Below are 226,179 nucleotides of genomic sequence, written 5' to 3' on the forward strand. Positions count from 1 at the left end.
GTACTCTCCCATGTGCCTAGTACAGTGCTCTGCCCATGGTAAGTGCTCAATAAATATTATTATTAGTATTGTATTTGTTAAGCACTTACTATGTGCGAAGCACTGTTCTAAGCGCTGGGGGAATACAAGGTGATCAGGTTGTCCCACATTGGGCTTACAGTCTTAATCCCCATTTTACAGATGAGGTAGCTGAGGCACAGAGAAGTTAAGTGACTTGCCCAAAGTCACACAGCAGACAAGTGGCGGAGCCGAGATTAGAACCCATGACCTCTGACTCCCAAGCCCGTACTCTTTCCACTGAGCCACGCTGCTTCTCTATTGAGTGACAGATTGATAACCGAAGCAGGCTTGGACATATAGCACGTCAAATAGCCATTCAGCTCTCAACAGTTGTTCTTCTTCTGTACTGCTGAGATGAGAGAGGGATATCATTTTACAGAGCTGGCCCTATTGGCCCGGCCTAAAATCACCACCAAGATCGGGAGCGGTGTAGCCTGAAGAGAGTAATCTGTTTAGTGGTGGTTTTCCTGCCTCTAACTGGCAGGGTGCAATATAAACCATAGAAAATGAACAAACAATTAAGTCCCACTCAACCTAGATTGAGTCCTGGAGGTCAAAGGGGAACTGTGATAAAGGTCAGAGGTTCAGGGAAGAGATGGGAGTTGAGGCTCGTGGTGGAGAAGGGATACAGAGAAACAGTTGAAGTCTGCTTCTAAAACCAATTGCAACATGGGGTTGTTTGCCTGTTTCTCAGTCAGAAAACTCACATATTCTTTGGGAACAAATGGGCAACAAATTTCAATTACCTCTTGATGGCCTCAATGAAAAAATGCTCCCCCCCAAAAAAATTGCCGCATTGACTTTCCGTTCTAATCGCTTCAAAGTGGCGACAGCTCCTGGTAAAATCGGCAGTCAGTCAATAACCTTGCTGAGATCTGCAAAGGCACAATGGGAGAGGCCCCCTCCCCCAGCAGCGCCATTATCTTGGCTTTTATTTCCATCGAAAATGGATCAATTTGCTGCTTTCTCGCAGGAGGTTCAGCAGAGATATGAAAACACACACAAGAAAGACCCCCCAACGTGCAACATGAGCCCACACAAGCCAACTGGGAAGAGGCAGAATACACCGTCAAGCAGAGACATCCCATTGAAGGTACAAGTGGCTACAGGAAGAGAGAGTCCCTGCTAGGTCTCAGGAGCTCTGAGGGTGGGAGCTGGAGACCCCCTCCCAAAAGTTCTGAGGATGGAACTTGAGTAATAGCTATCTATGAGGTCTATTCTTTCATTCAACAAGGACTCAAATGGTGCCAGGCCTTATACATTTACAATACTAGGCACGGCTCCTGGCCTCTTTACAAAACCACTCAAGGCCTCTGCAATCAGCACAGGCATGGCCGATGACCACGTGCAAGATCCCTAGATTTCATTTTGTCCGTGCTCCTCCCCCTGACCTGTGAGGACACCCCATGTGCCCCTAATGTTAAGTATCCATAAGCGTCCCCCCGCACCCTCCAAAACACCACACTTAACCTCAGTTTGGTAGGCAGCCACAGGTCTGGGAAGATGGAAGGAGAATTAAACCCGGCATCGAGCAGGACCCCTCTCCCCCGGCCTGGGCATGAACCGGCGCGGGGTCCCCGGCTATTCTCTTCCCATCGCCTCCATTCCCGCCTTCAGTGTTTCCCTGTCCAGGGTCGCAGTTGTCAGGATGGAGGGTACTGTCCCTGGGAGGCTGGAGACAAGAGCTATCCTGGGCTCTAGCCACAGCCCCCTACTGATTTTGTTTTCAATTTGTGCATTTGGCCTTTGCGATAGGTTTTATTGTTTCATTATTCCTAATCTGTCTCATCTACGGTCCCTTCTCCCCACTTATATTTAGATTGTGAGCCACTAATGACCCCCCTATCTCAGGCTCCTTTCAAAAATGGCAAGATGCTTGCGTGTGGTTTTGGGTTTTTTTTTGAGGTGGGGAGGCAGAGCTGGGGGGAACTGGAGACTTTTTAGGCAGTGACCGAAAACGAAGACTTTTCTTTTATTTCTTCTAGGGTAGAAGCATATACAGCTTTTTTTTTTTAACATCACTTGAATTTTTACAATAAAGCCCATGCATGGTGGTATTTCTTGGCTACAGAGGGAAATGACCAGAAATGTCAGCCACGGCCCCGTGGTCGGCGATGGCACTGCTGGGGGCTTGCCCAAAGGGCCCCCGCTCTGTGATACTCCCCGGGCCAGGAGGGACGGTCACTCTTCAGCCCTACAAATAGAGAGCGTCGTGTTACAGCGGCTCCGTCTTATTGCAGTTCAACATACAGGACAAAGACATGCCAAGATTCCTTGGATCAATACAGCTCACCGAGGGCAGGGAAACGTGTCTACCAGCTCCATTATATTATACTCTCCCAAACGTTAAGTACAGTGCTCAGCACACAGTAGGCACTCAATAAATGCAGTTGATGATGAAGAGGAGGCGCAGCAGCAGCGTGGCCTAGTGGATAGAGCATGGGCCCGGGAATCAGAAGGACCTGGGCTCAAATCCCGGCTTGGCCACTTGTCTGCTGTGTGACCAAGGGCAAGTCACTTCGCTTCTCAATGCCTCAAGTACTTTATCTGTAAAATGGGGATTGAGACTGTGAGCCCCATGTGGGACAGGGACAGTGTCCAACTTGATTTGCTTGTATCCATCCCAGTGCTTAGTACAGTGCCTGGCACATAGTAAGTACTTAACAAACACCATAAAAAATAAAAATAAAAAGGAGGAGGAGGAAGAAGAGGAGGAAGGCCGGGCTAGGTGAAGGGCACTTTGGAATTGAATTCTCTCCTTTTAGAGAGGCTAGAGAAACTGCATTCCAGGAAGGCAAAAGGACTTTTCTGGGGTCAGGCAAGAACATCACTGCCTGAGCTCCACGTGGATACTCTGACCCCCAGATTGGACTGTCAGCAGACCCGTTTCCCTTTGCCCAAATGGGAGGTGACCAGACATGAATTCGTGTCCCAAGTTAATAGAGCGGCGACTCAGTTCAGTGGCATCCCCTTGCCTCCACACTGAACCTAGCTCAACAAGACTTTAATTTTATTCTCTTTACTGTTATAAGGTTAAAAGGAGGCAGAAATTTTACAAAGCAATGGGCTACAAATTTCAAATAAAGCTAAATAGCCATCATCACCCTCTTGGTACTCCTTAGAAGCCTGCAAACAGAAAAACATAATAGTGGGTTCACTCACCTGCTGTTCTGCCATACCCCCCAAATCAGCTTCCAAACTGTAATCTGGCTAAAGAACAACCCCATTTAAGGTGGCTTAGAATTTCGGCCCAGCCTTCGCTAATGGACCCGGCCTACATTACGAGGGCTCAGAAATGTCTCTCCTGAACCCAGGGACTAAATTACAGTCAATTTAAAGACATCAACTAGAAGTCTCTCCCTCTCTCTTTTGTTTCTTGAACAGCCCGTGGGGCGACGGGGTGTTTATCTGTGATTTTAATAAAAAAAGTCACTGGCTAAAATTCCAGTGAGGCCTTTAAACTGTCAGGAAGACAGCCCCTTGAATTCTTACGCCTCTGGTCCTGATGAAACCATCCAGCTATCTGAGCTGGTGGTTATGAGGTTTCAATAAGAGCACCAGAAGCCCTTTTAGCATGCATATATTACTATCCCTATATTTCACGGTTACCTCTTCCCCTGCCCCTACCTCCCTAAAGGCTTCCAGAGGAGTGTTCCTGCCACCTTGCTGTCACCCGCAGCAAATTACTCCTAGCCACACTCACAAACCCAATCCCGAAAGGCTTCCGACGCGTCCGTCGTTAGAAGGAATAAGTGGAGGGGCGGGCGTCGGGGCGCTTCTGGGCAAGGTTCACGGAACTCTTGCAGCCTCTGGATTCAGAGATAGTGCAGCTACTGGGTTTCACACAAACCCTCCCCACGTACACCACCAACTCCAACTCAGTCTTCACTGCCCTCTGCTGTTTCCAGTCACTCGGCCTGCAATTTGCTCTTTAATAATGTCTGGGGTTTGGGGCTGGCAGCCTCCCAACACCTCTCTCGAGCGGGCTCGAGCTGCCGGTCCATGAGCGAGCTGAAGTTTAACGCAATCTCTCTTCCTCTATAATCACATTCTGCCTGTACTGCATGCAATAAAGATGTATTGGTAAATGCATCTGCTAAAGATATACTCTGCTAGGCAACCCCCCCCCCCCCCCCCCCCCAACAAAAACCCCAAACCTACAAGCCGGATTTAGAGGAGGAAGGGAAGAGACTTAGTCTCGCAGACACAAACGGGAGCTGTCCTCAGAGAAGGCCGATTCTCACGGCCGGACAACTGGGCTACGCTAGGCTAGGCGGCCGACAGAACCCTCAGATTCCGTCAGCAACAGGGGCTTGCGATACCCCTTATAGCTGAAAGGGCCTTTCTGCCTCTTTGTGGCAAGCTATACCTGTGCTGGTTTGAAGACAAAACACCGCCTCGGAAAAGGTCGAGGAAGACACATTCTGCAGGGGACGCACGCCACTGGGTCTAGTAGAGCCTGACAGTTTTTCGAGTTTGTCCAAGCTCCTACGGGGAGAGCTGGTAGCTTGTTCCACGATATACTTAAACCAGGCAGGCCGCTTCTATGCGCCTTGTTAATGCAAAAGAGAGGGGTACTACCCGCTTAACCCCCACCCAGCTTCTATCCCTGAGACTCACGATCTCTTGTTCTGGAGCACTGCCTGCCCCACTTTCCCTCCCTCCCAGCAGAGAGTGTGTTAATGATAGGGTGTGGGAAGAAGGGTGGGGAGGAGAAGAAACCATTGGAAACCTCAAGAATCCATTAAGGAAGACCACGGTGAGCACAAAGAAGGCTGGGGTGACCAGCAACTCCCCCTCTAGCGCAGTCTTCTTCAACGGGTGGTACCTGTACCACTGGCGGTACTTCCAAGTCTACCCTGCTCTACAGCTCAGCACATGCCCAGGCAAGGAAAATCCAACCCTCTCCCACCTCACTCCTACTCCTGATCCTAGAGCCCACAAGAGGAGCCCAGTTCACCTTCCTAGATACTACGGGTGGACGGGGACGAGAAGGCAGAACACCCTCCCAATCACACCATCCCTCCCCATCAGAGCTCACCTGTGCAGCAATGCCCGTGTCCTGATGATTGATGGTCCTCTGGAAGAAAAGAAGAAGAAAGGAGAAGTAGAAGGGAGGAGAAAGGAGAAGGGGGAGAAGGGAGAAGAAGAAGGTGCTTTTTTGAAAGAGAGGGGACTCAAAACAAATGACAACTAAATGCAAAGCCCAGTGCTACTCTGGGCCAGCCCTAAATGTGGGGTGGGACTGAGGGCTTCAGCGTGGTTCCTGGAGTCCAGACTTGGCCAAGAACTCCAGCGAAGCTAGCTTGGCTGCAGAGTTGCAAAAGACAGACCCAAGAGTCCCTGATGGCATTTGATAGCATTTGATAACTAGGGATGGGCCCCACACCTGTTCCTGGAGTCAGGCCCTAGGTCATTCATTCATTCAATTGTAGTTATTGAGCGCTTACTGTGTGCAGAGCACTATACTAAGCGCTTGAAAAGTACAACTCGGCAACAAATAGACAACATCACAGCAGTCGCATGTTGACTGACTCAACTTGCATACATGTGCACAACCACTTCATTGACACCAATTGGATAGATACACACTGTTAGAAGAACGTTCCTTAACGGCCCAACAGCGTTCTAGCCAAACCATGATGAAAGCACTGATTATGGCAGAACTGACTAAACTTGATCACTAGAGCACAAACTCAAGGCTGACCTACAGCCAAGTTGGTTTCCAGGGCTGAAGGGACAGGATGCTGTTGATCCCGGTTTGGGCCTCATCACCTTCAGCCAGAACTCAGCTCCATGGGAGCCCTCTGGCTAACAGACACTCAACTCCAAGCAACTTGCTCCAGTATGATCTCTCTGACCTGGTGGTTCCACAGGGGCCCCTAGACAGGGAAGACAGGCCTGCCGCTGGGGGAAAGGAGTAAGTTCTCTGCCACTAACGATGAGCAGCAATAAGAACTCTTTTCATCCACAGTGAGATTTCTCAGAATGGGGTCCCTAGGGCCACAAGATGCTGCTGGTACGGGGAAGAGGGATTAGATCCTGGGATGTCAGGATTATTCTGAGGGGGAAAAATGCTGGGATATGGGGTGGACAGGGACAGTTATTTGAGCTGGAAGAGAGGGAAAGAGCAAGGGATCTCAAGAATCAGAGGAGAGGAAACCTTTCACACAAAAACTGCTATGGGGGCCCGTTAAATAGAGGCGAGGCAAGTTTAGGACCCACTGATCTAAAGGGACATCAGAGCAGTTTCCAGGCTCCTTACTGTCCAGCAGAGCAGCAGTGATTCCTCTGGGCTTGCTAGCAGTGACCCGCCTAACTGCCCGACCACCCCATGGGAGGAGGATTCAGCCCCTGCAGTAGAGAGCATGTGGGTTGCTGGGAAGGGTAAGTTGGAGCCAAAGCTATTGCAGGACAAAACCCTACTCTTAGAGGAAGCTGCTTTTCAAGGAGGCCTTCAACATGGACAGGAAATGGCACCTTCACTCTGTGAATCATTCTTCCCCAGAGACCGGTGAGCCACAACATAAGTTCACTGTACTGGTTAACTACACTGCCCTCAGGGAAAGCAGGACCCCAGGTCCCTCTGCCACTTCCAAGCTCCAGAAAAAAAATTATATATAATTATATATATATATATATCCTTTGTACCACATCCTGGGAGAGACCAATGTGAAAACCCTGAATGTGGGGAATGGGTTGGCCTGAGTTTGGATTTTCCACCCCAAGCAGCATCATTGCTGCTTGGCTCAAAGTCAGCAGGTGTGAGGACTCCCTGGGGGCCCTGGGCCAGAGGAGAAGGGAAAAACACAGGTGCCTAAGTTTTATGAGGTTCCAAGAAGAGGCAGAGTCAGTGAACAGTGACTTTTTTTTTCCTATCAGGGCATTCGAGGGGGAGCCAGAGGCAGGGGCCCCAAGAAGTGGGCCCTGTGCCTCGCACTCTCAGCACAGAAGGAGCACAGATGGTGCTCGCTCAGTGGATCAAATGAAATCCCAGGGGAAACCACGGGAGTTATACTTACCTCTTGAGCTGCAATCACGCATTGCTGGTATGCCTTGGCCAGGCCGGAGCACTTGAGCACCTCCTGCTTATTCTTGCGGTAGCAGCGCAGGATCTCCGACTGCAGACCCCCACACACCGGCTCAATCCTACGGGGCCTAGAGGAAGAACCCCCAGAAATATTTAGAAATGAAAACATACATACACATAAAAGCTCCCTGCTGGCATCAAACTCAACCTAGAGAAAAAGGGAGAGCTAATCCTGCATGAATCGATCAATTAATTCATTAATCAATGGTACTTATTGAATGCTATTGGCCCCAGAGGGGAAAGGAATCAATCAGTCAACGGTATTTATTGTGTGCTGACTGCGTGGGGAGCACTGTACTAAGTGATTGGGAGAGTACAACACGAGTCGGTAGACACATTCCCTGCCCACAACAGGCTTACAGTTTAGAAGGGGAGAAAGACGTTAATATAAATAAATTATGAATATGTACAGAAGTGCTGCGGGGCTGAGGGTGGGGTGAATATCAATTGCTTAAAGGGTAGATATCCAAGTGCATAGGTGAAGTAGAAGGGAGAGGGAGTACAGGAAATGAGGGCTTTTTATTGTTTGTCTCGTGGAAGGCCTTTCAGAGGAGATGTGAAATATTCAAGGGATAAGCAACTCTGACTTCTTGAAAATCTCTCTCTCTCTCTCCTCTGTCGCTCTCTCTATAAATGCTTGTGGTATAAATCAGAATGTTCCCAGCAGGTGTGTAGGATCCATGACTTTGAAGAAAGGGGCAGAAGGAATGGTGTTAGAAAGGAAGAAGGGAAACTGATAAAGAGTCGTCTCTCAGCCATCTGAGAATAATCTGAGGTGATGGTTAATTTCATCATCCTTATATGGCCAAGAAAGTGAGACTAAATGTGTTGCAGAATCATAAGAAAATAGTACATCAGCTGGAGAAAAGAGACAAGCCATGACACCTTCTCATATAGAGGGACTTTATAAAGACAGACTTTCTTACAGGTAGAAATTTTCAGACTTCAACAGAGATTAACTTCTGGTTGCTCTCTGACGGATATTCCTCATCACCACCACAAACAGTATTGAATGAGCTCTGACTGTGCACAGAACACCGCAGTCAGAAGTTGAAATCATACACACTAGAAATAAGAATGCCCCTTTGAGAGGCTTACTATCTAAACACATGCATTTTCCCCTCTGGTCTGTAAACTCCTTGTGGGCAGGGATCGGGTCTACCTATTGTACTCTCCCGTGAGATTACAGTGCTCCACACACAGTCAGCACTCAATAAAACGAATGATTGACTGACTGATCTTTCAAGGTAAGAGTGGACGACCTCCAGGCGGACTTCCCTGCAGGAAACTGAAGACACTGGTGTACTGTATGGGATTTAGAAATCTGGGTCAAATACTTTCGGTGATGGTGGCGTGGCCAGGGAGAAAAGAGGTAAGGCAGAAGGGCAAACAGATGCAAAACATTAAAATATTCACTCGATTGTATTTATTGAGTGCTTACTGTGTGCAGTGCACTGTACTAAGCGCTTGGGAAGTACGAATCGGTAACATATAGAGACGGTCCCTACCCAACAACGACCTCACAGTCTAGAAGCCCCCTCTCTCTGTGTTTTACTACCCTTGTTTTGCTTCCATGCGATGGGCCTTGAAGTGGAGCAGAGTAGCCAAGAGCATGAATTTCACAGTGAAGAGCTCTCAAGTCGGATAGCAATGAACCAGGAGTCAGACCAGTCATTAAACAGCAGAATTCTGTACGTGTACAAACACACACACACACATGGAGGGGAAGGGAGTTTAGGATTAAGCATAGGAAAAGTGGGGGAAGGGCATCCTAAAATTCACACAAATACAAAAAGAAAAAAAACAGTTAACCACCTGTCCCTCTATGATTAGATGATACTCAGCATGTGGAAAATAGGGGTGTATATAGATGTATTCAGGGTGCTTTTTACCTTACGATCCGTTCCTACATCCAAACGTTTTTAGAAATTCATGATCCTGACTGGAAGTTCCTCATATAATAGCACCCTAATTAACCCGATGAGCGCTTGGAAACAACACCAAAGATGCCAATACCGTGCCACAATAATTACAATAATAATAATAACTTTGGTATTTGTTAAGCGCTTATTATGTACCAGGCACTGTACTAAGCGCTGGGGTGGACACAAGCCAGCCATGTTGCACACAGTCCCTGTCCCACGTGGGGCTCACAGTTTCAATCCCCATTCTACAGATGAGGAAACTGAGGCCCAGAGACGTGAAGTGACTTGCCCCATGTCACAAAGCAGACAAGTGGTGCAGCCAGGATTAGAACCATGACCCTGTAACTCTCAGGCCCATGCTCTATCCGCTACACCCTGCTGCTTCTCGCTATGCTGCGAGAAGGGGGTCCCAGACCCCCAAATTCCTCTTGAAAGCAATATCGACGTTTTAAAAAGAATCCCTGGCTGACTAAGGGGTTGAAATGTTCTGGCATCAGAAACCAACAAGGCTGTTGGCGAGTAACTCTTAGCAGAGGGAAGTCTGCTGCTTCCCTTTTTTGTTTCCTCAAATAATGCCCTTTCCTCTCCCTCCCGGTCACTTTTCCAGCAGCAACCAGGAAGCAGACAAGGCAATGAACTGCCCCAAACTCTCCAGGTTCCTTCTCCTCCCTAGCCCCGCCTGACACCCTCCAGGCCCCCAGCTGAGCAGCAGCAGTGGCTATGGCAGCACTTGGGAGAAAGTTTGAGCTTGTCACAACCACATCCACCCCTAAAATCATCTGGGGCACGGCCATCTTCAAGGAAGCGGTGTGGCCTAGTGGACAGGGCAAGTCTGGGAGTCAGAAGGACCCTGGTTCTAATCCCGGCCCTGCCACTTGTCTGCTGTGTGAGCTTGGGCAAGTCGCTTCACTTCTCTATGCCTTGGTGACCTCATCTGTAAAATGGAGATCAAGACCGTGAGACCTATGTGGGACAGGGACTCTGTCCAAACTGATTACCTTGTATCTACCCAGTGCTTAGAACAGTGCTTGACACATAGTAAGTGCTTAACAAATAGCATCATGATTATCATTATTATTATTACTCTTTGTCCTCTCTGCCCCTGCAAAGGGTGGAATGGCAGGGGCTGAGCTGTCTGTTGCCTCCCAGGCCACCTGCCTAGAACTCAGTCCAATTCTACAGCCTCCAGGGATTCTCCAAGACAAGGGGAGGGAAGTGGGGTCGAAGGTCCAGGACACCCCCAGGGTTGGTTTTCGGCTTAGTGGAAAGAGCCCGGGCTTGGAAGTCAGAGGTCATAGGTTCTGATCCTGGCTCTGCCACTTGTCAGCTGTGTGACTTTCGGCAAGCCACTTAACTTCTCTGTGCCTCATTTACCTCATCTGCAAAATGGGGATTAAGACTGTGAGCCCCACGTGGGACAACCTGCTTACCTTGTATCTACCCCAGCGCTTAGAACAGTGCTTGGCACATAGTAAGCGCTTAGCAAATACCATCATCATCATTGTTATTATTATTATTATAAGGGATTGGAGTCCTAGGGCTGACTCCTCTGTCCAAGGCCCCATCCCCAGGCCGCTAAACCAACACAGATCTGTTCTACATCAGAGAGTGCGAGACAACCTTCTTCTGATCCTGCTTCCCCAGTCTGAACCCCACAACGGGTCTTAAGGGGCCTGGGCAGCCCACTCTGGGAAATAACATATTCAACTGGTCAGACTGCCAGCTCCTTACTGTCCTCTCCCAAGCGCTTAGTACAGTGCTCTGCACACAGTAAGCACTTGATAAATACCACTGATTGAGTGACATACATTAAACATCAGAAATCAGCATCCACTGCGACAGGGACATTGGAGAGTGAATTTTAGCCCTGTGCGAATGGAAGTTGGCCGGACCGATGTTTGGTTGGACTTCTCCTTCCCCGGCTGGTCCTTTTGTTATCGCAGCCTGCTGGCAAGCTGCTGAAATCCCGGATGCTGCAGCAGCTGCTGCAAACAGCAGCAGCAGCCACCGCTGCGCTCTAAAAGGCATCCACCTGAAATAGGCAGCAGCTGCATTTTTCTGGATCGGGAAGCATGGCAGCTGTGTTCCAGCCAGGACAGAGCTGGGTAGGGCAGCAGCAGAGTGGCTAAAAACAACTGGAACCCTTAAAGAAGAAAGCTCTTAAGCTCCCAGGCCACCTTCTTTCTCCTCTGAGAGATGGAAGATAAATCAGTGTGAAATGCCAGACGATCACTAGGTAGACAGTCAGATTGCCTGTATCCGCCACGGCTTCACCGCCTGACCTGGTAACGTGCAAGGCAACACAGCAACTGAATTTCAATTAGTCACCATCACCCTGACCACCATATCTCTGTTTCCCGAAGCTTCCTCTGGTTTGCACGCTGTGGGAGAGAGGGCTGGGAAGGGACAGCTACGACCACTCTTTGGGAGCCAGGAGATGGTGTGTTCTTTGTGCTGAGCTACTATTTGGGCCTGGAGAAACCATTACCTCTTCTGCCTCTATGGAACAGGTTCACCAGCTCAAGACTCTTAAAAATAAAAGAGGAACCCACAAAGGATATGGAAGAAAAAACTGCTGTACCCTGAGCTTTTATCTGTCAGTAACCCACCATTCATCGATGCCAAAGGGAGTGGGATCGAAAGGCCCCCGGGGTAAGAGGAATTAGGTAGGGGTGAAGGAAACCATCGGGTACAGAGAGGGGGAAGTGGGAGTTGGTGGGGGGTGGCAAGAGGCTGGGACCCCACAAAGGGGAGGAAGCGGGGCATGTGTACAGCTATCCTCAGGGGAGCCAGGGTGGTGGTGGGGCGGGGGCCTTCGGGGGGCAGGGAGATAACAGGTAGGAAACAGCATAACCGAAGGGATAAAGGAAACCCCAGTTTTATCTGAACAGCCTGGAACAAGTCGACGGGTTGAAGAGACGCTGGAATGAGGGGTGGCTGGACAAAGAAACAAACTGTCACATTAGCTGGAAATGCCCATCCCCTCAAAGCTGGGAAGGGAATCCACGTTTTTCCTTAGCCTGAAGGGAAGCGAGGCTGAGCCCGGGTGCCATCCAGGATTTCCGATTCTCCCCCAGAACGAGATGACTAAATCCGAGGCTGGGCTTTTTTTTTTTTTTTAAAGGGAGAGGCTTTCTTAAATGAGACAAAGAGCATCTTTCTTCCTGCCATCCCTCGAGGTGACTGCATACGCAGGGAGAGTTCATTGCATTTTGACACATGGAGAGTTACCAAATCCTCTCTCTCCTTGCGTATTCCCTTTACTTTATTTAATAAATGAAATCTCATCAACTTATCCTTCTTCTATTATCACTGCTGACATCAATCTGATAATATTGGCTTGGCGTAGAATCGGGCTATTATATGTCCTCCTGATATTTAATTTAAGAGAAACATCGGCAGCAGGGTGAATATGTGAAGCAAGCTTTTTATTACTGGCAGCAGTAAGGACGCTCCAAGTGAATTAGACATTCATCTTAGTCAGGGCCAATCTAGTGGTTCAGGAGAGGTTTCTCTCTTTAACCCCCTTGCTGCCGGACACCGAGCAGCTTCAGTAATGTCCAGGTGCCAAGGGAAGATGTTTCTGAAGGCTGCTGCCCTACGGGTCATCCCAATGGCTCAGCTGGAACAGCATCAGACTTTTAATCTGAGAGTCCAGGACTCAAGTCCCTTGTTGGGGTGAAATTTTTACCCCTCTCTAGACTGTAAGCTCAATGTGGACAGGGAACATGTCTACCAACTCTGTTGTGTTGTACTCTCCCAAGTACCTAGTATGGTGCTCCACACACAGTAAGTGCTCAGTAAATACCATTGATGGATTGATTATTTGAAAAGTGGAAGCCCCAGATCCCCACATTCTTCCCTAGGCTAGTCAGGATTCCTCTCCGATCATCAGGAGGGGCCTCCCCCTGCCCTAACCCCACTCTTCTGTTTACGGAGCCTGGGAGGACCCACAGCAAAAGCAGTCCAGCTGAGCACAGAAAGGGGTCCTACTCTCATAACAATAATTGTGGTATTTGCACTAAACGCTGGGAATCAGGTCGGACACATCTCTGTCCCACATGGGCTCCCGGTTTAAGGAGGTGGGAGAACGGGTATTTCATCTCCATTGTACAGACGAGGAAACCGAGGCCCAAAGCAGCTAAGTGACTTGCCCAAGGTCACCCCAAAATGAGACAACTGGGTCTTTGGCGTCAACCAGTTCAATGAATCCAGGGCTGCTTTGTGATAGGGGCCCCCCTCTTCTTAGGGCCCAAATCCAGCTAGGCCTGCCAGAAATGAACAACTGAGGTAGTGTCCGGTGAAGGTTAATATCTCTTCAGGTAGAGACGTGTTTTTTCGGTTACATAAAAGCCTCCCCTGCTCATACCTAGAATACTCTGTGTGTGGGCACCATATCCCAGAAAGGTCATAGGAGAGTTGAAGAAGGAACAGAGAAGGGGCAATAGAGATGATCAGCTCTGTCAGGAAACAGACCTGAAAAAACGAGGATTCTTCAGTCCGGAAAGATGAAGTCTGAGAGGGGATATGTTTGAAGCATTCGGACGAGGCAAAACACAATCAATGAACAGTATTTACTGAGTGCTTACTGTGGAAAAAGCTGTATCCTAAGCAATTGGGAGAGTACAACACAACAGAGGTGGTAGACACTTCTGGAATTGTTGTTGACCAAATCCCACAGCACCGGCCAGGAGGACACACACTACGGCGTGAAGCAGGGAGATTCATCCAGAGGGATTCACTACCGCAGGAAGTCATGCAGGCCAAAAACAGCCCTAAGTTCAAGAGGGCTTGGGACAGATTCACGGTCGAGGACTCCAAAGAGGGTTACCAGAGGGAAAAGTTAGGGCTGCTCGCTGGTCCGTTCCTAACCATGAGAAAGGATACCCACGAGGGCAGCCATCACGCAGTTCCTGCCATGGAGTCGGCTGGATCGTGGATGTTACCCAGTAAAGGCACCGTGCATGGGCTTACGGAAAAATGCTCTTCGGTTCAACCCAGAAGGCATGATTAGGGGGGCCAGCTGGAACTGTGAGTCCACAATTGGCTAAAGGGATGATGTGTCACAGACTCCACCAGGCAACTCTGCTGTAAGATTAAATTTGAAGATAAGAGTTCTGGGCACAATTCTTCCAGCTAAACAGCAGGGGGAAATCAGGGTCGGGAAGTTTTCATTCCGAGCTCTGCTCCGTAGCATTGTTTGTGTCATGCCTTGCTCCCAGCATGGAAGCCCAATCAAGATTCATTGTTGAGAATGAAACTCCATCCACCATCGCTAAGGACTGAAATAGGCCGGTCACCAGTGAGGGTGTAAGGCTTAAGGCAAGCTGCCTTGCGGGAGATGGATTTAAGGAGTGGGATTACTTGCTGATGCAAGTAACGGCATTTTTTGTAAATGGCAATTGTTAAATGCTTACTATGTGCCAGGCGCTGTAATAAGCACTTGGGTAGATTCAAGCTAATCGGGTTGGACACACTTAAATATAATAATAATAATACTACTACTGCCAATTTACCAGTTGCCTGGACCCTGAGAACACCTGTCCCATTGCTGCAGCCAAGCTCAGTAGAGTAGACTAGAGTTGCAGGGCTGTCTGGTCAGTCAGTTCCATCAATCAATCAGTGGTATTTTTTGAGTACTTACTGTTTGCAGAGCACTATGCTAAGCGCTTGGGAGAGGACAACTCCTCCCACCTGGGCTAGGGAGAGGTTAGACTTTCAGGCTCTTTCAGGAAACTGTGGGAGCTTCTGGGGTCAGGCCAATGCCGGGGCAAGAGGCAGATTGGAGCAGCTCTCTGGACAAGCTACAAGGTCATATAATACCCTCAGGTAACCCAGAAAGTGCTATTCAAATTCAAGAGACAAGATAATTTTTATTAGTTAACTCTAGTTTCTCAAGGGCTTTACACCTGAGATTTGTTACTTTTACAGCTAGGGAAACTAGGCCAGGGATAACAAACTGGATGGAATTCAAATGCAAAGCCCATTCATCAGTACCATGCTCTATCAATCCATTTACCCTTTCACAATTGCTCTTCTGCCTCGAGGCAAAGTGCTAACCCACTGAGATATCACAAGCAAATTGTAAAAACGACATACAGCTTTCCCTCTTGCTCCTGCTTCCTCCCCACCTTCTGATCAGGATCCAGCCCTTGGGAGTTAACTTCATGGCGAAGACACAATAACAGAAAGAGGAGAAACTGAGGGTTGACACAGCACAGACCTGCAAGGGAAACCGTCCATTTGAATTCCATCACCCCTGCTCTTTGCTCTCCCCTCAGGATTTGCCTCTCCCCAAACCAAAAGGGGCAACCAAGGGTAGGAGAAAAGGGAGGAGGTGTGTGGCCCAATGATGACAAGAAGCTGACCTCCTTTCTTCCCCCAGAGACTGGGAAAGAATTTCCATGGTGGGAGGGAAAGAAGGAGAGAGACTTTTCTCTGCCCAAGGGCCAAGCCCTGGCTGCAGCTGCTTGAGTTTCCAGGGTTAGACATCCTCCTTCAAAACTGAACACAAGAAAACACATGGCTAGAGAGACAAAAGGCAGAGTCAAGTGTTAATTACTTCAGTGCTTTTTTTTAAAAAAAGAACATACTTGACACACAGGCTAGCCCCTATATTTACAGACCATTAGAAACAATTATCACCTTGCCCCAGCCACTTGCTATTTTGATAACTGTCTTAAAAGAGATAGGGGAATCTGTGACATTGTTTGGATTTTCTCCTTTATTATCTGACATAATGCTCCATTTTTTTCAGCTTCGTATCACGGAGATGGAGATTTTCAATGTGTCCAATGTCACCAACAGTTCAGATGAGATTGGATTTCCCACCCCTGGCCTAATTGGACACAAGAGCAGCTAATTGGCCTTCATAATCTGCCAACTTCCACTGAGTTCATCTAACTCTGCCTCCCTTGTGAGGAGAATTCAAAATAAAAATAGTAAAAGGCAGTTCACTTGGGTGGCTGGGAGTTCCATCGACTCCCCCAGCTCTCCACCCCTGCACTGAGGTTAACTATCCATCAGACAATTGTAGTGTTTGAGTGCAGAATGTAAAAATGAGCACTGAGGAGGGCAGCTAAGGAAGCGCTCGACAGAGGCCTACCCTGAATAACAATAACAATAATAATAATGGTATTTGTTAAGTGCTTACTATGTGCCAGGCACTGTTCTAAGCGCTGGGGTAGATACAAGTTAATCAGGTTGGACACAGTTCCTGACCTGCAAAGAGCTCACAGTCTTAATCCCCATTCTGCAGATGAGGAAACTGAGGCACAGAGAAGTGACTTGCCCAAGGACACACAGCGGACAAGTGGCAGAGCTGGGATTAGAATACAAGTCCTTCTGACTCTCAGGCCCGTGCTCTATCCACTACGCCACGCTGCTTCCCTCATCTTGAAAGAAGCTTCCAGTCTAACGGTGGCGGCTCCTACATCCTCCCAGCAAACCGACGGGATACGGAATTACTCTTGGTCCCCTTCTGAGGTTTCTGCAGATTATGCCATGCAGAGTCACCTCAGACGGGCTTGAAAAAAGGCAGTCAGGCCACTGTGAAGATAGACTCAGAAAAGAGTCCAGGGAACAACCTTAGCTTTCCCCTCCCCTGAGGGTCCTGGTCAGACCACTGAAATGTACCAAACACCCATGGTGTGCACAGCACTCTGAACTATTAAGGGTCAGCAGGACTCTAAACTTGAAGTTGTCCTTCCTCTGGCAATCACTGATTGAGGAATTATCTCTAGAACCGCATATGTTTACCCACTCTGAAAGGGTGTGGTTTATCAAAGTTCCTCGGCTGCCATAGATAACAAACCTCTGACACCTAAGGGCTACTCATCCCTACTTACTCAGCATCAACCTTTCAGTTCCAAATGGACTAATTTACCAGTACCCCTCAACAGCCCCTCCAATTTTCTCTGGCACCCCAAATCCCCTGCCAACCTCCACTGCTCTTCAGACCTCCAAACTCCCAGGTGCTCACAGTGGAACTGGTGAAGTCAAGCCCTGTCTTTAACAGACTCCTTGGAAACCTGAGTTCAAAGCCAAGGCAACACCTGCTCTACCCCAGCCAATATAGCCACAGAAATGAGCCCAGGGACCCTGGGACAGGCTCTGAGCCAAGTGATCCCGATTCTGCTCATAGGAAGTGTGTGACTGTCAACTGGATCTACCTAGCTCCTGCAACACAGAAATCAACAGCACTGCTTCCTTGGTGATTGGAAAGTACACTCAGAGCCCACCCCCTCACAATCACATCCTCCCTTCTGGAGTCTGTCAAGCTATAGCCTGATCTTCACAGAGGCAGCTCCTCTTTTTGATGGCATTTGTTATGTGCTTACTATGTGCCAGGCGCATCGGCAGAGACACGATAAATGGGTTGGACACAGTTCCTGTCCCACACAGGGCTCACGGTCTTAATCCCCATTTTACAGGTGAGGTAATTGAGGCACAGAGAAGTTAAGTGTCTCGTCACAAACAAGTGGCAGAGCCGGGATTAGAACCCGAGTCTCCAAATTCCCAGGCCCGTAAATGATGTTTCTGGTTGCAGCTGAGTGCCTAGTTGTCACACTACCACACTTCTTTAAATTGCAGCTTTGTGCTTGTTGAGAATAAGAGAGGGCTTAAGTGAGAAGGAACGTAAGACACAATTGGATTTGCTGAGTGCTTACTCTGTACTAAACAGCTGGGAGAGTGCAACAGAGTCAGACATGATCCCTGCCCTCAAGGCGCTTACAATCTACACTACAAGTAAGGGGAAGCAACAGAATTGAAAGATACATACATAAGTGCTACCAGCTTAGGTGGCACAGGATGAGAAACGGTGGAGAGGAAAATGCGGTGGAGAAATGAGAGATTAGTAGTAGTTCTAACAGCAATACCACAGTTGTTTACTGTGTGCTGTTGGAGAAGACTTTTGTGAATCCAATGGACTGCCTGAAAAACAAACAAATGGATTTTGGAGCAAATTAAACCAAAGTGGTCTTTGGAAGGCCAAATGACTTGACATAACATGTTTTGGGCACATAATCAGGAGGATTAATTTTCTGGAGAAGACACTAATGCTAGGAAAAGTCAAGGAAAAACACGGAAGAGGCAGACCAGCAACTAGATGGATAGAGACCATAACAACGATAATGGAAGAACCATTAGAAAGGTTGCGGGTTATGGCAGAGGACAGGACGTTCTGGAGAAAGTATATCCTTGGAGTTGCTATGAATCAGAAACGACTTGATGGCACTTAATAATAATAATAATTACTGCGTTCAGAGTACTGTACTAGGTGGTAGAAAAGTTTTCAGAGGTGGGAATTAGACACAGTCCCAGGCACTCAAGGGACTCACGATTTGAGAATATAAATGGGAGAAGGGACTAGTGACAGACACACAAGGAGTGATGAAACAGTAAAACAGTAAAACAACCTAAAAGACACATGCAAAACTATCTCCAAATCAGCAGGGTGCTGTGGCTACGCAGAACAGAATTTCAGCCTCCTCATGACTCAAAGTCCAAGGCAAAGTAATAATAATAATAATGGTATTTGTTAAGCGCTTACTATGTACCAAGCACTGTTCTAAGCACTGGGGTAGATACAAGGTAATCAGGTTGCCCCACGTGGGGCTCGCGGTCTTAATGCCCATTTTACAGATGAGGAAACTGAGGCAGAGAGAAGTGACTTGCCCAAGGTCACACAGTAGACAAGTGGCAGAGCCAGGATTAGAACCCATGATCTTCTGACTCCCAAGCCTGTGCTCTTTCCACTAAGCCATGCTGCTCAGGGAAAGACCTGATTGAGCATCTTAAAACTGTGGGTCAGGAGTTTCTCCTTGACGAAGAGAGGAATGGGCAACCACTGGAGGTTTTTGAGGAGTGAGGAGACATGAGTAGAACGATGTTTTGGAAAAATGATTTGGGCAGTGGAATGAGGTATATGCTGGAACACCCTCCCTCCTCATATTTGACAGATGATTATTCCCCCCCGCCTCCTTCAAAGCCTTATTGAAAGCACATCACCTCCAAGAGGCCTTCCCTGACTAATCCCTCTTTTCCTTTTCTTCAACTCCCTTCTGCATCCCTTTTCCCACAGCACTTATGTACATACCTGTAATTTATCCATTCATTCATTCAATCGTATTTATTGAGCACTTACTGTGTGCAGAACACTGTACTAAGCGCTTGGAAAGTACAATTCGGCAACAGAGACAATCCCTACCCAGCAACGGGCTCACAGTCTAGAAGGGGGGAGATAGACAACAAAACAAGTAGACAGGCATCAATAGCATCAAAATAAATAAATAGAATTATAGATACATACACATCATTAATAAAATAAATAGAATAATAAATATGTACATATATACACAAGTGCTGTGGGGCGGGGAGGGGGGGTGAAGCAGAGGGAGGGAGTAGGGGTGATGGGGAGGGGAGGAGGAGCAGAGGAAAAGGGGGGCTCAGTTGGGGAAGGCCTCCTGGAGGAGGTGAGCTCTCAGTAGGGCTTTGAAGGGGGTAAGTGAGCTAGTTTGGCGAATGTGAGGAAGGAGGGCATTCCAGGCCAGAGGTAGGACGTGGGCCAGGGGTCGACGGTGGGACAGGCAAGAATGAGGCACAGTGAGAAGCTTAGCACCAGAGGAGTGGAGTGTGCGGTCTGGGCTGTAGAAGGAGAGATGCGGGGTGAGGTAGGAGGGGGCGAGGTGATGGAGAGCTTTGAAGCCAAAAGTGAGGAGTTTTTGCTTCACACAAAGGTTGACAGGCAACCACTGGAGATTTTGGGGGAGGGGGGTGACATGCCCAGAGCGTTTCTGTAGAAAGATAACCTGGGCCGCAGAGTGAAGTCCTTAACGTCCATCTCCCCCTCTAGACTGTAAGCTCATTATGGGCAGAGAATGTGGCCATTATATTGCTATACTGTACTCTCCCAAGCTGTGTGCTCTGCACACAGTAAGCCCTCAAAAAATATGACTGACTGACTGACTTGAGGCAGGGAGGTCTGCAAAGGGGCTGATGATGGAATTGAGCCAGGATATGACAAATGGGAAGGAAAGGGCGGATGCTAGAGATGCTGAAGAGGAAGAACCAACAGGATTTGGTGAAAAACTGATTAGGGGGGTTGAAAGAGAGGGAGGATTCACGGATAACGCCAAGAGTATGAGACTGGAGGTGGGGAGGATGTGAGCCTCCTTGCTACAGCCCCGCTCCAGTGAACACAGTGCTCCTCTTGTTAGCAGCAGTCAGGTGGATGACTAGGGCCTTCAAAAATAACTGTGGTATTTGTTAAGCGCTTACTTTGTGCCAGGCACTGTACTAAGCACTGGGGTGGATACAAGCAAATTGAGTTGGACACAGTCCCTGTCCCGCATGGGGTTCACAGTCTTAATCCCCATTTTACGGATGAGATAATGAGGCACAGAGAAGTAACATGACTTGCCAAGGCCACTCAGCAGACAAGAGGTGGAGTTGGGACTAGAACCCATGACCTTCTGTCTCCTGAGCCCGTGCTCTATCCACCACGCCATGCTGACCCTGAGGGTGAGTCTAGATTGTGCTGGAACAGAGTTCAGGGACGTCTGGGAAGTGGTGAAGAAAAAGGACATTTCTGAATGGAATGATATGGAAGAGAAAAGTAAAACTCCAGTAACTCAAATGGGAATCTTAAATCCAGTGATTCCACATGTTACTTCATCCAAAACCACAGAGCTGCCTCTGGAAATATGGAGGGAATAAATCTATAAATTGGAACTGGTGAACAGAGTGAAGCTAAATTGGAAGCAGGCAGGACGGTAGCTATAAAAAACTGTTTGGAACATGAAAGAGGAGCAGCATGGCCTAGTGAATAGAGAATGGACCTGGGCATCAGAAGGACCTGGGTTTTAATTCCACTTCCGCCACTTGTCTGCTGTGTAACCTTGGGCATGTCACATCACTTCCCTATGCCTCAGTTACCTCATCTGTAAAATGGGGATTAAGACTATGAGCCCCACGCGGGGCACAGACTGTGTCCAACCTGATAAGCTCGCCTCTGCCTGAATACTTAGTACAGTGCCTGGCACACAGTATACACTTAACATATACCATCAAAAACACTAAAACTAAAAACTAAAATAGAACTAAAATAATAGCTGTTGAATCTGTTAAGCGCTGACTTTGGTCAAGCACTGTTCTGAGTGCTGGTGTAGATAAGATATAATCAGGTCAGAACCGGTCCCTGTCCCACATGGGGCTCACAGTCTAAGTAGGAGGGAGACCACGTGTTGAATCCCTCCTTTACAGTTGAGGAAACTGAGGCACAGAGAAGTCAAGTGAATTGCCCAAGGTCACACAGCAGACAAGTGGCAGAGCCAGGATTGGAATCCAGGTCCCCTAACTCCCAAGCCTGTGCTCTTTCCATTAGGCCACATTGTTCCTCAAGAAACTTTTTCACTGGCTAAGCAAGAGGGGGACTGGGGATTGATCTTTGCCCTGGGATACGTCAGCTGGAGAAGGGCTGTTCTGAGGGCTCCTTTCTGATATTTCTAGCACGAAGACTTGCCAATCCATGCTACTTTTACTGATGTGTACAAGGGTTAGTGCACTGTGATAGCTTTAGATGCTGCTAAGTGTGTGGGAACCCCAGGAAAACATCTGCCATTGGTCATTTATCACCAACGCTGCCAATGGCCACAGTTGAAGAGCAGGCAACTAAACTTCATAGAAATACCACTTCGGACAGCCCCAAATTTGATTTGGCTCAAACCAAAAGGGATTGAGTCAGCAACCTTCTGAGAGAAAGAGAGAGTCCTGAGACTACAAGGCACTGACCGGCTAAGTTTGATCACCACAGGAAGTTTATTAGTGAGTTAAAAAGGTCAAATGATTACAAAATGGTTCTGGATCACAAATGTGTCATAGACCCCGGGTGAAACTGAAACTTATGCTCTAGTCAAAAGGATTCTGAAACAAAGAAGTTTCAATCTTCTTTTTCAGTTAGAAATGGTGGCTGGCCTTGAATTCAGGATTCTGTGCTTCTTCAAAGAATGGAAAGAAAATAATACTAATAGTATTCATTAGGGACGTCTTTCGTGTACTAAGTGCTGGCTTGGTACAAGATCAAAAGGGTAGACCCAGTCTCTGTCCCTGTCCCACACGGTTGTTATAATCTTAGGGGGAGAGAGACTAGGCACTGAATCCCCATTTTATTCATTCCTTCATTCATTCAATCATATTTATTGAGTGCTGTCTGTGTGCAGAGCACTGTACTAAGCGCTTGGGAAGTACAAGTTGGCAACATATAGAGACGGTCCCTACCCAACAGGGGGCTCACAGTCAAGAAGGGGGAGACAGAGAACAAAACAAAACATATTAACAAAATAAAATAAATAGAATAAATATGTACAAATAAAATAGAGTAATAAATACGTACAAACATATATACATATATACAGGTGCTGTGGGGAAGGGAAGGAGGTAAGGTGGGGAGAGGAAGGAGGGGGCTCAGTCTGGGAAGGCCTCCAGGAGGAGGTGAGCTCTCATTAGGGCCTTGAAGGGAGGAAGAGAGCTAGCTTGGCGGAAGTGCGGAGGGAGGGCATTCCAGGCCAGGGGGATGACGTGGGCTGGGGGCCGACGGCGGGACAGGCGAGAACGAGGCACGGTGAGGAGATTAGCGGCAGAGGAGCTGAGGGTGCCGGCTGGGCTGTAGAAGGAGAGAAGGGAGGTGAGGTAGGAGGGGGCGAGGTGATGGAGAGCCTTGAAGCCCAGGGTGAGGAGTTTTTGCCTGATTTTACAGATGAGGAAACTGAGGCCCAGAGAAGTGAAGTGACTGGCCTAAGGTCACCCAGCAGGCAAGTGGCAGAGTCAAAATTAGAACTCAGGTCCCCTGACCCCCAGGTCCCTGCTCTTCCCACTAGGCCACATGACTTCTCACTAGGCCTAGCTCTGTTACCTGTCTGCTGGGTGACCTTGGGCCAGTCACTTCACTTCTCTGTGCCTCAGTTCCCCCATCTGTAAAACAGGATTAAGACAGTAAGCCCTGTGTGGGACAGGGACCGTGGCCAACCCGATTATCTTCAGTCTACCCCAGCGCTTAGATCAGTGCCTGGCACATAGTAAGTGCTGAACAAATACCACAATTATCATTATTAAGCCATTTTGCCTTACAACTGATACAGGACCTGACATTTTCTCATCTAACTCTAATAACAATAATAATTGTGGTGTGTGTGTGTTAAGTGCTTACTATGTGCTAATCACTGTACTAAGCACTGGGGTAGATGCAAGATAATTGGGTTGGACATAGTCCCTGTCCCACATTGGGCTCACAGTCTTAAATCCCCATTTTCCAGATGATGGAACTGAGGCCCAGAGCAGACAAGTGGCAGAGCCGGGATGAGAACCCAGGTCCTTCTGACTCCCAGGCGCGGGCTCTATCCACTAAGCCACAATGCTTCGGTAAGTCTCTTTCTCCAGGGAGTATCCCAAAGCCCTTCCCAAGCATGCTTCTAGGGAGGAATTAATTCACACGACCCATAGAGACGGCCCTTAATTAGTCAAGATAGTTGCTGTGCATGCACTGGGTCCCCACCACCCAACTCTGACATTGAGCCCTCCCAGCAGCCATATGCGTTTCATGATCCTCCCCCCGTTCCTTAAAATACAAATATCTCTGCCACAAGTTTTTTTTTGCTAATTATTTTGATTTAGACAGCCGGAGGGGGAGGAGGTAAAATAACGTAGGGTGGATGGCGAAGAGAAGGAATGGGCGGGAGCAGGTGGGCAGCGAGGGACGAGGCAGAGTGGGGAGTCCCCATCCGCCACCCTGCCCACCCTGGCCCGGCCCAAGTTGCTCTTCCAGTCGGGAGCTGGTGGCCCAAGAGGACTCGGCCCTGGGCACTGCAAGTCTGGGACGACCCACCTCGCCAGGGTGAATCCAAGGTGAATTTGGGGCCAAGGGGTGCGGAGCAGAGAGGTGGGGAGCACGACGTGGGGCTAACTACACCGCCAGAGACCGCTCCCTGTCCACAGCTGGGAGGGCGAGGTGGGGTGGACAGGCAGGCAAGAGACTTCCAAGGTGATGACTTCACACAGGGGACCGCATAATGACACTAGGACAGGGACATGGGATGGGTGGGCAATCAATCAATCAATCGTATTTATTGAGTGCTTACTGTGTGCAGAGCACTGTACTAAGCGCTTGGGAAGTACAAGTTGGCAACATATAGAGACAGTCCCTACCCAACAGTGGGCTCACAGTCTAAAAGGGGGAGACAGAGAACAAAACCAAACATACTAACAAAATAAAATAAATAGAATAGATATGTACAAGTAAAATAAATAAATAGAGTAATAAATATGTACAAACATATATACATATATACAGGTGCTGTGGGGAAGGAAGGGGGTAAGATGAGGGGGATGGAGAAGGGGACAAGGGGGATAGGAAGGAAGGGGAGGGCAGCCAAATCTCACAGCCTGAGATCTCTTCCGGTTAGCCCCCGCAAGCATAAGACCCTCTCACTTCCGGACCTCACAACTTCCCAGGCTGGAGGCTTTGAATGGGGTTCTCTGACAAGTGCCAGATTTCAATAATTCCACAGTTCAAACGCCACGCAGAGGGTGTGAAAAATGTGGTGTTTGCCACAGGCACCCAGCCCCTGAGGGGTGCACTCATAACTCCACCGACCCCACAGCCTCATCGTCCTGGCTCCCACCAATAGCCTTCCTTTGTCCCTACGAAGGCTGATGGCAGCAGCGGCGGGGGGGAAACTGGATGTGGTGGAGATGAACGGTGGGGGAGGCTGGCAGGGGGAGATAAGGGAAGAGAAACACCAGTCCCTGCCACTAGCAGCCTGGCCCCTGCACCCTATTCCTGGTCAACAGGAGTGAGATATTAGGAGCGCGCAAATCCCGCCACCTTAGTCCTGGCCCTTTGCCCCTTCGCTCCCCAATTCTACTCCCGGCTCTACCACTCGCCTGCTGTGTGACCTTGGGCAAGGCACTCAACCTCTCTGGGCCTGAGTTCCCTCATCCACTAAGTGGGGATCCAATCCCTGTTCTCCCTCCTCCTTAGACTCTGAGCCCCGTGTGGGCCACAGGGACTGTGTTTGCCCCGACGATCTTGTCTCTACCCCAGTGTTCAGTGCAGTGCTTGGCCCTCAGTAACAGTGCTTCACAAATACCACCATTATGATTACTGTTGTCGGTAACAACATGGCACTTGCACTGCGCTGCTGGAGGAGAGGGGAAATTGCAGAAAAGGCTCAGTCCATCCCTATTTGGGATTTCATTTTCCCCCACCCCAGGACACTCACCATCTCCCTATCCATCCTCACCCTTTGGGGAAAACAAGCAACCCCGTCCCTCTCTTCAAAAGAAACCCCCAAAAAGATCATCCACCTGTGAAAAGCAGCGTGGACTACTGAAAAGAGCCTGGGAGGGGGAGGCAGAGGGACCCACTGCCCCTTGCCCGCTGTGTGACGTGGGGCAAGTCACTTAACTTCTCTGTGCCTCAATTTCCTCAACTGTAAAAGAGGGATTCGAAACGTGTTCTCCTTCCTTCTTAGACTGTGAACCCCATGTGGGACAGAGACGGAGTTCAACCCAATTAACTTGTATCTACCCCAGCTCTCAGAACAGTGCTCGACACATAGTAAGCACTAACAAATACCGTAATTATTATTATTATTAGTGCAGAGCATATAGCTCTGCACGTGGACATACAATTACAGTTCAAAACAGCAAATACAGCTTGGGAAATGAGTTGTTACTGAACTAATGACCAGATTGTTGGGAGTGTCACCTCAGCTTTGCCTCAGGTGGCTAATTAACAACTGGTAACAAGTGGTTTCGCAGGTGCTTTGGCTCTGTGAAGGCTGGTGACTTGTGACCCAAGTCCAGCCTTCTCCCTGGCACATCCAATCTCCCCCCTGGCACGTTTGAGCGAGGCATCCTATCAACCATTGCTGGCCCAGTCTCAGAGCTCCCGAGCAGCTCCGAGGTCTCATCTCCAGGGAGTTCCTCCTCTGGGAGAATCTGTGGAGAGCATGGCTAAGAACCGCAAGGGACTAGAGAAACTCAAGGAACTGAATAAAGGCTGCTGCTGCTTATTGGTAGGTTTGAGCCCATGGGTGAGACAGAACTAAACCGCCCATGTTGGGGAAGGGCTCCAACTTCTTCCAGCCAATCCTGTCCCAAACGAGCCAAATAATGATAATAACAATAATGATGATAACAGTGGTATTTATTAAGCGCTTACTATGGACTAAGCCCTGGTGTAGGCACAAGATAATCAGGTCGCCCCTCAAAGTGAGCAGTTGACCGTCAGATCAAGTCCGCCATGATCACGCGCTTGGTGAGCATGGTCACATCGCAAAAAACGTCCAGAGAAGCAGTGTGGCTTAGTGGAAAGAGCATGGGCTCTGGAGTTAGAGGTCATTTATTCATTCATTCAATCGTATTTATTGAGCACTTACTGTGTGCAGAGCACTGTACTAAGCGCTTGGGAAGTACAAGTTGGGAACATACAGAGACGGTCCCTGCCCAACAGTGGGCTCACAGTCTAGAAGGGGGAGACAGAGAACAAAACAAAACATATTAACGAAATAAAATCAGTAGAATAAAAATGTACAAGTAAAATAAATAGAGTAATAAATACGTACAAACATATATACATATATACAGGTGCTGTGGGGAAGGGAAGGAGGTAAGGCGGGGGGATGGAAAGGGGGAGGAGGGGGAGATGTATATATGTATATATATGTTTGTACGTATTTATTACTCTATTTATTTACTTGTACATATCTATTCTATTTATTTTATTTTGTTAATATGTTTTGTTTTGTTCTGTGTCTCCCCCTTCTAGACTGTGAGCCCAGTGTTGGGTAGGGACCGTCTCTATATGTTTCCAACTTGTACTTCCCAAGCGCTTAGTACAGTGCTCTGCACACAGTAAGCACTCAATAAATACGATTGATTGATTGATTGAGAGGAAGGAGGGGGCTCAGTCTGGGAAGGCCTCCTGGAGGAGGTGAGCTCTCAGTAGGACCCTGAAGGGAGGAAGACAGCTAGCTTGGCGGATGTGGGGAGGGAGGGCATTCCAGGCCGGGGGATGACGTGGGCTGGAGGTCGACGGCGGGACAGGCAAGAACGAGGCACGGTGAGGAGATTAGTCGCAGAGGAGCGGAGGATGTGGGCTGGGCTGTAGAAGGAGAGAAGGGAGGTGAGGTAGGAGGGGGCAAGGTGATGGACAGCCTTGAAGCCGAGGGTGAGGAGTTTCTGCCTGATGCGTAGGTTGATTGGTAGCCACTGGAGATTTTTGAGGAGGGGAGTAACATGCCCAGAGCATTTCTGGACAAAGACGATCCGGGCAGCGGCGTGAAGTATGGATTGGAGTGGGGAGAGACAGGAGGACGGGAGATCGGAGAGGAGGCTGATACAGTAATCCAGACGGGATAGGATGAGAGCTTGAACGAGCAGGGTAGCAGTTTGGATGGAGAGGAAAGGGCGGATCTTGGCAATGTTGCGGAGCTGAGACCAGCAGGTTTTGGTGACGGCTCGGATGTGAGGGGTGAATGAGAGAGCGGACTCGAGGATGACACCAAGTTTGCGGGCTTGCGAGACAGGAAGGACGGTAGTGCCATCAACAGTGATGGGAAAGTCAGAGAGAGGGCAGGGTTTGGGAGGGAAGACAAGGAGTTCAGTCTTGGACATGTTGAGTTTTAGGTGGCAGGCAGACATCCAGATGGAGATGTCCTGAAGGCAGGAGGAGATACAAGCCTGGAGGGAAGGAGGGAGAGAGAACAGGGGCAGAGATGTAGATCTGGGTGTCATCAGTGTAGAGATGATAGTTGAAGTCGTGGGAGCGAATGAGGTCACCAAGGGAGTGCATGTAGATCGAGAACAGAAGGGGACCGAGAACTGAACCTTGAGGAACCCCCACAGTAAGGGGATGGGAGGGGGAGAATGAGCTTGCAAAAGAGACTGAGAATGAACGACCGGAGAGATAAGAGGAGAACCAGGAGAGGACGGAGTCTGTGAAGCCAAGGTTGGATAGCGTGTTGAGGAGAAGGGGCTGGTCCACAGTGTCGAAGGCAGCTGAGCGGTCAAGGAGGACTAGGGTCATGGGTTCGTATCCCGGCTCTGCCACTTGTCAGCTGTGTGACTTTGGGCAAGTCACAACTTCTGTGTGCCTTAGTTACCTCATCTGTAAAATGGGGGCTTAGACTGCGAGCCCCACGTGGGACAACCTGATAACCTTGTATCTACCCCAGCGCTTAGAACAGTGCCTTGCACATAGTAAGCACTTAACAAATCCAAAAAAACCCCAAAAAACAGACCAGAGAACTGAGGCAGTGAATTCACTTACCCAAGTTCATTTGGTGAGTTGGTAGTGAAGCCGGAGTTCTGACGCACAAACCTTCAGGTTTCACGCTGTTGCTTAATGCCCGAGCCTCGCTGCCCATTTAAACAATACAAAGACCAGGCACACTCGGGTGCATAATTATCACTTTTGGCTGCCGAAGAAAGACAAACCTTCCATTTTCTAGGGGAAGGAAATGGGCAGTTTAACAATTCTGGCCAGAAATTCCTCCCCACAACTCGATTTCATCCCTTGGAGAATACATACGCCCGAACCCCGTGGGTAAGACATATAGCAACGGGAAATACATCTTACAAGTTCCGAGCCCGTTCTGAGATCGGCCCTTTCTCCCTGCAAGGCAAGAGCCTGGGGAATATTTACCATTTGTCAGGTTTTGGCTAGGTGTCTCCATTAAATTTACGGAACTCCAGCTCATTAAACTGAATGTTCTTCGATGGAAGTTTCCATATGGGGCAAAGCTCCCTGGGAGAATAACTTCTGGAGAGCGGGCTGGCCACTATTGGGACTAAAGTAGTTGCCAGCCCTTAAACTCTCACCAAGAGTGGCAGTCTCTCTCTGGGGCAGGCGATGCCAAAGCGGTCCTTTCTGAGCAGCCTGAGAGGGCAAACGGGCTTAACAGCTCATAATGAGATCTGAGGGAAATGATTTGGCTCCAGAGCAATTTTATCTTTGAACAACTTCCTAATCCCCCTCTGCAGTGTTACCCTTTTCAAAGGAACAACATGTGCATGCTCAAGCGCGCGCACACAAACGCACACACACTCACACAGAGTCACCAACTGCTCCCCTCCCCGCCATCCCTCCAGAATCCCCAACACCCACCAAGAGGTCACCAGCACAGTCACCAACAACTCTCCCCCTGCTGCCCCTGGAGAAATGGCTTTTCTCCCTCCTAGGAGAGAGATAAATGGACATCCAACAAAATAAATAGGAAAAATACCAAAGAGAGGGCCGTAGGAAGAGGGAAGCACTTTGGAAGATAAATCTGGAGACGTTGGTGTTAAGCTGTAACCTCTTTGCCGATTTAAAAAAAAAGAAAAAAAAAAGATTTCCACGACTGTAATAACATTTAATCCCCAGAAGCTAATCTAAATGTAACACTCAAAAGGAGACAAAGGCGGCACAAAAGGAAAAAAACCACGGCCACTGCCTTTCGGGACTCCTGCTTTATCCCCGGAGCGAACGCATTAATAGAGCTTGGAATGAAATGCTATTTTATTCCCTGTCGTGGGGAGGGGATTAACAAGTTGTCTTCTCTAAACCCAGCCTGAGTCATGGATCTCTGAGCACCAAGAAAAGGATGCAGAGAGGCTGGGGAGTGTTGTCCTTTTCATTTACCTTTGTGGACGGTGACTGCTAGGCAGGGAACGTGGAGAGAGGAAAAAAGGTGCTGGGTCACCATCCCTTCACCCCCAGTGTTAACACAGGGAGGGCAAAGAGCAGTGGAGATATAATAATAATAGTTGCGATATTTGTTAAGTGCTCACTATGCGCCCGGCCCTGTACTAAGCGCTGTTGGTGGCAAGTAGAATAAAAATCTAGGCAGACTACTCTCCAAGCTGGCAGCACTTCCAACTTTCAAAAGGGGGCATGAAGAATGGACCATCTCCAAGTTGAGAGCATCCTAGCAATCAGAGGCTAGCAGAACCGATCAGCAGACCAGAAGCTGGATGCCATCCAGGACAATCAGAGGCAGAGCAGTGAGACGGGAAGGAAAGAAGAGAAAGAGGGAGCCGCGGGTGGGAGGGGGTGGCAAAGATAGGGAGCGAGGGCAAGAGAGAGGGAAAGCAGGAGAAAGGGAAGGGAGGGAAGAGATCTTTGCTGTCTGTGCTTTCATGTGGGAAAGGAGAAATGTGAGGTTGCAGGGAGTTTTTTTAGGGTGTTTGTTAAGTGCTTACTAAGTGTCAAGCGCTGTTCTAAACACTGGGGCAGATACGAGATTATCAGGTTGGACACGGTCCCTGTCCCACATAGGGCTCACAGTCTAAATCGGCGGGGAGAGGATTTAATCCCTGTTTTACGGAGCAGGTAACTGAGGCACAGAGAAGTTAAGTGACTTGCCCAAGGTTACCCAGCAGATAAGTAGATAAGTGCATTGGATTGGACAGGAGCTGCACACCCTTAGTGGATGGGTCTCCTGGTTTTACGTGAGGCCCCCCCTGTTCCACCCAAGGGGAATCTAGAAGTTGCCACAAGTGACATAACCCAAGGGCCCTCAGGGAAAAAGATGAGTGACCTGAGCATCGTGAGGCTAGACAGTCTTTTTTGTGGAGCACAAGAGTGCTCAGTATAGTGCCTGGCACATAGCAAGCACTTAAATAGTAAGCTTCTAGACTGTGAGCCCACTGTTGGGTAGGGACCTCCTCTATATGTTGCCAACTTGTACTTCCCAAGCGCTTAGTACAGTGCTCTGCACACAGCAAGCGCTCAATACGACTGAATGAACGAATTAATTAATTAAATACCACAATTTTTATTATTATTATGTCAAAAATTCAGAAAATTGCCCCAGTGTAAATTATTAAATCTTCATCTGGAGTTTAGCAACGTGGTCTAGTGGAAAAAGCACGGATCTGGCAGTCAGAGGACCTGGGTTCTAATCCCCGCTCTGTCTATGCGTGACCATGGGCAAGTCGCTTAACTTCTCTATGCCTCCATTTCCTCATTTGTAAAATGGGAATGAAATCCTACTCCCTCCTACTTGGACTGTGAGCCCCATGTGGGACAGGGACTGTGTCCCACGTGACTAGTTTGTAGATACAAACCCCAATGCTCAGAACAGTGTTTGGCACATAATAAGCGCTTAACGAGTACCATAATCATCGTCATAATGTTGACATGTCCCACTATCGACTTGTGCTTCCATTGAAGTGCTGTTACTCCTGATTGGTGGTCAGTGGTGATCCCAGAATAGTCTGGGCTCCGAATGTCCAAAGCCCTGCCTTGACTTTCTGCAGTTTGCTTTCCTCTTTAATTAACCCGACCCTTGCCTCTACTGCACTTCACTCTTCAGCCCTGGCTCGATCACTATCAACCTACAAGAGGAGGACTGCCTGCTAAAGTCAAAATTGGCTCTCCATGTGGTTGACTGCCATTCTTTCTCTAGGCCCGTTCTCCCATCTGCAAGAGAGGGGTCATCTCAAAGTTGTGAGAATGAAGATCAGCCCTGAGCTCCTTACCCACGAACAAGTGGTCCCTATGTGCAAAGCAGTGCACTAAGTGCTTGGGAGAGAGCAATACAACGGAATTAGCAGACATGTTCCCTGCCCATAACAGGCTCCCAGTCTTCCCATGGGGACCAGCACCCCCCTCTCTTTGACGAGAAACTCTTGTAGGTTACTGGCCCCAAACAGCTGTTCCTCAAAGAGGTTAAGACAATCCAGATGGGGAGGACTGTGGTTCACCATTTCGTTTGGAGTAGTTAACGTGCTCCAGGGACGGAGACACCTCCCATCCCTAAGTCCTCGGGCCTCTCTAGAAGATTTCCTCCCCGGAGGTTCAGGTGTCTGCCCTGTCTGGGATTTATCAGGCAACAAATCAACCAGTATTTATAGAGAAGCAGCGGAGCTTAGTGGAAATAGCACGGGCTTGGGAGTCAGAGGTTGGGGGTTCTAATCCCTGTTCTTCCATTTATCAGCTGTGTGATGTCGGGCAAGTCACTTAACTTCACTGTGACTCAGTTACCTCAGCTGTAAAATGGGGATTAAAACTGTGAGCCCCACGTGGGACAACCTGATTATCTTGTATCTACCCCAAGGCTTAGAACAGTGCTTGGCATATAGTAAATGCTTAACAAATACCATCATCATTATTATTATTTATCGAGTGCTTACTTGGTGTAGAACATTGTGCTATGTGCTTGGGAGAGTTCGATACAATTATTGGGCAGGGATTGTCTCTGTTGTTGAATTGTACTTTCCAAGTGCTTAGTATAATGCTCTGCACACAGTAAGCACTCAATAAATATGATTGAATGAATGAATGAATGAATGGAGTTGGTAGGCATTGTTCCCCACCCTCAAGGTTCCCCGCACACTTTACTCCTCTAATGCTCAACTTCTCACTGTGCCTCCATCTCATCTGTCTCGCCACCGATCCCTCGCCCACATCCTGCCTCTGGCCTAGCACGCCCTCCCTCCTCAAACCTGACAGACAATTACTCTCCTCCCCGTCAAAGCCTTATTGAAGGCATGTCTCTTCCAAGAGGCCTTCCCTAAGCCCCCCTTTCCTCTTCTCCCACTCCCTTCTCCATCACCCTGACTTGCTCCCATTCATTCATTCATTCAATTGCATTTATTGAGCGCTTACTGTGTGCAGAGCACTGTACTAAGCGCTTGGGAAGTACAAGTCGGCAACATATAGAGACAGTCCCTACCCAACAACGGGCTCACAGTCTAGAAGGGGGAGACAGACAACAAAACAAAACATGTGGACAGGTGTCAAGTCATCAGAATAAATAGAAGTAAAGCTAGATGCACATCATTAACAAAATAAATAGAATAGTAAGTATGTACAAGTAAAATAGAGTAATAAAACTGTACAAACATATATACAGGTGCTGTGGGGAGGGGAAGGAGGTAGGGCGAGGGGATGGAGAGGGGGAGAGGAAGGAGGGGGCTCAGTCTGGGAAGGCCTCCTGGAGGAGGTAAGCTCTCAGTAGGGCTTTGAAGAGAGGAAGAGAGCTAGCTTGGCGGATGTCCGGAGGGAGGGCATTCCAGGCCAGGTGGATGACATGGGCCGGGGGTCGACGGCGGGACAGGCGAGAACGAGGCTCCCAGTCCAACAGCACTTATGTACAAATCTGTAATTTATTAATGTCCGTCTCCCCCGCCCCCAGGACTGTAAGCTCATTGTAGACGAGGAATGTGTCTGTTTATTGTTGTATTGTACTCTCCCGAGTGCCTAGTACAGTGCTCTGCACACCGTAAGCACTCAATAAATACGATCGAATAAATGAAAAAGGACTTTACGGCCTAATGGGGCAGGCAGACACTAAAATAGATGACAGGTAGGGAAGCATCCCTCTCACGGTCGCACCTGGAGAGTTTCCAGTACTCTACCAGTCTCGACTACAGGAGGAAGAGTAAAGCAGAGGCATAACCATTCTATTCCTAGCTTGGCCAGTGGTTAGTGAGTGGAAGGCAATCTGCTACAAGTCAAAACTCACCTGTGCTGGGCAGCAGGGGCATGGGAGAGAGTCGAGGGTGGAGACTCATTTACTGCGTGGAATGGTAAACCACTTCTGTATTTTTCACCAAGAAAACTATGGATACACTACCAGAACAACTGCAGATGGAAGTGGGGCATTCCGGGAGAGATGCGTCCATGGCGCCGCTATGGGTCAGACACGACTCGACAGCACAAGGCAACACCACCACCAAGGGAAGCAACTGAGTATGCGGATAAGGGACATGAATTCTTGGGGGTGGCTGTGGGGGGCAGGGGGCGGCTGGGAGAGTAATGCTTGGCTGAGGCAATAGGGAGAGAAAATAGGAAATGAGAGCTTAGTCAGGGAAGGCTTCCTTTGTTGCTATGTTACACTCATTGATCAGTCAGTGGTATTTATTAAGCACTGACTGGGGGCAGAGAGCTGGACCAAGCCCTCGGGAGAGTACAGTGCAGTAGAGTTGGTAGACACAATCCCTGCCCTCAAAGAGTGTACTATCTTTAGTAAAAAAATTACAAAAAAAAAAAGACTAGCGCTTGAAAGAATCGTGAGGGGTCACCTCCCTTCAAAGCCCTACTGAGAGCTCACCTCCTCCAGGAGGCCATCCCAGACTGAGCCCCCTTTTTCCTCTCCTCCTCGACCATCCCCCCCGCCCTACCTCCTTCCCCTCCCCACAGCACCTGTATATGTTTGTACAGATTTACTACTCTATTTATTTTACTTGTACATATTTACTATTCTATTTATTTTGTTAATGATGTGCATATAGCTTTAATTCTATTTGTTCTGATGATTTTGACACGTGTCTACATGTTTTGTTTTGTTGTCTGTCTCCCTCTTCTAGACTGTGAGCCTGTTGTTGGGTAGGGACCGATTCTATACGTTGCTGGACCGACTCTATATGTTGCTGACTTGTACTTCCCAAGTGCTTAGTACAGTGCTCTGCACACAGTAAGCGCTCAATAGATACGATTGAAGGAATGAATGAATGCTCAGAGTAGCAGTCCCACCAGGTCTCTCAGCTCTCCTCCTAGGGCTCTGAATTTTCCCTCTTCCCAGACTGAAACTCAGGGAGGATTGCTCCTGCTCCCAAGTTTGGGCCAGAGATGTTCGGCAGCCTCACGCCCTTGGCTCCCCTGTGGATCGTCTCGCGGAGGTCTTTCTCTGAGACTTCAATCAATCAATCAATCAATCAATCGTATTTATTGAGCGCTTACTATGTGCAGAGCACTGTACTAAGTGCTTGGGAAGTACAAATTGGCATCACATAGAGACAGTCCCTACCCAACAGTGGGCTCACAGTCTAAAAGGGGGAGACAGAGAACAGAACCAAACATACCAAGAAAATAAAATAAGTAGGATAGAAATGTACAGGTAAAATAAATAAATAAATAAATAAATAGAGTAATAAATATGTACACCCATATATACATATATACAGGTGCTGTGGGGAAGGGAAGGAGGTAAGACGGGGTGATGGAGAGGGGGACGAGGGGGAGAGGAAAGAAGGGGCTCAGTCTGGGAAGGCCTCCTGGAGGAGGTGAGCTCTCAGCAGGGCCTTGAAGGGAGGAAGAGAGCTAGCTTGGCGGATGGGCAGAGGGAGGGCATTCCAGGCCCGGGGGATGACGTGGGCCGGGGGTCGACGGCGGGACAGGCGAGAGCGAGGTACAGTGAGGAGATTAGCGGTGGAGGAGCGGAGGGTGCGGGCTGGGCAGTAGAAAGAGAGAAGGGAGGTGAGGTAGGAGGGGGCGAGGTGATGGACAGCCTTGAAGCCCAGGGTGAGGAGTTTCTGCCTGATGCGCAGATTGATCGGTAGCCATTGGAGGTTTTTGAGGAGGGGAGTAATATGTCCAGAGCGTTTCTGGACAAAGATAATCCGGGCAGCAGCATGAAGTATGGATTGAAGTGGAGAGAGACACGAGGATGGGAGATCAGAGAGAAGGCTAGTGCAGTAGTCCAGACGGGATAGGATGAGAGCTTGAATGAGCAGGGTAGCGGTTTGGATGGAGAGGAAAGGGCGGATCTTGGCAATGTTGCGGAGCTGAGACCGGCAGGTTTTGGTGATGGCTTGGATGTGAGGGGTGAATGACAGAGCGGAGTCGAGGATGACACCAAGGTTGCGGGCTTGTGAGACGGGAAGGATGGTAGTGCCGTCAACAGAGATGGGAAAGTCAGGGAGAGGACAAGGTTTGGGAGGGAAGACAAGGAGCTCAGTCTTCGACATGTTGAGCTTTAGGTGGCGGGCGGACATCCAGATGGAGATGTCCTGAAGGCAGGAGGAGATGCAAGCCTGGAGGGAGGGGGAGAGAGCAGGGGCAGAGATGTAGATCTGGGTGTCATCAGTGTAGAGATGATAGTTGAAGCCGTGGGAGCGAATGAGGTCACCAAGGGAGTGAGTGTAGATTGAGAACAGAAGGGGACCAAGCACTGAACCTTGGGGAACCCCCACAGTAAGAGGATGGGAGGGGGAGGAGGAGCCTGCAAAAGAGACTGAGAAAGAACGACCGGAGAGATAAGAGGAGAACCAGGAGAGGACGGAGTCTGTGAAGCCAAGGTCAGATAACGTGTTGAGGAGAAGGGGGTGGTCCCTTCAGTCCGCACCGTGCCTTGGCTCTCCTGCAAAAGGGCAGGAAATCACTGTCCCCTCTAGAACCGAACCACCTTCCTGGCAGAACTGCTTTTTGGATGAGGGAAGCTGCTGACAGACTGCCAGACTGTGCCTGGGTCTCTGGAAAACTCACTTCAGGGAGGAAATCTTCTAGAGAGGCCCGAGGACATAGAGATGGGAGGTGTCTCTGTCCCTGGAGCACATTAATAATAATAATAATAATAATAATAATAATAATAATAATAATGGTATTTGTTAAGTGCTATGTGCCAGGCACTGTTCTAAACACTGGGGTGGATATAAACAAATCGGGTTGGACACAGTCCCTGTCTCACGTGGGGCTCACAGTCTCAATCCCCATTTTACAGATGCGGTAATTGAGGTCCAGAAAAGTGAAATGACTTGCCCAAGGTTACACAGCAGATAAGTGGCAGAGCCAGGATTAGAACCCATAACCTTCTGACTCCCAGGCCTGTTGTCTATCCATTACTCCATAATCTAAATGAAATGGTGAACCACAGTCCTCCCCATTTAACCTCTTTGAGGATCAGCTGTTTGGAGCCAGTAACTTACAAGAGTTTCTTGACAAAGAGAGATGGATGCTGGTCCCCATGGGAAGACTGGAAACTTTTTACGGGAAGGGAACATGTCTGCTAATTCCGATGAACCGTATTCTCCCGAGCGCTTAGTACAATGCTCTGCATATAGTAAGCACTCAATACCACTGATTGATTAATCGATGGAAAGACATCGATCTTAGGCTGTCATCTAAAATAGGTGGGCTTCCGTAAACAAAAGAAGTCTTCTGGGCTCTAGGTCTTCTCCTTTAGAATCTCCTCAGATTTCTCCTGCTGGGTTACTGCATCTCCTCAACTAGTCGATACAATTTTCTGGGTGAAGATCTCCAAACTCCGTGTCTCCCAGGCTCCAAGACAGTCACTGTGGGCCGGGCTCGGAGTAGGGTCTCTGGCTTTCCCGCATTAGCACTTCATGGGAAGAGAGCCGAGATGAGGGTGAGGTGGGGGAAGAGGTGTAAGTAGGAAGGGGGGCAGGGAGAGGAGAATCGCCAACAGGAAAGGGTGCAAACCCTGGGAAGCTGGGAACTTTACCAATAAACCGCTACCACAGCCAGAGCACAGGATGGTTCTGCTTGCTGATCCCATGGCAACTGTTTCTGGTCAGACCTCTCCATCTCCTCCTTTTCACAACCAACAACCCCCCACTCCCACCCCTCCATCTGTCCCGCCTCACATTTTGGTCATGATCCAGAAGAGCTAGTCCGCGTTTTTCTGGGTGAACGTCTTAGGATCCTGTGCTACTCTGGGAGCAGATCAATAATAAAGAAAGTCAGAGATGTTTGGCCTGGCCCAGTGTGCCTTGGTCAGGACGGTCCAACCTGAAGATGTTTTCTAATAGTGCTCCTTCCAGTCGGCATCACCATTTGACATTCGCGGAGCCCCCATTACGCGCTAGGTTCTTCTCGCTCCAAAGAACATACGGTATAAAGGATTGGTCCATGCCCTCTAGGAGATTACCTCTGGACTCAAAAATGTTTCCAAATGATGTATGTTCCGCTAGCTTGGAAGCAAATCCTACAATATTGCTGCTGCCACCAGTTGGCATTTATACAGCACTTACCGAGCAATTTACAATCATTAGTTAATCCAATAAATCTCCCAGTCAAGGAGTTTTCCCTGATATGTAAATGAAAACATTCCCTCCACTGAGTTCTTCCAGTGCTGTCGGCTTTGAATTCCATTGTAGGATTTCTCTCCCTGCTTGACGCGTACAAGCTTTAGATAGTCCAGGGGGCCCCAAATCTCATGCATTAGAGATGGAACAGCCTCAAGAGGCCTATCTGAGGCTCCCAGAGGCAATGGGGTGTGTGGTTCCCTGCAATCCATAACGAATGGGAGTGTGGGATTGCCTTAGTCGCTGCTTTACTAAGTTGTACAATCTTTTCCCTTTTCCTTCATAAACGACTCTGGGGCTCCTTCCTTTGACTGATACCTCTCTCCATTCCCCAACCACTCACACCCCCCGAAAGCTGTCTCACTTTCAGGTAATGGGGGATATGGGGCCAGTAGAAACTGTGAGCTTGTTGTGGGCAGGGAATATGTCAGTTTGTTGTTGCATCTTACTCTTCCAAGTGCTTAGTACAGTGCTTTGCGCACAGTAAGCGCTCAATAAATAAGACTGAATGAATGAATACAGCATCCAGGTGAGATCCAGGTTTTGTTTTGTTGTCTGCCTCCCCCTTCTAGACTGTGAGCCCGCCGTTGGGGAGGGAGTGTCTCTATATGTTGCCGATTTGTACTTCCCAAGCGCTTAGTATAGTGCTTTGCACACAGTAAGCACTCAATAACAGTGCTTTGCATATAGTAAGTGCTTAATAAATGCCATTATTATTATTATTGTTAATAAATGATTGAATGAATGAATACTGGGATGTGATGCCACTACAGTCTCCACTAACAATAAAGTAGGATTTGGGGTTTGTTTGTTTGTTTGTTTTTCAGAAGCTATCACATCCCATCACAATCTTGTACTTAATTTACTGCCCACTGTCACCCCAAGGTCTCTCTGATGCAACTGCTTTCCAATCTCTCCCTCCTGCCGAATTTGCGATTCAGATTCTTTCTTCCCCTGTGTGCGCTGGCTGAAATTCTTCTAAACCCAAGGCAAATGTGGTGTCCGGACTGGAGTTCTGCAGTCCCTTCGGAACATCGGGGGGATTCTTCTAGGACTAGAGGGGACTTTTAGCCCTGGCATGACAGCCGTTAACCATCACCCTCTGTTTGAGGTCCAGCAGTTAGGCCACAGTCACCATGAGGTCGCTCACTGGGAAATCACAGAGAACTAAATTCTATCGGATGTTGTCACATGCTTCCCCACGTACCACAACAACTGCCTCTATCTACCAATCAAAGCAAAGCAAAACAAAAAAGCCCCCAGGCCTTGGCATTTTCTGGTCTCTGCACCATCAAGCTATTTGGAAATTCTCTTTCATGATGCTGTCCTATTATTTTGCTGCAACAAAGTTAAACTAAGCTGGACAGCTGTCAAGAGAGTTCTTATTCTCCCCCCGACGGCCCCCGCCCACACCTTTACTATATCTAAAACCACAAATGTGCTTCTTTCCCATCAAATCCATTGACACAGCCCAAATATCTGGGAAATGCTTTTCCTTCTCCAAATGATCAGCCATCAAATTGGCCTGGCAACACCCTAGGGCCCCAGGTAATTGATTACATCGGTTCAGAGCCCCTCATGGTTCCCCTCACCTGCTATTCATCAAGAGTTATTTTGACACGGTCTCCATTACCCCAACCCCTTTATGTTATTTTCCCTGTTACACAAAATATAACAACTCCACCACTGTAGAATCACTTCACCTGCATTATCCTTATTGAGAGAGTGACTTTCACCGACTGAGGACTGGGATTCTCTCATGAACTGTATGAGCTATGGGGGATGTCACAGGCCGGCATATACTTTCATTCATTCATTCATTCATTCAATTGTACTTATTGAGTGCTTACTGTGTGCAGAGCACTGTACTAAGCGCTTGGGAAGTACAAGTTGGCAACATATAGAGATGGTCCCTACCCAACAGTGGGCTCACAGTCTAGAAGGGGGAGACAGAGAACAAAACCAAACAAATTAACAAAATAAAATAAATAGAATATGTACAAGTAAAATAAATAGAGTAATAAATACGTACAAACATATATACATGTGCTGTGGGGAAGGGAAGGAGGTAAGGTGGGGGGGATGCAGAGGGCGACGAGGGGGAGAGGAAGGAGGGGGCTCAGTCTGGGAAGGCCTCCTGGAGGAGGTGAGCTCTCAGTAGGGCCTTGAAGGGAGGAAGAGAGCTAGCTTGGCGGATGGGCAGAGGGAGGGCATTCCAGGCCCGGAGGATGACGTGGGCCGGGGGTCGATGGCGGGACAGGCGAGAACGAGGTACGGTGAGGAGATTAGCGGCGGAGGAGCGGAGGGTGCGGGCTGGGCTGTAGGAGGAGAGAAGGGAGGTGAGGTAGGAGGGGGCAAGGTGATGGAGAGCCTTGAAGCCGACGGTGAGGAGTTTCTGCCTGATGCGTAGGTTGATTGGTAGCCACTGGAGATTTTTGAGGAGGGGAGTAACATTTCCAGAGTGTTTCTGGACAAAGACAATCTAGGCAGCAGCGTGAAGTACACATTGAAGTGGGGAGAGACAGGAGGATGGGAGATCGGAGAGGAGGCTGATACAGTAATCCAGACGGGATAGGATGAGAGCTTGAAGGAGCAGGGTAGCGATTTGGATGGAGAGGAAAGGGCGGGTCTTGGCAATGTTGCGGAGCTGAGACCGGCGGGTTTTGGTGACGGCTTGGATGTGAGGGGTGAACGAGAGAGCGGAGTCGAGGATGACACCAAGGTTGCAGGCTGGTGAGATGGGAAGGATGGTAGTGCCGTTAACAGTGATGGGAAAGTCAGGGAGAGGGCAGGGTTTGGGGGGGAAGACAAAGAGTTCAGTCTTGGACATGTTGAGTTTTAGGTGGCAGGCAGACATCCAGATGGAGATGTCCTGAAGGAAGGAGGAGATGTGAGCCTGGAGGGAGGGAGAAAGAGCAGGGGCAGAGATGTAGATTTGGGTGTCATCAGCGTAGAGATGATAGTTGAAGCCATGGGAGCGAATGAGGTCACCAAGGGAGTGAGTGTAGATCGAGAACAGAAGGAGACCAAGAACTGAAATGAACATACCTCACATGCCCTGGATCCCCCAGTCTTTCCATTATCTGTGTCGTGTACAGGTGGGTACTTGATAAGTACTTTTATGATGACGTACCCTGCGCGCCCCACCCCCAGCACCACCACCTCTGTGGCTCGGCTTTAATCCCACTTTCACAATCCATCAATGGGATGATTGTAGGATAACTAAATGACTTGTTTAGTCAACCAGAAGTGGCCACTCGCTGTCTCACTTTCAAAGAGAGCAAACAGCATGACCAAGTGCTTGCCGCATTCTCACAGACAATTGGAACTGAGCAGAAGGAGGTAGTATTACATACCCATGTGGATATGTTCATAGACACGGGCCAAGTTTTACAGAGAATAAAAGGGAATTCCTTACTTAATTGAGCTCTCCGCCTGAGTTGCTGCTTCGTGGAATTGTTGTGACGATAACTTGTAGATCTCGGCATTCTAAAAGGGAACAAACATTACCAGTCAACATCATCATTAGGACCATCACCACCACCAGGATTGGCTGTGTGCCTACTACAGCAGAGACCCAAACGAGGAACTTTGGAGAGAACACAGAAGAAATTCAAAGCATGAGCCCTGTTCTGGTTGGGGGCTTACAATTAGACAGAAAAGACATGCAGACATAAATGGGTTTATATATTGGGGTTAAAAAGAGATAAACACAGGTGGATAAATCAACAGTAAAAACGACAAAATTGGAGTTCTTGGCCTCCTTCCCCACTCCAAGAAACAACTGGCTCCCATACCGCAGATGCTCATTTCTCATCTGGCAATGTGCTGGGTGAAAGTGTACATTCAAACCAGAACCATTGATAAAACTAATTGTTCAAGAGCTCAAACCAAGGGCACCGCAATGGGTACTACCCTAAACCTAGGGACAAAAACGGGGAGGGGCTGAGGCACCAGATGTGGGCTATCACATCACACTTCTTTTCCAACTCTCAGTCATTCAATGGTATGCACTGAACGCTTACTGTGTGCCGAGCACTGTACTTCTAATAATAATTACGGTATTTGTTAATGCGCTTACTATGTGCCAAGCACTCTTCTAGGTGCTGGGGTACATACAAGGTAATCAGGCTGGACAGGGTCCCTGTCCCACACGGGGCTCCCAGTCTTAATCTCCATTTTACATATGAGGGAACTGAGGCACAGGGAAGTGAAGGGACTTGCCCAAGGTCACACAGCAGACAAGCGGCAGAGCTGGGAATTAGGAGGAGGCCTTCCCAGACTGAGCCCCCTCCTTCCTCTCCCCCTCCTCCCCCTTTCCATCTCCCCCCCACCTTACCTCCTTCCCTTCCCCACAGCACCTGTATATATGTATCTTTGTCTGTACTTATTTATTACTCTATTTATTTTACTTGTACATTTTTATTCTACTTATTTTATTTTGTTAATATGTTTTGTTTGGTTCTCTGTCTCTCCCTTCTAGACTGTGAGCCCACTGTTGGGTAGGGACCGTCTCTATATGTTGCCAACTTGTACTTCCCAAGCACTTAGTACAGTGCTCTGCACACAGTAAGCGCTCAGTAAATACGACTGACTGAATGAATGAATGTACCCATGTCCTCTGACTCACAAGCCCGTGCTCTTGCCACTACGCCATGCTGCTTCTCTACTAAGCGCTTGGGGGAGAACAACAGGGCTGGTATTGTATTGGGAAGCAGTGTGGTTTAGAGGATAGTGCATGGGCCTGGGAGCGGCTCTGCCTCTTGTCTGCTTTGTGACCTTGGTCAAGTCACTTAACTTCTCTGGGCCTCAGTTAACTCCTCTGTAAAATGGGAATTAGACTTGGGAGCCCCGTTTGGAACATGGACTCTGTCCAACTTGATTAACTTAATAATGATGGTAAAAATGATGGTATTTGTTAAGCTACTATGTGCCAGGCACTGTAATAGTAATGATGGCATTTGTTAAGTGCTTACTATTTGCCAAACACTGTTCTAAGCATTGTACTAAGCGCTGGGGTGGATACAACCAAATCGAGTTGGACCCAGTCTCTGTACCACGTGGGGCTCACAGTCTCAATCCCCATTTTACAGATGAGGTAGCTGAGGCTCAGGGAAGTAAAGTGACTTGCTCAAGGTCACACAGAAGGCAAGTGGAGGAGCCAGGATTAGAACCCATGACCTTTTGACACCCAGGTCCGTGCTCTATCCACAACGCCATGCTGTTTCTCTTAACTTATACCTACCCCAGTGCTTAGCAGAGTGCCCGGCACATGGTAAGTACTTGACCAATACCATAAAAAAAAAGGCGATAGTCCCATTCCCTGCCCACAATAAGCTCAATATAAGCTTCTGCCTCTGCCTCAAGTGACTTGGAGGTTGTCCCCAAGCTAGAGAAGTAGTATGGTTTAGTGGAAAGTGCACGGGTTTGGGAGTCAGAGGACCTGGGTTCTAATCCCTGCTCCGCTACTTGTCTGCTGTGTGACTTTGGGCAAGCCACTGCACTTCTCTGTGTCTCAGTTACCTCATCTGTAAAATGAGGATTAAGACTGCGAGCCCCACATAGGACACCCTGATTACCTCGTCGAGACGCAGCATAGCTCAGTGGAAAGAGCCCAGGCTTGGGAGTCGGAGGTCATGGGTTCTAATCCCGACTCCACCACTGTGTGACTTTGGGCAAGTCACTGAACTTCTCTGGGCCTCAGTTCCCTCATCTGTAAAATAGGGATTAAGACTGTGAGCCCCACGTGGGACAACCTGATCACCCTGTATCCTCCCCAGCGCTTAGAACAGTGCTCTGCACATAGTAAGCGCTTAACAAATGCCATCATTAGTATTATTATTACCCCAGCACTTAGAACAGTGCCTGGCACATAGTAAGCGCTTAACAAATACCATAATTATTATTATTCTAGACTGTGAGCCCATTGTTGGGTAGGGACCGTCTCTATATGTTGCCAACTTGTACTTCCCAAGCGCTTAGTACAGTGCTCTGCACACAGTAAGCGCTCAATAAATACGACTGAATGAATGAATTAATTAATTAATTATTATTATTATTACTCCATGCCTGACCAGTGGAGCCTCTGGTAGCTGGGGGACTTCCAGAGGCCCACGGGGGTGGGACGGGACGGGGGCACCATCTATATGGATCTGGCAATTCCAAACTCTATTGGGGTACCCTAGCTCCTTCCCCCATAGCGCAGGGCCAGGGCAAGAGCCCTGGGGGGTGGCTACTGGCCTTTCCTACAGGTGCAGTAAATCCTCACAAGATTCCTGCACTTCCAGGGGTCAATACTGCAGAAGCTACAGTTCTCTGATGTGGCCCATGGTGGAGTAGACAGCAATGGCTATTCCTGCAGGCCCGCACCTGTTTCCATGGGATTGGTGAAGCGCTTGCTATGTGTCAAGCCTGTTCTAAGCGTCGGGGCAGATACAAGCTCATCAGGCCAAATACAGTCCATGTCCCACGTAGGCTCTCAGTCCAAAAAGGAGGGAGAACAGGTACTGAATCGCCATTTTACAGTCAAGTAAACTGAGGCACAGAGAACTGCCTTGCCCAAGGTCACACAGCAGGCAAGTGGCAGAACCAGGATTAGAACCCAGGTCCACTGGTTCCCAGGCCCATATTTTATCCACTAGGCCAGGTTGCTTCCTTTCTACATAGGAGGGATAGAATTCCCGCTCAGTCCCTTCCCCTGAACTGGTCCCCCAGATTCTGGATGGCAGGACTGAACGCCCATCTCTCTATCCCTACCTGGAGAGCCAGTTGGAAGAGCAGCTCTGATTTAGGAATATGCTACTGTCAAAATGGACTCATCTTCGATTTGAAATCCAAGGTGAACAGTACGGCTTGATCCACTTTGTCAGTTCAGGCTGACAGAGTCTCCTCTCAGCAGCACAGGGTGGGAGGCTGAAAGGGTTTTCTTTGGGTTCATTTGACTCATGACATGATCTCATGTAAAAGGACCAGAAAACAGTGTGAACTACTGCCACTTTATTTTGTGTGAGCATCTGAGTGAGGGGTACGAGGAGGGAGGCATACATAGATATGTCTATCTTCTCTCTCCCTGCCAGATTCACCACCCAATAAAGATGCACTTTTCAGAGATTTGAAGGAAATACTTTAGCAAGCAAAGGTTCAAACTCCACTACTTACAATTTCAGCAACTTCTGTGGAGAAAGACCGCTTATTTCATTTGTATAATATATATCATACTATTCTATTTCTTTTATTTTGTTAATACGTTTTGTTTTGTTGTCTGTCTCCCCCTTCTAGACTGTGAGCCCGTTGTCGGGTAGGGACCATCTCTATATGTTGCCAACTTGTATTTCCCAAGCGCTTACTACAGTGCTCTGCACACAGTAAGCGCTCAATAAATACGATTGAATGAATGAATAGATGCCTTCCCCAGCAAGGAGGCATCACGGCCTAGTGGAAAGATCATAGAACTGAGAGTCAGGAGCCCTGAGCCTTCATCCTGACTCTGCCACCTGCCTGCTATATTCATTCATTCATTCAATCGTATTTATTGAGCGTGTACTGTGTGCAGAGCACTGTACTAAGCGCTTGGGAAGTACAAGTCGGCAACATATAGAGACGGTCCCTACCCAACAACGGGCTCACAGTCTAGAAGGCCTATATGACCTGCTATATGACGTAGGACAGGTCACAACTTCTCTGTGCCTTGTTTCTTAATCTGTAAAATGAAAGTGAGATACCTGTTCTCCCTTCCTATTAGAATATGAACCCCATGTGGGACAGCCTCTACTACACTTAGCACGGTGCTTGGCACATAGCAAGTGCTTAATACATACAGAATAGCAACAACAATGGTCTTATTTATTCCCTCACATTCTAAGGTGAAACCACTGACAGCGAAGTTTAGTTGAGTCTGGCATTTATTAATATGGGCTAGTGCTATTAATATCTTGGGGGCTTGAGGTATGCACTGCTCTGAGATGCCCCTCCCATCCCCTCAGAGCTTTCGTTCAGACTTGTTTGGGATGCCAATGGGTAGTCCATTTGCCAGGTTTCTGAAAGTACAAGGTCTTATTCTAATTTCAAACTAAAATGTTGTGTGACCCAATTTGCCCCAAGCATTCTTATTATATCATTCCTATGAGCTTCCCTCATTCCTACACATGCCAAAGGTCTCAGGAATGTTGGTTTCTGAGCTTGATCCTGGCTAGGAGGCAAGAGTTGGGTGGAGAAAAGAAGAAAGGGGTAATAGTCAATTCGTTCATTCAATCGTATTTATTGAGCACTTACTGTGTGCAGAGCACTGTACTAAGCAATTGGGAAAGTACATTACGGCAATAAACAGACATTCCCTGCCCACAATGAGCTTACAGTCAATCAACATAGTCCTCAATAAAGTGACTCTGAACAGTGGTTTGGTGGTGACTCTACTTACCTCCTGTCTAGCCTGTTTACCCCTCACCTAAGGTGTCCTGGCACCTCTCAGGGTCGCACCTGGAGAGTTTCCAGTACTCTACTAGTCTCGACTATGGGAGGGAAAGTCAAGCAGAGGCACATCCATTCCATTCCTAGCTTGGGCAGTGGCTAACGAGTGGAAGGCAATCTGCTACAAGTCAAAACTCATGCTGGGAAGCAGCGGCATGGGAGAGAGTTGAGGGCGGAGACTCAGGTTTACTGCGCAGAAGACAGCAATGGTACACTGCTTCCGTATTTTTACCAAGAAAACTCTTTGTATACACTACCAGAACAACTGCTGATGGAGATGGGGCGTTGTGAGAGAGATGTGTCCATGGTGTCGCTATGGGTAGGACACAACTCGACAGCATAAGACAGCAACAAGGTGTCCTGGAGTCCCATATTGTACAGGACTCCTCCAAAATTTGGCCACATGAATTCACACCCCCAAAATGGCCAACAGGACCCCGAGACTCCCACTTTCATCTGTAGGGACAGCAGGGAAGCCAAGGTGGCAAGGAATTCAGGGCAGAGAAAAAGCAGCCAATGTTGCCTCCCTCCTGCCACTGTGCTGTCACCATGCCGCTAGCTCCCTGAGGTCACCTGAAGGGGTTCTGTGCAGGGCAACCTCAGTGGAAATGTCCGGCCTGTTCCCTGTGTTGTTTATTGACCTCCCTATTGGAACATGAATACCATTCCTATAGGGAAAAACACCTTGTACCATCAGCTCACTTCTTCTGCCATCTCTGGGATGATTTGGGTCTTAAAATGAGCCCCTATATTGTGATGTCAGACTCCAGTTCCCTAACTTTACCTCCCCCCAGCCCCCTTAAATGCATCTAACCCCAAGATACTGGTCCCTCACTGGCACTACCTGGAGTCCCTTGATTTTGAACACTTCAAGATGAAGTGGCTAATGGTGAGATTTCACTTCCTCGCAGTACACCCTTAAAGAAAGAAGGGCTCCTTTTCTAGCCCCTTGGCAATCAGGGTAAGCAGCTTATCTACACAAAGTCAAGTTGAAGGGCTCTGTCAAAATTGAGGCGGGAGATACGGGTGGTTGCAGCTGCAGCAGGAGAGGTGGACAGAGACCGTCAGTCTGGGGAAGTTTTATGAAGGGAAGACAAGGAGGTCCCATGAGAAATTCTACCAGAAAGCTCCTACCCCTTCTGCTGACCTCCCTTGGCTCTCCTCAGACAGGTCTTTCCCCTGCCCCTCAGCATCTCTGGTTCCTCCCTGAAGCTCCCTTGGGCCAGCTCTCAGACTGCTAACCCTCACAAGGGGTCAGGGGTGGGAGTAGGGGAGGGCCATAGGATAAATTTTGATTGTCAAAAATTTGACACGTTCGCAGTTGTTCCTGATAAGCCAGCAAGAATGTGATTTAGTTAACAAAGCAGTCATTATATGACAGATTGGGATTAAGTCCTGAGAACCAACCAACATACTCCAGGCCAATGAACAGATCATTTACTATTTGATAACAAACCGTGGAGGTTATTACTATTGCTGTTCCTCAAAGCAGAATTAGCCTGAGATCTACACAGAGAAGATGAATAGACTACAGGGGCCTGATAGAAGACACAAATGTGGAGGTAGAGGTTCACAATTAGGTTAATCATCATCTTGGCAAATGAAGTATTTACACACACACACACATTCATTCTACAGGGCATCCTCGACTTAAAACATTTCAATTGAGGACAAAGGCATTTATGTTGCCAACTTGTACTTCCATGTTGCCAACTTGTACTTCCCAAGCGCTTAGTACAGTGCTCTGCACACAGTAAGCGCTCAATAAATACGATTGATTGACTGATTGATTTATAACATTTGTAAATTTGTACCTGGTTTCAGGTTTACCATACTTCATTTTCAACTCTTCCACAGGCCAAGTGGACAGAGCATGGATCTGGGAGTGAGAAGGGCCTGGGTTCTAATCCTGACTCTGCCACTTGTCTGCTCTGTGAAGTCACTTAACTTCTCTATGCCTCAGTTACCTCATCTGTAAAATGGGGATTAAGACTGTGAGTCCCATATGGAACATGGACTGTGCTTAATCCAGTGACTGGCACATAGTAAACACTTAACAAATACCTACCCCCCCCCCCACCCCCAACTTTACAACACTAGCCTTCTTTATGGCACTAGTTCCAGGGGTATGGAGAAATGGGGAAAACATTTTAAGAGTTGTTGGGGGGGGGGGGGCGGGGGGAGAGAGAAACAGATGGTAAAGTCTCGAGAAGGTGGAGGGGTGGACCTGTAAGTCCACTGTGGGCAGAAAATGAGTCTACCAAGCCTGTTATATTGAACTCTCCCAAGCGCTCAGTACACTACTCTGCACACAGTTAAGCGCTCACTACAATTGACTGAGGTATAGTCACGGGGCACACGTGATGCAGTTCAGCAACACATGGGGTAACCACAAAGCCAGATGTGCACCTGTCAATTTGTCCTTATAAGTCACCATTTTAAGTTTTACAAGTCACAGTAGCCCGAACTGTCAACCACCCAAGAACTTGAGTCCAAGAACTTGAACATGCTGCCATCATCTTTCCCATCCGACTCTAATTGCCGCACTGGGGGCAAAGCTTTTTCCTAGCCTCTGTATACAGACCCAACTCCATTTGGATCACAGCTGCTGCTTACATCTGAAACTGGAAAACTTGGTCTCCATTAATTAAATCTGCCATTAAAAATTAAATAATGTGAATAAGGAGGTGTAAGTGTTATCTCTGCGGGTTTCAAAAGTCACAGTGTTTCTTCAATTACTTCCCAAGCAATTTTCAGATTTCGTACTGTCTGATTTCTCAAAGGAGGTGGATTTGAGAGATCAAAAGACCAGGGGACGGGGAGGGAGACAGTGAGAGGGAATGGAGGAGGAAGAAAATTAAACATCTTACAGGCAATAACAAATTGCTCCAGCAGTTACCATTCACCTGCCCCAATCTGCAGCTTCACAGTAGCAGCAGCGGAAAACACAAATATATCTTTGGCCAAGCCTGGCATTTAACTTACCTGAAAGTGAAGCAAGAGTGGTGGGTCATCCCCTTGGGATTTATTTGCCTGATAGGATTCTTGCAGTGAAGGGGAAAGAGACCTTGCCTAGCTTTAAAAGAAATGGAGGTTCAACTTGGAGTGAGGTTGTCTGCCAACTGGAGGGGGGCCCGTCGCACTCACACGGTGTTGAAGAGACCAGGAGGAAGGCAGTCAGTCACTTTGCAAAGAACAGATCTGCAAGAAACCTCCCTCCCTCCACCACAAAGAATAGAACAGATCTGCAAAAGACTTTCACCCATGTCCCCCACCCCAACCCACCCACCCAAGACCTCTCCCTTCCGATCGTTCGTTCACTTCTGGGCCCCTGTCGGGTGCCGCTGGTCAGGGCCCAGGGGGATTTATTAAAAGCAGGCGGGAGAACTCTTCAAGGTTGTGCCTAGCTTTGCCAAAGCTTTTCAACCAGGGTGCAGATCCACTTGAAGGTATGTCACAAAAGAGTGGAGGAGGTAGGGCCATTACTTCAGGGTAGAGCTGCAAAGCTGCATCTTGCTGAGCTCCCTGAGGAGGTAGGAGCTACAGGGAGCCCAGCGAGCAGCAGGGCAGTGGCAGCCACAGCTGGTGAGAAGAGAAATTCCCTCTGCTGCGTCCGTGGCTCCATAGGAGTCAGTGCCCCTGCCAGGACCACGACGGGGTGGCTTCTCTCCTCACTGCTCCGCCTGCTGCTGCCACTCCGTCTCGACTCCCTTGGCTTCAGAGGGTATTTGGCAGGGGTGGTGGGGGAAGTTTCCCTGCACTTCAGGGAAACAAAGCCCAAAGGGCTAAGTTTCTTAAGCAAAAGCGAAAAAAAAAGCCCAAAAAGTTGAAAACCCTGAGAATTGTTAAGAGAAACTTTTAAGAAGAAAGCACTTGCGCACTCTCTCCTCTCCTTCCCCTCCGTCCAGCCCCAACACACACAGAACGTTAAGCAAATTTGAAGTCAGGAAGAGGGAAGTTTAAATTACCTCCCGGATACTCGGGGTTATTTCCCCAGTCTACTTCAATGCTGTCGAATCGTTTCCGATCCACAGTGACTCCACGGATATACCCTCCAGAACGTCCCATCTTCTGGCATAAAGTCATTCTGGTATGTGTAGCCGTAGAGGTAAAAACATGGAAGTCGTTTACCACTGCCTTCTTCCGAGCAGTAAAAACTTGAATCTCTGCCGTTGTCTGTGATCAATGTTTTGATCACTTGATCGTCTGCTTTTGACTCTTTCCCATGCCGCTTACAGCCCAGGATGGCTGAATCAACTTTGTCCAGTACAGATGTAATAACAATAATAACTGCAGCATTTGTTAAGTGCTTACTACGTGCCATCTACTATGTATCTACTACGGGGTAGATACAAGATATTCAATCCCACATGGAGCTCACAGGATTAGTAGGAGGGAAAACAGGTATTGAATCCCCAGTTTGCAGATGAGGGAACTGAGGCAGAGAAGTGAAATGACTTGCTCAAGGTCACACAGCAGGTATGTGGCAGAGCTTATAACCCAGGTCTTTTGACTCCCAAGACTATGCTCTTTCCACTAGGCCAAACTGCTTCTCTCAGATATGTGCCTGAGAACAGGGAAACTGAGGCTCATGCTCATTCGTATTTTATCTGTACATTCAATAGTTTTTCCAGTTTCATCCTGATGCATTAATATTGCTTCCTGCTTTAGCAGTCCATCAATCAATGCTATTTAACGAGCATTTACTGTGTGGAGAGCACTGTACTAAGCGCTTGGGAGAGTACAACATAGTTGGCACACATGAACTCTGCCCACTGGGAGCTTTATTCTTGTTCTTCCTCTGGCTTTTGCTTTAAATATTTTTTTTCTCATACTCTCCCAAGCATTTAGCACAGTGCCTGTTACTCAACAGGTGCTGAAATGATGTAGGCTTTTCTGGTTTTTTTTTTTTAATGCTATTTGTTAAGGGCTTACTATACCAGGCACTGTACTAAGGACTGGGGTAGATACAAAATAATCAGTGTGGACACAGTCCCTGTCTCAAATAGGGCTCACAGGCTTTAGGGCTCACAAATAATCCCCACTTTACAGATGAAGTAACAGAGGCACAGAAGAGTTAAGAGACTTGCCTGAGGTCACACAGCAGACTTGTGGCGAAAGTGGGATTAGACCCTAGGTCCTTCTGATTCTAGGCCCATGATCCATCCACTAGGCCATGCTGCTTCTCTTGAGTGATCTATGCTCTTACTCCTTTACCTACTGCATATTGGACAAGTTGGATCTGCTTGTCTTCCCCATTACAATGTAGGCTCCAAGGCTACGGGTGGTATCTTTGACTCCTATTGCACGTCCCCTCGAGATTATAAACTTGTTGTGGGCAGGGAACGTGTCTACCAACTCTGTTGAATTGCACTCTCCCAGCGCTTAGTACAGTGCTCTGCATGCAGTAATCGCTCACAATAAATACCATTGATTGATCGATTCCCCAAGTTCCTAGTACAACACTCTGAGACTGCGAGCCCCATGTCGACGGGGATAGCATCCAACCCAATTAACTTGTATCTACTCCAGCGCTTAGAAGAGTGCTCGCCACACTGTTTAAAACACCATTTAAGTGTTTTAAAAATTCATTCATTCATTCAATCACACTTATTGAGTGCTTACTGTGTGCAGAGCACTGTACCAAGCGCTTGGGAAGTACAAGTCGGCAACATATAGAGACGGTCCCTACCCAACAACCGGCTCAGGGTCTAGAAGGGGGAGACAGACAACAAAACAAAACATGTAGACAGGTTGCCATTAAAAATGTTCTGAAAACAGTAGGTTCTCAATAAGTGCTATTGATGATGAGGTTATTGTGAACCTGTTCCCTGCTGATCATGGACAATCCAAACCAGGGTCTCTGCCTAAGTGAAATGAAATGCTTTGCTAATCTTTAAAGTCCAGAAACGCCTGCAAGTATGAAACAGATCAAGCAGGCCAAAAAAAATCACAGGATTAGAAACCAGCTGGTAGGTTGTAAGAATCCAAAGATAACCCACTCCCCTTCCCCCCGCCGCCTCCCCGTGAAAGTCGCAGGGTTTTGCGATCCCTGTGGGTACAGCATCTTACCAGTGATCACGGTGCTTAGAGAAACCAAGCCTTTGAAATGCTCTCACTCGAGATGACAAGTATAGCGGAGGACAGGCGTGGGATTATCAATGAATCAATGGTATTTATTGAGCCTTTACTATGGGCAGAGCACTGTACTAAGCGCTTAGATGGACAGGTCCAGCTAGCCCGACAGAGGCATCGTCTTTCTTCCCCCTCTTCTCTCCCCACTGTTGCTCTCCACCCTACCTTCTCAAGGGAAATTCCCAAATGTGGGATTTTGGATTGATCTGGCTCTTTGGGTTTCCAGAACTGCCACTTGGAAACAGCAGCTGGCACCCACTGGAGAGCAGGTAGGCAGCCTCGTATAGTTTCCGTGCCCACGTTGAAGTAAGTTGGCAGATGGACACAGAGCACTTAGTACAGTGCCTGTCACATAGTGAGTGCTTAACAAATACCACTAAAAAAACTACACAGAGAGAGGAAGAAAGGCTCAATATAACTCAAAAACTTGCTAAAGGCACCTGCTAGGCCCACTGGCCACATCTTCATTCCTTTAAATGACCACACTAACAGCAGATCTGCCGGACTGCAATCTGCTGCTGGTTATTGAAGCTAGGCAGGAGATGGAGAATTTCTTGAGGCAAAACAGTTGCAATACAGAGAAAGGAAAAAGAAATTAGTTGAGAAGAGGTCACAATGAAGACACTTAAATGGGGGAAAAAAATGGTGGGGGGCACTCCAGGAGAGGACTCTGGAGTTGAAGTGTTACATTTTGAGCTCTTTGAAATCTCTCATAGCAAGGGTTCCGCACCTCACAGTTGTTCATATAATCCATTTGGTGTTTTGTGAAGGCTGGCCAATTAGGGTGAATAATGAATGGAAGGACCAGGGCAAAATTCATGGCTGTTGCAGAAATTCTCAAACTGCCATGGAAGGCTCAGACATGAGAATTCTGTTTAGGTGCCGAGAGCAGAAGGAGTGAGGCGGACTAGATCCAACTTCCTACCCTCTACTAATTATACAAGCTGCAAATAAATTAACCCAAACCTTCTTCTGCCCATCCGCCAAGCTAGCTCTCCTCCTCCCTTCAAGGCCCTACTGAGAGCTCACCTTCTCCAGGAGGCCTTCCCAGACTGAGCCCCTTCCTTCCTCTCCCCCTCGTCCCCCTCTCCATCCCCCCCATCTTACCTTCTTCCCTTCCCCACAGCACCTGTACATATGTTTGTACATATTTATTACTCTATTTATTTATTTTACTTGTACATACCTATTCTATTTATTTTATTTTGTTAGTATGTTTGGTTTTGTTCTCTGTCTCCCCCTTTTAGACTGTGAGCCCACTGTTGGGTAGGGACTGTCTCTATATGTTGCCAACTTGTACTTCCCAAGCGCTTAGTACAGTGCTCTGCACACAGTAAGCACTCAATAAATACGATTGATGAGGATGATGATGGGCCTGAGGGCACTTGCTTGGCCTAGACCTGCAGTTGGAAGAAGCCAACTGTACCTTGGAGGGGAAAAGAGAGAGAAGAGGAGAAGTAGGGGGCTGGGGCTAGGGGAAGAAAGGAAGAAGGGATAAGAGCAGAGCTACCCCTCCTCTACTGCATTAAAAAGCCCTGTCCAATTCTCCCATTGGCTGGGCTTCTAAGCGCCTACTGACTGCTCCCATCTCTCAGAGAATTCTGGCAAACGAAGTTACCAATCGTATTTATTGAGTGCTTATTGCGTGCAGAGCACTGTAGTAAGCATTTGGGAGAGTGCAATGTAACAGACACATTCCCTGCCCAGAACGAGCTTACAGTCTAGAGGGGGAGACAGACATAACGAGAGAGGCAGCGTGGCTCAGTGGAAAGAGCACGGGCTTTGGAGTCAGAGGTCATGGGTTCAAATTCCGGCTCTACCAATTGTCAGCTGTGTGACTTTGGGCAAGTCACTTCATTTCTCTGTGCCTCAGTTCCCTTATCTGTAAAATGGGGATTAAGACTGGGGGCCCCCCGTGGTAGGCCCACACCCTGTAGCCTCCCCAGCACTCAGAACAGTGCTTTGTACATTGTAAGTGCTTAATAAATGCCATTAAAAAAATTAAAATAAAATAAATGACAGATATGCACATAAGTGCTGTGGGATTGCTTGTGGGGGGATGAATGAAAGGAGCGGAGGCTACTGAAACACTACAGTTCCCCCTCTAGACTGTAAGCTCGTTGTGGGCAGGGAACATGCTTACCAACTCTGTTATACTGTACCCTCCCAAGCGCTTAGCGCAGTGCTCCGCACACAGTAAGCACTCACTAAATACTATCGACTAATCAGCTCCATCTCTGATAGAGGTTGCACATTTCCCCTGCCAAGTTCTGCCAACCAGGAGGCTCAGCAAGTTAAAAAGCCATCTAGCGAGGCAAAGTCCCTGAGTTCAAAGCCTATGCTGCCCCCAGAAGTACTCTGTGATTTATATGACTTAGAATAAATCCCTTTGCAACTCAGTGCCTGAGTTTCCTCACCTGCTATGAGGGTAACAACTCACCTCCCAGGAAAGCTGAGAAAATAACTAATGAGGGAGTACCACAATTTGGCCGAAAATATGCCCAGGAACAGTTCAGGCTGAGACAAACACAGCATCAGGGAGTAGGTAAACAATGTGGTTTATTAGTGAGGGAAGGGAAGCAACAAGCCCAGTAACTGACAAATTCAGTTGCTTTCATTTCCAGTTTTAAACTAGGAGCCCTCAGCAAGAAAGGGGAAAGCTAAATAAATGCCTTCATCCATTACACCTGACACAAGTAGGTACATAGGTCCTGCTGGCATTGATTAAGCATCAGTGTTTCTCAGCATGGGACTACTCTAGCTGGGGCTGCATTCTGTGACTCTCAAAAGCCCTGTAGGCAAGAGATGCCAAGAGCTGTTAGATGTGGTCGGCCCAGACAGCGTGACCTTAGTGGAAGACGCATTCTACAGAGCGGCACAGGCCATCGGTTTCAGAGGCGAACAAGGCAGCTTCTGCACGGGGCAGATAAATTCCCGAGGATCTGCTGTTGCCCCAATCCTGCCCGGGGGAAACCTAACCTTTGGCACCAGGTGCCATTTGCAGACCCTCTCAGGATCGCACCTGGAGAGTTTCCAGTACTCTACCGGTCTCAGCTCCAGGAGGGAGAGTCAAGCAGAGGCCTACCCTTTCCATTCCTAGCTTGGCCAGTGGCTAGTGAGCGGAAGGCAATCTGCTACAAGTCAAAACTCACCTGGGCCAGGCAGCAGCAGCAGCATGGGAGAGAGTCGAGGGTGGAGACTCAAGTTTACCACACAAGGAAGGAGGCAATGGCAAACCGCTTCTGTATTTTAACCAAGAAAACTCTATGGATTCACTACTGGAACGACTGCAGATGGAGGTGGGGCGTTCTGGGAGAGATGTAGCCATGGAGTCGCGGTGGGGCGGAGGCAACTCGACAGCATAAGAGAAGATCACTTGCAGGGACTGCTCTGGGCAAACAGCGGTTACTACCTCTCCGTACTGAAAGATCCACCTCAGAGTCCAGCCCAAGAACTGGGAAGAAGAAGCATGGCCTAGTGGAAAGAGCATGGATCTAGGAGTTGGGGGACCTGGGTCCTCCACTTGTCTGCTGGGTGACCTTGGGCAAGTCACTTCACTTCTCTGGGGCTCAGTTACCTCATATGTAAGAGGGGGATTAAGAATGTGAGCGCCATGTGGGGACTGTGTCCAACCTGATTAATCTTATATCCACCCCGGCGCTTAGTCCAGTGCCTGGCGCATAGTAAGCACTTAGCAAATGTCATTTTTAAAAAAAAAAAAAACAGAACAAAAAACTGTGAGACAGCATGTCTCCCCAGACTGTATTTCAGAGTTTTCCCACACAAGCCTTTATTTTTCTTCTCCGCACCCCAATCCTAGTATTTTGCCCACAGTGCTGTTTAGGAAGAACAGAAAGCAGAGCAGGAGGGAGAGTGTAAGAGAATTATGGGAAAGCGATTTTTGCTCAGTAGAACAAGGCTTCTCCGGTAGTTTTTTTCCTGTTGAACGAGAGACTAGAAATCTAAATTGCAAATCTTTATGGCTTCTCAGGAGACGTTGGCATTATCCTCGATTAGTCGCTCTCACTCAACACACATAGTCTGTCACCAAATCCCAACATCTCTAGAATTTGCCCCTTCTTTTCCATCAAAACTGTTGCCGCTCTGATCGGAGCACTCTCATATCCCTCCTTGATTACGGCATCAGCCTCCTCACTGACCTCCCTGCCTCCTGTCTCTCCCTACTCCAGTCCATACTTCACTGTTGCCCAGATCATTTTTCTCAAAAAAAAAAATCAGTCTATGTCTCCCCACTTCACAAAAAACTTTCAACAGTTGCCCATCCACCCTCCACATGAAACAGAAACTCTTTACCATCAGCTTTTAATCAATCAATGGTACTTATTCAGCACTTACTCTGTGCAGAGTGCCATACTAAGCGCTGGGGTGAGTACAATATAACAGAACTGGTGGACAGGTTCCCTGCTCATAATGAGATCTCCCCCTTCTACTTTATCTTGCTAATCTTCTACGACACCCCAGCCAGCACACTTTGCTCCCTTAATGCTGACCTACTCATTGTACCTCAACCTTGTCTGCCTCGCCGCTGACTCCTTGCCCATGTCCTCCCTCTGGCCTGGAACTCCCTCCTCATCTTCCAAGTACTACTAAAATCACTTCTCCTCCAAGAGGCCTTCTAAGCCTCTGACTAAGCCCTCATTTCGCCACCCTATTAGCCATTTCCTCTACATCGCCTAGACACTTGGATCTGTTCCCCTTAAACTCCTGTGTCTCGCCCCAGCCCCACAGCACTTATGTACATATCTTTATACTCCTACCTATCTGTAATTTACTTTAATGCCTGTCTCCCCAACGACTGTAAGCTCCTTAAGGGCAGGGATCCTGTCTGCCAACTCTATCGCTTTGTCCTCTCCCAAGTGCTTAATACAGTGCTCTGCACCTAGTGAGCGCTCAATAAATACCATCGATTGATGGCTACTCCTGGGGCAGCAGCTGTCAAGCAGCCTCAAGGACAACCAACAGCCATATCTAAGGCAGCACTCTCAGAGGGAGAGAAAACCTATCTGGGGACCTCAACCAAATATCTGTGTGGTTTTTTTGAATGAGTTGCAACAAAAACCACTAGTGGTAAATTCCCTTATTCTTTTCAGTCTTGTCTTCAACCATTTGTGTCATTAAGCAGCCATGTGAATTCTGCATTCTCTCTTCAAACAGATTCTTCTCTTTGCTCCAGAGAGATTTGGCCACAGTGTGATTTGGGAAGGCATTTTCTAGAGCTCATCTCTTCCTCCTGTAGAGTGGGCAAAGTCATCCAACCTTCCTCGCTGCCCCACTCCCCCAAATCCCACAGTTGCTGCAAAGCACACATGCACTCCCTCCACCCCCTTTCCCTCTCACGGTGAAGTAACAAAGATGAACGGGATGCTGGAACGCGTATTATGTTTTAACCAGAATGCCATTAGGGATGCTGCATCGTGAGGTTTCCTTAATGTGGCAGTCTGCAGGAACACAACTCTAATGATGGAATTTGTTAAGTGCTCGCTATGTGCCAAGCCCCCTCTCAGGGTCGTACCAGGAGAGTTTCCAGTACTCTGCCAGTCTCGGCTAAGGGAAGGAGAGTCAAGCAGAGGCCTGCCCATTCCATTCCTAGCTTGGGCAGTGGCTAGCGAGCGGAAGGCAATCTGCTACAAGTCAAAACTCACCCATGCTGGGCAGCAGCAGCATGGGAGAGAATTGAGGGCAGAGATTCAAGTTTACTGCACGGAAGGAGGCAATGGTAAACCACTTCCGTATTTTTACCAAGAAAACTCTATGGATATACTACCAGAACGATTGCAGGTGGAGAGCGGGGCATTCTGGGAGAGATGTGTCTGTGGTGTCGCTATGGGTCGAAAACCACTCGACGGCATAAGACAGGACCAGATGTGCCAAGCACTTTGCCAGCTGCTAGGTAGATACAAGACAGAGTGCCTGTCCCACATGGGAGAGAGGGAGAGAGAGAACAGATATATTATCCCCATTTTACTGTAAGCCCCTTGCAGGCAGGGGTTCACGGTATTAGTACTCTCCCAAGTGCTTAATACAGTGCTCTGCAGGCAGTAAAGCAATAAATACCACTGATTGATTGACTGAGGAAGAAACTGAGGCACTGAAAAGTTAAATGACTTGCCCAAGCCCACACAGCAAAACTCAACCAATCAATGGTATTTACTGAGTGCTTACTGTGCACAGAGCACTGTACTAAGCACTTGGGAGTGTACGCTGTAACAGAGTGGGTAGACAGGTTCCCCGCCCACAACGAAATTACGGTCTAGAGACAACCTACAGCAGGCAAGTGGATGAGCTGGGACTAGAACCCATGCCTCTTGACGCCCGGTCCCATGCTTCTTCTAGAGAACTACGTTTCGTATATGTTTCCGAACATCTGTCTTGGGTATAAAGGAACTCATCCCGGGGATAGGTTGCTACTGTCATGTCTGTGGACAGTTGGGGGTGCCGCAATGATTAGACTGTAAATTCCTCGAGGGCAGGGATCGTGTCTACCGTTATCTCCCCAGCACTCGGTATGGTAGTCGTTGACTGATTTATTGCAACCCTCAGACCCCTTGACACATCAGGAATCACTTCACTTTCGGCTGCAAATCAGAGACTCTAAGAGGAGCACCTTACCACTGCACTCCTCGGAATGTACTGCCTAAGTTTCTACCAGCTCAGTACCACCTTGACTTTCCAGAAGTGAAGGTATGGGTTGCTGGGGCCTTGGATTTCCTCTGTTCTTCCTTCTCAAACTCAAATGCAACTTCAAATTCAACTGCTTTCTCTCCACATAAAAAGCTGCATCTGACCACACTTGATTTCCACTGCTCACACTTTTGCTCTACGGTACCCAGAGACAGAAGATGATGAGGCTTGGAAGAGACAGGGAGGTTCTGGTTTTTCTTTGGTTATTAGGCCAGAGGCCTCTAAAATGGGACCTCAGGGGAAATCATTAAGAGGAAAGGGCAATGAAACAACCCTAAAATCCTTGAATTTACCCTCCACTAGACCACTCTGCCTTGGAGTCTGTCATGGGGAAAACAGCAAGAACCTAGAACATTATTAATAATAAAAATAATAATAATACTCGTTACGCACTTACTGCGTGCCAAGCATTGGGGCAGGTACAAGCTAATCCAGTCGAACACAGTCCCCGTCCCACTTGGGGCTCGCGGTCCAAGAGGGAGGAAGAACAGGATATTCAATTATCATTTTGCAGATGAGGAAACTGAGGCCCAGAGAAGTAAAGTGACTCGCCCAAGGTCACACAGCAGGCCAGTGGGAGAACTGGGATGAGAACCCAGGTCCTCTAGCTCCCAGGCCCGTGTTCTTTCCACTAGGCCACACTACTTTCCAAGTCTCATTTTCCTCTCTCTGGTCCTCCCGGACCAAACTGAAGACTGACCATAAACCTTTGTGAAATCTCCCTGAGATCCTCAGGGCTGAAGAGCAGCCAGCAAGCAATAGTAATAATAATGGTATTTGTTAAGCGCTTACTACGTGCCAAGCACTGTTCTAAGCACTTGAAGATGAAATCCCTGAAAACACAGGTGAGGTCTCACAGGTTGCATCCAAGACCCCTTGGCCTCCTCCCTCCATGTTCTGGGTCTCACTCCCTCCCCTGCAGCCCACCACCCCGTTCTCCCAGTCCACATTTGAGCTATGCCACTGGGGAGACTGATATTCCAAGGGTTTTTTTGCTCGACAGAGAGCCTGTGGGTTCGGACAGCTTGCCGCACAGACTGTCAGCCTCTGAGTGAGGAGATTTGGCCCCTCTCTCCCCATCCCACCACCCACGTCATTAGCTCAAAAGACACAGGAGAGACACAGGCAGCACCGACTAAGGAAGACTCATGGGCAGCAGCTTGCGTGGTATGATTCTTCAAGGGCTGAATGCAAAAGCCCTTCATGGGGGTTTCTACAGCAACACGGACCTCATAACAAGGGTGCGCAACTGAACGTCTTCTCGACGATGGGAGAAGTGATGGCAGAAGGAGAGAAGTAACAAGGGCAGTAGGCCTTTTTGGGGTCAGGGAGAAGAGAAGAGGGACCAGCAGCTAACCCAAACCATTTCTGAGGACACTTTGCTGGATCCAGGCTCACAAGGGCAGAAGTACCGCCATCTCTGACTGGGTTTTATTTTTTTAATGGTATTTGTTAAGCGCTTACTATGTGCAAAGCACTGTTCTAAGCGCTGGGGGATACAAGGTGATCAGGTTGTCCCACGTGGGGCTCACGGTCTTCATCCCCATTTTACAGATGAGGGAACTGAGGCCCACAGAAGTGAAGTGACTTGCCCAAAGTCACACAGCTGACAATTGGCGGAGCCGGGATTTGAACCCATGACCTCTGACTCCAAAGCCCAGGCTCTTTCCACTGAGCCATGCTGCTTCTCCACTGCTTCATGTTCCCTGAGGGTAACGGGCACACCGAGCTCTGGGTTCTAATCCCGGCTCTGCCACACGTCTACTGTGTGACCTTGGGCGAGTCATTTCACTTCTCTGTGCCTCAGTTACCCCATCTGTAAAATGGGGATGAAGGCTGTGAGTCCCACGTGTGACAGGGACAGTCTCCAACCTGATTAACTTGAATCTACCCCGGGGCTTAGTACAGTGTTTGGCACATAGTAAGCATTTACATACTTTAATAATTATTATTATTATTAAAAAAGAGCCAACCTGGGGGATCGATCAATCAGTGGCATTTATTGAGCACTTCCTGTGGGCGGAGCACTGTACTGTATTGGGAATAGGACAAATGTTTAGACCAAGGTAAACTGACCCAACGAGCAATGTCTAACTGCTTTTGCTACTTCTGGTCACCTGGGCATCAGAGACTGAAGCTCTCCAGCCTTTATTTCAGGCCCGACAATACCAGATGGAAGCCAGTCTGTAGATGTTCCACCTCAAAGTTTGGCTGACAGCAGAAACATGAAAAGAAAGGCAACAGTCACCTGGTGGGATGGAAGGGGAAAGTGAAAAGAGGTTGGGAGGGAGTGTGTGCCCATGCCAGGAGGAGGGGCAGAAGAGCAGAAAATATCCCAACCAAATCACCAACCACTTCAATAATACATTTATTTTCATATTCTAAAGCAGATCCCCTGCTCTCACTTTACATATCAGCTCTCAGCAGCTACTCACCCGATTGTGTATTTCATTCCTTCCCAGTTCACTTAGTCGCACCTCGCTCTGAATTCTCCCTTCCCTCAGTCGCGCTGTTCCCCCAGCCTGGATCTCTGTCTCCTACCATCCAGATCGGCCAGAACACAGTGTTCCCCCCTCCCCCCCAGACCCACCCCCAGCTTCACAACACTCCTAAAATTCCACCTCCTTCATGAAGCCTTCCCTGAATAATTCCCAACACCATAGTCGCAGCAACCAATCAATTGTATTTCTTGAGCACTTACTGTGTGCAGGGCCCCGTACCAAGCGCTCAGGAGAGTGCAAAGCAACGATGTAACACACACATTCCCTGCCCACAATGAGTCTACAGTCTAATGACCCAACAGTCACCCTCAGGGCTTACATCTTTTATTCCTTTCCTCAGCCTTTATGTGCATATGTATATTTTTATTGGGATTTTCATTTGTACACTCAGGTAGAAGCATACCCCCGGTTTTGAACTGGAGATATGATGCTCACTAACTGCTGACCTAGCCCAAGATTCGTAGGCCCCACCCAACATTACATCCAATCGCCGCAGGGAAGTCGATTCCCCACCGCTTCCCAAATACAGACTGGAAGCTGAGCTTCTCCACTTCGGCCAGGGTCTCGGGAAGCAGCACGGAAGGGGCTGGGGGGGATGGGGAGGAGCTCTCCTTCATTCATTCGTTTAATCGTATTTATTGAGTGCTTACTTTGTGCAGAGCATTGAACTAAGCGCTTGGAAAGTACAATTCAGCAATAAAGAGAGATAATCCCTGCCCACACCGGGCTCAGGAGGCATAGGTGTGGCTTAGAAGCAGCGTGGCTCAGTGGAGAAGAGTCCGGGCTTTGGAGTCAGAGGTCATGGGTTCAAACCCCGGCTCCGCTAATTGTCAGCTGTGTGACTTTGGGCAAGTCACTTAACTTCTCTGGGCCTCAGTTACCTCAGCTGTAAAATGGGGATTGAGACTGTGAGCCCCATGTGGGATAACCTGATCACCTTGTAACCTCCCCAGAGCTTAGAACAGTGCTTTGCACATAGTAAGCGCTTAATAAATGCCATTATTATTATTATTATTATTAGGTGACCTCCTCTAGGTGCCTCCCTCCTGAAACCCCAGCCTAAGCGGGGAAGCTGGGCTTCGAGCGGGTAACTCCCCGCTCAGCACCTCCCCTCTCCGGCCTCCTCCCCCATCACTTTCCAAGCCGGACCCAGTGGCTCCCAGCCACCCAAGCCGCCACCGCCATCACCCCGGTCCCCGCCGAAAGCCACCGGCTACTCAATCAATCAATCAATCAATCGTATTTATTGAGCGCTTACTGTGTGCAGAGCACTGTACTAAGCGCTTGGGAAGTACAAGTTGGCAACTTATAGAGACAGTCCCTACCCAACAGTGGGCTCGCAGTCTACAAGGGGGAGACAGAGAACAAAACCAAACATACCAACAAAATAAAATAACAAAATAAAATACATTAATAGAGTAATAAATATGTACAAACATATATACATACTCGCACTCCTCATTAGTAACTTCTGTCTCCTCTCCTAGTAGACTGTAAACTCCTTGAGGACAGGGAACGTGTGTCTTGCTTCTGTTGTACTCGCCCAAGAGCTTAGTACAGTGCTCTCAGTAAGTGCTCAATAAACATCATTAATTCTGCTCCTCCTCCCCTCGCCATTCCCCCAACTACCTTCCTCTGCTCTACCCCCCCTCCGCCCCACAGCACTTGTGTATATATGTACAGATTTATTATTATTCTATTTATTTTATTAATGTGTATATATCTATAATTCCATTTATATTGATGCTATTGATGCCTGTTTACTTGTCCTCATTTTGTTTTGTTGTTTGTCTCCCCCCCTTCTAGTCTATGAGCCCATTGTTGTGTAGGGATTGTCTCTGTTGCTGAATTGTACTTTCCAAGTGCTTAGTACAGTGCTCTGCACACAATAAACGCTCAATAAATACGATTGAATGAATGAATGAATTGAGAGATAGTGGATTGAGCTCTGGACTGGAAGTTAGGAGACCTGGATTCTAGCCCTTGGTTCAAGGCTGTATTCATTCATTCATTCAATCGTATTTATTGAGCGCTTACTGTGTGCAGAGCACTGAACTAAGCACTTGGGAAGTACAAGTCGGCAACATATAGAGACGGTCCCCACCCAACAACGGGCTCACAGTCTAGAAGGGGGAGAAAGACAACAAAACAAAACATGTAGACAGGTGTCAAAATCGTCAGAACAAATAGAATTAAAGCTAGATGCACATCATTAACAAAAGAAATAGAATAGTAAATATGTACAAGTAAAATAGAGTAATAAATCTGTACAAATACACAGAAGTGCTGTGGGGAGGGGAAGGAGGTAGGGTAGGAGGGGATGGGGAGGAGGAGAGGAAAAAGGGGGCTCAGTCTGGGAAGGCCTCCTGGAGGAGGTGAGCTCTCAGTAGGGCTTTGAAGGGAGGAAGAGAGCTAGCTTGGCAGATGTGTGGAGGGAGGGCATTTCAGGCCAGGGGAAGGACGTGGGCCGGGGGTCGACGGCGGGACAGGCGAGAACGAGGCACAGTGAGGAGGTTAGCGGCAGAGGAGCGGAGTTGTGCGGGCTGGGCTGTAGAAGGAGAGAAGGGAGGTGAGGTAGGAGGGGGCGAGGTGATGGACAGCCTTGAAGCTGAGAGTGAGGAGTTTTTGCTTGATTCGCAGGTTGACAGGCAGCCATTGGAGATTTTTGAGGAAGGAAGTAACATGCCCAGAGCATTTCTGTACAAAGATAATCCGGGCAGCAGAGTGAAGTATAGACTGAAGAGGGGAGAGACAGGAGGATGGGAGATCAGAGAGGAGGCTGATGCAGTAATCCAGTCGGGATAGGATGAGAGATTGAACAAGCAAGGTACTGGTTTGGATGGAGAGGAAAGGGCAGATCTTGGCGATGTTGTGGAGGTGAGACCGGCAGGCTGTATGACCTTCCTCATCCTCCTTCCACCTTGGCTACGGGACGGGAGTGTCAAGCAGAGCACCTACAGATCACTTTCCACTGACAGGTGGAAAAGGGGGCTGCACAGATGGACGGTACCACTCCAGCACCATGACTCTCCCACAATGCTTAAATAGTTCCCAGAACCACTCATATTTTCCCACATACTTCTCGAAGGCCCAGTTCCATCATCCGGGCTAGTCCGCTAAGAAATCACACTTCTCAAACACAACATGGTTTCATTTGGAAAAGGGTGGGGTTGTTTTGACATAAATAAAAAATAACATTAATGACCCAAGAGCCCAAACCATTTGGCAAAATAATAACGACTTGTTTAAGCCAAGACCCTCGTGCCCCAAGTTCAACTGTGTTTACCACATTCATCCTGGAAATTCCCTACTGCCATTAGCCATTAGCCTACTGTCATTAACCAATGAACAGCAGCTTCTAGGGTGCGAAGGCACATGATGAAATACAAATCAATTGTATTTACTGAGCACTTACTGTGTGCAGAGCACTGTACTAAGCGCTTGGGAAGTACAAGTTGGCAACACATGGAGACAGTCCCTACCCAACAGTGGGCTCACAGTCTAAAAGGGGGAGACAGAGAACAAAGCCAAACATACTAACAAAATAAAATAGAACAGATATGTACAAGTAAAATAAATAAATAGAGTAATAAATATGTACAAACATATATACATACATACAGGTTCTGTGTGGAAGGGAAGGAGGTAAGATGGGGGGGATGGAGGTGGGACAAGGGGGAGAGGAAGGAAAGGGCTCAGTCTGGGAAGGCCTCCTGGAGGAGATGAGCTCTCAGTAAGGCCTTGAAGGGAGGAAGAGAGCTAGCTTGGCGGATGGGCAGAGGGAGGGCATTCTAGGCCAGGGGGATGATGTGGGCCGGGGGTCGATGGCGGGACAGGCGAGAACGAGGCATGGTGAGGAGATTAGCGGCAGAGGAGCAGAGGGTGCGGGCTGGGCTGGAGAAGGAGAGAACGGAGGTGAGGTAGGAGGGGGCGAGGTGATGGACAGCCTTGAAGCCCAGGGTGAGGAGTTTCTGCCTGATGCGCAGATTGACTGGTAGCCACTGGAGATTTTTGAGGAGGGGAGTAACATGCCCAGAGCGTTTCTGGACAAAGACAATCCGGGCAGCAGCATGAAGTATGGATTGAAGTGGGGAGAGACACGAGGATGGGAGATCAGAGAGAAGGCTGATGCAGTAGTCCAGACGGGATAGGATGAGAGCTTGAACGAGCAGGGTAGCAGTTTGGATGGAGAGGAAAGGGTGGATCTTGGCAATGTTGCGGAGCTGAGACCGGCAGGTTTTGGTGACGGCTTGGATGTGAGGGGTGAATAAGAGACCGGAGTCGAGGATGACACCAAGTTTGCGGGCTTGTGAGACGGGAAGGATGGTAAGTGCCGTCAACAGAGATGGGAAAATCAGGGAGAGGGCAGGGTTTGGGAGGGAAGACAAGGAGTTCAGTCTTGGACATGTTGAGTTTTAGGTGGCGGGCAGACATCCAGATGGAGATGACAAACCCACTCACCTCAGCCTCCTCACACTGAAGAACGTTCCCCTGGACTCTCAGGAAAGTAACGTATGACCTCTTTCCCTTTGGGCCCGAAACCAGCTTGTTTTAGAACCAGAAACCGTGCACTGGCTTTCCCGTCCAGTGGTCCGGATCTCATTGTTGGAAAGGGAAACCTGTAAACCGGCTCTGAGCTATCGGCATCTCCCCAGGGGTGATCCAGCCCATATAGTTGGGATTTTTCAGGAATACGAAGCCTCTGGCTCTTGCTTTGGTTAGGAAAATGAAGCCTCCGGCTTCTGCTTCAGCTAGGAAGAGAAAAAAAAAAACGAAACTAGAAGTTCGAGTCAGCCTCCCTAAATCAGGATTCAAAGGAAAGCAGGGGAAAAATTTCTGATCATGCAACTCCACGTGTCCTAAGGAAAGGAAATAGATCCAGGAAATTTCTCAAGGGAAACAGCGGCCCATGAACTCAATTGGAAAAAGCAACGGAGAACATTCCTAACAAGCCTGCGCTGACTTGAACTAGAGGCAAAAAATGGCCTTCAGATTTTTTTTGCCTCTCTAATTTCAACATTTTTTTGGGATTGACCTTAATCTGCCTCAGCAGGGATACCCGGACAGAGAAACTAGCTCCCTTTTAAGGACTAGATGATCTATTAAGTACTGGGGTGAGGGATAGGGGTTGTGGGGAGGAAAGCAGCCATGATCATAATGCAACTCATTAAGGTTGCAAATTTAAAATAAAGAGAGTGTCAGCTAATGTGAAAAAGAAGGTTCTCACAGGAATGTTCTCCTGGCACACACTGTATATGTGCAAGAGCTTTTAACAGACTAATAATTGCAAATGCACATATGTGTAATGTGGGTGAGTATAGCGTTCCTCCCGAGAACCTTAACTTCAGCATATCTTAACTCTTTTTTCAAATCTGCAACCTTAATGATGCCCTAAAACACAGTCTTTTGCATTGCAGTTTCTGAGGGTGTTTGTATTTTGGTTTGGGTGGGTTTGTTTGTGTTTTTTGTTTTTTTTTTAATGCTTTTCTAAAAAAAGATAAAATGCCAGACACATGTGTTTAGGAAACAGGGCTGGAATACAACAAACTCTGGGCATGCATTCTGCAGGCTTAACGTGGCAAAATCAGAGGCAAAAGAGCAATAGGCAATATGCACAATCTTTAGTGAACAACCTTAACTAGGTTTGCTTCGCTTTCTCCTTGCTTCACTCGGATGTCTTCTCTTCAGATTCCCTATTTATTAGATTGTAAACTCCTCTAAGGGCAGGGATGACATGTTTTACCGCTTTTGGATGTTCACTGCTTTGGTTGTTCTGTAAGCAGTAAGTGCTGTGAACACCGCGGAGGATGGTGAGCACTACCCTTGTGGGTCTTTGAATCTTTGGGAGGAGAGCTGATCTTCAGCTATTTAGACAGCCCCAGAATTTCAGAAGAAAACACTGCCCCCCTCCTAATTAAAAAAAGACTGAAATTAAATCTACCCAAGAATGAGGAAACATGACCCTTCTGCAAGAGCTTGGTCAGTACCAAGGGAGAATTTTTCAATAAGAGTCTAATAAAAAAAAGAAGGATGACAATGGTCTAGGGGAAAGAGCACGGGCCTCGGAGTCACAGGATCTGGGTTCTAATCTAATCCTCATCATCTGCAAAATGGGGGTAAAGAATGTGAGTGTTATGTGGGACAGGGGGCTGTGCCCAACCGAATTATTTTGTACCTACTCCAGCACTTAGTACAGTGCCTGGCACATAGTAAGCACCTTAAAAAAAAAACCTTGCAGATTCCACAATCAACTCGGTTACTTCAAAACAACAACATTCGGCAGAGCAAATCAGTGGGCTCCAGGAAAGTGAAATGAACAAATAATAATAATAATAATAATGATAACAATAACCGTGGTATTTACTAAGTGCTTACTGTGTGCCAGGCACTCTACTAAGCACTAGGGTGGATACAAGCAAATCAGGTTGGACACAGTCCCGGTCCCACATGGGGCTCACAGTCTTCATCCCCATTTCACAGACAGGGTAATCGAGGCACAGAGAAGTTATGTGATTTGCCCAAAGTCACACAGCAGATAAGTGGTGGAGCCGAGATTAGAATCCAGGTCCTTCTGACTCCCAGGCTTGTGCTCTATCCATTAGGCCAGGCTGCTTCCTAAGCAAGGTGTATTTGTGTCCTAGCTGAGCAAGTATAAAGAGGAAATGACAAACGGTGAAAAGGAGTGGATTGCTTTGAATATAAGCTTACGGTGTTTATTTTTTACTTCCCGAAAGGTTCTATATTAACACAAACATAGCTTGACAGATGTAGAATCAGCTAATAAGCTTTACCCCACAAATAAGATTAACAGATTGATTTAGTCAGGAAGACACCATAATTAGAATTTTAAAGTTTTCTGTTGACAGACACCCACACGTGTGCGTGCACGTGTGTTATGCACGCACACACACACACACACACACACACACACACACACACATCCTTACCCCGTGAAGAAGTGTAAGGCCCATAGATCCAATGCTTATAAGTATCCAAATTTTCAAACAGGGAGGGAAGAGCCCATTTTGATACCTGGCCTAACCTTCTCTCAACGTAAACAGTGTCAAGGAAATTCCACAATTCACTGGGTGAATAGGATTTAGGGAGTACCTACTGTGCATAAAACTCATTACAGGGACCCCATCCCTTCACACCTTATAAAAGCACTTGCCCCCTCCTTTCTTTCCTCTCTGACTTCCATCTTCAACTGTTTGCTCACCAATGGCTTTTTCCCCACTGCTTTCAAACCTGTTCATGTCTTCCTTATTCTAAAAAACTTCTCCCTTGACCCCACGGCTGCCTCATCTCCCTCCTACCATTCCTCCCCAAACTCCTTGAGCAAGTTGTCTTCACCCACTGTCTCAAGTTCCTCTTCTCCAATTCTCTCCTTGACCCCCTCCAACCTGGCTTCCATCCCCTTCACTCCACAGAAACCGCCCTCTCAAACATCACCGATGATCTCCTCCTTTCCACATCCAAGGCCTTTGTCCATCCTAATGCTCCTTGACCTCTCAGCTGACTTCCACGCTGTTGACCTCCTCCGTCTCCCGGAAACATTATCCAACCTTGGCTTCAATGACATCGTCCTCTCCTGGTTCTTCTCCTATCTCTCTTTGGCCACTCACTCTCAGTCTCTTTCAAGGGCTCCTCCTCTGCCTCCCACCCCCTAACTGTGGGAGTCCCTCAAGGCCCAGTTCTAGGTCCCCTTCTATCTACCCCCACACCCTTGGAGAACTCATTCGCTCCCATGGCTTCAACTACCACCTCTATGCAGATGATCCCCAAATCTACATCTCCAGCCCTGATCTCTCTCCCTCTCTGCAGTCTCGCATTTCCTCCTGCCTTCAAGGAGGAGAAGCAGCGTGGCTCAGTGGAAAAAGCATGGGCTTTGGAGTCAGAGGTCATGGGTTCAAACCCCGGCTCCGCCAATTGTCAGCTGTGTGACTTTGGGCAAGTCACTTAACTTCTCTGTGCCTCAGTTACCTCATCTGTAAGATGGGGATTAAGACTGTGAGCCCCCCAAGGGATAACCTGATCACCTTGTAACCTCCCCAGCACTTAGAACAGTGCTTTGCACATAGTAAGAGCTTAATACATGCCATTATCATTATTATTATTATTATTATTATTCAAGGCATCTCTGTGTGGATGTCTCACCAACACTTCAACTTAACACGTCCAAAACTAAACTTCACAATTTCCAGCCCTGTCTTCCCCGTGACTTTTCTGTCACTGTAGACAGCACCACCATCCTCCCGATCTCACAAGCCCATAACTCTGGCGTTACCCTCGCCTTATCTCTCTCCTTCAACCCACATAGTCAATCTGTTCAACCTCCACAACATCGCTAAAATCTGCCCTTTCCTTTCCATCCAAACTGCTGCCACGTTAATCCAGGCACTTATCCTATCGTGCCTTGATTATTCTATCAGACCCATTGCTGATCTCCGTGATTCCTTCTCTCCCCACTCCAGTCCATACTTTTCTCTGCTGCCTGGGTCATTTTTCTATAAAAACGATCAGTCCATGCTACTGACAGCCTTCATCATCATTTTAGAGTTGAGGTAGCTGAGGCCAGAGACGTGAAGTGACTGGCCCAGGGTCACGTAGTAGATAAGCAGCAGAGTCGGGAGTAGAACCCAGAACACTCCCAGGCCTGTGCTCTTTCCACACTGCTTCTCCAACCTAGTCTCATTCAATCTAACAGACAGAGCCAGAGGACCATCAAGCGCTGGAATCAAACTGGTACTAAAATAGGCTTCCAGGGAAACTTAACAGGCTATGAATATCAGCTAAAATTCTTAAGACGCAGGCCCTCCGAAGCCTGATGACTAGGCTTTTGAAACCGATCCCCAGAGATAGGCAAAAGGTCACGAGCCACTTTGCACAGTCAACACGGTGCTGCAGATTGACAATGAGATAGAAGGCATCTCAGGTCACGTATCAGCCTGCCCCATGAAAATCCAACACTGAGCAAAAGATTTTTATTGGCGTTGTAGAGCTGAAATCGGTCAATGAATTCTGTCGCTTGGGCAGCACACCCTCTAATGGGATGCTGACTGACAAAGAAGCGGAAACATCAAAGAGGCTGGTGTGTCACCTGGAAGGCTAGCAATCAAAAACCACACGGCATCACCACTGTGGGGTTTTATCACGGTCTAATCGATTGATCAATGGCACTGTATTAAGCACTTGGGAGAGAATAATGATTTGACCACATCTGGAACACTGTGTACAGCTCTGGTCATCACATCTTAAGAATGGCATCAGAGCGCCAGTATGGATACTTGTTTTGTTGCCTGTCTCCCCCTTCTAGACTGTGAGCCCGTTGTTGGGTAAGGATGGTCTCTGTGGTCGAATTGTACTTCCCAAGCGCTTAGTACAGTGCTCTGCACACAGTAAGCGCTCAATAAATGCGATCCAATGAATGAATGAATGAATAATCATCGTAAGTCTGGTCTTTCTTAAACGCTTGCTATGTGCCAAGCGCTGGCTTACTGTGTGCTAAGCACTGGGGTGGGTACAATGAAATCAAATCAGATACGGTCCCTGTCCCACATGGAGCACAGCATCTAAGGGAGAGGGAGGAGAGGTATTGAATCTCCATTTTAAAGATGAGGAAACAGAGACCCAGCAAAGTGAAGTGACTTGTCACACGGCAGTGAAGTGGCAGAACCCAGGTCACTTGACTCCCAGGCCTGTAATCTTTCCATTAAGCCACACTGCTTCTACTAGGCCACACTGTGTCTACTGAGAAGAGCAACCAAGATGGGAAAGTCTCTCTAGGAGGAAAGATTACAACTCATCAGTCTGGAAAGGGAAAAAATAAGCGTGAAGAAGGACATAATTGAAGTTTACAGAAGCCGGAAAGGTGAGGACAGGGTGAGCGCAGAATAGTTGTTCACCGCACTACCAGCCCGAGGGGGCATCCACTGAAGCTTGAAAGTGGTAGATGATGATGATAATAATAGTAATGATAATGGTATTTAAGCCCTGACTATGGGCCAAATGCTAGGGTGGAAACAAGATAAACAGATTGGATACTGTCCCTGTCCTTCAAGGGGCTCACGGTATGAGAAGAAAGGAGAACAGGCACTGTAACCCCATTTTTCAAGATGCGGAAAGTGAGGCACAGAGAAGTGAAGTGACTTGCCTACGCTCTATCTACTAGGCATACTGCCTTAAAGAACAGCTGTAGAATGGGACTGAAGGAAATACTTTTTCATGTAGTAGAACCTATGAATGGGTTCAGGTGGTCCACACAGAAAGTTACAGATAGCAAGGGAATAGATGGAGAGGAAGGCAGTGTTGCCCAGTGGAAAGAGCTTGGGACAGAGTCGGAAGTCCCAGGGTCCTAGTTCCAGCTCTGCCAATGGCCCGCCAGGTGGTCTTGGGCCTCGGTTCCTTCGTCTGAGATACCCAGTATCCCCAACACTACAATCGTGAACCCCATGCGGGACCGTGTCCCATCTGATTACCTTGCATCGACCCCAGCACTTAGACCCACAATGAGTATTTTTAAAATACCATAATAAAAGCTAGGGGACCTAGATGGTCCTCCACCCTTAACCATGCAGATGGATGAACAGGAGGACAACCATCACCTAGTTCCTCCAAGCATCTTATGGCCACTGTCAGAGACCAGCTACTGGACAGACCATTTGTCCAATCCTCGTGATGGCACAGCTTATGCTGTTTAACGCCTTTGGGTCTTGAAGCTGAGGGCCATAGAAGCAGTAGTAGCGTTCCCCTTGAGAGGCTGGAATTTGTCCCCGACGTTTAATCGGCGATGCCTCCGAGCCAAGCAATATCCCGTGGCAAGATAGGAGGGGGTTCAGGAACAGACCAATGCTTGCTACAGACACAAATCCACTGGGCTGGATGTACGCAAGGAAGAGACGACGGCAGGATAGACAGGCGAACGCTGTATAGTGAGCTGAAGAAGAGTGACCAAGGGCAGAGCAGGCAGAAGCAATGCTTTCCAGACCCGGTGAAGCACAACTTGATGATGCGGCAGAGCTGGGGACTGATAGGAAACAACGGCAGCAGACAGTTCAACCTGGCAAGCAGCAATTAGAAATGAAGGGGACACATCTTGGAAAAAGGAATCATCAGGAAGTAGGCTGGGCAAACAGTAAGAGTTCCTGAAAATAACGCCTGCAGCCACAGTCCCAAGGACAGCCTTTACGTGTATACAATGTGGAGAGGACCAGTAGTCAAAAATATCCATCTTCTCATCCACACATACATCCACACAGCAATGTCATCAGAAGACTTCATCATCTTTGAATGCCATGGTCCGCACAAAACGAATGCTTTAGGGAGTTTTTTAGTGGGCCTCATGGGTGGGACAGCATTTTGGGTAGTATTTTGCTGGATGCTTTCAGGAAAGTTCTCAGGTCAGAGTTCAACACTATGAAGCCGCTACATCGTTTATCAGCCATCAAAACTTAGGCATTCGCTCCTTCCTCTCCCCCGGTCCCTGGGCCGGGGATGGATACAGGGACAGACAGACAGACAGACAGACAGACACACACACACACACACACACTGGCCTGAGTGTACTGATTTGGACCTCACAGAGTCCTTTCAGCAAGGTTTTCTATTACAGTGCTACACACATATCTACCAACAAAACGCTCTTGCAGGGAGTAGAAAATGTCAATTGCATGTATTCCTTGTGCATTAGTCCCTGGGTGGGAAAAGGAGGGTGAGGTAGAAGCTGGTAGAGTTTTAGGGTGGTTTAGTGCATTCCATGCTTACTTTTGACCCTGCTTTACAACCATTTTATTACAGGATTAAAGGTCAAAGTGGCTCCAGTCACTTGCCTGGTATCACAGAGCTAGTGACCAAGCTGGGCTGAGAACTCACTCTGTCAGATTTTCCAGAAGAGTCTCCAGGCCGTGGAACTAGATTGCGCCTCCCTGAGTGACCTGTCAACTAAGGGTGGGTCAAAACAAGTGCCCCCCAAAATCCAAGGGGCTCCCCGGGAGTACCTCGGTCCCGATGATTACCCAAGCCCCGGAATCAAAGGGTCCTTAATTATCACTTTGCACCAGAACCCATCACAACTGGAAATAATGCAGTGCACATCCTGGTACCACTTAGCAGCCAACGCATGTGACAAGTGAAGGCAGGAGGCAGCGCCGATATCCAACACACTTCATTTGCCCTAATATAAATGTTCTTGGAATTCATCAAAATACCAATCAATTCTCCAGCTCTTTGCAGGAACGTACGCTTAGGTATTTTAGCATAGAAATGTCGCGGGCTTTCAGGGAACCAGACATTAATGGGCGAATTAAAAGGGGGACCGTGGAATTTGGATTAAATCCCAGCCAATGGAAATGCAAAATGGCACTGGCAGCGAGGCATAGTACCCACAGGTGAAGTGGAGGGAGGGGGAGAGGGAGAGGGAGAGGGAGAGAGGGAGAGAGGGAGAGAGGGAGAGAGGGAGAGAGGGAGAGAGAGAGCGAGAGAGAGAGAGAGAGAGAGAGAGAGAGAGAGAGAGAGAGAGAGAGAGAGAGAGAGAGAGAGAGAGAGAGAGAGAGAGAGAGAGAGAGGTCTCCAAGCCTGACCATGGCAGCCCTTGGGAAGCATGACAGATACCACTGCCTGAACGTCTGCCCTTTGGGGCCCGGCCCCAGAGGTAGTAGCCAGGGAGAGAGTGTGAATCCCTCGGAATAAAACTCCTCTACTGCTGAGACCAGTTCATTCATTCATTCATTCACTCAATCCTATTTATTGAGTACTTAGTACTTAGTACAGTGCTCTGCATGCAGTAAGGGCAGGCTTGGGAGAGTACAATAGAACAATAAACAAACACACCCCCTGCCCACAATGAGCTTACAGTCTACAGAGGAGACAGACATGAATGTAAATCAATAAATTACAGAAATGTCCATAAGTGCTGTGGGACCGGGATGGGGGGGATGAATAAAGGGAGCAAGTCAGGGAGTGGGAGAAGAGGAGAGAAGGGCTTAGTTAGGGAAGGCCTCTTGGAGGAGATATGCCTCAGTGAGGCTTTGAACGTGGGGGGAGAGTAATTATTACTTGCCCAAAGCCAACCGCAAAACCCCGTCACCCCAACAGACTGCAGCCCCAGTCTAGAAGCCCAGCTCTGCGCCTGGCTCCTGAAGCACTGACAGCTGCCTTTCCGCCTGGCACGTGCCAAACAGACTGTTGGCAGCGAGGCCTCCCAGCCACCCCCATCTATGTGTGAGCCCCACCCCCACTGACTGCACCCCCTTCTCGGCATTCTCTTCTTTTTCTCCGGGTTGTCCCCGTGTTTCTGGGGCCCTCGGTCTACCTAACCTTTGCTTTCATTTTATACTGTACTCTCCCAAGTGCTTAGTATGGTGCACTGCATGCAGCAAGCGCTCCATAAATTCGATGCATTGACTGACTGAGTCATTGGGTTGCACTCCACGTGTCCTCTCTGCCCCCCACCAAACTCGGATTTGGGGGCCTGAGAAGTTCAGGTCAAGGGGAGCTCAGGCCTCACGGCTCCGGAAAAACTGGTGTGCTTATAGTCCCGTGCTCTGTTTGGTCTTAAGAAAAGGAACCGTTGAGGATGCTCGATCCAAATTTGCTGATTGACCTCCCCTCTTAAATCCTCCATCTCCCCGTTTGTAACAGAGGGATACTACCACTCGGCTTCTATCAACCTCACCGGGTTGGCTGGGAGGATGAATGAGTTCGGCCTTGTAGAGGGCTTGAGGGCTCTGGAAAAGCACCGCCTAAATATAAAATATCTGTAGGATGCTGCGGGTGATCTGGAGCAGGAGGAGGAGGGGGGAAAATACCAAAGGAGGTTTTCCTCGATTCTCACTGGCCTTGAACCTACCAGGAAAACATGGTTCGAATCCTTAAAGCACAAATCTACCAGTGAAATTCACCTGCCCTTTAAAAGGGGAGGGAAATTACTGCTTGAACTCAATCGGAGGGATCGAGGGGAAAAAGAGGGAGAGAAGCACAACGGCAGCCTGCTGGGAGTTCCCGTTACACCTATGCAAAGACTACTGCGGGGCCAGCATTCTGCGGGCTGGAAAATGGAGAATGGAAGGAACCTTTCTTGTTGAAGCCCACCGCTCAGAGTGGGAGTTAAGTGCTCACAGAGACCACACCAGTCCCTCGACGAAGGGGCTGGTTCAGGAGCTTCCTGTCCCGGAATCAATAAGAGTTCAAAAATAAATTGTTTTTAGAAAAAAAAAAAACGGGTCTTCCCTTCTGGCTTGCTCTCTGCCCATAACTCTTCGCAATTTCTGGGCAGCAGCAAAAGAAAGGGGAGGGATTCAATGGAGCAAGAAATGAAAAACAACTTGTATTTAATGCAGTCAAGCAATCACCGGGCTCTTGTATGAAGTTAAAATAAGCTACACAGGATGGGACTGTGGTCTTTCTTCCATCACTAACTCAATTTCTCATCTAAGAGAGAACGTGGGAGACATTTAGGACCGGAGTATCCCAGCATGCTTTGCAAATTAATGGGAGTCAATACCGGCAGGACGGAGGTAAAGGAGGGAAGGCCGCATCACTGCTCATTCCGGCTGCACTCACGGGACCTTGGCTATTAATAGCTTCACCAGAGGAAATGGTGCCGGTTCACCCAGGGGGATTATACCCTGCTCTTGGTTTAAGAGGTCCCACTTCCCTAATCGTCATCCACAACATTTATTATCTACTGTGAGCAAAGCACTCTACTAGGCACTTGGAGACCTATCGTAAGACTAAGATACCCAATCGCGGCCCTCCAGGAGTCTAACGGAAAAGCAACCACAGTGTTAGTGGGAGAGTGACTTTTTTATTTGAAGTGCCGTCATCATCATCAATGGTACTTACTGAGCACTTACTGTGTGCTTGGGAGAGTACCCTAGAACAGAGTTGGCACACATGTTCCCTGCCCATGACGAGTTTATAGTTTAGAAGGGGAATCTTCCACTTGGGACAGTCACAACCTCCATGCTACTCTTAGCCGCGTTTCAATACGTTTGATGCAACTCAGCCCAATATTAACCCGCACTGCCCTTCCTGGAACACGCTCCTCCCTTGAAACAGCCCGAATGAAGTACACGGTGCGCATTACAACACGAGGGCCTGCGAGACTGCAGCACCCACATTACAGAAGAATTGGGTGTATGATTCTTTGAAGGGAAACTGCAAGGAACCCAAATGTAGCCTGACAAAAAATATATGTTTTGCTTTGGCTTTTCCAGCAGAGACAAGCTGTAATCTGCAGCCTCGATGGGTACGTTCATGTTCCACAATCCATAAGATACTCCGCGTCATGTTCAAACACCCACAGCCCTGATGCCAACGGACTCTCTCCATTTTCCTGTAATGGTTTAAATTCAAATTTCTAATGGAACGGCATTTAGTGCAGCCTGACACAGCTCCACTTATACTCAAAGTCATTCAGCACAGCAGTACCTGCAGATCCTGAGAATACTGATAGCGTCTTAACCCCGCCGGATAGAACGGGCAAAAGATCGGGGATTGAAAATGAATTACAAATCAAAGAAAATGGTGGTGTCCACAGAGGGCTTTGTGGAGAAGTCAGCAAGTCCAGAGAATCTTTCCGTTAAGGTGTTGGTAAATTAAAAAGCCAGGTACCCCAAAGTGAGGAAAATGAAACCTCTGACTCAGTTACTCATTAATGAAGGAAAGGCATTTTTACAATAGACAGGGAGGGCATGTTGAATTTTATAGGGGGGATTTAACCTTGAGAAAGGGAACCAAAATCAACAATCTGAGGTTAATCCCATTGAGAGGGATAATACAGATGGTGAGAAAGAATGGGTTCTAAATTGTCCAGCCTGAAGAAAACCCACTGTGCAGGTGTGGGGGGCATGGTGAGGGGGCCATACTAAGTTTCTATATGGATCATTGGGTAAGGAGAGAACAGCCCAACTCTGAATTCCCAACTTCCACGATCTTAGCACGAGAATTGTCAGTTATGACCAGCTGAGACCTGAAAATAGGCATCACCTCATTGTGGAATTTCAAAGTCCTATATCATGCCAAAACACACTTTCTTTTCTAAATACAGGGGAATTTTCAACCGCTGGTCTTAGGAATGCATCAGATACGGGGATCTGTCAGCTAGCTGTGGCATACCACCATGAAGTTCACCAAACTGGTCGAGTTGGAGGGGTTCAGATGAATGCAAGATCATGGCACAAGGCCATTACAGAGTCAGACCAACAGTCTACCCAGTCCAGGATTCTGCCTCCAAAAGAGGCAACGATCGATCAGTAATATTTATTGATTGCCTACTATGGGCTGAGCACTGTACTCAGTGCTGAGGAATGAGTAGACCTAATTCCTGCCCTCAGGGAGCATACAATCTGGGTGGGGAGACAGACACTGAAGTACATTACAGATAGGAGGAAGTGGAAGAAGAATAAAGATACGTACAAAGGTGCTACAGGGGCATGAGTACCTAAGTATTTAGGTGGCTCAGAGCTGCTGAAATGGCTACCAGGGGATATAAAGATTTATTTTCTTGGAGGAATCTTGTGGACATCCATTCTCGTGTTTAGGGATGGGGAACCTAAGCCCAACTTTCACTTCTAGTGACCACTGGGGACCTCTCATCCAAGAACATCTCCACCCTTTCTATACCTATGATACTCTGGTCTGCACAACTTCCTGTGGCTAATCCCACATGCTGTGTGAAGTATTTCCTTGGTTTATTCGTTCATTCATTTAATGCATTTATGGAGCGCTTACTGTGTGCAGAGCACTATACTAAGCGCTTGGAAGATAACAATTCGGTTTATGGCAGGAACCTGACAGCTTCAAGATTCAAAGAGTGCCCCCTCATCCCGGGTGAATGCAATTTTGTGTTCGCCCTGCCTGCCCCTTTATTCATTCAATCATATTTATTGAGCACTTACTGTGTGCACAGCACTGTACTAAGCGCTTAATTACGATTTTGTAAAATTTTTTTTGGTATTTGTTAAGCACTTACTATGTGCCAGGCACTGTACTAAGCACAGGGGTAGATACAAGCTAATCAGGTAGGACACAGTCGCTAACCCACAAGGGGCTCACAGTCCTAACGCCCATTTTACAGACTTTTACAGAGAAGTTGAGTGACTGGCCCAAGGTCACTGCAGACAGGTGGCAGGGCCGGGATTAGAACTCAGGCCCTGTGTACTCCCAGTGATCTATCCACTAGGCCACGTTGCTTCTCCTTTGTAATCATATCTCCTTCCAGCCTTTCCCCACCAAAGGATCTAAACACTTTCAGCCTTCTCCCCCTCTCTCTTCCACCGCCTCGTCCCTTTCTCTTCTACCTCCTCCTTCTCTCTTTCTCTTATTCCTCCTCCTTTTCTTCCTCCTCCTTTCCCATGGCGTCGTGGACAGGCCATGGGCCTGCACGTCAGGTCAGAGGTTCTGATTCCAACTCCAGCACTTGTCTGCCGTGTGACCTTGGGCAAATCATTTCACTTCTCTGGGCCTCAGTTACCTCATCTGGAAAATGGGGATTGAGACTGTGAGCCCCACATGGGACAGGGACTATGTCCAACCCCATTTGCTTGTATCCACTCCAGTGCTTAGTACAGTGCCTGGCATATAGTAAGCACTTAAATACCATTATTATTATTATTATCATCATCATCATCATCACAGGGAAGCTTCTCACTCCCCCAGGCCATCTTCATTGCCCTTCTCTATCTCTACTAAGTTCTTCCTGTTCATGTTCTTCATGTTTTCGTATACAGGCATACCCTCAGTTATGACTACCCCCATACAACTTTGGGATATTCCAGTATTCTTTGCTGATTTACCTCAGCACATTCCATAAGCCTCACCCACAACATTACTTTCAATCACTGCAGGTAAGTCAATTCCCCTGCCGCCTCCTCTCCTGTTGCCAGCAGTTTTCCTACCCACCAAAAACTCACTCTGCTATTTTTTAGCTGCCCCAATCCATACACGTGGCACCAGTCCTCCCCACCCCACCCCCGACTCATTCATTCAATCTTATTTATTAGGCACTTACTGTGAGCAAAGCACATTTGGGAGAGTACAATATAACAATAAACAGACACATTCCTCACTTTTAACCTCAAATGCCCAGCCAACACCACAGGAATGGGGACAAGGACAGACTGGGTCAGTGTGGTTCCCCCCACCAAGCCTCTGCCCACCACCACCACATGTCCCTCCATCCCCACTCCTGGTTCTGTGATTTTGCCGAGATAGGGAGGCAGGAATATAAGCAGGAACAGGGGAGGGTAGGATGGGTACACTCACAGCAGCAGCTGTCACTGTGGAGGGTTAAAAAAAAAAAAAACCAAAACACTGGAGCACAGAAAGGCCAAGTTCAGGGTGCAGGGAAAGGATTTACAGTGCATTTTTCCTTACCTGTAGTGCTCGGTTATCACATCGGGGTTGGTTCTGGAACGGAACCTAACTAACTGCATGTAAGTCTACGGGCAAACATACCCCCGTGATAGAACCACATTTTCCAAGAAAGTGATTTGGCTGTATCACGGGTACCATCCGTAACTGCCAAACTGAGACTTTTGCTTGATTTTTCTAACTCCTTCTGGAATATTCCCACCACCCAGTTGGCCTTTTTGGTGGCTGCCACACATTGGACTGATGATTTCAAAGAACAATGCCTCTGAGATTTCTCTCCCGATTTGCAGCTGGTAGCATGGATTGCTTTTCCTTAGGAGCCTTGCACATTGAAGTTCATCTGCCATCATCTCTACGTTGATGATACCTAAAACTACATCTCCTTCCCCATTCTCTATCCCTCCCTCCAGGCCCGTATCTCCTCCTGCCTTCAGGACCGCTCCATCTGGATGCCCTCTCGCCACCTAAAACTCAACATGTCCAAAACTGAGCTCCTTATCTTCCCTCCCAAACCCTGTCCTCTCCCTGACTTTCCCGTCACTGTGGACGGCACTACCGTCCTTCCCGTCTCACAAGCCCGCAACCTTGGGGTCATCCTTGACTCCGTTCTTTCATTCACTCCAAATATCCAATCCGTCATCAAAGCCTGCTGGTTTCACCTTCACAACATTGCCAAGATCTGCCCTTTCCTCTCCATCCAAACCACTACCACGTTATACAATCACTCATTATATCCCGACTGGGTTACTGCATCAGCCTCCCTTCTGATGTCCCAACCTCCTGTCTCTCCTCACTTCAGTCTATACTTCACTCTGCTGCCCGGATTATCTTTCTACAGAAGCGTCCTGGGCATGGAACCCCCGCCTAAAAAATCTCCAGGAGTTGCCTATCAACCTTGGTATCAAGCAAAAACTCCTCATTATTGGCTTCAAAGCTCTCCATCACCTTGCCCATTCTTACCTCACCTCCCTTCTCTCCTTCTACATCCCAGCCCATACACTCCACTCCTCTGGTACTAACCTTCTCACTGTACCTCATTCTCGCCTGGCCCGCCATCGACCACTGGCCCATGTCCTACCTCTGGCCTGGAATGCCCTCCCTCATCAGATCCACCAAATTAGCACACCTCCCCCCTTCAAAGCCCTACTGAAAGCTCACCTCCTCCAGGAGGCCTTCCCAGACTAAGCCCCCCTTCCCTCTGCTCCCCTCCCCATCACCTCCAGTTGCTCCCTTTGCTCTACCCACCTCCCTGCCCCACAGCACTTATATATGTCCATATTTATAATTATAATTCTATTTATTTTTTATTAATGATGTGTATGTATCTATAATTCTATTTATTTCTAATGAGGCTACTGATGCCTATTAACTTGTGTTGATGTCTATCTCCCTGCTTCTAGACTGTGAGCCCGTTGTGGGCAGGGATTGTCTCTAGCTGTTGCTGAATTGTACTTCCCAAGCGCTTAGTACAGTGCTCTGCACACAGTAAACGCTCAATAAATACAATTGAATGAACGACTGAATCTGCTATTTTCCAGCCCGCTCACTCGGCTAGAGTTTATCCCCAAACCTTACCACATTTCACCACCCAGAAGAGCTCAGCCTCAACTGCCCACTTGGGAGATTTAATAATAATAATAATAATAATAACAATGGTATTTGTTAGGTGCTATGTGCCAAGCACTGTTCTAAGCACTGGGGTAGATACAAGGTAATCAGGTTGTCCCACATGGGGCTCACTGTCTTCATCCCCATTTTGCAGATGAGGGAACTGAGGCACAGAAAAGTGAAGTGACTTGCCCAAAGTCACACAGATGACACATAGCGGAGACGGGATTAGAACCCACAACCTCCGACTCCCAAGCCCGTGCTCTATCAGCTGAGCCACACTGTTTCTCTATGATTTCACCACATACTCCCTGCTTTGGATCACTTCTGACTACACAAGACCAGACAAGTGGCTGGAATTTGAGAACCCAACTGCAGATTCCAAAGAAAACGGGGGAGAGCCCATTATGTCATGTACAAGCACATGGTCGGTTCAAGGAAAATAAATCTAGAGAGGTAAGAACTGGAGCCTTCCCTCTCCCCTGAACCTTCGACAGGCTTACGTGCTTGTGCCGGGAGCAGAGAACCACGATAGTCCACTTGTAGGACACCTACTACATGCAGGGCGTAAACTGCAGTCGACGTGAACACCACCGTTCAGATTGCGCCTCTCCTTTCATTCAATAGAATTTATTGGACGCTTACTGTACGCAGAGCACTGTACTAAGCGCTTGAGAAAGTGCAATACAACAACAAACACAGGCATTCGCTGCCCACAATGAGCATCCACTCTGGACTAAGACATCCCACTCCCCTGAGCTTGGCCTTATCTGTGGCAAAAATTGATTGATCAGTATTTCTTAAGTGCTTACTATGTGCCAGGTGCTATACTAAGCACTGGGGTAGATACACAACAATCAGACGCAGTCCCTGTCCCACATGGGGCTCACAGTCTTCATCCTCAGTTTACATATGAGGTAACTGAGGCCCAGAGAAGTGGAGTGACTTGCCCAACGTCGCACAGCGGATACGAGGAGGAGCCAGGATTAGAACCCGTGTCCTCCGACTCCCGGGTGCACGCTCTTTCCACTAAGCCTCCCTGCTTCTCATGGGGTCGACCCGGCCACTCCAGGTTCAGGGCCATCCCCCGACCTTCTGGGCATCGTCTCCCTCCGAAAACACTCACATTAAAGCCCTTTCTTTCTGGGGACATTCCGCCCAATGGAACGCCATGCCTGCCCGCTGAGGTAACGCAGCGGCTGCTGCAAAGTTTCTCCCATAACTCATCTCCCACTGAACCTCTTCAAAATCAAAATATAAAAACCACAGAGAGGATCTTGATTGGAAGTTTCTAAAGCTGTGTCTACAGAAACTGAAAATGTCAAGGTCTGAGTGTATTCAACAAATGAAAGCGGAATTATATAAAAGCAACAGCTAATAAAAAAGATCGTTCGGCGCTGTGTTTTCCATCTTCCCAGCCATTACAGGAATAAAATTATCCACAGAGAAGATCGAAAACCTTTTTCAAAACTAATACAATTAAGCCTTATTACTGCTCTTCCTTTCTCTTTCCTCAATCCCCCACTCACCCATGCCAATCTCCTTTTCCCCGGGATGGTGGAAGGCATTTTTCGACTTTATTACTGGCAAAATGCTTGTGTTTATGGGTCAGAAACTATCTAGTGTTTTCTGGACCTGAAAACAAAAACTCCTCTTCTTGTGGGCAGCACTTATAACTGCTCAGAATGGAGTGGAAATGCATTATGTTAAAAAGTCTACATAGGTATACGTGAGGAATTTGAATGTCGCTTTATGATGGGTTGAGGAAGAAGGGATGATAAAGTCAAGCTCCTGCTGCATATTTCTTCCACTTCAGCCAGGCAGAGCATTTATTCACACCGTTTTTAAGGGTGAATGGAAACTGGAGAGGAAGAAAACGAGACGGATCACCAGCGGAAAGCAGATTTTCTTGAAATGGATGTAAGTGTGCTTGGTCTTTCTTTCATCCTACAGAGACTCTGGTACCAAAGCTTCCAGAAACCAGATCTGGAGAGAAAAACTGTAAGGGAGGCCCAGCAGGGAGCTGAAGAATTGCACACATCACAACAAAAACGTGCGTTTGTGAGCATATGGGCAACTGTGATCACTGGAGTCATGGCTAGTGGATCGGTTTTCAAGCTCACAATTCCTGTCATCTATTAACTACAGTCCAACCCGTGGGGGGAGGGGAGAGGAGGAGAGGGGGCTGACTTTTCTTTTTACCTTTTTTTTAATATCAGGTCAATTACATAAATAAGCCTTCCAGAGGCAGGCGATACCTAATCCCAAGGCTTCGAGTTAATGGTTAGCTTTGTGCTCACCTCCTCCACCCCAAAAAGTCAAAGGGATAAAATGCAGTCAGGATATGATCCTCTCCCACCCGCAACTCACCGCCACCAGGTTAGCTTTATGCTCACCTACTCCACCCCCAAAAAGTCAAAGGGATAAAATGCAGTCAGGATATGATCCTCTCCCACCCGCAACTCGCCGCCACCATCATCAATATCTTCTCTCCAGCCACAGCCCTTCATGGTTCCCCAGTACTGTCCCACAGGGGAAACAATCCGTATTGGAGATCAGGTGTGTGAAACGCATGGTCAGAGGATGATTCTCAATGCTGTTTCTGCAGCCCTTTGCTACCTGACTTGGCATCCCATAGCATTAGGTGAAAATGCCTTTGCCTTCACCCCAGTTTCAAACCAGCATCAGCTGTTAAACCCCCATTGTGGCGGGAAGGGAGGCAAATTCCTAAACGGGCTTTCAAAGGTCATCTCAGCCTTAAAGGAGGCTTGGTGGCGTCTCCTTAAATCATGTTCATTTCAAAGGCTTATCCTGAGAGAAGCAGGCACTGTGCAACAGCAGCTCCCTTTGATCTCCTAGGCTCCCAGAAGAAAATTAATAATACAACTTTAATGTATTTGTATAGCAAGATTTCACATTATTATTATTTTTTCCTCTAACACGACTTCTTAACTAAGTGGGGAAAAAAGAAAAGGTATATTGGCTCTCAGCACCGCCCTGTGGCGAGACAGGAAATAAAATATATATTTTCGGTTAAATGATAGTGGAACCACATTCAATAAAAAATGGTCCAATTAAAAACCAATTATCTTCCTGAATGCAACTTGTTAAAAGGTTCAGTTTGAGAAGCGGTTTGATTTAATGATGTATATGCATGTGTGAGTGCGTAGTGCTTTGCACATAGTAAGCGCTTAATAAATGCCATCATTATTATTATTATTATTATTGGGGAGGTGAAGGGGTGGGGGGGCTGCAGCTAAGTAATGGAGACTGACAAGTCCAGGTTTTAGCACTATGCTTTTGGCACAAATCCACACAGCTTCTTGTCAGATGCTGTTAGGATCTGGCCCCTGAAAAGAAAAAGAAAAAAATCAAAGCCAGCATGGCCCTTACCTTATTTTCAATGCGAGCCAACTGTTCCTTATAGAAGGCATCTCGATGCTCTAACTCTGCCTCGATGCATTGCAGTTTCTTGGCCTAGGTGGTAGAGAGTGAAGAACATAGAGGGCAGACAATTTAGGGTATGTCCTGCTTGGGGAAAGATGCAAACATAGAAAAGACAAGGTTAGTACTTTACTCCTTAAAACTCCAGCACTGGTAGAGAAGTTTACCTTTATATTGAATCAAATACTCAGCTTCTCTCCCAGGGATCCCAGAATATCCTTCACCTCTTGACACCCTCCCCAAACTTTTTATCTTAAGCTTTCACTATGCCTCTTTCAAACTACAGGACTTGGAAGCTGAGGATAATCCATTAACTTGGAGCAACAATTGGAAAATATTAATGTCAGCGATAGGTTCATTCCCAAAAGGCACAGGCATGCCCGTACACACACTCCTCTGAAGTAGCGGTAATGGTATTTATTAATGATGAAAAAAAATAATAATAACCATTGTGGTATTTGTTAAGCACTTCCTATGTGCCAAGCACTGAACTAAGCACTGGGGTACATACAAGATCATGAGGTCAGACAGTCCCTGTCCCATGTGGGACTCACAGCCTAAGTGGGAGGGAGAACATAGATTGAACCCCCACTGGACAGATAAGGGAACTCAGGCCCAGAGAGGTTAAGTGATTTGCCCAAGGTCACACAGCAGAGCTTACAGGAGCAAATATGGCAGAGAAAATGTGCAGAAAGTTGCCCTGTTTGAGCTGTAGTTAACTTAAAGGTCAATGGGCCAGGGCACAAAGTCAGCAGCACTGCTCAGAGCAAAGTTTCTGAACGACAAACTCACTATAGTTTCTGAGGAGGAGGAGAAAACCTGTTGCCCAAGAAGAAACAGGGGTCTGTCTCATTTCTCTCCCCCACACTCCATAATAAGTCAGGCCCATACCACTTCAAAGCCAGAAGATCCTACATTTTAATAGGCTTTGACACAGATTCACTCACCCCTCTCTATCCTAGTGTAATCTCAAGGGTGATCAGGGAATGACTGAGAAAATACTTTGAAGAAAAGCAGTGCTAGCTGTAGTGAGAGGTATTGGGTTTCCTGGTGTTATCTTTCCCCCATCCAGGGACCCCTTCATTTTTCCATTTCAAAAACCCCTTAATATCTTATTCCTAGATCGGCAAAAAAACCTAGTCTTCAGACAGGTTGGAGAGACTCCATGGTTTTCTTCCTCTCAGTCTGGGCCTTTTCTTTCCTCCTGGTCTCACTCTCCTCTTTTCCCATACTGTCCCTCAAATATACATAACATTACCTTTTCATTCTGAGTGCAGGGGTGAAAAGAGTATAGTGATTTTAGGGAAAAATTGAGGGGTGAGGCAGGCAAGTTGAGAAGAGCTAATGGGTGAGAAAGCCCCATTTTAGCTGAGGGGAGGGAGAGGAGGAGGAGGAGGAAGAGTCTTTTCACTTCAATTTGGAAACTTTGCTCTTTTCAGCCTTGCTCAGAGATTCTTAGGTCTTGCTGGAGATCTGGACTGTGCAAGGCTAGGGGAATTTGGGAGTTTCTCTGTGACCTCATTCTCCTGCTGCCCGACAGCTGGTTGGACTTTCTGTGCCTTCGGAGAGGGTGCTTTCTCACCCTTTTGGGTCACCCTTGCACTTGGATTTTTACCCTATATTTCCCCCATCCTCAGTCCCACAGCACTTTTGTTCATAGCCATAATTTATTTTAAATGTCTGTCTTCCCCCTCTAGATGGTAAGCTCGTTGTGGTTAGGGAACACGCCAACCAACTCAGTTGTATTGTACTCTCCCAAGTGCCTAGTCCAGTGCTCTTTGCAGACAGTAGGCATTCAATAAATACCATCGATCAGGGAAGAAAACAGTGACATAACCCCTATAATTGGAAGCCCAAAAGGACAGTGGATTTAGCACCCATGCCCTCAACTGGTTCCATTTGTCAGTTTCTTCCCTTCTCCATTTCTTTCTCTCTCTTTAGTTTTCCTCTAAGTTCCCTTTCCCTGTTTGACCGCCCCTTGATTTTCCTCGGGATCTTTCCCAGTTCTGGTAATCCTTTGTCCTTTTAGATGCCCCCCTCTCCTTGCCTTGAATCAACAACATTTATCAGCACCTGTTTGGATGAAGCACCTACTTGGTGCCCAGCAGTAATCTAGTAGCTTGAGGGATATTCTGAAGAAGTAAGAAATGCAGTCTCTGCCCTAGAGGAATTTAGAGTCTAATGGATTAGGGTAATCTTGGAACCTCCCCTATTCCTTGCCCCCATCCCCACCCCTCAAACACACACAAAAACACTTTTGTCCCTCGCCCACTCTTCCTGTTACTCTCTACCTGTGAGCCCTCTTTTTTTTAATGGTATTTGGTAAGCACTTACTATGTGCCAGACACTGTACTAAGCACTGGGGCAGATACAAATCAACCAGGTGGGGCACATTCCCTGTCCCACATGGGGCTCACATTTTTAATCCCCATTTTACAGATGAGGTCACAGAGCCCCAGGGTGGTTAAGTGACATGCCCAAGGTCATCCTGCAGACAACTGCTAGAGCTGGGATTAGATCCCATATCCTTCTGACTCCCAGGCTCAAGGAGCAGCGTGGCTCAGTGGAAAGAGCCCGGGCTTGGGAGTCAGAGGTCGTGGGTTCTAATCCCAGCTCCGCCACTTGTGACTTTGGGCAAGTCACTTCACATCTCTGAGCCTCAGTTCCCTATCTGTCAAATGGGAATGAAGACTGTGAGCCCCACGTGGGACAACCTGATCACCTTGCATCCCCCCCCAGTGCTTAGAACAGTACTTAATAATAATAATAATAATAATAATGGGATTTATTAAGCGCTTACTATGTGCAAAGCACTGTTCTAAGCGCTGGGGGGTTACAAGGTGATCAGGTTGTCCCACGGGGGGCTCACAGTCAACCCCCATTTTACAGATGAGGGAACTGAGGCCCAGAGAAGCGAAGTGACTTGCCCAAAGTCACTTGGCACATAGTAAGCACTTAACAAATACCAACATTATTATTACTTCATCATCATCAATCATATTTATTGAGCGCTTACTGTGTGCAGAGCACTGTACTAAGCGCTTGGGAAGTACAAGTTGGCAACATATAGAGACAGTCCCTACCCAACAGTGGGCTTACAGTCTAAAAGGGGGAGACAGAGAACAAAACCAAACATACGAACAAAATAAAAAGAATAGATATGTACAAGTAAAATAAATAAATCCATCCCTCCATCTCCTTCTTTTCCTCCCCTCATTTCAGCTTTCCCCTCCTCTCCCTCTCCTACTTATGATCTCTAGGCTAAACCTCTTCCTCAAGCAGGTCTTTTATTGGCTACCGCATACACTCAATTTAGCTGGCTAGCCTGCTCAACAATGTTGGTCTCCATCTTCCACAGCTGCCAGTCCTCAGCCAAAATGAGATGAAATCAGAGCTCTGAAACCTGGTCTGACGACTCATGATTTCTGAAGTCTCTAGCAAGCCAAGGGGATCTAATCTAGCAAGTGGGGGATCATAACTGCTGCCCTAGAATGCTTTAGCATAGTGGATAGAGCACGGGCCAGAGTCGGAAGGTCACGGGTTCTAATTCAGGCTCCGCTGCTTGTCTGCTGTGTGACCTTGGGCAAATCACTTCACTGTGCCTCAGCTTACCTCATCTGTAAAATGGGGATTCATTCATTCAATCATATTTATTGAGCGCTTACTGTGTGCACAGCACTGTACTAAGCACTTGGAAAGTACAATGCGGCAATAAAGAGAGATAATCCCTGCCCACAGTGGGTTCACGTGAGACTGTGAGCCCCACATAATAATAATAATGATGGCATTTGTTAAGTGCTTACTATGTGCAAAGCACTGTTCTAAGTGCTGGACTGGGACTGTATCCAACCCGATTTGCTTGTGTCCACCCCAATGCTTAGTACAGTGCCTGGCACATAGTAAGCGCTTAACAAATACCAGAAATTTTATTACTATTATTATTGAGCCAGATAACAATCACATTTTAATAGTATTTACTTGTTAGACATTATCTATGAAAAACTGTTCTAAGGGCTGGGGTACATGTTAATTACTGAGCGCTTACTGTGTGCAAAGCACTGTACTAAGTGCTTGGGAGAGAACAATGTAATTGAGTCTGTTGTAGACGCGTTCCCCCCGCCCACAGCAAACTTACAGTCCACTGCAGTGAAGTTAGACTTGTAACAACATTGTGGTTTCTAATGATTTGATACACATTTCCAAAGAGTCACTGATGCTGCAGAGAAAACGTAAAAAAAAAAATATTCTATTTCAAGACCATCTGCTTAAATATCGCAGGCTCGCTCTGCAGCTTCCAGCCCCCATTTGCTTGGGGTTTTTTTTTTCTGATTAGGGTCATTTGCAGGGGAAAACATGTGTCATTTTGAAAGCATGTCTCTGCTCCTGCTCTTTGTCCCCTGCCTGAAGGTCTGGCTCCGTTGGGTGATCCCACCACCTACATCTGTAGATGAGGAGGGAATGTGAAAGAGGATGAAGGCTTCAGGTGGGGGAGAACACATGAACAGATGGGTGCCTAGGCAACAGAGATCCTGTTCGCATGTGTGTCCCTAGAAATGAAGGATAAGGGAAAGGAAGAGACAATGTCAAGTCCAAATAGTACAATTTATTAAGATTTTATGTGTGTCTAGCACCTATCCTCAAAGCTTCCCCTCCCCCCTCTAACCCCCAAAGAAATTTATGCCAATCCACACAAGCCCATGATTCCAGGACTCTAAAAATCCAGAATTTCAGGATTCCAGAAAGAGAAGAGGAGGCACAGAGGTGACTCCCTGAAGCCAATCGCTCAGTGGCTGTGGGCAGAGAACTATACTTACTGTACGCTTGTTCTGGGCAGGGAACAAGTCTACCAACTCTGATATACTGTACTCTCCCAAGGGCTTAGTACACTGCTCTGTACAGTAAGTGCTCAAGAAAACCATTGATTGATTGATATGATAGGAGTTAGTAGGCCCAATCCCTGCTCTCAAGGAGCTTAGAATAATAATGGTATTTGGTAAGCGCCTACTATGTGCCAAGCACTGTTCTAAGAGTTCAGAAGCAGCATGGCCTCGTGGGGAGAGAGCCCGGGTCTGGGGGTCAGAAGGACCTCGGTTATAATCTCGGCTCGGCCACTTGTCTTTTGTGTGACCTTGGGCAAGTCACTTCACTTCTCTGCACGTCGGTTTCCTCACCTGTCACTACCTTCTGCGTTGCTCTGACTTGCTCCCTTTGTTCTTCCCCCCTCTCCCAGCCCCACAGCACTTGTGTATATATCTGTCATTTTATTTATTGGTACTGATGTCTTTATTTATATTGATGTTTGTCTCCCCCACTTATAGACTGTGAGCTCATTTTGGGCAGGCACTGTCACTCTTTATTGTTGTACTGTACTTTCCCAAGCGATTAGTACAGTGTTCTGCACACAGTGAGTGCTTAATAAATATGATTGAATGAATGGATGACTGTGAGCCCCACAAGGGATGGGAACTATGTCCGACCCGATTTACTTGTAGCCATCCCAGTGCTTAGTACAGCACCCAGCACACAGTAAGTGCTTAACAAATACCACAATTATTATTACTATATTATTATTACAACCAAGTAATAAAGGCAGTGGAAGCTGGAAAAGAAATCATTTATCTTGACTTCAGTCCAGGGCTCCCTAGACTACTACATTTTGTGCCCTCTCCTCCCATCCATCCAATGCCCAGTACCTACCAATCAATCAATGGTATTTACTGAGCACTCACTATGTGACCTGTTCCTTTCCCTTTCCCTCCCCCTCCTCTTCCTCTCCTGTCTCTTCCCATTTCAGTCTATACTTCACTCTGCTGCCCGGATTATCTTTGTACAGAAACGCTCTGGGCATGTCACTCCCCTCCTCAAAAATCTCCATTGGTTGTCTATCAACCTTCGAATCAAGCAAAAACTCCTCACTCTCGGCTTCAAGGCTGTCCATCACCTCGCTCCCTCCTACCTCACCTCCCGTCTCTCCTTCTACAGCCCAGCCCGCACCCTCCGCTCCTCCGCCCCTAACCTCCTCGCTGTGCCTCGTTCTCGCCTGTCCCACCGTCGACCCCTGGCCCACGTCCTACCTCTGGCCTGAAATGCTCTCTCTCCACTTATCAGCCAAACTAGCTCTCTTCCTCCCTTCAAAGCCCTACTGAGAGCTCACCTCCTGCAGGAGGCCTTCCCAGACTGAGCCCTCCTTTTCCTCTCCTCCTCCCCCCATCCCCCATCCCCCCCAGCCCTACTCCTTTCCCCTCCCCACAGTACTAGTATATATTTGTACATATTTATTACTCTATTTTATTAATGATGTGTATATAGCTATAATTCTATTTATTCTGATGGTATCGACACCTGTTTACTTGTTTTGTTTTATTCATTCATTCATTCAATCATATTTATTGAGCGCTTACTGTGTGCAGAGCACTGTACTAAGCACTTGGGAAGTACAAGTTGGCAACATATAGAGACGGTCCCTACCCAACAATGGGCTCACAGTCGAGAAGGGGGAGACAGACAACAAAACAAAACATGTGGACAGGTGTCAAGTCATCAGAAGTAAAGCTAGATACACATCATTAACAAAATAAATAGAATAGCAAGTATGCACAAGTTTTGTTGTCTGTCTCTCCCTTCAAGACTGTGAGCCCGTTGTTGGGTAGGGACTGACTCTATATGTTGCCGATTTGTATTTCCCAAGCGCTTAGTCCAGTGCTCTGGACACAGTATGCACTCAAATTCGATTGAATGAATGAATGAATGAATGTGCAGAGCACTGGATTAAGTGCTCAGGAGAGTACAATATAACAGAGTTGGTAGACATGTTCCCTGCCCACAGAAAGCTTACAGTCTAAGAGAAGTCTCCTCAAGAACCTCCAATGGTTGCTCACCCACCTCTGCATCAAACAGCATCAAACAGAAACTCCTTACCGTCGGCTTTAAATCACTCAATCAGCTTGTGCCCTCCTACCTTAGCTCACGGATACAACCCAGCCCACACACTTCACTCCTCTAATGCCAACTTCCTCACTGCACCTTGATCTCGTCCATCTTGTCGCCGAGCCCTTGCTCACTTCCTCCCTCCGGCCGGGAACTCCCTCCGCTCCTTGACGTACAACAGGCCACCACTCTCCCCACCTTTAAGAGGCCTTTCCCGATTAAGCCGATTTCCTCCTCGCTACTGCGTCAATCGACTGCAATTACTAAGCGCTTAATGTGTGCTGAGCACTGTACTAAGCGCTTGGGAGAGTTGGTAGACAATTGGTAGACTAGTTCCCTGTCCTCAACGAGCTTATATGCCTTTAGGCATTAGATAACGATGGTATTTGTTAAGCACTTACTATGCGTCAGGCACTGTACTAAGCGCTGGGGTATATACAGGCAAATCGAGTTAGACACAGTCCCTGTCGTTCATTCATTCAATCGTATTTATTGGGCGCTTACTGTGTTCAGAGCACTGTACTAAGCGCTTGGGAAGTACAAGTCGGCAACATATAGAGACAGTCCCTATCCAACAGCTGTCCCATGTGGGGCTCACACTCTCAATCCCCATTTTACAGATGAGGTAACCGAAGCACAGAGAAGTGAAGTGACTTGCCCAAGGCCACACAGCAGGCAACTGATGGAGCCGGGAGTAGAACCCATGACCTCTCGATTCCCAGGCCCATGCTCTATCGACTATGCCATGCTGCTTCTCTAGATCTGTACCCCACCCTCAGGCCCATAGCACTTAGGTTATATAGCTGTTATTTATTTAGATTGTAAGCTCGTTGTGGGCAGGGAATGTGTCTGTTATATTATTCTCTCCCAAGCGCTTAGTACAGTCCTCTGCACATGGTAAGGGCTCAATCAATACGCTGGATTGGTTGATTAATGCCTGTCTCCCCTTCTAGACTGTAAGCTCTTTGTGGGCAGGGAATGTGCCTTCCATCTCTGTTGTATTATACTCTTTCGAGCACTTTTAGTACAATGCTCTGCACATGGTAAGGGCACAATAAAGGTCATTGATTGACAGGTGTGATTGATTGACAAGGGCCCAGGAGAGAAAATGTAACACCTCTATCTGCCACTGGACAGGGCTTAGCCATGGGTTTCTCCAGGAGAGAAACAGCATAGTACCAAAGTCCCCGTTGGGAAGGTTCATTCATTCGATCGTACTTCTTGAGCGCTTACCGAGTACTAAGGTTGTTGGGGCGCTTGTGAATGGCGACTGACGACTCGGAATGGGTAAGGCGAATGTGACAGAGGGCATCGGGCTGCAAAAAGCCAGCCCGGGATTTCTAAATCCTATCTCTGGGGCCCAGAAGGGATGCATATTGGAAATGAAATAACCTCTCACCTCTGGGTTTGTGGCATTCTGAGCAGGTAATTCCTAGCCCCATCAGTGGAACTCTAGCTTTGCCCCAAACAGAAAATCCCCAAAGGCTCTTATCTGGAAAGCTTTCTCGCCCAGGAGGAGTCCGAACTGCAGCGAACTCCACGCACGCAGGCAGCTCAAATGGCCCGTTCGAGATTGCTGAACTATATTCAAGCACTGTGGGGCAAATGGGTGGTGATGAGCTAGACTATACCCGTTTCCCAATCCGCCATGGGGCACGCTGGCAACAAGCACAATGATAGAAAAAAAAAAGGCCAGCCTTTGTGTGTGCAATGTAGTCAGAGCGGTTAGTCTCCTATTGGCTTTTGCAGCCACAGCCTCAGGACCACCTCACCATCAACAGCATTTTCTTTGAATACGAGGGACAGCTAGATAGGATGATTGGAGGTGGCCCTTCAGGAACAATGGATAATAATCATAATATCAGTGGCATTGTTCAGCAGCTTTCTATGTGCCAAGCGCTGAACTCAGGACTTGGGGGAGGGAAGGGCGGGGAGGATACAAGATCATCAGGCCTAACGCGGTCCCCCACGGGGCTCCCAGTCTAAGGGGAAGGGAGAATAGGTATTGAAACTCCATTTTACAGGTGAGGAAACCGAGGCCTGGAGAAATGAAGTCGGCGGCAAGATGGAGATACAGTGAGTTCGCTGGCGGTGGAGGAGCAAAGTACGTGCAGCCCAGGGCTGATGCTCCATCAGTGTTATGAGACAGTCTTGAGAGCCGCTGAGGTCTCTGCGGCCCACAGTGGCCAGTTAGCTATTTTTCAGGATTTCCGTTGGCTCCATCCACCTTGCCCAGCACCCTAGGTAATAAATAATAATAATTGTGGTATTTGTTAAGCCTTTACTGCATGTCAAGCACCGTTCTGAGCTCTGGGGAAAGATACTAGATCATCAGGTCAGACTCGGGCCCTGTCCCACGCTGGGCTCACCATCTAAGTAGGGAGAAGAACAGGAACTGAATCCCCATTTTACAGGTGAGGTACCTGAGGCCCAGAGAAGTGAAGTGATTTGCCCAAGGTCACACAACAGACCCATGGCAGAGCCGGGATTAGACCCCAGGTCCTCTGACTCCCAGGCTGGTGCTCTTTCCACTAGGCCACGGTGCTCCTCTCAACTGCCCGCTGATGGGCAGAGGTGGCACCTGAACCCACATTTCCCAATTCCCTCTTTCCACTGCACAGCACAGCTAGATAAACCTGTCTGCATTCATTCATTCACTTGTATTTATTGAGCACTTACTGTGTGCACAGCACTGTACTGAGCGCTTGGGAGAGTATAACATAACAACAAACAGACACATTCCCTGCCCGGATCAACTCCACTGCCTCATCTAAAAGGCCTCCTGCAAAGAGAGCCTCATTTTTCTCCTCCCTCCTCCCTACCCCTGCCAACACACAGGGCACATTATATTGGCTTTGGCTTCAACAGCTGTAAGCGACACAAAGGCACAATGGCAAAAATCTTTATGGAGGAAATAATATGCAATTTTCAAGCTGAACACCTTTTTAAAACGTAATGATGGAACATAAAATTCTGCATCTGTGCGAAGCGGTAACTGTCTTGGGCTAAGGGTAACATGACACTTGGAAGCGGTAAGATTCAGGCAAAAAGCAGAGCTTACCCATGCATCCAAATCCGCAGGCTGGGAATAAGGGGTGGGGGAGAGGGAAAGGGGAGGAGAAAGATGTCAGTGAATTCACTTCACTACCTGCAGTTCAGGATACAGGGAGTTCAGAAGAGTTCCTGAAAAATGATACACCATTGAATAGAGCAACTCGGTTCCCTGTTGGATCCTGCCCGGTAATAGACACTGTTACATTCACTCGGGCTCTGGGGTAAAAGAAAACGAATCGTCCAAATACACGGCCTGGAGCGAGGCCCAGACAGGTAAAGAGGCCGGTGGAGGAAGTTAGAATGCATCCCTCTACTTTCCCCATTGCAGTGAGAGCTTGCAAATGCCGATTTCACTGACAATAAGCACTCAAGAAGGCATCTGTCAGCATTTGAGAAGCAGCGTGGATAGAGTACGGGCCTTGGATTCAGAAGGACCTGGGTTCTAATCCCGACTCCGCCACTTGCCTGCTGCATGACCTTGGGCAAGTCACTTCACTTCTCTGGGCCTCAGTTACCTCATCTGTAAAATGGGGGTTAAGACTGTGAGCCCCACAAGGGACAACCTTATTACCTTCTATCTACCCCAGTGCTTAAACAGTGCTTGGTACATAGTAAGTGCTTAACAAATATCATCATTACTATGATTATTATCTACAAACACACACATACGTACATAAAAACCTTAGTGCATGTTGGGGAGAAGGAGGACTTGTGATTGGAATAGCGTGGGTCAGGCAGAGGCAAAAGGGAGGAAATGAGTTAGGAGCAGAGTTTTAAAAGAATAATAATAATTGTGGTATTTGTTAAGCGCTTACTTTGTGCCAAGCACCATACTATGCACTGGGATAGATAAAAGGCAAGCAGATCGGGCACAGTCCCTAACCCACAAGGGGATCATGGTCTAAGGGAGAGGGAAAAACAGGTACTCAGTCCCCCATTCCACAGATGAGGAAACCAAGACCCAGAGAAGTGACTTGACCAAGGTCACCCAGCAGGCAAATTCATTCATTCAATCGTATTTATTGAGCGCTTACTGTGTGCAGAGCACTATACTAAGCGCTTGGGAAGTACAAGTTGGCAACCTATAGAGACGGTCCCTACCCAACAGTGGGCTCACAGTCTAGAAGGGGGAGACAAAGAACAAAACAAAACATATTAACAGAATGAAATAAACAGAATAAATATGTACAAGTAAAATAAATAGAGTAATAAATACGTACAAACATATATACATATATACAGGTGCTGTGGGGAAGGGAAGGAGGTAAGGCGGGGGGGGTGGAGAGGGGGAGGAGGGGGAGAGGAAGGAGGGGGCTCAGTCTGGGAAGGCCTGACTGGGAAGGCAAATGGCAGAGCCGAGATTAGAACCCAGGTCCTCTGGCTCCTAGGTCCCTGCTCTTTCCACTGGGTCATGCTGCTTCCCTAAGAAGGAAGTCTGAGGAGAATCAAAGGCTTCAGGTCTTGGGGACGAATAGGACTGTGGTGCTGCCCAAGTTACTTGGAAAGCAGACAAGACTCGGGCGCTAGTGGTTATCTGTATAAACTCAGCACTTAGAACAGTGTTTGGCACATAGTAAGCGTCTCACAGTACCATCATTATTATTTACATTGGTCTATATTCACGGAGAGATGGTAAGCGCCCTGAGGGAAGGGACTGTGTGTTCTAACATTTTTGGTAACTCCACACAGCACCAAACACTGTGTTTGGCACATACTGAGTCTCACTCTGTGAATGTTGCTAACCACTCATTGAAGAATATTCCGTTTTGCATTGCCTTTTCTAGCCTGAATTCTAAATCTACGGCATGTCTGCCTTTTTAGACTGCAAACCAGTGAAGTTTAGTAGGCCTTTATAAAGAAATGTGCTCAGGGGTATAAAAGCTAAGACGACTGCATATTATTTGAATGCAGTTAGCATAATTATTTACATAACATTGGAGCACCTTGCTTCTCTCTATGCATTATCGCTCTTAAGTTTTCTTTTTTGGATCTTTCCCATCAGACGACTAATGCTGGCCCTGGTAAAAGATGTGAACTAAAGGGGCCGGGCCTCCTCTCAGGATCGCACCTGGAGAGTTTCCAGTACTCTACCAGTCTCGGAGACGAGAGGGAGAGTCAAGCAGAAGCATATCTATTCCATTCCTAGCTTGGGTCGTGGCTAGAGAGTGGAAGGCAAACTACTCCAAGTCAAAATTCATCTGTGCTGGGCAGCAGTGGTACGGGAGAGAGTAGAGGGCGAAGACTCAAGTTTACTGCATGGAAGAAGTCAATGATAAACTGCTTCTGTATTTTTACCAAGAAAACTCTAGGAATACACTACCAGAATGTTTGCAGATAGAGGTGGGGCCTTCTGGATGAGATGCATCCATGACGCAAGTTGCCAACTTGTACTTCCCAAGCGCTTAGTACAGTGCTCTGCAATCAATCAATCGTATTTATTGAGTGCTTACTGTGTGCAAAGCACTGTACTAAGTGCTTGGGAAGTACAAGTTGGCAACATATAGAGACAGTCCCTACCCAACAGTAGGCTCACAGTCTATAAGGGGGAGACAGAGAACAAAACCAAACATATTAACAAAATAAAATAAATAGAATAGATATGTACAAGTAAAATAGAGTAATAAATATGTACAAACATATATACATATATACAGGTGCTGTGGGGAAGGGAAGGGGGTAAGACGGGGGGATGGAGAGGGGGACGAGGGGGAGAGGAAGGAGGGAGCTCAGTCTGGGAAGGCCTCCTGGAGGAGGTGAGCTCTCAGTAAGGCCTTGAAGGGAGGAAGAGAGCTAGCTTGGCGGATGTTGGGAGGGAGGGCATTCCAGTCCAGGGGTCAATGGCAGGACAGGCGAGAACGAGGCATGGTGAGGAGATTAGCGGCAGAGGAGCGGAGGGTGCGGGCTGGGCTGGAGAAGGAGAGAAGGGAGGTGAGGTAGGAGGGGGAGAGGTGATGGACAGCCTTGAAGCCGAGGGTGAGGAGTTTCTGCCTGATGCGCAGATTGATTGGTAGCCACTGGAGATTTTTGAGGAGGGGAGTAACATTCCCAGAGTGTTTATGGACAAAGACAATCCGGGCAGCAGCATGAAGTATGGATTGAAGTGGGGAGAGACACGAGGATGGGAGATCAGAGAGGAGGCTGATGCAGTAGTCCAGACGGGATAGGATGAGAGCTTGAATGAGCAGGGTAGCGGTTTGGATGGAGAGGAAAGGGCGGATCTTGGCAATGTTGCGGAGCTGAGACCGGCAGGTTTTGGTGACGGCTTGGATGTGAGGGGTGAACGAGAGAGCGGAGTCGAGGATGGCACCAAGGTTGCGGGCTTGTGAGACGGGAAGGATGGTAGTGCCGTTAACAGTGATGGGAAAGTCAGGGAGAGGGCAGGGTTTGGGAGGGAAGACATGGAGTTCATTCTTGGACATGTTGAGTTTTAGGTGGCGGGCAGACATCCAGATGGAGATGTCCTGAAGGCAGGAGGGGATGCGAGCCTGGAGAGAGGGGGAGAGAGCAGGGGCAGAGATGTAGATTTGGGTGTCATCAGCGTAGAGATGATAGTTGAAGCCGTGGGAGCGAATGAGGGAGTGAGTGTAGATCGAGAACAGAAGGGGACCAAGAACTGAACCTTGGGGAACCCCCACAGTAAGGGGATGGGAGGGGGAGACTGAGAATGAAAAAGAGACTGAGAATGAACGACCGGAGTCTGTGAAGCCAAGGTTGGATAGCGTGTTGAGGAAAAGGGGGTGGTCCACAGTGTCAAAGGCAGCTGAGAGGTCGAGGAGGATTAGGATAGAGTATGACCCATTGGATTTGGCAAGCAGGAGGTCATTGGTGACCTTTGAGGGGGCAGTTTCCGTGGAATATAGGGGACGGAAGCCAGACTGGAGGGGGTCGAGGAGAGAGTTGGTGTTGAGGAATTTGAGGCAGCGCGTGTAGACAACTCGTTCAAGGAGTTTGGAAAGGAATGGTAGGAGGGAGATGGGGCGATAACTAGAAGGTGAGGTGGGGTCAAGAGAGGGTTTTTTTAGGATGGGAGAGACGTGGGCATGTTTGAAGGCAGAGGGGAAGGAACCAGTGGAGAGTGAGCGGCTGAAGATGGAAGTTAAGGAGGGGAGAAGGGACAGAGCGAGTGATTTCATGAGATGAGAGGGAATGGGGTCAGAAGCACAGGTGGCCGGAGTAGCACTTGAGAGGAGGGAGGAGAGCTCCTCTGAGGATACTGCTGGGAAGGATGGGAGAGTAGCAGAGAGTGTTGAGAGCCGGGGGAGTTGGAGAAAAGGGGGGGAGTGACTTTGGGGAGGTCGGACCTGATGGATTTAATTTTATTAATGAAGTAGGAGGCCAGATCGTTGGGGGTGAGGGAAGGAGGAGGGGGGAGGAACCGGGGGCCTGAGAAGGGAGTTGAATGTACGGAAGAGCTGATGGGGATGATGGGCATGGGTGTCAATAAGGGAGGAAAAATAGTTTTGTCTGGCAGAGGAGAGGGCTGAATTAAGGTAGGAAAGGATAAACCTGAAGTGAACGAGGTTGGCATGGTGTTTAGACTTTCACCAGCAGCGTTCGGCAGCTTGAGCATAAGAGCGAAGGAGGCAGACAGTGGTGGTGATCCAGGGCTGTGGGTTAGTGGTACAAGAGCGGTGAAGGGAAAGGGGAGCGAGTGAGTCTAGCTGAGTAGAAAGGGTCGAGTTGAGAGCAGTAATCTGATCATCAAGATTGGGTAGAGAGGAGAGGGAGGTGAGGTGCGGTGTGAGGCGCTCAGAAAGATGGATGGGGTCAAGAGAGCGGAGATCTCTGTGAGGGAGTAATATGGATTTACATGGGAAAGAAGTGTGAGTGAGGAGGCAGGTGAGAAGATTATGATCAGAGAGAGGGATTTCAGAGTTGGTGAGGGTGGACACAGTGCAGCGGTAGGAGATGATGAGGTCGAGGGTATGACCAAGTTGGTGAGTGGGTGAGGTGGGGTGGAGCAAGAGGTTGGCAGCATCAAGGAGAGATAGAAGGCGGGCGGCAGAGGAGTCATCAGGGATATCCATGTGGATGTTGAAATCTCCGGGAATCAGAGTGGGCATGGAAAAGGAGAGAAGGAAGGTGAGGAAGGGGGAGCAGGTGGGGGCGGGTCTGGGTCCAAAGAGGGCAGGCGGGGGCGGGTCTGGAGGGAGCGGGCGGGGGCGGGTCCAGAGGAAGCGGGTGGTGCTTTGCACATGGTAAGTGCTTAATAAATGCCATTATTAGAGAAGCAGCGTGGCTCAATGGAAAGAGCACGGGCTTTGGAATCAGAGGTCATGAGTTCAAATCCCGGCTCTGCCAATTGTCAACTGTGTGACTTTGGGCAACTGCACACAGTAAGCGCTCAATAAATGATTGAATGAATGAATGAATGAAAGTCGCTACAGGTCGAAGACGACTCGACAACATAAGACAAGACCAAGGGGCCGGGAGTCATCTGGACTCTGGCTGTGCCGCTTCCAAGTCTTAGCATTCTAGGGTGGCACCCCAGTATCCATCCTGGCGGTCCTCCCTCGACCCGGCTCCAAACTCCACTTTCTCTCCTATCTATCCCTGTCTCTGCAGCTAAATCCCAAATTTAGGGCCTAATTGCCTCCTAATCCAACCTTCTCCTCCTCCCCTACATGTTCCCCTACCCACTTCAAACAGCTCCCTGCCACAGGTTTTGCCTGCAGCTGCTAAAGCCAACCCTTTTGCCTGCCAAAATGCCACTGCTGCATTTTCTTTTCTGAACCCTTCCCAAGCGCTTAATACAGTGCTCTGCATACAGTAAGTGCTCAATAAATATGAATGAATGAATGAATGAATGATGCCTGTTACATGTTTTGCTGTCTGTCTCCCCCCTTCTAGACTGTGAGCCCACTGTGGGCAGGGAGGGTCTCTGTTGCTGAATTGTCCTTCCCAAGCGCTTAGTACAGTGCTCTGCACACAGTAAGCGCTCAGTAAATACGATTGAATGAATTGTGAGGGAGCGGGGCTTGACCAGAGAGATTCCCTTCAAGGCCCTACTGAGAGCTCACCTCCTCCAGGAGGCCTTCCCAGACTGAGCCCCTTCCTTCCTCTCCCCCTCGTCCCCATCTCCATCCCCCTCATCTTACCTCCTTCCCTTCCCCACAGCACCTGTATATATGTATATATGTTTGTACATATTTATTACTCTATTTATTTATTTTACTTGTACATATCTATTCTATTTATTTTATTTTGTTAGTATGTTTGGTTTTGTTCTCCGTCTCCCCCTTTTAGACTGTAAGCCCCCTGTTGGGTAGGGACTGTCTCTATATGTTGCCAACTTGTACGTCCCAAGCGCTTAGTACAGTGCTCTGCACACAGTAAGCGCTCAATAAATACGATTGATTGATTGATTGATTGATTGATCCTCACGATACCTCTTCCCCACCCTTTGTATGGCTAATTAATTCCACTCCAGACATCTCCCCCCAATTTTTCAGCTTGCCCTTTCCTTCACTCCACCCACCCCAAACCATTCACTGCTCACGTGGCCCCCCTACTTCCTTCCTTGCATGTAGCTCCTATAGAAATCCAGCCCCATCTCCCCTAAGTCCCCAACACCTTCCCTCCCCAACTGCGTACTCATGATCCCATTTCCAATCATTTCGGGAAGGCTCTGTGAAGGAGGTGCTGATGACTCTCCTCCCCTAACCACCTACCCACCCACCGGTCGGCATGATATCCACAAACACTCCACTGGTACCAAGTGTAAATATTTATTCATTTGGGAGGGCTGAGGCTCGCTTGCTCTTCAGTTTGAGATCCACACTCTCTGTGTTTGTGCATCTCTCTGCTCATCGCCCACAAGGGATGTGTTCCCTGTTTTTGACTGTAAACTCCTTCAGGGCCAAGACTGCAGCCTTTCTAAAGAGCACCTCCTTCCTCCCATCTTGGCCTGCTCTGGCTTTGTATAGCCCACAGTAGCTCAGTCCTGCTGCCTGTAGACTTCACTGGTGACTGAAGGGCTCGCTTTCTCTATCGGCCAGCCCGTTTCAATTAATAACGACCCTTCTTGGACGGGATTCCTTCCCTCCACACTCTTCTTCGGGTTGGGTCGACTGACCTCCTTGTTCAGAAAAGGAGAAGCAAACTCCTCTAAGCGTAAAAAGACAACCGACGAGAAATGTTGCCACCAGCTAAAAAGCTTCAGCCAGCTGATCACTCCCAAGTCAGCGCATCAATCTGTAAGTGCTCAAAGTATCCATGAAGTGCCTACTGGGCACGGGATACTGAATTAGGGGGAGTACAGTAGAAGTCCCCTCTCAGGGTCACACCTGGCGAGTTTCCAGTACTCTACGAGTCTTGGCTATGGGAAGGAAAGTCAAGGAAAGCCATACCCATTCCATTCCTAGCTTGGCCAGTGGCTAGCAAGTGGAAGGCAATCTGCTACAAGTCAAAACTCACCCGCGCTGGACGGCAGCGGCACAGGAGCGAGTCGAGGGCGGGGACTCGAGTTTACTGCATGGAAGGTCGCAGTGGTAAACCGCTTCCGTATTTTTACCAAAAAAAATCTCTATGGATACACTACCAGAACCATTACAGATGGAAAGTGGGGCGTTCTGGGAGAGACGTGTCTGTGGTGTCGCTACGGTTCGGAAATGACTCGATGGCATAAGACAAGATGGAAGAAGTAAAAGGCACAATCCCCTACCCTCAATATGCTTACCATCTAATGGAGAGCCGATGCCATATGTCTGCTTGAGAAGCGGCACGGTGCAGTGGATAGAGCACGGGCCTGAGAGTCAGAAAGTCATGGGTTCTAATCCCAGCTCTGCCACCTGTCCACTGTGGGACCTTGGGCAAGTCACTTCACTTCGCTGTGCCTCAGTTACCTCATCTGTAAAATGGGGGTTCATTCATTCATTCAATCGTATTTATTGAGCGCTTACTGTGTGCAGAGCACTGTACTAAGCGCTTGGGAAGTACAAGTTGGGAACATATAGAGATGGTCCCTGAGTCCCACGTGGGGACAGGGACTGTGTCCAACCCAATTTGCTTGTTTCCACTCCAGCGCTTAGTACAGTGCCTGGCACATAGTAAACACCTAACAAATAGCATAATTATTATTATTAGCAAAAAGCACTGGAGACTGGGTTACAACGATAGCTTTTCCACATGCTTTGACTTGTCCTTTTTTTATGGTATTTGCTAAGCACTTACTATCTGCAAGGCACTGTACTAAGTGCTGGGGTAGATACAACCTAATTGGGTTGGACAAAGTCCCTGTCCCAGTCTTAATCCCCATTTTACAAATGAGGTAACTGAGGCATTGAGAAGTGAACTGACTTGCCCAAGCTCACACAGCAGACAAGCAGCAAGGCCGGGATTAGAACCCAGGTCCTCTGACTCCCAGGCCGGTGCTCTTTCCACTAGGCCACACTGCTTCTCAGGCCTTGAGATTTAACACCTTGGGTTTGGGGTTACATTTTCACCTTTATGGCACCTAAAAGTAGTTTGAACTCAAAGGGGAGCAGACTCCCTTAATCAGAGCCCCAGCAGGGTACGTGTGCATTCACTCCAGGACTTCAACTGGGCCGAGAAGTTGAGTCTTCCAGACAGGCCCAAGAAACCCAAATCTGCCTGCCGGAACATAAAGAATCTCGGTGCCCAAAATGTAGCAGTCGGGCCCTCTTTGGGTACCCAACATCAGATGTGTTCAAATATCTCCATCCCCATCCCCAGAGGCCAGCCTAAACAAATGCCTGTCGACAGCAAGCCACGTCCACGCCTGTTATTGACAGTTCTTTGGCTGAGAGACGTGGCGAAAGGTTAAAGGAGCAGAACTACTTGTCACAGCTCCAAATCTGCCTTTAAAAATCACCGCCTCCCTGCCGGCCCCCCATCTCACCCCCACCCCAGGATAAGCTCCAGGAAACAGCAATTCCAGGAGCTCGTTTCCAGAGGCTGATCGGGCTCCTTGCTGAGCAGTCCCAACCCTCACCGGGAGTCGCAGACTGTCAAGCGGGATCTGTCTCAATCAATCAATGGTATTTATTGAGTGCTTACTGTGAGCAGAACACTGTACTAAAGTGCTTGGGCAAGTACAATACAGCAGACTTGGTCAGACCCATTCCCTGCCTACAAGGAGCTTAGACTGGGGGACTGGGGCTATGTCCAATCTGATACTCTTATATCTACCCCAGTGCTTAGTACAGTGCCTGGCACACAGTAAGCACTTAACGTGTACCATTTTATTAAGAGAGAACTTACAGTGTAGCGATGCCCAAACTCTGGCTCTTGGGCTACAGTAGGGGCACCTCTCCCCGACGCTCACCACCACCATTCATTCATTTATTCAATCGTATTTATTGAGCTCTTAGTGTGTGCAAAGCACTGTACTAAGCACTTGGGACAGTATAACAATAAACAGACACATTCCCTGCCCACAATGAGCTCGGAGTCTAGAGAGGGAGATGGACGTTAATATAAATAAATAAATAAATAAATAAATAAATTGCAGGTATGAACATAAGTGCTGTGGGGCTGGGGGTGGGGGGCAGAGGGGAAGAACCAAGGGAGTCGGTTGGGACAACGCAGAAAGGAGTAGGGGAAGAGGAACCATTGCCACCGCCACTCAGGAATCCCACCAGGAATGGACCACAGTTCCCCTGGTCCGTCCAGCTGCCTCCAAGTCACCGAGAGAAAAGAAAGCTCGCAAGTCAGCACCTTTCACCGCCCCACGAGTCCCCTGAGCTGAACGGCAGGAACGCAGAACAAAGTGGCTGAACGGAGGCTGCCCTGGCACCGCATTTCCCTTGTAATTTTCAAGTTGTTCCCATTGCATCTGATGAGCCCTTTCAAGACAGCGAGGGCCTGAGCTTCCAGAAAGAAGGGGGAGAAAACAGATAGGGAAAGGAAAGCCCTGGAGGTTGGCATTTGCCATTTGCAGAAGCCGAGCCAGGAGAGTTTAATGGCTCCGCGTTACCAGGCTCTGACAGTGACGTACACCTTCTGACCCCAGAGCTGCTACAAACCACAATTCACCAACTTGAACTTCCCCGGACAAGAGATAAGGGACATCATGCCTCTTCGCTGCCAACAGGTCTGCTTTGGCTTCCCGCTGTCCACTGCTCCATCTCCCCGGGGCCAGCAATTAAGCAACTTTTCCAAGCCCTGGTGCAATAATGGATTTCTTCCGACAAGCTCTGTCCTCCAGAGCCAAGGGGGGATCGTGCCACTTGGCCACAACCTCGAGGGAGAGCCCAGAGAAAACAAGCGGCCTGGCCCTGTTCCTCCAGGGCCGGGACAAAACCTCCAGACTTCCTGCTCCGATCAACTAGGGCTGATAAGGCAGCTGCCAGAAGAACTGGGTTCCTCAAGGACTCCCTCAGCCTGCTGATTTGCTTGCCAAGTCTGCAGGCTTTGGAATCCGACCGGGAGGACACCCACTCTCCCTTCCCACCATTTGATCAAATGCTAATGTGAATAAAGGCCCTTGAGGCAGAGATTTTGCCCCCAAGGATCAGCTGATCTTGTCAATCACAATACTCACACACACACCTACCTTAGACAACAGGATCATCCTTTTCAAACAGGGCCCTTCACCATTTCCCACAAAGGTATTTACCAGGGTATGCCTGGGACAAGGAATTATCAGCCTGTCTTTGCATCAAACCTTTTTTCTAGGAGCTTCCAAATAGCCTGGACAAATGAGCCCGTTTATCCTCCAAACGTCTCTGCTAGGAATACGGAGCAGAAAGTATTCCCTCCAACTGACAGTGGAGGAGACTTAGGTCCAGAGAGGGCAGATGTCTTCCTTGGGGAGCTAGTGGCTGTGTCCTCGTGGGCCCAGGGTAATTTGGGGAAGACAATTTTCCCATAGAAAACTTGCATTTTGCCCTAATCTGCCAAAGGAACATTAGTGGCAGGGATAATAATAATAATGATAATGATGATGGCATTTGTTAAGCGCTTACTATGTGCAAAGCACTGCATCGTGCAGCCCCAGCCCCAGCCCACAGGCCCCAACAGGCCTGCCTCCAAGCCTGCCTGAGGAACCCAAACTTGGCATGTCTGTTTGACTGGCAGGGGCCATTTGGGACTTTTCCATCCATCAGCTTTGATGATGATGATAATGATGGTATTTGTTAAGTGCTTACTATGTGCCAGCCACTGTACTAAGCACTGGGATGGATACAAGCAAATCGGGTTGCACACGGGCCCTGTCCCATGTGAGGCTCACAGTCTCAATCCCCATTTTACAGATGAGGCAACTGAGGCACAGAGAAGTGAAATGACTTGCCCGGGATCACACAGCAGACAAGTGGCAGAGTCAGGGCCCCTGGGGCCCAAGGCAGGTTGGCAGCATGAAAGGGAGCAAGCCCAGTTCCACCGGCATCCCTGGGCAGCACTACTGTTTGGCAAAACGCCACATCCAAGATTCAATCTCATAGGAAAAAAAAAAGAAGAAAAAACGGAAAGGTACCCTGCCTCACCCAACCCTTTGGGACTGAATGGAGACAAAAATGACCATTAGCTCGTGTAATCACCTCTCTGGTGCCTATCAAATAGAGCTGAACCCAGAGTTGAACCAAGCCCAGCTACTGAAATCACCAAGTGGCATTTTACCAGCGCCCAAGGCCCCAACTTTTTCTTTTAAAGAGAAGGGGCAAATGGTGGGCACTTAGTATAGTGTCTGGCACATAATAAGTGTTTTACAAATACCATAATCAATCATTATTATAGTAAGCTCTTAATAAAGACCACCATCATTATTCTGTTAGTGGGGAGAGCTCCATCAGCACACCTCTTGCTGCCCCTGCCCTCAGCCCAAGATTTGCCCCCATGCCTGAAATGGCACTGTGGGAAAGAAGCGATGGCCTTGCCCTGGCCCCCTCAGAGGGTGGAGACCAGGAGGAGATGGACAAGACTCTCTCCTTGCCCCAATTTCTCCCCAGTGATTGTCTCCTATCTCCCTCCCACCTTACAGACTCCTTCTCCTCCTCTCCTGGGCGCGAATGCCAGTACACACCTGATAAGAGTGGCAGGGTGGGGGTCCAGAGGGACAAATGCTCAGTTCACCACACAATCCTGGAGGCCAACATAAGGTGCCAACTCTGGGGAGATGAGAGGGGCCACTGCACCCACTTTTTTATGGCTGCTCACAAGAACCTGGAGCAGGGACTCTCTCCCGTGCCCAGTTTTGAACCAGGAACAGGCTTCCCTTCAAGGCATAACTGCTCTCTCTGTATGGCCCTCTTGCCAATTGCGTGTGCATGCCTGACTCTGCATGCCTCCCACCCTCCCCAGTGTGGGTGTGCGTGTGTGCATCTGCCATATCCCCCTCCCTGGCCCTGGGTCAGTCTCCGGGGAGCCAGCACCTATAGACTAATAAATTGCCTTCACCTCTCTCCTAACCCTTCCACTACACCCAATCAGTATCATCAAGAGAAGGGTTTCAATTGCCTTTGTACCACGATCCTCTATTCATCCGTTCACATCAAGGTCACTTGGACCCCGCGGTAGAATGCCATGGGGAGTTTACCCAAGAGGTACCTGGTTTCGTGGCATTCTGAAGGTATCGTCTTTGAGAACAGGTAATAAGAGGAGGATTAACAACTAGGGCTGTTGGTTGGCTGTGCTACCCCCACCTCCAGGTCCCTTTGTAATTAGACCCAGAGCTTTTCAGGTGGAGATCTGCTACACGAGACACGGGATATTGGTGGGCAAAGCCATTCAGCACCTGCACGCAGGAGAGTTCAGCTCCTTAAATGAGAAAAATCTGGAGGCCACCGTGTTGCCATGGTGATGGGTATTAGCGAACTTTGAGGCCGTGAATAGACCATCACTTCACGTCTCCATTTGTTACCTCTTTTAAAAAAAAATCCATTTTAATGGAAAGCCAAAACCAGTGCAGGTAATAAACATAATGAGTGGTGAAGCAGCCCAGCTGTCGTGGAGTGGGGACAGGGGAAGGGACAAAGGAATCAGCTGTTCAAAAATCCACCTCGGCAACACACGCACCCAATCTAAACAAGATGGAATTGAAGCAATCTCCTGCACATGGAGGGCGGGAAAGCAGTCATCAAGGTCCCTGCCTCTCTGGACACAGAAGACACCGACCTCTTGCAATGCTCATAGAGCAGCTGAGCACAGTGAGCTCAAATCACGCAAGACAGCAGCTTTGGTGGGAAAGTGGGGGAGATGGTGTCTGACTGTTGATAAGCATTAAGGCCCTGGAGATAGCTGACCGTCATCACCAGGGGATGCTTTTCGTTTCAAGCAAGACCGGACCAAAATCTACTTGGGCACATCCCCAGACTAACCAGTGGAAAAATCCCGGGAAAGACAGCTGCATTTCACTCAGTTTCTACCATCTCACGGTTTTCCATCAGTAGACTCGTTATACAAGAAAATCTGTGCACTGGCCCAAGCTACTCATTTAATAGCATGGAAGGAAAGAACTAGCCAATTCCAACCTTATCTTCACTCTGCAAACCTCCAGACCAATCTCCCTGCCTCCACCAGCTCAGGATCTTAATAAGAAGTCACTAAACTCCTCCTTAAAGGTCTTTGGTAAGGGAGGGGGAGACTCGCTCTGCTCTTTGGTTCCTACTCAGAGGCCGATGTGGAAGGGTTACCGATAGCACCCACGACACCTGGAAACATCAGGTATAAGAAACCAAATCTTGCATTTTTCAGCCCCCAAATAATGCCCAATCTAAAGACAAAAAAAAAAAAAACACTTATAGAACAGAGGCCCCCTAGGAGTTTGGCCCAAAGGACTGAGGGGGTAAGGCGATGACAGCAGCAGAAGGAGTTTGGCCAAAATGAGCGTATTGCCGACAACCGCCTCTCGTCGCAACGCAGTTGAGTTGCTCGCCCCACTCAGGGACCTAGACCACTGTTCTGGCTGCAGAGCCAAAATTATTGTCCCCGATCCCTCATTTGCCGCCTCTGACATCCCCTGCCTCTCTCCAATTCCACCCCGCAGGTCGGCTCCCTCGCCTGTAAAGTCACTCTGGGCAGCCAGGGGCTTTCCTGAGGTGTGCATCCACAAATTTTCAATAGCTCTTCTGGTTATAATAATAAATAAATAATGGTGGTATTTGTTAAGCACTTACTATTTGCCAAGTACTGTTCCAAGCGCTGGGGTAGATGCAAGGTAATCAGGTTGTCCCACATGGGGCTCACAGTCTTAATCCCCATTTTACAGATGAGGGAACTGAGGCACAGAGAAGTTAAGTGACTTGCCCAAAGTTACACAGCTGACAAGAGGCGGAGCTGGGATTAGAACCCACGACCTCTGACTCCCAAGCCCGGGCTCTTTCCACTACGCCACACTGCTTCAACAACTGTAGCATTGGTTGGGAATCTGGGATTATCAATTTCTGTTGTGGTCCCGTTGTCCTTCTCTCTTGTATCCATAATAATAATAATAACAACTGTGGTATTCACTAAGTGCTTACTGTGTGTAAAGCACTGTACTAAGCGCTGGGGTGGATACAAGATCATCAGGTCCCACATGGGGCTCCCAGAATAAGTAGGAAGGAAAACATGTATCGAATCCCCATTTGACAGCTGAGGGAACTGAGGCCCAGAGAAGTTAAGTGGCTTGCCCAAAGTTACACAGAAAGTATGTGGCGGAGCTAGGATTAGAACATTAATTTTGTTGTCTGTCTCCCCCTTCTAGACTGTGAGCCCGCTGTTGGGTAGGGACTGTCTCTATCTGTTGCCAAGTGCTTAGTACAGTGCTCTGCACACAGTAAGCGCTCAATAAATACGATTGAATGAATGAATTAGAAGGCAGGTCCTCTGACACGCAGGCCCGGGCTCTTTCCATAAGGCCACACTGCTTCCTGTAAATGTCCTAATCCCATCCCTCTTGTGTTTTATTCATTGATGCACTGCTGCCAGTGACCAACTAGCCCACCCCATCCTCCTGCTTCTTCCGGTATACCCCTATGCGTACAGTTTAAGTACCCCAAACTTCACGTCTATTTCCCGCCGAACCTCGATATCAGCCACCCTAATAGCAAAAACCTCTACAAGAAGCAGGGTGGCAGCAGCTGGAGCAGAGAAGCCGGTGCTGCCGCCACCTCCGCAGAGATCAGGCCTCTGTCAGGAGCCAAGAGCACAGCAAAAAGCAGCCCCACATACGTTGGGAGTCAGGGCCACTCAGCCGGAGGATGCTTCTCTTCTCACCCGCTCCGGCTGCTACAGTTCCACTCCCTCGGACCGGCGGGTATTCCTCTAGGTGCGGGAGAGTTGGGGGGCGGAGGGGTGACGGAGGGGTTGGAACACGCGAGGAGGTGCTGGGTACTTCAGGAGAAACCTTCGGCTCACAATCAAACGCCACGGGCTTCCGAGGGTGCAGGGGTGAGGCGGGGTTCTCCTGACCTCCGTTATTGATCAATCAATCCATCAGTGGTATTTATTGAGTACTTACTGTGTGCAAAGCACTGTACTCAGCGCTTGGGCGAGTACAATCTAACAGCCCACAAGGAGCTTCCAGTCTAACAGAGGGATGCTTGCAAGGGCCCGCGTGCTGGCTGTCCTCAATCAATGAAATGGTATTTACTGAGCTCTTACTATGTGCAGAGCACTCTAAGTAATAATAAAAATTATGATAAAGGTATTTATTAAGCACTATGTGCCAAGCACTTGTTCTAAGAGCTAGGGTAGATACAAGGTAATCAGGTAGGACACAGTCTCTGTCCCACAGGAGGCTCACAGTCATAATCCCTACTTTACAGAAGAGGTAACTGAGGCACAGAGAAGCAAAGTGACTCGCCCAAGGTCACACAGCAGACGAGTGGGGGAGCAGGAAATAGAACCCAAGTTCTCGGACTCCGAAGCCCGTGCTCTCGCCACTAGGACATGTTCTTGGAAGAGTACAATACGACATAATTAGCGGACATGGACATGTTCCCTGCCCATATGTCCTCCCTGTGGATGGGAACATGTCCACCAACCCTGCTGTACTGTCCTCTCCCAACCGTGGAATACAGTGCTCTGCACACAGTAAGCGCTCAATAAATACCACTGATTGATTGATTGGACATCTCTCTTACTGATCCTAGGTGGGACCCAATAGGAACAATAACTTTCTCTCTCCCCAAAATATACTGATATTTTCAGCACACACAGACTCCTATGGTATACCGACTGTTCTCTAATTTCCCTGAGAGCAGTACAGAAGGGAACGGACCAATCCTAGGATGACAGGTTTAAGTGAGGTATGAGACTGAATTTCATAGAAGCAGCGTGGCTCAGTGGAAGAGCACGGGCTTGGGAGTCAGAGATCATGGGTTCTAATCCCGGCTCCATTTGTTAGCTGTGTGACTTTAGGCAAGTCACTTCACTTCTCTGTGCCTCACTTACCTCATCTGTAAAATGAGGATTAAGACTGTGAGCCCCATGTGGGACCACCTGATCACCTTGTATCCCCCCAGCGCTTAGAACAGTGCTTTGCACATAGTAAGCGCTTAACAAATACCATCATTATTATTATTATTATCATTTTCAGACCGAGAGGCCTGTTAAACACTAACCTGGTTTAAAGATGGAGGCTTTAAACCTACAGACAGGGGAATTATATTTCAGATTGTTCTCAAGCAACGGGTTTAGAGGGGAAAGGGACAAACACTAAGCCAAAGGATACCCCAGCAAGTTCTCCACACTCCTTCCCGCTTCTGCTAAAGCCTCTCTCTTAACTGGATGCTTTAAGTGAAGAACTAAGTAGACGTCAGACCCGGGGGATTTTTCGCAAAGAGGTGGGACTGAAAACAAAATGAGTCAGGTAAATGTGGGCAGCCCTGCATCTTCCCCAGCATCCTGAGAAAGATTGAGGGCTTGAGGGAACCAGATTGGGTTAGTACAGTGTTAAGCGCCGTACTCAGTAAGCGCTCAATAAATACCACGGATCGATCGACAGACGTCACTATCCGGGGAAGCAAGGAGGGTCGGGGGTGGACGGGAAATGGTATCCTTCCAGGGAGATACCATTCTATCCACAGGAGACAGGAGGCAGATCAGGCTAGCCTCTGGAACGCTCCAGCAGGCCCATCATTAAACCCGATGTTGAGCACTCAACTCTGAACGCAGAAGAAGGGAAAATATTTTCTGCTTCCATAAGAGGTTAGGGGTCCATGCAAAGTTGGGTGGGGGCGGAGAAATCTGGGGGGTCACAGGAGATCACAGAAAGCTGACCAGCAAGATGGCCCATGCGCAACACCCTTTTGGTAGTGAACGAGGAGCCTCCTGAAGATAAACACAGGTGGATATGTCAGTAATAATTTGGGTTTGGAGATATGGCGAAGTTAATCAACTCCTTTTTCCTACCCAGCCTAGACGGAGAGGCCGCTTTTTGCAATTACAATCTGAATGAGCTACTGAATGTTTACCCTGAATGAGCTACTTCCTCACCTCCTCACCGATCGATGGACTGAGTGTTTTCCAAATAGGCGGATGTGGAACATCTCCTGGAGGCGGAGACTGGGGGCAGGAGAGACCTTTCTATTTCAGGAGCCGGACTCATCAAGTTAGCTGGAGAAGAGGCAGTGCTCCTAAGCTCCATCCATTTCCTGAAGGAGGGAGATAACAGCCAAGGCAAACAGCTGGGGATACTTCAGCCAGATATTAATTTCAAAAACAAGCACAGAGGTGGGGGGAAAAAAAAGAGGAGGTGAGCAGAAAAATCCCACTTCCTTCTCAATGCTCAGCACCGCAAGCTGTTCAGGTCAAGGGGGAACGAGGAGATTGGAACGGTTGGGAGAATAATGTTTTCAAGTACCTTCTTTTCTCTCTGCCTCAGAGACGATACTCGCTTACCCACCAGTTCCAGGACACTCATCTCACTGGCTATTCCTTGGGGAAGGGACGAGGGAGCAGCAGAAGTGTCAGTTCCATTTGGAATAAAAATTATAATAATATTTATCATCACTGTGGCATTTGTTAAGCGCTTACCCTGCGCCAAGCACCAAGCTGGGGTAGATCCCAGCACTTAGTATAGAGCCCGGCCCATAGTAAGCACTTAACAAATGCCATAATTATTATTTTAGAAGCTCATCAGGCGAGCCATAGACCCTCTCCTTCACCGGGCTCACAGTCAAAGCAATTTTTCTGACAGGAAAGCGGAGGCCCAGGTCAGGTGGCCCGCAAAAAGATCCCACAGAGTCGGGAAGGGAGCGCGGGTGTCCCGGCTCCTTGCTGTTGACAAGCAGCGTGGCCTAGTGAAGAACGTGGGCTTGGGAATCAGAGGACCTGGATTCTAGTCCCAGGCTCTGCCACTTGCCTGCTAAATGACCTTGGGCTAGTCACTTCACTTCTCTGGGCCTCCATTCCCTCATCTACAAAGTGAAGAATCAATCTCCTTCCTACTTAGACCGTGAGCCCCATGTGGGACTTCATTATCTTGTATCTACCCCAGTGCTCAGCACATAGTAGGCACTTAACAAATACTACAATTACTATTGTTCAGTGCTCTATCTACTAGAGAACGCTGTTGGGTTGCCCTATTTGATGTCCAAGCATTTTATTTTGGTTGCCCAACAGCCTCCAGCCTCGGGCAGAAGCCCTGAAGCTTACTGCTCCTCTGCCCTAGCCCTTCCCTCCCTGGACTTTTAGACTGGCACAGGCACCATGGCAAAGAGGTATGAGCATAAGGGAGGGAAAAAGGTTGAAAAATCAGCACTAAGAAGCAGCATGGCCTAGTGGAAGGAGCACAGATGTCCGCCCGGAGACCCTGAGGTGAGGCGAGGCGGAGCTGGGGGCGGGGGGGTCGCCTCGGTGGTGGCCGCTGCCTGGAAAAGTGCACAGCGCTTAGGGGAGAGTCATTCAATCCTATTTATTGAGCACTTACTGTGTGCAGTACAGTGCCCTGCACACAGTAAGCACTCAATAAATACGATTGAATGAATGCAGAGCACTGTACTAAGCGCTTGGAGAGTGGTGAGGGGAACCCCGGCAGGCCGGCCGGGAAAGAAGGACTGGGATGGGGGGGGGCTAAGCGCTTAGCACAGTGCTCCGCGCACAGTTAGCGCCCAATAAATACAACTGAATGAATACATGAATGAATGACCCGAAAGGAGAGGATGGAAGCAGCCCGGCCCGAGGTGGGGGGGGGGGTCAGAGGACCTGGGTTCTAATCCCGACTCTACCTCAAAGCAACATGGCTAAGTGGAAAGAGCCCGGGCTTTGGAGTCAGAGGTCAAGGGTTCAAATCCCGGCTCCGCCCCTTGTCAGCTGGGTGGCTTTGGGCAAGTCACTTCACTTCTCTGGGCCTCAGTTACCTCATCTGTAAAATGGGGATTAAAACTGTGAGCCCCCCGTGGGACGACCTGATCACCTTGTAACCTCCCCAGCGCTTAGAACAGTGCTTTGCACACAGTAAGTGCCCTTCAAAGCCCTACTTCTAGACTGTGAGCCCACTGTTGGGTAGGGACCGTCTCTAGATGTTGCCAACTTGTACTTCCCAAGTGCTTAGTACAGTGCTCTGCACACAGTAAGCGCTCAGTAAATACGATAGAATGAATGAATGAATGAATACAGGCCTCGGAGTCAGCGGACCTGGGTTCTAGTTCTGTCACTTGCCTGCTATGTGACCTTGAGCAGGTCACTTCACTTCTCTAGGCCTCACTTTCCTCATCTGTAAAATGGGAATCAATAACCTGTTCTCCTACTTAGATTGAGAGCCCATGTGGGACACAAACTGTAACGGACCTATCTACAGCTGAATACAGTGCTGGACAAATAGTAAGTACTGAACGAATACCGCTATTATTACCATTATCGTCATTATTATTATTAACCACTAGCGGCCCACTGACAGGTCCGCGGAGCGGGCACCTGGCAATGTCCATTAATTCGAGCGGCCTTAGGCATCCAGGAGGGAGGAAGAACAACCCAAACCTCACACCTGCTCAACCATGTGTTCTTCCAGGGGGACATAAATGAGGATGGGCTAAGACGAGTCAGCCAAAAATACTGCAGTCTTCCTTAGAGTCATGTGGCTGGTCACCTAATGATGAGGGCAGTCATTCCTTCACACTTGAGCCATTGGGGTGAGCTGGACTAATGCGATACAGTCCAAAAGGGCGAACCCCCAGAGGCCCCCAACCTTAACATTGCCAGAATTTGCCTTCCATTCTCACCGAATGTGAGGAAGATGTAGGGCTGGGGCAAGTAGGAAGGCTGAAACTTCAGAGGGCTATAGAGAGGAAGGCTAGAAGCCCCGAGCCCCATTTCCTCCCAGTTTGCCACACCACCACACTCCCCTCCTTCACATCTCCTCCAAGAGGCCTTCTCCGATTAAGCCATCTGTTCCCCCATTCCCTGTCCCTTCTACCTCATCTATGCACTTGGATCTGTCCCCTTCGGGCACTTGATATTCAACCCACCCTCAGCCCCACACCACTTATATACATCTCCATAGTTTGTTTATATTACGGTCTGTCTCCACCACTAGACTGTAAGGTCGTTATGGGCAGGGGCTTTGTCTACCAACTCTGTTGTACCCTCCCAAGCACTAGGCACAGTGCTCTGCACACAGTAAGCACTCAATAAATATCTTCATCTGACTGAATAATTGATCGAAAGGTGACACTATAGAAGGACTTGGAAGGGAAGGCTGCGGCTCGGTGAAGCTGAGGACGGGAGTATGCTCCCAGAAGGGGTAAGGCAGGGGTCGTGGGTTTGAGGTGCGAGAACCGGCAGCATGGGATTGTTACGAGGTTTTCTTGGGAAGAATGAAGAGCACAAGCTTGCGGGGGGGAACGGGGCACGAGGGTTGAGGGAATACTGACTCTCTTCCCCTCTGGACTGTAAGCGCCTTTCATTCAATCGTATTTATTGAGCGCTTACTGTGTGCAAAGCACTGTACTAACTGCTTGGGAGAGTACAATAGAACAATAAACAGACACATTCCCTGCCCACAATGAGCTTAGCTCCTTGGGGGTGGTCAACTGGTCTACCAACTCTATTGTACTCTCAGGTGCTTCTTCCAGCACTCTGCACACAGTATACGCTCAATAAATGCCATTTCCTGTTTCCTTATCTGCTTTGCAGATATCATTAGCCACAGATATTTACTATGTGCATGGCACCAAACCAGTGCCTCAGGGAGTTTATAGACTATGGAAAAACAGTCAAGGCTGGATCTCTGCAGAAAGTTCATCCCAGTTCCTACCGCCAACCCCAAATTAAATGCTCTTGTCATTGCCTTCAACAAACAAAAGCCAGTGAGGAAAAGAGTGCCGCCTCCATTGAAAGATGAGAGCTGTGTTTCCTAGATCCAATTTGTGGTTGACCCCGCAGTGAGGGAATTGGCTTCACAATATAAACCCTTGGAACAATGTAGTAGAAACTAGGCTCTTTACGGAAGCTACTTTAAAAAAAAAAGAAAAAATAAGCTTCCAAAGGGTCATTCACTTCATAACTTCTCCCCCTTTCTCTAAATATACATCCCGAGCACAAAATCCACTCCAGAAATCCACACTCTGAAGTTCCATTTGCCACTGAGTGCTGGGATAGCTCTCACTTAGAGACCTGAAAATCTCCATCTTAAGAGATCAAACTTGGAACTCCTCATTTAGCACCCACCTCACGTCCCCTTGAGACTCAGCCATGGATGCGTCTTTGCAGCTTTTCACTCTGCTTGAACGAATCTCCTTCAGCAACTGCTAGAGTGGCGCTGGGCTGTGCATCCCCCACCCCTCTGCTCCCCACCAACCCTTTGCTCCCTCCCCCCAACTCCTCATCACTAATTCTGTGCTCTAACCTGTGAAGCAAAAATTACCGACATTTCAAAAAAAAAAAAGAAGAAATAAGTGAGAGACCTTATTAACTCAACATTTGCGGCATTCGGAATGAATCTTGAAAAAAAAAAAGATGCAGTAGATGGGAAACATTGTTCATCCATCCCAAACACTCTCCCTACACAAAGATGATTAGAATCAGACAGGGGCACTAAGCTGACCTATCACTTCTCTCCCTCTGCCTCTCAACCGTCACAATACTTGGTCTGGTGAAAAGAGAGTGTTTTCTAGACCTAGGACTAAAGGTAGTGCCTGTGAGGAACTTGGGAAGTTTACTGACACTCCCCAAGGGTTAGCTCAGCTAATACTGGAAGCCAGAGGATATATCACAAATCAAGTTCTTCTCCAAAGAGAGACCACCCCAGTTGTGCAGTATTGGGTATTTCCCAGTACCATACGGGGGAGAGGGATGGGGGGGTGGGGGGAAGGAGGGACGCTCAGCAATAAGAGCTAAACACTGGCAGTAATAAAAGTAACCGCCTTTCTCAAAAAATGAAACTCCTCCAGTAGGATCAATGGTATTTTTTGAGGGCTTACTTTGTGCAAAGCACTGAACCAAATGCACGGGAAAGTACAATACAATAGAGTGGTAGACGTGATCCCTGCCCACAAGGAGCTGACCACTATTATTACTGAAATTATCATTATTATCAAGGTGTTTGTTAAACATTTAGTATGTGTCAAGCACTGTTCTAAGCACTGGGGTAAATATAATTTAATCAGGTCAGACAAGGTGCCTGTGTCACATAGGGTTTACAGTCTAAGTAGGAAGGAGACCAGGTATTGAATCCCCACTTTACAGATGAGGAAACTGAGGCCCAGAGAAGTGAATTGCCCAAGATTAGACAGATTAGAACCCAGATATTCTGACCCTTAGGCCCGTACTTTTACCACTAGGCCATGCTGCTCCCACACTCCCCCTCTCCGCAAATCAGTACTGTGCCCCAGCGGAAACCTCAGATCATGTTTCTATAAAACCGCTCGGTCCACGGTTCCCTACTCCTCAAGAACCTCCAGTGGTTGCCCTTCCACCTCGGCATCAAACAGAAACTCCTTACCATCGGCCTTAAAGCACTCAATCACCTTGCCCACTCCTATCTTACCTCTCAATTCCTTCTATAACCCAGCCCACACGCTTCGCTCTTCTAACACCAACATACTCACTGTACCCCGATCTCAACTATCTCACCACTGACCCCTCGTCCGCCTCCCGCATGGAACTCCCTCACTCCTCACACCTGACAGACGTTCACTCTCCCCACCTTCAAAGCCTTATTAAAAACACATCTCCTCCAAGAGGCCTCATTTGCTCGTCTCCCACTCTCTTCTATGTCACTCTTGCACTAGGATTTGCACCCTTCATCAATCCCTCCCTCAGCCCCACAGTACTTATGTACATACACGTAATTTCATATGTGTATTTATATTAATGTCTGTCTCCCCCTCTAGATTGTAAGCTCACTGTGGGTAGGGAACATGTCTACCGACTCTGTTCTATTGAACCCCCTCAAGAGCTCGGTACAGTGCTCTGCAGATAGTAAGCACTCAAATACAACTGATTGATTGATTGCTCATTACAGTCTACGGGGGGAGGCAGACATTGAAATAAATTATGGCTCAAGGAAAGAGTAGATTATAAGGATATTTACGTAAGTGCTATGGGACTGGGGTGAGGATCAAGGTGCTTAGGGGGTACACAGCTAAGTGCATAGGTGACGCAGAAGGAAGGGCAGGTGGAGGTCATGAGGGCTTAGTCGGGGAAGGCCTCTGGAGGGAGATGCCACTTTAGTAAGGCTTTGAGGGGGGGAGAGTGGTGGTCTGTCGAATCAATCAATCAATTGTATTTATTGAGCACTTACTGTGTGCAGAGTACTGTACTAAGCGCTTGGGAAGTACAAGTTGGCCACATATAGAGACAGAAGGGGAAGAGAGTTCCAGGCCTGAGGGAGGACATAGGCAAGGGGTTGGCCGCTAGCTAGGGGGAGGGTGTGTACACATTGAGAATGCATGAGCAGCCCAGCCACCCCCAAGCCTTGTAAGAGGGAAGTAAGCACCTAAGGGAAAAACCAAGCCAGATCTCCCGGGCCCCGAGCCCAGCCGGTCCGGTCGGTCACGGCCAGCCATCTCTCCTGGGGTAAGGTGGGGTCGCACTGCACTCTTGACTCTTTGCAGATATAAAAACAGTTCCTGGCGCGGGTCAGCTAGAGGACGGGCCCTGGCCCAACATTGTCAGAGTCCGCAGAAGGGGACCCGGAGAGAAGGACGCTAGCTGGGGGCTGAATTTGGGGTTCTTTGATCGACCGCCCAATGTTCTCACTCTCCAGCCTTCCTCAGGAACATGGGGGAAAGGTGAAGGTGGGCGGGCTGGGGTGGGGGGGGAGGCAGAGGGACAGACCACCCAGCCAGCAGGAAGAGAAGCCTGCCGAAAGTCCACCACCCAGTTCCAAGTTCGCTCTGGCCTTACAAATAAATGTCCTCCTCTTCCAGCCCTGTGCCCCTAGGCCCCAGCCCTAAGAGACATCAGCTAGTATTGACGGTGAAAGGAATTTCAAGGAATTCAAATCTGCAATCAAGGCGCTATGATCACATGAGAATTTTCCTAATTAAAACACCATTAAACGTGATTAAGCCTCTTAGAGCAACTATAGTAATTTACTCCCTAGTCTCTAGTACAATGGTCCAAACTCTGAAGGTGCTCTGAAAGTGGTGAGTTAATGGTACACTTCACTAGGTAGATTCACCAGCAAACCTGTGAAAAACCGTGCTCATACTGCAGAGAAATCCAACAGAGGCACGTCAAGACCAAAGCCTCAGTCGTGGAGAGTGGGTAGAGGAGGGGAAGACTAATGGAAATTTAGCCAGAAAAGTGACCCCCCTTAGACTTCAGAAAAGTTTCATGAGCCCATTAGGCAAATTCTGCCTTGAGCTCCAGGCCAGTTTGACGCCCCTCGGCCATGGGAGAGGACGGCATTTCTAGGTTGACTTGGGCACTGTGCGCAAGTTGGAGAAGCAGCGTGGCTCAGTGGGAAGAGCACGGGCTTGGGTGTCAGATGATGTGAGTTCTACTCCCAGCACCTCCACCTGTCTGCTGTGTGACCTTGTGCAAGCCACTTAACTTCTCTGTGCCTCAGTTACCTCATCTGTAAAATGAGGATTAAAACTGTGAGCCCCATTGTGGGACAATCTGATTAGCCTGCATCTACCCCAGAGTTTACAACAGTGCTTGGAGCAGCGTGGCTCAGTGGAAAGAGCCCGGGCTTTGGAGTCAGAGGTCATTGGTTTGAATCCTGGCTCCACCACAAGTCTGCTGTGTGACCTTGGGCAAATCACTTAACTTCTCTGAGCCTCAGTTACCTCATCTGTAAAAATGGGAATTAAGACTGTGAGCCCCACGTGGGACAACTTGATCAAGCTGTATCCCCCCCAGTGCTTAGAACAGTGCTTTGCACATAGTAAGTGCTTAACAAATGCCATTATTATTATTAGTAGTAGTAGTAGTAGTAGTAGTAGTAAGCGCTTAACAAACACCATCATCATCAAGTACATGGAGAAACAGCATGGCCGAGTGGATCGAGCACGGGCCTGCAAGTCAGAAGGACTTGGGTTCTAATCCCAGCTCTGTCCCTTGTCTGCTGTGTGATCATGGGCAAGTCACTTCACTTCTCCGTGTCTCAGTTCCCTCATCTACAAAATGGGGATTAAAGTTGTGAGCCCCATGTGGGACAGGGACTGTGTCCAATGTGATTAGCCTGTATGTATCACAGTGCTTAGTACTGTGCCAGGCACAGAGTAAGCACTTAACAGATACCATAAAAAAAGAAACAGGTAGGAGCGCTAGAAGTGGGACCGCTCTCCCAGAGTTCCCATTCCCATTTCCCATTCCCAAACTCTGCTGCACACAAAATGGAGAAGTGGAGTTTATCTGCCCACAGGCAACCCCAAGCATAATTGAGGGGAGGAAGGGAGGGGGAGATAACAGAAAACTTCCCAAGGTAATGCTGTTCGGTTGCTGAAATCACAATTCTGACAAGACAGTCCCTTCTGGTTTAGACAGACCTGCAATTTTCCTACATAAGGCTGAAAGCTTCAGTCTGAGAAATCAAATTGGAAATCCCCCTTCGAGGCTCAAGGACTCTGGCTCAGTTAAGCAGTGAGTGGTTCTAGAAGAGCCGAGTGCCGGGAAAAGGAGGGGAAATGAGCCCATCATTTATCTTGGCAAGGGAGAATGTCACCTCCAGACGAACACCGGTGCTGTAGGAGATAAAGTACTCACCTCACCATCCTGACGCTGACCCCAGGCTGACAGTTGGGTCCACGGTATGGCCTTAGCCAAGGTGTGTTTCGCAGTCGATTGCATGCCCACTCAATCTGGTTAGACGCCCCCAATCCAAAAGACCCAAGGCAGAAACGGAGAGCTCCGGCTAGAGGAAAATGACACCGTCCACCCTGCCCTAGACTAAAGGCTATGCCCCATGCTTGACCATGAAAGAGGTCAGCATCCTTACCAAAAATTGCAGCCTGTCTGCTCAAAGCCTGCAAATCCCTATCCTAGATTTTCCACCCATCCAATTTCCACTTGGATCTCATCATTTGATTCGAGTTTTCCCGCTCATAACATAAGGACACGGCTCAAGAAAAATACACAGAGTTTCCTCTTCCTAGAAGAACACCTGACAATAATATACTTGTGGCTAAACAATAAATACTCCTTGAGAGAACAGGTCCAAAAGAAATCCCAGAATCCTAAGGCTGGAAAGGACTTCTAGGGGGTCAATTTCTCCGTTTCCCTGCCTCTAGAGGGGACTGAATCCAAGCTGGTCTGGAAAGGCTCGTATCTAGCCTCTGAGCTCCAGGGAGGGAGAGTCTACAATCACCCACCCAAAACCTTTTATCATCATCATCATCATCCATCGTATTTATTGAGCGCTTACTGTGTGCAGAGCACTGTATTAAGCGCTTGGGAAGTACAAGTTGGCAACATATAGAGACAGTCCCTACCCAACAGTGGGCTCACAGTCTCTGCCAACGAGGAGCTTACAGTCTAATTGGGGAAGACCGCTGAACATATATCAGTTGAGGGTGTGAAAGCAGATATTAACACAAGTGGATAAGCAAATCACAGATCGCCGCCGAAGGGGACTGAGACGAGGGCTTTGAAGGAGACTCGATGTGGTTTGGCCAAGCTAGAAGGGACATGAAGGGGCAGGCAGGGGAAAGGTGGGAGAATCAAGAACAAGGGACAGACGGACCTTTGCTGGGAAGGTTCCAAAGGCCAGAGGTGAGGGCATAGTGGGACATGGGAGCAAATGAGAGGAGAGGAAGGACAGGGCGAGAGACACTGGTTCTACCTTCTCGGGGAAAGATGGCACCCACCTTGGACTCAACTGACAATGGGAAACTTCCAAATACCAGAGCTCAGTCTGAAGCGCCACAGTCAACCCCGTGATCAGTGTGGCGGGGAGGGGGTGGGGAAGAGAGGGAAGAGAGGGAAGAGAGGGAAGAGAGGGAAGGGAGGGCCTGGGAAAGGTTGCTTCCAAAGGCCATTAGCTAGAGGGAGGTCTGGCTCCATGGCGGTGCAAGGACAGGGAGAGCGTGGAGCAATCAGACAGCCCCTTCATTATTCAATTTCTCACTCAGTAAATCGAGAATGAGTGTTCACGGGTTCCGATGAGTGACATAATTACAATTTAAAAAGGGCAATTAATCATCGGGCTTGTTGTTCACTGCCTTGCTGGGAGTATGACGCTTTGTGCACACCAGTGTAGCCGCAGAAGGATGAAAAACACAAACACATATGACCACATCGTTCCCTGCTTCCCTCCCCCTCACATTGCTGGCTCCTCCAGCCAACATTCCACCAAAATGCATGCCCCACATCTGCTTCGTATTTCTCCTCCAAGCTTCCCCCTTAACTCCTTTCCCCATCGCCTCAACCTCAACAAGTCCTCCTCCCTTCAGGGTTTAGAAAAACAGCAGGGCCTTCTAATGCTGTCTGCTGAAATGAGCAGCATGGCCTAGTGGATCGAGCAGGGACCTGGGAAGCAGAAAGACCTGGGTTCTAATCCCGGCTCTGCCACGTAAAATGAAAAATAAAAATAAATTAAGTGCTTACTATGTGCCAGGCACTGTACTAAGCACGGGGGTGGGTATGAGCAAAACAGGTTGGACCCACACGGGCCTCACAGTTTCAATCCCCATTTTTCAGATGAGGTCACCGAGGCCCAGAGAAGTGAAGCGACTTGCCCAAAGTCACACAGCAGACAAGTGGCAGAGCTGGGATTAAAACCTGAGAACTTCTGACCCCAGGCCCTTGCTCTATCCGTTACGCCATGTTGTCTGCTGTGTGACCTTCAGCAAGTCACTCAACTTCTCTGTGCCTCAGTCACCTCATTTGTAAAATGGGGATTAAAACTGTGAGCCCCATGTGGGACAGGGACTGTGTCCAGCCCAATTTCCTTGTATACACCCCAGGACTTAGTATACTACCCAGCACATAGTAAGCACTTAACAAATACCACAATTGTTATTATTATGAGCCTTTTTTAATGGTATTTGTTTAGCACTTCAGGTAGCTACCAGCTTATCAGGTTGGACACAGTCCATGTCCCACGTGGGCTCACAGTCTCAGGCTCAGCAGGTCTGGTAGAGGAGGAAAGAGAAAGGGAAAGCAGAAGAATTCTCAGAAGACGAAAACACCTCCACAGGCCTGATCCTAAATCTAAGCACAATGCCAGCTTCAAGAGCGGATAAAACAAGTAGCCGCCTGGCCTGGGACACCGGAGTCTTCGGTGGTCCAGCTGCCTAGGAGACGGGATCATTCATTCAATCGCATTTACTGAGCGCTTCCTGTGTGCAAAGCACTGTACTAAGTTTGGGAGAGTACAATATAACAATAAACAGACACGTTCCCTGTCCATAACAAGCTTACAGTCCAGAGAGGATGGTTCCCTTCCGTAGCCACCAGCAATCTATAACCACAAGTCCCAGAAACACTTGGAGCATCGAGGCCCTCCTGTGTTCTCCTTTGTCAGATACTGTAAGCTCTAGACTGCAAGCTCGTTGGGAACAGGAAATGTGTCTTGTTTTATTGTTATACTGTACTCTCTCAAGAGCTTAGCACAGTGCTCTGCACACAGTAAGCGCTCCATAAATACGATTGACTGACTGACTGAAGTTCTGCTTCATTTCAGCTAGGGTCATGTCAGGCTCTGCAGAACCGTCTCTCTGATAATAATAATAATAATAATGATGGCATTTATTAAGCGCTTACTATGTGCAAAGCACTGTTCTAAGCGCTGGGGAGGTTACAAGGTAATCAGATTGTCCCGTGGGGGGCTCACAGTCTTCATCCCCATTTTACAGATAAGGTAACTGAGGCCCAGAGAAGTGAAGTGACTTGCCCAAAGTCACACAGCTGACAATTGGCAGAGCCGGGATTTGAACCCATGACCTTTGACTCCAAAGCCTGGGCTCTTTTCCACTGAGCCACGCTGCTTCTCTGCTTGATGTCATCAAGCTGATGACATCAGCTTGAGTCCACTTAACCAAAACTTGTGAAAAGAGATAGGCAAGCCTGTTCCATCTCCCCTTCCTCCTCAATCACTTCTCCTCCACTCAACACTCCGGGGCTCACAAAAGATTTAAAATCCCATCTCCTCCGAGAGGCCTTCCCCAACTAAGCCCTCGTTTCCCCCATTCCCTCTCCCATGTCGTCCTCGCTGTTGGATCTGTACCCTTTATTCACTCCTCCCTCAGCTCCACAGCACTTATGGACATATCTGGAATTTATTTTAATGTCTGCCTCCCCGTCTAGACTGTACGCTCCTTGTAGGCAGTGAATGTGTCTATCAACTCTGCTTGCACTGTACTCTCCCAAGCACCCAATAAATACAACTGATTGAGATGGGGGCGGTCCTCAGTGTCAAAGGCTACCAGGAGGTCAAGGAGGATCAGGATGGAGTACTACAGTCAGGGCAAGTCAATTGATTCAGGTACCAAATGCAGGGTGGTGGGACCCCACAACTCAAATGGCATCTAACTCAGAGAAGAGTCATTCATTCATTCATATTTACTGAGCGCTTACTGTGTGCAGAGCACTGTACTAAACGCTTGGGAAGTACAAGTTGGCAACATATAGAGACAGTCCCTACCCAACAGTGGGCTCACAGTCTAGAAGGGGGAGACAGAGAACAAAACAAAACATATTAACAGAATAAAATAAATAGAATAAATATGTACAAGTAAAATAAATCAATAAATCAATAGAGTAATAGATTCAGAGAAGATTCAGAGAATCTATTCAGAGAATAGATTCAGAGATTCAGAGAAGAGCCACGAGGGTGATTAAAGGGTTGGAAAATGGGATCTAGCAGGAATGCGATTAATTTAATCCAGAAAAGTGATGGCTGGGGCTGACCTAACAAAAAGAAACATTGGGAATTTTTAATAGTAGTAACGGGAAAGATGTGCATTGCTTTTTTCTTTCTCTTCTGGGGACAGAAGCAGAAGAGGGCTTCAATTGCAGCAGAAGGGATGCGGGTTGGAGCCAAGGAAGACTCTCCTGGCTCTAAGGGTTGGGAGACATCAGAGAAGGTTGTGGAATCTCTCGACTTTGGACAGAGTCCTGCCTGGAGGCAGAGGGCTGGACTCGACCTACAGGTCCCTTTCTCTTTGTCATTCCTGAGCTGCAATTCCCTATCTGGGAAGCTGGGGAGTGGTTTGACCATTAAAGTCAAGTAGATAACAAATGCAAAATGAATAATCAAGAATACAATGACTTCTTAGAAGCGCTCTATATACACACTAGTAGAACAGGGGTGATAATGACATTTCAGGGGTCAAAAACCTAAGGATCCGGTAGCCAAATATTGTAGTGAGAGGGATAGCTTGCATCCTGTTGTAAACTTCAGGGTGTGGGCTGTGCGGGATGTTATAACAGGGTTGCTGTGCTAAGAGATGATGGTATGATCAAGTTCTACCTGAAGCTACTTGACTACTTGTTTGAAGGTGATGCTGACAGGGAATCTAATCCACATGGCCAAAGACACTAGGGGGGAAAAAAACAAAAAAAAAAGGGGAAAAAAAGGACAACTTCAAGTAATGGTGAAGGGGCCTGGGTTGATAGTGCTATTCTACTCCCAGCCTGGTTTCCATATTGCAGGGCTAAAAACATTAACCTTTTGCAACCCCTATTTTCAGGCTGAATGGACGGTCAACAGGATATGGCATCAATCAGTTGTATTGAGTGCTCACTGTGTGCAGAGCACTGTACTAAGCGCTTGGGAGAGTACAATATAACAATGCAACAGACACAGTCCCTGTCCACAATGGGCTTACAGTCTAGAGACATTACAGACATTAATTACAGGCATTGATATAAATAAATTAATTAAGGATATGTACATAAGTGCTGTGGGACTTGGTGGGGGGGATCATCATCATCATCATCAATCATATTTATTGAGCGCTTACTGTGTGCAAAGCACTGTACTAAGCGCTTGGGAAGTACAAATTGGCAACATATAGAGACAGTCCCTACCCAACAGTGGGCTCACAGTCTAAAAGGGGGAGACAAAACCAAACATACTAACAAAATAAAATAAATAGAATAAAGGGTCAGGGTGATGAAGAAGGGAGTGGGAGAAAAGGAAAAGAGGGCTTAGACAGGGAAGGCCTCTTGGAGGAGATGTGACTTCATTCATTCATTCAATCATATTTATTGAGCACTTACTGTGAGCAGAGCACTGTACTAAGCGCTTGGGAAGTACAAGCTGGCAACATATAGAGACGGTCCCTACCCAACAATGGGCTCTGCCTTCAATAAGGCCTTGAAGGGAGGGAGTGTAATCATCTGTCATAAGAATAGGGAAGGAATTCCAGGCCAGACAGAGAACATGGGTGAGATGTCAGTGGCGAGACAGATGAGATCGAGGTGTAGTGGCTAGGTTAGCATTTGAGGGGCGAAATGTGCAGGCTGGGTTGTAGTAAGAGAGTTGGGTTGTAGTAGGAGAGTAGCACAGGAGATTAACAAGGTGAGGTAGGAAGGGTCAAGGTGATTGAGTGCTTTAAAGTGCAATCAAGTTTTGATTTGTGGAGAGAGCCAGGAGAAACGTAATGCAGCTCAATAACGCTGCAGTTTGTAATGCTATTTACATAATCACACGCATGTGTGGCTAGCAGGAAAGAATGCTCTGTAGGGCATAAAAAAAAGCAGCTGCAAAGATGTACAGGAAAGGTGGCTGTAGGTTGTACCAACGATGATTTGCATCAAATCTGTAATACATTGACTACTGCCTTTTGATTCTGCTAGAGCTTAATGGCCACAGCCTCATTGCTCTTTAAAAGCACCTGGTGATGGTGTCCCCAGTTTCTAGATGAAGCAACTGAGGTACAGAGGTGGGAATAGAACTTAAAGTTTGAGCCCCACCTACAGGGTCGGAATGCCCTTCTTCAAAGCAAACCATAAAAAACATGGCACCCGTGCGTGGGCAGGGATCGGGTCCACCAACTCTAATGCACTGTACTCTCCCAAGCGCTTAGCACAGTGCTTGTCACATCGTAAACGCTCACTAAATACCATTGATAAATTGATAAAAGTCAAATCACGCAGCCAAGTCAACAGTGCAGCTAGAAAAGACCAAGAAAAGATAGCCAGAGTACCACAGTCACCAGTCAAACGGTGACTTCGTATCTTTTCAGAACCAGTTCAGTTTCTTCAAACTCTTCGGAACCCTAATTTATATTGCTCTTTAGAAATCCACCCTTGAACCTACAACAGTACACCGAAAAAAAACGTATGTATAGGGAAGCAATATTGCCTAGTGGACAGAGCATAGGCCTGGGAGCCAGAGGACTTGGGTTCTACTCCTGGATCTGCCACTTGCCTGCTGTGTGAGCTTGGGCAAGTCACTTAACTTCTCTGGGCCTCAGTTTCCTCAACTGCAAAATGAGGATTCAATACCTATTCTCCCTCCTACTTGGACTGTGAACTCCATGTGGGACAGGGACTGTATCCGGCCTGATCTGCCCCACCTCCTTCCCCTCCCCACAGCACTTGTGTATATTTGTAAATGTTTATTAGTCTATTTTATTAATGATGTGCATATAGCTATAATTCTATTTATCTATTTTGATGGTATTGACACTTATCTACTTGTTTTGTTTTGTTGTCTGTCTCCCCCTTCTAGACTGTGAGCCCATTGTTGGGTAGGGACTGTCTCTGTCTGTTGCCGAATTGTACTTTCCAAGTGCTTAGTACAGTGCTCTGCACACAGTAAGCGCTCAATAAATACAATCGAATGAATGAACTTGTATCTACCCCAGAGCTTGGAACAATGCTTGACACATAGTAAGTGCTTAAATACTAGAAAAAAGTCCTTAAAACGATAAGCAAGGCCATTACTGTCAGACCTAAAGCCCATTGATCCCAGGATGCAATGAATGTTTAGGAGCTGAAGGATTCTCTAGACTGTGAGCCCATTGTGAGCAGGGACTGTCCCTGCTTATTGTTGTATTGTACTTTCCCAGGTTTTTAGTACAGTGCTCTGCGCACAGTTGTTGCTTAATAAATATGACTGAATGAATGAATAGCCCATCTAATATTCCTAACTTTTCCTTGACATTCCTACCTTTCCCTCTAGCACGACACCGAGGACCTCCCATCCAAGAATGGATCCTGACCCTTCTTGGCCCGGCTTTCAGCTTGGAACCATTTTCGGTGCTTATGAACGGTCAGCGAAGTCCCGCTGCAGTGGGCAGGGGATTGAACCTATGCAGGGAGACCCAAATGGATTTCAAGCTCATCATCATCATCAATCGTATTTCTTGAGCGCTTACTATGTGCAGAGCACTGTACTAAGCGCTTGGGAAGCACAAATTGGCAACATATAGAGACAGTCCCTACCCAACAGTGGGCTCACAGTCTTGGCTACTCTTCCCCATCATGAGACAGTGTGTGCCTGCTTGTCATTTTTAAATCTGGGTAGCAAGAAAAGAATTAGGTGGCTCAAAAGATATCCACTCTTCCCCACCCCAGACCTTTTTTTTTTTGTTTTGTTTCGTAGAAGCCCTAGAGACTGTCGCAGCAGGCAAGGATTTCCTGAACAATGCCTGAAAAAACGGCTTTATGCCACGCTGCGTGGCTGAACTGTAGGCGAGGCGCCCCCAAAACTTCGCAGTCTTTGATGATCTTTCCATTATTATTATTACAGGCAGGGACTCAAACACATAGAATCATACTGCTGGTGGGAGGGAACCTTCAAAGTTAGAGACAATCCCCTGGTCTCCAAGCAATGAAAAGCACGTTATGGGAGTGTTGGTTATCTGAACTGGGGCTAGTTTGGAAAATAAATATCGACTGAAGAAAAGCTTGGATAACCAAACAAAATTCCACCATGCCTGTACCAGAGAGCGAAACTTCATAAACAGAAGTTAGAGATATAGAAGCATTAGAAATTGAAGTGTTAGAGAAGCAGCGTGGCTTAGTAGAAAGAGCATGGGCTTGGGTGTCAGAGGACATGAGTTCTAATCCCAGCTCCACCACTTGTCTGCTGTGTGACCTTGGGCAAGCCACTTCACTTCTCTGTGCCTCGGTTACCTTATCTGTAAAATGGGGATTGACTGTGAGCCCCATGTGGGACAACCTGACTACTCTCTATCTTCCCCAGTGCTTAGAACAGTGGTTGGCACATAATAGGCGCTTAACAAAAACCATAATTATTATTAGTATTATGGTAAAGATCTGAGTTGGGGAACTTTCAATTCCTTGAATTAGCCATGAGGTCAATTAGTTCAGGGTGTAGTGGCTAGAGCATGGGCTTGGGAGTCAGAAGGTTGTGGGTTCTAATCCCAGCTCCTCCACTTGTCTGCTTTGTGACCTTAGGCAAGTCACTTCACTTCTCCGTGCCTCAGTGATCTCATCTGTAAAATGGGGATTGAGACTGAAAGTCTGTGGGACAGGGGACTGCGTCCAACTGGATTTGTTTGTATCCACCCCAGCGCTTTGTATAGTGCCTGGCACATAGTAAGCACTTAACAAATGCCATTAGTATTATTATTATTATTACTGGCTTTCTATAGGACCAAATCCCAGTCAGTCACTTCTAGGAAAAAAGATTCCACAATTTTCCTGACAGACCATTTCAATGACCCTTCCACTCCGAATATTCCCATATTCATTCATTCAATCGTATTTATTGAGCGCTTACTGTGTGCAGAGCACTGTACTAAGCGCTTGGGAAGTACAAGTCGGCAACAAATAGAGACGGTCCCTACCCAACAACGGGCTCGCAGTCTAGAAGGGGGTCTAGACGGGGGAGACAGACAACAAAACAAAACATGATTTAATTCCATTCCATTCCATTTTCCAGGCCGTAGAGTTTACTGCTAGGCTTCCACAACAACAGAAGCAGCATAATAATAATAATAATGGCATTTGTTAAGTGTTTACTATGTGCAAAGCACTGTTCTAAGCACTGGGGAGGCTACAAGATGATCAGGTTGTCCCACAGGGGGCTCACAGTCTTAATACTCATTTTACAGATGAGGTAACTGAGGCCCAGAGAAGTTAAGTGACTTGCCCAAAGTCACACAGCTGACAATTGGCAGAGCCTGGATTTGAACCCATGACCTCTGACTCCAAAGCCCATGCTCTTTCCACTGAGCCACGCTGCTTCTCTAATGGATAGAGCACAGGCCTGGGAGTCAGAAGGAGCTGGGTTCTAATCCCGGCTCCGCCACTTGTCTGCTGTGAGACCTTGGGCAAGTCGCTTCACTTCTCTGGGCCTCAGGTCCCTCATCTATAAAATGGGGATAAAGACTGTCCCCATGTGGGACAGGGACTATGCCCAACCCCATACCTTGTATCTACCCCAGTGCTTAGTACAGTGACTGGCTCATAGTAAGCACTTAACAATTACCTTAAAAAAAAAAAAACAAGCTCCAAAACACTTCCATTTCTGCAACCAACGGCATTCTGGACATACAGTTTTGTAGTCTGGGTGTACTATGTGAGGAAAAGTTTTGTAGAACCACCCATCATTCCTCTCCTCCAAACCTTCTAATGGTTCCCCATTTCTTCTTGAATGAAACAAAAACACACCACCAGTGGCTTGAAGGCCATTTTCATTTCATCTATCCGCTGCCTCCTCCCACTCTCCTAATTGTGCCTCATTCACAACTCTCTGGCCTCCAACCTACTGCTCACCTGCTCCCCCAACCCAAATCTATCAAATCCCATCCTCTCCGCTTTACTGTTATTAATAACAGCGGTGATGATGATGGTATTTGTTAAGCACTTACTATGTGTCAAGCACTATTCTAAGTGCTGGGGTAGATACAAACTAATCAGGTTGGACATAGTCCCTGTCCCACATGGGGCTCACAGTCTTAATCCCTATTTTACAGATGAGGGAACTGAGGCCCAGAGAAGTTCAGCGCCTTATCCATGGTCATAGAGCAGACATGTGATGGGACCAGAATTAGAACCTAGGTCCTTCGGATTCCCATGCTGCTTCCCTCCCAAGCCCCCTAAAAACTCACCACTTCCAGAAGCCCTGATAGCCCACTGCCCTCTTAGTCATACTTCCCTATCGGCCACTTCAGCGCTTGGGAAGATCTGTTGTTACTTATCTGTCTTGTTGCCTACCTTTTTTGAATCACCTATGTCAGTGCTCTTACTCTTCTGCCTACTGGATACTCGGTGAGGTGAAGTAACCACATGCTCTCCCTCTCCCAGCAACCTTAGATTGTAAGCTCAAGGACTGGGACAGTATCCTTTACTTCTCCAGCCTATTCACAGGTACATAGTACAGGGCTCTGCACCGAATTCATGGTTTCATAAACGCTAATGATGACGATCCTCCTCAGTGGAGATGGTTTCATTACTAAAACCCCCCCAAGTCCTGAAAAACTATCTTGTCATCCATCGGCCTTCTCTGATCCTGATTTTGGGGAAATGACTCCCGCCCAGGCCACGCGACGCTCTTCTTCTTCAGCCGCCCTACGCTGTCCTTCCCCCAACGCCGATCTTGTTGGCAACCATCCCGACTGGACATATCCGTACCACAGCTTTGCTTTTGGTTATTTTATGGCATTTACTAAGTGCTTACTATGTGCCAGGCACCGTACTAAGTGCTGGGGTAGATACAAGATAGTCAGGATGGACACAGTCCATGTCCCATATGGGGGCTCGCAGTCTTAATCCCCATTTTGCAGATGAGGTCATTGTGGCCCAGAGAGGTGAAGTGACTTGTCCAAGTTCACACAGCAGACCAGTGGCGGAGCCAGACTCAGAACCCAGGTCCTTCTGACTATGAGGCCTGTGTGCCGTCCACTGCCAGTCTCAAGCCGGCCAGCCTCAGTTTGACCAGTGGCTTCGGAAAGCAACGTGGCTCAGTGGGAAGCAGCGTGGCTCAGTGGCGAAGCAGCGTGGCTCAGTGGAAAGAGCATGGGCTTTGGAGTCAGAGGTCATGGGTTCAAATCCTGGCTCCACCACTTAGCTGTGTGACTTTGGGCAAGTCACTTAACTTCTATGTGCCTCAGTTACCTCATCTGGAAAATGGGGATGACGACTGTGAGCCCCCTGTGGGACAACCTGATCACCTTGTAACCTCCCCAGCGCTTAGAACAGTGCTTAGCACATAGTAAGTGCTTAATAAATGCCATTATTATTACTTAGCTATCAGATCAGCTTCCCTATTAGCTGGGTTTAGCAAACAGAGGAGAAGCAGAGGGCCAAGTGGAAAGAGCATGGGCTGGGATGTCAGAGGACCTGGGATCTAAACCAGGCGCACCACTTGTCTGTTGTGTGACCTTGGGCAAGTCACATCAATTCTCTGTGCTTCAGTTACCTCATCCATCCATCAATCGATCGATCGTATTTACTGAGTGCAGAGCACTATAACTAAGCACTTGGGAGAGTACAATATAACAGGCATATTCCCTGCCCACGACTAGCTTACAGTCCACTGAAGGAGACAGACATTTATTCAAATAAATTACAGACATGTGCATAAGTGCTATGGGGCTGAAGGTGGAAGTGAATAAAGGGAGCAAGTCAGGGCAACAAAGAAAGGAGTGGGAGATGAGGAAAAGGGAGCTTAGTCAGTGAAGGCCTCTTGGAGGAGATGTGCCTTCAATAAGGCTTTGAAGGTGGGGAGAGTAATTGTCTGTCAGATATGAAGAGAGAGGGTGCTCCGGGCCAGAGGCAGGATGTGGGGGCCAAGATAGATGAGATGGAGGTACAGTGAGTAGGGTGGCATTAGAGAAGCAAAGAGTGTGGGCTGGGCGAAGGGAGGTAGGAGAGGGCAAGGTGATTGAGTGCTTTAAAATCAATGGCAAAAGGTTTCATGCGTAAACTGGGCATTAAGACTGTGAGCCCCACAAGGGACATGGGCTGTGTCCAACCTGATTAGCTTGTATCTACCCCAGCGCTTATTAGAGTGCCTGGCACACAGTAAATGCTTAACAAATGCCATTTTTAAAAAGCACAAAAAACTGTTGGTCGGGCCCTCTGAATGCCTGGTTTTTAACAGGGCCAGGGGAATTCACGAACATGTCGAAATGCTTTGAGCTTGTTAGAGAAAGGTGCACGGAGTTGTAGCAGCTTCCTCACCCCCCATCTTAGGGTTGGAAGAGCACCCAGAAAATAATGTTTTTCCATGAGTGATGGTCGCCTCCCCTTCCTCTGATGACACAGAGGCCAATCTCAGGATATTGTTCATCACTGTGTCTCTTAACCCTGCACCGGCTGGCACCTCGTGGGTGGTTCTGACTGCTTAGAGCCAGAAAGCTTGCCAAAGCCCCCAGAACCCTCTGCCACCAAACTGAGTCAGACAAAAGTGTTTCGGGCCCCAAGAGCCGGGAGGAAACAGGGAGGCTGTGGGGTTAAGTGGCAGCAGGGCAAGGGGGCCTGTTGGTTTGTGTGTCATCTAAAAGAAGCCCGCTGAGCACTCAGATGGGACTCAGACAAGCTCACCAGTTTCCCGAAGGAATTACTTCTATCCAGTTTCTTTTTCCATCAGCTGGGTTTCTCCTCTGCTCCTGGGGTTAGCAACCGCCATGCTCGACGGTTCCAAGAGGAATGCCCGCAGACCAAAGCACACACTCTCAGATCATGTGATTTAGTAGCCGACAGCCCTGCTCCGTCCCTCAAATTCCAACCCTTTCCAGCAGTCGCTACAGGACCAAAAAGGAAACCAAGTTCCCCATTGGCCAGCCAGCTTCTCTTCCAATCGGTCGATGAATGGTATTTATTAATAATAATGGCATTTATTAAGCGCTTACTATGTGCAGAGCACTGTTCTAAGCGCTGAGTGCTTTATTGAGTGCTTATGGTGTGAAGAGAGCCCTTATAAGAGCTTGGGAGAGTCCAATACAACAGAGTTGGTAGACATGTTCCCTGCCCACAATGAATTTACAGTTTGGAGGGGGAGAGAGACATCAAAATATATTATGCATGTGTACATAAGTGCTGCGTGACTGAGGGTGAAAGGTAGAGATCCAAGCACACAGGTGACACAGAAGGGAGAGGGAGTAAGGGAAATGAGGGTTTAGATGGGGAAGGCCTCTTGGAGGAGATGGGATTTTAATAAGGCTTTGAAGATGGGGAGAGTGGCGGTCTGTTGGATATGAAGGGGATGGGAGTTCCAGGCTAGAGGGAGGACATGGGGAAGGGGTCAGAGGCAAGATAGACAAAATCGAGGTACAATGAGTAAGTTGGTGTTAGAGGGATCAAGTTTGCAGGCTGGGCTGTAGTAGGAAATTAGAGAGCTAAGATAGGAGGGGGGCGAGGTGATTGAGTGTTTTAAAGCCAGTGGTAAGGAGTTTCTGTTGGACGCAGAGGTGGATGGACAACCTCTGGAAGTCCTTGAAGAGCAGGGAGACGTAGACTCAACAGTTTTTTAGAAAAATAATCTGGGCAACAGAGTGAAGTATGGACTGGAATGGGGACAGACAGGAGGCAGGAAGGTCAGTGAGGAGGCTGATGCACTAATCAAGGAGGGACAGGATAAAAGCTTGGATCAACCTAGTAATAACAATAATAATAGCTTGAATGGAGAGGAAAGGGTTGATTTTAGGAATGTTGGGAAGGTAGAACTGATAGGATTTGGTGACAGACTGAATATGTGGGTTGAATGAGACTGATCAGTGATAATGCCAAGGTTACAGGCTTGGGAGAATGGAAGGACAGTGGTGTTGTCTACAGTGACGGGCAAGTCAGGGAGGACAGGGTTTGGGTGGGAAGATGAGGAGTGTTCTTACAGAGATAATAATAACTTGCAGTACTTGTTAAGCATGTACTGTGTGCCAAGCACTGTACTAAGAACTGGGATAGCTAGGTAATGATTAAGTCCCACATGGGTTCACAATCTAAGTAGGAGGAAGGTCAGATATTGAATCTCCACTTTGCAGATTAAGGAACTGGGACACAGAGTTAAGTGACACGTCCAAGGTCACAGAGCAAGTAGCGTGGCTCAGTGGAAAGAGCACGGGCTTTGGAGTCAGAGGTCACGGGTTCGAATCCCCGCTCCGCCACATCTGCTGTGTGACCTTGGGCAAGTCACTTAACTTCTCTGAGCCTCAGTTACCTCATCTGTAAAATGAGGATTAAGACTGTGAGCCCCAAGTGGGACAACTTGATCACCTTGTATCCCCCCAGCGCTTAGAACAGTGCTCTGCACATAGTAAGCACTTAACAAATGCCATCATTATTATTATTATTAGGTATGTAGCAGGGCCTACATTAGAACCCAGGACCTCTGACTCCCAGTGCTCTTTCCACAAGGCCACGCTGCTTCCCCATGTTTAGTGTGAGATGTCGGCAGGACATCCAAGTAGAAATGTCCTGAAGGCAGGAGGAAATACGAGACTTCAGAGACAGAGAGAGATGAGGACTGGAGATGTCGATTTGGGAATCATCCGTGTAGAGACTGTAGTTGAAGCCATGGATGCGAATGAGTCCTCCAAGGGAGTGGGTGTAGATGGAGAATAGAAGGGGATCCAGAATTGAGCCCCGAGGGACTCCCATTATAAGAGGGTGAGAGGCAGAGGGGGAGCCTGCGAAAGAGACTGAGGAGCAGCCTGAGAGACAGGAGGAGAACCAGGAGAAGACAGGGTCAGTAAAGCCACAGTTAGATGATGTTTCCAGAAGAAGGGGGTGGTTCACACTGTCAAAGGCAGTTGAGAGGTCAAGGAGGATTAGGATGCAGTAGACACTGTGGGATTTATCAAGAAGGTCATTGGTGACTTAGAGAGGACAGTTTCTGTGGAGTGAAGGGGATGGAAGCCAGACAGGGGTGGGGCAGTCAAGGATAGACCTGGAGGAGAGAAAGTGAAGGCAAGATGTGTAGACAACTCACTCAAGAAGTTTGGAGAGGAATGATGGGGGGAGATGGGGCAATAACTGGAGGGAGCTATGGGGTCAAGGGAGGGTTTTTTTTTTTTAGGATGGGGATAGATAGGCATGTTTGACAGCAGTGGGGAAGAAGCCACTGGAAAGTGAATGATTCAAGATGGAGATCAGGGAGGTAAGAAGGAAGGGAGAAGGTGTTTTGATAAGGTGTGAAGGGATGGGTCAGAGGTGCAGGTGGCAGGGTGGATATTGAGAGGAGGTGGGAGATCTCTTGAAATACCGCTGGAAAAGATGGGAGAGGCGAAGATGGAGGCAGGAGGAAGGAGGGACTAGAATGGCGCATGAGAGATTTTTGGGAGACCACGCCTGATGGTTTCAATTTCACTGGTAAAGTACGTGGCCAGGTCATTAGGGACAAAGAGATGGTGGGGCTGGGGGGTGGGGGGCGGGGGGGACCAGGGAGTTAGAAGTCTGAAACAGCTGGCAATTATGGGCATCAATAATGATAGAGAAATAATGTTGCTGGGAGGAGGAGAGGACAGATTTAAAGCAGGTAAAGATGAATTAAGATGTCTGGGTTTTCAGCAGCAGGGCTCCACAGCTCGTGCACAGGGGGACAGGAGAGAGAGGGAGTTGAGGTCACTGGAGAGGTTGGTGTTGAGAGCGCCGATTTGTGCGTCAAGAAGGTAGTTTGGGATGGAGACCAAATGGAGCATGATGATGTTAGGAAATTGGAGGGGGTCAAAAGACTGGAGAGCTCTATGGAGGAACAGAAAAGATTTGTGGGGAGGGGGTGTGTGGGAGAGAAGACATGTGGGGCGAGGGGAGGGTGTTTGCTGTTGTTTTTTATGTTATTTGTTATGTGCTTACTATGTGCCAGGCACTGTACTAAGTGCTGGGCTAGATACAGGCTTATCAGGCTGGACATATTCCATGCCCCACATGGGGCACTCAGTCTTAATCCCCATTATGCAGATGAGGTAACCAAGGCACTGAGAAGTGAAGTGACTTGCCCAAGGTCACACAGCAGGCAAGTGGCGAAGCCGGGATTAGAACCCAGGCCCATTATCTTTCTACTAGGCCATGGCTGTGGTTGGATAAAGTGATTTCATAGTTGGTCAGGGTCAAGATTTTACAGTGCCTTGAGCTGATGAGACTGAATGGGTGCACAAGCTTGTGAGTGGGTAAGGTTGGGTGGAGCAGGAGGTCAGTGGAGCTGAGGAGTGACAGGAAGCGGGCAACGGAAGGGTCGGGAACATCCACATGGATTTCAAAGTCCCCAAGGATCAATGTATGGATGGAGAAAGAGAGAAGGAATGTGAGAAAAGGATCAGGAAGTTGGAGGAGGGGCAAAACCCCCACCAACTGGCAAAGATGATCTTAGAGCTCAAGTCAGGTCACTACCATAATAGCCCAAATCCCCATATCTCTATCATCTGAGCAACCGAAGCTCTTGGGGTTCTCCTACCTCAATGTCAAACTCCACAGGTTCTCAGAGGCTGCTGCCCCTCAGAAATGGATGCTGAAGTCAGAAGTGAATAACTTGGGGCATGGCTACGAGAGGATGGAAACCCGCATTCATTCAATTGTATTTATTGAGCGCTTACTGTGTGCAGAGCACTGTACTAAGTGCTTGGGAAGTACAAGTTTACAACATATAGAGACGGTCCCTACCCAACAGTGGGCTCACAGTCTAGAAGGGGGAGACAGATAACAAAACAAAACATATAAACCAAATAAAATAAATAGAATAAATATGTACAAGTAAAATAAATAGAGTAATAAATACGTACAAACATATATACATATATACAGGTGCTGTGGGGAGGGAAAGGAGGTAAGGCAGGGAGGATGGGGGGGAGGAGGGGGAGAGGAAGGAGGGGGCTCAGTCTGGGAAGGCCTCCTGGAGGAGATGAGCTCTCAGTAGGGCCTTGAAGGGAGGAAGAGAGCTAGCTTGGCGGATGGGCAGAGGGAGGGCATTCCAGGCCAGGGGGAGGACGTGGGCCAGGGGTCGATGGCGGGACAGGCGAGAACAAGGCACAGTGAGGAGATTAGCGGCAGAGGAGCGGAGGGTGCGGGCTGGGCTGTAGAAGGAGAGAAGGGAGGTGAGGTAAGAGGGGGCGAGGTGATGGAGAGCCTTGAAACCAAGGGTGAGGAGTTTTTGCCTGATGCGTAGGTTGAATGGTAGCCACTGGAGATTTTTGAGGAGGGGAGTAACATGCCCAGAGCGTTTCTGCACAAAGACAATCTGGGCAACGGCGCGAAGTATGGACTGAAGTGGGGAGAGACAGGAGGATGTGAGAATGGAGAGGAGGCTGATGCAGTAATCCAGTTGGGATAGGATGAGAGATTGAACTAGTAGGGTAGCGGTTTGGATGGAGAGGAAAGGGCGGATCTTGGCAATGTTGCGGAGGTGAGACCGGCAGGATTTGATGACGGATTGGATGTGAGGGATGAACGACAGAGCGGAGTCGAGGATGACACCAAGGTTGCGGTCTTGTGAGACGGGAAGGATGGTAGTGCTGTCAACAGAGATGGGAAAGTCAGGGAGAGGGCAGGGTTTGGGAGGGAAGACAAGAAGTTCAGTCTTGGACATGTTGAGTTTTAGGTGGTGGGCAGACATCCAGATGAAGATGTCCTGAAGGCAGGAGGAGATGCGAGCCTGGAGGGAGGGGGAGAGAGCAGGGGCAGAGATGTAGATCTGGGTGTCATCAGCGTAGAGATGATAGTTGAAGCCGTGGGAGCGAATGAGGTCACCAAGGGAGTGAGTGTAGATCGAGAACAGAAGGGGACCAAGAACTGAACCTTGGGGAACCCCCACAGTAAGGGGATGGGAGGGGGAGGAGGAGCCTGCAAAAGAGACTGAGAATGAACGACCAGAGGGATAAGAGGAGAACCAGGAGAGGACGGAGTCTGTGAAGCCAAGGTTGGATAGCATGTTGAGGAGAAGGGGGTGGTCCACAGTGTCCAAGGCAGCTGAGAGGTCGAGGAGGATTAGGATAGAGTAGGAGCTGTTGGATTTGGCAAGCAGGAGGTCATTGGTGACCTTTGAGAGGGCAGTTTCCGTGGAATGTAGGGGACAGAAGCCAGATTGGAGGGGGTTGAGGAGAGAGTTGTTGTTGAGGAATTCAAGGCAGTGTGTGTAGACAACTCATTCAAGGAGTTTGAAAAGGAATGGTAGGAGGGAGATAGGGCGATAACTAGAAGGTGAGGTGGGGTCAAGAGAGGGTTTTTTTAGGATGGGAGAGACGTGGGAATGTTTGAAGGCAGAGGGGAAGGAACCAGTGGAGAGTGAGCGGTTGAAGATGGAAGTTAAGGAGGGGAGAAGGGACAGAGCGAGAGCTTTCATAAGATGAGAGGGAATGGGGTCAGAAGCACAGGTGGCCGGAGTAGCACTTGAGAGGAGGGAGGAGAGCTCCTCTGAGGATACTGCTGGGAAGGATGGGAGAGTAGCGGAGAGGGTTGAGAGCCGGGGGGTTGGAGAAGGTGGGGGAGTGACTTTGGGGAGCTCAGACCTGATGGATTTAATTTTATTAATGAAGTAGGAGGCCAGATCGTTGAGGGTGAGGGAAGGAGGAGGGGGAGGAACAGGGGGCCTGAGAAGGGAGTTAAGTGTATGGAAGAGCTGACGGGGATGATGGGCATGGGTGTCAATAAGGGAGGAGAAATAGTTTTGTCTGGCAGAGGAGAGGGCAGAGTTAAGGCAGGAAGGATAAACTTGAAGTGAATGAGGTTGGATTGGTGTTTAGACTTTCGCCAGCAGCATTCAGCAGCTCGAGCGTAAGAGCGAAGGAGGCGGACAGTGGCAGTGATCCAGGGTTGTGAGTTAGTGGTACGAGAGCGGTGAAGGGAAAGGGGAGTGAGGGAATCGAGCTGAGTAGAGAGGGTAGAGTTGAGAACAGTAATCTGATCATCAAGATTGGGTAGAGAGGAGAGGGAGGCGAGGTGGGGTGTGAGGCGCTCAGAAAGATGGATGGGGTCGAGAGAGTGGAGGTCTCTGTGAGGAAGTAATATAGATTTACAGGGGAGAGGAGTGTGAGTGAGGAGGCAGGTGAGAAGGTTATGATCAGAGAGAGGGATTTCAGAGTTGGTGAGGGTGGAGATTTTGCAGCGGTAGGAGATGATGAGGTCGAGGGTGTGACCAAGTTGGTGAGTGGGCAAGGTGGGGTGGAGCAGGAGGTTGGCAGCATCAAGGAGAGATAGAAGGCGGGAGGCAGAGGAGTCACCAGGGATATCCATGTGGATGTTGAAGTCTCCGAGGATCAGAGTGGGCATGGAAAAGGAGAGATGGAAGGTGAGGAAGGGGTCAAAATCGTTAAAGAAGTTGGAGCTGGGGCTGGGGGGGGGGGGGGGGCAGTAGATGACGGCTACAAGAATCTGGAGGGGGTGGTACAGGCGATTAATGTGGGCTTCAAAGGAAGGGAAGGAAAGGGAAGGGGGAGGAGGGATAGCGCGAAAACAACATTGGGGGGCGAGAAGGAAACCGACACCTCCTCCTTTTCTGGTGAGTCTGGGGGAGTGGGAGAAGAAGAGGCCTCCACTGGAAAGAGCAGCAAAAGAGACCGTGTCATCCGGAGACAGCACCTTGAAACCCAATGGAGTTTTGGGACCTCAGCTAGCCCCAGAGCCAGCTGGGAGTGCAAAGAGGCCCCAACCTCCATCAGAGTCCAGTGGGAGCCCAAGGAGCCTCCACCCAGGCCCTGAAGTCCAGAGGATGGAGAGACAGCCCCAGGTTGAGCTGCTTTGGCTCCAAAGAGCAGCAAGAAGCCATTGCCCCCTCCCTCTACACTACCAGAACGATTGCAGATGGAGATGGGGTGTTCTGGGAGAGATGCGTCCAAGGCGTCACTGTGGATCAGAGACGACTCGACAGCATAAATAAGACAACACCCCATCCATGTTCGGGGGAGGTAACGTCCCCTTCCCAGCCCCCCAAGTTGGAACCTATGGTTAAAGTTCTCCTATGATTTCAACTCTGATATTTTCCCCATTTGCCAGCCAGAAAAAAATCTTGCGGCACCCATCTGGTTTCCACTCTCTGCTCGGCCCCCCGTGTGGAGATCGGATGAGCATGGCAAAGTGGCGCTGTTCGGCTGGTGGGACGTCATTCCGACTTGGGCAGGAGGACCCTACTAGGTAGTGGCAGACGGCACGAGCCCCAGGTGCTCCCTTCCTAGGTAGGCACCCCAGATTCACACTTAAAATCTGTCTGAATGAAAGCCCACTAGCCAGCAATTCACTCAATCCCACCAAGCGGACGTTGACTGAGAAGAAGCCAAACGGAAAGCCCGAACTCCAGGTGTCTTGCAGAAGAGAAAGGGCGGGAAGGGGGCGGGAGTGGGAAATCAACTGCGGTATACAGTGGGCCCTTTCAAGCGTTTTCAATGAGAATCAATCCCGGTGCCTAATTCCAGAAGCTTCCATTCCTCCAGGCCCAGGGAACAATCAGAAGGGTAAAAGGAACCCCTCCCCTTGCCAGGCCCAAACCTGTGGGACCAAACTCTCCATTCTGAAGGCTTGCTAATTCCTTGCCCTCTAGCCATGGCTAACTACTACCACTTAGTGGGAACAGTGACTTACAGCAAGCCGGCAGCAGCCGCGGAGGCAAAAGGGGAAGGGATCGGCCCGGGATCGGCGCTCCCGGAGCAGGATCCGCCTCAAGCCATCCATCAGTAGTAGTTATTGAGTGCTTACTATGTGCAGAGCGCTGTAATAGTAACCAATAACAATAATTATGGCATTTGTTAAGTGCTTACTATGTGCCTGGCACTGTACTGAGCGCTGGGGCGGATACGAGATAATCGGGTTGGGCCCGGTCCCTGTCCCACATGGGGCTCCCGGTCTCAATCCCCATTTTACAGATAACTGAGGCCCAGAGAAGTGAAGGGACTTGCCCAAGGTCACACATCAGACAGGCGATGGAGCCGGGATTAGAACCCATGACCTTCAGGCTCCCAGGCCCCTGCTCGATCCACTATGCCACACTGCTCCTCATGCTATACTAAGCGCTTGGGAGAATCCAATACAACGGAATTAGTGGATACATTCCCTGCCCAGTTGATTTAACTCTACTTGCCTTTTTCGGTCTTGGGATACCTGCACCTGGGGTTAACAAGTTTGTGAAGTGAATTTCTGAGAAAATTCTGGTCTAGGCCCCCAATCTGCATTTTTAAACAGTATTCGTTAACTCGCGGGCAGGGAACATGTTTACCAAATGTTTATATTGTACTCTCCCAAGTCCACGGTATAGCGCTCTGCACACAATAAACACCACTGATTGATTGATAGATATGTGCCAAGCACTGTTCTAAACACTGGGGTAGATACAAGTTAATCAGGTCGGACACAGTCCCTGCCCCATATGGGGCTCACAGTCTAAGTGGGAGGAAGAACCGTTATTGAATCACCACTTTACAACAGAGGAAGTGGAGGCTCAGAGCAGTTGTGACATGCCCAAAGTCATGCAGCAGACAAGTAGCAGAGTCAGGATTAGAACTCAGGCCCGTGCTTTTTCCACTAGGTCATGGTGCTTCCCATGCTGCATGAGAGTAACATCGCAGAAAATAGTATACGGTACTGTTATTATATCAAACCCAGGTCCTCTGACTCTCAGTCCTGTGCTCTTTCCGCTAGGCCACACTTTCTCCAGATTCAGTCTATGTCAGCAGGAATCATCAACCAATCTGCGGCCCTGCTCATCGCCCCCAAACCCTTACTCCCAAACCCCAGAACCGCAAGAACCCAGAATTGGGCTGAGTATGAGATGCAACAAATGGAGCAATGGAGAGACCAGTAGAGTGGGCAACTTGGGGAGTGGGGGGAAGGGGACAAGAAAAGAGAGAGAGAAAAAAAAAACACACTATTCCCTGATCTCTCCAGGGAACTCTGGGGAGATTACAGATCCTCCAATCTTCCTACTGTGGAGTATCTGAGCAGGAGAAGGTACTCCAACACTGCTCCTCCGGGCCCTGGCTAGGAGCAGAGGGGTCAGGGGTCTGAATAATAATAATGGTGGTGGTATTTGTTATGCGCGTAGTATGGGCCAGGCACTGTATTAAGCGCTGGGGTGGATACAAGCAAATTGGGTTGGACACAATCCCTGTCCCACGTGGGGCTCACAGTCTCAATCCCCACTTTACAGATGAGGTAACTGAGGCCCAGAGAAGTGACTTGCCCAATGTCACTCAGCAGGCAAGTGGTGGAGCCGGGATTAGAACCCAGGACCTTCTGACTCCCAAGCCCGTGCTCTATCCACCGCACCATGCTGCTTCTCAATGCCCCTTCCCCGTCAGTGCCCCGGACAGAAGGGGGATTTGGAATAGAGCTTCCAGTCCCTCCACCCCTAAACCAGGCCTTAAAGGACTAGATTGGGGGGGGGGGGGGGGTGAGGTGAGAGGGAGGCACCCAATTCCCCCACCTGGATCAGGTTGGCCAGAAAGGAGACAAGTACCAACATGTGCTTGCATTAAGCTACTGGAATGAGCTGTGTTCAACACTAAGTCAGCGCGTGTGCAGACTGGCACTTGCCCCCTGTCCACAGCAGCATGAAGGAGGAGGGGGACCTCTGATGTGAACTAGCCGGTTGGTTGTATCACCTGTATGCCACGACTAAACGCAACCGTCCAGGATTAATATTTCCGCCTCTCTGGCCACACCATCCCATCAACCACCTCAGCACCCATGTAATTTACTGGTCACTTTTTATCTGTTCTTGATTTGTTTAATGAGGGTCAAAAGGAAACACTTCTTCACAACGCGGGTGATAAGCACATGCAATTAGTTTTTAACCAAAAGTTGTGCAGGTTGAAAGTTTCAGCAGATTCATGAGGAGTGGGGATACATTCAGGGATGAGAAGCCCATAGTGGGGTCTAGGGGGAACGGTGGGGATGCTAGATGGTGCATCAAAGTTAGCTGGCCCATCCCTTACTGAGGGATGTCCAGAAGGGCAACCATCAACATAGTCCCTCCATACATCCTGTAACCACTGTGGGAGACTGGGGTTCTAATCCCAGCTCTGCCACTTGTCTCCTGTGTGACCTTGGCCAAGTCACTTTGCTTCTCTGTGCCTCAGTTCCCTCAACTGTAAAATGGGAATTAAGACTGTGAGCACCATTTGGGACACGGACTGTGTCCAACCTGATGACCTCGTATCTACCCTAGCACTTAGTACAGTGCCTGGTACATAGTAAGTGATTAACAAATATCATAAGAGTGAGAGAGCGAGAGAGAGAGAGAGAGAAAATATGAATGAGAATATATCCTGGGCAGAAAAGACCACTGGTTAGACTCAGAAATGGAATGAAACATAGTCTTTGTTCCCATTTAAATCTGTTATTCTCACCTTTAACTGGAGATGTTTATATCTACAGTCTCGCCCATTAGACTAAGTTCTGAGGGAGGGATAGTATCTTGTGTTCCAAAGCACCTAGCTTTAGGCTCTGCACACAAAAGGCACTCAGAAAATACTGTTGATACTGCATGTTGAGAGAGGTGGGTGGAGATGTCAATAATTACCTTAAGAGGATGATAAATCAATAAAAAATAAGGAGATGAAATGTGCGGATGGTGAGGTGGCTGATGGGATAACAGAGAAGGCAGGGGAATTATTCAGGGAATATGTCCTGGGGAGGCAGCTTTTCAGATGGGCTTCGAAGGAGGGGGCAGGATTTGGGTTGGGGAAACAGAGCAAGGAAGGTAATCCGGGTAATGGGTCGAAGGAGGTGGAGTGAAGAGGGAGGGCACAGTCAAGAGGAAACTAGACCAACAACACAGCCGAAAGGAAGCCTTGGGATAGAAGACTGTTGACTATCCCCAAGCAGTCATCAATCAATCAATCAGTGGCATTTATTGGGTGCTTACTGGGTGCAGAGGAGTGGATGAATCATCTTTCCCAGCAGGGGAAAAGAAGCTGACTGCGATCTCGGGAAAGCAACAGATTTCTCAATCAGTGGTACTGATTGAGCGCTTACTCTGCGTAGAGCACTGTACTAAGCATTTGGGAGAATGCAATAGAGCCGATGGGCAGGATACCTGCCCTCTAGTAGAACCAGTTCTTATAGCAAGCTTCTTAACAGTGGCTTAGTGGACAGAGCCCGGATCTGGAGTCAGAAGGACCTGAGTTCTGATCCCGGCTCTGCCAAGTGTCTGCTGTGTGACTTTAGGAAAAATCACTGAACTTCTCTGGGCCTCAGTTACCGTTACCTCGTCGGTAAAATGGGGATTAAGAGAGTGAGCCCCATGTGGGACAGGGGCTGTGTCCAGCCTGATTAACTTGGATCTACCCCAGTGTTTAGATCAGTGCTTGGCACATAGTAAGCACCATAATTATTCTTCTTCTTACAGGACAGCAGAATGGGAAGAGCGGCTGAGCCAACTGGAACTGGGACATGAAGTCTGGGGCACCTACCTTGATTGATGGGGTTCCCTACAGTGTGAATTAACCTAAAAACCCAGGGATTTGGAGCAGGGAGAGGGTCTGCCCCTAAAATGTCAGCTTAAATCTGATTTAAGAATAGTCAGGTGGCCCTTTAGAATGAGGGCCCAAAAGAGGCCGGGTTGCTGCTGCTGATGGTGGTATTTGTAAAGCGCTTACTATGTGTCAAGCACTGTTCTAAGTGCTGGGGTAGATACAAGCTAATCAGGTTGGACACTGTCCCTGTCCCAGATGGGGCTCTCAGTCTTAATTCCCATTTTACAGATGAAGTAACTGAGGCACAGAGAAGTGAAGTGACTTGCCTGAGGTCACCCGGCAGACTCTGAGGAAGGGGCTAGAGCTTCCTCAAGTCAGCATCCTATATAGTGGAGAAGGGTTGCCCCCACCAAAGGCTAGATGCCATAGAGTTCATTCATTCATTCAATCATATTTATTAAGCATTTACTGTGTGCAGAGCACTGTATTAAGCGCTTGGGACAGAACAATACAACAATAAACAGTGACAATCCCTGCCCACAACGAGCTCACAGTCTAGAGGTAGGGAAAGACAGACATCAGTTGCTTAGTTGGCACCCCAAAATTCAGGAAATTTGCAATTCCCCTTAGATTGGAAAAAGAACTGATCTTCTTCCAGGGAGGGGAGGGAGGGGTGGAGAGGCACGTTGGAATTCGCCCAGAGATAGGAGTGGAGAAAGGCAGAGGAGGAGAAGGGAAAGGGAAAAGGGATGGGGGAGGGGAGGGCAGCTAGGAGAGCCTCATCACTAGAGAGCCCTGCCACTGCTTTGTGACAAGTAATTATCCTCTCTCAGCCTCAACTGACCTAATCTTGAAAATGGGACCTTTTTTTCCTCCTCCCGATCTCACAAGGCTAACAGTAGAGGAAATGGGATCATACCCAAGACTTACTTCAGCTCCTTGGATTAAAACATTCTGCAAGCAATATGGATTTTTTTTTTGTCCCGCTGATTCTACTGAGGAGAAACAACAATATTCGATGGACTCGATCCACGCATTCAGATGCTACTTACCCTTGCTCGGCTCCGTAGCCCTAGGTGAAACAAGTCGACGGGGCCACAGCCTAAATCCTGAGGGGCAAATCAATCACCTGGAAGGCTGCCTGCCATCTTGGAAAAGAAATCAAAGAGGCACCTGGAACCAAGATGGGAGACCCTTCAAATACCTCCCAGTGCAGGCTGGCGAGGGAATGTCAGCTGTTGGCATCGCCCTCTTTTAATACTACTAGATCTGGAAGGGAAAAAAGAAGTTAAAGCTCTGGAAGGATCACATTCTTGAACAGGCGGAAGAATGTAGGCCAGAAACCAAGACCTTGTAGCAGGAATGTAGGTCAGGTTTCTGGGCAAGGGATCAGAAACTCAAACAGCAGAATCACGGAGGAGACTTTGTTTACAGACACACGGGCGATTTCCTCTCGCCCCGGTCCACCCCCCGGCACACTAGGGCCGGGAAGGGAGCTGCAAACCTAAGACCACAGAACTCCATTAACCAGGCCCAACCCTTACACTGGGGCAGCCCCAGACCCTCTCAGCCTGGTGTGTGATTCTAATCTTAATCTTCATAGGCAAAGTCCCAGGAAGCCAAAGGGAGCTGGATAGCTGCCAGAATTCTAGTCTGGCTTCAAGGGAGGCTGGGTGTTTCCATCTCCCAAAGCGTGAGCGAACTGTAGAAGACTCCGGGATCCAACTGATTTCCATCCTGTTGTGAGGGGAGAGGAGAGCAGGGGGAACCTTGGCTGGATGAGCTCTAGACTGTGGGGAGGTAACGTGTCTACCAACTCGGTTATAATGTACTCTCCTGGGTGCTTAGTGCAGTGTTCTGCCCACAGCAGCATGGCTCAGTGGAAAGAGCCCGGGCTTTGGAGTCAGATGTCATGGGTTCAAATCCTGGTTCCGCCAACTGTCAGCTGTGTGACTTTGGGCAAGGCACTTAACTTCTCTGTGCCTCAGTTACCTCATCTGTAAAATGAGGATTAAGACTGTGAGCCCGCCACGGGACAACCTGATCACCTTGTAACCTCCCCAGTGCTTAGAACAGTGCTTTGCACATAGTAAGCACTTAACAAATACCATTATTATTATTAATAATAATAATAATAATAATAATAATAATAATAATAATAAATGCATGGCCTAGTGGACAGAGACTGGGGCTGGGAGTCAGAAGGACCTGGTTCTAATCCCGGCTCTGCCACGGGTCCACTGTGTGCCCCGAGGGAGTCACTTCGCTTCTCCAGGCCTCATCTATCTCATCTGTAAAATGGGGATGAAGACTGCGAGCCCCGTGTGGGACAGGGACTGTGTTCAACCTGAGTAGCTTGGATCTACCCCAGGGGTTTGTACAGTGCCTGGCACATAGCGAGCACTTAATAACATTACTAATTACTAATGAGCTACAGACATTCAATTTAAGAAATAAACACATACGCAGCACCACTGCTAGATCAAACCATCATCATCATCAATCGTATTTATTGAGCGCTTACTGAGCAATGGTCCCTCCACCCCAGGCTTCCCTCTCCAAGAGAAGCAGTGTGGCCTAGTGGAAGGAGCATGGGGCTGGAAGTCAGAGGACTTGGGTTCTAATTCCAGTTCTGCTGATCGCTTGCTGCGTGGCCTCGGGCAAGTCACTTAACTTCTCTGAGTCCGAGCTTCCTCAACTGTAAAATGGGGATTAAATCCCTGGTCTCCCTCCTATTTAGACTGTGAGCTCCATGCGAGTCGGGGACTACGTCCAACCCAATTAACTTGTACCAACCCCAGCAATTAGAATGGTGTTTGACACATAGTAAGCACTTAACTACCATAAAAAAAATAGTGGAACATGACGGTCCATCTACCACCCTAACTTTTCCTCTGGATTGGTCGTCCGTGAATTGATCCAAACACCTCTGGAACCTTATTGTTAGTTTTCAGCTTGCCCAAGACCCAGCTGTATCTGCTGTGTGAAAAGGGTTTCTTTTTGTTGGTTCTGAATCCACCCGCTTCCAGTTTCAATGAGCGCACACACACACACACACACACACACACACACACACACACACACACACACACACACACACACACACACACACACACACACACACACACACACACACACACACACACACACACACACCCCCCCCCCCCGACCCCTCCCATCAACCTAGCACCGGGGAATTCAGTGAACAACTGTGCGCCTTCCCTGTCTACGCTCTTCCGGCTTCAGTAAACTTCAATCCCGTCCCCTCCCCTCCTTCATCTTTCCAAATTGAGGACTCCTAATCTTTTCAGTCTCTCCTCACACCAGACAGACTCCTCCTGTAGACTCCAAGTCCCTTGTGGGCATGGAATGTGACTACCAACTGTTGTTTTGTACTTTCCTCGAGAGTTTAGTAGAGCGCTCTGCACACAGTAAGCACCCAATAAGTACCACTGATCATCTTGGGGGCCCTTCTCCAGGGACCACCCAAGCCAACTGGTAATAAAAACCAAACACACCTCTGCTGCCAACTGTCCCAGCCTTTCTATTAGGGCAGCATCCACTTGCAATCACTGCACCCATAAGAAGGGAACAGAGGAAGTCCTGGGGTGAGGGGCCTCAGTGACTCTCGATTCCTAAAAATCGCCAGATCACCGAAGGTGCCCTCTCTGGAGCCCCACTTGGCAATTCCAAGTGTTGACCTTCAAACCTTTTTCATTCAGTGACTCCTACGCAAGACACCTGACCTTTTAATAATAATACCAACTGTGGTTTTTGTTAAGCACTTACTATGTGCCAGGCAGTGTACTAAGCGCTGGGGTGGATACAAGCAAATCAGGTTGGACACAGTCCCTGTCCCACATGGGGCTCACAGTCTTAATCCCCATTTTACAGATGAGGGACCTGAGGTACAGAGAAGTGAAGTGACTTGCCCAAGGCCATACAGCAGACAAGTGGAGGAGCCGGGATTAGAACCCATGACCTTCTGACTCCCAGGCCTGTGTTCTATCCACTATGCCATGCTGCCTCCCAGTACTACCCCCAAAGTAAAATGTTTGGCACTTTCAAGAAGGGAAGAGCAATAGTTACATAATAATGTTGGTATTTGTTAAGCGCTTACTATGTGCAAAGCACTGTTCTAAGCACTGGGGTAGATACAAGGTGATCAGGTTGTCCCCCGGGGGGCTCACAGTCTTAATCCCCATTTTACAGATGGGGTAACTGAGGCCCAGAGAAGTGAAGTGACTTGCCCAAACTCACATAGCTGACAACTGGCGGAGCCGGGGTTTGAACCCATGACCTCTGACTCCAAAGCCCGGGCTCTTTCCACTGAGCCATGCTACTTCTCTAATCTACATCTTTCCTTCATCTCGCCATTTCGAGAAATGAGATGACAGTCAAAGGTTCACTTGCCCTCCCGATGCAGGATTCTAGAGAGAATGTAAGTGAGGGGAGGCGACATGTCTGATGGGATGCGCATGGATCTGGGATTCAGGAGACTAATCCTGGCTCCACCACTTGTTTGCCTTGAGACCTTGGCTCTTAACTTCAATTTCTTCATCTTTACAATGAGGATTCAGTACCTGTTCTCCCTCCTTCAGACTGTGAGCCCCATGTGGGACAGACACTGTGCCCGATATGATTACCTTGCATAGACCCCAGCACTAAGCATAGTGCTTGGCACATAGTGAGTGCTTAATAAATATCATCATCAGTATCCCCCCCCAAAAAAAATGCCAGTACCTTGGGTCACATTCGCCATTTTTACTGACAAATTAACCTGTGCACATCTTGGATTTAGCCAGGCACTGGGCTTAATCTGTACGTCTACCATACTTTATGCAGCTTTCTGTCTCCGGAGAGTTCAACTTCGTTTAGCTAGAGACGGTCCCCTGGCCAGACAAGGTATTAGGTAACAGCGTAGAGCCTCTTGGGGGGTCCCAGCACCAGAGTTCTGCTTTCAGCTTTGCAGTTGGGTCACTACGGGTTACTGGGTAAGTCAATTCTCCTCACTGGGCTTCAACTTCCCCAGAAAAATGACACCTGTATTTCTTGCTCCCAACCTCCCCGTTGGGATGAGGAGAGATAATGTATTCTGGAAGGGGAAGAGGGTGGGTCTTGGTTTCTTGGAAGGAAGAAAAATCCTAGTTAAACCCAAGCTACTGCGATTTGTAGCCGATCCCTTTCACTTCCACAAGGAATGAGGTCAAGAGACAATCCAGAAACGGCCCGGCCCCTGACCGATTTAGACCAGAGCTCAGTACCTCCATAGACCCGTCTTCCTCACCCATCCACCATCCACAAAGGCTGATTAATTCCCTCTTTCAGCCCTCAGGCAGAAAGCCCGAGCATTGCTCCTGCAGCCATGGATTAAATAAAAAATCCCCAAACAGCAAAACCTACTCTTCTAGTGTGAAGATTAAGGAAACACCACACTAAATTGAGCGGGGAAACTAAGGGGGCGGGGGGGGGGGGGGGGGGGGGGAGAGAAATCACAGCCACACACCCAGCTGCCTGCAAGTTAACGCTCTTATTCGCTTCTCATCAAAAACCTCTTCGGCGGAGGTTAAGCACACAATAGACTATCGAAAGCAACAGCCAGTACAGCTGCTTGAAATTCCACACGTGTGCCTTGGCAATGTATTTCTATTAATGTCCAGCGTGTGTCGGCGTGAAGATAAGGTACCGACATCATGTCCGACCAGCCGGCTAGAGAATGGAACGAGAGGAACGAGTAGAGAGAATGGGCCCCGTGTTCGACATTGTCTGATACTTAGGAACCCGGAAAACGGAGGCACTTCGGCAAATCCTGCCCCCCGTTCGCTTGCATCCGTCGATGCCATCGACGTCAGGGAGGCGGCCCGGCAGGGAAGGTGTTCTTTAATTCCGGGGAGGGAAGATCGAGGGAGGCGCAGCTGGGGGTGGGGGGTGGGTGAGAGGGCGTACTGGGATGGATGGTGCAAGATAGGAGGGCAAGGAGGCAAGGGGATGGATGCGCCCCAAGGAAAATGGAAGCACATCGAATCAGTGGAAGCAGCCCCACTCCTGCAATTGAGCAAGGCTAATGGGCTAATAGGCAAAAGCTAAGCACCTCTTGGGGAAGATCAGGGTGGGGAATTTGCTCATTATAATCAACTTTCATCTTCTACTTGCATTGGGTTCTCTTCTCCCACTCCCTTCTGCATCGCCCTGACTTGCTCCCTTTATTCATCTCCTCTCCCAGCCCTACGGCACTTATGTCCACATCTGTAATTTGTTTATATTAATGTCTGTCTCCCCCTCTAGGCTCTAAGCTTGTTGTGGGCAGGGAATATGTCTGTTATATTGTTGCACTGTATTCTCCCCAGCGTTTAGTGCAATGCTCTGCACTCAGCAAGCACTCAATACTGACTGGACGGCCCCTAGCAAGTTGGGGAAATTCAAACAAGAATTAGGGAAGGTGGGTTCTCGGCCAAAGGGCCTATCCTGGAACCTGGGAGGAGGAGGAGAAGCAGGGAGCTCGGGTGATGGAGAGCGCACCCAGCACCTCCTCACCTCTGCCGCACAGCTCGAAATACAGTTTAAATAACCTGGATCAAATACCACCCCTTAGCCACCCTAGCAGCTGGATGGAATCCCTAACAATAAGAGCGGACGTTGAAAGGCTGCATTCTTAAGTCTCGGCCCAATTAAACAATTGAACAGATGCCTCGTGCTACAGGAGAGCAGGCAAAACCCTAGGGATTAGAGCTTTACTAGCTCTCACTTGGACGGGGGAGGGGAGCCAAGGCCCAATCATCTTGGAAAGTCACTTAACCTTGGACACTTCAACTTAGAAAGAACAAAAGAGAAAGTGAGGGAAACCGTGAGCCACAATCAATAGTACTTATTGAATGCCTGTTTGCAGAGCACTGTACTAAGTGCTTGAGAGTGTATAACACAGTCAGTAAACAAAATCTTCTCCCACTCCCTTCTGCATCACAGTTGGATTTACACCCTTTAATTACCCCTCCCTCCTCCCCACAGAATTTATGTACACATCCTCAATTTAGTTATTTATATTTACATCTGTCCCCCCCTGTAGACTGTAAGCCTGTTGTGGGCAGGGAACGTGTCTACCAGCTCTGTTATATTGTACTCTCTCCCAAGTGTTTACGACAGTGCTCAGCACTGAGAAAATGTTCAGTGAATACCACTGATTGATTGATTGATAATCCCTGCCTTCAAGGAGTTTACAATCTAGCAATCAAATAAAGCCCTCCCAGGATCGATAACGGCCTCTGTCCCCCGCAGTTCTAAGGAAGCGGGGCAAGATCCTGGCCACCAAAACCTTCACCAACTCTCCCCCCGACTCCCCCTCCCTGACAAAATTAATGAGCCCAAATAAAGGGCTAGCAGCCATCAAATGTGGCAAGAATTAGGAGTAGGATAGAAAAAAAAACCAAAAAAATGTCGGGAGAGAGATTTACTGCAAACATCTATGACAGATTTTGTCAACACTAGTGGGAAGGGTGAAAGCAGGCACAGATAAGCCCTCCGCTCAGCATTCTTCCAAGACCAAGGGGAAAAAAAAATCCTTGTTCAATTAAATTATTTCAGCTCATGATATTGTTTAACTGTCAATCTTTCCTTCCTTAACATTAAATGCTTAGGTTCCCCATTCCTGGCTGCTGAGGACTTCAAGGGAAGGCATCTTCATCAAGGATTGTGTGGCAGTAATTCCACCCTACAAGCCACCAGCCACCACCAAAAGAAACTGCTCGGGGCTTTTTACTGAGATCCAACTGGGGAAACACCTACAGGGCCACATTTGGGGAGGGGGGTGGGGGGAATCAGAGATGAGGTTTCCCCTTCTAGACTGTAAGCTCGTTGTAGGCAGGGCAGATGTCTATCAACTCTGTTACAGTGTCCTCTCCCAAGCACTAAGTTTAGTGCTCTGCACATGGTAAGCTCTCAATAGATACCACTGATTGATTACTTTCCTCGGTGGGGCCAATCAATACTAACTGAAGCTATCGGGAAGCAGCTACAGGGAAGCAGTTTGGTCTGCCAGAGCACAGGCCTGCGAGTCAGGATTTAGGTTCTAATCCCGGCTCCGCCACTTGTCTGCTGTCTGACCTTTGAGGCTCAGAGAAGTCAAATGACTTGCCAGTTACCTCATCTGTAAAATGGGGATTAAGACTGGGAGCGCCATATGGAACAGGGACTGTGTCCAACCTGAATGGCTTGTATCCACCCCAGAGTTTAGTAGAGTGCGTGGCACAAGGTAAGCGCTTAATACCGCAATTATTCATTCTTATTATTATCGGGGGGGTTAGATGAAACGAGGTCCCCTTATCCTAGATCCCCGAGCGGAAACTGCGGCGTAGTCCGGGCCTCGGACCAGTCATCCTGTAGCCTCCAGGCCCGCTCTTGAGTTTCTAGGAAGCTCTGAGGCAGGGTCAGATCAAGCCTGAAGACCGCAGAGCAGATGACTTTGGGGTGGCCAAGCTCCATTCTCAACTGTGCTGGAGCTAAAGACAGCTAGCCTCCAGTGACCACGCCAGGATCGGACGCCCCACTCCCGACGCTCCCTTCCGGGTCCTAGACGGGAAATAGCCACGAAGTCCGTCGTGCCATTTGGCTTCCCCAAAACGTGAAGCTTAAACGTACCCTGTCCCCTGGGTGGGATTCAGAGCGGGGAGAGGGCAGGGGAGCAGGCCACACCGGGAGCGGTGCAATGAACGTGGCGGTTTGTGAAACGTCTGGCTTAGCGCCCAGCCAAGCCTCTCCCAACTTCAACTTAGCGCTCCCCGGGGGCCGGGAACCCCTGGCGTCACCACTGTAGTCGTGTGGACCTTCCCTTCACCAGGGGTTTCTTGTCCTAAACCCTGCCCAGGGATTTTCGAGGAGACTGGCAGTGCCAGGGCTTCGAGGCCAGGCCACACTGAGCAGCAGCAGCTCGGTTGCCCAATTTGGCATCTGAGGTGCAGCAGCGCCCCCTGGTGGTTCGAAGCCCGAACCCTCTCTCCGTGGCTCAGCCCCCGATGTCAGGCCCTTTCGATCATCCCCCGTGCTCTCAGACACTTCAGCAGACACACGATCCTCTAATTAGAAGCAGTGACACCAGAAATGAACCGCAATCAGCCATTTTGCCTAACAAAGTTAGCAGCTAATGACAGTTTCCAGCCTCTGTCAGCATACAGCAGAGGTCACCTGAGCTAGGAGCCACTGGACACAAGGCAACTGCAGATTTCAGATTTGGTGATGGATGGAAGAGAAGCCCCTTCTCCTCCTTTCCCCAAATGGCCCACATTCCCATGAGAAATGATGATGATGATGATGATGGCATTTATTAAGCGCTTACTATGTGCAAAGCACTGTTCTAAGCGCTGGGGAGGTTACAAGGTGATCAGGTTGTCCCACGGGGGGCTCACAGTCTTAATCCCCATTTTACAGATGAGGTAACTGAGGCCCAGAGAAGTTAAGTGACTTTCCCAAAGTCACACAGCTGACAATTGGCGGAGCCGGGATTTGAACCCATGACCTCTGACACCAAAGCCCGCGCTCGTTCCATTGAGCCACGCTGCTTCTCAGTGTGAATCCTTGCGGATTCTACGGGGGTGGGGGGGACAGATGTAAATCCTTGCGGGGGAAAAAAAAATCATAAAACCAAAGTCAGCAGCCTGAACTACTCGATGAAAAACTCGACTCCCAGCCTCGTTACACAGAGATGTCTGAGATCTCGGGGCTTCCTCCCTGCCGCAGACCTTTCCTGTCCTGGCCAGATTTGTAGCCTGGAAATCCTTGCATTGCAGCATGAAAGATGCATAGTCCCCAGACCTCCGAGAGAGCCGGAAGCGCTCTGGAAATCTGACACCAGCAAAGACCTCTCAGACCACCGGGGCGCTTTAAAGTCGAGACAGGATGCTGGGGAAAAAGAACAGGAAAGCCATCTGCAGCCTGGTTGGTTCCCACAGCTCCTGGCAGCACGCTCCAGTTGACAGAGCAGCGGCCGGGGGAAGAGGGGAATCTATCTTCCCAACAGTTGCACGTGACCTTGAGCCAGTCTCTTTCCCCTTTTCAATCTCCATTTCGCCACCTGCCTCAAAGGGGTTGGGAGTACAAATGAGAACATCTGTAATAAGCCTCAAGCACCTGGGGAGAAAGGCTCCAGATAAATGCAAAAGGTTATGATTCTTAACAGGATTACGATGTTTCAGATTCAGACGATGCCCGTTACTACTGTGAGAGTCGAGATCTGTCAGACCTGGAAAATGGAGTGCAGTCAGATGTACGTGCCGGAGGGCCACGGTCTCTTAGGACCACCCCCTTCAGGTTCTCATCATCCACAGCTTCTGCAGTAGACTCAGGGGGCAATCGCTCAAAGCCCCTTTGCCCCCCACCCCAACCTGGTCCAAACTGTCCCAGCCCCTGAAAACATCAGGGGTGAAGCCCAAAAGTTGCTTTTCTTCCTAGACCTGATTTCTCCTCTCAGGAAAGAAAAGAATACACCTCTCTTATTCTTTTTTTTTTTTTTTGGCCAAGAAGGGGGGCTAATAAATAACAAAGCCATCATCCAAGGAGATTAAACAGAAGCTCACAGTGGACAACGAATGTGTCTGTTTATTGCTGTACTGTACTTTCCCAAGTGCTTAGTACGGTGCTTGGCACACAGTCAGCGTCCGATATATACGACTGAGTGAATAAGAACTGTGGGGCTTTTGGTAAATCATATTAGTTCCGTTCGCAAAGCTGGGTAATGCCGTTTTTCCAAGTATTCATTTCATTTATTCCGTTTGCTCTCCATACAGCCTGAAAAGGGCAAAGTGTTTGGCCACAAATGAGGTCTTCCTTTCCCTAAATTTGAATCCTCCTTTTCTAGAGAAGTAATGAGAAGGCCACCTTTAATCTCACTTAGTTCTTCCCTTACATCCTCTCCTCCTGCCTCCAAAACTATTGATTAGTTTCAAATGGTCCCTTTCCAAGCCAGCCAGGCTCAAACTCCTGTTAAGTTGTGTGCCCAGGAAGGGGAAGAAAGGGACCACTGGGGCTCTCCCCATCTCCTCAAGCGCTGACACTGATCTATCCCTGGGTTGGGGAATTGCCATGCCCTCCTGGAAAACCCTCCGTCCCTGTTGGGCTGAAAGCAGAAAAGCAGAGCAAGACGGACATAAAGAAAACCCACAGGAAAGCTTCCAGGAGCCTTAAGCTACAGGTTCAGTGATCCGCATCCCAAAAATCTCAACGCCCACACCACCGGGAATGGCTGAGACCTACGGCGTGGACTAAAACGGGGTGGGGGGGGCTACGTTCTCTTGACCGACCAATCCTGCATTGAGAACGCGTACTCCAGGACACTGAGTCTGGCGAGAACCCCTATTTTCACTATGCATTTTGGCTAGGCCGGAACAGCAAAATGAGGAGACAGGAAGAAGAAGTAGGAGAGTTGATCTTTGCATCAAGGATCGTACGCTCTGATGGGGGAGACGAGCAGAATATATAACAGAGCAGAGAGAAACACAAGTGGATAAACAAGTCGATCAATAAAAAAGAAACTGATAAGTGTATAAGATTGCTCAGGTGATATAGAGGATGTTATGACTGGGAAGTGAGAATTAAATCAAGGGATTAACCCTGATCAAAGGGACTGTTTGTTTTTCAATTCCCCCCCCACCCCCCAATCCCAAGACACATCAAACTAGGACTCAACAATGGGCAATTTTAGCTCAAAAGGGAGCAAAGCACGATGCAGTCAGACTCTCTGTGCCTTAAACTCTGGTCAATGGGTTTTTTTTTCCTGAGAGCCCATCAGCAACGTTCTAGATCCCTGCCCTCAAGATGCTTACACTCTACTAGGGCTGGATGCCTGGCTGTCTTCCATCAACAGAACTCTCGGGATACGGACCCAGTAACTACAAGAGTGAGTTGAGGGGGAGGAGTGAGTCACAAGTAGACTGGGGGTCAAGACGTCCTATCAGTCAATCGATCAATCAATCAATCGTATTTATTGAGCGCTTACTATGTGCAGAGCACTGTACTAAGCGCTTGGGAAGTACAAGTTCCCAAGCTCACAAGTTCACAAGTATCAGTCAATCGATCGATGGTATTTATTGAGCAGTTACTATGTGCAGAGCACTGTACTAAGCTCTTGGGAGAGGACAGTACAACAAGATGGCAGACACTTTCTCTGCCCTGTGATTTATGTAAAACAATTCTGTGGTCAACGAAAATGGGCTGATGCAAACAACTTGTTTTGTTGGAGCAGAGAATGTCACAGACTTGAACCGTAGGAGCAAGAAAGCTTTCCTTCCTATTCTGACCAGGCTAACACAGTCAAAGAGAGAGTCACTCAGTACTAGGCAGGAGTTATCAGTCTATTCCTCTGGTCTCATTTCAAAAAAGTCCAAATTATTACTCCAAAGCTCTGTTCCCTGGGTGGGTTCTATAATCATTCATTCATTCGTATTTCATTCATTCATTCATTCAATCGTATTTATTAAGAGCTTACTGTGTGCAGAGCACTGTACTAAGCGCTTGGGAAAGTACAACACAACAATAAACGATGACATTCCCTGCCCACAATGAGCTTACAGTCTAGCAGGGGGAGACAGACATCAGTACAAATAAATAAAATTCTAGATATGTACATAAGTGCTGTGGGGCTGGGAGGGGGAAGAGCAAAGAGAGTAAATCCAAGTGAACAGAAGGGTTTGGGACATGAGGAAAAGTGGGGTTTAATCTGGGAAGGCCTCTTGGAGGAGATGTGCCTTCAATAAGGCTTTGAATGGAGAGAGAGTAATTGTCTGTTGGATTTGAGGAGGGAGGGCGTTCCAGGCCAGAAGCAGGAAGTGGGCTAGAGGTAAGTAGCGAGACAGGAGAGATCGAGGCCCAGTGAGAAGGTTAGCACTAGAGGAGCAAAGTGTGCGGCACGGGTTGTAGAAGGAGAGAAGTGAGGTGAGGAAGGAGGGGGCAAGGTGATGGAATGCTTTAAAGTCAATGGTGAGGAGTTTTTGTTTGATACAGAGATGGATGGGCAACCACTGGAGTTTTTTTAGGGGCGGGGTGGGGGGAGACATGTCCTGAATCGATGTTGCTGCTTCCCCTCCTCTGCTCTGGTAATGGGAAGGTTATCTAAAGCATCTGGAAGGCCTCAGGAATAACAAGATGGAGAAGGGATAGTGGAAAATCCTGGATTACGGTCCAAGCTCTGCCACTGTCAGGCTGGGTGACTGCAGACTGATCACTTAACCTCTCTGGACCTCAGTTTCCTCATCTGTAAGAAAGGGGTAGCCCTGCCAAATCAATCAATGCTATTGATTGAGCATTTACTGTGTGTGGAGCACTTAGGAGAGAACAGCAGAGTTAATAAACATGATCCCTGCCCTCAAGAATCTTACAATCTAGCATGGGGAAGCCAGACACTAAAATAAATAATAATAATAATAAATAATGATGATGATATTTGTTAAATGCTTACTATGTGCCAGGCACTGTACTAAGTACTGGGGTGGACACAAGCAAATCAAATTGGACACATACCTCCTCCAGGAGGCCTTCCCAGACTGAGCCCCTTCCTTCCTCTCCCCCTCGCCCCCCTCTCCATCCCCCCATCTTACCTCCTTCCCTTCCCCACAGCACCTGTATATATGTATATATGTTTGTACATATTTATTACTCTATTTATTTATTTTACTTGTATATATCTATTCTATTTATTTTATTTTGCTAGTATGTTTGGTTTTGTTCTCTGTCTCCCCCTTTTAGACTGTGAGCCCACTGTTGGGTAGGGACTGTCTCTATATGTTGCCAACTTGGACTTCCCAAGCGCTTAGTACAGTGCTCTGCACACAGTAAGCGCTCAATAAATACGATTGATGATGATGATGATGATATGGGGCTCACAGTCTCAATCCCCATCGATACTTCATCTGTAAAATGGTGTAACTTAGGCCCAGTGAAGTGAAATGATTTGCCCAAGGTCACACACAGCAGACAAGTGGCAGAGCCAGGATAAGAACCCATGACCTTGTGAGGGTACCTTAAGGGGATATTGGGCTGACAAAGAGAGATAATTAGTGTGAAAGTGCTTTTGAAAAACAAGTGATACACATATTCAAGGCATTATAACTACTAGAGAATGGTTGGGCTCTGAGGCATGCCATGCCATGTCATGCCAATTGACAAGGAGGAGATCAGACTGGCTGGGATAAGAAGAGTCTAGGGAACAGCCCCGGGGAAGAATTGATTAAGGGAATAAAAGGGGAATGCCAGAGGGCTGAGGAAGTCAGCAGAGGGGGGTGGAGGGGGGGAAGAGTAGGAAGGAGACAAAACTGCTAGAAGCTACAAAAGAAAGCTTCCCCCAAAAGAGGGAGAATATCTGACCCCTATAACAAAGCCCCCTGGATGATCACATGTTTAGGGACCGACCAGGCCCGAAGTGTTGCCCTTGGGGAAGCAGGGGAAGAGTTCAGGGAGCATGGGCAAAAGTACTACAACAAAGGGGGCAAGAAAATAAAGTTAAAAAACAACACTTTCCTTCCGACTCCACACACAAAAAAAATAATGATAATTCTTGCAAATAATTACAGGCAAGATAGGAAAAGACTAATGAAAAGAACACTTGAAGAAAGCCAGGAAGAGAAGGGAAAATGGACAAGGTAGAAAGGGATCAGAAAAAACCAATGATCTCCAAGGTGCTTACTACGGACCAGGCAATGTACTAAGTGCTGGGGTAGCTACAAGCCAATCAGACTGGACACAGTCCCTGTCCCATATGGGGCTCACAGTCGTAATCCCCATTTTACAGCTGAGGGAACTGAGGCACGGAGTTGCGAAGTGACCTGCCCAAGGCCACAGAGCAAACAAGTGGCAGAGCCGGGACAAGAAGCCAGGTCCTTCCGACTGCCAGGCCCGGGCTCTACCCACTAGGCCACGCTGCTTCTCAGGTTCTGTGGGCCACAGCAGGGAAACGGGAAGAGGAAGGTGCAGCACTGCCCAGTCTCCAACCTGGCAGTTTGGCTCCTGAGTGAAATTTGGGGCTTAAGTGGCCGATGCTGCTGCCGCCTCTGGCCTCCAGAATTAGGGGGGTTGCTCTGGGTGGGAACCCCGAGAAAACCAGGGTAGCAGCAGGCCCTCCGGCCCAAGGAGCCAGGCTGGCGGGGAAAAAGGGAAGACGGGAGAGGCGGTCCCTGCTGCATCTCTCACCCGCCACTGCTTCTGGCTCTGTTCAGGATCACATCATCTAAGTGAGCGCGAAGAGTGTTGCTACCTCTCTTTTTTTTTTTTTTAAGAAATGGTATTTGTTAAGTGTTACTTCAGCACTTAGAACAGTGCTTGGCACATAGTAAGCGCTTAACAAATACCAAAATTATTATTATTATTATTATTATTATTATTACTATGTGCCAGGCACTGCACTAATCACTGGGGTAGATACAAGATAATCAGGTTGGGCCCAGTACACGTTCCACATGACTTCACTTCTCCAGGCCTCAGTTACCTCATCTGTAAAATGGGGATTGAGACTGTGAGCCCCACATGGGACAGGGACTGTGTCCAACTTGCTTCGTTTTTAACCACCCCAGTGATCAGTAGACAGCCTGGCACAGAGTGAGCACATAAATACCACAATTATTACTACTACCTGGGTTTTATGGCATTAATCCCCATTTTACAGAAGAGGTAACTGAGGCCCAGAGTAGTGAAATGACTTGTCCAAGGTCACACAGCAGACAAGCAGCGTAGCGGGATTAGAACCCGGGTCCTTCCGACTCCCCAGCCTGGGCTCTATCCATTAGACCATGCTGCTTCTCCATCCTAGTGGCCGGGTCTTCCTTTTCCATTCATATCTAGGCCCACTGTTCCTGCCCCGCACTGAAGCTCCGTCCACTAGCACTGCATCTGCAACCATGATAATAATACTTCTGTTTGCCAATCTGGTTTCCTTTGGTCAGATCGAATAATAATGAGCTACGACGCTAATCATTTTCCAAAGCATTAATTATTTGGAGCATGTTTACAAACTGTGGCCCACTGTGGGAATGTATAACCACTAATGGGGCCCATCCACAGGGATGGGTTTGACACGCTGGCCCACATAACCCGACTGCAGAACGGGGAACGTCATCAGTCAAATCGAACATTCCTACCACGGTGATATATTTAACCATCTCTAGCCTGAGTTCCTCCTGCAAGTTATGAATCAAAGAGCCCTTGGTCACCTGTAATGGACCGTTAAAAATGATTGCTTTTCTCTGGAAGAATCGACTGAGAGCTCACGTCTAGTTATCTACAGTCTGAGTGGCTTTATGAACTCTTCCCAATAATAGACTGCATCTTGTAATAAGGTTAGACTATTGCTTCATGCAGAAGTGTGAAAATAAATCATTATCATAAAAATCAGGGGCACACATGGTGGCGGAGAGGAGGAGGTACATTTAAATGTCAGATAGCTTTCAGCACCGTTGAAAGGGAATTACACAAAACTATGTGAAGCTGTCGGGGGAGGGAGGGTTGTCTGAGTGAAATAGGGCAGAGAACAAAGCAGAAAACGGTCCTGATTTTAGCCTCAGAGAAAAGCCAACAGACAAATTACCAGGCCATGAACTGTGAGTGGAAAACAGCCTTTCCTCCATATTGCTCTTAGCCATCATGCACTGAGGGCCTACAGTGTGCAGGGCGCTGACCTGAACACTTGGGAGCATGCTATACAAAGTATCAACATTGTTTCCACACCACAGTGCCTTAAACCAAATGACCAAATGATCAAACCTCAATCTAACAATCATATTTACTGAGCATTTACTGTGTGCAGAGCTGTACGCTCACTGGGGGTAGGGAATGTGTCTACCAACTCTGTGATACCGTACCCTCCCAAGCGCTTAGTATAGTGCTCTGCACACAGTAAGTACTCAATAAATTGATTGATTGAGGACTGCACAATATAACGGAGTTGGTAGACACATTCCCTGCCGCACCTCTCTTCTAAGAGGCTACGACCTTGCTACCTCAAACTCGACTTGCAAACTTCCATGCTGTGGAAGAGCGGAGAGACACAGAGACATCAGGCGGTTGGCAGGAAAAGGGGAAACTCAAGTCCAAGTGCCCTAAGCTGCCAAGTCAACCCACTAGGACCATCGTAAATGGAGAGAGGTAGCCGTATTTGAGAAATAGGAAGTCACTGTGAGAGACTCACCTGAGTGATCACGCTGAGAAGCAGCGTGGCTCAGTGGAAAAGAGCACAGGCTTTGGAGTCAGAGGTCATGGGTTCAAATCCCGGCTCTGCCAATTGTCAGCTGTGTGACTTTGGGCAAGTCACTTAACTTCTCTGGGCCTCAGTTCCCTCAACTGTAAAATGGGGATTAAGACTGTGAGCCCCCCGCGGGACAACCTGATCACCTTGCAACCCCTCCAGCGCTTAGAACAGTGCTTTGCACATAGTAAGCATTTAATAAATGCCATCAAAAAAAAAACAGCACCTTAAACTCAATACTGTATGTGCAAGACCGAACTCCTCAACTTCCCTCTGAGATCTTCTCTTCCCATCTTTCCCATCCCTGTCGATGACACCACCATCCTCCCTGTCCCAGGAGCCCACGACTTCCATATCATCTTTGCCTCCTCTCAGACGTTTACTCCCTCGTTCGGTCAGTTTCTAAATCCTACTGGTCCTTCCATTGTACTATTACTCAGATCCGCCCTTCCCCCTTCACAACTACTACTCTGGTACGAGCCATTGTCATTTCGCAGCTGGAGTACTCTCTAACGGTTGGCTCACCGGGTTCCTTGGCTCTATCCTCTAGCCTCAAAAGTGCACATCACTCCCTTCCTCAGAAAACCTCCAATGGCTCCCCGTTCCTTCTCACACAAAACACTCAATCAATTGAATCGAGCACTGATTGTGTGCAAAGCACCACACTACGCACTTGGGAGAGTACAATATAACAGAGTTGACAGACTCGTGCCACAGCGAGCCCTAGCCGTTGGCTTCCAGGCTCCCCTCAAGTTCATACTTAACCCGCTCTCTTCTCCCACTAGATCCCCCCGATAGACCCTCTCTGTTCTTCCCAAGAAAGACTAACTGCACCCCGTTTGCAACTCTCCCACCTCTGAACCTTTGCTCGCTCTCTGGTCCAAACTTCACCACTCCTGGTGTCTTCAGAGTCCTCCTAAAAAGGACACCTTCTTTGAGAGGCATTCTCTGACAGGTCTGGCCCGTTCCCCTCCCCCCCACCATCTTACCATTCACACTTGTATTTATGTCCACTTAACTCCCCTATTAAATTAAGAACATGTTTAGAAACCCTTGCGGCAATTGAACAAGTAGCTCGTCATACAGTAGTCAAAAAAGGAAGAGACAGAGATAACAAATTCAAAGGCAGGGACCACATCTTGTACTTCCAACATACATTTCCCAAGCCCATCGAACAATGGGAGTCTTCCTTTGGGAACGACGGACCAGCCACAGTCCGGAGAACCTGATCGCGGGGCTTGTCGTTTGTGTGGCTCCAGTCACGCCCCTGCTGCGGCCCAGAGATAGAGGAGCAACACCTTCTAAGAGCACGCGGACTTTTTTTTTTTTTAACCACACAGGACACGTTGATGGACCAGGTGACTGCAGCAGGGCCAGTGCTATGCCTTAGTGCCAGAACCCAGCAGGCAGTTGGTTGCCATGGTAGCCCCTGCAGTTTTCACCACCCACGTTAGCCAGCTAATTTTCAGGATTCCCACCGGGTCCGTCCAACTCGAAGAATGGTCTGCTTGGTGCTTCGGTCGGAAACCTTGGCCACTGATGACAGAGTCCCAAAAAGTAGAACTGGGTCCGCTGTACTTTCCCAAGGGCTTAGGGCAGTGCTCTGCACCCACTAAGTGCCCAATATATACCACCTGATTAGTTGATTGAATGACAGAACCCAAATCCCCTGATTTCCAGATCCAAACTCTTTCTACTGGACCAACTGCTGGCTGGCACCCAATATTTAGTTCCCTGCACACATCAGAAACTCAAATATATATACACACACACACTATATACTATATAGAGAGATATATATATGTAGATATACACTATATATTTATATTAATGTCTGTCTCCCCTTCTAGGCTGTGAGCTTGTTATGGGCAGGAACGTGTCTGTTATATTGTATTCATTCTTTCAATCGCATTTATTGAGTGCTTACTGTATGTAAAGCACTGTACTAAGCGCTTGGGAAGTACAAGTCGGCAACATATAGAGATGGTCCCTACCCAACAACTGGCTATTGTATTCTCCCAAGCGCAAGCACTTAATACGAATGAATGAAATGATGACAGTGCTGGATCTTACCCAGGGGGAGGTAAGCATATAGAACTCATTCCAGTTCTCTAAACAGTGCTTGACACATAGTAAGCGTTTAACAAATACCATTATATATATTCCACCAGAAAGCTGTGCAGGTAAAAGATGTCAGTAAGCTCCAGAAGGGTTTGGATAGATTCTTCATCATCATCGACGGTATTTACTGAGCACTTACTATGTGCACAGCACTGCACTAAGTCCTTGGGATGAACTTTTAGAGGGAAAGTTACGGATGTTAGCTAGCCCGTCATCACTAGCCATGAGGATGGATGTCCAAGAGGGCATCCTGCACAACTGATCCTCCTCTGGCCAGTGTTAGAGACAGAATCCTATGTTGGAGGGACGATTGGTCTGACCCTATAACAGCCTCGCTTACTCTCCTTAGGGGTGCAAGAGGCCTTCAGGAGTCCAAGGAGCAAGTCAGTTTGTCAGAGAAAGCACATCTGTGTGTTTAATCACTGATCTTTGGTTCATTTTCCCCTCAAGGAAGCCTAGCCCAGAGAAGAATCTAGGCCACCAGATATTTCCTAGGTCCAAAAGGAAGGGCTAGGATACATGAGTGCTGACGGCCCCACATGGAAACCATCTATCAGCCTGTGACCACTATGGTGTATCAGCACAAGGATGGCTCAATCCCCTTACCAGCCCCCAAAAAGGGTGGAGCAGAGAACAGTCTCCTTGACAGGTGTGGGGGGCTGTTCTTTTCTCCCCCTACCCCCCCCCTGTAATTAACACATTTCAGGTGAGAATGGAATTCACACTACTTCAGCCTACTGTGATTTCTCTTCCCAGTAGAGTTTCTCCCTTGCACCCCTAGGCTGTCTGGGGCAGATTAACCCTTCAGTCCCCAGTTTTTCATTCACTTTATGACTGTGCCCCGCTTCCCCCGCCCCCGCCCTCCATCTTCCCTCGGCCTCTGCCAGACACCATCTATCCTTGCAGCTAAACAGCTTCCTCCTCCTCCTTTCATTAATTCAATCGTATTTATTGAGCGCTTACTGTGTGCACAGCACTGTACTATGCGCTTGGGAAGTACAAGTTGGCAACATATAGAGACGGTCCCTACCCAACAACGGGCTATTCTAGCAGCTCTACAGGATCCTCTCATCTCATGTCCAACTCCCATGAACCTAGATCTTCTTCCTGGTATGTCATGCCCACCCAAAGACCACCATCTTCATGTGGTAGGGTAGAGGTGGGTGCACCACTCAATCAATCAATGGTATTTACTGAGAGCTTACTATGTGCAGAATGCTGTATTGAGCACTTAGGAGAGTACAATACAGTCGAATTAGCAGACACGTTCCCTGCCCATGACCAGCTTGCAATGAACAAGATTTTCATGAGAAAACAGCCACTAGCTTTCAGTAACCTCATTGGGATTTCCCAATTTAGGACCCAAGCGAAGACGTCAAACTTCACACTCACCAATGGCTTCTCCTGGTTGACACAACTTTCCTTCTGCTGCAGGGACATGTTCCGTTGCTCTCTGGCCACCTCCCTTTCCCTCTTTGCCAGCCGAAACAGCTCCTCTTGGATCATCCCTTGTTCTTCCTCATACCTGGACCAGGTAAGGAGAGTGGGCACAAGCAGAAAGGTTATGGTTGGTAAAATTCTAACAGAGGCTGCCATAGTGGATAGAGCACGGGGGCCCGGGCGGCAGAAGGTCGTGGGTTCTAAACCCAGCTCTGCCACTTGTCTTCTTTGTGACCTTGGGCAAATCACTTCACTTCTCTGTCCCTCAGTTACCTCATCTGGAAAATGGGGATTGAGACTGTGAGCCCCATGTGGGACAGGGACTGTGTCCAACTTGCTCGTATCCACCCCAGCACTTAGTACAGTGCCTAGAACACAGTAAGCGCTTAACAAATACCGCAGTTATTATCATTATTGCTCTGTCCTCTGCTGCCTCCATCGGACAGGTATCTATCAGGCTGAGGAACTTTGGGACCAAGAAGAGACTTGTGAGATCTAACCAGATTCTCTCACCTGCTACCCACCTACAAAGTGAAACACTAAAAGGAGACTGAGGCTCTTGCTCATGTCATTGCCTCTAGGCTGGCTAGTAATGCACCACCAAACTGAAAAAAGAAATGTTCTCAGCTCCCCATCCCTATGCTGTTTTCTTCAAGTTAGGAGTCATCTAAATCGGGTATTCATTCCAAAAGTGTTTATCTTTGCCCAGGTTCTGTGCCCAGAGAATCCCTATTGAATCCTACAGTCTAGAGAACCCCTCTAGACTGTAAGCTCATTGTGGGCAGGGAAAGTGTCTACCAACTCTGTTGTACTGTACTGTGCTAAGCGCTTAGCACAGGGCTCCGCACACAATAAGCACTCAATAAGTACCACTGATCGAACGGTTCATCGTGCGCACCGGGACCGGTCACCGCCAATTTGCTTAAGTTGCATTTTCTTTTTTAAATAGCATTTATTAAGGGCTTACTATGAGCCAAGCACTGTTCTAAGTGCTGGGGTAAATACCAGGTAATTAGGTTGTCCCACGTGGGGCTCACAGCCTTAATCCCCATTTTACAGATGAGGTAACTGAGGCACAGAGAAGTGACATGGCTTGCCCAAGGTCACACCCATCCCCAAATCTGGCAATCCTGGACTGCACTGATACTGAGAGGAATGTGCTTTCGCAGCTTCAGAAAATGGGTGGGACCAGTGGAAGGGGTCTCCTGGCTCAGCTTTCCTGCAGGATCAGACCCTCAGGACAATCCCACCCTACTGGATAATAATAATAATAACGATGGCATTTGTTAAGCGCTTACTATGTGCAGAGCAGTGTTCTATGCGCTGGGGGGGATACAAGGTGATCAAGTTGTCCCACGTGAGGCTCGCAGTCTTAATCGCCATTTTACAGATGAGGTAACTGAGGCTCAGAGAAGTTAAGTGACTTGCCCAAGGTCACGCAGCAGACATGTGGCGGAGTCGGCATTCGAACCCATGACCTCTGACTCCAAAGCCCGTGCTCTTTCCACTGAGCCACGCTGCTTCTCCAAGCAGCACCTCTGCCTCTTACAGACGTTCCTGTCATGCAATCAGGGAAGCAAGATGAAGCCCCCTCCCGCCCCCCAGACTGTGGCCTGAGCATCTTCTGGTGTTAGAGAAGTCGGTGATGCCCCCCAAAGACAGGACACTCCCTCTAGCTTGGCTATACATCAACCTGCCAGTAAGCACCGAGTACAGTGCTCTGCATACAGTAAGTGCTTAATAAATACAATTGAATGAATGCAGCAGAGAGAGAGTACTATGCAGGGGACAGAGAGGGCCTAAATCCACCTAGTTCCACAGACAATGAGGACCGGACCTCAATACTACAGCCATCCAAAGAAAAGTCCTTCCTGCCCTACTGCGGCCACCTCTCCAGTGCCAAGAAAATCCCCCGTCAACCAGAAGACATGAGAGAGCCCAGCCTCTCCCCTTGACACCGGCGCTCCACTGTTGGGTCACAGGGCTTGAAGTTTTCAAAATAATAATGATGGTATTTGTTAAGTGCTTACTATGTACCAAACACTGTTCTAAGCACTGATACCGCCCGTTCTTCCAGAGGGTCAGATGGGAGGGGATCAAAGAAGCAGAGGCACAAGTCAGTGGAAAACGAGAGAGACTGGAAGAAAAACTTGCCAGGTGTTATTCAGTTGTGTTTATTGAGCACTTACTGTGTGCAGAGCACTGTACTAAGCGATTAGCAGGCCATAGACTCTCTGGACCCCAAAATCAGTCACAAAAGGCCAGCAGAGTGGTCGTTAACAATGGGGGAGGGAATGAAACGGTTTCTCTTCTCCCCTGTCAAATTCAAGTCCCCAAGGCTCAAGACGGCAGCTGGCCTAAGGGGAGGCTTCGCAGTGAAGAAAGGGGAGCCCAAAATGAAAGGCCCCACATGGAGAACCAAGACCTCACCTCTTATACAGGTGCTCTTCTACTTTAGAGGGCAACTGGTCACCCTCAGCCACAGAGGGCCTGGGCTCTGCAAAGGGAAGAGGAGAAGAGACTGCTTAGTTACTACAGTGTGCACTGCATCAACAAATGGGTCACGGACCCAAATCAGCTGAAGACATGAATTCGAGGAGACTCTGAACCGGAGGAGGAGGTCTGTTTTCCCCATCTCGTGCTTCGGATCCAGGGATTGGCCCCTGAAACCGGGCTAAACCAATTCTACCTAGCAATGTTGGCTTTTCATAATCGCCATAAAAATCCCTGTATGGATTCTCCCTCCTACAGTCACTGCCCAGCATGCCAGAGGGGCAATGTTGCTCTAGTGGAAAGAGCATGATTCCGGGAGTCAGGGAAGCTGGGATCCACCACCTGCCTGCTAGGTGATCTCGAGCAAGTCATTTACCCACTCCGGACCTCGGTTTCCTCATCTGTTAAAAATGGGGCTTGATAATATTTGCCTCTCCCTACTTCACAGGGTTGTTGCGAGGAGTAAATGGGATAACCGACGCAAAAGCACTTTGGAAAAATGAAGGCACATTGCAAATTCTAGCTGACAACCACACGAGCCAGTCATGTCAAAACTTAAGCTCCTAGGAACCAAGAGTTGGTTTGTAGGGGAACCAAAAGCCAAGGCCCTAGGGTCCTCTAGGGGATGTTGAATTCGTGGGAGGACTAGAGCTTCTGGGAAAGTAAAGAGTTAATCCTTCCTGTGCTTAGCTCTACAAACCAACTCCCTGCTCATGATTCTCATGCCAAAGAATGACAACCTTGCCAGGGAGGACAAAATTCTCCTTCCCCAGGAACATTGGTAAAACTATAAAATCAGAGCATCCCCAGTGAGATAGGTTTTACCTTCAACTGAGAAAACAGCACTACTTGTAATCCCAAATACTGAGTGATAAATAGTATCCTCATTTCAGGTAAAATGCTTCTCATTTCTATCGATACCCAAGACTGTAAGCTGATTAAAGAAAAAAAGTATAATAAAAACGGTATTTGTTAAGTGCTTACTATGTGCCAGGCACTGTTCTAAACTGGGAGGTTACTGATACTAGGCTTTTTAATCCATTTCTAAAAAATACACTGACAGCTTGCCTTCCATTCCCTCAGTCAGTATGTTTAATAGCCAAGAGTTCACACCCAAATATTAAATCTAGCTCTGAATACAAAAGTGGAATAATAATAGTAATACTCACCACCAAAATAAAGGGTCGAGAAATAAATCAACTGCTACCTCCTGCTCTTAAAGACATCATCAGTTTCAAAATGAATGTTCCTACCTCTTCCCCCAAGTTGCTGCCACCGTATCTCTCATGGGCCATTTCCGTTTTTTTCCATGGTCTTCCTTGAGCGCTTACTCTGTGCCATGCACTGTAATAAGCACTGGGGTAGCAACAACCTATTCAGGTTGGATACAGTCCCTGTCCCACATGGGGCTCACAGCTTTCACTCCCATTTTACAGATGAGGGAACTGATGAGACACAGAGACGTGAAGTGAGTTGCTCAAGGTCACATACCAGACAAGTGAGCAGAGGAGGGGAAGCGGCAACATCGATTCAGGACGTCCCCCCCATCCTCAAGAAACTTCAGTGGTTGCCCATCCATTTCTGTATCAAACAAAAACTCCTCACCATTGACTTTAAAGCAGTCCAACACCTTGCCCCCTCCTTCCTCACCTCACTTCTCTCCTACAACCCAGCTCGTACACTTTGCTCTTCTAGTGGTAACCTTCTCACTGGGCCTCGATCTCCCTGTCTCGCTGCCCACCTCTAGCCCACTTCCCGCTTCTGGCCTGGAACGCCCGCCCTCCTCATATCTGACAGACAATTACTCTCTCCCCATTCAAAGCCTTATTGAAGGCACATCTCCTCCAAGAGGCCTTCCCAGATTAAGCCCCACTTTTCCTCATGTCCCAAACCCTTCTGTTCACCCTGATTTACTCCCTTTGCTCTTCCCCCTCCCAGCCCCACAGCACTTATGTACATATCTGGAATTTTATTTATTTATATTGATGTCTGTCTCCCCCCTGCTAGACTGTAAGCTCATTGTGGGCAGGGAATGTCACTGTTTATTGTTGTGTTGTACTTTCCCAAGCGCTTAGTACAGTGCTCTAAAGCCAATGGTGAGTACTTTCTGATGTGGAGGTGGCTGGGCAATCACTGGAGGTTCTTGAGGCGCAGGAAAACATGGTCTGAACATTTTTGTAGGAAAATGATCCAGGCCACAGAATGAAGTATGGACTGGAGTCGGGAGAGAACAGGAGGCAGGGAGGTTCAGCAAGGAGGCTGAAATAATAATCAAGGCAGGATAGGATAAGGGGTTGCATTAACAGGGTAGCAGCTTGGATGGAGAGGAAGGGGCGGATTTCAGCGATGTGAAGGTAGAACTGAAAGGATTTAGTGGCGGCTTGAATATGTGGGTTGAATGACGGAGGAGTCATGCATAATGCTGAAGTTATAGGCTTGTGAGGAGAGATGGTGGTGCCGTCTACAGTGATGGGAAAGTGAGCAGGAGGAAGGGTTTGGGTGGGAAGACAAGAAGTTCAGTTTTAGCCTTACTAAATTTGAGGTGACAGGAGGACATCCAAGAACAGATTTTACAGATGAGGTAACAGGCACAGAAAAGTAAAGTGACTTGCCCAAGGTCACACAGCAGACAAGTGGCAGAACTGGGATCAGGTCCTCTGACTCTCAGGCATTTGGTATTTCCACTAGGCCTCACTGCTTCTCCACTACGACCTTTGACTCTCATTTTGTGCTTGGCAGGGCACAAATCCTACTTCATAATTAAGCCATAGTGATCTTTTGCATGTATTTATTACTCTATTTATTTTACTTGTACATATTCTATTTATTTTCTTTTGTTAATATGCTTTGTTTTGTTCTCTGTCTCCCCCTTCTAGACTGTGAGCCCACTGTTGGGTAGGGACCGTCTCTATGTGTTGCCAACTTGTACTTCCCAAGCGCTTAGTACAGTGCTCTGCACACAGTAAGCGCTCAATAAATATGATTGAATGAATGAATGCTCTGCCCACAGTAAGCGCTCAATAAATACGACAATGAATGAATGAATTAGAATCCAAGTCCTTCTGATTCTCAGAAGGAGTTGACTGACAGATTCCCAGGCTCATGTTCTACCCACTAGACAATTCTAATCAACACCTACAGCTGAAAGGTTCCCCGTCAGATTCTCTCCCTCCATTTCAAGTTTCCTTTCTAAGTTGGAGACTCCAAGGGTACTCACTCCTACTCTAGTTTAGGATTGCTTATTCAGTCAGTCAATCAATGGTACTTATTGGGTGCTTACTATGTGCGGAGCACTGTACTAAGCGCTTGGGAGAGTACAATGCAACAGAATTGGCAGAAAGACATGTTCCTTGTCCATAATGATCTTACAGTCTAGAGACTGTCTAATGTGCTTATAGATTAAGAATCATCTCCCAGTACTGTTAGCTCTTGCGGAGCAGTCTACAACCTCTACCAATTTCAACAGTAACAGTTGGGCTTCATTCGACGACTCCAAGATGCTTAAGGTTGTGAGGCCAAGTTGTCAATCGGGGGTATTTACTGAGCGCTCACTGTGTGCAGAGCAGTCATACAATTCTTTCAATCACATTTAATGAGCGCTTACTGTGTGCAGAGCACTGTACTAAACACTTGGGAGAGTACGGTATAACACTAAGTGGTTGGGAGAGTTGGTAGACACGTTCCCTGACCACAACGGAGAAGCAGCGCGGCTCAGTGGAAAGAACACGGGCTTTGGAGTCAGAGGTCATGAGTTCGAATCCCGACTCTGCCAATTGTCAGCTGTGTGACTTTGGGCAAGTCACTTAATTTCTCTGTGCCTCAGTTACCTCATCTGTAAAATAAGGATCAAAACTGTGAGCCCCCTGTGGGACAACCTGATCACCTTGTAACCTCCCCAGCGCTTAGAACAGTGCTTTGCACAGAGTAAGTGCTTAATAAATGCCATTGTTTTTTTCTTTTAGAAGTTATTCTCCCCACTTGCTACCTAGGGAACCAAATGCACAGAGAAGGAAAGTAACACGCCCTCAGAGCAATGGAAGAAAATTCAGAAATCCTGACTCCCACCATTAAAACCAGACAGATTTCTCTACACTCCATAATGAAGCAGGTCAGAGAACACCATCTTCTGGAGTGATGAGGAGATCCACTCCAAACGAGCATGCTGTAGCAGATAAGACTGTCCAGGCCACTGAAGGGCTGGAACTGAAATATTCAATCCCTTAGGCTCCCCACTAATATACATGCATGTTTATTTGCATGCGTTTGTATGCACACGCTATTTGTTAGAAGGTCATCATCTCCCTTAGATTATTAGCTCCTCTAGAGTTGCTTTCGTCACATTGGTAAACCTCTAGTTCAGAACCTTTAGAGCTCTGCACGCTGTAAGTGGCTAAAATATGGGCCTGGGATTGAGAAGGACCTGGGTTCTAATTTGGACACCGCCACTTGTTTGGACGCCGCCACTTGTCTGCTGTGTGACCTTGGGTGAGACACGAAACTTCTCCGTGCCTCAGCGACCTCGTCTATAAAATGGAGATTAAGACTGTGAGCCCTATGTGGGACATGGACTGTGTCCAACCTAATTAATGTCCAACCTAATTAACTTGTGCCTATCTCAGTGGTTAGTACAGTGCCTGGCACATAGTAATAATAATAATAATAATAATGGCATTTATTAAGCACTTACTATGTGCAAAGCACTGTTCTAAGCGCTGGGGAGGTTACAAGGTGATCAGGTTGTCCGCAAGGGGGCTCACAGTCTTAATCCCCATTTTACAGATGAGGTCACTGAGGCCCAGAGAAGTCAAGTGACTTGCCCAAAGTCGCACAGCTGACAAGTGGCGGAGCCGGGATTTGAACCCATGACTCTGACTCCAAAGCCTGGGCTCTTTCCATTGAGCCACGCTGCTTCTCTGTAAGCATAGTAAGCATTTAACAAATACCAGAAAAAAATGAAAATGTTTTTGGCTGATAATGAAGCTCACTTTCGTGCTTCTCTCTTCCTTCCCCACAGGTCTACTTCCTCGCAATCCACTATATACTTGATTATCTTGTATTTACCCTGGCACTCTCTCCTATGAATAGACACCTTATCGTGGCAGGAGAGTTTGCGTACGCTGATGAAGCTTAGAGCTACGCCATGTAGGGCTACCCATAACGGAGAGGTCTAAGCTGAAGCATCAAAGTCGATTCACCGGTGCTGGGTGGCAGCGGCATGGGAAAGTGTCAAAGGCGGATGATCAAGTCCAAAATGCTGATCAAAGACAACGGCAGAGACTCGGGTGGAAGAAGGCAAGGGCAAACCACTTCCGTATCTTTACCAAGAAAACGCTACAGACACGCGTACCAGAATGAAGATGGGACGTGCTGAAGAGAGTGTGTCCACGGAGTCCCTAAGGGTCGGAAATAGCTGGAGGGCATCTGAAGACCTCCGGCACTGAGTACAATGTTTGACACAGAATAATACCACTGTTATTATTATTACTACTAGTATTATACCTGTCCCAGGAAGTTGTGCCTTCCCTTCTGGAGGGTAGAGAGGAGGGTTAGCTGCAGGGTACGAAGCATATGAAGAGTCCTTCATGCGGTTAATTAAATCATCAGAGAGCTATGAGGGAGAGAAGAGGAGTTATAACAGAGCTGTAAGTACACTACAAGGGGCCTTAAAAGGCACTGCCTCGTTCACCACCCAAAAGGGGCCTTTCCTCTTTTATAAGTAGGGAAACCGGGAGTGGGGGTCAGAGGAAAGAGCGTTTTCCTGAGGTCTCGCGTTAGAGGCTGACCCAAAAGCAGCAAAATATTAATAGCGTTTGTTTAGTACCCGCTTGGTGCAACCCACTGCTCTAGGTGAGGAGCCAGAACCCGCGAACGCCCGATGTTGCTGACTTGAGGGAGCCCTTCTTGGCAACCACGGAAATTCCGGATTTTTTTTCTTAACGTGCTGCAAAATACAGCAAGTTATGTTTTTTCAATCAACAAAAATATATAGTCGCTTGAGATTAAACACCATCTGGGGGATTCTGCGGCAACAACATAACCGTGTGGTGAGGGTCCAAGTCACTCAAATCAGGCCTCAACATTCGTAGTAGCCAGGCCACCAATGGATATTCTAGATTGTGGTTGGTGACTGACTTTAGCTTACACCAGACCATCTGCCTCCCCCGTCCAAGTCTGCCACAATCGATCAATCGGTCAGTGGTATTCACTGAGTGCTTACTGTGTGCAGAGCACTGAACTAAGCACTTGGAAAAGAACCATACAACAGAGCTGGTAGATGCACAGACAGCTTAGTCTACAGGGGAAACAGACATGAAAATAGATTAGGGACGGGGGAAATAGTAGTGATAGTAATAATAATGGTGGCATTTGTTAAGTGCTTACCATGTGCCAAGCACTGTACTAAGCGCTGGGATCAGTACAAGTAAATCAAGATGGACACGGTCCCTGTCCCACATAGGGCTCACGGTCTTAATCCCCATTTGACAGACGAGGTAACTGAGGCCCAGAGGAGTGAAGTGACTTGCCCAAGGTCACGCAGCAGACAAGTGGAGGAACCGGGATTAGAACCCAAGTCCTTCTGACTCTCAGGCCTGTGCTCTATCCACTAAGCCACCCGGCTTCTCTAGTAGAGTGGATGGATCCGTACAGAAGTCCCTCAGGCTGACCTAGGCATCCATTCATTCATTCTGCCTTATTTACCGAGCGCTGACTGCGTGCAAAGCACTGTACTAAGCACTTAGGCAGGGCTGGTACAGTGAGATTCACAGGGTAAGCTTGCAGAGTCAGCCCTGCCATCCCAGCCTCTGGTTCCTCCTATGCCCTTCACTTTAACTAAACAAATCCCAAATCCAGCTCTTAACCATTGTCTGCTTATCTCCCCAATCAATCAATGGTACTTATTGAGTGCTTCCTATCATCATCATCAATCGTATTTATTGAGCGCTTACTATGTGCAGAGCACTGTACTAAGGGCTTGGGAGAGAACAACAGAGTTGGTAGACACAGTCCGTGCCCAAAAGGAGCCTGCACCTTTAGAGTCCGTGCTCCTCGAAGACAAGGGGGCATGTATATCCCCGAAGCCCCTCGTAGGGCGCTCAGCCTACAGAAGACACTTTGTCAACGCTGGAGATGATGATCAGCTGACTCACCCCAATCCAGGCAGAAACCCAGGTCCACCAATCTTGCACGGGCCTTGGGAGTCAGAAGGACCTGGGTTCTAATCCCAGCTCCGCCACGTATCTGCCATGTGACCACAGGCAAGTCGCTTCACGTCCCTGATCCTCCTTTTCCTCATCTGTCAAATGGGGATTTAGACTGTGAGCCCCATGTGGGACAGGGACTGTGTCCAGCCTGATTAACAGTGCTTGGCACATAGTAGGTGCTTAAATACCACCATTCATTCATTCAATCGTATTTATTGAGTGCTTACTGTGTGCAGAGCACTGTAGTAAGCGCTTGGGAAGAACAAGTTGGCAACATATAGAGACGGTCCCTACCCAACAGCGGGCTCACAGTTATGCCTGCTTCCAACCTGGAGAATGCTTGGACGCTCCTCACTCCCAACACAGAGAGAGGTGTCGGGGAGGGAGCGATTACATATTTTTATATTTGAAATTTGCAATGGCAATGTTACTGCCGGGGGTACGAACGGCTAATTCCAGTGCTTAGGGCTAAGCCCCAGAAACCCCTCCAGACTGCTTTCGGCAGCAGCCAGAAATGCTTTGGAGACCAAACTCAAATCGTCATCGCCACCAATGCCACAGTACTTCTCCCACAACGCGCCTTTCTGCTACATGTTGTGGCTGGAACACAGGTAGGAACTTAGGGAACATTCTGATGGTAAGCTTCTGGATAGAAGGAATGGTTTTGTGCAGTGCCTAAGACGATGCTGGCCTCCGCGACCTCTCAGCTGCCTTTGACACTGTGGACCACCCCCTTCTCCTCAACACGCTATCTGACCTTGGCTTCACAGACTCCGTCCTCTCCTGGTTCTCCTCTTACCTCTCCGGTCGTTCTTTCTCAGTCTCTTTTGCAGGCTCCTCCTCCCCCTCCCATCCTCTTACTGTGGGGGTTCCCCAAGGTTCAGTGCTTGGTCCCCTTCTGTTCTCGATCTACACTCACTCCCTTGGTGACCTCATTCGCTCCCACGGCTTCAACTATCATCTCTACGCTGATGACACCCAGATCTATATCTCTGCCCCTGCTCTCTCCCCCTCTCTCCAGGCTCGCATCTCCTCCTGCCTTCAGGACATCTCCATCTGGATGTCTGCCCGCAACCTAAAGCTCAACATGTCGAAGACTGAACTCCTTGTCTTCCCTCCCAAACCTTGCCCTCTCCCTGACTTTCCCATCTCTGTTGACGGCACTACCATCCTTCCCGTCTCACAAGCCCGCAACCTTGGTGTCATCCTCGACTCCGCTCTCTCATTCACCCCTCACATCCAAGCCGTCACCAAAACCTGCCGGTCTCAGCTCCGCAATGTTGCCAAGATCCGCCCTTTCCTCTCCATCCAAACCGCTATCCTGCTCGTTCAAGCTCTCATCCTATCCCGTCTGGACTACTGCATCAGCCTTCTCTCTGATCTCCCATCCTCGTGTCTCTCTCCACTTCAATCCACACTTCATGCTGCTGCCCGGATTATCTTCGTCCAGAAACGCTCTGGGCATATCACTCCCCTCCTCAAAAATCTTCAGTGGCTACCAATCAATCTGCGCATCAGGCAGAAACTCCTCACGCTGGGCTTCAAGGCTGTCCATCACCTCGCCCCCTCCTACCTCACCTCCCTTCTCTCCTTCTCCAGCCCAGCCCGCACCCTCCGCTCCTCCGCCGCTAATCTCCTCACCGTACCTCGTTCTCGCCTGTCCCGCCATCGACCCCCTGCCCACGTCATCCCCCGGGCCTGGAATGCCCTCCCTCTGCCTATCCGCCAAGCTAGCTCTCTTCCTCCCTTCAAGGCCCTGCTGAGAGCTCACCTCCTCCAGGAGGCCTTCCCAGACTGAGCCCCTTCCTTCCTCTCCCTCTCGTCCCCCTCTTCATCCCCCCCATCTTACCTCCTTCCCTTCCCCACAGCACCTGTATATATGTATATATGTTTGTACATATTTATTACTCTATTTATTTTACTTGTACATAGCTATTCTATTTATTTTATTTTGTTAGTATGTTTGGTTTTGTTCTCTGTCTCCCCCTTTTAGACTGTGAACCCACTGTTGGGTAGGGACTGTCTCTATATGTTGCCAATTTGTACTTCCCAAGCACTTAGTACAGTGCTCTGCACATAGTAAGCGCTCAATAAATACGATTGATAATGATGATGATGGGAGGCAACTGCCGAGGAGAGGCCGGCGTAGTGTGCTGCAGTCAAGAAAGGAACCATTCTTTTGGGGAAGAAGTTTCATAAAGAATGAGAGACCGGGAGGCAAGAAAGACAACAGCGCCAGGCGCTGCAAATGTCAAACAGGGAGTGGCTATTTTGTGTGCGTAATGATAATTATAATAATTGTGGCATTAGTTAAGCGCTTACTATGTGCCAGGCACTGTGCTAAGCACTGAGGTGGGTACAAGTAAATAGGGTTGGACACAGTCCCTATCCCACGCAGGGCTCACAGTCTCAATCCCCATTTCACAGATGAGGTCACTGAGGCGCAGAGAAGTGAAGTGACTTGCCCAAGGTCACATAGCAGACAAGCGGCGGAGCTGGGATTAGAACCCAGGTCCTTCTGACCCCCAGGCGCGTATTCCATTCACGTGGACACACTGCTTCTTGGAGGGCATTTTAGGGCTTTTAGGAGGGATTTTAGCAGGGCTTTGAAGCTAAGGAGAGGTACGGTCTGGTGGATTTAGAAGCCACGACCCTCTGACTCAGCCCCGACCGTGGGTTCTTCCTCGTCACGTGTGCACTCATAGGTGAACCGCACCGTCAGTGGCAGTGTCTTCAAGTTTTTAGACTGTGAGCCCACTATCGGGTAGGGACTGTCTCTATGTGATGCCAATTTGTACTTCCCAAGCGCTTAGTGCAGTGCTCTGCACATAGTAAGCGCTCAATAAATACGATTGATTGATTGATTGATTGATTCAAGTACAAACAGATATGCGTGTACACACGGAATATAAACATATGGCGTGACACCAGTTTTCCTTCACAAGGACGTTGTTGTGCAGAGACCGTCTCTATATGTTGCCGATTTGTACCTCCCAAGCGCTTAGTACAGTGCTCTGCACGCAGTAAGCGTTCAATAAATACGATTGAATGAATGAAGGGAATCCACACATTACAGGAGACCTGGCTGTACTGACCCGATGGTTTCAAGGCCCGGGAGCACGGTAGTCCGTGTAGTAGAAGATAAGGATAAGGTTCACTTCATTAGTTTGAAAATCTATTATGTTTATCTATTTCAGGTGTGTAACACCAAATGCGGAGACTAATTAAAAATGACAGTACAGTATTTCGCATTAATGTGAAAATCTTTTATGCATTTCACATATATCACAGCCCGGATATTGAAAACGGATGTGAAGGTTCAGTTATGTCACATTAATTTCAAAAATATATTATGTATGTGAATTTCACATCTCATGCCCTGAATAGTGAAACCAAATATAAATTATGATACAGAAATTGGAATTTCATAATAGAAAATGAATAACTTGCAACCTGTTGACCTCGCTATACAAAAATAATGTGCAAATTAGCAAGGCTGGAGCACTTAAAAAAAAAAAAGAGTGGTCTATGGCATCGCCTAGACCCAAAGGATAGAAGTTTAATGCAATCCACATGAGCAATTATTTTAGATCAGCTACTTTATCAGTTTGAACTGGGCAGCTTAGACCGGAATGGGGAAGAGTCCCAGGAATTGAGAGGAGAGCTATTATTTATTACTGGTCTTTAATCAATCAGTGATCTTTATTGGGTGCCTGAGTGTGAAGGGCTGCACTAAGTGCTTGAGAGACATCAGAAGCAAAACCCTTCCCTGCTTTCAAGGAGCCCACAATCTAATAATGACTGGCAGATTTTATTTATTGATGTATTTATTGACAAATAGTGCATGGAGGAAAGCAGAACTGTAAGTCACCTGGTATATGAGGCTGACCTAGCAGAATAACTGAATATACGAATCCAAATTGAAATACACATAAGTGGTGAGGCTAGGAATAAAACAAGTGTGAATGCTGGTGATTGGGCTGACTGATTCAGTGCTGTGAATTACTGGGGGAAGGGGGTTTTTTGTTTGTTTTTTTAAATGGTATTTAAGTACTCAGCATGTGCCAAGCACTGAACTAAGCACTGGTGTTGATTCAAGCTAATCAGGTTGGATAGTTTATGTCCCATATTGGGCTCACAGTCTCCACACATCCGCCAAGCTCGCTCTCTTCCTCCCTTCAAAGCCCTACTGAGAGCTCACCTCCTCCAGGAGGCCTTCCCAGACTGAACCCACTTTTTCCTCTCCCCCTCCCCACAGCGCCTGTATATATGTTTGTACAGATTTTTTACTCGATTTATTCTACTTGTCCATATTTACTATTCTATTTATTTTGTCACTGATGTACATCTAGCTTTACTTCTATTTATTCGGATGACTTGACACCTGACCACGTTTTGTTGTCTGTCTCCCCCTTCTAGACTGTGAGCCCATTGTTGGGTAGGGACCGTCTCTATATGTTGCCAACTTGTAGTCCCCAAGCGCTTAGTACAGTGCTCTGCACAGAGTAAGCGCTCAATAAATATGATTGACTGAATGAATGAATAATATTGAATCCCCATTTTATAGTTGAGGGAACTGAGGCACAGAGGAGTTATGTGACTTGCCCAAGGTCACGTGGCAGACAAGTGGTGGAGTTGGCATTAGAACCCAGGTCCTTTTTTTATGGCACTTGTTAGATGTTTACTATGTGCCGGGCACTGTACTAAGCACTGGGGCAGATACAACAGCATCAGGTTGGACAAAGTCCATGTCCCATATGGGGCTCACAGTCTTAATCCCCATTTTACAGATGAGGTAACTGAGGCACAGAGAAGTGAAGTGGGTTGCCCAAGGTCACACAGCAGACAAGTGGTGGAGCTGGGATTAGAACCCAGGTCTTTCTGACCCCCAGGCCCGTATTTCATTCACTAGGCCACACTGCTTTTTGGAGGGCATTTTAGGGCTTTTGGGGGGAATTTTAGCAGGGCTTTGAAGCTAAGGAGAGGTACAGTCTGGTGGACTTGGGGTGGGGGGAGTGAAAGTGAGGAAGGAATTCCAAACTGGGACACCCGTATATATGTTTGTACATATTTATTACTCTATTTATTTTACTTGTACATAGCTATTCTATTTATTTTATTTTGTTAGTATGTTTGGTTTTGTTCTCTGTCTCCCCTTTTAGACTGTGAGCCCACTGTTGGGTAGGGACTGTCTCTATATGTTGCCAACTTGTACTTCCCAAGCGCTTAGTACAGTGCTCTGCACACAGTAAGCACTCAATAAATACGATTGATGATGATGATGATTTATGATGGGAGTCAGAAGGACCTGGATTCTAATCCCAGCTCCGCCACGTGTCTGCTGCGTGACCTTGGGCAAGTCACTTCACCTCTCCGTGCCTCAGTTACCTCATCTGTAAAATGGGGATACGAGTGTGAGGCCCATGTCCAACCTGATTAACTTGTATCTACCCCAGAGTTTAGAACAGTGCTTGGCACAGAGTGAGTGCTTAACAAGAACCATAATTATTATTGTTATTCATTTTTGAATCCCCCGCCCCGGCCACTTGTTTTACTGGAATCTATTCTCCCTGCTCTTTCACTTGTGAGCTCCTTGTGAGTCCGGGCCCAAGCCTGAATTAATATCAAAAAATCACCTAACATGCCAGATAGAAACTAAGTTTTTCTTCAAGTGGTATATCTTCATGTGTCCTTTCATTAGACGTTGCAAATGGGCAAATCACTTCACTTCTCTGCGCCTGTTACCTCATATGTAAAATGGGGATCATTATTATTATTAATAATAATAATAGTGTTTTTTTAAGCCCTTACTATGTTCCAGGCACTGTACTGAGCGCTGGGGTGGACCAGCAAATCAGGTTGGACACAGTCCTCGTCGCCTGTGAGGCTCACAGTCTCGACCCCCATTTTACGGATGGGGCAACTGAGGCCCAGAGAAGTGAAGCGACTTGCCCAAGGTCACACAGCAGACAAGTGGCGGGGCCGGGATTAGAATCCAGGCCCTTCTGACCCCACCAAGCCCGGGCTCTATCCACTATCAGGAACTGTGTCCAACCTGATGAGCCACGAGAAGCAGCGGGACTCAGTGGCAAGAGCCCGGGCTTGGGAGTCAAAGGGCGCGGGTTCTAATCCAGACACCGTCACTTGTCAATCAATCAATCATATTTATTGAGCGCTTACTGTGTGCAGAGCACTGGACTAAGCGCTTGGGAAGTCCAAGTTGGCAACATATAGAGCCAGTCCCTACCCAACAGTGGGCTCCCAGTCTAAAAGGGGGAGACGGAGAACAAAACCAAACATACTAACAAAATAAAATAGATAGAATAGATATGTACAAGTAAAATAGAGTAATAAATATGTACAAACATCTACAACTTGTACTTCCCATGCGCTTAGTACAGTGCTCTGCACACAGTAGGCGCTCAATAAATACGATTGATTGATTGATTGATAGATATACATATATACAGGTCTGCTGTGTGAGTTTGGGCAAGTCGCTTCATCATCATCATCAATCGTATTTATTGAGCACTTACTGTGTGCAGAGCACTGTACTAAGCGCTTGGGAAGTCCAAGTTGGAGACATATAGAGACAGTCCCTACCCAACAGTGGGCTCACAGTCTAAAAGGGGGAGATGGAGAACAAAACCAAACATACTAACAAAATAAAATAAATAGAATAGATATGTACAAGTAAAATGGAGTAATAAATATGTACAAACATCTACAACTTGTACTTCCCATGCGCTTAGTACAGTGCTCTGCACACAGTAGGCACTCAATAAATACGATTGATTGATTGATATACATATATACAGGTCTGCTGTGTGAGTTTGGGCAAGTTGTTTCATCATCATCATCAATTGTATTTATTGAGCGCTTACTGTGTGCAGAGCACTGTACTAAGTGCTTGGGAAGTCCAAGTTGGCAACATATAGAGACAGTCCCTACCCAACAGTGGGCTCCCAGTCTAAGAGGGGGACACAGAGAACAAAACCAAACATACTAACAAAATAAAATAGATAGATATGTACAAGTAAAATAGAGTAATAAATATGTACAAACATCCACAACTTGTACTTCCCGTGCGCTTAGTACAGTGCTCTGCACACAGTAAGCGCTCAATAAATACGATTGATTGATTGATTGATAGATATACATATATACAGGTCTGCTGTGTGAGTTTGGGCAAGTCGCTTCATCATCATCATCAATCGTATTTATTGAGCACTTACTGTGTGCAGAGCACTGTACTAAGCGCTTGGGAAGTCCAAGTTGGAGACATATAGAGACAGTCCCTACCCAACAGTGGGCTCACAGTCTAAAAGGGGGAGATGGAGAACAAAACCAAACATACTAACAAAATAAAATAAATAGAATAGATATGCACAAGTAAAATAAATAATAGAGTAATAAACATGTACAAACATCTACAACTTGTACTTCCCATGCGCTTAGTACAGTGCTCTGCACACAGTAGGTGCTCAATAAATACGATTGATTGAGTGATTGATATACATATATACAGGTCTGCTGTGTGAGTTTGGGCAAGTTGCTTCATCATCATCATCAATCGTATTTATTGAGCGCTTACTGTGTGCAGGGCACTGTACTAAGCGCTTGGGAAGTCCAAGTTGGCAACATATAGAGACAGTCCCTACCCAACAGTGGGCTCCCAGTCTAAAAGGGGGAGACGGAGAACAAAACCAAACACACTAACAAAATAAAATAAATAGAATAGATATGTACAAGTAAAATAGAGTAATAAATATGTACAAACATCCACAACTTGTACTTCCCATGCGCTTAGTACAGTGCTCTGCACACAGTAAGCGCTCAATACGATTGAACGATTGATTGATATACATGTGTGAGCCCACTGTTGGGTAGGGACTGTCTCTATATGTTGCCAATTTGTACTTCCCAAGCGCTTAGTACAGTGCTCTGCACACAGGAAGCGCTCAATAAATACGCTTGATGATGATGAGTTTGGGCAAGTCGCTTCACTTCTCTGGGCCTCAGTTCCCTCGTCTGTCAAATGGGGATGAAGACTGTGAGCCCCCCGTGGGGCCACCGGAGGGCGCTGTATCTCGGTGTAAGCGCTTAACAAGTCCCAACTCCCTTATGGTGATGATCTTGTCTCTACCCCAGCGCTTAGCACAGTGGCTGGCCCAGAAGAAGCGCTTAACAAACCCAATAAATCAAGGAATAAAAGGAATAAAACCCATCCCTCGCTCCGCCTCCCCACCCTCCGCTCAGCCCCGCCCACCCCCGCTTTCCCACAATTCCCCGGGCCCGCTCGCCGCCGCTCACCCTGATGCCCTGCAGCACATGGATCTTCTCCCCTTCGCCGAAGCCGAAAGACACTTTGCGACTGGCGCTGCCTCCCATGGCGGGGTCCCTTGAGTGCGACGAAAGAAAGAAAGAAAGAAAGAAAGAAAGAAAGAAAGAAAAGCCGCCGGCCCCGCTCGGCACCTTCGGAATTCCCTCCCCCTTCGCCCAAGCCCGTTGGCGGCACCTGCCAACAAGCCTGCGTCCTATTGGCCGGCGGCGGGGACGCAGCCAATGGCGGGGCTTTGGCGCCCCGGAGGAAGGTGGGAGTTGTAGTTTGGGGCCGGCGGGCGGGGTTTCAGATGATTCATTCATTCATTCATTCAACTGTATTTATTGAGCGCTTACTGTGTGCAGAGCACTGGACTAAGCGCTTGGGAATCAATCAATCGTATTTATTGAGCGCTTACTGTGTGCAGAGTACTGGACTAAGCGCTTGGGAAGGCCAAGTTGGCTACATATAGAGACGGTCCCTACCCAACAGTGGGCTCACAGTCTAAAAGGGGAAGACGGAGAACAAAACCAAACATACTAACAAAATAAAATAAATAGAATAGATAGGTACAAGTAAAATAAATAAATAGAGTAATAAATACGTACAAACATATATACAGGTGCTGTGGGGAAGGGAAGGAGGTAAGATGGGGGGATGGAGAGGGGGACGAGGGGGAGAGGAAGGAAGGGGCTAAGTCTGGGAAGGCCTCCTGGAGGAGGTGAGCTCTCAGAAGGGCCTTGAAGGGAGGAAGAGAGCTAGCTTGGCGGATGGGCAGAGGGAGGGCATTCCAATCAATCAATCAATCGTATTTATTGAGCGCTTACTGTGTTCAGAGCACTGGACTAAGCGCTTGGGAAGTCCAAGTTGGCAACATACAGAGACGGTCCCTACCCAACAGTGGGCTCACAGTCTAAAAGGGGGAGACAGAGAACAAAACCAAACATACTAACAAAATAAAATAAATAGAATAGATATGTGCAAGTAAAATAAATAAATAAATAGGGTAATAAATATGTACAAGCATATATACAGATGCTGTGGGGAAGGAAAGGAGGTAAGATGGGGGGATGGAGAGGGGGACGACGGGGAGAGGAAGGAAGGGGCTCAGTCTGGGAAGGCCTCCTGGAGGAGGTGAGCTCTCAGTAGGGCCTTGAAGGGAGGAAGAGAGCCATCTTACCTCCTTCCCTTCCCCACAGCACCTGTATATATGTTTGTACGTATTTATTACTCTATTTTACTTGTACATATCTATTCTATTTATTTTATGTTGTTAGTATGCTTGGTTTTGTTCTCTGTCTCCCCCTTTTAGACTGTGAGCCCACTGCTGGGTAGGGACTGTCTCTGTATGTTGCCAACTTGTACTTCCCGAGCGCTTAGTACAGTGCTCTGCACACAGTAAGCGCTCGATAAATACGATTGATTGATTGATTGAGGCCCAGAGAAGTGAAGTGACTTGCCCAAAGCCACACAGCCGACAAATGGCAGAGTCGGAATTTGAACCCATGACCTCTGACTCCCAAGCCCGGGCTCTTTCCACTGAGCCACGCTGCTTCTCAGATGCATCGTACTAAGCGCTGGGATACATGCAAGCCAGTCAGCTGGGCTAATTTTTTTTAATGGCATTTATTAAGCGCTTACTATGTGCCAAGCACTGTTCTAAGTGCTGGGGAGGTTACAAGGTGATCAGGTTGTCCCACGGGGGGCTCACAGTCTTCATCCCCATTTGCCAGATGAGGGAACCGAGGCCCAGAGAAGTGAAGTGACTTACCCAGAGTCACCCAGCTGACCACTGATGCCTGTTTACTTCTTTTCAATTGTACTTTTCCAAGCGCTTAGTCCAGTGCTCCGCACACAGTACGCACGAGCCCGTTGTTGGGTAGGGACCGTCTCTATATGTTGCCGACTTGTACTTCCCAAGCGCGTAGTACAGTCCTCTGCACACAGTAAGCGCTCAATAAATACAATTGAATGAATGAATAGATACTATTGAACTTATGAATGAATGTCCGTCTCCCCCTCTTCTAGACTGTGAGCCCGTTGCTGGGCAGGGATCGTCTCTGTTGCCGAATTGTACTTTCCAAGCGCTTAGTGCAGTGTTCTGCACACAGTAAGTGCTCAATAAATACGATTGAACAAAGGAATAATGGCTGTCTCTCCCCTTCTAGACCGTGAGCCCATTGTTGGGCAGGGATTGTCTCTGTTGCAGAATTGTACTTGATTCAGCGCTCTGCACACAGTAAGCGCTCAATAAACATGATTGAAGGAATGAATCAGGTTGGACACACCCCATGTACCACATGGGACGCATGGTGTACTGGATAGAGCAGGGGCCTGGGAATCAGAAGGTCACGGGTTCTAATTCCCCTCCACCACTTGTCTGCTGGGTGGCCTTGGGCAGGTCACTCTACTTCTCTGGGCCTCAGTTATCTCATCTGTAAAATGGGGATTGCGACTGTAGGCCCCATGTGGGACGGAGACTGTATCCAACCTGATTTGTGTGTGTCTACCCCCGTGCTTAGTACAGTGCCCGGCACATAGTGAGCGCTTAACAAATGCCGTTATTATTAACAATAATATTAATCCCCATTTTATGGATGAGGTCACTGAGGCACAGAAAAATGAGCATCTGCTGTGGGCAGAGTGGTCAAAAGAGATAAACTGCTTATCGTGGACAGGGACTGTGTCTACCAATGCTGTTAGATTGTAGTAATCATAATTATGGTATTTGTTAAGTGCTTATTATGTGCCAAGCACTGTTCTGTACTCTCCCAAGTACTCTGTACAGTGCTCTGCACATGGTAAATATTTTACCTAGCTACTGTTTACTGTTGTATTCTCCCAAGTGCTTAGTACAGTGCCCTATACACCGTGCTAAGTGCTAGGGAGAGTATAATAGTGGGCACGATCCCTGCCCCTCAAAGAGCTTACAGTCTAGCAGGGGGGACAGATACTAAAGTAAATTCCAGATAGGAGGAAGTAATAGCCTCTAAAGATAGTTATGTAAGTGCTACATGATAGTAACAATGCTACTGTTGGGTAGGGACTGTCTCTATACGTTGCCAACTTGTACTTCCCAAGCGCTTAGTACAGTGCTCTGCACACAGTAAGCGCTCAATAAATACGATTGATTGATTGATTGAGAAGATGCGATTTCAGAAGAGGGCTTTGAAGAGTTGGTCTGGTGTTGGTGGTGGAGTTCCAGATGGGAGGGAAGCCGTGAGCAAGAGGTGACGCTGAAAGAGATGAGAAGGCAGCCAGGTGAGTAGGCTGATTTTGAGAGGCATGAAGCCCGTCACCTGGGGTGTAGTAGGAGAGGAGGGAGGAATTAGGTGGGGGAAAGAGGGCTGACTGAATGCCTTAAAGAAAATGGTCAAACAGCCCCTCTCTCCCCCACCAGATTCCTGCGTTTCTGCTTGAAGGTTTTGAGGACGGAGGGGGTCGTGCACCGAATTTTAGACAGATTATTTGGGCAGCAGTGAAGTGTGAACTGGAGAGGGGAGAGAATGGTACTAGGAAAGTCAGCAAGGAGGCTGATGAGGTAGTCAGGTCAGGATATGGCAAGGGCCTGCATCAGCATGGTGGAACTTGGGCTGGAGACGTAGGGGTGGATTCTGTAAATGTTGTGGGAAGAGGGAAGGAGCTATCAAGAGTGGCCCAAAGTGAGAGGCAGGGTGGGAAGAAGAGTGGGTGCAAGTTTTTTTATAAAATGAGAAGGCATGGGGTCAGAAATGCTGATGGAGGGGGAGATTTTGAAAGCATCCTAACATTTTCCTCTTCGTCAGAGACAGGATCCTTGTCACATAGTGAGCACCTAACAAATACCACTATTATTACTATTAGAGAAGCAGCATGGTGTAGTGGATAGAGCACGGGCCTGGGGGTCAGAAAGTCATGAGTTCTAATCCCAGCTCCACCACCTCTCTGCTGTGTGACCTTGGGCAAGTTGCTTAACTTCCCTGTGCCTCAGTTGCCTCATCTGTAAAAAATGGGGAGTGAGAGTGTGAGCCCCATGTGGGGCAGAGACTGTGTCCAACCTGATTAACTTGTATCTACCCCAGCACTTTGAACAGTGCTTGGCACATAATAAGCACTTAAGTGCCATAATCATCATCATTATTATGGCCTCGCTGCTCCCGACTGTGAGCCCGCTGTTGGGTAGGGACTGTCTCTATCTGTTGCCAACTTGTACTTCCCAAGCGCTTAGTACAGTGCTCTGCACACAGTAAGCGCTCAATAAATGCGATTGAATGAATGAATATTACTAATAATCATATTTATTGAGCACTTACTGTGTGCAGAGCACTGTATTAAGCACTTGGGAGAGTACAATATAACAGCAAGTGCATTCCGTGCCCACAGGGAGCTCACAGTCTAGAGGGAGAGACAGACAATATAAATACTAACTAAATAAATTACAGATCTATACATATGTGCCATGGGGAAGGGAGAGAGGATGAATGCAGGAGCAGAGCAAGTATGAGAGGCGCAGAAGGGAGCCGGAGATGAGGAGAGGAGGGCTCAGTCAGTGAAGTCTTCCTGGAGGAGATGTGCCGCTTTCAGTAAGGTTTTGGAGTGGGGGAGAGCAATTATCTGTCCAATATGAGGAGGGAGGGCGTGAGATAAATGAGATGGAGGCACAGTGATAAGGTTAGCACCAGAGGAACAAAGTGTGAAGGCTGGGTTGTAGTAGGAGAGCAGCGACGTGAGGTAGAAGGGGGTAAGGTGATTAAGTGCTTTAATTATTATTATTAAATGCCGTCAAGTTGTTTCCAATTCATACCGACCCCACGGATATACTTTCTCCAGAACGTCCTGCCCTCTGCCATAATCCGCAACCTTTCTGATGATTCTTCTGTTACCGTTGTTCATTCATTCATTCAATCGTATTTATTGAGCGCTTACTGTGTGCAGAGCACTGGACTAAGCGCTTGGGAAGTACAAGTTGGCCACATATAGAGATGGTCCCTACCCAACAGTGGGCTCACAGTCTAGAAGGGGATACAAGATGATCAGGTTGTCCCACGTGGGGCTCACAGTCTTAATCCCCATTTTACAGATGAGGGAACTGAGGCATAGAGAACAATAATAATAATAATAATGGTCTCTATCCATCTAGCTGCTGGTCTGCCTCTTCCATGTTTTCCCTGGGCTTTTCCTAGCATTAGTGTCTTCTCCAGAGAATCAATCCTCCTGATTATGTGCCTAAAATATGCTAATCTAAATGGAGTCATTTGGCCTTCCAAAGACCACTTTGGTTTAACTTGCCCCCAAATCCATTTGCTTGTTTTCCAGGCAGTCCATGGTATTCGCAAAAGCCTTCTCCAACACCACATTTCAAGCCCTAATTATTATTATCAGCTCCCATATTATGATGATGATGGCATTTGTTAAGCGCTTACTATGTGCAAAGCACTGTTCTACGCTCTGGGGGGGATACAATGTGATCAAGTTGTCCCACCTGGGGATCACAGTCTTAATCCCCATTTTTACAGATGAGGGAACTGAGGCTCAGAGGAATTAAGTGACTTGCCCAAGGCCACACAGCAGACTTGTGGTGGAGTCGGGATTCGAACCCACGACCTCCGACTCCAAAGTCTGTGCTCTTTCCACTGAGCCACGCTGTATTAGTGACTAGCCTGTCATCTAGTCATTATTTAAGCTGAACCGTTGGTCACTCAGCTGCTCTGCCCCCCAACCCCCAAGTTTGTGGGAAGTTTTGACTTTCCTTTGGGTTTTCTGTTCCTTACAGAAGGAGCCACTAGGCAAGACAGCATGAGAAGTAGCGTGGCTTAGTGGATAGAGCACAGGCTTGGGAGTCAGAAGGTCATGAGTTCTAATCCCGACTCTGCCACTTGTCTGCTGTGTGACCTCGGGTAACCCACTTCAGTTCTCTGGGCCTCAGTTACCTCATCTGTAAAATGGGGACTGAGACTGTGAGCCCCACGTGGGACAGGAACTGTATCCAACCCGATTTGCTTGTATCTACACCAGTGCTTAGAACAGTGCTTGGCACATAGTAAGCACTTAACAAATGCCATAATTATTATTGAGACATCCTTCCAATGCTTAGGCGATTAGAGCCCAGGCTTGGGAGTCAGAGATCGTGGGTTCTAATCGTGGCTCTGCCACTTGTCAGCTGTGTGACTTTGGGCAAGCCACGCTACTTCTCTGAGTCTGTTACCTCATCTATAAAATGAGGATTAAGAGTGAGCCCCACAGGGGACAACCTGATCACCTTGTATCCCCCCCCCCAGTGCTTAGAACAGTGCATCGCACATAGTAAGTGCTTAACAAATGCCTTTTTAAAGCCCTACTGAGAGCTCACCTCCTCCAGGAGGCCTTCCCAGACTGAGCCCCCTTTTCCCTCCCCTCATCCCCTCCCCATCGCCCCCCTCCCTCTGCCCTACCCCCTTCCCCTCCCCACAGCACTTGTATATATTTGTACATATTTATTACTTTATTTTACTTGTACATATTTACAACTCTATTTTATTAATGATGTGCATATAGCTATAATTCTATTTGTTCTGATGGTTTTGACACCTACTTGTTTTGTTGTCTGTCTCCCTCTTCTAGACTGTGAGCCCGTTGTTGGGTAGGGACCATCTTTATATGTTGCCGACTTGTACTTCCCAAGCGTTTAGTACAGTGCTGTGCACACAGTAAGCGCTCAATAAATACGATTGAATGAATAATTGAGTAGCAGGCAAGAAAATGGAGCCGCTGCATTTCCCAATTGCGACCACAAGAGGTCTCCCTTCTCCAGTCTGTCCAACCAAGGAGTTGATTAAATAATAATAATAATAATAATAGTATTTAAGAGCTTACTATGTGCCAAGCACTGTTCTAAGCGCTGGGGTAGATACAAGGTAATCAGGTTGTCCCACGTGGGGCTCGCAGTCAATCCCCATTTTACAGATGAGGTAACTGAGGCACAGAAAAGTTAAGTGACTTGCCCAAAATCACACAGATCCGGGATTAGAAGCCACGACCTAAAGTCCCAAGGGTCAGAGGGGCTAAACTCAGGACTGTGGAGCAGGAGGAGAGGCAGGTGCTACAGATTGAATGTTTGTACATATTTATTACTCTATTTATTTTATTTGTACATATCTATTCTATTTTATTTTGTTAGTATGTTTGGTTTTGCTCTCTGTCTCCCCCCTTTTAGACTGTGAGCCCACTGTTGGGTAGGGACTGTCTCTATATGTTGCCAATTTGTACTTCCCAAGCGCTTAGTACAGTGCTCTGCACATAGTAAGCGCTCAATAAATACAATTGATTGATTGAATCACTAGCATTTATTCAGTGCCTGCTGTGTGCAGAGAACCGATCCCAGCCCCTAAGGAGTTTACACTCTGAGGGAAACAGACCCCACAAGTAATTTACAAGTAGGAGGAAGTGCTTAGAGTATGTACAGTGCTGTACAGAAATGTTACCCAACTTTGGTAGGGCATAGGTTTCAAGGTGGTGCAAAATTGCTGAGATAGTTGAGAGGATGAGACCTGGGGGAGAAGAAGAATTCACCAGGGAAAGTCTCCTGGAAGAGAGAGAATTTCGGAAGAGCTTTGTAGATGGTCTGGTGGATTTGAGGGGGGTTGAGGGGATGGGGTTCCAGGCAGGAGGAGGGGTGTTAGCCAGGGATTGAAGGTGGGCAAGCTGCCAATAAGGAACAGCAAGGGAGGAAGAGAGCTGATGCCGTACCTTGAAGCCAATATTCAGGAGATTGTGCTGGAATGGGTAACCACTGGAGGTTTTTGAGCAGTCAGGCAATCATATTTTTTGAGCACTTTATGTGTGCAGAGCACTTTACTAAGTACTTGGGAGAGTGCAATATAACAGACACATTCCCTGTCCACAACGAGCTTGTTGTGGAGTGGGGGAGAGAAGCATGACACAGTGGATAGAGCACAGGCCTGGGGGTCAGAAGGTCATGGGTTCTAATTTCACTCCACCATTTGTCTGCTGTGTGACCTTGGGCAAATCACTTCACTTCTCTATGCCTTGGTTACCTCATCTGTAAAATGGGGATTGAGACTGTGAGCCCCACGTGGGACAGGGACCGAGTCCATTTGATTAGCTTGTATCCACCTCAGCGCTTAGAACGGTGCCTGGCACATAGTCAGCATTTAGCAAATACCATAATTATTATTATTGTGTGATGCAGATCCTCCCTTCCTCTACAGTTTTGCTCCTTGCAATTCTCTTTTGCTCTTCTTCAGCTCAGTCCAAGAACTCAGAAAGGCCAAGAAAGCCACCCACCACCCCAACCAAGTCCTGTGTAGAAGGATGACAATGCCAACTGGAGTTCTGCTGGCCCATCAGTCTGTCCCCAGTCCACAGCTGGGCACCCTGTGTACGGCAACCCTCTCTCTAGTTCCACCATGCACCCAGCAGGCCACCATCTCCCCTTAAAAGGCCAAGCCTGAAATTCCAGTTTCCACACGATTGTTTTATTGAGAGGTTTTTGTTTTCTGTGGTTTTTTAATGTGTTTTTTTTTAAACATACATAAAAATAGACACAACTCTTCTCATTTTATGCAGGTTCCCCCCAACCCACATCCCTTGGGCCTCGTGGGGCCACAATACTGCAGCAACAGGAATTGGGGATGAGGGTTCTGAGAGTAAGAATAACCTTGGCAACAGAGGATTTTGGAGGTGGAAAAAAAAAATCAGACAGGCTGGGGAGGAGGGGACAGTAGGACTGGACTTGGGCCTTGTTGCCTCTCTTTCATCTCCAACCCCAAATGGAATGATTCAACCCAGCCAAAGAATCCTACACAATTTTTGAAATAAAAGCATAGACAGGAAAATCCATTTTAAAAATTACGATCTGTCCTTCTCCCCCAGCCCTTTTCCTCATCCCCAATTCGCTGTAGAACTCAGTGGGGGGGCGGGGGGCACCTGTGGTCACTCCTGATTGTTTACTGCTTTCCAACCTCCCCAGGGCCAAAATGATCTCAGCAGCAGACAGTAAAGGGGTCCACATTAAAACCCCCAAACTTAAAACCCGATGAATTTACTCTCCCCTTGCTTCTCCCCTGCCTCCTCTCTCTGCCACCGGTGGAAACGTCACGGTCTCTTCCCATCGGAGCCCCAGATCCAGGGCAAAAATCCAAAGGGGCCCCGAGAGGCAGGGGATGATTCCCCCCACCAAGCGGATTCTCCTCCCTCCTCCACTTCTCTCGCAACCTTTCCAGAGTGGTCCTGCCTGGCATCAAGAGTCAGGCTGGCAATTTTTCCTCCTTCAAACTGAGACCCTGAAGAAATGAACCCCTAATCGGGGGCACCCCTCCCCGCAACCCACCAAGCAGCCGTCACTTATTTCCCTGAGTCCTTCCTCTAGGTCCATCAGGCACCTGGCCTCTGCCAAAAGTTTGGCACAGTTCTGGCCGCTCGGGACACGCCGCCGGATAAGCAGCCATCAGCCTGAGGCACCAAATTCTTTCCAGTAGGCCTCACCTCCCATAGTCAGTGGGGCTCGCACTCATGGCTCTCCAGATGGCATCTGAGCCCTGAGTCAGTTCTGCTAGCCAACCCCCCCAGCCCAACGGAATTCAATACCCCTCTGGGAGGGTGGTTCTCCCTTCTCTTTCCAGGCCTGGGAAAAGGAAGTCAAGTCCCGTTCCCTGAGAGCAGCAGTCACGTTCTCCAATGGAGAACAGGGAGGAATGTGGCCACAGTCTTCCAGAGCCACCTCCTGCCCAGGGAGAGGTTGGACTGTGGCCTACCGGGAAATGGGATGAAGAGGAAACACCCCTAAGGGGTGAAGCTCATAGAGGGGGTCCCACGACTCCCCGGATTGCGCTGGGCCAGCCCCGGGAGCTTCAGGCGTTGATGGCCTTCCAGCGTTCGCTGTCGACGCTGTTGACGCTGCCCACGTGGCAAGGCATGGACGCCACGTCGTCCAAGTAGGCGGCCGTGTCGATCTGTGTGCTGGAGTAGCAGCTGGTGTCGGTCCCTTCCTTGCGGGCCACGGCATAGGGGTACGGGAGGTGCACGTCCGTCTCCTCAGGCTCGTCCACTTGGCATTTGTAGGAGAAGAGAATCTTGGGCTCTGAGCTGCTGGGGACGAGAGCCATGAACTGAGGTGGGTGAAAGCAATCGATCCATCGACTGTATTTATCGAGCACTTACTAGGTACAGAGCACGGTATTAAGCGCTCGGAAAAGTATAATACAATGGAACTGGCAAACACATTTCCCTGTCCACAGAATGAGTTTATAATCTAGAGGGGGACAGCACTGTGATGACTTGTACTTCCCAAGCGCTTAGTACAGTGCTCTGCACACAACAAGTGCTCAATAAATACGACTGAATGAATGAACGAATCAAAACCATATACTGCTCTGGTCCAGCAGAAGTTCAGCTCTAGGGCTCAGCACCCTCCTGTCCACATTCACCAGTGCTCGGCTAAGGCTGATGCTTCCCCAACTGGTTATGGATTCATTCAATCGTATTTATTGAGCACTTACTGTGTGCAGAGCACTGTACCAAGCGCTTGGGAAGTACAAATCGGCACCGTATAGAGATGGTTCCTACCAACAACGGGCTACGGAGAGAAAGTCAGGTTTCTCCCCCAGAATTATCCTAGACAAAATCCAACGATGGGGCCTTCTTAGGGATTGAAGTGTAATCTTTGGTGCAAAGATGCATTTTTTAAAAAATTATACTACATAATTTTAAGATCTATTGAAGATGCTGTAGACTGTAAGCTCCTCGTGGTCAGGGAACGTGGCTACCTACTCTAATGTACTGAACTTTGCCAAGCGCTTAGTACAGTGATCTGCATCTAGTTAAGTGCTCAATAAATACCATTGATTGGTCTACTACAGCTCAAATTCTCATCATTAACTGAGGGCACCCATGTGCCAACTGAGACAATATTTGCCCGGACCCTTTTTTAGAAAGTCTCAGAAATGGGTCACCATGGGCCATAAATTACTTGACTGGGCAGGAAAGTCACACATGGGCCACACCTTGAAAATGCTGCAAATAACTACTAAATTCTCCGGAAATTGATTAAATAGGACCAAAGGAAAGGAGATTGGTGAATATCCCCATCCTTTCCTGGCGGATATGGTGTAAGTGGATGGGCCTCCACTGGGGCAGCGGGGAGAAGGTAGGAAGAGGAGATAGACACAGCCAGGAGCGAAGAGGCTCACACTCACCCAGATGATTTTTTTCTTTCCCTTGTAAGGGAAGACGGCACTAAGAGGAGCGAAATAGAGCCAGGAGCACCACTCCCCCACTGCCACTGAGCAGTCAGGCTCCTGGCTCTGGGCTGGAGGGGCTGCCGTCTCTGCTGCTCTCCCAAGGTCCGATGCGGGAAAGGACATGAGAGCAGCTAAGGGCAAGGAGCCAGATGCCGGGTGGAGAGCGGGTGATTCCCACCCAGAGCCTTGCAGGCTACACAGACCCTCCCAGGGGGCCAGTAGTTTGGCAGCCTTGCCTTTATATACCTCTGGGACGGTCAGTTGTAGTTCCCTCAACCGTGACCCTGTCTCTCCGGAGAGAACATCCTTGTCATCAGCGGCATCTGACTGAGGGCAAACTGAGTAGATTCCCTACCCATCGGGCCTACTGTCTCTCCGACACTGGGGTGCCCGGAGACGAACCAGAAAAGGAGAGGCATCTGAGATAAATTCAAGGTGGGAAGGGCAGAAGAAGACTGTGAGTCCGCTGTTGGGTAGGGACCGTCTCTATCTGTTGCCAACTTGTACTTCCCAGGCGCTTAGTACAGTGCTCTGCACACAGTAAGCGCTCAATAAATACGATTGATGATGATGATGATGATAAATTCAAGGTGGGAAGGGCAGGAGAAGACTGTGAGTCCGCTGTTGGGTAGGGACCGTCTCTATCTGTTGCCAACTTGTACTTCCCAAGCGCTTAGTACAGTGCTCTGCACACAGTAAGCGCTCAATAAATACGATGAATGAATGAATGAACAAAGTTATTTTGGGTCTCGAGGGATACGTTTGACTCTAGATTCTCGATTGATTTGTGACCTGGTAAGGGAGTGGAATGGAGGAAGGGAAAAGCAACGTGGCCTGGTGGAAGAGGACAAGACCGGAGTCGGGGGACCTGGGTTCCAATCCCCACTCCACCACTCGCCTGCTATGTGACCTTGGGCAAGTCATTTGACTTCTCTGAGCTTCAGTTTCCTCATCTGATCTCCCTCCCTCTTAGTCTGTGAGCCCCATGTGGGAGAGGGACAGTGTCCAATCTGCTTACCTTGTCTCTAGCACAGTGCTTGGCACATAGTAGGCCAGAACGAATACCATTATATTATTATTAATAACTAACTCATCACTGAAAGAAGCTCATCAGGTCACAAGAGGGCCCCTATCCAGAAGTAGTTAATAATCAAAAATGACTATATTTTTGGCAAAACACAATTGTGAAATTGGGATGCCCTCCCTGGCCCAGAATAAAACTCCACATCCTGGCTCTTCGGGGACCATTGACCAGACACACCTTCCATCCTTCCCAAGTTGGAGGAGAACAGAAGAAGACTCTAGCCGTCCCCAGGACCATCTGACGACCACTTTTCAGGCCTCCTACCGGGGCAGCTTTTGGTGGGAAGCCACAGAGCGAGAAGTGCAGATGTGGACCATTGTCAGCTGTGTGACTTTGGGCAAGTCACTTCACTTCTCTGTGACTCAGTTCCCTCATCTGTAAAATGGGGATTAAGACTGAGCCCCCCGTGGGGCAACCTGATCACCTTCTAACCTCCCCAGCGCTTAGAACAGTGCTTTCCAACATAGTAAGTGCTTAATAAATGCCATCATCATTATTATTATTATGTGCCAGGCACTGTACTAAACTCTAGGTAGATATAAAGTAATCAGGTTAGGCATAGTCTCTGTCCCACATAGCGTTCACAGTCTTAATCCCCGGCTTACAGATGGGATAACATTAGGCTTGTTGTGGGCAGGGAACGTGTTTATTGTCATATTGCACTCTCCCAAGCACTTAATACAGTACTGGACACACAGTAAGCGCTCAATAAATGTGATAATGAATGAATGAATGAGGCACAGAGAAATGAAGTGACTTGCCCAAGGTCACAAGGCAGACAAGTACATATCTATTCTATTTATTTTATTAGTATGTTTGGTTTTTTTTTTTTCTCTGTCTCCCCCTTTTAGACTGTGAGCCCAATGTTGGGTAGGGACTGTCTCTATATGTTGCCAATTTGTACTTCCCAAGTGCTTAGTACAGTGCTCTGCACATAGTAAGTGCTCAATAAATATGATTGATTGATTGATTGATTGAAGTAGCAGAGCCAGCATCTCTTCCTCCCTTCAAAGCCCTACGGAGAGCTCACCTCCTCCAAGAGGCTTTCCCAGACAGCCCCCTTTTTCCTCTCCTCCTCCCCATCCCCCCCGCCCTACCTCCTTCCCCTCCCCACAGCACCTGTATATAGGTTTGTACAGATTTATTACTCTATTTTACTTGTACATATTTACTAATCTATTTGTTTTGTTAATGATGTGCATCTAGCTTTAATTCTATTTCATCTGACGACTTGACACCTGTCCACATGTTTTGTTTTCTTGTCTGTGTCTCCCCCTTCTAGACTGTAAGCCCGTTGTTGGGTAGGGACCACCCCTCTATGTTGCCGACGTGTACTTCCCAAGCGCTTAGTACAGTGCTCGGCACACAGTAAGCGCTCAATAAATACGACTGAATGAATGAATGAATGAATGAATGAATGGACCAGGGTGGGAGTCAGAGCCAGGGGCCAGCCCTGGGGATCAGCTAGAACCACTGCGTTTCCTCGCACTGGCCACGTGCCGGTGTCCAAAGGGTGCCAGGGAAGGCGCTGCCCTCCCAACCTCAAGCCCCTGGGGCCACTCACCCAAAGAAGCCCTTGAGGAAGGCCACGTAGATGAGGGGGGCGAAGAAGCTGAAGTACAGGAAGGTGGTTGCGTCCACACAGCTGAAGAGAGAAGAGACCGGGATCAAGCTCAGAGGCTCCTGCCAGTCATCCCCTCAGGGAGCAGGTGGTGAGGGGCCACTGCCGTGCCCTCCTCCTCCGGCCTGCTCCCATCCCCTCCTCCCTAGTCCCCATGTGCGTTCTGTTTCTCACTGAGGCCCCACCCCCTTGTTCCACCAGCAGGCCGATGGGCAGCAAGCCCCCCGCCCACCCAGCCTCCCCCTCCTCTAGCCCGCTAACTCGTACCACAGCCCCTCGATGATGTCCACACACAGCAGAGTGCTGCCCAGACCCTGAAGCAGATTCAGCAGGGCCAGGATTCCTGCGTAGACGTAGAAACTCTTCCTGGCTGGAAGGGGACAGGAGGGGTGAGACGACAGCCTCGGTGGGGCCGTCCTTTCCCCAGAAGCCACCGCTCTTCACCAGCCCCTGCTCGAATCTGAGGATTCGGGAATAACTCCAGCCATACGCGGCCCCTTCGTCTTGTCTGAAGGCCAAGGGATACCATTCATCTGAGGGGCAAAGGGACCGGCTCCGTTTAAATCACGGGATCAGCCATTCCTGCCCAGATGGCCCTGCTGGCCCTCAAGGGTCACACTTTCCAGCAGAGTTGGGCTGCAGAGGATCTCCTGCCTCAGGCCTCACTCCCTGACCCCAAGCTCAGTACTCCCGCTTCCCTTTCTGGCCCCGTGCTCACATGGCAGTGAGATCCGCTCCTTCAGAGGTGTCTTGGGGAGGATCACCACCAGTGAGTAGACCTGAGGGAGGAGAGCAGAAGAGAGAAAGGGGTGTCAAGACCAGGGCAGCCTTGTCAAGGCTGTCAGCCTAAGTGGGAGGGAGAACAGGGATTTGGTCCCCATTTTACAGATGAGGAACCTGAGGCCCAGAGAAGTGAGGTGACTGGCACAAGGTTTCACAGCAGGCAAGCGACAGAACCTGGATTAGAACCCAGGTCCTTTGACTCCCAAGCCGGGTGCTTTCCACTTGGCCACGCTGTTTTTCTTGGAGGCGAAACTGAACACTTTCATCTTGGGCTTTTAGACTGTGAGCCCACTGTTGGGTAGGGACTGTCTCTATATGTTGCCAACTTGTACTTCCCAAGCGCTTAGTACAGTGCTCTGCACACAGTAAGCGCTCAATAAATACGATTGATTGATTGATTGGGCCCTGAGACACCTGATCCTCTTATGGGATCTTCTAGGCGGATCCAAGTGAGCTCCTCAGAGGACAGGATCCCCATTCTCTGGCTGCTGCTGCCGCCGCCTCCTTCTCCTACCTCCCGTACTTCCTAAACAGAGCCCGACTGGTGTTCCCCTGTCCCTCTCAACCACTTTTCCCTCACCAAGAAGAAGAAACAGGAACTGGCGAGCCAGAAGTGGCGCCCACCATGCCCATAGATATTGAAGTCCTCAGCCGAAAGGTGGGCATCAGGGTACAGGATCTCCAAGGTTCCCTGCAGGGCATTAAGAGAGAAAAGTCACAGGTTGCAAAGAGCTCCACTTCTCTGGGCCTCAGTTACCTCATCTGTAAAATGGGGATGAAGACTGTGAGCCCCAAGTGGGACAACCTAATAACCTTGTAACTATCCCAGCGCTTAGAACAGTGCTTGGCACATAGTAAGCGCTTAACAAATACCAACATTATTATTATTATTTGGGCATAACGGTGGTCGTATGACAAATGACAGCATCGGTAGCTCCAGGGACCTCCTTGAGCTGCTTTCCCAGCATGTTCTATCTCCAGTTGCCTCCTGGCCTGCTTTGATTCTCACCCTTTCCCCATCCCTAGCTAGACTCTTGCCCTCTAGGCTGATTCTTCCCACAGCCCCGGCCAGCATAGTTTTCTCCTAGTGGAAACTAATCTGAACCACCCCTCAAACTGCACACCACACCAGCAGGCTGGGATGGAGCTTTCTATCCTCTCCCAAGCATTTGGTCCAGTGCTGTGCACACGGTAAGGACCGACTGATTGACTGACTGAAACCCTAGAGCCCAGTCAGTCCGAGTCAAAACTCCGAAGAGCACACCTGCCCCAAATCCCCAGCTGGGCCCTTTGGGGCCCATACCTCCTTTCCAAGGCTGGCGAAGCTGTTGCCGTGTGAACCTTTTGCACAGGCATGGTGGTGCAGCGTAAGGACACAAACCCCTCAGACCCATTCAAAGCGTCAACAGGAAGCTGGTTGCCCTCCTGGACCTCCCTCCTCATGGATGAACCAGCTGAAATCCCTCGCTTTTCCTCTAACGACCCACTATGCGATTTCATCCACAAATGTAGCCCTCTGAATTTTTTGAATTCCATCTGCTGACCACCCTGTAGGTGAAACGACGTTTCCTTTCTCTCGGCCTGAACCTACCACCCTCAAGTTGCAGTGGGTGGCCCCTGCCCCCAGTGCTGATGGAAGAGAAGAACCAAACCCTCTGTGGTTTGGTAGACTTCAACCGTGGTCCTTCTCGTTCTGCATTCATTCAATCGTATTTATTGAGCGCTTACTGTGTGCAGAGCACTCTCCAGGCTGAAGAGTCCTAATTATTGCAGCTGCTGCTCCTCCCTTCTCCAGCCCAGAAGCAGCTCGACACAGGGGGATATCCAGGAAAGGGTGTCACCCCCATCTACACTGCTAAGGAGCCACGACCTGACCAGGCTAGCTACCTGGGCCAGCTCCACCAGATCCAGCATCCTGATTCCACAGCGCAGATGGAGCTGCCCTAAAGTCACCTGGTCTCTCCAGCCACTCAGAATCAGGCCTGCAGCTCCCTGAGTGGTAGGGGGAGGGAGGGGAGTAGGGGAGGGTATGCTCCCCAGGGTGAGGAGGTAGGGGCGGGTAGAGCCACAGCCAGCTTACCCTTTGGACCCTTCTTCCCTACTGGGAGGAGATTCTGAAGAGTTGGCCATCCACGTCAGTCGGCTGGGCCCACCCCACCAAAATTCAGGTCATCTCCCCAGATGGAAGGCCACGGCAGCAGCTTCATCCTTCGGCTTCCTCTCCTCCCCACTCACCTGAGTGACCGAGTAGGCAAGCGACAGCACTGTGGTGATGGCCAGGACCCGTTTGATGCTGGACTTGCTCTCCAGGTGGCCTGAAACAAGCCCAGCCGCCCCCAGCCCCCAACAGCCCAAAATCAGGCCCGGCTGGCACCTGGGTCCACCCGGTCTCAGGCGGGAAGAAATGCTGGGGTGGTCTCGGTGCCAACCTGGGCCCAGTCCCCAAGTCATCCCTCGGATCGACCCGGCTCCCAAAGCCGAAGATAGCTTGGGGTTTGGCCCGAGGGCTATCCCAGATCAGGACATAGTCACCAGCCTGGCCTGGTCCCGACTAGACCAACAACTCGGCAAGCCCCCCGGGGAGAGGGCACCACTCACACCACACTGACGCTCCTAAAACTGGGATCCCTCCCAGACTTAGAGGGGAATGGGGTTTAACTCTTCTGAGGGGTGGTGCACAGCAGTTTGGATGATCCCCCTATCACTGCTCCCTCCTCACAACCCCCAAGCTCCCTCCAAGGCCAGCAGCCCCAACTCTGCCCGTACCAAAGGCGAGGCCCAGGATGATCACACTCAGTTCAATTGCCAGCAGGAAGAAGCGGGTGATCTCCCACAAGATCTGAAACACACAGAGAGCCAGGGAGAGGAGCCACACATTAGCAGGACTGAATCGAAAAGCCCGCACATCAGGACCTAGGAGGGATCCCCTGACCTGCCCCCCAGATCAGGCCACGTCTTTCCTCTCTGCTACCAAGAGGATGGCCAACCCCCCAGCCACCACCTCCGCCGACCCCAGAACCCTGGACTCACCTTATCGGCCACTGTGGCGGCATCTGAGGCACTGACTGTCATGGATACCACGGCCCGAGCGATACCCACCAGGGCCACCACAAACACCTGAGAAAACAGGCCCAGTGAGAAGGTCACCCGGCCTGCCCTGGCGCCAGCATTTAAGGCCAGGTTGCCTTCAGAAACCATCGGCTACACTGCCCAACCCAAGGGAGGGGTAGGGGCAGGCCTCAGTCTGTAGAGGAAGGGGAAACTGAGTGGAGCCTAGGTTTCAGCTTTGATTAAATCTAAACGTACATCATTTGTGTGTGTATCTATATAATGGTACTTGTTGAGCGCTTACTATGTGCCAAACACTGTTCTAAGCACTGGGATTGACACAAGTTAATCAGGTTGGACACGATCCCTGTGCCACGTGGGGGCTGCTCATGGCAGGGAAGGGAGGGAGATGAGGGACTCTACAGTCAGCGATTTTCCTCATCCACCTACTCCCGCCCACTTCTGTGTTGGGACAAGCCTTTCCACCTGTCAGGCTACGCGTCCCCCTGATGTTCAAGTAGTGTGGACAGAGCTTCTCAAAGCAGGGAAGAGAAAACTGGCCCCCTCAGGCTGGATTCTGTTTGGTGCTTCCCCACACCACTGATCTCACTTCCCCAAACAGTCCCCAAGGGGCAGAGACTGGAGCCATGAGAAACCTGAGCCCAGAGAGGGGAGGAGATGAGTGTTTAGAAAAGGCTCCAACAGGAGAGAGATTCCCTTGGGGATCTACACCTCCCCACCCCTCCACTTCAAAGAGTCTAGTCTCCTGAGGCTGAGAAAAGGGGAGAGCAGAGAAGGGAAAGAAGGGGAGGGGAGGGAGAGAGAATGTGAATAGAGGCTGGCCGGAGATCGGGCACTCACCAGGATGTAGAAGGTGGTGAAGATGGGGCTGGAAGTGACGTGGATCTTGGCCCGGGCAGAGGGCAGCTTCCAGAGCAGGAAAGCGAAGAACAGCACATTGGGGATCAGCAGCATGAGGTCCCAGTACCGCACTCTGCACCACACACAGCCACCCGACCGCATGAGCCGGGCCTCTGCCCCCACACCCCAAGAAGGCCTTTCGGCTGCGCCCAAAGGACCCGGCCACCATTCCCATCACATAGCTCATTGGGGACGGGGAACCTGTCTGTTTACTGTTGTACTGCACTCTTACAAGCGCTTAGTACAGTGCTCTGCACACTGTAAGCGCTCAATACGACCGAATGAACGAACAAATCCCCAAGTCTCTGTATAAATGTCGGGCTGGCAGGGTGGAGGTGGGGAGGGCGGGGGGTGAACCCGTTGCGGAACCCCAAATCTCCTCTCCCCAAGGAGCCAAGGGTCCTAGAACCACAGACCTACAGGCTCCCCAGCCCTGACCCAATCTGTTCTCTTCTCCCTCAAAGCCCCCCACCCAGGCTGACCCCCCACCCGCAGCACCCCTCCTCCTTCTAGGTTCATCCCGCTCACCGCGATTTGCCAATGTCCTCATAAAGCAGGAGCAGGCAGCGATGCGGCACGGAGATGTTCGTGTCAGAGGGTGGCCCGGTGGCCGGCAGCTGAGTGGTGCTGCCGTTGTCCCACCCGGTTACGGTGGCGGAGGGGAGCATCCTGCCTTCTCTCTGCAGGTAGAACCGGGGCAGAGGAGAGATGGGGTAGCTGTCTTGCTGGAGAGAGGCCACCCCCTCCAAGGGTGAGTTGGGCAGGGTTGGAGCCTTCTGTCCTCCCCCACCCAGATCCCTGCTCCGGCTCCCTGCCTAGGCCCTAGGGCGAGACTCCCTCTTCCCTAGTAGACCATTTATTGAGCCCTTCCAGCAGAGATCTGGACCCTTTCTGACCCAAACATTCCCCACTGTTGCTTTTCCTACCGCCTGCCTGGCCCGGCAGGGATTGGAGGGGAAGGGAAGAGAGGGGTTTGTGTGGGAGCACAGTGACAGCACCCCACCCTCCCACTAAGCCACCCTCGAGGAAGGAAGCACCCAGGGCAGGGAGCCAAACTTGCCAAACTCTTGTCCAGCTGTGTCCCCAATTAGAGGGGAGGGAGAGCACCCCACAACCCACCACACATACCCACACACACACACACACCCCACCACCCTCCTCGTCCCTTGCTTCTCTCCTGGAAAATGGCTGCAGGCCTCTGGGAGTTCTTTTAATGGAGCATCTAATGCTGGCTAAGCCGGAAAGCTGCTGTCCCCGAGTCTGGGAGAGGAGGAACTGGAGAGAAGACCAGTTGAGGAAATCTGCTAATTCCTGGCTGGCTACCCCCTTCTGGTTTCCAGAAGTTCACCACTTGGCTTTGCCCCATTCCCCCAATCAAATTCAGCCAGTGATGGGCCCCAGGGTGGGCCCTGTCCCGAAGCACTGGGCCGGACAGCCTAGGAACACCACCAGCCCCCTCATGACCACCGCTGGCACCTCCTGGGGAAACCAGAGGCACAGAGAGTAAGATGGCCTCTATGCACAGCATTAGGAGGGGAGGAGGAGTGGTTCCCAAATAACCCCATGGCCACTCAGTGATCCCAAAGGGTCAAACCATTCTAAATCCCACCTGTGACGCAGCCTCTGCTCACGGCAGTTCCACCCTGTTGAGTCCCAGGGAGGAAGGGGATTCTTGTTATGGGGATGGCAGGCCACCCCCTACCTGCTTGCTCTTTCCCCGGGGCTTCGGTCACTGCCCCCTCCCACCCCCCAACAGGCCCTCTGTCCCTAAGCTTTGCCACTCCTTTCCCAGACATGAGAACTCAGAGAAAAGACTGCACACAGAGCATCATTTGGACCAGGGTCTGGGAGCCTGGACTCAGTTCCCAGTTCTAAAGCAACGTGAGAAACAGGGTGAGAAGCAGCGTGGCCCAGTGGAAAGATCCCGGGCTTTGGAGTCAGAGGTCATGGGTTCAAATCCCGGCTCCACCACTTGTCAGCTGTGTGACTTTGGGCAAGTCCACTTCTCTGGGCCTCAGTTACCTCATCTGTAAAATGGGGATTAAGACTGTGAGCCCCCTATGGGACAACCTGATCACCCTGTAACCTCCCCAGCGCTTCGAACAGTGCTTTGCACATAGTAAGTGCTTAATAAATGCCATCATTATAAATATATGGTTGCCAGCCACTAAGGTAGAACCCCCAAAAAGCCACTCCTCAGGCCTCGGTTTGGTAAAACAGGTTCCCCAGCCACCTTGGAGGGAGGGCATGAGAGTTGCTTACCCTGGAAGAGGGAGGGCAGCGCATTCCTTCACAGTGGTGTAAGCAGCATAGGGCCTAGACTTGTTTGTCAACATGGCTCAAGAGCCAGGCTACAGACACTGGGCCCAGTGATAATAATAATAATGGTATTTGTTAAGCACTTACTATGTGCCAGGAACTGTTCTAAGCTCTGGAGTAGAGACAAGACAGTAGGGTTGGACACAGTCCCTGTCCCACATAGGGCTCCTGGTCTTAATCCCCATTTTACAGATGAGGGAACTGAGGCACAGAGAAGTTAAGTGATTTGCCCAAGGTCATACAGCAGACAAGTGGCGGGGCCAGAATTAGAACCCATGACCTCCTGACTCTCAGGCCTGTGCTCTATCCACTGGGCCATGCTGCTTCTCTGCCTTGGGGCCCAAGGTAGGGCCCCACATAGCCTGGACCCTGACTTCATTCCAGCCCGGAGGACTAAAATTCCCATTTCCTTGCCCCTTCCTTCCCCTCCCGCTACCCCCGCCCCCTTCCATTCCCCCAACCCCTTCCTGGCCCGACACACATAGACCAAATCGAGCATCATCTTCTCAACTGATAACTTGACATTTTTGTTCTATTTTGCTGTGGGCAAAGCATTTGGATCTGCCCCTAGATTTCCCCCCACCCCCCAGCCGATCGACAGGGGATGGAATCCAGGGCTCTGACCTCCCAGTCATGTGTTCTTTGCCTCATGCTTGATTTTGTTAACTCTTCGGTTAACACCCATGGATGAGGCCGCCCTGACTCCAGTGTTTTGGAGGAGCTGAAGCCCAGGGAAGTAGAGAGAACCTCACTGAGGCTAAAAGTCAAGGAGCACGGTAATGAAGTGGGAGGGCAACAGAAGGGACACAACAGCGGAGAGCTCTTGTCTTTGTCCTTAGCACAAAGACCTGCGATGTGATCTTGGGCCAGTCCCTTGACCTTTCTGGGTCTCGCTTTTTCCAGACTCCTTCTGGAAAGAGCAATACTCACCTAACCCGCAGGACTGCTGGGAGAGAGTCAGTTGTAAACATAATGGTAGAAGCACCTGAAAACGTACAGTGGCCTGTAAGCAACAACAATCCATCAGTCCTGGATGTCGGACCCCTGCTTTGACCAGAGAATCATTCAGACTAATTTCTCCTCCAGAGGGCCTTCTTTCCAAGAAACTAAGACGCTCGGTGCTTTCTGATCCTGACCCAGAGGCCGGATGTTATCCCTCACGGAAACTGGTTATTTTTGGTGCTTTGGAGGCAAGGCACCCTTTATCACCCTCTTTCCGGCAATTCACCACATCGCCTGGGGGTCCAGAGCCCAGTGTGACAGACCCTAATTAGTCCACATCGGAATAGATACAAAATCCCTGAAGGGGGGAGAGTCACAACCAATAGGTTCGATCCGTGGCCTCCACAGGCAGGAGAGGCTTTTTTGGCTGGCCCTGGAACGGGAGTCCCTCCTTCTACTCTTCAGGGAATTGGAGAGGAAAGGGGCTGACCCTGTCTCTGCTGGCCCAGAAAACCTCCTCTCCTGTCCAGCTGGAACAGTGCTCATAGTTGTCCCAGCCCCTCACACACACACACACACACACACACACACACACACACACACAAACAAACACATCCCCTCCTCCCCCCCAATACCAGAGAACAACAGCAGGGAAAACAAGTCTGGCAGGTCACCTGCTCTTTCCAAGTTGGAGCTCATATTACAAAGTCCCCACCTGGGGGTAAAGGCAGAAGCACCACTCCTATTGATTTCCAGGTCGAAGGTTTAGAAGCCAAACAGAAAGTGTAACACAAAGTTGTGTCACTGCTTTCAAAAGTCAGAAGCTATCTTCCCTACTCCCTCTCCCCTCTGGGTCACCCTTGCACTTGGATTTGTACCCTTTATTCACCCCACCCTCAGTCCCACAGCACTTTATGTACATACCCGTAATTTCTTTATTTATATTAATGTCTGTCTCCCCCTCTAGACTGTAAGCTCCTTGTGGGTATGGAATGTATTATCCCAAGCACTTAGTACAGTGCTCTGCACATGTCGCGCTCTCAGTATTAATTAACAATAATAATATATACTATATTATAATTAGCCATGAATATTAACTAATTAATATTAATTATTAATAAATCCCACTGATAGCTCATAGGAGGCAAACACTCAAGAGAACATGGCCTATTCTTGGGGGTACACTGCCCCACTACTCCTGACCCTCTTCTGAGACTTGGAGTTGGGGTAATAATAATCATTATTACGGTATTTATTAAGCACTTACTATGTGCCAAGCACAGTACTAAGCGCTGGGGTGGCTACAAGCCAATCAGGTTGGACACAGTCCCTGTCCCACAAGGGGCTCACAGTCGCAATCCCCATTTTACAGTCAAAGGGAACTAAGGCACAGAGAAGTGAAGTGACTTGCCCAAGGTCATAGAGCGGACAAGTGGTGGAGCGGGATTAGAATCCTTGACCTTCTGTCTCCCAGGCCTGCGCTCTATCCACTACACCATGCTGCTTCTCTAGGGGCAATGTTGATAATAATAATAATTGTGGTATTTGTTAAGCACTTACTATGTGCCAAGCACTGTAATGAGCGCTGGGGTGGATGCAAGCTAATCGGGTTGGACACAGTCCCTGTCCCACTTGGTGCTCACGGTCTCGATCGCCATTTTCCAGATGAGGTAACTGAGGCCCAGAGAAGTGAAGTGACTTGCTCAAGGTCACACAACAGCCAAGTGGCAGAGCTGGGACTAGAACCCATGACCTTCTGACTCCCAGAGCCTTGCTCTAGCCACTAGGCCATGCAGCAGGGCAGCTCCTTCCTCACTCTTTCAGCTGTCGGGCCTCTCGAAAACCTAGGAGGAGGCCTGTTTAAGCAGCAGAGAGGGAGGATCTATGGCAGTTGAAACAGGAGAGGCACGCAGGAGTTGGGCTGAATGGAGAAGTTAGAAATGGGGAGAAACTGATAGCTCCACAGTGAGTCTGAGCAGACAGACCCCTTCTCAAACCTGAAATCTGCTTCAAGCAACATATGTTGCCAACTTGTACTTGCCAAGCGCTTAGTACAGTGCTCTGCACACAGTAAGCACTCAATAAATACGATTGATGATGATGATGATGACAGCCCAGTGCAGTTCCGTGGGGGCCAGAACTCCTCAGCTAAGCGGAGGGAAGCCAGGTCGGCAACAGGAACTTTCTGAGGCTGTCTCAGGGGCAGAGAGGCCAGGGGTCGCCAAGATCCGTGGCCTGCAGCAAGGCTTCCCGGGGAGGAAGGAACTGTTAAAGAGATTCCGGGAGCTTCAGCCATTTTACCGAATTAAAAACAGGCAGGGAGGTGGCACCTCATCCTCTCCCTCTGGAGCCCAGGAGCCCAGTGCACAGTATCCCCGGTGTCTTTCCCTTCCAGCCCGCTACCAGGCTGCCCAGGAGTCCCTGAGTTGCAAGCAGAAGTACAGAGAGGACTGTCCTGAGGCTGACTGAAGACAAAACTGGTGGGGGGGGGAAGAGGAAGAGAAGGAGAACTGGCTGGAAGCCCTGCACGAATTCTCAGTCAGGAAAAGGGCCCACGAAAATGCAGATGCGTGAACCTGCAGCTAGGGATGGAAGTGATCAGCGTCCTTGAAACTCACAGCCGAGTCAGTGATGCTGTGGCTTCAACTAATTTAGAGGAGCAGGAAATGGGAACAGGGGTCCAAGCAAGAATAACCTGTCCCCTCTTCGGCCTGAGTCACAGTTAAGCAGCTGGTTCGCAGCATCGGTGCCATTCAATCCCAGGTCCCCTAACCTAACAACACTCCACTCACCCAGCCTTCCGCGTCACCACCCCCACACGGGAGGAGATCAAGGTGAAAAACGCATCCAAAGATTGCGGCAGCAATTAAGCCACTGGACCTCTGGCATGCCCACCTTCAGGTGACTCCTCCCCTCCCGTCTGCATAATATTTGCTTTCCAGTCCCCAAAGCTGACCGGCTTCTTGCCTGGGAAGGGCTCTACATGGGGTTGCGGGCAGATCGGCTCTGGAATAGTAACACTCGGGCTAAATTCACTTCCAAGCCTTAAGTCCTTCGGAGAGAGTGGGTGTAAAGTTAAATCCAGGGCCCCGCAAGGGGTCACGGCTGGAATGGAGGGCAACCCTTCCCCCCCAGCTCCTGCCCACGCGAAGGAAATCGGCCCTGTTTCCCTTGAGGAGCCGATTCTGACGCCAAAAGATGGCACTGCTTCCTAGAATAGCTTTAAAACCCATCCGTCAGTCTTATTCTTCTAGATGGCACCAGTTAGATTTTACCTGAGGGTCGGGGAGAGGCTTCGCCCTAGGCAGGATCCCCCACCTGGCCTGACTCAACAGCAATTCCCACCTGGACAGACGAAGGTTCCACCCTACTAGAAATTGCGGCCTGTTACAAAAATCTCCCTCCAGCAAGAACGTACAATCAATCAATCGTATTTATTGAGCGCTTACTATGTGCAGAGCACTGTACTAAGCGCTTGGGAAGTACAAATTGGCAACACATAGAGACAGTCCCTACCCAACAGTGGGCTCACAGTCTAAAAGGGGGAGACAGAGAACAGAACCAAACATACCAACAAAATAAAATAAATAAGATAGAAATGTACAAGTAAAATAAATAAATAAACAAATAAATAGAGTAATAAATATGTACAACCATATATACATATATACAGGTGCTGTGGGGAAGGGAAGGAGGTAAGATGGGGGGATGGAGAGGGGGACGAGGGGGAGAGGAAGGAAGGGGCTCAGTCTGGGAAGGCCTCCTGGAGGAGGTGAGCTCTCAGCAGGGCCTTGAAGGGAGGAAGAGAGCTAGCTTGGCGGAGGGGCAGAGGGAGGGCATTCCAGGCCCGGGGGATGACGTGGGCCGGGGGTCGACGGCGGTACAGGGATCCAACCTACCCATCAGCACTGCCCACCCTGCTGCCCCACACAGGGGAAGGCTAAGGCATCTCCGTGGGGAAAATAAAGTCTGATCCCCCCCAGGGCGATCGGCAGCGGCGGAGAGCTTCGTTCCCTATCCAGCTAGATCCAAGGGGAACTCCTCGGTGTCGTCCTCCTTACCTGAGCTCCTCTTAAACCCCGTCCGCCCGTTGTCTCCCCGCGTCCTTCTGCCACCCGGGCTCCGAGCGCTTCCTACCGGGAGACACATCGAGCGAGGGAGGGGGAGGAGAAGGGAGCCGGCTGTTCCCACGGGGGAGCGTCCCTGAAGACCCACACCCGTCCCTAAAACGCAAAAAACGTCTTCCCGCCCCGCAAGGACGGGTTTCCTCGAGGGTCTGAGCTGTAGAACCTCCTGAGTTCTGGAGATGACAGTTCACCTAGAGGATGGGGGCCCAGCCCCCTCGGAATGCCGAAACTGGGAGGGAAGAAACAGTCTTTTCGACCGAATTGATTTATAGGAATTGATGGCCCATCCCTAACTGCAAAATACACGCCCGCCTCTCCGTCCCGGTTCAACCAATAGGGATGTGTCTCTGTCCAGGGCGCTGCTCAAAAGAGAAAGTAAATAGCCAGGGTAGCCAATAGAAGTTCCAGCCCCTCTGCTGTCGGAAAGAGCTACCCTTGTAGAGCGGGCCCAGGCCTATGGAGCAAACACTGAGGAGCAGGGTCACCCAAGGCCTGCTTGCATGTACAGGACGCACAGATAATAATAATAATGACAGCATTTATTAAGCACTTACTATGTGCAAAGCACTGTTCTAAGCGCTGGGGAGGTTACAAGGTGATCAGGTTGTCCCACGGGGGCTCAGTCTTAATCCCCATTTTACAGATGAGGTAACTGAGGTGCCGACAAGTGGTGGAGTGGGATTCGAACCCATGACCTCTGACTCCAAAGCCCGGGCTCTTTCCACCGAGCCAAGCTGCTTCCCCAGATGGTTCTTCATCTTTGAAGATTTTACTCACATGTCCACATCTGCCTGAAAAAATGGTTGCTTGATCAGCAGTCCAGTCCTTACCCCCCTGCACATGAATTTTATTCTATTTTATTCTTTTGGTATTGGTCGAGGGCTTCTTATGCGATAGGCACCGTAGCAAGCCGTGGGTTAGATGCAAGCTGATTGGGTTGGACACAGCCCATATGTCTCATATGGGGCTCACGGTCTAAGGAGAAGGAAGAACAGGTATTGGATTCCCATTTTGCAGTAGAAGAAACTGAGGCACAGAGAAGTCAAATGACTTGCCCGAGGTCACCCAGCAGACAAGTGGCAGAGACAGGATTAGAACCCAGGACCTTCTGACTCCCAGGCCTGCGCTGTGTCCACTAGGCCATGATGGTTCTCAGCGTGGGTTTGTTGGGGCAGCCAGTTTGCAGAGCCCGCTGCTTGTGGAAGTTCTGCCTCTTTGGTGAAATAATATTCATTCATTCATTCATTCAATCGTATTTATTGAGCGCTTACTGTGTGCAGAGCACTGTACTGAGCGTTTGGGAAGTACAAATTGGCAACATATAGAGACGGTCCCTACCCAACAACGGGCTCACAGTCTAGAAAGGGGAGACAGACAACAAAACATGTGGACAGGTGTCAAGTCGTCGGAACAAATAGAATTAAAACTAAATGCACATCATTAACAAAATAAATAGAATAGTAAATATGTACAAGTAAAATAAATAGAGTAATAAATCTGTACAAACATACGTATAGGTGCTGTGGGGAGGGGAAGGAGGTAGGGTGGGGGAGATGGGAAGGAGGAGAGGAAAAGGGGGACTCAGTCTGGGAAGGCCTCTTGGAGGAGGTGAGCTCTCAGTAGGGAGGAAGAGAGCTAGCTTGGCGGATGTGTGGAGGGAGGGCATTCCAGGCCAGGGGTGGACTGTGTGGTTGGAATGATCACCAGTCATTCACTCACTGAAGCTTCATGGCCCAGTGGAAAGAGTACGGATCCGAGAGTCAGAGGCCCTGGGTTCTTATCCTGATTCTGCTGGTTGTTTTCTGTGTGACCTTGAGCAAGTCACTTCATTTCCCTATGCCTCAGTCTCCTTAACTGTGAAATAGAGATTCAATACCTGTTTTCCTTCCTACTTAGATTGTAAGCCTCAAGTGGGATAGGGACTGTGTCAACCAGATTAAATTGTATATACCCCAGCGCTTAGAACAGTGCTTGACACGTAGTAAGCACATTACAAATACTAAAATAAGAAGAAGAAGAAGAAGAAGCCACCCCATTTCTGATTGCCGGGTTGCCATTTCTTCCCTTAGTTCCTCAAGCATGCTATTTGCTTGAAGTTGAAGTCCTGGAAGGCATTCGTACATAATATCATGGTGTATCCTTGTGGTCACCCTACTTCAGCTCACTATCAATCCATCATTCCTATTCACTGAGCACTTAAGGTGTGCCGAGGACTGTACTAGGTGTGTGAGAGAGAATAATCTATTCATCAACTGTTCTTGTTGTTGACCCTCAGCTCCTGTCCAGCTCAAAGGAGCCAAGTGCTTCACTGTTATTAAGACGGGCTTTATTCCAGAATCTCATTGTCGGTGATTCTTTCCTATCGTTTAAAAAAGTACAGCTTACAAATGACACTAACAAAATTGCTCAAATAGCTGGAAATGATATCTGTGGCAGGTCTAAATCAGACAGCAATGAAGAAGGTTGTTCGGGACCACCACTCTCTTGGCAATTGAGTTTTGTCTGAAATCCAATGCCACAGTTTGCCAGCCTCCTGAAGAATACACTGACTTTTCTGATGGGATTTTCCGTTTCTTTGCCCATTGTTGGACAAAATACTGCCTATACATACAGCATATATACACACAAAATACTTTGTACACACACATCAATCAATCAATCATATTTATTGAGCGCTTACTGTGTGCAGAGCACTGTACTAAGCGCTTGGGAAGTACAAGTTGGCAACATACAGAGACAGTCCCTACCCAACAGTGGGCTCACAGTCTAAAAGGGGGAGACAGAGAACAAAACCAAACATACTAACAAAATAAAATAAATAGAATAGATATGTACAAGTAAAATAAATAAATAAATAGATAGAGTAATAAATATGTACAAACATATATACATATATATATAGGTGCTGTGGGGAAGGGAAGGAGGTAAGATGGGGGGATGGAGATGGGGACGAGGGGGAGAGGAAGGAAGGGGCTCAGTCTGGGAAAGCCTCCTGGAGGAGGTGAGCTCTCAGTAGGGCCTTGAAGGGAGGAAGAGAGCTAGCTTGGCGGATGGGCAGAGGGAGGGCATTCCTACACACAAGCACACATATATATGTTTGTATATACATACATATCAGCAATTATTCATTAAGCTCCCATGGTGTGCTTAGCATTGAACTAGATGCAGGAGAAATAACAATAATAATAATAATAATAATAATAGTACTTGTGGTATTTGTTAAGCATTTACTATTTGCCCAGCATTACTAAACACTGGGGTAGATACAAGATAATCGGGTTGGACAGAGTCCCTGTCCCAAATGCGGCTCACAGCCTTAATCCCCATTTTACAGTTGAGGTAACTGAGGCACAGAAAAGTTAACTGACTTGCCCAAGGTCACGCAGTAGACAAGTGGCATAGCCAGGATTAGAACCCAAGTACTTTTGACTCCCAGGCCTGTGTTCTATCCACCAAGCCATGCTGTTTCCCCAAATAATCAAGACGAAACAATTCAGAAGAAATAAAAGGCTGCCTTCAAAAAGCATAATGGAGGAGGCAACACACAAATAAATGTTCCGCGTTTCTAGCAACAAAAGTATACATAAACGCAAGTGTCCCTATAGACTACACAGCTCTCACCCCAATCCTTACATTCTTTTCATAATATTGCATGAGATTTTTCTCAGGATTTCAGTTGATTTCTGCAGCGTTTAGAGGCCCTTCCAATGACTTGGAGCTATCTCTCAAGGGTGAAACTGCTTCTTATCGCCCCACTTGAGGAAGGTAGAAAAATCTTTGCACCGTGGTTCTGGTCTAATGCCTCGAGCCCTTGAAAAGTTCACCAAGTTCCTACTTTCCCCGTGACCCAAAATGTACTCCACAATGAAATAGTCACGGTGGACTTCTAAGACTCTTCTTGTCTGATCCATTACCTGACACTGACTGAGGAATCAATCAATGGCATTTATCGAGCGCTTATTATCATCAATCGTATTTATTGAGCGCTTACTGTGTGCAGAGCACTGTAGTAAGCGCTTGAATATGTTCAGTACTGTACTAAGACCTTGGGAGAGTACAACACAATGGAATTAGTACCCACTATCCCTGCTGTCAAGGAGTTTACAATCTAGGGGAGGGGACAGACATTAAAATATATTAAAGATAGGGGAAGTGGCAGAGTATAAAGATGTGTACATAAGTGCTGAGACTGGGGGTGAGTATCATAGTGCTTGAGGGGTCCAGATCTGAGTGTATAGGCATAGCAGAAAGGAGGGAAAATATCCAGTCTTTTTCAGACTATCTTATAGAGGCAAGCCACAAGAGGCCTCAAAGCCATAGACCATGCCTCTGATCCTCCTTGATACTCTTCCAAGCCAAAGTTTCATTCATTCAGTCAGTCATATTAATTGAGCATTTACTGTGTGCAAAGCACTGTACTAAGCACTTGGGAGAGTACAGTATAACAAGCAGACACATTCTCTGCCCACAGTGAGCTCACAGTCTAGAGGGGAAGGACATTAATATACATACATAAATAAATAAAATAATAAATAAATAATTTCGGTCCAATTACAAGTGAAAGAGGTACTGTCAAAAACAGTCCCAGGAGCAACAGCAAACCAAAAGACAAAATTAATTTACTCAACAACACCCACGCACGGGACAGCAATCTGTCACTGGTGTCGTCTTCATGGAACTGAAGAGAGTAGTCTCTATTAATCCCCAGCTAAGGAAAAAGCTTATTTTTCTCTCCTTCTGAGAGGTTTTCAAAAATCAAATCAATTCCACCCAGCCGAATGAGAACAGGGGTAGCCCCTCTTCCCCGACCCATCTGGGGATAAGGAAATTTGCCCCCTTGCAAAATCTCTCTCTGTCTCATTTTCTTCTCCTTGCTATTGTCTATTTTCATTTTGAGAGTGGGACCAAAAGGAAGTGGAGCTTTGGAGAGAGGGAGCAGGTGGGATGGAGCTTGGGAGGGGCAGATAGACAGGCAGGGCTTCACAAGCTGAATGGGTCTAGAGAGCCCCATGTGGGACAGGGGACCTGATGATCTTGTATCCACTCACAGTGCTTGGCACAGAGTCAGCACTTCACAAACATGGCAATTATGATTAAAGCCTCTTTCTGGCCCTGCTCGGAAGCTCTCGGGTATTTTGCGGGAGCTGGGGATCATGAGACGGGACATCCAGCCCAAAAAAACTGCGGGGGGAGAAAACGAGGGCTTCACCCAAACAGCTGGAAACTTGTGAGGGCACCAGCCCCCATCACCTTCATGGAGTTGGCACCTATGCCAAGTCCTGGGAAAAGGATTCCAGGCCCACTTCTTTCCCCACCCCCGGCATTGGTGGATAACAGCCAATATTGCACGAATATCCATTCAGCGGGAAAGGGGCCAGCAGCTCTGCTCATCCCAGTCACAGCTCCGCTGCTGCCGCATGGACTGAAAAGCAGCGCGGAGCAGCAGCGTGGCCTAGTGGATAGAGCACGGGCCTGGGAGGCGGAAGGACCTGGATTCTAATCCTGGCTCCTCCACTTGTCTGCTGTGTGACTTTGATCAAGTCGCTTCACTTCTCTGGACCTAGGTTACCTCATCTGTAAAATGGGGGTTAAGACTGTGAACTGCATGTGGGGCAGGGACTCTGTCCAATCTGATTAGCTTGTATCTGCCCCAGCACTTAGAACGGTGGCCGGCACATAAATAAGAACAATAAATAAATGGAGTGACATGGCGGTCTCGCCTGGAGAGAATGAAAGTCAATTGAGGTGCAGCCTCTGGGAAGAGGTGGGGCCTGCAAAATCATTGCTCTCCAACCAGTTTTAATTTAGCACCATCGCTGAACAAAGGTCCAGATCCAGGTCTGCCATGTTAAAAGGTGGCTGGGTAGAGCAGGCCAGAAGCCACACCAAAACCTGCCGGTCTCACCTCTGCAACATCGCCAAGATCTGCCCTTTCCTCTCCATCCAAACCGCTACCCTTCTGGTTCAATCTCTCATCCTATCCCGACTGGATTACTGCATCAGCCTCCTCTCTGATCTCCCATCCTCCTATCTCTCACCACTTCAATCTATACTTCACGCTGCTGCCCGGATCATCTTTGTGCTGAAACACTCTGGGCATGTTACTCCCCTCCTCAAAACTCTCCAGTGGCTACCAGTCAACCTACGCATCAGGCAAAAACTCCTCACTCTCAGCTTCAAGGCTCTCCATCACCTCTCCCGCTCCTACTTCACCTCGCTTCTTTCCTTCTACAGCCCAGCCCACACCCTCCGCTCCTCTGCCGCTAACCTCCTCACTGTGCCTCGTTCTCGCCTATCCCGCCACCGACCCACGGCCCATGTCCTTCCCCTGACCTGGAATGCCCTCCTTCCATACATCCGCCAAACTAGCTCTCTTCCTCCCTTCAAAGCCCTACTGAGAGCTCACCTCCTCCAGGAGGCCTTCCCAGACTGAGCCCCCTCTTTCCTCTCCCCCTCCCCATCCCCCCACCCTACCTCCTTCCCCTCCCCACAGCACCTACTGTATATATGTTTGTACAAATTTATTGCTCTATTTATTTTACTTGTACATATTTACTATTCTATTTACTTTGTTAATGATGTGCATCTAGCTTTACTTCTGTTTATTCTGATGACTTGACACCTGTCCACATGTTTTGTTTTGTTGTCTGTCTCCCCCCTCTAGACTGTGAGCCCATTGTTGGGTAGGGACCGTCTCTGTATGTTGCCAACTTGTACTTCCCAAGTGCTTAGTACAGTGCTCTGCACACAGTAAGCAATCAATAAATACAATTGAATGAATGCATGAATGAACACAGCGCTGTTTCGCCTCCCCATGTCCCCATCACCTCACAGAGCACACAGACCGTGGCAGCCCCTCCTCTCTAGCCACCTTCCCTCTGACCTCCTCCTTCCCTGCTGCAAGGCAGAGTCTTGGGCCCACCACTTCACTTCTCTGTGCCTCAGTTTCCTCAGCTGTAAAATGGGGATTAAGACAGTGAACCCTATGTGGGGCATGGACTGGGTTCAACCTGATTAGCTTATCTCTACTCCAGTGCTTATAATAATAATAACTAATGTGTGGTATTTGGTAGGCGCTTACTACGTGCCAGGCACTGTACTAAGCACTGGGGTGTATACAAGTAAATTGGGTTGGACACAGTCCCTGTCCCACATGGGGCTCACAGTCTCAATCCTCATTTTACAGATGAGGTAACTGAGGCACAGAGAAGTGGTGCCTGGAACATAGTAAGCACTTATCAAATACCATAAAAAAAGAACAGAGAAGTAGCATGGCCTAGTGGATAAAGCACAGGCCTGGGAGTCAGAAGGACATGGGTTCTAATTCTGGCTCCACCACTTGTCCATTGTGTGACCCTGGGCAAGTCACTTCACTTCTCTGTGCCTCAGTTACCTCATCCGGAAAATGAGGATTGAAACTGTGAGCTCCATGTGGGACAGGGACTGTGTCCAACCCGATTCGCTTGTATCCCCCTCGGTGCTTAGTTCAGTGCCTGGCACATAGTAAGCACTTAACAAATACCACAATTATTATTATTATTGTCATTGAATCCCCATTTTACAGATGAAGAAACAGGCACAGAGAAGTGAAGTGGCTCCCCCAAGGTCCCACAGCAAGCAAGTGATTGACTGACTGATTGATGAGGGGCAACATTGGGATTAAGAACCCATGTCTGCTGAGTCCCAGGCCCATGTTCTTTCCTTTTGGCCACACTCTCCTCCAAGCTCTTCCCTTCCTTCCTAGCTTCCCCCACTCCTTGTTCCTGTGCCTCCCCCTTACCTTGTCTGTGTATCTGTGGCTTGTCAGTCACACCTGAATTTCTTTTCTTGGTGAATGGGAAATATTCATTCTTTCAAATATACGGTGAAGAGGCGAATGAAGAGAAAACCACTATATGGATAATCTAAATTGGGGGTAATTCCCCTCCCATTATTGTGAATAATTAAACCTATAGCCCAGTATTTTGATCTCTGACTTAATGGCTACAATTAGGCTCAATTCTCGTTCCAGGCCAAAATTACAGTAGCACACAATGTCCTGGCAACTGAATTTACAGTCACGATTATAATTGCTGTTTCTTCTTATTCTGTTGCCTCTGATTTCCGTTGCTGGGTGTTGTCTTTTTCTTATGGAACATCGCCTTACCCCTGGAACAGGATTTTATAGGAAATTGATGCTTTTGTTTGCTCAAAAATCTAGATAAGGAGGGGGTTTCCTGATTGGGGTCAGTTGTTTGGATTACAGGAAGCTTGAATTGTCTATCTGCTATGGAAACCAATTTAACACTGGATAAATCCTAAATTCCAGGTGATCTATTGTTCTCCCAATGCCAGAACCTAAGTTTGGCCCTGACTTCAGAAGAAAGAGTGCCACTTGCAGGCACTACTCAACTAGGGGTCAAAGGGCACCAGTCAGACCTAAACCAGCCCCAGATCTCCAAGGCCTGGTTTGCTCTATACCATGGAGCGTTTCCAGTAAATTTCCTTTCTGCAAGAGTAATAATAAGCAATGCTGTCAACATATGTGCTTTACACATAAGCAGAGTGGCTCAGTGAAAAAAGCACAGGCTTGGGAGTCAGAGCAAAGCAGCATGGCTCAGTGGAAATCAATCAATCAATCGTATTTATTGAGCGCTTACTGTGTGCAGAGCACTGTACTAAGCGCTCGGGAAGTACAAGTTGGCAACATATAGAGACAGTCCCTACCCAACAGTGGTCTCACAGTCTAGAAGGGGGAGACAGAGAACAAAACCAAACATATTAACAAAATAAAATAAATAGAATAGATATGTACAAGTAAAATACATAAATAAATAAATAGAATAATAAATATGTACAAACATATATACATATATATAGGTGCTGTGGGGAAGGGAAGGAGGTAAGGTGGGGGGATGGAGAGGGGGACGAGGGGGAGAGGAAGGAAGGGGCTCAGTCTGGGAAGACTTCCTGGAGGAGGTGAGCTTTCAGTAGGGCCTTGAAGGGAGGAAGAGAGCTAGCTTGGCGGATGTGCGGGGGGAGGGCATTCCAGGCCAGGGGGATGACGTGGGCCGGCGGTCGATGGCAGGACAGGAGAGAACGAGGCACGGTGAGGAGATTAGCGGCAGAGGAGCGGAGGGTGCGGGCTGGGCTGTAGAAGGAGAGAAGGGAGGTGAGGTAGGAGGGGGCAAGGTGATGGACAGCCTTGAAGCCCAGGATGAGGAGTTTCTGCCTGATGCGCAGATTGATTGATAGCCACTGGAGATTTTTGAGGAGGGGAGTAACATGCCCAGAGCGTTTCTGGACAAAGACGATCCGGGCAGCAGCATGAAGTATGGATTGAAGTGGGGAGAGACACGAGGATGGGAGATCAGAGAGAAGGCTGGTGCAGTAGTCCAGACGGGATAGGATGAGAGCTTGAACAAGCAGGGTAGCGGTTTGGATGGAGAGGAAAGGGCAGATCTTGCCAATGTTGCGGAGCTGAGACCGGCAGGTTTTGCTGACGGCTTGGGTGTGAGGGGTGAATGAGAGAGCGGAGTCGAGGATGACACCGAGGTTGCGGGCTTGTGAGACGGGTAGGATGGTAGTGCCATCAACAGTGATGGGAAAGTCAGGAGCACGGGCTTGGGAGTCAGAGGACATGGGTTCAAATCCCCCCTCTGCCGCTTGTCAGCTGGGTGACTTTGGGCAAGTCACTTAACTTCTCTATGCCTCAGTTACCTCATCCGTAAAATGGGGATGAAGACTGTGAGCCCCACATGGGACAACCTGATCACCTTTATCCTCCCCAGCACTTAGAACAGTGCTTTGCACATAGTAAGCACTGAACAAATGTCATCGTTATTATCACAATATTAATAAATGCATGTTTATATTTTTTTCATGGTATTTGTTAAGCGCTTATTATGTGTCAAGCACTGCTCTAAGTGCTGGGGTAGAGACAAATCAATCAGCTGGGACCCAATCCCTGTACTACACGGGACTCAGAGTCCAAGTAGGAGGGAGAACGGGGATTGCATCCCCATTTTACAGATGAGACAATTGAGGCACCGAGAAGCTAAGTGACTTTGCCCAAGGTTATACAGCGGGCAGTTGGTGGAACAGGGATTAGAACCCAGGTTCTCTGACTCCCAGGCCCATGCTCTTTTCACTAGGCCATGCTGCTTCTCCCATTTGTTTAGTCCATTATTAGATAGTTATATTTAAATATCTAAATATGGACTAGAACCCATAAATATACAAAGAAGATAATTTATTATAAGGTCGGTGACCTTTTAGTAATGTGTTCAGCAGGTGCATTTAAATATTTTATCATGTAAATAATTTGAGGCTCCCAGAGGTCCTGCTAATATAATAATAATTAATAATAATAATAATAATGATACGATCAACCAGGGGATAGAGACTATGTTCAACCTGATTATCTTATACCTACCCCAGAATCTGGGGTAGTACAGTGCCTGGCACATAGTAAGCACTTAAATACCACAATTATTCATTCATCCAATCGTATTTATTGAGCGCTTACTGTGTGCAGAGCACTGTACTAAGCGCTTGGAAGAATACAACAACTGTCTACTTTTATGAGATATCTGAAAAATTTGACTGGAAAGGAACCACTTTTTTTCCCTCAGAATGGTATTCATCAGCATGCTACACATAGGGATCGGAATCCACTGAAATGGAACAGAGGATCAGGAGCAGGGCCATACCTGGGTATTTTGGCACCTGTTGCCTCAGCCCTGCTCCCTGTCCCTACGTCCACCCCCCATCCAGTCCTCTTTTTCCTGCCATAAATCAATCAATCAATCAATAGTATTTATTGAGCACTTACTATGTGCAGAGCACTGTACTAAGCGCTTGGGAAGCACAAATTGGCAACATATAGAGACAGTCCCTACCCAACAGTGGGCTCACAGTCTAAAAGACTGTGAATAAAGCACATAAAGCACAGGCGATTGTGCTGGAGGAGAAGGGAGGAAGTATACCCATCTCCCCCGCACTTGCTCCCCCTTCTCTCCCTCCCAGCCACTGCCACAACTCAAAACTGAGCCAGGTGGCCAAGGGAAGAGGGTGCTGATGGTGGTAGGGATCTGTAACCCTCATTTCCTTGAACGTGCTCCAACCCCCCAAACACACACTCCTCACCTACCTATGCTCTCCCGTCTCTATGCACTTGGATCTGTGATCTTTGGGCATTTGCTATTTGCCCCCCCCATAACCCCACAGCCCTTCTGTACTTATCTTAATTATACATTGTAAATTATTTATTTATATTAGCATCTGTCTCCTGCTCTAGACTGTAAGCTCGTCTTTGTGGGCAGGGAATTTGTCTGCTAATTCTGTCAGTCAATCATATTTATTGAGCACTTACTGTGTGAAGAGCACTGTACTAAACTCTTGGGTTCTGTTGTACTCTCCCAAGAGCTTAGTAAGTACTCTGCACATAGTAGGTGTTCAATAAATACCACTTACAGATTGATCTATGCCCCTAAGAGTGAGAATGGCACCACCCTTGTCATATCTCAGCACAACCAAGGTGAGTCGGGAGAACGAGGGAAGAAGCGGGAATCAATCAATCAATCAATCAATCATATTTATTGAGCACTTCCTGTGTGCAGAGCACTGTACTAAGCACTTGGGAAGTATGCAAAGGCCATCAATAGGTGGCCCTAGAGAGGGTGTGTCCTGAGAGAGGGAGGGTGGTCTCCTGGAGTCAGGAAGGGATTATCCCAAGTAAGGGAATGCCCCAGGGAGAAGTATATTTCCAGGCATGGTGGGGGGGGAGAGAAAGAGAGAGAGATAAAGCATTGAGAGGTAGGGGAGGGCATGAAGTGGGGGTACCTCTGAAAGAAGACCATGAATCTGTATGCATATAGGTTCAAGGGAGCTGGAGAAAATTCTCGAGGTGAGAATAATAATAATAATGATATTCTTTAAATGCTTACTGATGGGGACCCCCCCTCACGCACCATGGAAAGGGTGCAGATATTGTTTGAACGTACGTGGTTCTGTTGCCATATCTGGTATGGGCCTTAGACCCTGCAGCCCACTGGCTGGGTCCAGGAACCAAACCAAATAAGGAGGTAGATTCCACCCAGCTCTGTACCAAATCTGCACCAATCCAGTCCCCACTGTTTTCAAATCTACCAATCACTGTGATAAGCAACAGCAGTATATAAACCTGTTGTATCGGGCACTCGGGGCCTTTTCCCTTAAGGACATGAGCCCGCCGGGTGCTTTACCCCCATTCGGTCTTCAGCCTTACCAATAAAACTTTATCAAAACTTCTGGCAGTCACATGCTGTCTAATTCTTTAGTCGCCCACAACTTGGTGGCCATCCGGAACAACCGCCGCCATCACTTACTATGTGTCAAGCACCTTTCTAAACACTGAAATAGATGCAAGGTAATCGGGTTGGACACAGTCCCTGTTCCACATGTGGCTCACAGTCTAAATCCCCATTTAACAGATGAGGGAATTGAGGCCCAGAGAAATGAAGTGAGTTGCCCAAGGTCACACAGCAGACAAATGTTGGAGCCGGGATTAGAACCCATAACTTTCTGACTCCCAGGCCAGTGATCTATCCACTACACCATGCTCGTCTTGGGAGGTTGAAGGGTGGGTGAAGATTTGTAGATTTGTGTTCTGGGAAGGAAAGTTCGGGCAAATGAGGGAAGCTGGCCTGTGGTGAAGAATTTTAACTTCCCCTGAAGGAGAGTAAAAAATCCTGAGAAATACTGGTTACCCCTTGGTACATGAGGTAGGGATTCTCTTGCCTTCTGGCTTTTCCTTCCCCTACCTTTTTGCTTCCTCTTTTTCCCACTAAATCTCTAAACTGCAGCCTTTGGCCCACATTACTTCTTTGGAATGGAAAGAGTCATGTACTGCCTTTTAGATAGGAAATATTACATGTTTATATTTTGTATATAGTATTATATTGCAGACAGTAACATGACTATGCCATGAGGGAAAGGTGGGGGGGAACCATCTGCTTATCTCAAGAGTGTGGTAAGGAGATTATGGAGTTTCAGAGAAAAAGACCTATAGACATGTTAAGTACAGTAACAACAATTCTTCAAACACCCGCTGAGCAGCTCAAGACACAAAACCAGCCATCCTCCCTATATATAATGAAAATGAGCTGACACGGTCCCTGACCTCAAGGGGTTCATCCTCTAAAATGGGGAACTTGAGAGAGAGAGAGAGACAGAGAGAGAAAGACAGAGACAGAGAGAGAAAGACAGAGACAGAGAGAGAGAAAGAAAACTGTCTTTTCCCTGTAGGTGAAACCCAATGAGAATTATGGCCTTAGATGCTAATTCCTGCCCGTCTCCGCCCATGATTTTCCAACCCTGGGGGCAAAGCCATTGTCTTCCGCTACAGACTCCTAGCTTCACTTATTGCAGATCTCTGACAAGACTTAGGCTGAAAAGAGCAAAGAGTTTCTGAGCAGGCATCAAAAAAACTTCTAATTATGCCTGTTAGCCTGTTAGCTATGCCTTCCACTCCCAAGCCCCATCCTGTTTGCTGCTCTCTAAAGAACGTGCTCGCTTCATTCATTCATTCAATCATATTTATTGAGTGCTTACTGTGTGCACACTCTCACACTTTTTTCATGGTATTTGTTAAGCACTTACTATGTGCCAACGCTGTACTAAGCACCGGGGTAGATACAAGTTAATTAGGTTGGACACAGTCCATGTCCCACATGCACTGGATCCCCATTTTACAGATGAAGTAATTGAGGCCCAGAGAAGTGAAGTGACTTGCCCAAGGTCACATGGAAGACAAGTGGTAGAGCCAGGATTGGAACCCAGGCCCTTCTGTCTCCCAGGCCCGGGCGCTATCCACTTGTCCACACTGCTTCTCACACTTAAAATAAAAAGTTGGCAGTTATCATCATACCTAGGTCTGCCCAAACCCCACAGCACCTGTACATATGTTTATATGTTTGTACGTATTTATTACTCTATTTATTTATTTATTTGTACGTATTTATTCTATTTATTTTGTTAATATGTTTTGTTTTGTTCTCTGTCTCCCCCTTCTAGACTGTGAGCCCACTGTTGGGTAGGGGTTGTCTCTATATGTTGCCAACTTGTACTTCCCAAGTGCTTAGTACAGTGCTCTGCACACAGTAAACGCTCAATAAATACAATTGAATGAATGAATGAATGAATGAATGTATTCCTTGGCCCCTTGTTTGCCCCACCCCTATACATTCTACTTTACATCCAGTGCAGAATGAAGGCTGGGAAAGTGGCAGGTGGGGAACCAAGGGGAGTGTTCTTGCTATACTATGAGAAAATCACATTATAGTATCCATTGATTCAGTGGGAATTAAGGGTTGGGGATAGGTGTTTTAAATATACAACCATGATGGACATTTCTTAGATCAACCAATCGTACTTATTGAGAGCTTTCTATTTATTGAGCATTAAACTAAGCACTTGGGAGAGTACAATACAACAGAATTAGCAGACATGTTCCCTGCACATAATGAGCTTATAGTCTAGAGGGGGAGGCAGACATTAATACGAATAAATAATTCATAATAATAATAGAGAAGCAACATGGCTCAGTGGAAAGAGCATGGGCTTGGGAGTCAGAGGTCATGGGTTCTAATTCTGGCTCTGCCACTTGTCAGCTGTGTGACTTTGGGCAAGTCACTTCACTTCTGTTTGTACGTTTTTATTACTCTATTTATTTATTTTACTTGTACATATCTATTTATTTTATTTTGTTCATATGTTTTGTTTTGTTCTCTGTCTCCCCCTTCTAGACTGTGAGCCCACTGTTGGGTAGGGACCGTCTCTATATGTTGCCAACTTGTACTTCCCAAGCGCTTAGTACAGTGCTCTGCACACAGTAAGCACTCAATAAATACGATTGATTGATTGATTGATTCTGTGCCTCAGTTACCTCATCTGTAAAATGGGGATTAAGACTGTGAGTCCCATGTGGGACAACCTGATAACCTTGTATCTATCCCAGTGCTTAGAACAGTTCTTTGCACATAGTAAGTGTTTAACAAATACCATAATTATTATTATGATTATTATAATTGTGGCATTTGCTAAGTTTTTACTATTTGCTAGGCACTGTACTAAGCATTGGGGTGGATACAAGCAAATAGGGTTGGATGCAGTTCCTGTCCCACGTGGGGCTCACAGTCTCAATCCCCATTTTACAGATGAGGGAACTGAGGCACAGAAAAGTGAAGTGACTTGCCCAGGGTCACACAGCAGGCAAATGGTGAAGCAGGGATTAGAACCCATGACCTTCTGATTCCCAGGCCCAGGCTCTATCCACTACGCCATGCTGCTTCTCATAACATATAAAGATATGCACATAAATTGAACCCATGACCTTCCAATTCCCAGGCCCATGCTCCATCCGCTACGCCATGCTGCTTCTTATAACATATAAAGATATGCACATAAATGCTGTGGGGTTGGGGCGAATATCAAATGTCCAAAGATCACAGATTGAAGTGCATAGACACAGGATAAATATAGAAAATAAACTCCTATATTATTTCGTCCACCACTTGCAGAATGCTCTACAACCTTACCATTCATTGCTTTTTACTTTATTAAATACCCTACAGTGGCAAAAACACTTACTCTATGGTACAGTAAACAATGTTAAGGCTAACATCATCATTCCTCCACCAATGGCACCCACTCACACACAACTATTTCCTCCTATATCAAGTCT

The 226,179-nt window shown here is 48.4% G+C and overlaps 2 protein-coding genes and 5 non-coding genes across 12 annotated transcripts; 5 read left to right on the forward strand and 2 right to left on the reverse strand.

Annotated features, from left to right (window-relative positions):
* Window positions 1–2,009: 2,009 nt before the first annotated feature.
* On the reverse strand, window positions 2,010–184,564 carry CHCHD6 (coiled-coil-helix-coiled-coil-helix domain containing 6). 2 transcript variants are annotated; one of them, XM_038772766.1, is made up of 10 exons: window positions 184,406–184,564; window positions 174,390–174,498; window positions 168,828–168,894; window positions 166,350–166,482; window positions 95,104–95,124; window positions 85,065–85,148; window positions 41,306–41,376; window positions 7,083–7,218; window positions 5,102–5,140; window positions 2,010–2,254 (listed from the first exon to the last, which is right to left on the reverse strand). In XM_038772766.1, the coding sequence occupies exons 1-10, from the start codon at window positions 184,481–184,483 to the stop codon at window positions 2,249–2,251; spliced, it is 744 nt and encodes a 247-aa protein (XP_038628694.1). In that variant the 5' UTR covers window positions 184,484–184,564; the 3' UTR covers window positions 2,010–2,248. The 2 variants fall into 2 exon arrangements, with proteins under 2 accessions (XP_038628694.1, XP_038628693.1); XM_038772765.1 differs by lacking the exon at window positions 95,104–95,124 and having other exon boundaries at window positions 184,406–184,554.
* On the forward strand, window positions 33,440–33,577 carry LOC119920344. Its single transcript, XR_005448098.1, has one exon. It is a non-coding gene; the product is annotated as a small nucleolar RNA SNORA7 (small nucleolar RNA).
* LOC119920223 lies at window positions 46,345–46,482 on the forward strand. Its single transcript, XR_005447981.1, has one exon. It is a non-coding gene; the product is annotated as a small nucleolar RNA SNORA7 (small nucleolar RNA).
* On the forward strand, window positions 55,493–55,630 carry LOC119920270. Its single transcript, XR_005448028.1, has one exon. It is a non-coding gene; the product is annotated as a small nucleolar RNA SNORA7 (small nucleolar RNA).
* On the forward strand, window positions 58,004–58,141 carry LOC119920534. The gene has a single exon (XR_005448274.1). It is a non-coding gene; the product is annotated as a small nucleolar RNA SNORA7 (small nucleolar RNA).
* Window positions 97,147–97,284, forward strand: LOC119920378. Its single transcript, XR_005448128.1, has one exon. It is a non-coding gene; the product is annotated as a small nucleolar RNA SNORA7 (small nucleolar RNA).
* An 8,295-nt stretch (window positions 184,565–192,859) lies between the features above and the next one.
* Window positions 192,860–210,580, reverse strand: TPRA1 (transmembrane protein adipocyte associated 1). Of its 5 annotated transcripts, XM_038772761.1 has the most exons (12): window positions 210,411–210,430; window positions 206,338–206,410; window positions 203,617–203,768; window positions 203,029–203,161; window positions 202,150–202,236; window positions 201,886–201,958; window positions 201,355–201,434; window positions 199,700–199,810; window positions 199,055–199,115; window positions 198,604–198,706; window positions 198,280–198,360; window positions 194,161–194,480 (listed from the first exon to the last, which is right to left on the reverse strand). In XM_038772761.1, the coding sequence occupies exons 3-12, from the start codon at window positions 203,754–203,756 to the stop codon at window positions 194,243–194,245; spliced, it is 1,107 nt and encodes a 368-aa protein (XP_038628689.1). In that variant the 5' UTR covers window positions 203,757–203,768; window positions 206,338–206,410; window positions 210,411–210,430; the 3' UTR covers window positions 194,161–194,242. The 5 variants fall into 5 exon arrangements, with proteins under 5 accessions (XP_038628691.1, XP_038628692.1, XP_038628689.1 ...); XM_038772762.1 differs by lacking the exon at window positions 206,338–206,410 and having other exon boundaries at window positions 194,161–194,477; window positions 210,411–210,580; XM_038772760.1 differs by lacking the exon at window positions 206,338–206,410 and having other exon boundaries at window positions 210,411–210,580.
* Window positions 210,581–226,179: the final 15,599 nt, after the last annotated feature.

The sequence above is a fragment of the Tachyglossus aculeatus genome, chromosome X1, assembly GCF_015852505.1.
Source record: "Tachyglossus aculeatus isolate mTacAcu1 chromosome X1, mTacAcu1.pri, whole genome shotgun sequence".
NCBI classification, from domain to species: domain Eukaryota; kingdom Metazoa; phylum Chordata; class Mammalia; order Monotremata; family Tachyglossidae; genus Tachyglossus; species Tachyglossus aculeatus.

What these genes read in the sequence shown, in the direction of transcription:
- CHCHD6 (XM_038772766.1), bottom strand. Translation starts at nt 184,483, where the DNA reads ATGGGAGGCAGCGCCAGTCGCAAAGTGTCTTTCGGCTTCGGCGAAGGG. An exon ending in CTGCGGATTTGGATGCATGG is followed by an intron (nt 85,149 to 95,103) that starts GTAAGCTCTGCT and finishes TCTACCACCTAG; the next exon opens with GCCAAGAAACTGCAATGCAT. An exon ending in GCGTGATTGCAGCTCAAGAG is followed by an intron (nt 5,141 to 7,082) that starts GTAAGTATAACT and finishes CTTTTCTTCCAG; the next exon opens with AGGACCATCAATCATCAGGA.
- TPRA1 (XM_038772760.1), bottom strand. Translation starts at nt 203,756, where the DNA reads ATGCTCCCCTCCGCCACCGTAACCGGGTGGGACAACGGCAGCACCACT. An exon ending in CATCCTGGGCCTCGCCTTTG is followed by an intron (nt 201,435 to 201,885) that starts GTACGGGCAGAG and finishes GGCTTGTTTCAG; the next exon opens with GCCACCTGGAGAGCAAGTCC. An exon ending in GTTCCTGTTTCTTCTTCTTG is followed by an intron (nt 199,116 to 199,699) that starts GTGAGGGAAAAG and finishes CTCCTCCCTCAG; the next exon opens with GTCTACTCACTGGTGGTGAT.